This window comes from Stegostoma tigrinum, chromosome 22 (genome assembly GCF_030684315.1).
Source record: "Stegostoma tigrinum isolate sSteTig4 chromosome 22, sSteTig4.hap1, whole genome shotgun sequence".
Classification (NCBI taxonomy): Eukaryota; Metazoa; Chordata; class Chondrichthyes; order Orectolobiformes; family Stegostomatidae; genus Stegostoma; species Stegostoma tigrinum.
In genome coordinates, this window is record NC_081375.1 from 19,447,221 (window position 1) to 19,735,578 (window position 288,358).

General features: G+C 40.3%; 1 protein-coding gene and 1 long non-coding RNA gene across 4 annotated transcripts; one reads left to right on the forward strand and one right to left on the reverse strand.

Annotated features, from left to right (window-relative positions):
* Positions 1-32,396: 32,396 nt before the first annotated feature.
* On the forward strand, positions 32,397-36,737 carry sox9a (SRY-box transcription factor 9a). Its single transcript, XM_048555251.2, has 3 exons — positions 32,397-32,971; positions 33,831-34,084; positions 34,337-36,737. Exons 1-3 carry the CDS (start codon positions 32,535-32,537, stop codon positions 35,068-35,070), a joined length of 1,425 nt encoding a protein of 474 aa, XP_048411208.1. The 5' UTR covers positions 32,397-32,534; the 3' UTR covers positions 35,071-36,737.
* Positions 36,738-114,632: 77,895 nt separating this feature from the next.
* Positions 114,633-236,699, reverse strand: LOC125463842 (uncharacterized). Of its 3 annotated transcripts, XR_007249922.2 has the most exons (6): positions 236,593-236,695; positions 219,175-219,310; positions 136,382-136,493; positions 129,219-129,356; positions 119,657-119,807; positions 114,633-114,717 (listed from the first exon to the last, which is right to left on the reverse strand). It is a non-coding gene; the product is annotated as an uncharacterized LOC125463842 (long non-coding RNA). The 3 variants fall into 3 exon arrangements; XR_007249923.2 differs by lacking the exon at positions 219,175-219,310 and having other exon boundaries at positions 236,593-236,699; XR_009447053.1 differs by lacking the exons at positions 219,175-219,310; positions 236,593-236,695 and adding an exon at positions 209,855-209,966.
* Positions 236,700-288,358: the final 51,659 nt, after the last annotated feature.

Below are 288,358 nucleotides of genomic sequence, written 5' to 3' on the forward strand. Positions count from 1 at the left end.
CTGCCATCCTTCCCTGGTCTGGCTTACATGTGACGCCAAACCCACAGCAATGTTGTTGACTCTTAACTGCCCTCCGGGTAATTACAGATAGGCAATAAATGCTAGATAATAAAATGTGAGGCTGGATGAACACAGCAGGCCAAGCAGCATCTTAGGAGCACAAGAGCTGATGTTTTGGGCCTAGACCCTTCATCAGAGAAGGGGATGGGGAGAGGGTTCTGAACTAAATAGGGAGAGAGGGGGAGGCGGACCGAAGATGGATAGAGGAGAAGATAGGTGGAGAGGACAGTATAAGTCGGGAGGTGGGGAGGGGATAGGTCAGTCCGGGGAGGATGGACAGGTCAAGGAGGTCGGATGAGGTTAATAGGTGGGAAATGGAGGTACGGCTTGAGGTGGGAGGAGGGGATAGGTGAGAGGAAGAACAGGTTAGGGAGGCGGGGACGAGCTGGGCTGGTTTTGTAATGCAGTGGGGGGAGGGGAGATATTGAAGCTTGTGAAGTCCACATTGATAACATTCAGCTGCAGGATTCCCAAGCGGAATATGAGTTGCTGTTCCTGCAACCTTTGGGTGGCATCCTTGTGACACTGCAGGAGGCCGATGATGGATTTGTCATCTAAGGAATGGGAAGGGGAGTTAAAATGGCTCGCGACTGGGAGGTGCAGTTGTTTATTGCGAACCAAGCGGAGGTGTTTTGCAAAGCGGTCCCCACGCCTCCACTTGGTTTCCCCAATGTACAGGAAGCCACACCAGGTACAGTGGATACAGTATACCACACTGGCAGATGTGCAGGTGAACATCTGCTTAATATGGAAAGTCATCTTGGGGCCTGGGATGGGGGTGAGGGAGGAGGTGTGGGGGCAAGTGCAGCACTTCCTGTGATTACAGGGGAAGGTGTCGGGTGTGGGGGGTTGGAGGGGAGTGTGGAACGGACAAGGGAGTCACGGAGAGAGTGGTCTCTCCGGAAAGCAGACAGGGGTGGGGTGGGAGAAACGTCTTTAGTGGTGGGGTCGGATTGTAGATGGCGGAAGTGTTAGAGGATGATGCGTTGTATCTGGAGGTTGGTGGGGTGCTATGTGAGGACGAGGGGGATTCTCTTAGGGTGGTTATTGTGGGGGCGGGGTGTGAGGGATGTGTTGCGGGAAATGCGGGAGACACGGTCGAGGGCGTTCTCGACCACTGCGGGGGAGAAGTTGCGGTCCTTGAAGAACGCGGACAAATAAATGATGCCTGGCCAGCAATGCCCTCATCCCGGGAATGACTCCAGTGTTCTGTACAATGTGAGAGGCTGGGACTGCAGTAGGTTGACATTGTACGACTTTGATCATCCACATGAGATCTTTAGACCTCATAATACTGCCGACTGGTCCAGGCCCCCAGAGTTAGCCTTCCTGGCCATCTGCTGTCATCCCCTTAAGGATCTCCCCACAGCATTTCTCCTTCTTACTAACTGCTACCACTTTTACCTCCAGTATCATATCAACATGGAACCACTTGTCTGTACTGCTATTCACTTTTCAATAATTTACATTGCAGCAATATTGAACTTCTCGTTAAGGAACAGAATATCAGCAGACAACAGTATGTTTCCTGCCCCTGTCCTCCAAAATGCAGAGATTAGCGAACAGTGATCTGAAGTTAAGCGAGGGTGCAGGTAGGTCAGGAATCGTGACCCTCTGCACCCAAAACATACGCTGCCCACTTTCCAGTTCATCAAATGTTGACAACCATTTGATTGTAAATGAAAGGTTCAATTGTGATTAAAGCATGAATCATGAGTATCAGGTAACAATAGGGAGAAATGATACCAAATTCAATTCTTATAAATTACTCAACATGCAAGAAATTGGCGTTCCCAAGTTTAAATAAGGAGCAACACAATCACTGATTCAGTTTTCTGTGAAGGAAGATCACAATACCCGGAATACCCATGTGTTATTTACTGTGAGAAAGAATCAGTTAAAGAGATTACAAAAATCATGCATATTTCCAAGTTAACTATCACCTCAAGTACTTCTTCTCTTGAATTGGTGCAGTTAGCATCTATATTCCCAGAAAATAATTGCCAGTTCAATGGTTACTTAATTTTAAAACTCTTTCAAGGCTTGAGAAACAAATTGAAAAACCTGTTCTACTTTAAAAATCATATCTATAGACTGATCCTCAAGCAGCATTTATAGATTGTGCTCTGATCTCCAGGAAGAGAATTCATCACAATGACGAAGGTCAATGAGGCAAAAGTAGACAGGAAAATACTAATGAAAGTAGAATGTGTCAACAGAGAAAATCAAGGCAAAGAGTGCATTTTTAAAAAGGCAGCAATTTGTCACTTCAAATACATTAAAACTCTAAATTTTATGTAGTTCTAAGTTTCAATATTAAGGTGCATAGGATGCAAAATGGTTTAAGAACTATTATTAACACAGGATCTTTCCAGCATTTAAGAATTTAGGAGAAATTCAAGACATTGTTTCTAAGTAGATGAAGAGCAAAATAAACAAGTTCACTGAGAGTTTTGTAAAGCAGGGAGCTCTTTAAACACAAGCTTAAAAGTGGCAGAGATTTGCAACAGAATTAAGCAGGAGTGCAAAGCACATCATAGTTAGAGAGGGTGAGAATTTATAAATGAGGATTTTGAAACTGGTGTGCAGTGAATGAGGAGGCAGAGAAGATGATAATACGAGCTTTCTTGAGGACTAGAATTCAGTGTAGAACATGACCCAAATTGTTTAGCTTTGGATACGTAACATATTACAAAATAAAGAACCTTGCAGACTGGCAAAAGAGTAGTCAGCTTCAATATTTTGGTGTTGGTGTGCTTGCAGAACAGGGAACAAGCTCTGAAAAGGTCCAAAATTGGAGCTAAGGATAAGGCAATTATGAGGCAAACGCAAACCCCCCGTGAAAAAGTGCAGATCCCTGTGAACATCACAACTACCCTCGGTAAGTAGTACCAAGGGTAAGGATTGGATCCAGGCCCTCTTCATAGAGCTCTCTTTTGGGGTGCAGTGGTGTTGCCCCCACTCCTGGTCCGCGAGGTCAGAATTCAAGTTCCACCTGCTCCAGTGGTATATAACAACGTCTCTAAACAGGTTGATTAGAAAAATAGATTAAATAAGAAACAAACCCGTCAGATCCAGTAATCAGAGCTGGGGTTTTAGGGCAAAAACCAGTATTGGATCAGAGAATTGTAAGGCTTGGGGCTGAGTTCTGAGGATTGATTGTGGGGCTGGAGAATCACAATGAGAAATGGAAAGAAATGGGAGTACAGGAGAGGAGACCAGAGGAGAATGACTAGTATGTTGGATTAGGAAGCTACAAATAGGAAAATGGGAGGATCAGGATAGGATGGGCAGCTATTTAGGAGCAGGGGATGAAGTGCAAGGATTGGAGGCTGGCATGGAGAAGGAATTGAGACTGGAGGAGTGGATTAGGAAATACATGGGAGGTCATCATTTCTGCTCTTTTACGCTGGACATTCAGTTGAGTAAGTGCCAAAAGCATGCCTTGAGAGTTGCAAATGATCGCAAGTTCTATTTTATTGTGTGTAACAGTGCCACATGTTTTGGATGTTAGACAAAATATCACAGACATCAAAGGCAAACAGGCGCAGTAGTCACAGTCACAAAACCAGTGAGAGGAGAGATGGACACAAAGCACTGTCAGTCAAATTGCCACCTTGAGAGAGGAAAGATTAGAACCAAGGTTATAACAGAGAGAGCAATAGAGTCTTGCTTTTAGAAAATGAGTTTATGCAAGAAATCTTAAAAAGTGAGAAGCAAAGTCCTAAAAGACAAAGCCAAATAGCACTATGAAAATACATTGGGCCAAGGGTGGTCTCTTGAAGAGTATGAGATTGGTGAGGAGGTAGGAGGAGGCTGGCAATATTCTGTGGAATTACAGAATGGTTACAACACAGAGGAGGCCATTTGGTCTGCTGTGCCTGTGATGGCTCTCTTCAACAACAACTCAGCTAGTACCATTCACCAATTCCTTTCCCATAGACTTATAAATTTCCATACTTTAGCTTCTTCACCAATTCCCTTTTGAAAGCCCATTAATAGCTCATATATTCTCAGGCAATGCATTTCACACCATCAGCGTATGCTCCGTAGAAAAGATTTTCCTCCTACTGCCACTGATTCTTATGCCATTTGCCTTCAGTCAACACCTTCTCCATCACAGTTCTTCCACCAATGGGAACAGTGAGCAGAAAGTTACCCAGGCCCTGAATGATGAGACAGTTGTGATAATATAGCTCATTAGTTGCTCCTCTAGGCTCCATCTTACTCAGCAATCCCAATACTCCAGGGCACACTCCATGGACATTGGTCACCCACAATCCATGGGCATTGACTGCCTGCACCATCCAACCATGGTAGTTGACATTGCACAACCACCAGCCACACCATTTTATTATGGCACATCTGCAACTCATTCATAATACAGTTCACCACTTTAATATTGTGCTTCGGAGCTCACTCAAACCTTTCATTACAATGTTGCTATCACGATCCGATAGTGCAGGAAAAGGCCACATTATTATATTGAGACCTGCAGTGACTCTCTGAAGACCATCCCACCCAGACCCAGATGCCCCACCCTATAACGTTAGCAAGGCCAATTCACCCAACCTGCACATCTTTGGATTGTAGGAAGAAACCAGAGAGCCCAGCAGAAAGCAAACAGACATGGGGAGAAGGTGTAATTGGTGCACAGATAGTGACTCAAGGCTGGAATTGAATCTGAGTCCTTGATGTCATGTGGCAGCAGTGCCAACCATTGTAGCACTGTCTCAACTAGTGTGCTTATGTCTTGCCTTGCCTTTAGTGTAGACAAAATCAGGAACCTGTCACATTTGTTAGCACTGATCAGTGTAGAGGATAGACACGATTGTGCCTGGCATTGTGCCACAATAATGTCACATTTGCAGAATTTGTCAGTATCTACAGTCACAAATATGCTTCATCTAAACAGATGGGTCTCAAAATCTAACGGGAGTCATTGCCAGTAAAACCAAAGGGACTATCATCAGTCAAGGTGTCCTGGCACTGTCAGTTAAAGGCATTGTATGCTATTAGTCCAGGGGCTTGGACACAGTCAACCTCCCAGGCGTTCATACAGGGGATCTCTTCCATGGTAGGGATGGGCCATGGTTTCTCAATGGTTCAGAGGAACCAGTCCAGAAATTAGCAGTAAGTCAGGTGCGACACAGAAATCAGTCAGGAGTCTGGTTACACAGAAATCAGTCAGGAGTCAGCCACACTGGGCTGACATCCAAGTCAGTCCAGGAAATGGGCATCGTTCAGTCCTGGGCATTTGTTCACTGTGCAACTTCAAGGGACATTCTCAGTAGTCACTGCTGTGGTGGGGAAGTTGAACCAATCATTTATGGGGACTGGACACTAGGTGATGGGATGCAAAAGGGATGCTAATTGTGATGGAAAGCAACACTATATATATATATATATATAATATAGTTGAGATGTGGCAGAGCATTTCAGTGCAATATGTAGAATGGGGTGGGGAAGGTTTTGTGCGGTCATTGATGATCACCACCTTGGCTTCAACAGAGAGGCAGGGCATCGCCATATTGGCATGACTAGGCTGTATGTCTGAGCCTTAGGGAGTAAAGTGGGAGATGAACTGTTAAACAAAATAGTTGGTTGGTTATGTGAGGAAGATCAAACACAATAGGGTTGACACAGAGGGCAATGCAGAAAAGAAAACAAAGATTTTGATTGGGGGAGGAGGAGTCACCTGCATTGAGTCTGCAGCTCACTCTATGCTCACTCATGTCACCTTCCATCCTCATCCAAATTGCAAGTTCACAATGGAAGTAAAAAAATGGCTGTTACCACACCCACAGCCGCAGAATAACTGCTTATCTTTACATCGCTGAAATAAGAGGGATGTATTTGCAAGAGATGTGAGGCCTTTCAAAGGGCAGTTGCATTAATCAGACACATGCATATTACAGGTTAAAGACATCTGTTATCACAGGATTGAGGATATGAATCTCATGCATTGACCAGCTCTGTTAACTACAAATCCTGGCCACAAGCAATCTCAATCATGTTACTGAACATAACAAACTAACCCAATCAATGAAGGAGAAGTAATTTCAGACAAGCGGTAAAGTTTCATCTAAGTTACACAGTTGACAAAATTATTTCAAGTTCTAGGAGCATACCTTGGTCTATAAAATGTGCACAACATTACCCTAAAGGCAACACTGCCTTTCTTGGGAAATGTGGTGGGGGAGGGGAGAAAAATTCTCATTATTGTTGCCACACATACATCCTACTGTACATGTGGTAAATGGGTTTGTACCACAGACATCTGAACCTACAGGTCTGCAGTGTCAACGGTCTGTGTAGAGGCATGCCATTCTTGCCATAGGCCACCATGTTCCAATATTTTGAGGATGATGTTTAATGATATTTGTGCCTACTAGGACAGTTGATTGGTCACATTGCTGGTGACCTGCTTCATTTCTGCTCTTGCCACATAGGCGCATTGGAGTCATCCCCACTGAACCCAGGCTCAGAAGATGCTGTCATTTCTGTGCTCACAGCGCGACATGCATACACAGACATGGTTCTGGAAGCCCAGGACCAGCAGCAACCTGTAGGAGATATGAAGCAGCCTCTTAATGCACTGTTTACAGCCAAATGTGCTCTTTTTTCATTTGTCTTCCATGGGATTTTGTGTACATGAAAGGTGGGCAGTGGTGCTAGATTCTGTACAGAGGCAGAGTTTGAGTGCCATGTCATGTTGCCCCGTATATTTTTCAGTGCAACACCTTCTTCCATTCTTACCAAAGATGGCCCTAAAGTGTTACCTCACAATGAGGCGCCCAGACTTGTCAGGCTTTGGGACTCACTGTGGTAGAGTACAAAGGACATTGATTAATTCTTTGGCACTTTGCTCCAGACACTTGAATAATGCACTGAGGCTATGTCAGACCAATGCTCTGTGAGACCCACAGCACTGCACCAATTAGGAGCTTGAAGACACTCATCAGAAGGAATATCACGTTCACCTTTCTACAGCATAGCATCATCAGCTGCAGCTACCCAGACAGGACTTGCAATGGAACTTAGTTATGTGAAGTCAACTTGCACTGATTTAAATGTTTTTTATGATACAGAGGCTAGAATCCCCTGTTTAATCCCAACTGCAAATGCAGTTTATTCTCTCTCATTCTTTGTATGTTCAATATAAGTTATGGCTACAAACTGATGGAAGCCTTCCACCATCAAATGCTCTCTCATTCAATCATTGTAAACGTTCATGCCAGTATAGGCACTGCAGAAAGAATGAAATCCATTTAGAGATAGTTAGAACATAATGTGAATCTAAGGATTTCTAGACCCTCAGGTTTCATTCTTGTAGCTGCAGCTCGGATGACAGTTACTCAAATGACTATTAATGAAATGTAAGCATATATTTACAAATGTGATAATCTACCTACAATGGAGTTTGCCCATCTCTGTGCCCTCAGAAGGTTTTCTTTTTCCATTCCTTTCCTGACACCAAGGTGCTGTTTGCAGGGTAGAGAGAGCCTGCCATATTACTGGAATTTGTTGACCTTTGAGTAAGCACCCCTCATGGCATTTGTAACTGGAGGATCCAGACATGCTGAGTCCATACTAGACATCTGCAGGCTTGAACATCCACAGTTTTGAGAGTCACAGGTAAAGTAGCGGAGGGGGCATCAGCTACCTCTTGAGTGTCCTCAGAGGAGACGTCCAGGGGACCTATATGTGGATCCACCTCTGATGGGGCACTTACTGACGCCTCTCTTTCTCCTTGTAAGGAAACAGCGCCTGGGGTGAAGTCAAAGCTCTCATCATTTTGTTGTCTTTCTCTTCTGAGGAGACCAAACTGAGCATCTAAACCTAGCAATATAATTCAAGTCCCTCATCCCTGGAATGATTGTGAAAAAGTTTTCTTTCTACAATTTCTCTAATGCTTCACATTCATGCTAAAGTGTAATGTCCAGAATTGGACACAGAACTCAAGTTGAAATCTAAGCAGGGTTTCTTTAGCGATTCATCATAACTTTCTTTCTTTTGTACTCCATCTCAGTTTTGTTCTGTGACCTCCAACTGTTCTACACATGAAGTCCCAGGTTAGGGTTAGGTTTCAGCGCCTCTGTTCTTGCAAACCCTTTAGAATTGCTGCTTCGCTTTATGTTGCATTAAATCATTCTTCTTATCTTTCACACTTGAATTTCACCTGCCACATCCATACCCCTTCCATCACAACCTTGTCTTCTTGAGATTCACATCCGCAATTCAGTGATAACTTTAATCTGTAATATGAGAGGGTCTGATTAATGTAATTGTCCTTTGTTTTCTTGAAGTCTACAACTGTCCTCATCCCAGTTCATAATATCCAAGTTCTTTTAATCTGCAAATTTTGAAATGTCATACAATTTTGGGGAAAGTTTTTAGGAATTCTAGAAGAATATAAAATGAGGAGTGAGCAAGCAGATGTAAAAGCTAAGAGGTTTCATCCTTTGACATCACAAAATACAAATCTTCCTTATATAAGACATCAAAACATTCTTAAGTCAGAAGATGAAGTAGGGAACTAGACACTAATCTTATATTTAACTCTAGATTTATTTATAGGAGCAACATTACAAATGCCCATCTCTTCCTAAGTAAAACCCTGGGTCCTAGAAGTTTCTCTTTATACTGTTTTGAAAAGAACAAAAAAAGGAATAGAGAGCACCTTACACTGGCAGGCCAGTAGAACACAAAAATGAACGAGGCAATCTTAGCAAATTAAAGTAAATATCAATTTGAAGTCCCTCTTTATATGTGCTCAAGGCATTTAATCAATCAAGGAAGACAGATGGGTAGAAGGAAGATCCTGCGCTAAAATCAGTGCAGCTCAAAGAGCAATATTTTCCCTTATTCTACTCTGCCTCACAATAATCAACAAAAAACCATTTCAAACTTATTATATCAAAACTGACTTGGTCTTCTCTTTATATTAAAGCAAGGTAAACAACCTACCTAACTATTAGGAAAATATTAGGAAAAAGTTACACATTCAAAACCCAAACTGTTTACTTTTGTGAAGGAATTTGTAAAGAAACAGAGCTTTTTGTTTTTATTCACCGACAAAAATAATGGCAGAAAATTTCCTTAAATGACATTTGTATTTGCATCATAATTTAATAACAATTTGGAATAAAAAGCCAGCCTAATAGTGACATTGCTAATTGTCATAAAACACCCATCTGCTTCACTAATGTCCTTCAGAAAAGGAAATTTGCGATTCCTACCCAATCTGGCCTACACATAACCATAGCAATCAATTTAATTCTCAATTTTCCCCAGGCAATTAGTGATGGCAATAAATGCCAACCTGGCCAGCAATGCCTATGTCCATGAATGAATTTTTTAAATATTTCTAAGTGAACAGGATACAGTGGGCATCTTTCTTTGCAATGATAACACCAACTCAAGTACTTTAACACAATGAGCTTGGTAAAACATTGTAAGCAACAGACTTACTTGGTACAATATCTAATTGAAAGGTGTGGCAAGTTCGGATCTTGGTAGATCCTAGTAAAGTATTTAAACATTTTTTATCACTAAGTTGTAATTCATTCAATGGCAAAATTTAATTGTCATCGCCCTGGCTATATAATTCGTGCTACTGTAGCTGTGTTACTCCCCCTGAGGGTCTGATATTGCTGTGTCCAACAGAGCTTCCATCCATTGATAAATTTCCTGAAAAAACACTTGCATAGTTCTGTGTCTGAACCTGGATGCTTTGGGCTATTCAACATACCATCCTAATATTCCAAAGAAATGAGTTTGGTTGCCAAAAACATTTTTTTTTGTGTGTAGTTACCCTTTTGAGGACACTAATTCTATTTCTCCGCAACAAATTCTCAATGTCTAGCACCCTAATGCCAGGAGCCTGGCATTATGATGCTAATTTGCAGGGCTTGTCTGTTTCCTGACATTCTGCCAATTCCATCTTTGGGAATTTGCCTGAGTGAAATTTCTAGGCTTCTGTCTTTGGGAAAACAAGTAACAGGAGTTTCAAATATGCCCTACATAATTTGTATTTATCATTTTTAACAGAACTCTTTCTGAGATGTCTCTTTTAGCTGTTGTGTTCTCTATGAAAAGAACTTCCATCACAAAGGAAACCAGAAGACTCTTTCCCTTTAGAAGCCAAAACTCTCGTGATTTTGGCTGTGCTCTTGAAGCTAAATCATTGCAAATATTAAATTCCCTACAGTGTGGAAACAGGCCCTTTGGACCAACAAGTCCACAACGCCCCTTGAAGCATCCCACCCAGACCCATTCCCTTATAACCCACACGCCCCTGAACACTACGGGCAATTTAGCATGGCCGATCCACCTAGCCTGCACATCTTTGGACTGGGGGAGGAAACCGGAACACCCAGAGGAAATCCACGCAGACAATGTGCAAACTCCACACAGACAGTTGCCCCAGGCAGGAATTGAACCCGGGTCCCTGCAGTGCTAACCACTGAGCCACCGTGCCACCAGTTAAGGCATGCTTTTCAACTGAGCAACATGAAGCTGATGATAGTTACTGTTTCAATGTAAGGAGGATGAATTCCTACGGAAATGGATTAAAGTCACAAGTCAAAGGTATAGACTTAAAGATGGCTGTTTTTTCCACGTCTTGTTCATAAATTTATAAATTAAGGAGTCCTCTGGGTAGACATGAAAGGTTAATCTGACATCACATTCTTAATATTCTTGAGTCTGAAGCCTTCATCAAAAGAGTTACATGAAAAATACAGATAGGGTCTAAATTCTACATGAAAGGAATCCTCTGTGCAGTCCTGAACACACAACGATAATTGTTATTTCAATTATATCCCAATTAACTTTCCAGAAGTAGATTTCCTGCACCATAATTGTGATGGCCTGATTCGCAAACTAATGGTATTCAAGTTCTTTCAAATTGATGCCTTTTCACAGCAATAAGTGGGAACCAAATGAACCTGTGGTTTAAGTCCCATTTATAGGCACAAAAGATTAAAATGTGTATAATTCAAACGTATGAAACTCCAACATTAATAATGGCCTTTGCTTGCTCAGCCTAAAAAAAATTGGCAAGTGATGTTGAACAATAATAACTGTGAGGTAGCAGGGGGCAGAATCGTACAGTGCCTTGAATGATGTAGGCTCCGGAACTAAATGTGCCAGAATCTCTCCAGACGTTTGGCAAGATCTATCTTGCTATTGTGAGCAACTTGCTGTATCTTTTACTTAAGTTTCAGTCATTGAGGTGAATTCAGGCTAGGGTGTGACGAGTTGCCTATGACGGGTATTATAGCTTGTTGATGAACTTAGTGAGTGCACTACTTGTCTCATTAATGTGCAGCTTTCTAATATACTAACCACTGTGAACAAACTGGATGCTGAGAATTCTCAACATAGAAGTCAGAGCAGATATATGGCAACTTCAGCTCACAGCTTGCTCTACAGGGCCTCCATGTTGGACACAAAATAATTACATCTCAAGGCATGCTCCATGAGCACCAGCCATCTGCACCCCACAAGGTCCACAGATATTGGCATATAGTGTGTGCTGGCTTCCAAGAACATTCATGGCACATCTTTGATCCTTTTACTGGATGCTTCTGCACTTCAATATTGCATCTCTGGACTCAATTGCATCTATCATTTTAATGATGCAACCAGGACACTTTGCACCCTAGGGGACACATCCAACACAGAGACTCCACCTGGTTGCATTTCTGGGCTGTTTGCTTGCTGTCCTAGTAGTCACTCACCCTGTGCCTATCTGGATGCCTTGCCTTTTTGCAACCCTTCAGCGAGAATTACCAGTCTCAAAATACTGTTGTATTACCTTGCCATTTAGAGCGAACATAAAACCAGGAAGCTTGTCATAGTTGTCAAGAGTCCTCAGGGTACAGGGTTCGTGCTGTCGGGAGTTAAGGTGAATGACAGAAAGTGAGGGGAAATGTTGCAAGGAATGTTGAGTGTGGTAGAGCACAAGCTTCGAAGTATGTAGAGTAACAAAGATTAAGTAAGTGTGAGGTATTGAAGAGAAGATGGTGGCACTTGCCCTGGCAGATTGGAGAATGTCTTTCACTTTCTTCCTACATTGCTGTGTATTCCTCCAGATGGCAGAGACTGCAGTGTCCTGGGGCATTCTTGGACCAGGTTGGCAAGGCCTGCTAACACGAACTCCTCAGCTGGTCCTGACTCAAGAGGGTATCCCATGTCTACACCATGTCACTCAGTGGGACCTGCAGGACCCTGGCAGAAAAGTGGAGTGCTAAATTTCTATTTGTTAGTCAAATGTCAAAAACCACGCAGAACCTGGCCTTTTAAAGAGACAAAGGTGCTAGGAATGCCAGTCAATTCCAGGATATTCCTGCCCTTGTTCCTTACAAGCACCACCGTCTATGTGAAAAAGTTGCCTCTCAGGTCCCTTTTAAATATTTCCCCTCTTACTTTAAGCCTATGCCATCTAGCTTTGAACTCCCCTACCCTTTGAAAAGACTTTAGTTAATCACCTTATGTATGCCCCTCATGATTTTATGAACCACTATAAGGCCACTCCTTAGCCACCAAAGCTCCAGGGAAAATAGTCCCAGCCTATCCACCCTCTCCTTCTAACGCAAACCTTCCAGTCCAAGCAACATTCTTGTAAATCTTTTCTGCACCCTTTCTAGTTTAACAACATCCTTCTGATAGTGGGGAACTGCACACAGTATTCTAAAAGTGGCCTCAGCAATGTCTTGTACAGCCACAACATAATGTCCCAACCCCCATAGTCAATGCTCTGACCAATGAAGGCAAACATGCCAAATGTCTTCTTCACCACCCTGTTCACCTGCCATACACACTTTCAAGGAAATATGAACTTGCACCCTTAGGCCCCTCCACTCACCAACACTCCCAGGGCCCTACCATTAACTGTGAGCGTCCTGACCTGGCTTGCCCTACCAAAATGCAACGCCTCATATTTATCTAAACTCCATCTTCCATGTTGTGTGACTCTACGAATCAGTGATGAGTTATTCTGAGCACAGTGCGTTGTAAGATGGTGCTATAATTGGGTGAGAGAGACACCAAGGGGGCAAGGTAGGTAGTTAATGAAGTGAATTTGGTCATTTAAGGCAAGAGAATGTTGTTAGGCTTAATATGAGAAATCCTCCAAAAAGCACAACAGAACTGATACTTAGCCAAAAAATATGTAAGTTTCAGCCATATTTTGGTCAAAGATTCTGTGAGGGCCACTTACTTATTGAAGGGTTCAAGCCTGAGTACGGAAGAGGAACAGAGGGTTCCCAAAGTGCAAACACACCAGTCATAAAATCATTCCACATGTGAACAAGGCCATAAAAAGGCAAGCAATAAAATGTAATTCTATAAGGACAGTCTTGGAAGTTAAAATGTTATGCTAAGTCTAAATTGAACATTGGCTGAACTGCAATTCAGGACAGCATACTACAAAAAGACTTGGTAAAAACAGAGAAGGTTAAATAATATTAGCAAAAATGTGTGATGGACATACAGATCAGGAATGTATTAGTAAACTGGGTCTATTTTCCTTTGAAGAAAGGTTGAGCGGTGACCTAATAGGTCTTTGGTGATGGTACAGTGGATACAGAGAGATTATTTCCTATAAGGCAAGAGTATATTTAGAGACCATTAATATAAGAATTTGAATATTAAATTCAGAAGAAATATCTTTACCTAAACAGTGCTGAAAATGGGGAATTCACTACCACAAGAAGGAAGAGAATAGTATAGATACAGTTAACGGGGCACTAGACAAGAACGTGTAGAAGGAGGGAATAGAAGGTTACAACTGCCAGTTAAGATGAGAGAAGACGGAAGGAGTCTACATGGAGAATAAACATTAGCATGGTTGGGTCAAATGGCCTGCTCCTGTCCTGCACAGTCTTTGCAATTGTATGTGCCGCGTGTAACACCGAAAATAAAGCCAGGATATAATGCTGCTCCAAAACTTACTCATCAATGACCTTCCATGATCGCCAATATTTTAACGGCAGTAATTAGTTCTTGTGCAACAGGATCTGCTTGGCCCGTGATGGAAGATACCAAGGGGTGTTTTGGACATACTGTACATAAACGCACATGCAAGCGTATTTGAAGAAACAATATATCAACAAATATAAACAAAGCTACCACATTAACAGTGATGGGACGGGAATTGAAAAGATTTAATTTCAAAAGGTTGCCATGGCAATTTTTTTTACTCATTAAACTGGCCTATAATATTTAAAAATTGTCTCATCCTTAAGGCACCTCAAAGCATTTTCTTTACATGTAATCATGCAGGGTTATTTACTGCAGCAGGGAGAAAGCACTCTGAGTGTAGAACTACTTCTGGAAGGAACTCTGCAATATAATGGGAACTAGCATCAATTCTGCTCCATTGGTCATGTATGGAAAGAGCACTTTTGGAGAGTTAGAATTAGGCTGCCAAATCCTGTCCTGCTGTCAGATATATTTTAACATCAACTAAGATGAAATTTCATGCCCAGCATTTCTACTGGAGATGATGAAATATATGTTTAGAGGAGCGAGGCTCCAAAAGCTTGCGATTTCAAATAAACCTGTTGGACTATAACCTGGTGTTATGCAATTTCTGAACTATGTTTTAAAATTAATTGCACTTATTGTACCTTGGAAATGTAAACATTCACATCCGTACCTTGGAGCTCATGCTCTGCTGGGAACGTTTCAAGTTGCTAACTCAAAAGTCTGTTTGCACACTTCCCAGAAAGAGAATCGTATTCGGGTGTTAATTATTTTTCCTCATTTCCTCTGCAAACCACCACTACCAGCATACATGAGAAAATGTTTTCCTCATTGCCCTGTCATTGTGAGAAACACTTGCCCTTCAATTTGAACTCGGGTCCTTCCTACAAAATATTCACAAGTTCCCGCAGCTCAGAGTAACACCAATTCCCAGCCTCAAACTAACCAAAAAAAATTCACACTTGGCCCAACTACAGAAAGGTAGGCTCAAGCAAACAAATGGTCACAAGAGATAGAAAACTGCAGCTGACATAACAGGGAAGAAGATTAGCACAATATAAAGTACGTAACTTCTCTGCACGGAAGGTAGGAGGTCAAAAATCATGAACACGCACTCCATGTAAACGTACATCCCGATACAGCACATTTGTTGAAATAATCAAAGGAATGAAATAGCAATGGCTCAGATCCTTGCTATCTATTTTTAAAAAAACGCCTTTAAAAAACCACGATTGTGATTCCAACACTGGAAGTTCTTACGAATAGGTTTTCAGGAGAGTAATTAATAAGAATCCATAAGAATTTCTAAAATCTGAGGGAATGTTGGTATTGCTAGAGTTCTCTCGATTGTACCAAATAAAACTTCACAAAGTATGATTATTCACTCAAGCATCCCATGTGCTGATTAGAAGCACCTCTCACCAATAACTGTGCCATGTACTTTCTACTTTTGGTGCATCATTATTTTTTCTAATCCTCATTCCTGCTTTCATCCCTCTAAAATGAGGCCCAAAATGTTAGCCTTCCTGCTCCTTTGATGCTGCTTGGCCTGCTGTGTTCATCCAACTCTGCACCTCGTTATCTCCATTATTACGCAAAACAGGCTGACAGCTAACATTACTGGAGAGATGATAGCCTAGTGGTATTATTGCTGAACTGTTAATCCGGAGACCCAGATAACATTCCGGGGACTTGGGTTTGAATCCCGCCACAGCAGATGGTTGAATTTGAATTCAATAAATAGCTGGAATTAAGAGTCTCGTGATGACCATGGATCCATTGTTGATTGTTGGGGAAAAATGCATTGGTTCACTAATGTGCTTTAGGGAAGGAAACTGCCATCCTTACCTGGTCTGGCCTACATGTGACTACAGACCCACAGCAATGTGGTTGACTCTGAACTGCCCTCTGGGCAATTAGGGATGGGCAATAAATGCTGCCTGGCCAGTGACAACCTCATCCCCTGAATGAATAAAGGACTTACATCAATAACAGATGGCACACTTTGATTAAGAAGTAATGATACTATCATTGTGGAGAATCCCATCTTGAGGACCAACTAAAAAGTTTGTTGTAGAGCTGGATAAAAACAGCAGGCCAAGCAGCACCAGAGGAGCAGGAAAGCTGATGTTTCTGGCCTAGACTTTTCTAAAGTTGGCTCTAGGCCCGAAAGGTCAGCTTTCCTGCTCCTCTGATGCTGCTTGGCCTGCTGTGTTCATCCAGATCTACAGGAAAAATGTGTTGCTGGTACCATTTGGATCTGTTGGAGAGGTAAGTCCTGCATTCAAAACTGCAGCCATCTACTTGTCAGGCAAATGGTGTGTGAAAGCTGAAAGACCACAGATGTTGTAAATCAGAAAAAAAAAACAGAAAATGCTGGAAAAGCTCAGCAAATCATACAGCATCTGTGAAGAGAAATTAGAGTTAACATTTTGGATTGACTGACCCCTCCTCAGAACAGCAATTCCCTGCAATTCTCTCCTTTGAAATGACACATCTGGGCTTTAACCTCCTGTTCTTCATTCTCTAAACATAAAACATCAGGAACCTTGAAAAGATTTTATTTCCAGTAACAATATGCTGTTTTGAGCAGCAAACTAATTTTATATTGGTAAGTTTTACAGAAATTATGGCACAGCCACCTTGTGGACATAGCCCTGGAAATCAAACTCCCAACCATACCATTGAGTCATCTACATTAATTTTAGATCTCATCAACGTAACATTCCAAATACATCTTTGAATTGCTCAAAATAATCAATCTCTTATACTTGAGGTAAGTTTTGAAAATATTTCTACTAGCGCACAGTTAAAAAAAGAAATGGATGAGGTGGTGGGTATTTGGGATGAGTCACCAAAGGAAATGATGGAGACAGGTATAACTACAACATTTGAAAGGCATCGGATATGAATAGAGACAGTTTAGAGGGATATAGGCTAAATGATGGCAAATGGGACCTAATCAAATTGGAATTTCTAGTTGGTGAGAATGAGTTGGTCCAAAGTAAATTGAAATGCTCAAAACTACCTCATTGTGAGTCTATGAATGAATGGATAAATATATAGGTTTGTGAATGTGTGAGATAAATGGATAAGGGTTTAGGGTGTATGAGATAAGGGGGGTAAAGTGAGTGGAGTAGTTGGATACGATGGCAGGTGCTCAGGTGGTAATGTCAGCTCGGTTGTGAAAGGGACTGGGGAAGGGGGGGAGGGTGGGACTGGGGGGTGGTGCCAGAAGAGTCTAGGTGGTTAAGTTAGGGGTTGGGGAGCAAATTAGATGATGTGACAATGTCTTCCTTTTCCTTGGTAACTACACAGGAAAGTAACGTGGGATTGTCTGAAGTTGCTGCTGCTAATTCACAGCCAGAGGACTTTTCAGAAGCTCCTAGAGAGCACAGTACCCATTGTAGCTTCCCAGGCATTTTCCACAGAGTCTGTGTTGGAACATCTGAGCAGTCACAGTGTGGGGTGTGTGCAGTGTCCAACTATCTAGAAACCAGAAATTCTGTGCCAATATTAATATTAATCTTCTACGATACTTCTATAATGATAAATGAAAACTATGCAATTAGAATTTAGGAAATGATCCAGATCCATCCAAAACTAATGAGCAAGTGGAACCAACTTCAGCAAAATTTAGTTCTGGATATAGGCCAGTGTTGTTATAAGGGTTTATGACAATGACTTGGTCTCAGGCTGCTTATAAATGAAAGTATGTATGGCTTCTCATTTGTGAACAGAATTAAATTAGTCCCTTTTTTTTCTCATGAATCACTTTTCTTCCAAGTAATCATTAAAGGCCAGCTGGTATCATCCTGTCAATGCTGCTTAATTCTTTTAACTTTTCTTGCTGCATTATACTTTGGAGAAAGATACAGATGGTGACAACTGAAATAAATCTCTTCTTAATGATTAAACAGAACACAATTCAGTCTCCAAGTGGATACAAATATCAGAACATCTTGGCTTTCAAGGCATTTCCTTTGAAACATAGAAGAGAAGAGCAAGAGGAGGCCATTCGGCCCTTTGAGCCTGCTTCGCCATTCTTCATGATCATGGCTAATCATCCAACTCAACAGCCTAATCCTGTTTTCGCCCCATAAACTTAGATCCCATTCACTTAAAGTGCTATAAAGTAGCCTCTTGAATACACTCAATGTTTTGCATCAACTACTTCCTGTGGTAATGAATTCCACAGAGTCATCATTCTTTGAGTGAAGAAATGTCTGCTCACCCCTCCATCCTAAACTGTTTACCCCGAATCCTCAGACTGTGACCCCTGGTTCTGGACACACCCACTATCAGGAACATCCTCCCTGCATCTACCCTGTCCTATTAGATTTTATAAATCTCTGTGAGATCCACCATCATTCATCTGAACTCCAGCGAAAACAATTCCACCTAGTCAATCTCCCCTCATACGTCAGACCCAACATCCCCGGAATCAGCCTGGTAAACCTTCACTGCAGTCCCTTGAGAGCAAGAGCATCCTTCCTTCGAAAAGGAGACCAAAATTGTGCACAATATTCTAGGTGTGGCCTCACCAAGACCCTGTATAACTGCAGCAACACATGCCTGTTCCTGTACTCAAAACCTCTCACTATCAAGGCCAACATACCATTTTCCATCTTTACCACCTGCTGCACCTGCATGCTTACCTTCAGCAACTGTTGCACAAGGACACCCAGATCCTGCTGCATACTTCCCTCTCCCAATTTACAGCCATTCTGGTAGTAATCTGCCTTCTTGTTTTTGCTTCCGAAGTGAATAACCTCACATTTATCCAAATTATAGTGCATCTGCCATTGATTTGCCCAACGACCCAATCTGTGCAAATCATGCTTAAGGATCTCTACATCCTCATCACAGTTCAACCTCCCACGCAACTTGGTATCACCTGCAAACTTGGAGATGTTAACATTTTGCTCCCTCATCCAAATCATTAATGTATATTGTGAATAGCTGGGGCCCAGCGCCGATCCCCATGGCACCCCAATAATTATTGCCTGCCGATTTGAAAAGGACTCATTAATTCACACTAAGATAATGAAATGTGAGGCTGGATGAACACAGCAGGCCCAGCAGCATCTCAGGAGCACAAAAACTGACGTTTCGGGCCTAGACCCATCATCAGTTCCCATTATCACATCATTAATTCACACCCTTTGTTTCCTCTCTGCCGACCAGTTTCAAGCATGATTTCCCCTTCATAAATCCATAATGACTCTGTCTGGTCCTGCTTCCTAAATACTCTTACTATAAAATCCTCGACGATGGATTTGAGAATTTTCCCTAATACTGACGTTAGGCTCACCTGTCTATTATTTCCTGTTTTCTCTCTAACTCCCTTTTTGAATATTGAAGTGACATTAGCCAACCTCCAATCTGGAGGGACTGTTCCAGAGTCTATTGAATCCTGGAAGATAACCATCAATGCATCCGCTATTTCTAGAGCCACTTCCTTAACCACTATAGAATGTAGATTATCAGGCCCTGGGGATCTATCAGCCTTCAATCTCAACAATTTTCCCAGCACCATTTCTCTACTAATATTGATCTCCCTCAGTTCTTCCATCTCACTGAACCTTGCATCCTCCAACAATTCTGGTATCTGATTTATGTCCTCTTTTGTGAAGACAGATCCAAAGTATGTATTCAGTTCCTTAGCCACTTCTTTGTCTCCTATTATACATTCCCCCATTTCACCGACTAGTGCAATTAAACAGCTTATAGAAGAAACTAGAGGTGTTTTTGTGATTGCCAGACAATTAAAATTCATCGTATAATTACATTAATAGTTGACAGCAACATATAAATATATAACATATATATAGGCTTAGTTCATAAATGTGGAAAATTACAACCTTCTCTGGTATATATTCTTAAGGTATAATGTTTGGAAAAATATGGTGGATTGTGTCTGAGAGAAGTCACTTTTTTTAAAAAAATGCATGGAAATTTGCAGCTCCATCAATTGCTAACTTCTGACACTTTAAGAGCTGATTATTCCCCAGTGGCCTGGGATATAGGTTTACAGCCTAGGTTTTTTGTTTTAAAAAATCAAAATTAGATTATTTTTGTTATATTAAAGAAAAGTTTATTTGTGGATTCAATTGAAGTTTTTTTTTGTCTCTGCGATAGGTGTTTTCCAGCCGAAATCTACAGCAAGCAGCAGCAAAAACTGTTCACAGGTGGAGTAATTTGCAGCCATCAGACTTTGACTATTTTTCCAGGTCCTCAGAGGTACAGCTACAGTTTCCAAACATAAACGAAAAAGAAAATACTGGAAAGGCGCAGGTGGTCATTCAATCAGGGATTTGCTTTTAATTGAGTGACCAGCTGTGCATTCCCAGTATTTTCTATTTGTTTCAGCTTTTCAACATTTCTGCTTTCCTATTTTGTTTCAAAATCAAAGCATCATACTGTTACATGGCAGTGAGATGTGTTGGAATTTTCTTGCAACATAGCAGCAGTGATTTGTCAAGAAAGAAACATACCCAGACCAATGATTTTAATGGCTATCACTATGAAACCGAAACATCTTCCTTTTACCTTGTAAATGAATCTGTACAAAATAATATGTTAGCATAAAATGAAAAAAAAGGAGTGTATTGTACACTAAATGTAGATAAATAGAAGCCTCAAGTTATCTTTCAAAGATACTAGGAACTGCAGGTGCTGGAGAATCTGAGGAAACAAGGTGTAGAACTGAATGAACACAACAGGCCAAGCAGCATCATAGGAGAAGGGAAGCTGACGTTTCGGGCCTCAGCCCTTCTTCAGAAAAATTGATTTCTTTCAAAATTGATTTGATTGGGAAAATAATTACATTACAGTGGTAACAGTTATACTCAAGAAAAGAAAGACATTTTACAGTTCTCAATGAACTCAGATAACCCTGACTGCTACTCTATCATTTTGTCAAACATAACAAGTCACATAACTGATGTTTATTGCTGCTGTGTTGTAATATCCTTTGTAGAATAACTTTCTCAAGAGAAGTTTTTTTTTAAATGAGTCAGTCTTAATATCAAAATGCTTATATTTACAAGCATCAAAACAATTGAAGACTATCTATATATATTGACTTGGAAATCATCAGGTGCGCATTTGATATCTCTCGTGACACTAACTTGCATTATACTCACATTATTTGTTTTATCCAAAGTCACATAAAAATCTACCTATAAATATCAATCACATTTGATGAAATGTAACTAAATTACACAGCATCTAGGCACACTGTTTCCTCACCCCTAATTCCACATTACTGGAACAGGTAAAAACTGAGAAAAAAAACAGCAGATCAAAAAGAAAAATAAACACTCTGAAAAATTACTCTTTGACCTCCTCAGGTGATGTAAAACAATCTGGCAGATTGCACAGATCAAGTGTGATATATTACACCTTCTAAATGACCTAATCTGATAGAGTTCAAGAGGACATAAGCAGGCTGACGAAATATGTAAACATGTGGCAGATGAAACTCAATGCAGAGAACTGTGAAGAGATACATTGTGATAGGACGAATCAGAGAAGGCAAAATAGACAAAAAGGATCCAATCCTAAAAGGGGTTCAAGAGCAGAGGGGTCTAAGAGTGTATGCACACATATCATTGGTGCTGATGGAACAGGTCAAAAAAAGAGTTTAAAAGTATGTGGGATCCTTAACTTATTAAACAGGTGCACAAAAGGTCATGATGAACATTTATAAAGCACTGATTCCGCCTCAACTAGCGTATTGTTCTGTACTTTGTGCATAGATGGGGTTGTTCCCCTTCATGGAAGTTGACAGGACTTTCAGTGGAGGTGTTCAAAATCATGGCAGATCAATTTAGAAAGGAATTAGTCCTATTAGTATAGCAGTATGTGGATACATATTTCTGGTGACTGAAAAATACCCAAAGATGAAATAAGTTAACTTTTTTTTAATGCGGTGAGTGGTTAGAATCGGGAATGCACTGTATAAGAGGCTGGTGAAAGCATATTCAATTACAGATTTCAATTGGAGAAGCTGCTGAATACCTAGTGTTGCAGGGCAGACGGGAATTCGTGAAATTGCACTTGAGAAAATCCAGGACAAAATTCCGTCGTCCTAAATTTTAGATCCTATTAATCCTTCGAAACATCTCCACAACACCTGAGGCATAACCATTCGGCTACTCCCTCACCCTAATTAGGATATCACACTGCAGAAATTCGATCCTCGCATCTTTGTTGGGCTCAAATGCAATCCCCTGTGTACTCAGCTCTTCAAAGTAAAGTTCAAATAAAGTTTGTAATGCAGAAGGCACTGCTTGCATTTAAATAAGTTATTAGATCCAACCTTTTCCAACGATACAAAAAAGCTGCTGTTTTGACAGTCAGAAACTGACATTTTAAATATTTTTCTTTCAGACTCTCATTATCGAAAGTTCAGTTGTGAGATATATGAAGCCACTACAAAAACTGGTCTTGCAGACCATCTCACAGACTTGATGTATCAAAACACATGTGATTATGCATTAGATGACTCCAGTTCAAGAAAAAAAAGTCTGGAATAGCGGCTGGCTAAATGGAGCAACATTTGCTCTACTTTTGATGTGACATGCAATAATCAAGCAACATCACTTTCTTAACGTGAGTTCCAAGCGGAATTCAGTATTCCATAAGATTTTGTTTCCTCCTTTTTGTCTCTTTCATCAGACATTCTAATGACTTTTCGTGTAATCAAAAAGCTACACCAGCGTTTGAAACTGTGATTTCAAAATAATCAACATACGTGATTGTATTCCAACTTTCATTTTCTCACATTTGCAATCAAAAGCTGTCGCAGCACATTCATTTTCAATTTAAAATTCATTTCAAATTTTAACAAAATTTAAAAACGTATAACTCAAAATATTCATTTTTAATTTAAAATATCAAATGTAATTGTCATAAGTGATGGCTGGATTGCAAATATGAAAGCATGATATATTATCATGTTCAATCTTTTGTTCCAATAGATGGAGATCAACACCGTTTTATAAAATGCTTCTAATCCTCTTCCAAAACTGTTGTTCCAATGATGAAGACAGAAATTATTTCTGCTGCTTATAACGTGAATGTTGCACCCATAAAAGGTTGTCACTGGGGGAGGTGGATTTTTTTCTCAACTTTCCGTTAATCACTTTCTGGCACAAAACACGGGTTACTGCAACGTGGGTCCCACTTTTCCCCAAAACACGTGCCTTCGGTTCAAAATCGAAAATGCACTTGCTTTAAGAGTAACAATTCCCAATTCCCATAAATGAAGTCATTTATGTCCCAGTGATAACAAGACACTGATACTAACCATATATATTCAAAAGAAAACAGTCACCGTTACGAATTAGTCATAAAGTCGTCCAAAATAAAACTAAATTTGATGAGGATTTGAAGCAATTGTTTGTTTTAAAATACGGAATGACAATTGTCTACAGTAGATGCGAGGAGCGAAAATCATCATTGACAATGGGCCAAATGGTCAGTAACCGCAATTCCCATCACCGGAGGTGAAATGTTATTGCTTGCAATGACACTGAACATCAGATAATGTGTTAACTTAGAAACCAACCCGAACTTGTCCATTTTGCATCAGTGCCTGACCCCGGTTGAACTTCACAACATAAATAATGTGTAAGTGCTGCAATTCTACAGAAAGTCATGGAAATCATACGCGTCGTGAGCAACGGCCATACAGATCACAGCTCCATTACATCCTTGCACTCGTCTTATGACATAATTTTCTTTTGACATCCAATAGTTCAGCATCAATGGTCAGTCTGCTACCTCTTCAACTGCGACAGTTTTTTTTCCCGGGCCTAGTTTCCCAAATGAATCCTTAACCGATTGGCAATTCAGGATGATACTCAAGCAGAATGGGAGCTGGTACCTTGAAGTAAGTTCCAAACCTGCCGGCAGCCCAGACCCAGTAAACACGCTTGATTGAGGAGCAAATTTCTTCAAACTGTTGCTTGTCTTTCTGTTGTTTAATGATCATGCCTTTTGCATATCAGTTGGGATTCCCATTTTTCCACCTGCCTCAACCCAGGGTGTGATCAACATCCTCACCTGCAGCAGGCAAAATTCAATTTCTCTCGCTTTTATTCGATCTCTCAAATAAATTGCCAAGTAATGTCAATCTGAGGTTAAATTCGTCACAATGATCTGGCAATGTCGTGACAGGTTTTGCACGGCAGGCTTAAAGTTGTATTCCCTTCTCTGTTCCTAATTGTCTTATTGTATAGAAGTCCATTCTTTTAATTGCAAATCGAAAACCAGTTCATATCACGTTCTTCTCAGTTCTTTTTAACGGGAATTTCTGGTCAATTTTGAAATTTCCAGGCCTGATTTGTCATTCAAACGCAACCCAGTGGAACACATACTAAAGCACCTGACAGATTCTGTGGAACACTTTGTTGTTCTGTTTTATAAGGGATCTGTTTATTGATGTTTAGTCTGTTCGGAATTTTGTTAGATTCTGGCGAGGACCTCAACACTGGGTAACGTTGAGAGACAGAGATATGCAGCCAGCTGTGTTGGTCGCTTAAAGTACGCTGAGTGGAAATGATCGCCTCTCACTGATGAGAAATAGGCTTCAATGTAAACCGCACAGTTGGAGAGTGAGGTGAAATTTCCAAACTGTGGTGTGAATACGTTGCCTCTGATGTGCTCGTCACTTGCAAGTTTCTTCACTTCGCGCCGTATGACTTTCACCTTGGGCCCTCCTGAGATCGTAAAATAAAACGACACACGACAGAAGTACATTTTATTCTGACATTTCATTTTGCCCAGATTGTGCTCTCTCCTTCCCCGACATTCGAGGTTGCTTCGAGATCGTTGTAGGACAGAATTGAACCTCACTAACATTTTTAAGTTACACTGAAGTGGGAAACAAAGATATAAAATTGCAAAATACCAATAGAAAAGCAAAATGCATCCAATTCGGGGAATGTTGAACGCAAACAGGCCGTTCTTTGTACGTGTATAACATGAGTAATAATAAACTTTTGTCATGAAATGCAATAAAATAACCCGCTGCCCCCTCACACGCAGACCCGTGTTTTCTAAGATTTTATTTAATGGTTGACCTCAGTCCCCTTGGCCAAAGAGATCAGGGAGGAAGAGGGAGTCACTGTTCCAGTTTACACATTCATTCATGGTGCAACAAATGGAGATTATGAATAAACAGCGAAAAAAAATGTAAATAAACTTGCGGCTCGGGGGCACCGAAATAATAACGAAAATGGTTTGTATGTATTTTGAAAAGTCCCTGTTTCGTTTTAAGCTGGTGTTGGCATATAGTATTTCAGGCTCATTTCAGCAGGAGCGCTGACAAACGTAAATAAACGATGTTACAAGCAGCAGAGGACAGAATTTCCCCTGCAAAACACAGGACGCGTGCTTTGAAATGAATTCGCCCTGAAACATCTGAAAACGATTACAATTTAGAAGCCTTCAATTAGCTCAGGTACCTGCAGCCACACGCGCTGCCCATATTACACTCAGCAATTATATTTCCACAACTTTAGAAAACCAAATAAATAACCTGGCTACATCACAGATTGAGGATAGCTTCACGAAACTGCTTTAAATAAAGTCTAATAAGACGATATTAGATTGTTTTAAAGTGGGTGAACGATATTCAAATGCTCGAAATCTGAATTCATATTTTGTTAGCATTAATTACGCCAAGGAATGTAATCCGGTTAACATGACAGAGGGGACTCGTATCATTCTCCAGCTCACACCGTCTCTCAAATCTCGTTTTGTCCTCACACGTGTTTCGGGGACTTAGCGATCGCATTCAAATGACTGTGTTGATCAGGACATTGGGAGCAAATCGCCCTAACATTTTGAGGGGTCGAGACTATATGATTCGTGACTCGGGAAAAAAAACTCGTGCGAAGTGCCAAGAACTGAAACGAGTGCCTTTTTTCCAGAACGGTAAAGGGTTTTTTTTTGTTCTTGCTGGTATTACTTTATTGATGATAATGTCGGAATGAATAAATACAACAAAGTCCAGAAGTACAGCTCGCGCTCTGCTTGTTCTGCGTCTTTCTTCCCTGTGTGGAATTCCACGGTGTGGAGTGTAACCCTGATATGAAAAAGTAAACATCGCACATTGTTACTTCGACGGGTTGGCTTTGCACCCTCAAACACACGGTAAAAATCGGGTAAGAGACGGGGCATACAATTGGTCTTTATTGCAAAATTATGAGCACTGCCGTTCCAAACTGCACTTGCTGGTGAAGGCTAAAATCCCCCAACAAATGTCCATCTTACTTCGGCCTGGCATGTTATATGGTGGGTCCTGTGGGGATTAGAATGAGAAATTGATTTCATTCTAGTTGCTTTCCTAAAGGACGAATTTTCCTTATTTTAATTTCCAGTGTTCTCTCTCCCTCTTATGTGACCTTTGGACTGACGTTAAGCTGAAACCGAGTTTCTGTTTGGTTCTCTCTCAGTTTAATACAATATTACTGATTGAAACTACCCCAACAACAATGCACCCATTGTGAGACTGTTAACAGAGACTGGTCACATTTCAGAGACGACAAGGTGATACTGCCATGACGTTTAAGGTGGTTCTGCTTTGTGTCCAAGCTTTACCTATTTGTTTAGAACTACTTCCTAAGTGAAGTGATTTTACAAACAATGATTTAATGACAGTACTTCAAGAGAACTCCTCACCTTGCTTAAAATATATTTCAGTGAACAGAAGTCACTGACACAAAGTGGAACTATTGTTTTGAAATTTCTGCACTAAATTTTATTCTGTTAAGAATTCGAAGTGCAGCCAAATTAAATAAAACGCCAACATTTAACCTTGTCCTGTACTAATTATATAATGTTATATTTTAAATGGGCGCTCTGAAAGTTTGGTTGAAAGCGAGTGCCAATAAACAGAAAGAAAAAAAAATGTACTCTGCGGCGAGTGGGCTGAACAAAACTCTTCCCATCACATCTGTAACTTTGCAAATGCTAAAAGACATGACGGGTGGGGGGGGGGGGATTGGCTTTGAAAATGTCCTGAGTAAGGCACTGACAACATCACACGACATGACATGCATAAAGCTGTGTAATGGGCTTTCAGCTGAGGTATTCGAAACAGGAATTCACTGGAGAGGTGTATAATACTTTTTTTAAAATTAAAAAATGTCGCTCTTGACTACCTCAAGAAAAGACTTAACCTACAATGAAAGATAGCGAAACAAATTGGGAAGATATTCCTCCTCCAACACAGACTATGCAAATATTGCATGGTTTACGGCTCGAAATGTTGCATTCAAAGCGCGGGTCTAAAGTCTGTGTTGTGTCTGCCTCATAAAACATACAGACAAACTCGTCAAATCTCCGGCCGCTATTAAAGACAAACAGTCTGCTTCAAAGATGCCCAGTTACTAGCGAAGACAAGGCTCAGGCATGCGCACGGAGAAGCTCCAGCTCTGTCGCAGAGAACAGAAGACTGTCCGCGCGGTTTACTGTACGCAAATGCATTGCATTCCCTTCCCTACTTAACGGCGTTTATATTTTGGACAGGGGAAGGAAAATGAAGCCTGTGGGCGCTATCCGTGGCTGTGCCACCTTCTTGTCCACACCCTTTTCATGCATCCACCTTCAACAAACCTGACCCTTCCCGAGGAAATCAAAAGTTGGCCTGTTGGTCAAGAACTGCAAAGTGAAAAATAATGTCCAGAATTCCTCGCCTTGCTTTTCCCACGCCACTGCATTGTAGTCAACTCCTTCGTGATCTGTCTCGCTGATCGCGAAATCTCTGCGCCGCAAAATTCGCACACTTGGTTTCAAACCTGTGGAATGCAGCACTCGCGGGTTTTTTTTAGAAAGCTAAACAGTTAGGTGAACCTTAACCTTTTCGGTATCAATCGCCAAGCAGTCAGTCGCGCAATCGGAGGCAGGACAGAATTATACCTGCTGCGCAGTGTATTTTTCCAGCGATTTTAAAACAAGATCCTGAATGTAAAGTTGGCGGTAAAAGTTATTGTCTGCGCAAGAGCCTACATGAGCTGACCATTTATATCACTTTGATATCGTTTATGGTAAATGATAATAGACGTTCGGGAATGGTGAATTATCTGTGTGTATCGGGGAGGTGTTGCCTGGGAACCTAGCAATGATAAAGCAGTGCTTATCATTCGAATTCGTGTCTTATCGCTCACTAGTGTTCATTCAGGTTTACATCGAGAACGGGAGCGTGAATATTTTTCCACCTTTGTGCGCTGACATTTAGCTTTAATACAAAACGGTTTACTGGCTGGGGATTTTTCCTGAATTGTTACACATTCGGTTCCTATCCAATTTAAAAAAATACACGATTGGTAGCAATATTTTAAAACAGACAGCATCCCGGTTCGAAAGGGGAATGCCTCTCGTTTTGGGGTGGGTGTGATCGTTTCGATCCTACCACAAAAACATGTGCAGTTCATAACAGAATAGAACTTCAACAGAAACGCCTCTGTATGCATGCCGGCACTTTTCAAAATGTTCCCTGAACACATACTTCTGAAATTTGATAGGATTTTTAAAAATATATAATTTTTATTTTTTTCTAACTTGTTATTTTTTTAATTGGCAGAAATTGCAGAAATGACACAGTTGGAATACAGCATTGCAATTCCGGACAGTTAGTTCTGTGGTCAATTTAATTTTAGATAAGCATCGTTTTAGCCAATGTCATCTGGATTCCCCCCCCCCATTAATTAACTCTAAAACATTATCCGCGATGATTTCATAAGTTTTCAGGCGGGTTAGATTGTATTTCAATAGGTGTGAGATTTATCAGGAGTGCGAACCGTTATTTGACCAGATTTTAATGGAAGAAAACATGAATTGACTTTGACTTAAAATGCAATAATTGCTTTTGTTTTGCCAAGCAGCGTGCATTTATCAAGAACAGTATTTACATGATAACTGAATGTTATCATTAAGCTTTGCAGCCGCGTGTTTGAAAATGTCAGAATATGCTGATGTTTATATTTTTTTAAAAAACGTGCCAGTTGAAACAGAATTATGTATGTGGATTCTTTTTTAACATTCTTAGATTCTTACGGATATCTTATCAGTTATTGAAATAATCCTTTCTCTGAACAGATATTTCGGACGCTTGGATGTGAACTTTGGTGAACTATTAACAAAAAAAAACGAATGGACTACAGTTGACATCGGGACAGCGCATCTCAGTGAGATGAAATTAAGATCTTCTGTTTAATTCCGCAAGCAGTACACAGAGATTTAGATCCATTAACATCTTGCTGGGTTCAGTTAATTACACGGTAGTTTCTAATGCAGTACAGATCTCGCAATACAAGTTCACCATTCATCCCCTGCAAGAGAAATTGCACTTTTTCACTGCCCCTTCCTTCTGAATTTACTTAGTTACATTTCCCCCAAGTCATGTTTCTTGTGGAGGTTAAGGAAAATTTTCTTGCGAGATGTTGTTTCTGAAAAGGCAAATGCATTTGTATTTCATTCCAAAAAAAGACACCCCCTACCAAAATAAGAGTGGGCTCACTTTTAAAAAAAACTTTTAAAAAAGTCTAGCAAATGAGTGAAGCATGCCGTTGCGTTCCTTAATTCCTCATGTTGTGATACCTCTCCCGGCCAGTCGCTGACACAGACACACTTACATTTCCCACAAGGATGAGCCGGGAAAAAGTTGGGTCAAGTTTTTTGGGAAGATGGCGCCACCTCTGGTCACAATGGAGTACTAACGCCCTCCCAAAGTTTCTCCTGGATTCACGAGTTTGTTTACAAGCCGTTATCTTCACCAAAGATAAACAGCAGTCATTTATCAGATCATTAAAGCGATTTTTCACGGCCCGCCTATTTAAGGGGACAGAAATACCGCCACACTCGCCAACGCCACAAACTCGTGCCGGCAAAGGCAAGTGTTGGTCGGCATAAAACCATAAATGAGTCACAATGAACTATGTATACTTCTCACGTCGTTAAAAATAAAAGCCATACGTTACGATTATTGATGCATTCCCTCAGTTGTAAAACTGATCCTATCGGAACGAAAATTAAATTAATTCTGTTTTTATTTCGCCTTCAAAGTGAATTTGCGGGAGTTTTTTTTGCAATTTTTGCCAACGATCAAAGCACACTGATGTGTGTTTTGTTTTCCTGCCGTTCACACCTATCCATTTCTGGACTCAAATAGATCGCGAATCGAAAAGAGTAATACCAAAAAGAAAGTTGAGTTCGATGCTTTTCAGACAAATCAGACTAGACAAAAACTTCCGAAATATAGCCAAACTGGGTACTTCTTGAATCATCTAACATGCTATTTTTGTCACGAAAGAAAATGGAGCAATTGCAGCTGAGAAACCGTTGAATCACATCATCTAAAAGACTAATTGAAGTCATTATTAACGTGTCTTGAATATTGACAACTCTCATTATAGGGATTAATTCATTTAGCTTCATGAAAACTGCAATTAAAATCCCAAAGAGCAGCATTCGAGCAGATATGTTAATCGGGATTTGTTTTACTTTGGCCTGTCTGCAATAAATAAATATATAATATATATTCAGTCAAAAACATCCCTCCGTATGTTCCATCAAGGGTGGAACTCTTTGCAATGATATTATTACAGGGGAAAGGTTTTGCCATCGTTGCTTTGTCGTGTTCTCAGATGCACTTATTACTATTTGCAATTTACAGAACGCTGCAATAAGATTCCCAAAGCCAAAAATATGTAGGGGAAAAAAAATGACAGAATCCTACTCAAACTCGCCATTACACCACAGGCATCTCATCACTAAGAAAGTTATGAATATTGTTCAATAAACCCCTCCAGGAGGATTGCCAAATCCAAAAGGACTTGGATTGTTCACAAAACAAATGTGCACCGAACATCCCAGCAGTAGAACCTCCCAGGTTTCTACAAAGCATAATCATCTCCCACTCGAGAAAACTCGATCTCTGTGTGTTCAAGGGCCTGATAGATATGCAACACGGTTGACCACTTTGTTTATTTTAGTTGTTGCAAGCAACTTTATTTCTTGTTCACAAACTCTGAGCTTGCACACTCAGGTTATTGCAGGCTGCTTCAGCAGTGCAGTCTGTGTGACAGTTCACAATAAAACGTGTGGATCAGACAATTTAACCGAAATCGGAAACGTTCACTGGGAGTCGGGATACTTTTAACAAATCCACACTGCCCCAAAAGACTCAAACTGCCCCTCTGTCTTCAGTACAGTCACATAGCCAGCTTAGAACTTTCAGATAGTGTCAATTAGACACGCGGATGCCCTTCCACACCTCAAATAATTGCATAGATAGCCCGGCGGGCAGACATCATGTTTCCATCTAGTGCCTGCTTGGTATAAATGCTTGACTGCTGAAATTTTAATCAGCTTTATTGCATCTTCCATCATGCCTTTTACTATTATTAAGTTTCAGCCACACTTAATCAGAGTTGGATATTCTTTTGTTTTTCTCCCCCATACTGGAAGATGTGCAACACCCATTTACTAGGAATTTACTTCGGGTGGCTCTGTCCTCCTCAGCAGGGCATCATGCTACTTGCTCAGACTCCCAAGTCTCACTACAAGCTCCTAGCCAGGACAGGAGCGGCGCACCGTGTAACTACTGTACCCCTCCTGACTGGCGCTTCTTGGTCACGCACGCACCTTTCCAAGCGAACTCAGCTAATAAATGGCTATGTTACCATAATGACCTAGGACATCCCCTGATTTACGGTGACCGGTGGAATTTGATCAGGTCGAACCTGATGACATGCTCGCAATGAGAGTGTGTGTACACACACGCAGGCCATCGTGGTTGTAAAATCGCGAAATGGGTCGAAACTGCAGCTGAAAAAGAAAATGCATCTCCAGGAGAGAGTGCGATTGCACACGATAGCGGTGCGAACTCGCTGAAATAAATTGCAAACAAACTGCAGCCTCACGGCATTCGGGGAGCAAAATCGTTCAAACTATTTCCTGTTTACAAAACACACAGCTTGCAAATTAAACAGGCGACATGTGCAGACACGGTATAGAGGCAAGAACAACAAAAAAACTGCCAAAATGAGACTGTTGCTAAAACTGCCGGTATCTGTCGCTTAATCTAGTTACATCATGTTAAGGGGGAAAAAATTGGGAGCTGAGATTTGATCAATCATCGGTTTCCCAGCTGAGTAGAGATTTCGTTTTTTTTCTGGGGAGGGGTACAGCTCCGCCCTTTAACCCCACCCCTTAAACTTTGAACCAATTGCACAGATGGAAATCACTAGGCGGTTTATTGCGATTGGCGAATGCGAGTATGTGCCCCTCTATTTAGCAAGTCAAATATACTCAGAAGACAGCCCTAGTTCCAGTAACAGACTTACTTGGCTACAACTGCGAGAGCAGTAGAAACTTTCTCCGCAGAGAGAGAGAGACAGGCTGAGCAAGTTCTCCTCTAACATTTTATTTCCTTGCTAGCGCAGCCGCCCAACTCTTCTTGCATGAATCTCCTCAATCCCTTCCTGAAAATGACAGAAGAACACGAGAAAACTCTCTCCGACGTACCCAGCCCGACCATGTCCGAGGAATCGTCCGATTCCCCGTGTGTATCCGGGGCTGGCTCGGACGCTGAGAACGGCAAACCGGGCGAGAACAGCCCGGACGAGCTCCGCGCTCAGAGTCTGGATTCCAAGAAAGACGAAGACGACAAGTTCCCGGCGTGTATCCGGGAGGCGGTGACCCAGGTGCTGAAAGGATACGACTGGACCCTGGTCCCCATGCCTGTCCGCGTCAATGGCTCGTCCAAAACCAAACCTCATGTCAAAAGACCGATGAACGCCTTCATGGTGTGGGCTCAAGCGGCGCGGAGGAAACTCGCCGACCAGTACCCTCATCTACACAACGCCGAACTCAGCAAAACCCTCGGCAAACTATGGAGGTAAGCGGCCTGCCTTTAGAGGAAGTTTTATCATGCAGGCGGATTCTGCTGGAGATTGACGCGTGGTCACTTTTTTTTGTAGTGAACGCTGATTCTATTTTGTTGTTGCAAACAAAGACTTGCCCGAAATAATGCACAGATCTGTTTTCAGGTAGTGTAGGATTAGAGTTGGTAGGAGTGTTTGTTGGGCTACTTGGATGCAGAGAGGATTGCAAACTCTGCTGCCGTCTGCGAACGTTAAGAGGGATTTTAGTTTTGATTTGAAGGCAGAGTAATGCGTGGAGACGAGAGTGACAGATTCATTTCAGGGCGGTGAAGAGTGAGTTAGCTGCAAAATGCAAAACCCAGTAATTTTCAGGAGGAGGCGGATTTCGGATCTGGAAGGGGGCCCTGAGTGTTTGATGGTGAATCTGGGACAGAGGCTTGGTAGGGTGGGTGGGTGGAGAATAATTCGTTCCTCACTTTGTCGCGGTTAAAACTGCCTTTTGTCGCGCAGTAATTGCGGTGGGCAATTTTATGTATATATATAATCGATGGCAGAGAATTATTCTCACGAACCCCCCCCCCCCCCCCCCCATTGCATCTGCACGAAAGCGGTGTCCTGACAGAAACCTGCGACCCGCCTCTGCTCCCGGGCTCGGAGCTCAATCTTCATGGTGTGCAGTTTTCTGAATTATTGAGAAGATGCAGTTCTGCAATTCAGTGATTTAAAGCTAGCTGATGCCCTTCCCCATTGTTGGGGTCTTTTAAAAAATGTTACTTTTTATTTAATTAATTCAGACTCTTTAGAGGTGGGAATGATAGAAGATGGCTCTTATTTTTAGGAGGAAAAAGTTCAGTTTTCTTGGTTTCACTTTAGATTGCTGAACGAGGGCGAAAAGCGTCCTTTCGTGGAGGAAGCCGAGCGCCTGAGAGTACAACATAAAAAGGACCATCCTGACTACAAGTACCAGCCGAGGCGGAGGAAGTCAGTGAAGAACGGGCAGGGAGAGAACGAGGAAGGAGCCGAGCAAACCCATATCACCCCCAACGCCTTGTTCAAAGCCCTGCAGGCGGACTCTCCACATTCAGCCTCCAGCCTGAGCGACGTGCATTCCCCCGGAGAGCACTCAGGTAAATATGGGAGGGAGATACCTGAAATAAATTGGGTGGGATGTCGGATAAAGGAAGTGTTGAGCTGTTATAAAAAAAATCAAGCAACTTAAATAATTGTCAACTTGTCTTTTAAAACAAAAATAAAACACTTGCTCCTAATGTAGTTCTGTAGAGATCGTGTTCACTTGTGGGTGCCGCAGCTCGGAGTAATCAAATTATTTCTATTTTCTCTCTATCTCTCTCTCTCCCCCCTTCTCTTGTGGCCTTCAGGGCAGTCTCAAGGACCACCAACACCTCCCACCACTCCCAAGACAGAAGTTCAGCCCGGTAAACCTGATCTGAAGCGTGAAGGTCGCCCCCTTCAGGAAGGAGGGAGACAGCCTCACATTGATTTCAGCAATGTGGACATTGGAGAACTCAGCAGCGAAGTCATGTCGAACATAGAGACTTTCGATGTCAATGAGTTTGACCAGTACCTCCCACCAAACGGGCATCCAGGAGTTCCAGTCACCCACAATGGCCATGCACAGAATGCTCAGGCCACCTACACAGGCAGCTATGGGATTAGCAGCACTTCAGTCACCCAGGCTGCCCACCCTTGGTTGTCCAAGCAGCATTCAATGACCAGCCTCGCCAGTGAGCAGGGACAGCAGCAGAGGACACACATCAAGACAGAGCAGCTGAGCCCCAGCCACTACAATGAGCAGCAACATTCTCCACAACAAATCAACTACGGCTCCTTCAATATGCAACACTACAGTTCATCTTATCCATCCATTCCTCGCACCCAGTATGAATATTCAGACCACCAGAGCACCAATTCCTATTATAGCCACGCTGCAGGGCAGACCACAGGCCTGTACTCCACCTTCGCCTACATGAGTCCATCCCAACGCCCCATGTACACACCCATTGCCGACACCACAGGAGTCCCTTCCATTCCCCAAACCCACAGTCCGCAGCACTGGGAGCAACCAGTCTACACACAGCTGACCAGACCTTAATGACTTTCTGGTCTGAACTTGAATACGTAAAGGAGATTGATGAGAATCACAGAGAGGTGCTCTCTGCACTCATATGAACTGCTGTGAGAAGTGGCCGAAGTGTCCTACCACAAAGTGCTTTGCTGTGTCCATTCAGTACCGGTGACTGATTCTGTTTTTAAATGTTCAAACATCCATGACTGACGAATTAAAGCAAGTCATTGAATGAACAAAATCTGAGCAGCCAAGTCAGCTGGTTTGGTCATTTCCTGTGTTGGACTTATTATTTTGTAGTATTGAAATCCTCTGTGAGGAGAATTTTCTTTAATTTTTTTGAATTTAGTATGTACTGTGTATGAGTCATTGCCATTTGCAGTGTGGGGATTTATACATATTTTAGAGAATAAAAGCTCTTATTTTGAAAGATCAAATGCCAAACCACTTTTGGTAGAATACTTAACAGTTTGCATTTGCTATTGCCATAAAACCTATTTTTGTATGAAATAGTATCTTTTTTCACTCTATTTAGTGTCCTTTTTGAAGAAAAAAGTGTTTCTGTAATTCTTGTTGGGAAAAAAAAGCAGATTAATGCCAGAATGTAGTAAAAGGAAGGAATAGGTGAATGTTTGATATCAGTTTAAAGCAGGATGGCATTTTCTGTAACCTATAGAGGTACTGATCGTTTCACCAGGCTTACCCACACAAGGTGCCGTATGTTGTCTTATGAAATGGAATAGACGCTGAGGTGGGTTGAGTTTCTGAGCATTTCTATGCAGAAAACTGCATCGTTCAAGCATTAGGTGGTGAATCTGCAGCTGACATCCAGCTTCCTGCATGAGAACTTGCGCATTAAGGAAAACAGGAAGTGTTTTAACCCTCTGAGTACAGCATATGTGTTGCACACTGCGTGCAGCAAAGCAACTTCCAGAGCTTTGAAAGTCTAAATTCCTGTCAAATCCTCATTGGTACTGCAAAATGTTTCACCAGACAGCATTACTATCAGCAGTTATTTCTTACATGTGAGAAAGAGGAGCTTGTACCCCTTTTCTGGGCGTCCATTGCTCTCTTAGTGCTCAGAGGGAAAGAGCTCTAATTATGAATTCCCGAAATATTATTTATCTTGTAAAGTTTCTTATTAAAGTAATTTTCTTACATCTTGTACTTAGTTCTTTTCTGTACAGTTGTGTGGATGTTAAAAAATAAACAACTATATTAAGCTAATCAGACGTGTAAAAGACTGGAAGATCATTTTCAAATGAATATGCAGATTGCAAATGTAGTTTACAGCATTTGCTAATTGCTTCAGCTACTACTTTTTGCTAACTAGAGAAATGAAAAACTTTTTGTAACTTTTTTATCTGACATTTACAAAAACCTTTTAAAAGTTTTCTCTATTTTCATTAAGCTGTGGCATGGTTGTACAGATTGCTTTTTAAAAAAGACAACAGGCATTCAAAAATATATATTTGTTAACAGTTTTATTGGAAAAGTGTAATAGGGATTCAGTGGTACAGAATTCAATTACTCTGTAATATGGCTGAAACTCTTTATTTCTGTATAAAAGTTGGACATTAAAGTATTTCTGTAACTTAAAACTATCAAATCAGATATTTTGCCTTTAGGTGAGTTTGGAAAGAGCTGTCTTAAATAAACTTACCTTTTGTATATTATTGTTTGCAATAAATAAGAAACATATTGAAATATAAATTGTTTATGGTCTCGTCAGTACACAAGGTTACTGCATTCGTGAACAAATTCAACAGCTAAAATAAGCTTTGTATGTTAATGCAATGCATACTCAGGTCTATTTCTTCCACTCTATGCCACTCAAGTTATCGACATAGTTCTTATTTTCCCCACACGATTTCATTATCCTGTCCTTTTGAAGTCTGTACAAATCTATAGCCACAAGATGCTTTTGCTCTGTATTGTTGATGAGCATCTGAAAAAACACAGATGAAAAAGTATGCTTCCAGTAGGACACAGCTTTGATCTAAATGAAGCCTATCTAATTTGACCAGTCCCCTAAACACAATGGAATAAACCATTAAAGTATCTGAAACCTAAAACAAAATCATGCACAGTGCATAATCTGTTCACTAGAAGTTTTGGTCAACAGTTTTTTTTCCCAGTAAATGTGCTCATTAACATGCTAGGCAGCCTCATGTGACAGTACTTGGCCCCATATATCTCTTTGGGTGGTCTGTTGTTATGTAAAATCTGGTGGCTCACCCTTAGTCACTCAATTGTTGATTTAAAAAAAAGGCTTCAACAATCTCCATTTTTAAGTTTCACACCATATTACTGCTTCTAATACAAATTAGAATAAATTATGGTTAAAGCAAATCATTTTTAAAATGTATTTGGATAATTTGCATTATCCATCTCAATGAAACTAATTAATGCTTGGTTGAAACAGAATGCTACCAAGTGGTGTTAACGGACAATGTGTTGTATATGGAATACTAAATATTCTTGTATTGTTCAACTAAAATCCAGTCTGTGGCCTGTTAGTTGCAGCATCAGCATGGTTGATGCCAAAAAATTGAATTCTACTTCTACCTTGCATTCCAACCTGGTACTCCGTCTCTGAGCAGTTTTGCCAGTTCTCAGTTGAGCTGCTAGGTGGAGCAAGTTCTGGATGTTGCAACACTCTTTCTTGCTAGAGAGAAGCAACAAGAAAAATGTCACATGACTTTACAAAAGGGAGCTTACTGTTAGAATAATAAAAAGGAATATTTCGAACATCTGTGGACAAAACCATTATACTGTATATTCTGTTAATTTCACAATTATCGAAGGGAAGATTATTAGCAGTAGTTACAGTAGAGGTGCTAAAAATACACTTTCAGATATTACACATAATTACACATTTTATTTTAATTACAAACATTGCCAGCCAATCAGCTTTGTAGGGAATTCAGCAATTTATTCATGTTCATCATCTTGAATTATGGCATTTCATCAACTTATATTATTAGAATATATAGTGCCAAAAAGTTACATTTCACTTTTCACATTTTCCTTTAATTGTGCTTGTAGCAGTCTAGTCAGTGCAGTTCTATTTAAGGAGAGTGAACAATTCAGTAACCATGTTTTTCCTCAACTAAGGATACCTGTTGCTGCAAGATGGTTGACAGGATATATGTCTGAGTCCATCCTATTTTATGAACAAGCCTTCCCCTCTTTTCCAACACCATGTTTGGGGTTTCCTTTGTGTTCACCTTCCATTCTACCAGCCTCCAAATTCAACACACCCTTGTGCTCTATTATTTCCAAAAACTCCAATGTGGTACTACTATCAACCATATTTTGCTTCAATTTTCAATAGTTTGAAGGGATTGTTTCCTCCATGACAGCATCCCCTACAATTCAATAGCACTAATACACCCCTTCCATTTCCACTCACTATTCTGTGCAAACTCAGAAGAATCAGCATATATCCTTTTATCTCCTATCTTCCCACCCTCAAAGGCCCCAAACACTCCTTTCAGGTGAAGCAGCCACTGTGTTCGCTGATCACAAAGCAAACAAGTCCACATTGGAGATATCAAACATAGAATGGATGATCACTTTGTGGAATACTTTGGTTCAGCCAGACAGCACAGCCCTGAGCTTCCCTGTCATTTTAATTTGCTACATTGCTCCCAGACTGACCTTTCAGTCAGTAATACATGGGGGGCCAATCACAATTACATTGTAATTCTTTAGCTTATGGGCATTGTGGCTTAATCTAAAAGTTACATTCTTTATGCTTGCAATGGGGATCATTCTTGCCCTGTTGCACAGTGTTTATACATAGATAGTTCATTTTGCTTAGACCCTTAACTGCCCCTCTTGCAAATTTTGCTATCACTGAGATTAGCTCCCAAATAATGTGGCCAGTCTGGGATTTATTTTTAACTTAAATTCTCAAATCTGGCTTCTGTAGAGTTTTGCAAAAGACCAAAAATTACCAGAACTCATTCTATAAGAGAATATTTGTTCTGTTTAAAGCAACATACAACTGGCAAACACTGTATTGTGTTTAGTGACAGCAGAGAGCTATGTATATCCAAATGTAAGGATAAATATATATGCCTTGTCACATACTGAATTACCACTTATTTGTTGTTATTAGCATAGGGCCAATGGAACAGTTCTGCTAAAATGTTTACAAATGAATCTTAAACAGTAATTGTGTGGAAAATTTTAAAACTTGATTTGAAACGGTTGCAATGGCATTGCAGCCAGTGTGAATCCAAAGCAATATCAGATTATTTCCCTGTGTTTGACACTGATTGTTAAAATGTGAAGTATCATCCTTATCCATACTACAGATTCTGGACTGATTCAAAGTCAGAACTATTTACCATCAACAAAAATAGTAGTATAACTGGCCTCTAATAGTGGCCCTGACAGAATCTACCATCTTGTCAGGGTGCTTTCAGACTGTATATAGACTCATAGATTCGAAGAATCACACAGCACGGAAACAGACCCTTCAGTCCAACTAATCCTTCTGAATATAATCCCAAACTAAACTAGTCCCACCTGCCTGCTCCTGGCCTATATCCCTCCAAACCGTTCCTGTTCATGTACCCATCAAAAAAAGAGCAAACCATTGGAAGAAACAATTTATTATGTGCAAATTTGCACATTTTCTTGTATTCCCATAACTTCATATGCAAGGTGGCAGACAATTTCATTGTACCAGGCACCTTTCAAATATTTATTGAGGTAATTCCAGCAGGTCGTAAATTTATCAATCAATAATACAAAATCTCAGATTCAGAAGATAGCTATGTATTCAAATATAACCCATTGCATTTGAAGCTGAGCCTTTTCAGGAATTTCCCTATATATTCCTTTAACACAGACAATAATCGATTTTATTCATTCATTCATAGGATGTGGTTATCGCTGACCTGGCTAGCATTTATTGTTAATCCTTAATTGCCCTCTGTTTTGTAAAATTCTTCTGTACATTATGCCAAATCTATTTAGTCATACATTTTAAAAGTGTAATTATTCCAAAAAAGCTCACTGCAAAAAATAGACTATTGATTTTTGATCTTGGAATTTGCCAAATCAGATGGTAGCTAAAGGTGAGACCTATCCCGATTTACTTTTAAATCTATGTTTCAGAATGCATGCTGACATATAGAGAGAATAATATCAATATTATAGACAGGTACAAATTAATTAATCATTGAGCCTGTTGCAAGTTACATCAAACCACAAGAGAAGTATTAGTACATAGAAGGTTACATTGAAAGCCTGTGGCAAAAATCAGCTCACAGAACAACAGGTCAAAAGGTATATTATGCTGAACTACAGACAGCATCACATTTAATATTGACAGGTAATTTATTTAAGAATGGTCAAACATTTTTAAGAGAAAAGAGAAGAAATCTTGTAGCCAACATACTTGCATTGTCAAAAATACAACAGAAGAAATTAGTCATGCAAATGTACAAATTCGAAACAGAAGTAGGCCATTCAACCCCTGAAGCTTCTTCTGCCATTCAATGAGATCGTAATTGATCCGTTGTGTTCTGAATTCCCCAACTCCATTTACCTCTGATAACCATTGATTCTCTGGCCTATTGAGAATCATTAAAATATGCAATGAGCCTACCTTCACTGCCTTCTGAAGCAGTGATTTCTAAAGTTGCACAACTCTCCAAGAGAAAATAAACTCCTCACTTCTGACCAAAAAATACTGGCCAACAAAGTTATCATTTAGAGCCTGCCTTCTACAATATCTCAGTTTAGTAATTCTTTTGGCATGGCTAATTCCAAAGCTGTAAAGTTATATGCTGCCTAAATAGATCCCCAATGAAGAGTGTGAGAGAGATTTGTCAGAGGATTCAATTTGCGATTAAAGCCTACCTTGCAACTTTTGTCATTTTTAATATTTTTAATATATGTGACAAAGCTAAGAGTTCTTGCCATCTAATAAGAAATATATTCCCCATCAGACAACACCAGATTCTATCCCTATCATGCTACTCATAAAATTTAAACCAAATATTGGAAGGAATGCATGTTATGTGCATTAGTTTCTGTCACAATTCCAAGTCACAGTTCAGCACAAATGATATTTGTGTACAATTGTCTTGCACAAAATAATTTTGCAATCAAATGAGGCCGAATTGATTGGCTCCTATCTCTTCCCTCTCCTCATTTGATTAGATTTTGTTATTAAAGTGGATATACTTACCAATTCAACAACTGTTTAACTGATTATGTGTTCTGATCATAAGAAAACACGAACAATTGAGTTTTCTTGAGTTTTCATAAAGGAAGGGGATAGTTTTTTTAGTGCTTTCTCTGGTTTAACAAAAATAGTAAAATACCCTCTAATTTTGTGCATGCATACAAACATTTAAAGCTGCCATATACTCATGGATTACAGAATGAGAAGGGTCAGATGAAGCGAGCTAAACTCCAATAAAATTAAAGTAGTGCACAGTTCTTTGACATTGGTGTCATAGAGCCCTAGAGTTGTACAGCAAAGACACTATGATCCAACTTGTCCAGGGTATCAGGCTGAATTTTGTGGTCCTGTCGTTTTTACTTAGTGGACCTGATGCTTTCAGCATCGAGACTGTTTAAAGATGCAGATAGACTATCTCTCTGCTCTTTTGGAAACAGTTGTAGTGAATTGAATTCTTCCAAAATCTACACTCTGTGAATCTGAGGTTAGTCTCAGTCAGCAGTCAGGGGTAAAGAATTTTTAAGTTGGATCAAGTGGGAGGACAGGAGAGAGGAAGAAATCCACTCTCTGGGTTTTGTCCCTCCAGAATCTCAACTGTTTATCATAGTTCTGCAGTCAAAGCAGCTGCTTAAAATCCACAAAAGGTTGGCTTGTCATATAACCTTCTCTCTCGAAATGCCAGGAGACCCAAAAGGCAACGGTCAGACCTTGATTAGAGCATGCTTGGGAATCCTTCTCTCAGCCTGTCACTCGTTATCCAAGTGATTATCTCTCTTGGTTTGTCTTCACCCAGTTAAATACTCAGATATCTAAACACATGTGCACGTTTCAAGCTCACCAGCTAATGTTTACGTTCAACTTTCATGACAATATGAACTAAATATGGGCTTAATCATCATTTGTGAAAGGGAAAGCTAAGCTGAAGTTATTCCTAGGAATACTCCAACTCTTCACAAATTAACCCCTACCCTAATTTGCATCACATCAGTTTCAGCTCACACGCAGCACCTTAAATTATGATTTCTCAATTCACCAAGAGGAAAAAAAAACAGCTTTTTGTTTCTTGGAAAGTTAAATTATTTCGTAGAAAGGACTCTTCATTCAAATAGCACTTTATTATGGCACTGAAAATTCACAAGGATTCTGTTGGTCTACAGCTATTATTGTGCTTTTCCATTATGCTTTGTAAAGGATGAAATCTCTATATGTACATTTCAAGGTGCTATTCCTAGATTGTGGAGGATGAGGCTATTATTCATTATAGTTCCTACCAGACTGACTCATTTGGGATATGGCATGGTATATAAGGTTTGTACTCCTGTAGTTGGGCTTACATGGACTCCACTGAAAAGTAGGCCAGGTATGCATTCAAGACATCAACAAAATAAAATGTGATTCTTATTTTTGCATCTGTCCACTAACAGCAGCAGTTGGATAGGACATAGATGGGGTCAGAAGCACTTGGTGAGCTCTATAGATGTGCACATACTATTTGTGCCTCGAATTCCCAAGGACGTCACACTTTGACTGTCTCAGATGCATTCCAAATTACGTCATGTGCAATGAATAATTTCAAAGTGCAGTCTTCTTATTTCCCCCCCACCTTCCTTGCTATATGGACATTAACAGTAGTCATATTACGCATGAAAAAATCCCAGAAGCAAAAAGGAAATGATAAGGATATTTAGTTATGTTGTTTTTTGGCAATGTTTTGTGGGAAAAAAAATTGGCCTAACTACTGGTTTAATTCTTTCTGAAAATATGGATCATATGATACATGTGCCACAACAAACCTTGCCTTGGTTTAATATTTATAACAGTATCTTCAAGAATGAAGTACTTACTTAAAACTACACTAAAGTTTGCAAAGAGTTATGTAGCAGGTAATAAACTGTTAGTAATACTGTCTGGAAATCATTTTTGCAAAGAAATATTATTCCATAAAGAGGAATTTACTTTTAAATGTACCTTATCTACAATGTGAAACAGAGCAACTAAAAGAATTCTGAAGGTTCATTAGATGGAAGGCATTAACGCTTTAATTATTAGTCTAGTATTGGCACATTACAACAAAAGAATTAAGTATGTACAGCATGTTTATGAAAGAAAAAAAATCATTAATTTTAGCTCAAAACTTTTTCATTAAAACATGTAGAAAATAATTTGATCAATATTAGGTCATGGAGAATTTGTTACTTGAAGTAAAAGAGGAAGATAAACATGCTAAGGTTTAGTTGGATGCAGTCCAAAGCACAAAGGAATGCTAAGGTAAGATAAACGGCACATAACCCATAATAAACAATTTCTTTTTCATCTTAAAAAAGATTTCTGATTTCCATTGCTTAATGCCCACAGCCACCATGAGGTCTAGAAATGCCCAATGCTGTAAAACTTAGACAAATAGAGACTTCTTTCCTAGATTCTAATCTTGTTTCATAAATGTGTATGCATTAATAATAGGTGGTGTACAGGAAAGTGCAGTATTTCAGCCTGAAGGCACCTATTGAAAAAAGACTTCAGATCATATTCTTAAGATTTTTATCTCAAGTAAAATGATGAAAAGGGGGAAAATCAACATTATTAACTTATTTGTCTGAATAATTGTAATCAGGGCTAGGGCCTTGCTCTACGTATTGATTTCAGTTTGTGGGAATGCTGATCAATAGAGTTACTATGGTAACACACCCACAGGCTGACACTCACCACACCACAGTTGTGGTCTTGTAATCAACTACAGCACCCCGATTCATAGGGCATGGAAAAACAAGAAAGAATTTATTGGTGATAAAAGATCATGCTGGAAGTCACTCTGTCATTCCACTTGCATTTCGTTACCATTAGGTAATTAGATTACAGCAATTTAGGCTCCATTTTCTAAATGAAGAAATCCAAAGAACCAATCATTGCTGTCTGGCAGGGAATATTCATGCAGGCCTGCCAGTAAATGATTTCCTAAAATAAAAGAAATTGCAATAAAGTATTGGCTGCCAAATAACCAAGCAGCAAATTAGCAATGGATCATTTAATTTGGTCTGGGAGAAACGTTATGTTCAGATGTTGCTTTAAGAAGACCATAGAAAGTGGTCTTGGTCAACTTATATAGCAATGTAGACTTTTTAATATACTGTTAGCAATTAAAATCTCAAGCACTGTTATATGCAATGCATAAATAGTTGAACCATCCTTTCTTCAAATTTGCAAGTGAGGGCATATAGATTATGCTAATAAGCAGTGTTGAAGTGACGCAATAGAGCAAGTCAGTTCTCAAATAAAACATCTAAAAACTGAAACAACATGGGTTTCAGTTCCTGTTAGTTTGAAACAGCATGAAAAATGGTTGCCAAACTTTTAGGTACTCTGTAATACTTTAATGCAAGAAAGACTTGCATTTAAGTCACATCCTTCATAACAACATGATCTCCCCAAAACGCTTCACAGATAATAAAATAATTCTGAAGTGTAGTCACTGCTATAATGGAGAAAATGCAGCAGTCAATTTGTATCCAGCAAACTCCTGCTAACAACAATGTGATGATGACCAGATAATCTGTTTTATGATATTGGTTGAGAATAAAAATTGTCAGGATTCTAGCATAGCTCTTCTGCTCCTCTGCTAAATAATATCAGGGGATATTTTACAACAAAGCACATTACAGTTTAAAGCTTCATGCTATCAGAAGATCAGCAAAGATTTTTTGTGCTGAAATCTTAGAGTGGGTTTAAACCCAAACCTTGTGTTACGAACTGGGCCTCAATCAACTTTTCATCAGAAAGATCTTCGGGCGACAGATGATCTCTCATCTGATAATGAGTTGTATCAGAAAAAGAGGAAAGTTGGTTAGCTGAGGAATGCAGGGGAGGAAACATTAGCAGAGAATGGTTAGGATTTGGGATCATTGCCTGAGAGCACAATGGGGGTAGAAAATAATTGCAGGACTATGTGGGAACAAAAGGTGAGTGGCACTAGATGAGTTGCACTAGAAAGTTTGCAGGGATATGACTGGCCAAATTGCCTCCTTCTAAGCTGTAGGTGCTCTATGATTGTTTGTCTTATTTTCTAGTGAATGTTCTTCCTGACTTGAACCACAAAATTACAATAAGGTTGTTGGTGCAAGTCTTTGGTTCAAACCAGAGTGGCCTTATAGTTAGGAATAAACAATCTAAAAGAAATGGCAAGATGAACATAACAGTTTAATAAATAGGAGCAGAAGTAAGTTATACAACTCCCCAAGTTTGTTACTATTCATGAAATCATTACTGATCTTTGACCAGAATTCAGCTTCTCCATCTGATCCCTGTATCTCTGGACTATGAGTGTCCAAAAAAACCACTTCAACCAATGAATGGGCATTCATTGCCCTCGCAGCTAGAGAATTCCAAATACTCACAACAGCTGAGTGAAGAAATGCCTCCATCTCTCAGTCATAAATGACAAATTACTTATTTATAGACTACGCCTCACCAATGCTAGGCTCTCTAGCCAGTGAAAACAACTTTTTGGCATCTACCCTGTCAAGCTCCTTCAGAATCTCATTCTTCTAAACTCCAGACAATATCAATCAAATTAACTCAACTTTCCATCGTTGGACAAACCTCTTAGTCCAGAAACCAATGTAGCAAACCTTTTCACCAGCACCTCGAATGTAAGAATGTCCTTCCATAGATAAAGAAACTGAAAGTGTGCCAGTGTAGTTGCACCAAAGCCCTGCATAACTGCAACAAGACTTCCTTACTCTTGGACTCCAATTCCCTTGGCATAAAGATGTAAAGGACATCAAGAGATGTGCATGACTGGATGAGAAAAAATAGGAAGCTTGTGGGAGATTCCACAAGCTCAAAAACTGCAGATGCCCTGGAGGAGTATAAAAAGTGCAGGGGGATACTTAAAAAAGAAATTAGGAGAATGAAGAGAGGACATAAATACAACTGAGAGTTAACATTAAGGAAAATATATTAAGGGTCAAAAGAATAACCAAAGAAAACGTAGGGCCCATGAGGTACCAAAGCAAGCATTTGTCATTGTATTCACAATAGAGAAGTACCATGTAGGTGTAGAAATCAGAAAGGGGCACTGTGACAGACCTCAAAAAGTAGTGTTGGTAGGGAGGAAGTATCAGCAGTTGCAGCAGTTTTGAAAGTGGATCAATTCCCAGGCTCAGATCATGGCTGATTATCAAACTCAGTAAACAGTCCCCACGTTTTCCCAACATCCTTTCATCCTTTTAATCCAAAGAATTATATCAAATTCTTTCTTGAAAACATTCAGTGTTTTTGGCCTCAAGCACTTTCTGTTACAGAGAATTCTACACGTTCACCATTCTCTGGGTTGAGAAATTTCTCCACATCTCAGTCCTAAATGTAACCCCTGGTTCTGGACTCCCCGGTCATCAGGAATATCCTTCCTGCATTTACCCAGTCTAATCCTGTTAAAGTTTTATAGGCTTCTATGAGATTACCCTCTCACTAATCTAAACTTCAGTGAGTATAGTCTTAAACAATTCAGCCTCTCTTTATACATTATGCCTGGCATCTCAGGAATCATGCTAATGAACCTTTGTTGTATTCGCTTCCTGGCCAACACATCCTTCTTCGGATAAGGAGGCTAAAACTGCACACAATGCTCAGGTGCGGTCTCACCAAGGCACTGTACAATTGGAGCAATACATCCCTGTTCAAGTACTCAAATCATCTTGTAAAGAAGCCAACACACCAGTTCCCTTCTTCACAGCCTGCTGCACCTGCATGTTTACTTCACCTGGCAGACTAGGACACCAAGGTCTCATTGAACCTCTCAATTTCCCAATCTATCACCATTTTAAAAAAATCTATGTTCCTGTCTTTTTTCTATCAAAGTGGATAGCCTCACATTTATCCATATTCTATTTCATCTGCCATGCATTTTTAAACCAATCAAATTTTAATTTTACATGCTAATTTCTGATATGGGCTTTTATACGAAGTTTTATGGAAGCCCAAGTTAACCCCATCCACCGACTTCCACTTATCAACTCTATTAGTAACATTCCTGAAGTTTCCAGTAGACTTGTCAAGCATGATATCCCTTTCATAAATCTATATTATTCTGTTAGATGTTAAATCCTTTCTGACATGGGGAGGGATGTTATAGTACTGGAGGAGAGTAATGTGGTACCATTATTCAAGAAAGAAGATAGGGATGAATGAGGAAACAATATGTTGATAAGTACAACAACAGTGATAGGGAGACTATTGGGAACAAGTTCTGACGACAAGAAATGATCTCCACTTGGAGAAGCAAAGATTAATCAAGATAGTCAGCGTGTAAGGTGGAGATGGTCTCCTACAGATTTGTTTGAATGTTTCAAGGACATGACGAGTGTGTAATAAGAGTAGCTTAGTTGATGTATTCTACATGGACTCAGTACGGCTTTTGACAGTCTCACAGGTTAAGATCTAGTAGCCTTTGGGATCGAGGGTAATTTGGCAAATTGAATCAAAGACTGGGAGCAGACTCTAATGGTCAAACGGGGTTTTTGTGACTTAGAAGCTGTGTCCAGTGGCATATTACAGTGTTTGTTGCTGAATCCCTTGCTGATTGTTGTATAGATTAATGATCTAAACAAGAATCTAGGAGGTATGATTACGTTCACAGATGACACGAAAATTGGAAGTGTGGCGAATGGCAAGGAAGAACATCTTAGACAACAGGACACTATAGATGGTTGAATAGTGGCTAAAAAAAAAACCTTGAAAAATGAGGTAATGCATTTTGGGACAACTAACAAGGCAAGGAAGGAGATGTTGAAAGGTAGGATTCTAGGAAGTACAGAGGAACAGATGGACCTTGGTCTGCATGTCCATAGATCATTGAAGGCAACAGGGCAGGTAGTTAAGTTTGGATAAGAAGGCTGATGAAACATTTACCTTTATTAGTGGAGGCATTGAATACAAGATCAAGGAGGTCATGATGGAGGTTTATTTAACATTAGCAAGGCCACAGTTGGAGAACTATGCGCAGTTCTGGTCCCCTCACTACAGGAAGGATGCAATTGCACAAAAGAGGTGCAGAAGAGATTCACCTGGATGTTGACTGGGCTGGAGTAATTTAATTACAAAGAGAAAATAGACAGGCTTGGGCTGTTTTTCATGGAGCAGAGAAGGCTAAAGGGAAACCTGATTGAGATGTGCAAAGCTTTGAGGGTTACAAAGAGACAGGAGAGGAAAACATTTTTTCCCATTAGTAGAAGGATGAAAAATCAGGGAGCACAGTTTTAAAGTCAGGAGCAGGGGTTTTAACAGTCATTTGAGGAATTTGTTTTCACCTAGAGGGTTGTGGGTGGCTGGAACTCACTGTCTGTAACAGTGGTAGGGGGAGGATTCCTCAAAACATTTAAGATGTGTTTAGATGATCACTTGAAAAGTGTTAGCATAAAAGGCAGCAGGTCAAGTGTTGGTAATGGGATGAGAATTGAAGGATGTTTGATTATTGCTGTAGATATGATGGGCTGAAGAACCTTTCTCCATGCTGCAAAACTTTATGACTTTGTTACTTAAGTTGAATATGCTCTGTTCATCCTTACTGTCTGCTTTCTGTCTGTTAACCACAATGCTAGTCATGCTGATATATTACCACAAACTCCATGAACCCATAAATGGGATGCAGGAAGAGGGGTGAAGATTGGCAGGCTTATTTTAAAACAATTAGCTGTTAATTATGTTCGGGTTAATGTAGGCCCTTTATTTAACATAGATTTTTACAATAAGTTGGACAAAACTGCAGAATGAATTACAAGCAAATCAGTCAGACCAAAAACAAGGATGGGGTATCATACAATTGCTTATAATTATGGTCAAGGATGTAATCTTGGTTTAAATATATAGATGAACTAGGAACATTCAATTAAAAAATAAAATGCAGTGATTAGGAGTTATGCATGGCATGTAGACGTGCAATGATTGCGGATACATCCATTTCATAAAGATAGTGAAATTACACTAATCAGGTACACATTGGTTAAACGTGTTCAGATTTTATTCTGTTGCTTGCATTCAGTCATTTTAAAACAAAGTTAAGACTCACATTTTCTAGGGTGACCTAACAATTATGGTTGAAGATTTGTTTTTAAAAATTAGCAATTCTGAACCAAATAGAGCATGGTGGACTGGTGCAGGGAATATGACTAATGGCAAGATGCTTTCCTGGAAAAATGACTTAACTACACACCTTGTGCAATGTTTCATTTCTTATTTGACTTCATTTGGTGGCATCCTCACATGATGGTGTTCCTTGTTGCTCTTAGTGTTATTACAGAAAGAAATCATTGGCTGAAGGAATACTAAGATTAAACATACTCTAAGTTCACATAAGAATTCACCTGGCATAGTGGAAGCATCTAAAGCGATGGCAGAGTTTTTGAAGTTATTCATCATCAGGGAGATCCCAGATCTGTGGATTCCTTTTGCAGGGTAAGTTTCCACTTACCACCTCAATTCTGTAAAACTTTAATTGGTTTTCTCGATGGAAATTATAACTGAGGCATTCTTAATGGTATTTAAGTGTGTCCATACCTATTAAGTATGCTGTCCATTCTGACTCAATGAATTTGCTATGGAATATTTTCAAGAGGCATTGAGTAAATAAAAAGTCAGCACAAATTGAAGACTTACAGCAGAAGTCTGAAGGGAGAGGTTAAAATTCTTGATATTATTTTGCAGAGTGTTACAAGGATATGTGAGATTCCACCAGAAATGGCAATTGAAGTGTCAGTTGTTTTAATCTTTAAAAGGGGAAGGGAATACATACTTGACAAAAGAAGAATTTAAAAGGACACGAGGAACAGCCAAGAGAACTGTCTTAAGTGGTTAGCTCATTCAATATAATGGGCTGAATAGCCTCTTCCTGTGCTGTGGAATGCTATCATTCTATTTGGAAGTGTCTTGTACGCTCCATTTCAGCAATAAGTGTTTTGCTGCTGAATTTATTCTATGAGGAGCCTCCTCACAAGTGGATCTGCTTCAGTTAATCATCCTCTGGGGTGAACTTCATGAGCACAATGGGATTATTTTTGGAGAAATGGCTCTCCTATTGACATATATGCTGCTGGTGAGACTTCATTGATCTCAGTAGTTAATTATTCTATGGCATAAACTTGATAATAAATTAATAGTTCAACAAAACGTAGCAATCCTCCGGCGTAAACTTTGACAGCATGGTAACATTAGCTGTGTTTATGTAAGATTAAGTAATTTGAAGTACCCTAAAGGTAACATTGGATCGAAAAAAACATTCTTCTAAATATCTGGGCATATCTCAGAAGTAGTATTCATGGATATTACCAGCTAATTATTTATATCAGGCAAATGCCCACTTGAAAGCATTTGTAGAGAACAGAGGGAAATAAGCATGTCAACATTTGTCAAAATGAACATGATTTAAAATAGATGAAAAGCCCAGTTAAATAAGATATTTCTTCCTCAGATATTTATGTTTGTATCAACATCTGATGGTGATGTCATCTAAGTGTTCAATATTGGAAAGCGTTATTTAGCTTTTCTGCAGAGAACAATGAAAACAATGAACAATGGAGGCTTTTGAAGCATGCTAGTCTTAAATAACTAAACTAAGGAAGCAAATTTCACAACTATTATTCTTGTATTACTGCATTATTACATTAACAGTGTTATCAGTATGCACAGCATGTGTAGATGTAGGTGGATGTCCTTGTTGCCAAGCTCAGTGGCTCAGTGACTAGTTGCAACATTTCATGTTTGCAAATGGATTAGGGAAGTTTCACACTTATTATCCTGCATTGAATTAATTGATACCAACTCTGATGGTAAAGCTGCTTCTGTTATCATTGTGCTAAGAGGGATAAAATTTTCTCAAATTCAGCAGTAATTCATGCTGAAAAATGAATGGGAATAAATGTTAAGTTGTTTGTGATGCAAACCATTGCCAAATGGTTTACTGAATGGCCTAGTCTGAGCTATATGGAGGGCAGACAATATTTTGGAACTAAATCCTGGCACTGGTCACCACATTTTGGAAATTAAGTGGAAGTAAATCAGTAAAACTGAAAAGAAAATCATCCCTGATGTAAGATAACATGATGTACAGCTGGATGAACACAGCAGGCCAGGCAGCATCAGAGGAGCAGGAAAGCTGATGTTTCAGGTATGAGCCCTTCTTCAGATTTCTCAAGAAGGGCCCAGACTGGAAATGTCAGCTCTCCTGCTCCTCTGCCGCTGCCTGGCCCGCTGTGTTCATCCAGCTCTACACCGTGTTATCTCAGATTCTCCAGCATCGGCAGTTCCTGCTATCTCAGAAAATAATCTCTTACTGGGTATTGGTGGCTAATTTCACTTTCAAAACAACATAATTGTGAGAGGCACAATTGAAAATGGGAGCTAATGCATTTATTAATAACTGAAGTCTAAGATTGCCTTGGAAAACATATGCAGATGAGAGGAAGTATCCTATGTATGAATCTTCCTTTCATACTAAAATATTAACACAAGTGATAGTCTGGAATCTCACTCATTTTATCATTAAAAACATTCTCCCTTCATTCAAAGCTATCCTTGATTAAACAAGTGATGTTGTCATCCCTCAAGGCTCTGACAAAGTTGCTCTATAAAATGCGAGACTGGTGCTTGTTGAGTTCTACTTGGATTTTTTTCTCTGTTTCTCCATATGTAGAGGCATCTCGCTTCTTTGTAATGCCTGTTATATTAGGTGCTTGGAAGACAATGGAAATTAAAACCTTTCACAACTGACATAGTACGTTTAAATTGCATTAAACCTGTGCAAAAAAGCAATACTGTCATTTTCATGCATACTTTCATTGACTCATTAGTAGACATTGATGAGTACTGATCTCTTGCAGTATCTGTCTGGATGGATCATTAACCCCAGATCACTTATAGACATATTGGCTTCAACATGTGTTTTATAGTAGAGAACTTTTACAGCTATACAAATTACTTGAGATGTAGATTCAGTGCTATCTGCAGAAAGAGACCCTGAAATGTCACACCTGACAAGCTGTAAGCAGTTTTTCAAAGGAATGGATTTAAAAAGGAAAAAAACATACACCTAACTGAATATATTTCTCTAGTGATAACACAGTGAGGAGCTGGAGGAACACAGCAGGCCAGGTAGCATCAGAGGAGCAGGAAAGCTTCTGAAGAAGGGTCCTAACCTGAAATGTCAGCTTTCTTGCTCCTCTGATGCTGACTGGCCTGCTGTGTTCTTCCAGCTCCATACTGTGTAATCTCAGATTCCAGCTTCAGCAGGTCTTACTATCTCTGATATTTCTCGAGTGAGTTATTTCAGGTTGTAAAGATGATAAGAAAAGTCATGGCCATCTGAACAAGAGATGTATTTTGTGTCTTCCCCTTTCAAGAATACATAAGAACTGGGACCAAAGGTCAGGTTAACCTGATCTATGCATGTTAGTAGAAGAAGATACACTAATAAGCTGAGGCACACGTGTTTTCTGGCCTGGGTTTGAAGGTTGAAATGCTGTGAAGGTAAATGCAAATTTTAAAAAAATCCAGTATTAACCCTTACATCGCAGGTGAATAATCTCTTACTATGAGCATTAGAAGCCAGCTGGCCAGTAAGCCAATAAAAACTAAACAGGAGAAAAGAATTTCAAACAACCCACAAAGCTAAGAATCACAAATTTTACAATCAACATTTCACCATCTTCTCATCATGAATCACCCAGAGGCTGAACCACATTTCTTTCAATTTTTATCTTTCTTGGATTCCCTTCTTATTTCTAATCTGCATATGTGTGTTGTGCTAATATTTCTCTGCATGTTTAATAATTAAAAAACTCTATCTTTTGTTAACTCAAGAAAACCAGGTTAAATTTGTTCTTTTTAAATCATAAGTTTGTTTGGTCTGGAGAAAGATATCCACAAGATAGTGATCCTTTGTGAATTAAGCTTGTCGCGACCAATCACAGGTGCAAGTGAATAAAGTGGGACCAGCACATCCATCCTTACCTGGGAGCTCAAACGTTTGGTATCCTTCACCTGAAGCCACGATTGATACCTTGGGAAACCTTACCCAGGGACTGGTTTTAACAGCATTTGAAAAGTTGGCATTTTCCATAGATAATGAAATATGGATATTAAGGATGTGTTCAATTCCTGAGCGATAAACTTTGAAGATTAATTACTATACTGTACAAGAAATTATTTTTCTGCCCTGAATTCACGTCTCAAATCTGAGGAAAATACAGCTCAATCAAGTTTTAAAACTTGCTGTAGAGTTTTAAGGGCGATAAAATGCAACAATTTATATTTGGGATAGAATTAGGGGTTCCGCTCAGTCACTTAAAATTAGTACTTTCATCTTTTGCCTGAAAGTTTAAAACAAGTGCCACTATGGCCAATTGGGTGACTGCGGAAGATCTTGTAGCAGTAACTTAGAAAATGACAGAGCTGTTAGCCTAGATGTACTGGTGGATATTTATCCCTCAATCAATGTCACAAAAACAGACCTGATGATTACCACAATGCTGTTTGGGGGAGCATTCTATGCACATATTTGCTATGGCATTTCTTACACCACAACGGAGACCATTCTTGAAAAAGTATTTCATTGATTTTAAAGTGCTTTGAGACATCTGGTGGTCAGAAAAACATGATCTCTAAATGCAAAGCTGTTTGTTGCATGGAGCAGAATTGTTTGATTCTGCAGAACTGAGACATGAGAAACATTAGAGCAATATTCTTTTTTAGTAGGTATTGGTGTTGATCCCTTTAGAAAAAGTCAAAATATAAAGATACTGGTGGGACAACAGACTGGTTAAACACCAGATTAGCCAAGTAAGAATGAACTCTTTCATGAAGAACTGTTATTTCAATTACACCCAAATTTTAAAGCTTAGCTTCGGGAGTAGGAAATTTAACTCTTTAAATCTGTTTCATCTTTCAATGATATCGTGGGTGATGTGTGACTTGGCTCCATACATACATCTTTAATTCATTAATAATATTTGCCAACAAAAATCTGCAAATTTTAGATTTAACATTAACCATTGACATTCCATCAGTTGTCTTTTGTGAAGGCGATTTTTGATTTTTTACTACAATTACTCTAATCTCTTAACCATGCCCATGGTCCTAGACTCCCCACTTGGTGGAAATAATTTAACCCTATACATCTTCGCAGGTTCCTTTAATATCTTGAATATTTTGATTGACCCTTTGACCTTCTAAATTTCAGGAAATACCATCCTAGGTGACATATAACCTTACGTCTTTTCACTGGCAAGCCACAAAGTGGCCCACAAGATTTTAGCATTGCAATAGTTAATCAAGGTCAGAATGTTCAAACTCCCCTCTTTCTTCTTGTTAGCACATTCAGTTAAGAATTTTGGATCAGTTGAAGAAACTTGTTACAAACCTGGATGTAAGAGCTCTGATTAAACATTAACTGTAGATTCTATCTTGCCTCACTCCTGTGTTTTAAGAAGTGACCAACTCAAATGCAAGCTCCCAATCTGCTGGCACACAGGAAATATTAGTCAGTACACCATTTGGAGACTGGATTAGGTCACTTCACATTCCTGATTGAGATTTTACATGTTTGCATTGCATGGTTCAGGGACTAACTGATGAGACAAGAGGGCACGGCAACAATGCTAAACCTGCCCTCTGCAATGACCTGAATCCATGCCATCAAGATTCTTGATTACAACCTTCTGTGGGTAATGACAGCCTGTTAACTCTTTACATTGATTATTCAAATTGCTGGAATGACATTGTGTCGTCTATGCTCCGTGACATATGAATCTATAAATGCATATTAATGAAAATTGAATCTGCTATAATCACAAATCAAACATATTTTGAATTAACTACTAGTGCTGTTAATATTACAAGGATATTTCACATTATCAGTAACTTGCTTGGAAACTGAATAATCAATAGCAAGCCATTTTTCCGAAAAGAAATGTCTCTTTTCTTACCCTCCTAACTCATGCAAGTTCTGCAAGTGCCAGCAGACTTCTGATATCATACCCAATTGGCATTTGTCCTGTCTGATGTAAGAGTAATTATTGTTGCCTCAATGGCTTTATACTAAGTAAAGCATAAGAGTAGCATTGCCAGGAGTGATGAAGATGTGCTTGCATACTCGAATTTGCATTGCTCAATGGTCAAGGGAAGAAAACAAAACTGGGAGTACAATTTCCAGTCTAAAGCAGATGTGCCGTGCCTGCATTCCATTAGAATGAAAGGAAGATAAAAGCTATAAACTCCAAACTGTGAGTCCAAAATGATTGCCAGCATAATTTATCTCAATGGGCTTATTTTATTGCAGAGAGTGGGATGATCTGCCATTATTCGCCAGACTGACTCATTGTCTGTGCAAAGTTTACTTTGTGCTTGGGTAGCTTCTAATTTTAAAGACAGATGGCCAAGACAATTGTTTCCATTTCTACCTCAAGTCATTTTCAAACTAAAATTATGCTTTAACTTTTACTGGAGATATTTTCATATTTTGGAAATAGTAACTGCACAATCATATTTACCATTGTGGAGTCTGCCAGAACTACTGGTAAGACCAGATGGTGCGGTTACTTTGAAAACAGATCAAAATTTGAAGCTAGAAATTGAACCACAAGCCCTCTTCAAAGGAAAACAAAAATGTTGAATGGATGTATACACAGTTAACTTTTATGGCGTGCTGCAGCTTTGAGCATGAGGCTAAAACGAGGCAGGCCAAAGACTAGAAATTCTGTTGTGAGTCTTCCTGACTTGAAAAAACTATCCATGATCCACAGGACAAAAGTCAGGAGTGTAATGGAATATTCTCCATTTGCCTGAATCAATGTGGCTCCTAAAACACAAACAAAGCTTAGACAATTGAAGACAAAGCAGTCCACTTGATTGGCACCCCATGCACCAACCCAAATACCCATTCCCTTCACCATCAATGCATGGTGGCAGCCATGTGTACAATCTATAAGATACATGGCAGCAAATCACCATGGTTCCTTCCTAACCCATCGTCTCTACCTTCCAGGCCAAGGGCAACAGATACATAGGAACACTACCACCTGCAAGTTCCCTTCCAAGCCACTCATAATCCTGACATGGAAATATATTGTGTGAGCCTGGATGAACACCGCAGGCCAAGCAGCATTTTAGGAGCACAATGTTCATCCAACTTCACACTTTGTTATCTCGGATTCTTCAGCATCTGCAGTTCCCATTATCTCTGATGGAAATATATTGCGGTTCCTTTGCTGCTGTTGGATCAATCTCCTGGAACCCCCATCCTAACAGCACTGCGGAAATGCCCACACTACATCAACTGCAGTGATTCAAGAAGGCAGCTCACCACCACCTTCTCAAGGGAAAATTGGGACAGACAACAAATGATCATCAGCCAACGATACTCTCAAACCACCGAAGAATAATTAAAAATCTCAGGCTTTGTGGAATGTCTGATGTTCAGTTAAGAGTCAAAGTTTAACATGAATGCATGAATAACAAGTTACACTCAATGGAAAAGACTTAAGATGCAATCTGTGGAACTTTTTTGATTACTTCCTGATCTACTCGGATAGTGAATCAGCATTGGAAATGTTAGGCCACAAGAGTACAATTCTGGATGTTTGCAAAGAAATTGAATGCTAGACAAGTTTAAAATGTCACTAAATAAATCAGTAAATTTAAAAATACTTCTTTTGAAAAGTTGATGTGGATAGCGAATATTGAAAGATAAATTATTCACTTCAACTTTATTATCAATCATTCAATTTATGAGGATATTGTAGAGTTTCGGTGCTTTGGCCATGAATCCATATTAATTTTCCATATTGATCATTTCCCTTCCAGTACTCATCTTAGTGTCTCTCCCATTACATTGCTTTTAAGAATGAGCCTCCTTTTTAAGACATTTCTTCTTCTTGTTTGGGAGCTCTATATTCATGGTTCAGAGAATAGGGAGGTGACCCACGCCCTTTGTACCATTATTGCTAGCTAGATACATGCCAGAAGAGTGTACATTATGGTCCTTGGGTGAAGTTTATCTCTTCTTCCATTTGTGGAAAAATGTTGTCCCTGCTTGCTTCACTACAGTATTGCAGGTAAGACTAATTAACACTTTTGTTTTATTTGTTCATGAGATTGAGGTGTTGCTGATTAGGGTAGCATTTATTGCCCATTCCTAATTTCACTGAAGAAGGTGGTAGTCAGTTGCCTCCTTGAATGTCTTTCACCCTTGGAGTGTAGGGACATTCACAGTGCTGTTCAGAAGTAACTTCTAGGATTTTGATTCCGTGACAATGCAAGAACAGTGATATATTTCCAAGTCAGGATGGAAGGAGTGAATGTTGAAGGTGGTGGATGAAACCCTGATAAAGTTACTCTCTAAAACAGATATTAAAAAATTCATCAGATGAATTACTTGCTGCAGAATTCTATCCTAGCCTCTGATATCTTGAAAACACACTTTTTATTTGCTGGTCCAGTTCCGTTTGTGGTTAACAGTAACCTCCATGATATTCAAAGTGGGGAAATCAATGATGATAATGCCATTGATCATCAAGGGGGAGTTTCTTGTTGGAAATGATAATGGTCTGGCACCCATGTGGCATGACTACTACTTTTCACTTGTCAGCCCAAGCCTAGACATTGTCTGTTTTCAGTATCTAAGGAGATGCAAATATGCAGTGATCAGTTAACGTTCCCACCTCTGATCTGATAATGGAGGGAAGGTCATTGTGGAAGCAGCTGAAGATGTTTGGATCTTGGACTGTATCCTGAGGAATGCTTGCAGCGATGTCCTGGAGCTAAGGTGATTGACCACCAACAACCACAACTATCTTTCATTGTGCTGGTTATAACAATGCCAGTTGTGACTAATAATTTCAGAAGAGAGCTGAATATATATCAGCTTGAATCTGGATTAAAAGCTATCGTGGCAACAAAACTACATGATTTTTATTAAACAGAGCGTTGTGGTTTCTGTGCTGTTAGAGCCATAGGTGTATTTCTATGGAATATGACAAGGTCAAACTTGAAGTGTGCAGTTTGTAAGGTTGAAAAAATATGCAACATTTCCGATCCGAACTGGAACTTTTATTGTTGATTGTTTGCATCCCTTAGAAAGTAAACTGAGTATGATTGTTCAAATTCTGGTCTTGCTCAGTTTAACTTAAAAATATAACCTACTGATCCTCAAAAATTTGGTAAATATTCTAAAATGCTTAGTTCAACAAATAGATTTGACTCATTTTATAATTGTAAGTAATCCACTATAGTTTAATCTATGTTAATGCATTTCCTCCATAAACTAAATGCAACTACATATATTTAAATGGGTTTGCATTCTGCTTTACATGATTCAATTATATATTTTTCCTTCATGTTGGAAGCCGTGGCCTGTTTCAGTAAAGAGGGCACACAGGTTAAGTTCTTCAGGAAATCTTAGATATCACTTTAAACTTGGAGGAAACATCTTCGGAAGCATTTTAAAGGTTCAATGAATTACTGTGAAAAAGAGATCATATGGCATTCAAGTAGATTTGATGGAAAATCCATTGTAAAGAGGTGCACTTGGCATTGCTGTCATTCACAAAATAGACTCCAAGAATGTCCAGGTGAGCAGCAGCAGTGATATCAGTAAGAAGGAGGACAGTCACAATGAAGTATTCTCAGAGGCAGCAACCAGGAAGTTAAAAGCACTAAAAGCCTTTACATTAAACATAAAATTTTAATTAGCAAAATAAATGAATTAAGATTGGAATAAGATAGAAAGTAAGGTAAGATGAACTAAAGAAGAATTTAAACAATATTGCAAGGGAGCACTTTTGTTTTCCTTTTGGGCTAGAAACCAAAAATGGAAGTTGGAAACTTCCATATAGTTACGAGCATCAGGATAGCTTTTCATTTCAACTTGAAATTCAAGTGGGATTGTGGGTGATTTGTATTTTAGTTGTAAAATAATATATTAATTTTTGAAGCCGTGAGATGGATCCTTTATGGGACAGAGTGGTACCAGCAGCCTTTCAGTCAAGGGAAAACTGCCCAGCCAAAGGCTTTTCAATTTTCTTTTTAAGTTGCAGTTTCCCAGACTTGTAAAGCAGTGCAGTCAGAGAAAACCAAAGGTCTGCAGGTGAGAAACATCTTTTCACCTTATCTCTGAGTGCAAGAAGCGAAAAACCTAGAGACTCTAGAGGTAGAAATTCAACACAATAAAAGACCTGAGCCCACCCAATCAGTTACTGAATCAAAGTTTGACCATCATTCTGTAGACAACATCAGGTCATCATTGCTAAGAATCTAAAGGACTGTGGAATTAACCCACTCTTGTGGTCTGGACTTTGATCTACAGAATTCATTTCCTCTTCTGACATTTTTTCAAGTCTTGCATTTGTCTCAAACAGTCTGTCTCATTTATGAATGAATATGCATTTTTGTGTTTAAAAGGGGTATAGTTTAAGCCGCCCAGTAGTAGATTAGTAATCCTATTTTGTCATTTATTAAACAATAAGCTTCTTTACAACAGGTAGAATTATTTTTCCTCTTAATGATGAAACCTGGTGTGAACTGCTTTTGTCCTGAATAGTAATTTGCTTGATCATTTTGGTGTTTAGTTGTGCAGTTATATTTTTGTGACAGCTATGGAAAAGTGGTGCTGAGTTAATGGTGTACCTTTCTCAATTGAATCACAACAATATTTGCAACAGAGATTGTAAGACTGCTGATGCTGGAGTCTGAGATAACACAATGTGGAGCTGGAGGAGCACAGCAGGCCAAGCAGCATCAAAGGAGCAGGAAAGCTGATGTTATGGGTCAGGATCCTTCTTCAGAACCTTTTTCTGAAGAAGGGCCCCGACCCAAAACGTGATCTTTCCTGCTGCTCTGATGCTGCCTGGCCTGCTGTGTTCCTCCAGCTGCATGTTTTAATATTTGCAACATTTTACAAAGTGGATATTTGGCACTCCTTAAGTATAAAAGTAGATTTTCAGAACAATTGAGAGTGTACAGTGGTGCTTATGAAATTAATGTTTTTACAGTAATGCTAACAGAGCAAGTGTCGAATTTCTTGTCAATTCAATGATTTTTTCACTGGGGTGCCTGTGTATGAGAGAGAGAGAGAGACAGAGAGACACACACAGGTGAACTGGGTGAGATTGGAGGTTGTTGATTGTTATACCTCAATATCAAACCTTTGGAAGAAATTTAAAACACTGACAGCCCTCTGGTTTTCCACACAGTTTTTCACTAATGCATACTTCAAATTGCTGTCAGTTCCACTGGATTACTGATGATCAATATTGACAGTTTTTCTGTCAGTCCCATTGCAAAACCCCAGCCAATGGTCACATATAATTTCTCAGTCTATAGTAATCTGTTTGTAACAATGCGAACAGTCTGTGTCAAGCAACTGCCAATCCTATAAAGTCTCTATTGTTTATCAAATATGAAAATATTTTCCACTGCAGTACTTGTAAAAACACCTCCCAATATTTTGTTTAAATAGCTGAGTATCATTCAGAAAATGTGCAAACAGAATGCAATTTTAAGCCCCCAAACTGGTTAGGTTTTGTTTGGTCAGGAGGGTAAGAACGAAAGAAATTGACACAGGAACTCAACCACTTCTAGTTTTAATAGAGGTGAAACAAGGGGAGAGCCACCAATCCACTTGCAGACACGGGTGCAAGTTTTGAACTTTTTAAGGAGAGTTTGGGCAGAATCAAATGGGTTGTAAGAAACAATGGAAGGGAAGTGCAGTGTAGCCCATCTCAAAGCCCATCCCTCACTTCTCCTTTCACACTATTTACAAGAGGTGTGGTGCGATTCTTAATAGGCAGCGGTGGGTGCTGATTGATGGTGATTAACATTTTTGAAACTCCTTGTTAACACCACAGCTTGGCTGATTGATATTTAGACTCCCTTTTCTCAAGCTTGTCAAACAAGCTTGATGTTAGGAAACTTTGACAAGAAAACCAGAAGGTGTACCTGGTGATTCAGCACACTGCGTGATCCAAATGACGTCTATGTTGCTTGCAATCAAACCGTAATTCAGTGTAGATACAAGGCAACAGCTGTACTGACTCCTCCTCCACCGACATTGGCATCTGCCATCTGCCAGCCCATCTTGATTATCCTGGTACTATTCACTTATTGCCATAAGAATGCATAGACTTGCATTGCAGGGACAGGCACCTAGCTCACAAACTGAACTAGACTGCATCTCAGGCATGCTTGTTTGCTCAGTTAGTGCTTGATCACTTCGCTCCTACCTGCTTGCTCACACCATCACACCTGCCTTGCCTTGCTGTGCGAATTCAGTTAGAGCACCCAGAAATCTAGGCAGCTTGTCTTGCAGTCCTCAGCCTAGGGGAATTATGACAGGCTGGACTGCAGTGTGCTACATCAATCTCACACCTGCTCCATGTGCCAACAGCTTATGCGACAAACACATCACGTGTGTGGTAAGCTGGCAGTCATGCCTCAAACTGTGAATGGAGTAGTCTTCAGTGAAGTCATTGGAGACACCTGTCATTAGGAGGCCATGGAGCTAAGTCAAGGCAGCCTCCCATAATGATCCAGAGCATTGGCCACTAACGTTTTGGCAAAGACCAGTAGCTCGCATTGTGGATGAGGTTATTGACTTGCTCGACAAGCTGGCTTGTTCTTGTTCAGATGTTTTGTCACTATGCTAGGTGACATCATCAGTGGAGCCTCCGATGGTGATGTTATTCTACTTCACATGGAATTTATACTGTCCACTCTGTTATGGTGAGTATTGGCATTTCCCGTTTTGACCTGTATGGGTTTGTACATGAGGTTGAATTCTATATGTTTGTTGATTGAAGTATGGGTGGAGAACTATGCCTCTAGGAATTCCAATGCATGTCTATGTTTGGCATTGGCTACTATGGTTACTTTGTCCCAGTTAAATTGATGGCCTTCATTGTCCGAATGTGCTGATATTAAGGAGAATTTGTCATGCTGTTTTGCTGCTAGCTAATGTTCATGTACATTCTGATGGCTAGTTTCCTTCCTGTCTTTGCAATGTAATGTTTGTGGCATTCATTGCATGGTATTTTGTAAACCATGTTGGTTTTGCATGTTGTAGGAATGAGGTCTTTAATTCTTGTAAGTGTTTGTGGTATAGTGGCCATGGGCTTATGGGCCACCATGATTCCTAGCGGTGTTAGGAGTCTTGTTGTCAGTTCCAATATGTTCTTGATGTAGGGCAGTGTGGCCAGTGTGTTAGGCCAGAGGCTCTACTGATGATGTCACCTAGCATGGTGACGAAACGTCTGACCGAATCCAAGCCAGCTCGGCGAGCAAGTCAACAACCTCATTGGCCACTGACAGGCATATGGTCAGGTGTGTTGTCGGTGAGGGGTGTTCTCAGTCAGGGAGTCCATGCCTCTGAGTACAAGACAAATGGGCCACCGTCAGTCCATTGGCCATTCTGGAGAAGGGGAAAGTATTTGGGTTAATGTGGTCTGGAGATGTATTGACAGCAGTTGGCTGTCCTGTGGCTATCTGGTTATGTCGGTTGAGGAGATGGGTCATGGTCAGTTGGCTGGATCTACCTTCAGAAAGTAGTGAGAACGGAGAAAGAGTTTAGGGTGTGAGGTGAAATAGTAGCTAAAATTGCAGTAGTGAATCTCAGCATTGTATCTTGAAGATTAGGGGCTGTATGCTCTGGACAAGGACATAGTACAAAAGGGGGGAATTGGGAGGCAGCAGGATTTTGAGGGAGACCAGACTGTGGAGAATGGCTGATAAGGGTGTAATAAAGGAGTGGGGTATTATCTATGATTAGTAGCACACTGGCTGCATGCAGGATGGACTGTGAATAACAACACCCAGACATTTCACCTCATCTGCATGAGTCTGGGTGGGCAGGGTAGGTAGGTGCAGGCAAATGTGGAGGGATTGAGTGGGGGCTTGAATCCCATAGGTTTAGGATAAAAGAGAATATTTTCCAGGATTAATTACACCAAATTCTCATTATTCACTGAGGAAAGAGGCAAAAACTGCCTGCGGGTAGTAGAACTATATATATTACCTACATAAAATTTTCTATCGACCAAGAAGAAAGATGCAATCAAAATAGATGAGTTTGTGAGAAAAAAAAGGGAGTCTGGAGCTGACCTAGGAAGTAACTAGATCTCCAGGTAGCAAATCTGCAAATAATGAAAGTGAATGCTTTGTTGATCCTCAAGACAGCTATGATCATGAGATGTCTCAATCCTACAAGAGGCCAATTTATGCCCACCTCTATTGCATTGCATCAATCTGTTTTAGGCTTGTGGAGTAGAGCTTGAGAATTGCTGACAAATTCTGCTGAACAAGTTAGACACAGGGGGGAATAAAGAAAGAGAGCAATGCAGATGAGGATAGCTAAAGAAGGATGGGAGGAGGTTTAACTGGAGCATAAGCTCTAGCATGGACTGATTTGGCTGAATGTGCTGTTTTTGTACCACAACTGCATACTGTGAAATGCACCATCAATTCAAGGCTAGCAAAAAAATCTTAGCTGACCTTCATGCTAAACACAACTTTTTCTCTGTAGAGCATCTCATGCATCTGAGTGACATTAATTGTTTAGAGTTAATGAATTTCATAGTAATGGTAATGGATTAGTAATCCTGAGTCTTGGCTGAATGCTTTGAAGACATGAGTTCTTAACATCAACACAGCATCTTCAGGCAATTATTTTCAATTAGTGAATAAAGCGAGAAGAAAGTGCCACTCAGATTAAAAAAGATAATGAAGTTTCCACTGATTGTCAACAAATGTCATTCAATTCACTGAAGCTCTTTATGGGAGGAAATCTGCAAATCTTTCTTGGTCTGGCCTACATGTGACTCTAGATCCACAATAATGTGGTTCATTCTTAATTGCCTCTGTAAAGGCTTGGTAAGCCATTGTATCAATATCACAGTAGCAAAAAGCATTGTGGCTACACCCACACTGCGGTTCAAAAAGGTGGCTCACCACCATCTGTCAAGAGCAATTAGCAATGGGGGATAAATGATAGCCTTGGCAACAGCATTCACGTCCTAAGAATGAATTTTTACTTAACGATCATTAGTATGAAAACAGTGTTAAAAAAAATCTTTTCAATATGTTTATTGAATGGTTTCCAAGGACGATGTTCAATTACACTATCTACACTACTTTATTAATTAATCATAAAGAGCATTTTAAGATTTTTTTATGTGAATACTCCCCCTGCTTTGCTTCAGTGCATTTAGGAAAAATACGCCTCATTTTTGTTAAAATTTAGAGACCTCTGCTAAAAAACATAGCGATACACAATAAAATTAATGATGTAAGCTTGTAACACATTGGAATCATTAAAATGAGATGGTTTAAAATGATTGAATTCTTGGCTTAATTTGGACATGAGTGCAAGCCAAGCTTTCAAGCTTTTGCCATCCACCCCTTCCTCTAAGCAAGCAGCTAAGATGGAGACCATACACCCTAATCCCATTAAATGTGCACTAGCTACTGTCCAAAACACTGTACAGCTTCTCAGAAAGGACTGAGTCTTTCCTCTTACAATGCATTGCTCATTTTTTTGGCAGATAGCCCTCAAAAGTGGCTAATGATTCAGCAACCTGCAGCTGTTTGAGAGCTGCTGGCTGTGCAATGGCATTATAGATTTGGATATTAAGTAGAAAGTATGCAGCTGGCTGGAATAACAGTAAAGGAAGTGTACAGCTGCTGGGTGTACTGGCGTCTGCAAGATAAAAAGCAAACAAATGTGAAGTGTTTAATGATTCTGTCAGACTGGAGGACATCTCAAACTCTGGTTTTCCGGAAAAGATAGGTACACGCTTTGTTGCATATGTTGAAGAAACCATAGAGAAGGATTCCACTATGGCATCTTGGCCATTCTACCCAACTGAGATCATGACACAATGTTAAGCAAGGCAAACCAAAAAATGTTGCAAGTAAGTAGGTACCGTCTCCCACTGAAATTGAACTTGCAATCATAATACTTTCGTTGTTTCATTTGTATGATGCAAATTAGGAGCTCTTGTGATATAATGGGTAGCATCTCTGCTGGGTGACTTTAATCTTCATGTAGAATGGGATAGTTAGACTGGAAGAGGCATCCATGAGGAAGAATTCATAGATTGTATTTGGGACAATATTCTGTAACAATATATTGTGAATTCAATCAGAAATCAGGCTATTTTGGATCTGGTGATGTGTAATGAGTCAGGTATATTACATGATGTCAGAGTGAATGTTCCCATAGGAAACATTGACAGAATTTAGCATGCAGTTTGAAAGGGAGGAATTTGAGTAGCAAACAGTCCTGTTAAACTTAAGCAAGGACAATAACAAAGGAATTACGGCAGAGCTAGCTGGAGTCGACTGGGAAAGGAGTTTAGCAATAAAGACTTAAGAGGAAAAATGGCACTCATTTAAACTAGTTTATAGCTCATTGGAAAGATATGTGTCAGTGAGGGAAAATGATTCTGGGATGGGGATGAGCTAACTATGGGTAACCAGGAAATTTAAGTATAATTTCATCCTGAAAGAAAACCATGTAATGTGGAAAAGATTCAAGATAAGCAGAGGAGGGGCAAGTTTAATAAATCAACAAAAGATTATCAAAAAGTTATGAACAGGGAAGAAATAATCTTTAAGAGTTCATTTACAAGTGTTATCAAGATAGATAGCAGGAGTTTTTTTCAAATGTATAAAAAGGAGAAGAGAAGCCAAAGTGAACATAAGCCCCGAAGAGTATAAGCATGGGGAAATAGTAATGGAGAACCAGGAAATGTCAGTGGATTGAATCAACATTTTGCATCAGTTTTCCCAGTAGAAGACACTAATAACGTTCCAAAATTACTAATTAATGAAAGGGAAAAAGGATGAGAAGCAATAAATGTAATAATTATCAAGAAAGAGTGTCAGGGAAAATCATGGGGCTAAAGACCAATAAAATCCCTGAATCTGATGGGATGTATCCCAGGATAGTAAAGAGAGTAGCTACAGAAATTTTAGATGCACTGCTGACAATCGTCCAAGAATCATTAGATTCTGGAAACGTCTAAGAAGGTTGGAAAACTGCTGATGTAAAATCTCAATGCAAAAAGAGAAGGATACAAATAATAGTAACTATAGGGCAGTTAGCTTAATGTCTATTAATAACAAGATGTTAGGAATCTGTTATAAGGGATTTAATAGCAGACCATTTCAAAATGCATAATATGATCAAGCAGAGTCAGTGTGGCTTCATAAAGGGAAATCATGCCTGGCATATTTGCTAGAATTTTCTTGAGGAGGTAACAAGCTGATTAGATAAAGGGGCAGAAGTGGATGCAATATGTTTGAATTTTCAGAAAGTGTTTGATGAGATGCCACACATTAGACTACTTAATAAGACAAGAGCGCACAGTGATGGTGTCAACATATTAACATGGATAGAGGATTGGCTAACCCATGGAAGACAGAGAGCTGGAACAAGAGGGTATAGGATGGCAGCCTGTAAGTTGTAGCCAAGTTTGTAGATGACATAAAAAAGGTGCTGAGGCAACTGGTGAGGATGAAACAAAGCATTTGTAGAGGGATATAGGGAGGTTTAAGCAAGTGAACAAAAACTTGGTAAGTGGTATATAATGTAGGAAATGTGAAACTATGCATTTTGCCAGGAAGAATGGAGGAGCTGAATATTTTTAAAATGGATAAAGACTATGGAAAGCTACAGAACACACGGATTTGAGGCCATTTTTTTCATGAATCAAAACGTTTGTATTCAAGTTCAGCAGATAATAGGAAAGGCAAATGGAGTGTTGGCTTCAAGTTCGAAGGAAATGGAATATAAATCAGATAGGTTTTGCTAAAACTACATAAGGTACTAGTCAGAGCACAGCTGGGATACTGTGAACAGTTTTGGGTCCTTTATTTAAGGAACAATACATTGGCACTGGAGGTACTCCAGAGGACGTTCACTAAACTAATACCATGTCTTCAGGAACTGTCTCATGGGAGGAGTTGAGTAGGTTTGGCCAGTACTCACTGGAATTTAGAAGACTAAAATAAAACATTATTGAAATATAGGATATTCTGAGGGCAATTGAAAGGGTAGATGTGAAGTGGTTGTTTCTCTTTGTGAGATAATCTAGTACCATGTGCCACAATCTTAGAATAAGAGTCCCACATTTTGGACCGGGATGAGGAAGAATTTTTTCTTTCAGAAGTAGTTAATCAGTGGAATTCTTTAACACAGGGGACTGTCGAAGCTGAGGTCATTAAGTTTATTCAAGGCTGGGATGGACAGATTTTTAATCAGTACGGAAACGAAGGGTTGTAGAGAAAAGGTAGGAAAGTGAAGTTGAAGAATACCAGATATGCCATGATCTCATTGAATGCTGGGGCAGACTCAATGATCTACTTCTGCTCCTACATCTTATGGTGTCCCAATCAGAAGCGCCAAGGTCAAATCCCACTCAAGAAATGCAATCAGGGCTTTTGTGACACAATGGTATTTTCCCTACCTCAGAGCCAGAAGGTTCACATTCAAGTCACACTTGCCCCCAATTTGAGTTTGTAAAAACATTACATTGCAGTGGGGATGTACAAGGTGAGACCCTGTGATTCCTGCATGGAATATTCTTGATTTTGTCTTGTCACTCACAACAGGTGCTACTATCAAATAGTTAAGCCTACATACAGTGTTGACTTGTACCATTAATATTTGAATAAAACATTCAGAAAATATAATTTGACAAAAATGACACGCATATAGCAACCCTCCTGTTGATTAAAAAAAGAACTCAATTGCTTTACACCTGAAAATAGATTTGGGATCATAAACTTACACCAAGGGCCATTGGGCTGGATTTTCACCCATTCATTCTTTCAGAACACCAATCTCCAAAAGCAGGGAACTGCTGATGTAAGATGTCCCTATACTACATCCTGATAATACAAGCTATAGTAGGTGTGGTCCTTTTGGATAGCATGCAGAGATATCATGAAACAATGTTAAACCAAGGGCAAAAAGGTACCTTGTGTTTTCTGGACAGTTCCACTAGTTTCACAGAGGGGAAGGTCACCGTGAGATCAAAAAAACCAGGAGTTTCTTTAAAAAGAAGCTTCAGAAAACATTAGCAAGCATTGCCCATTTCTGAAGAAAGGTGCCGACCCAAAACACCAACTTTCCTGCTCCTCCGATGCTGCCTAGCCTGCTATGTTCCTCTAGCTCCACACTGTGTTAGTCCTGACTCCAGCATCTGCAGTTCTTGCTATCTCTCAGCAAGCAATATAATTTTTTTAATTGATGTGGCTTGTAGCAGTGGATATGGTTTTAAAATTCAAACATTTTCTGTCTGGTATTAATATCAAGATAGGAATGTTGTAGTGTATTTTATACCATGCTTTAAAACTTGCAAATGCAATGTACCATAAATTTTCACTGCACAGATAATCGAGAACGCCCTTGACTGCGTCTCCCGCATTTCCCGCAACACATCCCCCACACCCCGCCCCCGCCACAACCGCCCAAAGAGGATCCCCCTCGTTCTCACACACCACCCCACCAACCTCCGGATACAACGCATCATCCTCCGACACTTCCGCCATCTACAATCCGACCCCACCACCCAAGACATTTTTCCATCCCCACCCCTGTCTGCTTTCCGGAGAGACCACTCTCTCCGTGACTCCCTTGTTCGCTCCACACTGCCCTCCAACCCCACCACACCCGGCACCTTCCCCTGCAACCGCAGGAAATGCTACACTTGCTCCCACACCTCCTCCCTCACCCCCATCCCAGGCCCCAAGATGACTTTCCATATTAAGCAGAGGTTCACCTGCACATTTGCCAATGTGGTATACTGTATCCATTGTACCCGGTGTGGCTTCCTCTACATTGGGGAAACCAAGCGGAAGCTTGGGGACCACTTTGCAGAACACCTCCGCTTGGTTCGCAATAAACAACTGCACCTCCCAGTCGCGAACCATTTCAACTCCCCCTCCTATTCTTTAGATGACATGCCCATCATGGGTCTCCTGCAGTGCCACAATGATGCCACCCGAAGGTTGCAGGAACAGCAACTCATATTCCGCTTGGGAACCCTGCAGCCCAATGGTATCAATGTAGACTTCACCAGTTTCAAAATCTCCCCTTCCCCCACCGCATCCCAAAACCAGCCCAGTTCGTCCCCTCCCCCCACTGCACCACACAACCAGCCCAGCTTTTCCCCTCCACCCACTGCATCTCAAAACCAGTCCAGCCTGTCTCTGCATCCCTAACCTGTTCTTCCTCTCACCCATCCCTTCCTCCCACCCCAAGCCGCACCTCCATCTCCTACCTACTAACCCCATCCCACCTCCTTGACCTGTCCGTCTTCCCTGGACTGACCTATCCCCTCCCCACCTCCCCACCTATACTCTTCTCTCCACCTATCTTCTTTTCTCTCCATCTTCGGTCCGCCTCCCCCTCTCTCCCTATTTATTCCAGAACCCCATCCCCATCCCCCTCTCTGTTGAAGGGTCTAGGCCCAAAACATCAGCTTTTGTGCTCCTGAGATGCTGCTGGGCCTGCTGTGTTCATCCAGCCTCACATTTTATTATCTTGGATTTTCCAGCATCTGCAGTTCCCATTATCACTAAAACCTACTGGGTGGTTTCTTTTCCATTGTTTTAAATAGAAGGAAATTGAGATAGTTCTGGTACTGGGATGCTATTGTCTCCACCAGCAGCAGGATTCAATTGATAACTGGGGTCTCGGTAAAGAGTCAGAATCTGAGCAGGATCCCCATCAGTTCCACCATGTTAATTATCTCAGGTGGGCACCTTTGGGGCCTTTCCGAGGTTTTCATGAAAAATGCTTGAAAATGCACATGCATATGTGTTAGTTATTTAATGAAGCTGTCAAAATACTAACTTTTACTCAATATGTTGCTGAATAAATTGAATTGTGATCAAGATGTTTACAATCAAAATGCAGTGACACAATGATGTTATCCTCCTGTGAACGTATTACTTTGATGATGACTGCATATATTTTTTGTTTAGTTTGGAATATTTTTGGAATACTTACAGCAATTAGGATTTAGTTGTAATTAGCAGGCACACATTTCTCAAAAATTAAGATTGAGAATACCTATGTGTTCATTTTTAGAGGGCCTTCAAACATTATTTTCCAGTGACTTCAGAAGCACCACAAATGTTCAGGAGCTCACCTGCAGGGAAATTTTAAAATTTCGAATTTCTTCCCCTTGCTCAACTACAGCAATTGAACTCTTAAAATGAATTTTGGAATTTCTTGCCTTGGTTTTAGGCAGTTTCACATAATGACAGGATGTTTTCATCAGAAATTTCACGCTTTAATGAAGTTGCCACATCTCTTAGTTGGACAGCTCCTATTCTCAATGTATTATGCATACTATAGATCTCCACCCACATTGGGTCAGCTGCATTAATAGTTGACACCTAATTCAATTGGAAAAAGCAGTAAAAAAAAGCCTGCTGCTTTCCACATCTGGAGTTTCTTAACGGAAGGAATGGTAACTCGATTGCTTTCATTCAGATGATTTCAGAAAGTCAGTCTGCCCCTGTGTTGCATTTCCCTGCTAGCATCACATTATGTGAGGTTGGGAATCTAAAATGACCATTTTACATGATCTCTCATGGGCAAAACTGTGACAGATGAAGCATAAAGTGTAAAGCCATCTACTTTGTGTCTAACAAAGACAAATCACAATACTTTCTTAATGGAGAGAAACTCGGAATATAAGATGGGACAGAAGGAATTAGGTGTCCATAAGAGCAAAAGAATTAGAAGTTATGGTACATCATTTGGCCCTTCACATTTGCTCTACTTTTCAACATGATCATGTTTTATTTATTCACCTTCCTGCACTATTCCTATATCTCTTAACTTGCTTATATGCAAATAAACTATCCACTTCTTTTTTGAATATACTCAAGGACTAAGCATCTGCAACTCTTTGGAATAGATAACTCCGAAGATACACAATCCATTGTGCGTATAAATGTGTCCTCATCGTGGTTTTAAATGGCTTCTTCTGAAACAATGTTCTAAATTCCTTATTTCACAAAAAGGAGAAATATTTTCTCAGCATCAGCCCCTTATAAATTTTTTATACTTCAATTAGATCAGGCATGAATTCTTGTAAACTCCAAGGAATGTAAGCTCAGGTTACTCTATGGCTCCTCATAGGACAAATCTGTCATCCCAGGAATTATTCCTCTTAGCATCTCAATTTGGACCAAGATGAGGAGAAATTTATACACTCAAAAGATTGTGTATCTTCAGAGTTGTCTACTCCAAAGAGTTGCAGATGCTCAGTCATTGAGTATATTTAAAAGAGAGGCAGATATATTCTATTTTTATTAATCTATTTTTCTAACTGACCCATTCAGAGATGTTATTATACACCTCTCGAGCAGGTGCTACATGTGGCCAGGTCCCCTTAGGTAAGGAGACAAAAACTACATGTATTCAAGATGTAGTCTCATCAATGCCCTCCCTGTCAGAAAATTTTGGTATTGATGTTGCTCTCAGTGCTCTTCAAAATATAGCAACATTCATTTGGCATCAAATGTTCTTTTTAGGAAAAAAATATATCAAAGCTCTGGAAGGTGTTTTAAGGCATCAAAATAAAATTCTCTAAGCTTTTCCCCTAGAAGGTCTGTAAAATTAAATTACTGGATAATATCCAAGAATTTTGATTATCAAAATCATTAACCCCTCATTCTATTGCAGATTTTTGATCTACAGTGCCTGTTTTTCTTTATAGCGATTCTGTGCAGCTCTGAGGGAAAGCCTTTTCCATAAGTTAAACTTCACTGGTGCATCCAGAGCAGAACACAATGGGAGAAACTGGGAAAGAATTGGGAAAGTCCCTGGAGAATCAGATGGGAACAATTTAGGGAGAATTGGGGAGACACTCAGAGTGGAGTAAATGGAGGGTGAAAACTCATGGGGGGGTGGTTGAGGAAAGAGTGATCAGGAAAGGGGGTGAGGCAGAGAAGACATAAAAGAGAGACACCAGGACACATCTAGATGGTTGGGAAGGTAAATCGGGGAGACCAATATTGGGGTCGAATATTGGGGACTCAGTCTGGGCATAGGAGATAGAGTGAATTCAGTCTGGGTGGGAGGACATTTCATTTTATGACCAAATCTATACCTAGTAACACTGAATAGTATTCATGTAAGTTCCTACAATGATTTAAGACTCCTCTGGTTGAGATTAATCATAGAACCTCTACAATGTGGAAGCTGGCCATTCTGACTATCGAGTCCATACCAACACTCCGACAGCTGCCCACCCAGGTGCACACCCTACCCAATCCCTGTAAACCTGCATTTCTCATGGCTTATTCACCATTAGGCTAACAAAAATAAGTTCACCCAGATAAACTTAGCTTGAGGGTGGGATTGTGATGTGGGGCATGTTGAAGATAATAGGACAAATAATGGAACAAGGTTCTATAAGGTAGACATACAAATGGCTACTCTTTTTTGGAATGGAAATATGGAGAGTGTGGAAAAATGTTCACATCTCTACTGCTTGTTAAACTATCAACACAGTACTTAACATCAGTTTGAACTAAGAAAAGTCCATGACAACATATTTTAATTTTATTAATCTATTTTTCTGACCAACCTGTTCTGAGATGTTATTACAAATCTCTAGAGCAGGTGGGACATGAGCCCAGACCTCTGCTGGTCCAGAGAATGAACACACAAGCAGACCACAAGAGGGCCCTTCCATGGCATTATATTGTGTTGTCAACTGATGCGTGGAACCTGATCAAATTTTGCCCTGTTATGGCTGAGCTACTTACGTAATTGTTATTGGTTAGTTTCTGATGCAAAAGAGGCCAACTACATATGTTTGAGTGTGGTAATATTCCATTTGATGGCAACTGATGCCAATAATGTAAATTGATAGCCATAGAATCCCTACAGTGTGGGAAGGCCATTTGGTGCAACAAGTCCACACCAACCCCCTGAAGAGCATCCCACACAGACCTAACCCTAAAAGCCTGCATTTCCTATTGCTGATCCACCTGACCTCCACACTATGGGCAATTTGCATGGCCACTTCACCTAACTTGCACATCTTTGGACTGTAGGAGAAAACCCATACAGACACAGGGAGAATGTGCAAATTCCACGCAGACTGTCACTCAAGGCTGGATTTGAACCCAGGTCGCACATGCTGTGAGGCAGCAGTGCTGACCACTGAGCTACCCACAGGTGCAGTGAGCTGCCACTGCTGGAGGAAGAAATCCTACCACATCTGGTATTCCTAGGCTGTCTCCCAACTCAGTACTAACCAGGCCTGAGCCTGCTTAGTTTCTAAAATCAGGCATTTTCCCCAGACTAGTACAGCCATAGGCTTCAGACTAGCATGATTGTAGGCCATACTAGTACTTCAATATCAGTATTCACATAAAAATATTTAATGGCAATCATCTTGTTGGGTTTGATTTTCAACTTGTCTCCAGGGTGTATAACTAATATTGTGAATTGCCAGCTCATTATAGAATCCTCTGGACTTTATTTCCTGTGAATCATCGGAAAGGAATGGTTTGTGGTTGCGAGAATGGGCAGCTGATCCCTGGTGCCAGTTTTATACCCATGTGCAATTTTAAACTTTACCCCATTTTCTGTAATTGACAAAAATGATGTGAAATCTCACTGCAGTTTAAATTATAACAACAAGATTATTCTTGCATGCAAGAGATGTCAAATGATAGCCAGGTAATTGGATTTGAGGGCAATTGAGATCAAATTCAATCAAGTGATGCCTAAACTATTGAATGCAAACAATAGCTTTTGAAATCAAATGATTTCAAAGGATGTGAAAGTTTTTGGAAAGGCTAATTGTAACAAGGGTTCTTTACTCTTATCTTCCAAGTCCTTTGAAGCAAAATTTAATCAGAGTTTTGATTGCTTTTCCTGCCTATGCACAGGTTTAAAAAGCAATCAAAAAGATTAATTGAAGGTAGACTTTTATCTCTAGCAGTTGGAATACAAATGAGGAAGCAAAGCTTCATTTTTATAGAGCTTTGACCAGATCCTAAGTCGTGCACTCAGCTTTGGGAAAGCCAGATGTACTGACCTTGGAGGAGCTACTCCACAGGTTCACTAGAATCATACTGGGGTTTTAAAATGTAAATTGTAAGTACAGGTTGCATTTATTTGCTCAAATTTAGAAAATTGGAGGGCAATAAATTGTAAAGTTCAAAATGATAAAGAGTGTCAATGAGTGGGGTACAGAAACAGAAGTTCTCTGCTTTGACTGTGGAATACAGGATAAAGGTGGATAATCTTAAAGTTTGGGTGAGACAATTTAGAATTTAAATCAGAACATAGTTTTTCACACATAGATAACACAGTCTAGAGCTGGATGAACACAGCAGGCCAAGCAGCATCAGAGAAGCAGGAAAGCTGACATTTCAGGCTTAGACCCTTCTTCAGAAATGGGGGAGACGAAGGGGATTCAGAAATAAATAGGGAGAGAGGGGAAGGTGGATAGAAGATGGATAGAGGAGAAGATAGATGGAGAGGAGACAGACAGGTCAAAGAGGAGGGGAGTTGGGGACTGACCTCTCTCCTCCCTACCTCCACACCTACACTCACCTTTACTGGTTCCATCCCCTCCTCTTTGACCTGTCTGTCTCCTCTCCACCTATCTTCTCGTCTATCCATCTTATTTCCACCTCCCCCTCTCTCCTTATTTACTTCAGAATCCCCTTCCCCTCCCCCATTTCTAAAGAAGGGTCTAGGGCCGAAACGTCAGCCTTCCTGCTCCTCTGATGCTGCTTGGCCTGCTGTGTTCATCCAGCTCTATACCGTGCTATCTCAGATTCTCCAGCATCTGCAGTTCCTACTAACTCTGAAATAGTTTTTCATCCACAGGTTGCTGAAATCTGGAAATTGTCCTCCAGAAAGCTAAGCGTTCTTAATTAACTGAAACTTACAGGATTAGAATGGTTATATTTCTGTTCAAAAATTATTCTGGTATTGTATTAGGTAATGATTCTGAAAAAGTTATTGCTGAAGCTGCACTAAGCTCCACCTAATCCAATAATGCAATCCTGAGGTGGAGTGTCAGGCAGTCTTGCTTGAGACTAAAATAGAGTTAGAAGTAACAAGCCCGGTTCCTGATAGCCTTAAGTAATTATGCTTAACAAGTCAATGTAATTTGTACTATTTTTGTTTTAAAATCAACCTGTGAAGGGATATTATTACATACGTCTGGAGTAAAATGGGACTTAAACTCAGGCCCTCTGACTTAGCGGTAACAATTCTACTGGTACACTGCACGAGCTCCTGGGCTGCTTGTTATTATGCAATAAACCATCTCATGTTAGGGCTCTTGTGGTGCAATGGTATTGTGTCCCTACTGCCGAGGCAAGCGATTTCAGTTCAAAGCTCATCTGCCGCAGAGATGTGCAAAAACACCTCTGAACAGTTTGATTATAAAATATCTAAACCATCTCTTGTTCTATAATACAAATTTCACCAATCATTAATCCTCTACCACTGATAAGTAAGTAGGCTCTGAGACTCTGTAGTACCTGTTAAGAGTTGTCAGCCCTAATTCTGATATAATTTGGTTAAATGGTTTTGTTAGGAAGAAGGATTGATGTAAGCATAGCCTCAACCACCCAGAGACCATTCAACCTTGAGGTTATGGGGGAAAAGGAGGTAAATGGAGTTTTTATTTAACTTATTTCACTAAACAACCTGGGCTTCCCAGTCTGGGGTAGGGACACTATGTCTGCATTACAAGAGGGCCCAGGTAAATGGAATTGAGGCAGAGTCTAATCATGAAATAATGAGAACACAACAGGTTAGAGTTAAGTTGTTAGGGCAAAATAACAAGCATATTGCTAAATGAAGTAATGAATACAAGAAACCTTCCAATTGAAGTACAGTGCTAAAATCAGTTAAAGATGTATCCATGTTAAGAATAGAGGAGATGTATATAAGCTCACAGTAAAATAGGGGAAAAACATCTCTCTTCACCGGCTGGTAGAGTGCACAGTTGATCGCCACCTCATAGCAAAAATGATAAGCATTATTTATCCTGTTTGCTGATTAATACATCAGATAATTGGCATGATGAATTACCAGAAAGGTATTTTAGTATTTGACATATTTATTTGAAAATCACAACTGATGACCAGTCCAACAAAAACATATGACCAAGGAGATTGAATCTGAGCATGTGCAAGTAACACTCCGATTCTCGGGGACTGGAGACTAATCAAGCTCATTGGCCCAGTTTTTAGTATAGATGTGGACATTGGGGTGAGACAAATCTGCCTTTTTTTTTATTTGCTTGTGGGAAACGGGTGTCACTGGCTCCAATCCCTAGTTGCCCTTGAGATGAGGGTGGTCAATTGTGCCATATATATGCTGCCCTTGTCCTTCTAGATGGAAGTGGTTGTGGGTTTGGAAGGTGCTGTCTGAAGATCTTTGATGAATTTCTGCAGTACCTCTTGGAGATAGAACACATGCTACTGAGCATCGGAGGTGGAGGGAGTGGATGCTTGTGGATGTGATGCTAATCAAATAAGTTGCTTTATCCTGGATAATGTCAAGCTTCTTGAGTGTTGTTGGGGCTGCACTCATCCAACCAAGTGGGGAGTGTTCCATCACAATCCTGACGTGTGCCTGATAAATGGAGAACAGGCTTTGGGGAGTCAGGAGGTGTGTTAATCACTGCAGAATTCCTAGCCTCTAACTTGGTCTTGTAACCATCATATTTATATGACTCGTTCATTTGAGTTTCTGGTCAATGGTAACTGCTAAGATGTTAATAGTGGAGGATTCAGTGATGGTAACTCCATTGAATGTTAAGGCATGGTGATTAGATTGTCTCTTATTGAAGATGATCTTTGTCTGGCATTTGTGTGGTGCAAATGCTACTTGCCACATCGTGTCAAGCCTCTATTGCCTGGTTTCCAGGAAATGTAATTTTCCTGCTGAAACCCCACTTTTAGCTGAGGGCAGGTCTGTCATCTTAATCAGCACAGCTGAGATGGGAAATGAGGTAAGATAGCCTGGAGTGGGCACACTGAAGGGCTTACCTCTATTGCCATTTTTTTTCTGAGATCCAATTACCTTATCAGTGCCAGAAACAGACCTGAGCTTCAGTTTTCAGCACTTAAAAACACAGAAGTGAGCCTCCTCAGCCATCCTTGGAATCCTCAGGGAAATGTGACAGTTCCATGGGGTTGTATTCACATGTCTGCACTATCATCATCTCCTCCCATGTGAATCCCCCTCCTATGCCACTTTGAAGCCCTGGAAAAATGCTTTAATTTGTCTTTTAAGAAGTTTCCAAGCCTTCTGCCCAACTAAACTCCATAGCTATTCCCTCTTTTACACATTTTGCAGAATTGTGGAGGATTTGCAAACCCTTCCCATCCTTGTGAAGATTTTGAAAGGTCTGACCTTGATAATTCTGATAGAGCACGCAGGCTTCCTGTTCTGTGCCATCCCCTGCATCCTACAAAATGACCATCTAGTACTAATGGAGAGAGGATGTCCACCTACTGTTCAGCAGCTGCGTTGTTGGCCTTTCCCACATAGAGATCTTTATGGCTGTTTTAAAATTCAAGTTAGTTATTAAATCAAAAACACAGTTGAGAATATCTTCTTCATTGACCGACCTAAAATTGATCATCTATAAGGGGCAAGTCAAGAGTGTGGTGGAATACTCCCAACTTGTCTTGATGAGTGCATCTCCAACAACAGTCAAGAAGCTTGTCCCCGCCTAGGACAAAGCAGCCCACATGATTGGCACTACATTCAGAAGCATCCACTCCCTCCACCACCGACGCTCAGGAGCAGCTGGGGGACATCACCACATGCAAGTTCCCTCCAAGCCACTGGCCACCCTGATCTGGAAATGGATAGCCATTCCTTCACTGTTGCTGGGTCAAAATCCTGGAATGACCTCCCTAAGAGCGTTGTGGGTCAACCCACAGCAGGCGGACTGCAGTGGTTCAAGAAGGAGCTCACCACCACCTTCTCAAGGGCAAGTAGGAGTGGGCAATAAATGCTGGTCAGTCAGGGATGCCCACATCCCACAGATGAATAGAAAAAAAACTTCAATTGGTAAACAGAGTCTGAGCTGGTGATAGCAACTGCACTTGCCAGTTGCAGTTGTTCCAATAGCGATCTTTTCTTTCAAGTATTTCAAAGATGTGATCTGCTGTGACACACGTCTGAAACATTTTTATGGAGAAAACCTTGGGCTAATTTTGTCTTTAGTTTCTGTCCATGAATTGGTATCTCTTTATCTATGCTTTTTTAAAAAACATCATTCCGTAACATTTTCAGATTTAATTCTTTTTTTAAAACGTGCAGCAGGTAAAAGCGTAAGCTACTGAGAAAAGATCTTTAAGCCTACTTAAAGCAAGTAAATTTGTTCTACAGCAAGAGGGAGTAATATTTTTATGGCTTTAAAATGGATGATTAGGTTTTAGCTATGCACTGAATTTGGATGTAAAAGACATCTGAAAGGTAACAGTGAGCAGTGATTTCTGGAGAATTCACAAGTAGTGAAGGATATGTGGATCAAGAAACAGCGATCTAATTGAACCTCCTGCCACCCCTGACCTTTATACCAGCTGTTATAGTTTGAGTCGACTTGACTGTGCAAATTATCACTAATCAGAGCAGGACAAATGATGCTCCCTGGCTACCAGTTAAAAGTGTGGAAACACATTGCATCCTGAAAAGTATTTTCTGCAGTAGGTGGATGATTTATGACAGTAATTTGGGCCTAGTTCGGCAGCCTGGATGCCCAGCCGAACACCTGTGGTGAAGATTAAGTGCTAATCAGCAGCTCTGTGATGTGAAGCCCCATGGAGCTGATGCATTCAGTTATTCCCTGGGGTACATTGCATAGGCTGCATATTAAAAATTATTGTGGCACAATGTTGCTAGTTTGGCATCTGGAACATGCAGAACAGTTTTTAAAATTTGATTTGGCTTTAATGTGCTTAAAACTAAACCACTGCTCTAAAGTTCTATGTGACAAAATTGAATAAATACATGATGATAAATGGGATTGAAATGATATGATTGTGGGAATAAGGTACAAGTTGGTTAGACTGAAAATGAAATTAGCAATGGATTTTACTAATACTTTAAGCAGAACATTGTTTTTCTACGTGTACTGATTTATGTATCAGTTTATGGACGAACTAAATGTGAACAAATGAGTAAACTAAGTCAAATCTTAACATTTTAGAGCAGATTATTTAAGATACACTATAAGTGAAAAGGAGTAAAGTATGGAACTGTAAAAGACGAAAGTGTAGAACTTTTAAAACAAAGATTAATTAAATCTGCAATAGATAAATGATGAAACTCGGCGAGAAATACTATAAATGTGAGAGTGTAATGTGTTATAAAAGGCAAGGAAGTGTTAATGAAATTCAATTTTTGTTTGCTTTCCGAAGCTGTGTAACTTAATCTCCTTAATCCTCAAGGAGTATTTCAGCATCCAACAGGGTTAGCATTTTTTAACTTTTTTCAAGATGACTTTACTAATGATTTTTTTTTCCATGCTCCAGTAAAGTTTATTTGTCTGGTTCTTTCCATGCTTTTCACTATTTCATGTATAATAGCATTGAAAATGATTTTCTGACATAAAAGTCATGGACTTTTAGGACCAAAGCTATGAACTTTAAACGGTGTATATCAAGATCTTCTGTTAATTCTTTATTGCTGGTATTTGGAATATTTTCAGTTTTGTGTCAGGAAGCATGTAGATTACAGGAATTGTCTCTCAATGAGTTTTAAGATAGGTTTTTGAAGCCAGGTTCATCACACTGAGTTTTTGCCTGAAGGAACACGATGGTGATCATCCCTGGCTCCAGCCAGACTCATCACTGCACTTCCTTTGAGATGCATTTTGTAACACAGTCACTGTGCCTTTTGGCCAATACATTTACTGGTTTCATCTTTAAAAAGGCTGTACTTCTTACTGATGGGAGTACTGAGGAGGAAAGACTGCATGCTAACTTGCAAAGTACAAGCATAACTGTTTTTCAAATGATTTATTATTAAAAAATAGATTTTACTGACCTACTCCCCTCTTGATAATGTCTTTGTCTTAACAGCCACATAAAGGCTACAATGATGAAAGAAAATAGCAGTGAAAGATTCCATGAACTGAAACTGAAATTCACCTTAAAGAAATATATTGGTGCTGGATGTCACCACGGTCTAACTGGGCACACATTTTGCTCTGAAAAGCTGTTTTGCCCCCAAGGTATTTGCATCCATCTCTAAAGGTGATAAATTGGTACAAACATACAATATCAGAAACTTTTATACATGGGTCCTGAATCCTTTTAATATTTCCTTGGATAAGCATATGAATAATGATGGGATAGTGTAGGGGGAGGGGCTTAGACTAGCTCACAGGTTGGCGCAACATCCAGGGCCGAAAAGCCTGTTCCACGCTGTATTGTTCTATGTTCTATGTTCCTTTGTAATATTCCATTGATATATTCTGGTGTCTTTTGTGAGTTTTTCCCTCATGATAGTATTTGATAGAAAACAGAAGGCTGCAAGAGGGATGGGTGGGAAAGGGAGAAGGGGAAGCTGCAAGGGCAAATGGGTTAGCGAGACGGAGGCTGCGAAGGAAATGGGTGGGAAACAGAGAGGAAAGCTTCCATGATAATAAAATGTGAGGCTGGATGAACACAGCAGGCCAAGCAGCATCTCAGGAGCACAAAAGCTGACGTTTCGGGCCTAGACCCTTCATCAGAGAGGGGGATGGGGGGAGGGAACTGGAATAAATAGGGAGAGAGGGGGAGGCGGACCGAAGATGGAGAGTAAAGAAGATAGGTGGAGAGGGTGTAGGTGGGGAGGTAGGGAGGGGATAGGTCAGTCCAGGGAAGACGGACAGGTCAAGGAGGTGGGATGAGGTTAGTAGGTAGCTGGGGGTGCGGCTTGGGGTGGGAGGAAGGGATGGGTGAGAGGAAGAACCGGTTAGGGAGGCAGAGACAGGTTGGACTGGTTTTGGGATGCAGTGGGTGGGGGGGAAGAGCTGGGCTGGTTGTGTGGTGCAGTGGGGGGAGGGGATGCACTGGGCTGGTTTAGGGATGCAGTAGGGGAAGGGGAGATTTTGAAACTGGTGAAGTCCACATTGATACCATATGGCTGCAGGGTTCCCAGGCGGAATATGAGTTGCTGTTCCTGCAACCTTCGGGTGGCATCATCGTGGCAGTGCAGGAGGCCCATGATGGAAATGTCATCAAGAGAATGGGAGGGGGAGTGGAAATGGTTTGCGACTGGGAGGTGCAGTTGTTTGTTGCGAACTGAGCGGAGGTGTTCTGCAAAGCGGTCCCCAAGCCTCCGCTTGGTTTCCCCAATGTAGAGGAAGCCGCACTGGGTACAGTGGATGCAGTATACCACATTGGCAGATGTGCAGGTGAATCTCTGCTTAATGTGGAATGTCATCTTGGGGCCTGGGATGGGGGTGAGGGAGGAGGTGTGGGGACAAGTGTAGCATTTCCTGCGGTTGCAGGGGAAGGTGCCGGGTGTGGTGGGGTTGGAGGGCAGTGTGGAGCGAACAAGGGAGTCACGGAGAGAGTGGTCTCTCCGGAAAGCAGACAGGGGAGGGGATGGAAAAATGTCTTGGGTGGTGGGGTCGGATTGTAAATGGCGGAAGTGTCGGAGGATAATGCGTTGTATCCGGAGGTTGGTAGGGTGGTGTGTGAGAATGAGGGGGATCCTCTTGGGGCGGTTGTGGCGGGGGCGGGGTGTGAGGGATGTGTCGCGGGAAATGCGGGAGACGCGGTCAAGGGCGTTCTCAATCACCGTGGGGGGAAAGTTGCGGTCCTTAAAGAACTTGGACATCTGGGATGTGCGGGAGTGGAATGTCTTATCGTGGGAGCAGATGCGGCGGAGGCGGAGGAATTGGGAATAGGGGATGGAATTTTTGCAGGAGGGTGGGTGGGAGGAGGTGTATTCTAGGTAGCTGTGGGAGTCGGTGGGCTTGAAATGGACATCAGTTACAAGCTGGTTGCCTGAGATGGAGACTGAGAGGTCCAGGAAGGTGAGGGATGTGCTGGAGATGGCCCAGGTGAACTGAAGGTTGGGGTGGAAGGTGTTATGATTGGTTAGAAAGAGAGAAGGAGATCCCAAAATTGTGCATGGGAAGTATAGAGGGAGCGGGAGGCTTCAGGAATGAAAAGGTGGGTGCTGCATGCTAATCAGGAAGAGAGATGGAACGAGCATGGCGATTAGGAATAGGAAGGGAATCTGCATCAGGAATAGATAGGAAGACTGCAAAGAGGAGAGCAATTGTTCTAAACCTGTCAATAAAGGAACAAATAATGCACTAGATGCCAGGACAACTTGAAATCACAGAGCTAAAGAATCACTTATTAATTAATGTGGTATCTCTAAATTAAGACTGCATATATTTAAGGGGTATTAGATGGGAATCCTGCAATGGATGCTGTTGTGATGAAAATTGATAATTATTAAATTTAAGTTTGAGATGGAGATTTAAGATATGTTTAACAGGGCTAGTGACTACTTGGTTAACATATACCACAGCCTGGCGAATATGCAATGGAAACATGTTAGCTTGACCTCACCAGTGTAGAAGTGTGTTTAGGTTGTTAGCTTTTGGTGTGTGGAAGTACCTGACAGTTAGTTTGAAAACCATTTGTTGGTGTTAATTTGTGCAGTTTAAACCAAATTTAAATGGTGTGGCTTTCAGGAAATCCCTGTTTTCCTTGAGCACTGTGCTTTACATTTAACGATTGATAATTATTGAGGATATTGATGAATTCTTTTAATTTTGTTTTTGGTTAAATCCAAATACCTCATATGCCCAGTTATATTAGATAATGTTCCTTGGCGTCTACATTATGTAATAAATGAGTTAGTGAGAAACAAAAAGGAGCCCCTGAAAACCAAAAGCATCATTGCAAAAATTAATTTAAAAATGTCCTCAAGAAATCTCTGAAGGTGTGCCTGAAAAATAAACTCTGTGCTGGCTCTAAACAAATGAAACAGTCTAAGTGTGAGTTATCTTGCTATTCAGGTTTTCTGAATAAGGAATTCTGAACAGTTTTGGGGAAACCAACAGCACATTCAAGATTCATTGACCATATTTTTACCAACTCAAAAATTTCTAGCATCCCAATTTTTTAGCCTTACTTGTGTCCCCTCAACTCAATACATTAAAACCCTTTGCCTTTCCAACATAGATCCACATCTCCTTCAGCCAACCACTAAGAGCCACTATCCATCTGCATTCCTACACTCCTGGCACCCCTTTGTTTTACTTTCTAGCCACTTCCTTGCTTTTAAAAATTTCACTGACAGGGTTCACATGAGTTATGCTGCTCAAAATTATCATATTAAGCATTATTCAAAATACATACTCCCATATGTGTCCATTCAAATATTTAGGTTTTGTTCCTGGAACATTAAGAGTATGGAATACAAGCACAAAGTTAGTATAAAACGCCAAAACAGAAATGAAAGTATGCAAAATGAATATCTTTCTAATATTTCTTGCCTCAAATACAAGATTTCTTATCTGGAGGTAAAGGGCAGTGGATCTCAATCTGAGAGTTGAAGCTTGAGGACAATCAGACAGGTCTTGTCTTGGCATGGAATAGTTTCATATCAGGATCATTTCATTACTTTTTCGAGTTCCCATACAGGGTCCTTCTAGCGCTCTTCAGCATTGCATTCAAAACCAGCAGTACATTTCTTCGATTTTGGTGCTCAATCCATGATGCTAAAGGCTTTTCTGAGTCCTGCATTACCTCAGGACGTGAAATAACTATTTAAGTTGTGCAGTGTTACACTTTTACTACTTGCTTTACTGTTATCAGTGTTAAATGAAAATGTGCACAAGGTCATATCAGTGAAACCCATAGCTGTTTCGGTAGACACGTTTTACTCAATACACTTCAACATAGTGAAATTTCACCAAGTGAAATTGATTTCCTGCCTTTTCCCAGCCACAATTTATTTGCTTTCATGGCTAGAGCCATTAGGAGCCATGATTGACAGAGTTGTCATTCTCCAGGCAATAGCCAATGTTCGCTGAGAGTTGGACAAGAATTGTTGTGAATGAGACATGTATTATTGGAATAATGGGCAGTAAAGTAAACCTCATGTTATGGTGAAACTGCATTAATTTAAACACATTAAACAACGAGTACTTATACTTCTTTGACCCAATTGCCTATTTCTACTTGTTCTGTCTTGCTTGCTTTTCATATTCTTCATTGTCCTATTAAACACTCACATCTCTTTCTGCTTTCATATGAAAGCAAATCCTTAGTCATTTCACACAACTTTACTTTGAAGCATTAAATACAAAGTAAAATACTTGCATCATTTGCACAGCAACGAGCCATCTCAATGCACTCTGCAAGCAATAATGTATTTTCTGAAGTTTAATTACAGTTATAATGTAGCTAACATATCTACCCAATTACACTGAGCAAACTCCCACTAATATTATAACAACCAGATGATCTGTTCTTTGTGTTGTTGTGGGCTAATTTTGGTCCGTTAAATTATACTCTCAGAAATCATGATATTTGTGAATTTTATTATTTTTATGTTGCAATAATTTGAACAACTATACAATAAAATCAGGTAGTAGAAAATTGAACGAAATTCCTGAGGGAAGTTTGGCTGTACATTTTTGTAACCAGTTACTGCCAAGCTCACAGCGTCTTGAGGAAGTCTTGAGGGAATGTTATGGTGCACAGGATCTCACATTGCAATGATTGCCAATGTGATTTAGAACAGAGATTTTGATTAAATTGAGCACTGAGAGGAAGCTGCAAAAAATGAGCTGCCTGATGTGATTTACCAATAAGAATGAGTGTAGTTATGTTAACATTTTTTATAAGGTTGATATGGTCATTGTCGCGTCCCAGCTGTATAGAAAACAGAGATATTAAGAACTAAGATAACACAATGTGGAGATGGAGGAACACAGCAGGCCAGGCAGGGGATGAGAGGAAGGGTTGGTCATGGGACGAGGTTGGGGTGTGGAGATTTTGAAACTGGTAAAATCCATATTTAGGCCATTGGGCTGTAGGCTCCCAAGGCGGAATATGAGGTGCTGCTCCTCCAGTTTGCAGGTGGTGTCATTGTGACACTGGAGGAGGCCCAGGATGAACATGTCACCCAGGGAGTGGGAGATGGAGTTGAAATTGTTCAAATGGCCTGAATATGGATTTTACCAGTTTTAAAATCTCCCCACCCCCAGCCTCATCCCATGACCAACCCTCTCTCTCATCCCCGCCTCCTTAACCTGCCCGTCTTCTCTCCCATCTATCTGCTCCTCCCAGTTCACTGACCAACCCCTACCATTGCCGACCTGCACTCACTGTCACCACCCCACCTACTTTCCCCAGCCCCACCCCTCCTCTCTATTTATTTCAGAGCTCCCTAGCCCCTCCCCATTTCTAAAGAAGAGTCCCAACCTGAAACGTCAAGTTTCCTGCTCCTCCTGCCTGGCCTCCTGTATATACAGCAGAGGCTTTATTTTGTTCTGGAATAATTGTCTCTGAAGGAAAATCTAATGTCTTTCTATGAAGTACTGGAGGTGAATTACTGTGACCTTGTCTACTGTAGCTTTTAGCAACTATTCATAGTGAAACATGAGGAGATACTTGGGAGTAAGCACTGTGGCTGCTATTTCTGCCAGTCTCGGATGCATCATATGAGAGAATTGCTAGTTTGTATATATGAACACACTACTTCTAGGTCCTGAATGGATGCCTAAGCCTTCAATATGGAAGTCAGGGAGCAGGCATTCATTACAAAAGTCACAAGCCATATAGATGTTGCCTAAATATAGGCCTCTGAAACAGGTTGATCACTTTATTTACACTCAAAGGGCATCTGTTTGAGGCCTCCGATGAAATATAGGGTTACCTGGTGACTGTGTTCAGATAAAAAGAATCGTATTTATGTCACAGCTTAACTATACTATACATCCCTAGGTGCTTCACAGGTGTGTCAAAAGCAAAATTTGTGAGCCACATAGCTGAAAGCTGAAAGCATGTTAAGTGAGGTAGATTCTAAAGCGCATTTTAAAGAAGCAATTAGAGCAATTAAAACTCGGAGTGCTGAGATGCCCAATGTTGAGACAATGCAAATGAATCACACTTCACAAGGCACATCACAAATATCAATATTTTTAATCAACCCATTTAGAGATGTTAGGAGACACCTCTGGAGCAGGTGGTACTTGAACCACAGCCTTCTAGCCCAGAGGGAGGGACACTACTTCAGTGTCCCAATATGTTTATAAACGCGAATGCTAAAATACAAAAGGAAACATTAAGAGAAATGAACAAAAGTTTGTTCAAAGAATAGTTTTTAGTAATCCAGAAGGATAGAGGATAGAGAAGTGAAGACATTTTGAGAGAGAATTTCTGCAATTTTAGTCTGAAATGTAGGCACATTGCTGCAGACTTCTACAATATTATGAAAGACTTTATTTTTTTCTCTGCACACTTGGCTATCCAGATCAAGGATGAATAAGTTACACATGCCAGCTTATACCAAGTGCTCTCAGCTTCCTCTCTGCAGGGAAGTCTGGCTTATTAGAAAGCCTCTCTTACTTGACTTGCATCTCTGTGACAAAACTCAGGGAACATACAAGGCAGAACAAATGGTGACAATTGGTGACAAATGAACTGCATGAACCCCTGTGTCACAGTAGCCATGGAAATGAAGCTCGAGTGAGGCTGAGAGATCAGTAAATGTCAATAAAATGAATGTCATGGCCCGAAAGGAGACAGAGCTCAGACTCCAGCTTGACAGCTATGCAAGCACAGGTGGCTTTTTTTTTCCCTTTTTGAGACTGGGGGGAAAAATCAATAGAGGATAGCATAAATATTCAATTCTATACATGATCATCCAAGTAGAATAAGGAGGAGGGATCAATACTTAACCCTCCAAATACTGAATTTCTTTTACAGCCTTAAAGATGCACTTAGGGTTCTCATTCAATAGCATTACCAAAACACAAAACAGTCCAGACGTACGCTGATCGCTTCAACAGATAACAAAAATGCTTATTTCCTTTGCAACAAAGTGTACATGCCGTTATTAAGGACATTCTGAAAGGAGGAAATACCATGTACCTTTCCACCGAAACTATATTGCAGAGAGGGTTTTTATCAACATAAATACCAATCATATAAATAAATACGATGATGGGCAGAAGTGAAATAAACAAAAAAAAAGCAATAAAAATGTATATTTCTCCCTCATTCAGAGGGAGACTATTCAACGTGCTTTGCCATTGAGAGGAAAACAAATGGTTAATACTGGAGAAGGCAGATAAAGGAATTTGGAAAAGGTAAGTAGGTGACAGGGAATGGTTGGGGTGGATGGTGGCATATGGTGAAGGTCTAGTTTTAGATGAAGATGAAAACCAGGGAGGGTGATAGTGAGGTGAAATGATCGAGGGAAGGAGATGCAGAAAGCAAAGTCACAATGTCAGCAAAAGTGATTGCTCACGCTGAAACAAAGAAAGTGATAGAACACCAGAAGATACATGCAGGGAAGATAGTTAGAGGGGATTAATAAGGCAGAAGGAAATGTTCATGGTTGTCCTTGAAAACAAAAGCATGGAATATTTTGAATATTTAGTGGACTTGAGGTACATAATTGAGGTATCATGTCCAACTTAATCACAAAAGTTGCAAAAATTTTATGAACTGCGCAGGCAATTCCATTTTATATCATCTGAATCCCACCCCGGAGTTACAGATTAGCAAAACACTCCACTTGCCAATCACAATAGACATGACTGTACCAGTACAAAGTCAAGGACAAACAAGAAACTTGCAAAGATTTAGTAAACTATAAACACAAGTACATTTTGATAATACACTGGGATATTGATTAAACCATAAAGAACAATATAGTTACACTGGCAAACAAAAACAACTACAACACATTGAGAAAGTTGAAAGTGCAAAGGAATGGATAATGTTTTTTTGGCAAAGTCTGACTAGACTTTAGTTATCAAGTGAAAGATTCATATAACCATTTGAGATCTGCACAAACAATACCAATTTATACCATGTCTATTTGAATTTGCAATTGAACATGAAAATATATTGCCTTGTCCTGTTCCTGATAATTGTCTGTGTTCATTTATGAACTAAAAATGTCTTCAGCCAACTCAACTAAAAATCATGATAAAGTTGTATCAGAAATTTAAGAAAATGCTTAATGCCCTTTCTGAAGCAGGTTGGGCCATTATTTCTCCCAGCAAATATAATTGTCGTGGAACCAAGGATTTGCAGTTACCTCTGAGAAATTAATCTAAGCAGGATTAAGATGTTTAAAATTCTTATGTAGTTTCAGTTCTATTGAAATTAAAAATCAACGCAGGCAAACCTTCCCTTTGACAAAATAATAGGGTGACTTTGCAAGTCTTTGGTCTCATAAGCTTTAGCTGAGGCCGTTGTGCAGGGTTAATGTCAATTGTCTATTAATCCAGAGTTCAAGGATATTGTTCTGAGCGTATTGGTTCAAATCCCACCACAGAAGTGAAAAAAAGCATCATCGCAAACACATAACCATAGTCAATTGTCATAAAAGCCCATTTGGTTCACTTATGTCCTTTTCTGAAGCAACCTACCATCCTTGCCCTACTCCATGATGAAGATCACAGTACTGTGGATCACAGTACTGTCCGTCCTTGCAGAGAACTCAATGGAAAGAAAAAGAACACCAGTGAAAATTCTCCTTGTCGAAGTCTGGATCAAGCCACACATCCAGCAAACAACGGAAACCACACTTGGCCGGATCTTTCCACAGTTTTGCTAAGTGCCATTTCTGTCGAGTTTCATGAAGGGTTTCTCTCCATGAGTTTTTTTTTCATTGTATTCCTCCAAGCCCATAACGTTGACTACCCACAACATCCCAATGAAGCCCTCCTTATCCAATGCTAGCCCATTTCTACCACTCTCCATTGCCAGAAGAACTCACTACTACTGAGGTATCCCAAGATAGACCAGAATTCCAGGCGCTGGTGCCGTCTTGGAATGTTGTCCTTAACCGGCAGTGATGATTTGATTGCAAATGATATGAATCTTTCTTTCTGTCACAGTTGACCCTTGAAGGAGCCCATATTTCTGCTCATCAAACTGATACTGATGCCACCCATCCTGGGCACTGTCCCAGCCATTTTCCAGTAACAGGTTGCTTTTAGCAATCATCAAATTATCAAAGGAAATGCAGGTCAGGCTGGGCAGGATTATAACCACTACTCAATTCCCCCACCAGCTCCAGCCCCCAAAATCCTCCATATCTTGTTCTATCTTAGTCTCCCTGTACTGCCCATCTTCAGCAAACCCACGCACATTGAGGCCCCTCAAGTCAAACTGTGACTCCAACTTTCCTCCTCATCCATGAGCCCATCATGATAGCCGGGTATTGCCTACAATCACACTCAACAGTTCTCACCATAATGCACTCTTGTTTCTCTTCAGATCATATAAATCTTCCCCACCCCATGGAAATGATGAACACCTGTAACTCCCATACTCACAGCATCACATGCCCTTCTATTCATTACCAGTTTGACCCCTTACACATCAAATATCTCCCTCAGCCCAGAATCGTCCTTGCCCCTTCTGCAACCCAGACTTCTACTTCCCTTCCAAAAGGTTGAATCCTATACTGCCCAGTGTATTTGTTATGGCAGAGCAACATAAGTTATGTTATCAATAATAATGTTGGTGTGGAAGTTGGAGAAGTCAAGTAAGCGGTTGAGGACATGGTTGACTATAAGAGAATAAGTTTTGAGAAGACATTTGAAAGTAGGAAAATGGGCAAGATGGAGGTTTGAAGGAAGGAATTGCCAAAGTGCAATGGATGATGGGGCAGAGGGATAAAGGGGAAGGAGCACAAAGAGGCCCAAAGTCAGAAGAGCTCCACTTGCAAACTGGAAAAATGAACTGGAAAAATTAACAGAAAAATGGGAAGGAAAGCCATTGAGGGATTTCTATTAAAAAAAATTGGATTGGCCTTTGTGTCTGTGGGAGAGAGCTACAAGGGCATGAAGGGAAACTGTTAAAAGATGAATAATTAAGGTAAGCTTCCGTCACCAAAGTTCATCCAGTTCTTCTTATTGCTACATCATTAGATCTTCATTACTGTAATTGCTGGTAATTGTACGTTCCTGATTGTAATTATAGGGTTCTCAGCAGTTAGCCTGCTAACTGTCATTAAAAAAAATCAAAGTATATATAATATACATTTTAAATATACTCATTTTTTTCCTACTTAAATGTGAGCAGAGTAACTGTTTATTGAATAATATGTAATGATGATGGATGACTTGTGTACAAAAGCAAGCTTACTTTTAGGGTTTGTCCTAAACAGTGAAGTGGAACAATACATCTGCCTGAAGTGTACAGGTTCAGTAAGGTTTCTCTTCTATTCTGTCATATTCAATCCATCACAATTCAACAACCTAACTGATTCATTGAGGACAATATCTTGAAAAATCTACCTGCATTTTAAAATGGCACTTCCATCATATTATCCAGGTATCACTGGACTTCAGATTTTACATGTTGCCTCACACAGATATCAGTATTTGAATCATCAAACTTGCTCAGATTTTATTGGCATTAAGCCATACTCGATTACAATTCAAGATCTTTGCAAATTGCCACTCAAAAGTCAAAGCAAAAAATAAAAACTTCATAATCCTCAAATACGATTCAATAAACTGCAATGTTCAGTAATAACAGCAACCAGAAGCAAAAGGAATCAGATTGCTCAGAATATCAGTTACATAACCTGAGCACAAAAGTCAATAAATACATTCAGAATTATATGGAAATTAGAGGAGCAGAACATTGTGTCCAATGGTCTGTAACAATGTGTAGCATCCTTTCACATTGCTTCATATAATCCAACAAAACCATCGTCTTGTTCCCTTTTTCCTTATGTACGTAAGAGGCTTTGCCTTAAATGAGTCTCTGCTCTTCATCTCAACTGCTCTCATATAAATAAATTCCACATTCGAACAAATGTCCTGGAATCCTTCACTATATTGACCTCCTCAAAACCAACCATTATTTTAGCACCTTTTATCATGCCTTTGCTTTTTAGAGTGTTTCTTGATAGTCATAGCCTCTCAATTCTAGTATCATCTTTATAAATCTTGACTGTACCTTCTCTAATAAATCTATGTCATTGCTGTAATGTGAAATTCAGAACTGTATCCAGAATTCAAAGTGTTGTCTAAACATGCTTCCATAAATATTTAATATAACTTTTCTGCTTTACAAATACGTTCCTCTAAAAATGAACCTCAGAGATGTGTTTGTAAAATTTAAAGTCTCATTAATCTGATTTGTAAATCCATACCCTAGAGCTTGCGTTTCTTTACCTCATTTAGATCCTTATTTCCAAAGAGTCTGTGGCCTCCTTGTTCTCCCTTCCAAAATATCTCATCTCACAGTTAAACATGTACAGCTGAAGTATAAACTGTTCTCACTCCACAACAACAGTCCACACACAGTCTAAAACAGGCTCAGGGAAACCAAATTATGAAGATTAGAAGAAACCATCTCACGGAGAAAATGATAGCAAACTTATTAAATCCTAAGTAAGATTCTGAAATTCCTCCCCTCCCTATTGAATGAATATTGGAAAGAATGTCACCAAGTTGACATATTCCTGCACACTTTCTGGTCCTGAACGTCATCCAACCATTTAGACAGCAACCTAAATTAATGCAAGGGCTATAGACTAAAATACCTACAGATTCAACATTTTGTTAGCTAGATCTCCCTTCAAGGATGTGAGGAATACCCAACAATTGTGGGGCTGTATAACTCTCATTCCTAGTAACAACAGAATGCATTTCCCTGCTATGAAGAAACTGTGGGCCTGAGTACAACATGCCTGACACCATCTGGAAGCAATGTATATGGCATTACGAAGACCCTAAGTACCATGGCAAACCTGATAGACCAGCAGAACTGAAGGTACTTTAACTACTGCAATTAAGGGAGTGAAAGGAAGGTCCTTGTTGGACCTTTCCATGGGAAACACCAGGTAATGTTAAAGGGGCAGATCAAATGCAAGGTCATTGGATCTCCAATGTTCCTCCAGATTATTCTTCCCACTGTTATTAGTCTTCTGAATGGGCCTCTCAAATTTTAAATTTAATGTTGGTCTCACTCTTTGTGCACCTTCTCCACAGCCATAGCATTGTATTCTCCAACCTGTCCTATTTCCCTAATGCACTCTGTATGGTGTGATCTGCCTGTACTACACGCAAAACAAAACTTTTTCCTATATCTAAGTACACGTGACAATACTAAATCAAATCAAAAGATTATAAAATCAAAAGATTGTGATATTTGTAGCATGCCTTCTAATGGTTTCAATTTAATACATGCTTACCAAAAGCTTTGATTTGCATGTCAATGGTCATTGCTTTCATTTAAATGTCCCATCCTTGTGAATAAGTTGGTGTTATGCAAAGATCATGAGTGAAAATGTGGACTGTTCTTTGCTAAGTAGTGTTTGAAAGGCTTTCAAAACTTGGTGTGGGAATTTCACAACCTTACTTCTAATACAACATACTCTAGCATCTTCTCCTGTAGCATACTTTAAAACATCAATATTGCAATACAATATCTGTTGAAGAATGGGATTTCTTTTTATGAGAAGCATCATCAATTTGTTTCAGACCCATAAAATATGGCATTTATTTCCATTAATAGGGATGAATAGAGATCTATTAAAATTCACTGCTCTAGTACTCCAGCTGTTAAGGTATTCAGTTTCATTTTGAATATTTTCAATATTCTCGCCTGTGCAATTATCCCTTTTATCCCAACATTAGCAGCAAATTTACAAAATCAAAAGAACAAATTATAAGACGAAAAATATTATTTTAATGCTTTGGTGCAATTTATACTCATACCTGAATTCTCTGATGAATTATTTCTCATAACTCACTCGTCAGTCTCCATTATTCAACATTATCAAAACATTCCCAAACACAGAATTCTCCAACGTTTCAACTTGAAGCTTGAGTCCAAAGTTTTTTCACTGATGTGATAATTAAATGAGGTCAAGAGACACACAAATGAAGTTTTTTATTCAACTAATTGAGCAGATCCATTAAACCTTCATGATCTTTCAGTACAGACAAAGGGGGTGGCCATGGGTACCCGCATGGGCCCAAGCTATGCCTGCCTCTTTGTAGGTTACGTGGAACAGTCACTCTTCCGCACCTACATAGGCCCCAAACCCCACCTCTTCCTCCGTTACATTGATGACTGTGTTGGCGCCGCCTCTTGCTCCCCAGAGGAGCTCGAACAGTTCATCCACTTCAACAACCCCTTCCACCCCAACCTCAAGTTCACCTGGGCCATCTCCAACACATCCGTTACCTTCCTGGACCTCTCAGTCTCCATCTCAAGTGACCAGCTAGAAACTGATATCCATTTCAAGCCCACCGACTCCCACAGCTACCTAGAATACACCTCCTCCCACCCACCATCCTGCAAAAATTCCATCCCCTATTCCCAATTCCTCTGCCTCCGCCGCATCTGCTCCCATGATAAGACATTCCATTCCTGCACACCCCAGAAGTCCAAGTTCTTCAAGGTCCACAACTATCACCCCACAGTGGTCGAGAACGCCCTTGACCGCGTCTCCTGCATTTCCTGCAACACCTCCCTCGCACCCCAGCCCTGCCACAACCGCCCAAAGAGGATCCCCCTTGTTCTCACACACCACCCCACCAACCTCCGGATACAATGCATCAATCCTCCGACACTTCCGCCATCTACAATCCGACCCCACCACTCAAGACATTTTTCCATCCCCACCCTTGTCTGCTTTCCGGAGAGACCACTCTCTCCGTGACTCCCTTGTTTGCTCCACACTGCCCTCCAACCCCACCACACCCAGCACCTTCCCCTGCAACCACAGGAAGTGCTACACTTGTTCTCACACCTCCTCCCTCATCCCTATCCCAGGCCCCAAGATGACTTTCCACATTAAGCAGAGGTTCACCTGCACATCTGCCAATGTGGTATACTGTATCCATTTTACCCAGCGTGGCTTCCTCTACATCGGGGAAACCAAGCGGAGGCTTGGGGACCGCTTTGCAGAACAATAAACAACTGCACCTCCCAGTCATGAACCGTTTTAACTCCCCCTCCCATTCTTTCGACAACACGTCCATCATGGGCCTCCTGCAGTGCCACAAGGATGCCACCTGAAGGTTGCAGGAACAGCAACTCATATTCCGCTTGGGAACCCTGCAGCCCAGTGGTATCAATGTGGACTTCACCAGCTTCAAAATCTCCCCTTCCCCCACCGCATCCCAAAACTAGCCCAGTTTCTCCCCTCCCCCCACTGCATCACACAACCAGCCCAGCCTGTCTCTGCCTCCCAAGCTGTTCTTCCTCTCACCCATCCCTTCCTCCCATCTCAAGCCGTACCTCCATTTCCGACCTACTAACCTCATCCCACCTCCTTGACCTGTCCGTCTTCCCTGGGCTGACCTATCCCCTCCCTACCTCCCCACCTATACTCTCCTCTCCACCTATCTTCTTTTCTCTCCATCTTCGGTCCACCTCCCCCTCTCTCCCTATTTATTCCAGAACCCTCTCCCCATCCCCCTCTCTGATGAAGTGTCTAGGCCCGAAACGTCAGCTTTTGTGCTCCTGAGATGCTGCTTGGCCTGCTGTGTTCATCCAGCTTCACACTTTATGATCTTTCAGGCTGCCTGGTTTTTAAATATGCGTATATTCTCAAAGCAAAGGCCTGTAATATCCCCTAATGGTTGCCTATTGTTGCTGTGTAAATAGGATGGCAGCTGGCAGGAAATGGACATTTCTATCCCAATTGGTCTCCTACATTAAGCGCCATGTCGTAAGTGGGAGTAAGAGCAGTGGTGGTTCGTGTGGGTGGGCAGTTCATCTAATTATTAATGACAGGACTGTCCTACAGGCTATTTTTGCACCACTTTAGATCATAGCCAGGCCAGACAAATGGGAGTGCAAGTTTGCTACCTCTTCAAAGTAATTGATACTGACCTTTGCAAATTTGTTCAAGGCTCCATCTTTTTCTTTTGGAGAAATGTATTTCTGCACTGTAACTTGCACACCACGGCTTGCGAGAGTCAAGTGACTTTCAAAAAGGAAATGTGAGACAGAAAGCACCTGATTGGATAAGGGTAGATGGACTTTTCCTGATGGTTTAATCTTTTCATCTTTTGTGTAGGCAAGAATGCTGATTAATTCTGGCCTCCCAAGCCTGGTCCTGTAAACTACTGCCACAATGGAAAGCCATGGTAGCAGTAATCATTCCCTCTTATCACCTTGCCCCCTTTCTCCAGTAGTGAGCTCAGTGCAGGTTGCAATGTCACTGGGATGTTTACACACACTCATCCACGTGTTGATTTTAATGGTTTCTGCCTTCAGATATGGAAAGCAAGACTATTCAAAGTCAGTGATAATGGGAACTGCAGATGCTGGAGAATCCAAGATAATAAAACGTGAGGCTGGATGAACACAGCAGGCCCAGCAGCATCTCAGGAGCACAAAAGCTGACATTTCGGGCCTGGACCCTTCCTCTGATGAAGGGTCTAGGCCCAAAACGTCAGCTTTTGTGCTCCTGAGATGCTGCTGGGCCTGCTGTGTTCATCCAGCTTCACATTTTATTATCCTTCTTGAGATCAGGAGTGTCCATTTGACATAATTGTCTCTGCATTCACCTCAGTGGGTGGAGACAGTATAACTCTTAAATAAATGTAACAACACACGTGGGTGGAAGTTTTTAAGCCTAGCCAGTGGTTTTAGAAGGACTGGGGATCTCAATTCGGAGGGAGGCAAGAAGCAATTCAATGGTGGGTTAAATGTCTTTTTTATTAAGTTCTTAGCTCTTCAGGCATGTTTGGATTTCCTGATCTTCCTGTTTTGCATTCATTAGCATATCATGAATAATCATTAGCATCCCAGTCTGTTGGAAATATATTCATTGGCACTGTTATGTTAAATAAAAACAGCGTGTTCACAAACTGAACTATATACATGAGGCATGAACTAGGTGGGTAGGCTTTTTCCTCTAAGCTCCAGAACACTCTTCACCAGGTCATTGGTTTATAGAATCATCAAGTCACAGAAATGTACAGCATGAAAACAGATCCTTTGGTCCAACTCGTCCATGCTGACCCGATACTCTAAATTAATCCAGTCCAATTTGCCAGCATTTCGTCCATATCCCCCTAAATATTTGCTATTCATATACCCATTCAGATGACTTTTAAATGTAGTAATGGTACCGGCCTCCACCACTTCCTCTGTCAGCTCTATCCATACACGAACTACCTTCTGCATGAAAAGTTGCCTCTGAGGTCCTTCTTAAATCTTTCCCCTTTCACCTTAAACCTATGCCCTCTAGTATTGTACTTGACTACTCCTGGGGAAAATACCTTGGCTATTGTCCCTATCCATGCCCCTCGTGATTTTATCAACACCTATAAAAAACTGCTTCTTTCCATAAACACTTATGTCATACAGAGTGAAGCTTGAATGTGTCAACAAACCTACCCGAATTAGGTAGCCAGACTGGTTGGAGTCAAAAACCTGATCTGGTTTATAAGTGGGCTCAATTCAAGAAGCTTTTGTGCTCCGAAGATCCTGCTTGGCCTGCTGTGTTCATCCAGCTCCACACTTTGATATCTCAATTCAAGAGGCCACCTTTTTGTGGTTGGATCTTGTCTCATGCAGTAATGAAAAGTTGTCACATGTGTACATTCTTCTTGTTATGATGAAATGCCAGTGACCAGATGTAATGTGGGCTGCTGAGTGATATAGATAACAAAGTGTGGAGCTGGAAGAACACAGCAGGCCAAGCAGCATCTCAGGAGCACAAAAGCTGACATTTCAGGCCTAGACCCTTCATCAGAGAGGGGGATGGGGAGAGGGTTCTGGAATAAACAGGGAGAGAGGGGGAGATGGACCAAAGATGGAGAGAAAATAAGATAGGTGGAGAGGAGAGTATAGTTGGGGAGGTAGGGAGGGGATAGGTCAGTCCAGGGAAGACGGACAGGTCAAGGAGGTGGGATGAGGTTAGTAGATCGGAAATGGAGGTACGGCTTGAGATGGGAGGAAGGGATGGGTGAGAGGAAGAACAGGTTAGGGAGGCAGAGACAGGCTGGGCTGGTTTTGGGAATGCAGTGGGGGGAAGGGATGAGCTGGGCTGGTTATGTGATGCAGTGGGGGAAGGGGACGAACTGGGCTGGTTGTGGGATGCGGTCGGGGAAGGGGAGATTTTGAAGCTGGTCCTCTCCACCTTTCTTCATTTCTCTCCATCTTCAGTCCGCCTCCCCCTCTCTCCCTATTTATTCCAGAACCCTCTCCCTATCCCCCTCTCTGATGAAGGGTCTAGGCCCGAAACGTCAGCTTTTGTGCTCCTGAGATGCTGCTTGGCCGGCTGTGTTCATCCAGCTTCACACTTTGTTATCTTGGATTCTCCAGCATCTGCAGTTCCCATTATCTGCTGAGTGTTATAGCTCCTTTTATCTTTTGAGTGTGAACCCTGGCTGATATGTGAAAGGAAGAGTGATGCCTTAATCGTGCTTTCTGGGCAGCTGCAATAAAGTGACAGACATTAATATTGCTAGGAGGAATTAAGTTTTGGAAAAATTAATTTATTTCAAATTTTGTGGAAATATCAGGAGTGAACTCTTTAAAAGAGTAGACAGTACGAACTGCAAATGCTTTAGAATCTGAGATAACAAGATGTAGAGCTGGATGAACACAGCAGGTCAAGCAACATCAGAGTAGCAGGAAGGCTGGCGTTTTGGGCCTAGACCCTTTTTCAGAAAGGGCCTTCAGAAAGGAAAACTACTACAGAAAATTCTGAAGAAGGGTCTAGGCCCAAAACATCAGCCTTCCTGCTCATCTGATGCTGCTTGGCCTGCTGTGTTCATCCAGCTCTGCACCTTGATATATCTTTAAAAGAGGCAATTGGAACTTCATTCTTGACACTAGAGATCTTTTTATTAACATGACTTCCTTGAGGTAACATGACTGATGAACTGGAGAACACTGCAGTGCTGCTTTTGAACAGTAATAGTAGGAACTGATTTTCCCGTGGGTTCTCCACATGGCCGATGAGGGCGGACTTCTTGTTTCCATCTCTGGCAACCACTTCGAAACCGATATCCATTTCAAGCCCACCAACTCCCACAGCTACCTAGAATACACCTCCTCCCACCCACCTTCCTGCAAAAATGCCATCCCCTGTTCCCAATTCCTTTGCCTCCGCCGCATCTGTTTCCAGGAGGCATTCCACTCCCCTGCATCTCAGATGTCCTCGTTTTTCAAGGATCACAACTTCCCTCCCTCAGTGGCCCAGAAGTCCCTCGACCATGTCTCCTGCATTTCCCGCAACTCATCCCTCACACTCCCTCCCCACAAAGCAGAATCCCCCTCATCTTCACGTAGCACCCCACCAACCTCCGGATCCAATGCATCATCCTCCGACACTTCCGCCATCTGCAATCTGATCCCACTACCAAAGACATTTTTCCCTGAAGAAGGGTCTAGTCCCGAAACATCAGCCTTCCTGCTCCTTTGATGCTGCCTGGCCTGCTGTGTTCATCCAGCTCTATACCTTGTTATCTCTACTTTTGAACAGTGACTACTTTGAAGAGGTTCTTGTTTTATCTGGTATAGGTGAAAAGAAACCTACCCTAATATCAAGCCTAATTGGGGAAATCTTGCAGTTCCCATTATATCTGCCTAACTGATCTTTCATTTCTGTAGAGTTTAGGGGGAAAGCTATTTATTCTTTTGAAGGTATAAAAGAGAAACATCCCAAGATTGTATTTCCTGAGCAAGCTATAACTGCAAGATCTCAGAGAAAACCGTAAGTGATTAGTGACTTGACAATGCCAGCCAAAACATCAGAAAAACAGACTCTCGAACATTCGACACATTATTGTTTGGTTTCAAGAATAACTCATTGGCCAAAATTTTTTCTTAAAAAATAACAATTTCATCAGTTGAATCTGTTTTTCTTTCGTCTTTCTTAAAAGTGTGTGTATATTTACATGTGTACTTTGAGGAAATTTGGAGAGAAAAGTATTTACACTTCTATATTCGTGATTTCATACAATAATGATTAATTATTATCAATTGTTTAAATTTTGTGTTGATAAGACACTAATTGTCTTTATTACTAAACCTGTTTGATTGATCTTGTTTTTTCAAACCTGAGATTGAAACTGTGAGCTGAATCTTATGCCAGTTGTGCCAAGTCTTTTGACATGTTTTCCACTGCAAATCTGGGCAAGATTTCTTCCCCAAGTCTTATCAACCTGATCTCATTACCATCCTACCTCACTCCTATAATGCTCTTCTCATCCAAGTCTCTCCTTATCTTGTCACATGCCATTCAACTCACCCTCACAGTGGATCTCTGCTGAAAGACCAGCATTCCTTGCACCTGTCCCATCTTTGAAAGTTCACTGCACACCTGGAGAAGCTACGGGAATCTGGCGTTGCCCCTCACTAGCAGCATAATGGTACAACAGCCATAAGGCCATAATTCTCAGAGTCAACATGGCTGACTCTCCCTCACACATTCTCACATCTTTGTCACTGTTTCACCACCAGGTTCCACAGTTAGCCTGCTTTCATCTACCTCCTGTATAAACATCCTCTCTAACTCACAGTGACCTTATCCTCAGTGGCCAAAAGACCAATCATATTCTGTCATTGTCCATTAGTGGAATGTCATAAACTGCCAATTTTACAATTTCAAAGATTTGCTTTAATTTACAGCCAGTAAAGCAGACAGAAACAAAGTAAGGAGAGGCAGCTCTGATGAAGGGTCTAGGCCCGAAACGTCAGCTTTTGTGCTCCTGAGATGCTGCTTGGCCTGCTGTGTTCATCCAGCCTCACATTTTATTATCTTGGAATCTCCAGCATCTGCAGTTCCCATTATCTCTAAGTAGAGGCTGCAGTTTGTCCCTCCAATGCAAACCATCATTGCCCATGGCCACATTACAGTGCAGGATGGCCTGCTCCATCCAGCTCTCATCTACAGGAATCAGGTTTCAATCATCTCCTGTCTGGTTTGTAACAGCTGACACACCGGAGCTCTGGCATGGAAAAGGAGAACATGCCCTTCTACAGTGTCCTCAACTTCCTCTTGCAATGCTGCTCCCATTCTCCTGGTCCCTCAGCATTTGTCAAATCACCTTGTTGCCTGTCCCAATTGTGCAAGTCACACAACACCTGGATAATGCAGGAAATTCTGTCTGAATTGTATGACACAATCCCTAGACCAATCCAAATCACAGAACCACATGTTCAACAGCCCTACTATCTCGTCCACTGTGGCTGTGTTCAAAGCATGAAGCAGCATTATATCGGCATTCTGCATCAGTCAGGAGCTCATGCAATGGAATCACCAGCAACGGTCGTGGTGGGCAATCCTTGTGTCCCAGTAACCAGCATTGAAAAGCACCTGAACCTTTAAATACAGAAGGTACATGAGGGTGCCCCAGGATGTGGGAATCATGGCAGCTGACAGGGTGGGCACACACCTCCTGGAAGTGATAACAGTGATCACAGATCACCCAAACATTATTCAAATACCCTTCCTGCTGATGAATTTTGCAACATAGTGATATGGCCTGCTCAGTGCTATGAGTACACGGTGTCGGTGACACTCTGCACTTGGGGATGCCAGCTATGCTTCTGAATGCCAGTCCGCAGTGCTGACCTCATCATTGGAAGATAAGGTGCAGTCAGTCACTGTGTGATGCATTTATGGGAGCTCGACTGAGTGATTCCACACGGGTCACCCGCCATTCCCTGGCAGGAGCTATTTCCACAGCAATTGAAAGTATTGTCACCTCCACAGCCAGGCAGAGAGGATAGCTTTGAAGTCCTGTTGCTCTTAAATCCTGGTCCAGCATCTGTCATAGTTCCACCACAATGTACCAACATATAGTGTGTACTCACACCCCATCTCGCTTACCACCCAAGGAATGATGGGCAAAGCATTTTATAAAGGAAACCTGTCGATAGGAAGTTTGCATGATGTTACTTTCTTAATATGTTGTAGCAATAGAGACAATCATAGATCATAGAATCCCTACAATGTGGAAACAGACCCTTTCGCTCAACGAGTCCACACCAAACCTTGGAGTATCCCACCCAGACCTGTCCCCCTATAACCCACCTAAGCTACACATTGCTGAGCACTACAGGTAATTTAGCATGGCCAATCCACCCAACCTGCACATCTTTGGACTGTGGGAGGAAACCAGAGTACCCAGAGGAAACCCACGTCGACATGGGGAGAATGTGCAAACTCCACAGAGACATTCGTCCGAAGCTGGAATCAAATCCAGGTCCCTGGCGCTGTGAGGCAGCGGTGCTAACCACCGAACCACCGTGTCACCAAATAGTCTTGTCAACTAATACACAAAGAAGTAAAGGTCCATGGAACCGAAATCAAATCTTACATTCAATTAACTATAGAACACAACTTGGCCCAACTTCTCCTATTATAAATTTCTATGCTCACATTTTTAATGGAAATATAAAAGTAAGACCCAAAGGATAATTTTAAAATGGACGACACACTATGTGACAGAATCACAGAATTGTTATGATGTAGAAGGAAATATTCAGCCCATTATCCCTGCACTGGCTCCATTACCTAATATTTATATGCCCTCATCCAAACATTCCCTGCTTCTAAAACTGTCACCTGCAGCTTACACACAGCCTCACCTCCTCGTGAGCAATTCCTCAAGGGATTATCTTACCAAATAAACAATTCATGTGTCAACCAGTTTATGTGTTTGAATTACATAGCTGCAAATGCACAGTAACATACTCTGAAAAAATAAATATTATACTTGGACTCCTGTACATGAAATTTCTTTGATTGAAGTAAAAAAAATCACTTTCCAATATTTGTGGGACGTCAGTTTATTAAGTAATTTGCAGACGGGATGTCTCTTTGAGGTAAGATCTCTGATAGCTAAAGATTTCCCAAGATATCTTGCTTGCAAATAATGCTCTCTGCAATCAAATTTGAACAACTAGAGCCACTGATTTCAAATAGTTACCAGAAGTCCCATATAACTAAAAGGTCTTAAGACAGTCTTTGAACAGGCATTTTTCTGAAACTCTGATTTGTGGCTCAGCGAAAGTCCACTCACCTCTAAGACACGGGTATTATGGGTTTACGTCACACTCCAAAGATTTGAACAGCAATTCTAGGCCAACACTTCAGTGCTCTACAACAGGAGTGCTACATTATCAGAAGTACACCGTTTCAATAATATATTAAACCTGTCCTTTCAACTGAATATAAAAGCTCACATAACAATGTTTAAAGAAGTGCAGCAGAATTCTCCTGATGCCTTGGCCAACATTTATCTTTGCACCAATACCTGAAATAGATAATCTGCTCATCTATTCCATTGCTGGCTCTGGTAGCTTGGTGTGTACAAATTGACTGATTTCCTTCATCCTTACAGTGGCTATTCTTTTTTAAAAAGTTTGGCTGTTAAACATTATGCAATGCCCTTAGATTATGAAAGGTGCAACATAAATGCAAGTCTTTCTTTTCCAAGTGCCATAAAATCACAGGCAACATCATGAAAAATATCTTGAGCTTCACAAAGATGATATCCGATGTCCGTGAGTATTGTTCCTTGCTTGGGAGCCCTTAAACTGAATCTAAACAGTTGCACAATTTTTCAAAAATTATTAACAAAGTTCCAATCCACGTTCCGGAACCAAGAGGTTATGCTGCAGCTGTACAAAACTCTGGTGTATTGCGTACAGTTCTGGTCACCGCATTATAAGAAGGATGTGGAAGCTTTGGAAAGGGTGCAGAGGAGATTTACTCGGATGTTGCCTGGTATGGAGGGAAGGTCTTACGAGGAAAGGCTGAGGGACTTGAGGCTGTTTTCATTCGAGAGAAGAAGGTTGAGAGGTGACTTAATTGAGACATATAAAATAATCAGAGGGTTAGATAGGGTGGATAGGGAGAGCCTTTTTCCGAGGATGGTGACGGCGAGCATGAGGGGACATAGCTTTAAATTGAGGGGTGAAAGATATAGGTCAGATGTCAGAGGTAGTTTCTTTACTCAGAGAGTAGTAAGGGTATGGGTCGCTTTGCCTGCAACGGTAGTAGATTCGCCAACATTAAGTACATTTAAGTCGTCATTGGACAAGCATATGGACGTACATGGAATAGTGTAGATTAGATGGGCTTCAGATCGGTATGACAGGTCGGCACAACATCGAGGGCCGAAGGGCCTGTACTGTACTGTAATGTTCTATGTTATGCACGAAACTCTTCATGCAATTTTCGTCACCACAAGAAAAATGGAAAAAAATACTTTTGCTGCATCAAGATAAAATATTTACATTTCTGGTTGAGCAATTCTGTATCATGAAGGGTCAGAGGAAAGGGCTGTGATGCATTAGAGTCATATATCTGCATCAACTCTAATGGAGTCAATGATACATTCAAAATAAGTTTGTAAACATCTCCTGAACACAACTTGCTCCAATAACAAGTGGCGCAATCTTGCCCACATTGCTCGAGTGAAATATTTGGTTTGGAAGGGGTTAAAGCTGCAGCTGCCTGCCTTTGTGCTGTAGAGTTATGTACAAAACTGTTCTCATTGCTGCATGAAGTCAGCTGTCATTATTACAATGGCTTGACGGCAGTTTGATATGCGCCACACTGAGAGCCTTAGCTGCTGACAGCCTGAAAGCGCCTTGATTAGGATTTGTCTTTCAATGCATGTGGGGTAAAATAAAAAGAAAAAAAGAACAATGCCCAGTCGATTCACACAGTCAGCACCCATGTCCTTAACGACACTCTACCAAAACTTAGCATCCCAGAAAAAACATGCTCCACTCAACTGAAGTGCTCCTGCCTGTAATTAATGAGAGCTGCTTTGTATTTTTCTTTAATTTTGGCTCCCTAAATCTAATAACAGTGTAGCCAAATTTCTGTCTTATTAACCAAGAATAATTAATTCATCTTTATTGTTTATGAACTGCACTGAATTGTTTTTTATCTATCAATATGATTTTGAAGATTTAAAACCTGAATCTTACTTTGCTGCTGCAGTCACACAAGTTGAGGGTGAGCGTGCTGAGCCAACCCTCAGCTCTTCCCGAAGCTTATAGCTCTACATATAATTGTGTCGTTTGTAACATTTCTGCTTGAAATTTCTTCTCCTTTCACATACATAATCTTACTTGCCTGCCTAATGAAGTAAACTTTTGTACCTGCTCAGTTCAGCAATGGTTTTTGAATTAAATACACTCTGAAATACTTAGCTGCATGTAAGGTTTCTTTTCTGAAGCAAATTATCACAGTGTGAAATCATGAAAAATTAAAACATTTACCGCATTCTTTCAAACGCTTGTTAAAAATGTCTCATTAATTAGGCAAATGTTTTTTGTCATGATTTTTCTGTGGAGTCTGTGACTGACATATTAACAGGTAGTGCTGTTTCTGTAGCAGCAAAGATCAGCTTTTCAAGGAATGTTAAGTGGGCTTATTTTCCCATGTATCTTTAAAATCTTCTAAAATACTCATTAAAAAGGGCACTGTGCCTTTAAATCTACCGTGAGCAATAAAGCTAAGTTTCCATTTTTCAGTTGACTAGTTGCAACATAATTCCAGGGCAAGTGAACCTCATACCAGCTGTAGGATGTAAATGAGCCCTCTCCAAAAAAACTAATATCTGAAAACAGAGGCCTAATCCCCATGGAATTGACCGTCATATGACATAGTGATTTAATCGCCTGCCACACCTCTCGTTCATAGGACAAAAGGATTTTGCCCACAGGAGCACACTGAAAAGCAAATCAAGATGGGATCAGCTGTGCTCAAGCCGCCACAGGTTCCACTGAGCAGTCTCCCAGGGGGTGCAGGACCTGATCGGCCGTGTGGGAAACCTGCAGCCCAGCCTTCTCACACATTGTTCCCCGATCCGTTAATGCCACAAAAGATATGTCGGCTATTGTGGCAGCAACAACTGAGACCCGAGTAGACGTTCATGGCTTTACTCAAGAGGGATGGATGGGACTGGGGGCTGATGCTTATCACTGAAAGGAATTTAATCCACTTCAGGCTTCTCATTAAACCGTGGCTGATCACTGACTACGGTGGTTAAATATCCACCATTTTCATCAGCCGCTGATAGCTGGGAGCGACTAATGGCAGCCAGAGCTAGTCATCTTCAGCTATGTAGAATAGTGATTGTTACTGATTAACATGTGAGACCAGGATGTCTGAAATAGCAGAGCAGAGGGAGAGAGACACCCACAGATACGAAAGCTGTTAACCGTTTTCCTTCTTAATGTTTCCTTTTGAATAGAAGATTTTGTTTTCTTTGCTCAAGTATGATTTAAATATATTTTTAAACCCCTTCCGAACTGTTTTATTGCACTAAAACATACAGCATATTTCTGTTTGATTAATCCAAGTTATGTGGCTTATTGGCAGCTGCATTTGATTTTTTTTTGAAGACAGATTTTCATAGCTGTTGGCCTACTCTGTAAGTTACTAACCCGCACCCCCCTCCCCCAGACTGCAAGGAATAAATAGCAAATGGAGGTTAGGCTCACCCCCACCCAATAACTTTGGGCAAGTTTAGGGTAATCTTAAATTTAAGAACGATGGAAGACTGAAGGCTAGCCAGATGTGTGCTGGAATATTAAAAACCCAGACAAAATAAAAGCATGGACAAACGCTTCAATGGTAGATGATTTGAAGCAAGAGCATTGGGAAATATCATGGAGTTAGAATTGGACAATTTTAGTGATGGTGTGGAAAAGTGGCTAGGAGCTCAACTTGGGGTCATACTTAACAGTCAATGTTGACATTACTAGCAAATTTCCAGAGAGAGGAATGGGCCAGTGTTGGGAATAGAGCTTTTTGGAGAAGACTGAAGGCAATGGCTTCATTCTTCACAATATTTAGTTGGACGACATTTTCTGTTCATCCAGATTTTAGAGTTAATGAAGGAGTTGAAAGGACTGCTGAAGAGTAGAGTCTGGTGTTGTCAACATATACATATGGAACATTGTGTTTTTGGATGATATCTCCAATGGAAAGCCTATAGATTAGAAATGAGGGGAGCCAAGGAAAATCCAAGGGTGGATTGAGGTAGATGCGGTCCCACACGACTGGATGATGGACAGAAGATAGTTGACAGAAGTGTTATGGCCAGCCATGCCAAGGGCTGCTTTGTGAATATCTTGCTGAGATCAGTAATGGAAGAATGAATGATTTTGTCCTGCTTTCATGCATCTCCCTAACTCGTGGTTTCAGAAAAGTAGAGCCAGAGTCCTGAAAATCAGTCTTGCTGACTGTAGCTTCAGCCAAGAAGCAACACATTATGGAAATGAGCTAAAGGCAAGATAACCATACCGAGAAAAATATTATTTCTTCATTGTTACTTTAATATTTTTATAAACTACTTATCATTTTCAATCCATTTCACCAAAAGATTTAAGCTTCTATTTTGTCCCCAGTATAAATGGTAATTGTGCTTTTTCTTTTGAATGCTAATGGGCCTGTTATTGGTTCCAGCTTTTTATTATGAATTTTTCTTTTCCTTGATTTGTTCTGACAGGTGCAGTGATCTTCAATACATATTGGTAAACAATGTATTCATTGTGTGATTCAATTAATAAAACTTCATTAATCTGCTACAATTATTTCCCCATGGCTTTGAACAGCCAGAGTCTTACAGAATACCTGGAGTATTGCAGAGTATTCAGACTTTGGTGTAAGAAGCCTACCTATGTTTAGAACAGACTTCACTAACTGGCATTGTTCTACATATGTTTCTCTCAATAGTAAATACTTAAGTTACTTGTGAGTGCTTTGAGCTCTCGGCACCTTTTAAAAAATATCTCATTGTGGCTTGTTAACAAGTGCAGTAATGTTATTAAAGAATTCTGTGCATTGTAGTTTTAAAATATCAGATGATCACTCAGTAATGGGTACCATAATTGTTAAATCCTTAGTTCATTAAATCTCATGTTTAAAGGTATATCCCTCAGTAATTAGCTCATTGATTTATTAAATTAGATGCTTAAAAATGGATCCATTACGAATCAAATCTTTGAGTACTGAATGTTCCCAACAGTTTATAGAATACCACTTTTATTGCCTAACAGCTACAAGAATTAAAGTAAACAGAATTCTTAATGGAGATTATTATGAAGTGGACAAAGCTGAAGCAATTCAATCTTGAGATATAACGTTTAATAAGAAAGGAACACACCATGACATGGGTCATAAAATCTGGCACAGGATTTGCTATTTGATCCCTGTATGAAGGCTCCTATTGAAGAAATTTAAGTACCAATGGAGCTTAAAGGTTGACACCTAAAACATTTTGACAAATCCCTTTTGTTTATTTGTTCGGGTACTTGAAAATGTAATTAAACAACTGTCTTCATAATATTCAAACATTGCTATGTTAGTTGTTTGTGACATTCGTGTGACAAAAAATTATGCATGTCTAACTTGGCACTGAAATTTCCATTCTCTGGAACTGAAGATAGGGGGTCTCTATAAATAGTGTTACCGTTATGTGGTAGATTATAGGTGTTCATTTCATGATGCAAGTGTAATGCAGCCTTTCTATCAAATATAATTTTCTCGCTATCTACAATTCTGTAAATTGGGCTGATAACCAGTTATGCCTGGGGGGCCAGCAGCACATCTCAGTCCTTGCAATGCACGCATAATCAGCAGCTGTGCCAAAAGAAATGTTAGAGGAAAAGAAAGATTGATTTTTTTCCTGCAGATTTTGCTTTACTTGTGGTTCCACTGGAGAGATGTTCTGAATTTATGTTGAAAGCTCTTATTTAGTCCAAAACAGATCAAGAACTACTATTTGCCTCATGTTAACTTTGAAGTGGTAGGTCGATATGCACTTTCAGAGCCAACAGGATGAGAGAAGAGATTGTAGACTGTATGATATTTGTTCATTTATTTGTCTGTCTTTCTATCCACTGTATGCATAAAGATTAGGAAAAAAGTCTGCCACCTTCACACAAAATAACAATTTCACTTTTAAGTTGCAACTTCTGAAATTTTCCAAGTATTGTAGTTTTAAATGCTGATATGGAGCACAGCAGGGGCTGGGGTGGGGGGGGGGGCGTGCAGTGGGGATCAGAAATAAATTTGAATTGGCCACCAATCTTGGCAATAAAACATATATCCCTGATAGCAGGATGGCTTGTGGAATTCAGAATCTTCAAGTCAAGTTTAATCTCCATAGCCTGTAATTGGAGGAACTGATGTCAGTTATCTCACTATTGTAAGTAGCCATTTTCCCCAAAACAAAAATACGGGCTTCGTTGATTTTTTTCTTTCCTTTCCTTCAAGTGTAATTTGAAGAATTGCATTGATTCAGTCTTGTTTTCAAAAGAAAAAATTAATCAAGAAAAGCACGTAACCCTCCACACCCATAGGCTAAGAATTGTCGGGCAAAGATATCTATTGCAAAGCCATCTCTCCATTTCCATTCCTGTCCTAATTTTCAAGTGTGTTTTCAATCCTGTGTAATAATGCAAAGTCAGAGAGTTCTTTAAGAAGATCTTTTTGTTGAATGACTAATATCACCCACTGGCTATGGTGAAAAGTTTAACAGAATGCATGAGCATTTTGCAGATTTATGGTGCACCATTCAGTCTGGACTACCACTTGACATCATCTACCCTTATTTTCCCTGCTTTCAGGAAGCATTGCAACCATCATACACACACACAACTCACCTGGCCATGTGTGAAAGTTAACTCATCCCTCTTCTGGAAAACGTTGTCTTTCTAGTTTTGTCCTGATGGATGTTTTATCCTGAAGCCCAACTATACTTCAAACAGGCACTGCAACTGGCATCATCATTAGAAAATTTGGGAAGTGGAACATATGAGTTTCAAAGTATTTTAATGAAAGTGAAACTCTCGCCAGTCCGACTGAGCTTGGGAGCTCCATTTGAGAGAAAGCAATTCCATAGGTCATATCCTGAACATAGGGTGTTCATTGGAGTCAGCCCAAAATAAAACCCCAAAACAAAGCCAAGCCTCAGACAAACAGTTACAATTTTCTGCAGAATTTGTGCCAGCAAGCTGTTGCAGCTGCTGATGGTATGTGGACTTGAGACAGCAAAAGATTCTCACTCAACCTAAAAGGAGTAAGATAAATCGTAGGCGGGTACACAGGACAGTGAACACCCCGGAAAGTCCACCCACATGTGGTTTGGAACAGTTACATTGCTTAGCCGCATCCAAATCAGGACGAATCACAATAAATGTCTGGTTAAATGATCATCCGGTTCGAATAGATATTGATACCAGTGCAGCCGTTTCAACGATCACAGAAACAGTCTGTAACAAAATTCATTCTGTACTCCAACCCTTAAGTTTGCACAAGACCTCGGCTAGACTGAGAACATACACCCAGGAACTTTTACAAGTTAATGATACGACTTCAGTTTCGGTCTCTTATGAGAAGCAAGTGATTCAATAAATGGCGTAGGACTAAGGTTGATGAGGCAAAATTGGTTGAGAAAAGCACAACCTGGAGTGGCTCAGCATTTGGAATGAGAAAATGGCTGCCTGTGTGAAGCCCTAATTAAATACACAGAAGATTTTGCTGGAAGGTTCATGGAGGGCAACTAGGGATGGGCAAGAAATGCTGGCCAGCCAGCAAGGGCCACATCCCATACATGAATAGACAATCAAAGAAAATAAGGTCACCTTATATGTTGACCAGAAAGCAATTCTACAATTTTGCAAATCCCACCCAGAGTTATTTGCCTTACGGGCAAAATTAGAGACAGAGGTCTGAAGGCTAAAGTGAATGAATCATCAAACCAGTCTAGTTTGAGCAAGGGCAGCTAATTCAACTGATTATGAAGCCCGACAGCTTGGTTCACCTTTGTGGGAATCTTAAACAAACAGTAAACCATTTTTTTTTGCGGCGGGGATAAATGCCCAAATCCTTGCATTGAGGATTTATACACAAAGCTAACTGGGGCGTTGTCCTACACACTTGTGTAGGTATGCATGTATGTGCCATGCATACTTGCGGTTATGGTTAGATGAGGATTCTCAGAAGTATGCTACAATTAATACACATTAGGTTTTGTACCAATATACAAGCTTCCCATTTTGGGTGTCAAGACCTTGTGCAATGTTCCAGTGGACAATGGAGAACATTTTACAAGGTCTACACCAGATTGCCATTTATCCAGATGATGTGACAATAACTGGGAAGACCAATACCAGTTACGAACATGGATGTAGCCCTTTGATGTTTCTCCCAAGTGAGCATATGCCTTAGAAGGAAAAAAAAATGTGTGTTCCAGGCACCTCATGTTGCCTACTTGAGCTATAGAGTTGATAAGACCAGGTTACACCCATTGGAAGATAAAGTGAGAGTGATCAAAGGTGCTGCAGCTACCACATCTGTACTGGATCTTAGGTCTTTCCTTGGGCTCGTGAATTATTACAGAAAGTTCAAAAATAACCTGGCCTCCATCCTGACACCTTTGCTTCAGCACTTTATAAAAGGGAACACCTTGAAAATGGTCTTATATCTAAGCCATAGCTTTCAAGGAAGTGAAGGAACAGCTATCATCCTCTAAAGTCTTGGCACACTATAAGCTCAGGTGAGATCTGGTATTGACATGCGATGCCTCCACGTATGGCACTGGGCAAGTATTAGTTCAATGGAGAGGGTGGCCCAATAGCATATGCATCCAGGACTTTGGCTAATGCAGAGTGTAAATATATTCACAGAGAAAAGGAAGTTATGGCGGTCATATTTGGAATCAGGAACTTCCACCAATATCTTTGCGGATGTAAATTTGTAATAACAACCCCTGCTACTTAAAGAGGACAAGGCAGTGTCACCTATAGCTTCAGGGTGAATTCAGCTGAGGGCTCTAATACTAAGTGTGTATAATTACACGTGGTAACACTGTCTGGAAGGCCAAGTAGCAAATGCAGATACATTGAACCATCTCCCTCAAGACCATAAGACATAGGAGTAGATATTAGGCCATTCAGCCCATCGGGTCTGCTCCACCATTCAGTCATGGCTGATAGTTTCTCAACCCTATTCTCCTCTCAACCTTTGATCCCCTTGTTAATCAAGAATCTATCTATCCCCATCTTAAATATACTCAATGGCCTGGACTCCACAGCCTTCTGTGGCACTGTATTCTATAGTTTCACCACTCTCTGGCTGAAGATGCTTCTCCTTATCTCTGTTCTTCCCTTTAGCCTAAGTCTATGTTCTTCGGCCCTAGTCCCTCCTACCAATGGAAACATCTTCCCACTCTGTCCAGGCCATTCACTCCCGCTGTTGGATACACCACTGGAAGTACCGCTACTGGAAGCATCCGTGATGGGATTAAATTTTCTGGACACCTTTCCAGTCACACTTGACAATACCAGACTTAGGACACGGAAAGATCTGGTCCTGACAGAACTGAAAGAGCTGGCGGTAATGGGGGAAACCAAAGGACTATTGCACACAGAACTGAACCCTTTTTAGGCATAGAGAGACCAGATTACAGTATAGGATGGCATATTATTATGGGGAACAAGTGTGATTGTTCCAAGCAGTGGTTGTCACCAAATATTGGCTGAACTCCACCAGGGCAATCCAGGAGTTTACAAAATGAAGATGTTGGCGAAATATTTTGTCTAGTGGCCAGGACTGGATGCTGATGTAGCTGCAGTGGTGGGGCAGGGTGCCAACAAGGAAACTATAACCACAAGCAGCTCCTCCACTTTCATGGAAATGGCTTGGTAAACTCTGGACTCGGTTACACATAGACAATGCAGGTCCTTTCTCAGGCACAATGTTCTTAGTCACTGTGGATGCCCACTCAAAGCAGCTGGATATGCAAGGAGCTCATTCATCAAACACGAGAATGACAATAGAAAAACAGTGTGCATATTTTGCAACACGTGGACTCCCAGAAATATTGCTCTCAGGTAACGGGCCATCCTTTAACAGCAGGGAAGTTGCGGCAGGATTAAAGAAACAGCCTCACAGCTTCACTAGAAACCAAACTGTCCCAGTTCCTGTGATAGTGGGAACTGCAGATTCTGCAGAATCCAAGATAACAAAGTGTGAAGCTAGGTGAACACAGCAGGCCAAGCAGCATCTCAGGAGCACAAAAGCTGACATTTCAGGCCTAGACCCTTCATCAGAGACCCTTCATCCTCTCTGATGAAGGGTCTAGGCCCAAAACATCAGCTTTTGTGCTCCTGAGATGCTGCTTGGCCTGCTGTGTTCATCCAGCTTCACACTTTGTTGTCCCAATTCCTATTTGAATACAGGGCCACCCCTCATACAACTACAGGGATTGCTCCAGCAGAACTGTAAATGGGGTGAAGACTCCACACCAGCTTAAATCTGATCTCCCCGGACCCTTGTGGGGCAGCAGTGGAGGTGAAACTGCAACGCTAGTCATGACACTCTACTAAGCCAGTGAGACTGTACTTCAGTGGATAAAGTTTGGTGTAGGAACCATGGGAATGACCCTGCATTGGTAGGAGGCATGAACGACGCAAGGTCAGGTCCAGTGACATATAAAGCTCAGCTAGGTGCAACGGTCCTGAACAAGCAAGTGGACCATATGACAGCTGCAAACACACAAACAGTGCAGGAGCAAAACATGTCTGGCTCCTCAATAGTCTTTTTCACTTGTTTTGGAATCTGTGTGCTCACTCTCTGTCGAGTGTTGAAAATACCTCAGAATCTGAGATGGACACGGCAGATATTGACGCCTCAATGCCTTTGTCTCCTGAAGAAGACAATGAATTTCTTCCGAAGTGCTCTGGGTACAAGAGGCAACCTACTGTGCATTACATGCAGGCTGTAACAGAGGCAGAGCTGGAGTAACCTGACCTGACCCGAAAATGCCTCAGAAGGAGCTACAAAGAAAGGACCAGCCTATGCCTTTGGACTCAGAAGGGGAGGGACTTAGTGATCTTAACAAAGTCTGCCAGCTGGATCACAGAATATGAGTTCCCTGATTGGGGGTATTAATTTTGTCCAATCGGGGAGCCCTGGCTGACAGATATAAACAGGAGTGTCAGACATCCTGTTCACTCTGAGAGCTAGGTCTAGGCAGCTGGATCAGTGTCAAGGACTCTTCACATGGAAATACATTCAAATTAATAATGTTAAAAGAACATTTCAATATCAGAAAATATTTGTTGATTATTCACTCACTGATTGTGCTAGAAATGAAGTTAGGTGTTTTTGTAGTTAGTTCACATAGGGACAAGGCACCTATGTTTACTCGGTGTATTATTGGAGTTTGAAAGTATTGGCATTAATAGACAATTGTGATTTTAAAAGAAACAGTAGCAGCTAGAACAATCAATCTCATCTGCCTTAATATTTTCCTCTTTCATTCCAGGAGGTAACGGCCTACAACAGAGGGCAGAAAGAGTTAAAACAAGTGGTGCTCTTCCTGAAATTTGGCTTGTCACCCCTTCTGTAGACAACATGCTGACTCAAGCCCTGACTGACCAATGTTGAGGTGGGCCATGCTGCACTTGTGGCCTGATTCTGCCACACATCTCACCATCGCTGCCGTCATTCAGGCCCCTAGAAGTTTCAAAAAAATGTTATGACCCACCTAGTTAAAAAAAGGATGAGAGCCACGGACTGCTCCTCACCTGGTCTTAGCACAGCTTTAGATTCAGGTCATGGAGCAGGCATATGGGTCTTCAGCTTTATTTTAATTTTGTCAGTTGTGGGGTTTATAGGTTTAGAATAAAAAGGAAACAGTTATACTTCAGTGCTGCAGAGCTTTCATCAGATTCTCATCTGGAGTAGTGTTCAAATTTGGGCACTGAACCTCTGGAAAATGACAAGGGTGGGTTACAACACTGATTCACCAGAATGATCTCAGTAATTAAACGGTTAAATGATAAGGACAGTACGCCTCAACTTGGGTCACACTCACTTATATTTTAGCTTTAAAGTGAGATTAATGGAGTAACTTAAAATGTCAAAAGGATTTGATAGAGATGGTATGGAGAACTTATTTTCTTTTGTCGGGAAATCCCAAAAAATTGCACCCAGGAAACACAAAACAGTTCATGAGAATCTGGAAATGTCTGTTCAAAAATACTAGATTTTGAGTTAATTTAAAATGTCCATGACTGCGAATCAAAAGTCTTTATTTTTAAGCAAGAGGTACAGACCAATCACACAAATGAGCTGATGTAAGGGTCAGCCATCAAACTTGTTGAATGTTGAAACAGGCTTGTGGGGCCGAATGGTCTGTTTTGTTCATCAAGTTATTTGCATTTTTCCAGAAAACCTACAGTGAAGGAATCAGCGTTACAATACTGGTATGCACCATTCAAAATAAATACCACTTACTAAAATTACCCCCTCTCCATGAAGAACAATCGATATATCCAATCTGCAGCCTGGTTGTGGAATAATTTTAATAATTATAGACCATAAAACTTTAAGTAGAAGAAAGCCTTTTGACCCATTGAGTCAACTCCACATTTCAATTAGATCATAGCTGATTTTATAATCCAGAGCATGTACGTCGGGCTTTTCTCACTTCAAGACAATTTAGAAATTATCTTAGCAGACAACATGAAACCATTAGAATGTCAGGTGTTATCAACATGCTGTATACTTAAAAGGCCACATTACTCAGGCGAAAGAAACTGAAACAAAAAGAAAACAAATGAAAAGAAAAAGTGGAAAATGCTGAAGATTTTCAGTCAGATATCCAGCATTAAGTTAAGTAGGTTCATGTTCTGAGTGCGTACCTTCCTGTAAAACTGAAAATTGAGAGGCATATACGTTATATCTGTTGTGATTGTAACAAGGTCAGCCAACTGGACCTCATAAAGTATGAGATAACAAGGTGTAGAGCGAGATGAACAAGGGAGGCCAAGCAGCACCAGAGGAGCTGGAAGGCTGACATTTCGGGCCTAGACCCTTTTTCAGAAATGGGGGAGGGCAAGACGTTTCTGAAATAAATAGCGAGAGTGGGGGAGGCAGATAGAAGATGGATAAAGGAGAAGGTAGGTGGAGAGGAGATAGACCGGTCAAAGAGGTGGGGATGGAGCCAGTAAAGGTGAGTGTAGGTGGGGACGAAGGGAGGAGATAGGTCAGTCCAGGGAGGACGGACAGGTCAAGGGGGTGGGATGAGGTTAGTAGGTAGGAGATAGGGGTGGGGCTTGAGGTGAGAGGAGGGAATAGGTGGGAGGAAGCACAGGTTAGGGAGGTGGGACGAGCTGGCCTGGTTTTGGGATGTGGTGGGGGAGGGGAGATTTTGAAGCTTGTGAAGTTGAGGTGGGAAATGGGGATAGGTGGGATGAAGGATAGGTTAGGGAGGCAGGGACAAACTGGGCTTGTTTTGGGATGCGGTAGGGGGAGGGGGGATTTTGAAGCTTGTGAAGTCCACATCAATACCATTGGGTTGCAGGGTTCCCAAGCAGAATATGAATTGCTGTTCCTGCAACCTCTACACTCACCTTTACTGTCTCCGTCCCTGCCTCTTGACCGGTTTGTCTCTTCTCTACCTATCTTCTCCTCTATCCATCTTCTATCTGCCTCCTCCTCCCTCCCTATTTATTTCAGAACCGCCTTCCCCTTCCCCATTTCTGAAGAAGGGTCTAGGCCCAAAACGTCAGCTTTCCTGCTCCTATGATGCTGCTTGGCCTGCTGTGTTCATCCAGCTCTACACCTTGTTATCTCAGATTCTCCAGCATCTGCAGTTCCTACTATCTCATAAAGTATGAGTTCCCTGACTGGGGCTGTTAACCTTATCTAATCAGGGAGCCCTGGCTGACAGATACAAACAGGAGTGTCAGAGGTTCCGATCACTTTGAGAGCTGGCTCTGATGAAGATGGACAAGAACGATGCATGTGTAAATGAAGGCTAACTTGGTGAAGGGATACCGGCCTCAGTAGAGTTATTTCAGGGTTTGTCACTGTTTTTCCTCATTTTTCTCCAATTTGGTTTGGAATTGTGAGTTGAAGTTAGGAGTTGAACTTTGAACTTTGAGCAGCAGCTTGTTTATATTTGGAAAAGAAAATAACAAACTGTCAATTGTTTATGGGAACTGGCCTGGAAAGTTAATGACATGTTGCTGTTCTAAGAATGCTGCTGACGTTTCAGCAACTGTCATGTATTATGGCCAAGGACTGGCAGCTGCTTTGACATTAAAAGGTAATCTAAGAGAGTTTGGTGCTGACAAATCAAACAAATATTGAAAAAGAAAGAAAGTTTGGACTATGTCAGAAGTCACATGACACTATGCTATTATTCAACAGTTTTATTTGAAATCACAAGCTTTTGGAGTGCATCACTTTGTGACTGGTGTTGTGTGACTTCTGATCTTATCCATTCCAGTTCAACACTGGCACCTCCACATCATGGTTTGGACTAACTTTTGGGCAGGAGGCAGCGTGGCTATGAAAATGGCTGGATGGAGTTTTGGTTGCTGTCTAGTTATTATCTAATTATCAGAAATGGGGAAGGGGAAGGGAGTTCTGAAATAAATAGGGAGAGAGGAGGAGGCGGAGAGAAGATAGATAGAGGAGAAGATAGGTGGAGAGGAGACAAACCGGTCAAAGAGGCGGGGATGGAGCCAGTAAAGCTCTGAGAAAAGAATCCCAGTTGATAAAACACAAGCAAAAATCTCCAGCGATCTGTGGAAGCTGTTCACGTTGGCCAGTGAGTTTGGAACTCCAGCCAAATGTACGGCCCAACATGACTATGAACAATTCGTTATCCCAGGATTGCGTGAAGGTTTAGCAATCATCATTCAAAACTGCCTAAATGAACTGGCCAGTTATAACTCTAATTTTTTCTCTTACTTTATCTCTTAACTATGCCTGTCTGTTTGTCTGTGTGCATGAATGGAGTTACAATCAAAGAAGATTGAGTTTAAATTGTAGACATTGATTTAAAAACCCTGTTGTTTAACTTTGCCCTGCTAAAGTTACAGTATTAAGAATAAATTATGAATTTCTGTTTGAATTAAATTATAAATTTGGTGCCTACTATATGCTATTCAGAAAGTCTAGCTAGGAACAGCTTGGCAAATTTTGAGGGTAATTGAATATTTTAATACCACTGTGTTGTGATATCCATGGTAAGGAGACTGATTTGGTTTGACTTGCTAACCCTGTGTTGTAACATAGGCATATTAATACAGTCAGATAATTTGGGGTTGTTGGAGTTTTCTTTTCTAGATATGTTTCCCCCCCCTTGTTTTGGTTATATTAATATGCAGGTCTGCATGTCCTTTTTTTCATTATTGATGATGGGTCAACAGCCAGAATATTAATTCATGTGTGTGCAGATGCTGCCTGCTTGGGATAATGAAAATGAATCTATTATTGCCAAGTTTGCAGATGACAAAAGGAATGGGAAAGCAAATGATGAGGATAGCACAAACAGTTTGCCAAGGGACATGGAATGGTTAAGTGAATGGGCAAAAGCTTGGCAGTTGGATTATAATGTGGGATGATGTAAGATCATGCACTTTGGCAGGAAGCATAGAGGAGCTGAATATTATTTAAATGGTGAAAACTATAGAAAGCTGCAGCACAGTGCGTTTGAGAGTCCTCATTATTAATCACAAATAAAGCTAGCTTGGAAGTTCACTGATAATAAGAAAGGCAAACGAACTGTTTCCCTTTATTTCAAAAAGAATGCAGTGTAGAAATAGCAGGTCTTGCTAAAACTATACAATGCTCCAGTCTGACCACAGTTTGAATACTGTGAACTGTCTTGGTCCCCTTATCAAGGAAATATATATTGGTATTCGAGGCAGTATAGAGAAGGTTCACAAGGTTGAGCCTGAGTATGGCGGGATTTTCCTACAAGGTGAGGCTGAGTAGCTTCGGGCCTGTACTCACTGGAGCTTAAAAGAAGAAGGGCCTTATTGAAGAATATAAAATTCTGAGGGCACTTGACATGGTAGATGCAGTGACGTTGCTTCGCCTTGTGGGAGAGACTTGGACCAGAAGGCTTAACCTCAAAGTAAGGGGTTTCCCATTTAAGGCAGAGCTGAGAAGGAATTCTTCTCAGAGTGTAATGAATCTGTGAAATTCTTTCCTACAGAGGGCTTTGTGGGTTGGGTCATTAGGTTTATTGAAATCTGAGATCTCTAATCAGTGAGGAAATCAAGGGCTATGGGGTAAGGCAGGAAAGTGGAGCTAAGCATTATCAGATCAGTCATGGTCTCAATGAATGATGGAGGAAACTTTGATGGACTGAATGCCTGACTTATGGTCTTACTTTCACATTTTATTTTAGGGTCCTGAAAATCCAGCTCCTTTGGCAATCCTCATGAGTTAAAACATCACATTTTATATATTTTATCATTATAATTGTATATGAAGTCAAGAATTTCTCAAATGCAGGCTCAGCTTTAGCAATATAGGACGGTTCCCACAATAAATAAATTGAAAAAATATCAACATTCCATTGAATTCTGTCAGATTTCTTTCATTCTGGTGGCATGTTCTGCTGCATTCTTGACATGGATTCATAATTCACTTCACATGCACATACACTTATATTTCCTGTTGCTATTTCACATGTTTTGAACACTAAGGTGAGCTCAATAATACCACTAACTCAAGGGCTTGATTTTAAGAAAAGCAATACTGATGCTATATTAAGGGCTTTTGTTGATTAAATGGCATGACCAATTCTTTTCACGTTTAGATTTACCATGCTCCAGTCCAGTGTAGTCCAGGCTAGAAAATTTGGGCCAGTTTTTTTTTACAAAATAGAATGTTACCTTCATTTTCTGGCAAATCAATTGGAATACTGGCCCACGAAGGGGACTCAAGTTATTTCCAATGACTTTTTTAAAAACTTTAAAAAAAACTCCAAAATATTTGGAACAATGCTAATGCCAACCTGAAGTACATTTAACACTGCTCTATGACCTAATGTGGAAAACTATGAATGGGCAGCAATTCCAGTTCTCCTTCAATTTGCATCAAACAGCCACAGTAAAATTAGTCTATATGAGCACAGAGAGGAAAGTGGCATGTAAGCAAAGGCCACGTACCCATTGGCACTGTGGTAAGCCTACTGTTAACAGCTACGCAAATATTCACAAGGTCACTTAAAATCTGCTCAAGAAATTCCACTGAAAATACTTAGTAGAGGGTGAGAAATCAATGCACAGCATTACTGCATTGAGAAACAATTTTTTTTTAATCATTAAAACTAACTGTCTCTTCCGAGTATTAAAATAATTTCAAACCTTGTGTCCTCAATTCTCTGTGTTGTAGCTATACAAAGTGATCTGAGGTCAGACCTTGGGAAAGGAGAATTGAGTTGAGAATAAGCCAATGGTATTTTGCCATTTTCTCCTTTGGCCCAGGCAGCTATTCTTAAACAAACAATTGATGGACCTGTCAAAAGAAAAATCATTGTTCCTTTTTAATTCTGTTTATTTACATTTTAAATACATTATAAATACATAATAAATACATTATACATTATAATCATTGCCATTTTTGAAGGCAAATTAAACAGGTCACATGCCTCATAATAGCACCATGAAGGGTAATTTCACCATTTGTGGAATAATACATTTCTTTCTTTCAAGACACAATGCAACAAATTTGTTCTATGATGGTATTCAGCAACCACAGTATATGGGGCTGGATTTACTTGGAGGTCAAAGTGGGTAAGCCTGGTGAGCTCCATTCCTAGAAAAATATTAGGGAAGCAATTCGGTTTTTATGACAACCCAGCAGCTTTTATGATCATTGTTTCTGGTGCCAGCTCACAATTTGCTAGATTTACCAAATTGAATTTCAGTTGCCATGGTGGGATTTAGCCTCATGAACTCTAGGTCTCTAGCCCAGTGTGAAAACTACCGTGCAAACATTTCAACATAAGTGATGTCACTGTCACAAAAAAATTACCATGATTGCAACTCTTTTACAAGCACTGAAAAAATGTTTGTCTGCAAATATGACTTTAATGGTGAAAAGACAACAATCCTATTGATGCTAAACAAATCATTTTGAAAAGAAATGAGTGCATTTTGATGGATGTATTCATATATTTATTCAATGAAAATGTACTTTTATGATTAATACTATGTTTGCTTCTTCCAAATATTAAAAGTTTGAGAATGTTTCAAAATATGCACACATCTTTGTTGACAAACAAACCCATATTATCCAGATATAACACTCTATGGGGCTGGAAGAACAAAGCAGGCCAGGCAGCAGAAGGGTCCTGACCTGAAATGTCAACTTTCCTGCTCCTCTGATGCTGCCTGGCCTGCTGTGTTCTTCCAGCTCCATGCTGTGTTATCTCTGACTGCAGCATCTGCAATTCTTGCTATCCCCATATTATCCTGTTGACTGACATCTTCATTGAAGTTAATTCTAGAGATAGGGGGCATGTACTGGATGTGACAAAGGTGACTGTTTTTGAGGAGATGATGATGTAGTGAGCCTGTCATTTTTCATCCTAGAAGCCCAGGCTGATTCTCTATGGACAAGGCATGAATTTAAATTCAGTTACTAATTCTATAATATAAAGGTAACCATAAAATTATCAGTAAAACAACTGAATGACACATGCTGGCCTAACAGGTCTCCAGTGCCTCAAACTGGAGCTCCAATGTTCAGATTGTTCATTTCTAAGTAATTCAGGGTTTTCCCTCTGAATGTTTGTAAAAATCCATCTTGTTCACTAATACCCTTTAAAGCGAGAGAATCTAGCAGCCTTACATGGTCTGACCATTGCGTAACTTCAGGCTCCTAGCAATGTGGTTGACTCTCAGCTGCACTATAAGCGCAACCAGGGATAGACAATAAATGCTAGTAATGCCAGTGTTGCCTACATCCCAAGAGAGAAAAATATGTATCATATATAAAATTAAGAAAAAGCTTATTGAAAGAAGAGTCAGTAGATCATCAGTCTGTCCTATATGGTTCTGATACACTGATGGACTGATGTCATTACACATCAACATTGCAGTAGTTTAAGATCTTCAGAAAAATGCTAGACTTAAAAGATTATGATAGTTCAGTTCCAATGCAGACAATATTTTGATGTATGTTTTAAAATTGTTTTATCATTATTTACTTCCTCACTTTGCCTAGTGCAGTGAGAATACCATTCAATTATATCCAACTAACATTGTGGTCTGTTTCCAAATTAAGGGTGAACTATACTGTATTTTATCCTTGCTGGACTATTGGGAACACTTGCAGGCTTGGTACCTGATTGATGATTGATGAAGGAGTGGCCAATCCTGAGCCTTGTTCTTCAAGCATTGGTATTACCATCCCATTCCAGGAGGGTGTGTGACATACCCATTCTGTCAAAGGACTGCCAATTAAAGATATCATGACATGGATTACAGCAGCTCACCAGCTTTTGCAAGTGCTGCAAGCACAAAAATGGAGAGAAGATTTCTCCCCGAGTCTCTCATCCTCACTGGGATAGGATCTGAAAACCCGCAGAAAGGTGAACTTCCCAAAGACAGAAGGAAAAAGGCAATATTTCCAATCAAGCAGGTAGGGATAAAAGTGGACAAGGAAGGAAGTGAGGAACAGAAATGTGCTGCCTCTAATTTTGAGGCAACATATCTAAGATCCAGGGCCTCAGGAGAGCAGAACAGATGAATGGCCACTAAGGAATAACCTACACTCTCACTCAGTCTATTTCCCAATCACACCCTTCCCTCACCCAACACAAATATTGTATTATTCTCATTCCCATGGAAGCAATAATCACAATTGGTGAGAGGCAGATGCTGGGGGAGGACAGTGCGGGGGTAGTGGTGGTGGTGGTGGAAAGACAGATGGAGGTGCCAACAAGCCCTACTGAAAATAAAAGTCTTGTTCCATGAAGTTTCTAAGGGGAATAGTCAAGAGAGCTGATTTTCTGCCTGTAGATCCTGTGTTGAAGTTCTCACATGCTTCTAGCTATGTCTTAGTATCTATCCACTCTGAGCAATGAGTGGGCTTGAAACTGGACATGTATATTTTAAAAACTGAGAACATGAAAAACATTGTGATCAGAGATAATGGGAACTGCAGACGCTGGAGAATCCAAGATAACAAAGTGTGAAGCTGGATGAACACAGCAGGTGAAGCAGCCTCTCAGGAGCACAAAAGCTGACGTTTTGGGCCTAGACCCTTCATCTGGTCTAGGCCCAAAATGTCAGCTTTTGTGCTCCTGGGATGCTGCCTGGCCTGCTGTGTTCATCCAGCTTCACACTTTGTTTACATGAAAAACATTGTCCAATTTTGACTTGAAGTGTAGCTGCATTCAAAAAAAGAAATAGAAATAATTGTGATGTCCAACAGAGCAGACTTAAAAAAAGGGGGGCTGCCTTATCTCTTGCCATCTGATTGGTTACAACATGGAAGGATGCTGAGTTTTGAAGAAGAGTCAGACTGAATTCTAAAGGTTAACTCTGTTTCTCTTTCCACAGATGCTGCCCAAACAGCTGAGGTTCTCCTGCACTTTCTGTTATTGCTCTATGTCTGAAAGAGCAACTCAGCTTGTTCCATTCTCCTGTTTTCAGCATGACCCTGTCAACGTTTTCCCTTCAAAGAGTTCTCCAATTCTCCACGAATGCCCTTCTGGACATTGAATTCTAGATCATCATCAGTCATGCGTAAAGAAGATTTTCAAGTTGACTTTGATTCTTGCGTTTTAAATCTGTGTCCCTTGGTCTCAACCCTACCACCAACGGGAAAATTTAGTTCATCTCCTGTATTCACCCCTCAAATTTTGAAAACCTCTCTTAAACCGCTCTTTTCTGAGCGGAACAATCCAAGATTTTTCAACCTAGCCATATAATTCAAATTCTCATCCCTGGAACCATTCTCCTAAATTATAAAACCACATTAGTCAAACATTCAACAGTAACCCTCAATGCCATGCTTCCCTTTCTCTTGCAGGATCATGGTTAATTGTGTATTTTAGTCCCTCTATCCATTTCCTGGGGCTATTCAAATTAGTCCCTATCACCTCCGTTGGTAGAAGTCATCTACTTTTTCAAATTATGTTTCAAGTAATAAAACATGCCTGATCTTTGAAGAAAAAGCATAATCTTTCCCTGCAGGGTTTCAGAAAGTTAAGATGAGGTAATTCATGTTGCCGCAGGTTACTGAGACCTGGATGTTAGCTCCTTGATAAACCTTGGTATCATTACTGTTTGAGCATGTCTCCAAATAATGTGGTTATGATACACAACCCTGCCTTGGCAAGTGTATTGCACAAACATATAGCTTGTAGTAAAACCTTTTCTTGTGTGTTGGTGGTCAGCTGAGCTGCCAACTCATCAAGTTTAGTAATCCTATCAAAAGTTGTCAACCTGAATCATGTAAACCTGAAGCAGCACATTTAACACTCTTGCTCCTCCTGGCTCTGATTCCTATCAAATTTCACATTCTTTTACTTGCAAACGTTTGCTCAATAGTGATGAACACAGAAAACCACAAAAACCTTCTGATCAATTAGCTAATGAATGTGCTTGTAATTTTCAAAATCAATTAGCCCAGCTGACATTTACATACTCAGAGATAGTAGGAACTACAGATGCTGGAGAATCTGAGATAACAAATTTTCTTCATTTTCTGAAGAAGGGTCTAGGTCCGAAATGCCAGCCTTCCTGCTCCTCTGATGCTGCTTGGCCTGCTGTGTTCATCCAGCTCTACGTCTTGTTATTTACATACTCAGAACTTGTTTTGTTCCATTTCCTTTTGAAGAAACATTGCCGTCTTCCAGTTTGTCTTGATTTCCTTGACTCTTTGTAGGAGCGCACAACAATGGATAATTGAGGAAAGGAGCATTTGAGGACCAAACCAGAGATGAAGGCTATGGATAACAGGGGAGTAGTGATTCCCGGCACTCCTACATGTTTTGGAGATTTGAACAGTCTACAGGGCACACCTCAACGAACTGCAGAAATGCCATCAATGCTGTCTTTGCAGGATCATCCAAACACAGTGATCCATCGGCAATGTCCTCTCCCAAGACAAAATCTCTAGCACTGAGATGCTAATCATTCAAGACAAGCTCTGTTGGGAAGACATGTCATTCACACACCTAATACCAAATATGTGAATTAATTTTTCTATTTGCAACTCAGACATTGCAAGGGATTCCCAGGAGATCAGCAGGAAAATAATTCTAGGGATATCTTCAAAGCATATCTAAGGAAGTCAAATGTCCCCACCAACTCAAGGGTGTCAATTTCTTACGATTGCCTAAAATAGATTAGGCTCATATTGGAATGTGCAGAGATGAAACCAATATGTTGGAGGTAACCTCTAAACAACATCTCTACCCAGACCTTCAAATACCACCTTCCTCGCATGTGGCAGAATCAGCAAGTTGTGTATTGGAATTTCAGCCATCTCAAAACCCACAAAATTAGAAGCAAGCCAATCTCAAATTCCAAGGACCGCTGAAGAGATGAGAGGAATAATACTTATTGTCCAGTATTTCAAATAAATAAGCATAATTTTTGCACATTCTGAGGCTGGCATGGTCAGTTAATTATGAGAAGCATCTTAGTTGCCTTTCTATCCTGGTTTATTGTTTATAAATCAGGTATTACAACCACTGGCTGGCTTCTTCTCTCTCTCACTGAGAAGTGATGAAGTCAATTGGAGAAGCATAACTATGTCCTGACTAAGATAAGCCAACTCAGTATAAACCAGCCTCGGGCCTTCTTATCTGGGTGGCATCTTGTCTTTAATAGATGAACAATTGGGAAAGCCTGTGTGAACATCTATGCCTGTGCCTGTGATTCATTAAAAAGTAGAATTTAGCCAATAAGATAGTTTTTTTTTATTCTTTTAAATATAAACCATATTGCCATTCTGCAAACAACTGTATTGTACTTATGTCAGAGATTTGACCATGAGAACACCACAGATGAGCTGATCTGTTGTGCAACACCAATATGCAAAGTAACATTCCAACTGGGCTGCAAACAGCAGCAAGAACTCTGCCGATTTTTTCCCTTTATAGCCAACATCAGCAAAAGAAAATTTTCGCTCAAGTACAAACACGCCTGTTTAAATCAGTTAGCTCGCCACAGATGAGAGATCAAACCAAATCAAGGATCTTTCGCATCAGTTTGTCTCAGTACCACATCACTTAGCCACTCATTCAACCATGGGAAATCCTAATTCAATTTTATGTGTTCTCTAGTACTTTAAGTAAAGCAACATGTGATGAAACGGCAAGCAATGAGTTAAGATTCGCCAACCTCAAGCCTTCTGCAATGTTTTACAACACTTTACCATCATGGTCACAGTTTTTTTGTGTGTTTCCTTTGCAAGTTTCCTGTATCATTCAATTAAACACCCATTAAAAACACCTCACATCCACATCAGCGTCAGGGCAGGAATCTCAGATTTGAACACATCTTGTGTTAAACTCAGGGTGGTTGCATGTTCTGGCAGAAAATAATTAGGTTTATTTTATAGTATTGGCCCTTGGTCTAAACAGCTGCCTTGCCAAGTGCATGTTGCAACAAGTTAACTAGACCACATGAAAAGGGGGTCTTCAAAAAAAACTGAACTCACTAATGACAGATAACACAGTAAATGGCAGAACAGCATGGTTAGTGCTTGTGTTTGTACAAAAAAGATCTTTTGAAGTTCATCTGGCTCACATTACAACTGTTTCAAACAATTAGCAAAGTAAAACTTTAAACCATGTGATATAACTAGTATTTACATGTTAATAGAACTCTTCCTGTATGGCATTAACACACTAATGAGTGCAAGTTTGGTTAAACAACATTTACGGAAAAACAAAGTTTAGGACTTAACCACTTGTGTGCTAGGATTGGGTCAAAAGTGTCAATAATTTAAATAGTTTAACAAATAACCTGTGTTCCTATGTGTTAAACAACTGTCATAGCAGTATTTGTTACTAAGATTCTGTTACTTAAAGGGGCTACAATAATTGAGTTGTGATAATGGGAACTGCAGATGCTGGAGAATCCAAGATAATAAAGTGTGAAGCTGGATGAACACTCCTCAGATGCTGCTTGGCCTGCTGTGTTCATCCAGCTTCACATTTTATTATCTTACAATAATTGAGCTAATGTGTTTGCTTATTATCCTTTTATCATTGAAATCCTGTAGTGTCAGGTATTCAGGAAGCCCAAACATATTTCGAAGAAAATGCTGAAATCAGACGCCAAAAAATCTTAAATTGTCCCAGTATACCATTCAGCCAATGAATTACTTCTGAGCCAGATTCACTGTTCTAACTTAGTCAAACAAAGTAGCTAATTTGTACATAGCAATATTCCACAAACATCAATGAGATAAATTACCAGTTAACCTGAGTCGGTTGAAGGACAAATGCTGGACGGGGATATTATAAGCAATTTTTCCTCTTCCAATCAAAGTGATGGTTCTGAGATCTTTTACATTCACCTGAATAGATGGATAGGGCTGTTGTCTAATACATCAGATAAAATCTCCAACCGCATAGCATATTTACAATATGAAATTAAAGTGTAAACCTAGATTACATGTAGTTATGGACTAAGTTCTCTGACATAGGTGCAAGAGTGTCAATTTGGCTTATTATTATATACTCTGTATAGGCACAGAGATCTTTGTAGTATAATAAATCAAAGAACTATGGATGCTGGAGATCTGAAACAAATACTGAAATTGCTGGAGAAACTCAGCATGTCTGGAAGTATCTGTAGACAGAAAAAAATGAGTTAACGTTTCAAGTCCAGGGACCCCGCCTCACCAGATCAAGAGCTTTGTAGTTCTGTATTTTTAAATGTGCATTTAAAAAAATCAGAAAATCAAATTCATTCACTCGATTTTCAAAACAAGTTAATCAAAATAACTGGTATTGGCTTCTGCTTTATTGCTTCAAACCTCCATCTGTAGATACCTGATACTAATTTTCATGTAAAATGCTCCTTCACAGTCTACAGTAAAGACTATTAGAACAATTATAGTTTCCAATTCATAATCTATTGTGAAGATTTGTGTGACCTGACCTTGGTCTCTGGGTTCAGAAGCAGTATCTTGTCATTAGTATGCATTACACATTGTGCTAACGACTCTTCGTTTGTTCTCAAGCCTGATCTAGCCCATAAATCTCTGAAGGAAAGAAAATACAACAAAGGGGCCGCTGGAACGGCAGCCAACACACACCAACTTTGACACCAACTTTTTCTTGAGTCACATTAGAGCAAAGTTTGCATCTTCCAATAGTTTTAAAGCAATAGTCTAACTTTCTTAATGCCCCTTTACTTTGAATGCTAAAAGCTAGTTGCTGTTCAGAAAATCTGTGTGCACAATGCAAGACCTTTCCTTTTTTCTGTGGAAAGGTGATTGGACGCAATATTTTATTTAATTAGAGGAACACAATTGAAAACTGCAAATTTACTTATTTGATGCTCTGTAAATGACTTAATTTTATCAAATATTATTACATTTGTTACAGGCAGCAATGCGATACTACAATTTTTCAATATTCTAAACAGGCTAAAAAGGATATTCATAGCTAAAATTGCAGACCTAATCAAATTGCGTGAACATTACAGCACATAGCACTGTAACACAGTACGGCATTTGTTTCTCCACCTCCTTGTAGCTGAGTTACAGAGCTGCGTAGAGAATGCCCAAGGGTAGATTTTCTCTGCTTTTTTGGCTTTTCAGACACGATTGCTGCATGTCCAAGGAGGACTGCAAAACAGTGCGGAATTTTGGAAAGAAAATAACAGAAATAGGCATTCATTTTTCCAATTTTTAAAAATATTTTTATCTCAAAGCCTGTGCATTCAGATGATAGGCTATTTTCGTCAAACTGAAAACAATGGCATATTAGCCTAATATTAATGAATTATTCTGGGTGGCACGGTGGCACAGTGGCACAGAAGTTAGCACTGCTGTCTCACAGTGCCAGGGACCCAGGTTTGATTCCACCCTTGGGCAACTGTGTGGAGTTTGAACATTCTCCCTATGTCTGCATGGGTTTCCTCTGGGTGCTCTGGTTTCCTCCCACAGTCCAAAAATATGTAGGCTAAGTGGATTGGACATGCTAAATTGCCCATAGTGTTCAGGGATGTGTGGTTATAGGAGGATGGGTCTGCGTGGGATGCTCTGATGGTCAGTGTGGATTTGTTGGGCTGATTCCACACCATAGTGTTAATTGTGATGCATGAAACCCACTAATTTTCACTTTGTTCATTTGGAAATGTCAAGCGTTCAAGACTCTGAAATGCTTCAAAGGCAAGTTTATTTGTATGAGGACAGGGCAGAGGAACTCATCTTTCATTTGACAATACATGAATTTGACGAAGCCCAACTAAATATGAAATTCACATTAGGGTGACAAACACCAATGGAATACAATTCCAGCTCAAGGTGAAGGGCCAGGGATATGTTCATGCTAGATAGTGGTGAAAGGTAATGACTGGTTAATGTACAGTGAGGAAGCATGTGTGGCATTTAATAACCAAAAAGAAATGGGAGTATGCTGATATTTTACCACATTTCTTTTCTTATTATGGTTGTTAGTCTTGATGCATCATATTTCATCAGAAAGAAGAGGCAGTTAATAGCCAGAATTCTACTTTTGATTTTAATGATACCACGCTGTGGAAAAGAATATTTCCTTAGTGTACAAAGTTGTCAAGTGCCAATCTTTTCACGGATGATTTCTCCCTTCAGATCTTCACAGAACTGGCAAAAATAACGGCATTTATGAATAAATCTTCAGAGCAGCCTTCAAAGAAATGTCAATCCAGGATTTTAATTGCTAAACTACTTAAATGTAAAAGGATTTACCTTTAACGTGAGACCACAGAGCCAATATCATGTCCATACTACCAATCATATCAGGTTTACTTTCTCCTATCCTGAATTATGGTTCTCTTGTCGTGGTGAAGGCCTTAACTGATTGTTGGGCTTTAGTTCCATTGGCAGCTGTGTGAAAGAATCTTGGTTCAGAAGATCAGGAGGTGGAGATTAGGGACAATAAAGCTTAGTTAATGCTGTTGGGAGTAGTCTACAGGCATCATAACAATAGTTAAACAAATGGATACAACATTAAGTCATAGTTGGAGCTCTTAACAAAGGCAATGTAATAATTATGGAGGCCTTTACTCCAAACAAACTGGCAAATGTGTCTTGGCATAATAGATAACAAAGTGTGAAGCTGGAAGAACACAGCAGGCCAAGCAGCATCTCAGGAGCACAAAAGCTGATGTTTTGGGCCTAGACCCTTCATCAGAGAGGGGGATGGGGAGTGGGTTCTGAAATAAATAGGGAGCGAGGGGGAGGCAGACCAAAGATGGAGAGAAAAGAAGATAGGTGGAGAGGAGAGTGTAGGTGGGGAGGTAGGGAGGGGATAGGTCAGTCCAAGGAGGACGGACAGGTCAAGGAGGTGGGATGAGGTTAGTAGTTAGGAAATGGAGGTGCAGCTTGAGCTGAGAGGAGGGGATAGGTGAGAGGAAGAACAGGTTCGGGAGGCAGGGGCAAGCTGGGCTGGTTTTAGGATGCAGTGGGGGGAGGGGACGAGCTGGGCTGGTTTTGGGATGCACTGGGGGAAGGGGAAATTTTGAAGCTTGTGAAGTCCACATTGATACCATTGGGCTGCAGGGTTCCCAAGTGGAATATGAGTTGCTGTTCCTGCAACCTTCGGGTGGCATCATTGTGGCACTTGAAAGGATATTGAAGGAAGAGGCTTATAATATTGAGAGTCGTATGTCTGAGGGTTGGGAATGTCTTTGAAATGAGGAAACAGCCACCAAAAAGTTGATGAGAAGGAAAAATGCAGAAGATGAGGATATACTAGCCAAGCATTTTCATGAAAGATTCAAGAACCTTTAGAAGCAGTGAAGACATTGTCAAGGGAAAATGGAAGAGTCATTGAAGAAATATTTTTGCCGTAGAAAACACAAAATTATATAGAAGAAATAGCGAGTAATCAAGGGACTAAAAAGAGTGACAAACATAAGATCATGAATATCAACACAGGAAATGTGCTGAAGTAAATTAAGGGATTAAAATCTGACAAATGTTCATGACTTGATAGACTACATTATAAGATTTTAAATGAGGTTGATGTAGAGATAATGAATGAGCTGGTTTGATATTTCACAATTCCCCAGATTCCAGCGAGATCCCCACTGACTTAAAGTTAGCAAATGTAACAATGCTGTTCAAGAAAGTCAGGAGAGAGAAAACTGGGAGCTATAGGCCAGTTAGCCTGACAGGTGTTGTCAGGAAAATACCAGCACCAATTATTATATATATCTAAATATTGCACTGGAAATCATAGTATGGTTTGATGAGAGAAAAGGTATGTTTAACAAATTTATTTTTAAGTTTTTTGAGGACACAAAAAGTAGTGTTGGTAAAGGTATAGTAATATTCCTGAAACACATTGAATAAAAAGAGTTATATAAAAGGTTGGAAGCATGATAAGGACTCATGGAGTCAGATAACATATTAACATAGATAGAGATTGGTTTTAAAAGGAAGCTCTTGTGATGAGTGGTAGTGTCCCTACCTCTCAGCCAGAGGACTGAAGGCCCTGTCCCACTTGCTCCAGAGTTTGGTATACAATCTCTGAACAGGTTGATTGGCAAGCTATACACATGTTAATTGACAGCAGCAGAAAGAGTAAGCTGGGCAATGGCAATTGTGATGATCAGAAAGCTGCAAGATCAGTATTCGGGCCTCAGTAATTTACAAACAATATTAATTACTTAAAAGTGTGTTGATAGTTAGATTTCTTTAAACAAGCTATTCAGAGATGTTATGAAACACCTCTGGTGTAGATGGGGCTTGAACCAAGTCTTGTGGCTCAGAGATAGAGACTGTACCACTGTACCACAGGAGCCTCTGAAAGTGCTGATTATTTGGTCTGTCAGGGAACCTAGAACACATTAAGCCTCAAACTAATGGATCAAACACTTAGGAATGGGATGGGAAAGAATTTTTTTCAGTCAAAGGATTGAAAACCTTTGGGATTCTCTCCCCCTAAAAGTTCTTGTTGCTCTTTCATTGAATATATTTATGACTGAGTTAATTGGATATTTTATCTCTCCAAGAATAAAGAGATATCAGTAATGTGCAGGTGGATGAAGTTAAATGCGATAAACAGTTGTCTTTCATGTAGAGAAGGCTTGAGGGTCCATAAGATTTAGTCCTGCTCTCATTTCATATGCGATGTTCTTATGGGAACAGTAGCCCTCAAGTATATCACCTACTATTTGTCTGTGAGCCATGACAGAGACTCTTCAGAATACTTTACACCGGATAACATCACAGATGAGCCCAAACCTCAGAGAGAAATTGCTTAGAACACCAAACTGCTCTTCCACTGATACCACCCAGCTCAGGACAAACATTCCTTTTCTCAGCATCTCCACCATTGAATGCAAATGAATTATGGAATGAGGCATCAAGATTCTTCTGAATATAAGCACACAGGTAGTGGGGGAAAAGTAAAGAGATTTTCCAAGGCTAGTACACGATTTCAACATATCATTGGCCCTATCCTGTGGTGTATGTTAAAAGCAATGAGCCTGGTTTCTAGTTGGTTTCTACAGGAAGTAGTGTTTCCAGAATTAAATGTGGGGATGTTTTTAATAACTGTTTCCTGCTGTTATTTTGGCAAGTTAATATAGCAAATATTAAGGGCAATTATCAGCGACAGGCAGTGTCAGCATTTACACTTTAATGAATATGCGAGTGAGAATACCATTAATACAGTGCAATTAACTTCTGTAGTGTTCTAAATAGTAAGGAGTTTAACTTTAGAGCCTGGATTTAACACATAATCATACAATGGAAGGCATTAGTCCCACAAAATATTGTAAAAACTCCCCGAACTCACAAATATGCATCCCCATAAATCATTGTTACAAATTGCACCTTTTATTTTCACAAAATGCTTTTATGTGCTTTGAGAATGGCAACCTTCCTCGCTGTAGCAGTTGTCCATGTTTTTGCAATCATTTCTGATTATTATCGTAAAAACGCACTGGGAACTTTGTGAGAAGGTTGTGGTGCAGACTGGAACAGATTAAAAGCTGAAATTGTTGTTGTTTTTATCATTCAATGCAGTCGACAAAAGCACATGAAAGAAAACCACTGTAAAATTGGCTTCCGGGTTCTTTGTCTGCTTGTCCATAGCCAACTGCTCTTGGAGGTTTTCCAAGTTAAAAACTCAGAAAACACTTCCAAGTTGCAGTAGCCCTTTTGTTTGGGTTTCCTTCTTCAGCTGTATTTCAGACTTGTAGGAAATTATTAGCGGGTGCTCACAAAAAAAGACCTAAAAAACGAACGCATTTTTAAAGAAATTCACAGGCGCCGCTTGCATTTTGAGCTCACATGGAAAATCTGAAAACTGCTTATCAACCCGAATAGAAAATGTACAATGTGATAATCTTTCCTGTGCTCCTATTCTGAAGATGTTGTCTCACCCTGAGATACAATTCCAAAGATACTGGCTGCCCTCCAGTGCAAGGCCCAAATCGCCATTCTTTATATGTCAGTCCAGTCAATCAGTGGCAACAAGGTATTTGTTAATGGCAACTAATAAGGCAGAGCTTGATTCTGTTTTGACTTGGCACCAAGGTGCACTTTCACTATGGGTAACAGGATAATGATCAGTCATGAGAATACTAAAAGATAGTTCCCTAGACTAGCCCCAGTCTGAAGGGCCTGAGGAAATTGCAGTACCTCCACTGAGATCAGCTTACTTTATCCAGGCAAGAAATCTGGGAGGAATAATTTGTTCACACCACTACACACACTTACTTCAATTCAGTGGGATCACGATGAGCCATTCTTTTTATGTCCTACTCAATGATTTCCAACCTATCTGTGAAGAGCAGTGCACAAAACTATCATTTCCTCCAGGAATTAAAGCCAATCTACATTGCAACTGAATTTCTTCCCCAGCTTCTGTTCTGTACAGCTGAACTGTACTGTAGATTTATAACTTTACCAACGGAGCCATTAAAACACCTTGTATGTTGACTGTTAAGAAAATGAGTTAACCTTCTGAACTTTTAGATTATTAGAAAGATGGGAATTTCCTTCAATTTCCAGTAAGCTGAGTCATAGATGACACACAATTTATGTTGTCCGACTATAAATCATGACCAATAAACTCTCTTCTCAATCTTCAAGAGAGCAGACTAATGTCCCTTTTTACTTCTGTTTGGAATACACAGCCAGCTTGTTGACCTTCATAGGCTCTTTAAGATTGACGCACAGCCATACAGGTCTATATTTTAAGCCTGTCTTTCCCTACATAGTGACTGCTGAGTGATTTCACATCAGTGAAGTTAATAGGGAACTTTGGGCTAGGCAACTCTTAAGTATGAAATGAGGACGGAATTATCTGAAATGGCAAACTACTGAGTTTGACTACATAAATTAAAAGAACACACTGTCAAGGTTTTTTTTAAATATCAGCAGCATTCAAGAATGATTTACAACCAGACTGTCTACTGACTGATAAAATGTGAGGCTGGATGAACACAGCAGGCCAAGCAGCATCTCAGGAGCACAAAAGCTGACGTTTCGGGCCTAGACCCTTCATCAGAGAGGGGGATGGGGGGAGGGAACTGGAATAAATAGGGAGAGAGGGGGAGGCGGACCGAAGATGGAGAGCAAAGAAGATAGGTGGAGAGGGTGTAGGTGGGGAGGTAGGGAGGGGATAGGTCAGTCCAGGGAAGACGGACAGGTCAAGGAGGTGGGATGAGGTTAGTAGGTAGCTGGGGGTGCGGCTGGGGGTGGGAGGAAGGGATGGGTGAGAGGAAGAACCGGTTAGGGAGGCAGAGACAGGTTGGACTGGTTTTGGGATGCAGTGGGTGGGGGGGAAGAGCTGGGCTGGTTGTGTGGTGCAGTGGGGGGAGGGGATGAACTGGGCTGGTTTAGGGATGCAGTGGGGGAAGGGGAGATTTTGAAACTGGTGAAGTCCACATTGATACCATATGGCTGCAGGGTTCCCAGGCGGAATATGAGTTGCTGTTCCTGCAACCTTCGGGTGGCATCATTGTGGCAGTGCAGGAGGCCCATGATGGACATGTCATCAAGAGAATGGGAGGGGGAGTGGAAATGGTTGGCGACTGGGAGGTGCAGTTGTTTGTTGCGAACTGAGCGGAGGTGTTCTGCAAAGCGGTCCCCAAGCCTCCGCTTGGTTTCCCCAATGTAGAGAAAGCCGCACCGGGTACAGTGGATGCAGTATACCACATTGGCAGATGTGCAGGTGAACCTCTGCTTAATGTGGAATGTCATCTTGGGGCCTGGGATGGGGGTGAGGGAGGAGGTGTGGGGACAAGTGTAGCATTTCCTGCGGTTGCAGGGGAAGGTGCCGGGTGTGGTGGGGTTGGAGGGCAGTGTGGAGCGAACAAGGGAGTCACGGAGAGAGTGGTCTCTCCGGAAAGCAGACAGGGGTGGGGATGGAAAAATGTCTACTGACTGCTAACCCAGAACTATATGACTGACATTTCAATGGTAAGCATTACATCATAAGCTTATTTCCCTATGAAGCATGACAAAACTCCCCAAAATAATAATGCTACATTTATATTTGCTGAGAATTTTAGTTAGAGAAGCATCAAATTAGTGCCATCAGGCTCTAAACTTTCAATCACTGCCTGGACTGATGACCTCTCTGTCTTTCCAAGACGTTAACAGTAGAATCAGATGTGGTTTGAGATTGGAACAGATTATAACTCAATGCACACCCTTTGCTTGTGAGCTGCAGGAGAATATGAATGTGAGTGAAGTAAGTCCTCATATAAAATATAACTGGTAAGTTAGAATTCACAGTTAACTGTGCTCTCAAGGTAATAAAAGGGAAATGTTTTTAATCTATGCCTGGCCTTGGAATGTATGATTTTATCACTTGCTTAACAAGTACAAGAGCATTCTAGTTTCTGCTAACCTTCAGCATTATGAACAGCGACCCACAATGACATTAAAATACAGTCTTGATGTGGATATTCTGGCAGAAGAATAACTAAGTTTAGGAAAACTGAGCTGTTACTGCTGCATTTTAATCAGAGGCCATGGTAATGACTTCTTTGTGCTGGTTTAAATGAAATGACAAGCATGACCTCATTCTGAGGTTGTCTATTGCAATTCTTTTCTAGGTGAAGGTTTTATTAAAATGCGTTGAATACATGCTGAGATATCTGTGTGGCAGACCGTAAAATATCCATTTTGGCAGCTTTATATGTTCACCTTTTATTTTGAATTATACTACATTAAGTCAAATCCTTCCCATTAAAACCATTCATTATATACTAGTTGTTTAAGATCACAAAGGTATTGTTGGAATTAAACCTTCCTAAACCAATTCATTAGTCAACGTTTAGATTGCGTACACTGATTAATTGACTACCGATTTTGTGACTATATTTCTCTAGGCAATTAACCATAAACAACCCAAATAAGGTTAGGTTTCCACAGAACTGTGAACTTCCTACAGTTTCTTATACACAGCCAATAAATCAAACTAATAGGCACTGTAAATGGTTGCACGCCTAGTTTATTTTGAAAGAATTCCCATAGGGTAGAAAGGTTTGAAAAAAAAGTAACTTAGATTGTGAACACGTATAAAAATAGGTGTGTATGAATTTTTTTTAGCAGTTATATGAATGAAAGGATACCAAACTATAAGAGGTGGAATCAGGGCTTAAAATTATTGGTTAACCCCAGAAGTTCCCTCATAATTTTACTACTTAGTTGTCTCTAGGTGCTGTCTATTTAGGGAAGATTTATTCTGGGTGCTATTTGTAGTGACATTGTAAATTTATTCTTTACAAAGATCTGGACAACTTTGCTCACAGAGGAAACTTCTACTCATGCAGAGGTGCGATCTACTTTGACTCCTAAAGGTTATCTGTCAGGCATCTAAGAGTACAGCGTGGAAATGAGACATTCCAACTCATAAGAGGAAAAAGTGACACTGCCTTACTCACCCTGTTTAGGCCTCAGGTCAGCCAATCATGGAGTGGAACGGCTGACTTCTGCAGCCAAAACCAAGTTGCCTTCCTGAATGGAAGATGATTGTTCTGGTGAGTAGCCAACAGTCTAACAACAGAAAGAACATTTATAAGTTAGAGACTTGAAATTTGTACTGAGCATTTATAATGTATCATACAATCAATTGGAATTGCATGAAGCATGCGCAAAAGGTTTTGCCTTCTGACTGATTTCAACTATTGAATATTCTTAACATTGCCCTCAAAACTGGCAGCACATTAATCATACAGTGATTGATAATATATTTAACACTGATATTGAAACACAGTTCTGAAGTGGTTGCTAATAATTTGATTTGAAGAGAAGCAATGTTGTCTTATGGTTGACCTCAGCATCATGATCATTTATCAAAGTGCAAAACATCTCTTGGCAAACAAAGTCCTCTTTGAAAAGAGAGTTTAACTCGGATTAGCAAAACCATTTCTGCAAACTAAGTTTAAATCTACAGTGGTTCATGCTGGTGGGAAGATGAAATATGCTGATAGAATTACATACTGGCTTTGTGATCTCATTGAGACAGCCCAAGAACAAAGGTTTTCGTTTCATACCACTAGATAACGTGTGTTCCTGTAGGTCAATGTTTCCAGCAGCTTGGAACAACTTGTCAATCATTGGCAGTGTACAATATTGCACAATTATTGTACAAGTTCGTTTTTATGCATCCTGTGATTTGTATCTGGCTAGATAATGAATGAATCAGGAGCCTGGAGATGTTTTCGGTGTCATCATCAGTGCATCCCACTGTCTGTAACACCTGCTAAAATCTGCACGTGGCATTTCCATGATGTCATTGGGCGATGGTGCCACAACTGTAGGAATGTCTGATTTCTGTGCATTGATTGTTTGTGTGCGATGAGATTTATCCAAGCCAAGGATTGGATCTGTACCTTAAATGCACTAACACCTCTCCAAAAACAGGAGTGAATCAGCTGTCATTTTTTGATTTAGTTTTATTAATTGGTAGAATAATTGAATAATTGACCTGAGAAGGGTCAAATATTCAGCTCCAGTAAATTTCTATATTATGACGGCACTGCGTGTCAAACAAACTGTCACACTAAAAGCACAGCTTCCACTTACTTTGATTGAACTCAGAAGATTTCTATCTATAATACAAGTGACAAGGGCTAACTTTGTTTTTGGCTTTTGCTTAGAATTTCTTACTGGCTTGACATGACTGGAGTTTCAGTTGTACGGCAATTTTTACTAACTTCATATTGATTCACCTGCATGAACTGCATTTGAGCATTTATTTCAGTTTTACATAGTGACAAAAAATTCTGATTTTCAGTTTAAAGCCAGCTAAAATTTAAAGGATTCCTCTGAGAGTGGTGTAACAAGCCCAATGAATCTCCTGAAATTTTATGAAGAAGGAATATCAAAGTACATTAAGTGTCTGTTTAGCTTGGTGAAAACATGAACTGAATCTCAATATAATACAGTGTAAATGTTGTGAAAAGTATTCCACCTGAACTTTCTGAATAACTCAAAATATATTGTCTGGTGAATGAAATGGAACATTATAGCAGGGCCTTCCAAAAAAGCCATGGGAGATTCCTGGTTCACTGCCACTTCCACGGAGTACTTGGCATCCATTCGATTGGAGTTGTGTGACCGAGTTGGAAAAGCAGATTAATGTGGTTAGAGTAGAGGGGAAAATCAACTTCCAAGCAAAAACACTGGAGTGGAGCAGTTACACCAAACACACAAATTATTTTGAATGTTGGGCTCATTATCATAGGAGTGGTGGTCTTTATGTGACAAACACCATTGCTGGAGTGAGCAGGGCATACTAGTGACATCACAGAAAGTCAGCCTGATAAGATCAATGGGGTGCCCAATTGCAGGTGCAGAACTGGTGTATGAAGAGAAAATAGGGAAGGGTGATGTTCACTGCAGTTTAGAAGAATGCAGAGGTTCTCACAGAACCAGTGAAATTCTAATGGGACTAAACAAGATCAATGTAGGAAGAATGTTCCCAAAGACTGCGGAGTCCAAAGGCCAAAAGTCACAGTCCAGGGAAATGGGGTAAGTCATTTAGGACTGAGAATGAGGACAAACATCTTCACCCAGAGGGTGTGAGCCTGTGGAATTCACTGCCACAAAAAATCGTTCAGGCAAAAACATTGAATATTTTCAGGAAGAAATCAGATGTAGTTCTTAGGGTTAAAGAGATCAAAGGGAGAAAGCAGGAACAGGACATTAAGATGGATGATCAGTTGTGATCATATTGAATGGCAGAGTAGGTTCAAAGAGCCAAATGGCCTACTCATGCTCTTATTTTCCATGTTTCTATGGAATGTGGGGGGATCATAAAGCATAGGTTAGCTGATGGCCACAGTACTTTTGAGGTGACAACAGTCCTAGAAGGACTCACCATCTGGTGTAACAGAATAGAGTGTTCATGGTGAATGGTCATCCATTTTAACCTGAAAATTACAAAAGGAACCCCAAATTGCCTAATTCAGCAGCTTTATTTCAGTTGCTGTTGCTTTTATAGGCTGAGCACTGCAACACTGCAATATGCAAGTCGTTGACAGCAATGAGCTAAGAACTGAACAGCCAGAAGCTGAAAATTATCTGGATATTTTCGTTCTCTTTTAACAAAAATCCTGAGCTGTATTTACATCATAATGCTATTGTTGGACCATATCAATGCTGCTCAAAAATGTAAAAATATTGAGATGTGCAAGAATGTTGCCAGGAACTTTCAATTGATTCTGGAACTGACAAGTTTCTAAATTGGGCCCAATATCACGGATTTTCTTTTCCCAGAATCCAACTTTTGGCCTAACGTTTTTCCACAGAAATAGTGGTGATCATCAATCGTGGAACATTTTGCCAATTGACTTCACTCTATGTGTAGTGCCATATTGGTAGCTGTACTGGAAAATTATAGGCTCATTCCCCTTTCAAAATGGGTTTTTAATGTCTCTAACTGTTAGCGTGTAATATATGCATTGCACACCAAATATAAGCTGACAGATTGCACGTGTTTGGTGCTGTTGATACATCTTTGCATCAAGTTCTTTCATACTTCTGCTGGAAACTCAAAAAGCCCTCAAAAAAGAGATTTGAAACTTGAGAACGCAAATAATATTTTGATGACACAGGAGCTGGTGTTCATTTATCTGTTATCACAGAAATGTCACCATTTACATGACTTTATCCGTTCCATACCATTATTTTATGGCTCTTATACCGACCTCATATGGTTTCTAAATCACACTGATCAAGCGCAGCAAACACGTTGTGGATATTTTATATAGCCGTGATGACTCTGCATCTAGTAAAAATGTGTACCTTCGATGTTTTTGATTTGTGCTTATTTACCACATCTAATCAGTTTCATTTTGCTGATGTTTTGCAGGTTATGAATTGACAGTTTTCCATTATTTAATGCTCTCTCATCGAAATGTTTTGTTGCCCTTGAACTCTCTGTAGTCTTATTATCCAATTCTGCTAATGGTTACAGGGTGGGCCTGTGAACTTGGCATCTATTTCTTGGTAATATGGTGAGACTTAGCCTCACAATCCTTTCTTTTTAGAACTGATGACTATGTCAATGAGTCTAAATGCACAAAGATGTGTCAAATGTAAGAGATGAGGGAGTTTGAGGGACCTTGATAACCACCAGGAATGTCATTCCTATTAGGTTTTGCTGTGGATGGAAAGTTCCATAACTGTTTGTGGGATGATCAAGTGGAAATGAGACAATTACGTACATCCAGAGCTGCCTTAGTATGTTGCTTATTGCTCTCCCTAGCATGCAATTTATTCATTCACCTCACTGTGACATCATGATTTTGAGTAATTTTTTAAAAATTATTATACTAAGAACATAAGATGTAAGAGTAGAAGCATTCCATTCAGCCCCTTGTCCCATCAGTCCTCTAAAATTAATAGTTAAAAAAACTAATAAGATAAACACTATACAAAATGAAGTTCTCTGAATGAAAATAGAGATTGTTGTTGATTGTGTTTAGTGTCAAGCTTTTCAGATCTTTTGTTGCAATTTCATGCACCCACACTTGATAGTGAGTATTCTTAAACACTCTAGGTTTAGAACATAGAACATAGAACATTACGGCACAGTACAGGCCCTTCGGCCCTCGATGTTGTGCCGACCCGTCATACCGATCTCAAGCCCATCTAACCTACACTATTTCATGTACGTCCATATGCTTGTCCAATGACGATTTAAATGTACGTAAAGTTGGCGAATCTACTACCATTGCAGGCAAAGCGTTCCATTCCCTTACTACTGTCTGAGTAAAGAAACTACCTCTGACATCTGACCTATATCTTTCACCCCTCAATTTAAAGCTATGCCCCCTCGTGCTCGCCATCACCATCCTAGGAAAAAGGCTCTCCCTATCTACCCTATCTAACCCTCTGATTATTTTATATGTTTCAATTAAGTCACCTCTCAACCTTCTTCTCTCTAATGAAAACAGCCTCAAGTCCCTCAGCCTTTCCTCATAACATCTCCCCTCCATACCAGGCAACATCCTAGTAAATCTCCTCTGCACCCTTTCCAAAGCTTCCACATCCTTCTTATAATGCGGTGACCAGAACTGTACACAATACTCCAAGTGCGGCCGCACCAGAGTTTTGTACAGCTTCACCATAACCTCTTGGTTCCGGAACTCGATCCCTCTATTAATAAAAGCTAAAACACTGTATGCCTTCTTAACAGCCCTGTCAACCTGGGTGGCAACTTTCAATGATCTGTGTACATGGACACCGAGATCTCTCTGCTCATCTACACTACTAAGAATCTTACCATTAGCCCTGTACTTTGCCCTCTGGTTACTCCTACCAAAATGCATCACATCACATTTGTCTGCATTAAACTCCATTTGCCACCGCTCAGCCCAGCTCTGCAACTTATTTATGTCTCTCTGCAACCTACAGCATCCTTCGTCACTATCCACAACTCCACTGACCTTAGTGTCGTCTGCAAATTTAATAACAGGAACAGCAACTCATATTCCGCCTGGGAACCCTGCAGCCTAAAGGTATCAATGTGGACTTCACCAGTTTCAAAATCTCCCCTTCCCCTACTGCATCCCTAAACCAGCCCAGTTCGTCCCCTCCCCCCACTGCATCACACAACCAGCCCAGCTCTTCCCCCCGACCCACTGCATCCCAAAACCAGTCCAACCTGTCTCTGCCTCCCTAACCTGTTCTTCCTCTCACCCATCCCTTCCTCCCACCACAAGCCGCACCCCCATCTACCTACTAACCTCATCCCACCTCCTTGACCTGTCCGTCTTCCCTGGACTGACCTATCCCCTCCCTACCTCCCCACCTATACTCTCTCCACCTATCTTCTTTACTCTCCATCTTTGGTCCGTCTCCCCCTCTCTCCCTATTCATTCCAGTTCCCTCTCCCCATCCCCCTCTCTGAAGAAGGGTCTAGGCCCGAAACGTCAGCTTTTGTGCTCCTGAGATGCTGCTTGGCCTGCTGTGTTCATCCAGCCTCACATTTTATTATCTTGGAATTCTCCAGCATCTGCAGTTCCCATTATCTCTCTTCTACGCCCTCATCTAGGTCATTTATAAAAATAACAAACAGCAGTGGACCCAACACCGACCCTTGCGGTACACCACTAGTAACTGGTCTCCAGGATGAACATTTCCCATCAACTACCACCCTCTGTCTTCTTTCAGCAAGCCAATTTCCGATCCAAACTGCTATATCTCCCACAATTCCATTCCTCCGCATTTTGTACAATAGCCTATTGTGGGGAACCTTATCGAACGCCTTGCTGAAATCCATATACACCACATCAACCGGTTTACTCTCATCTATCTGTTTGGTCACCTTCTCAAAGAACTCAATAAGGTTTGTGAGGCACGACCTGCCCTTCACAAAACCGTGCTGACTATCCCTAATCAATTTATTCTTTTCTAGATGATTATAAATCCTATCCCTTATAACCTTTTCCAACAGTTTACCAACAACTGAGGTAAGGCTCACTGGTCTATAATTACCAGGGTTATCTCTACTCCCCTTCTTGAACAGGGGAACCACATTTGCTATCCTCCAGTCATCTGGCACTATTCCTGTGGACAATGACGAGTTAAAGATCAATGCCAAAGGCTCGGCAATCTCCTCCCTGGCTTCCCAGAGGATCCTAGGATAAATCCCATCCAGCCCAGGGGACTTATCTATCTTCACCCTCTATAGGATTTCTAATACCTCTTCCTTGTGAACCTCAATCCCACATAGTCTAGTAGCCTGTATCTCAGTATTCTCCTCGACAACATTGTCGTTTTCTAGAGTGAATACTGTTGAAAAATATTCATTTAGCGCTTCCCCTATCTCATCTGACTCCACACATAACTTACCACTACTATCCTTGATTGGGCCTAATCTTATTTTCGTCATTCTTTTATTCCTTAAATACCTATAGAAAGCCTTAGGGTTTACCCTGATCCTATCCGCCAACAACTTCTCATGTCTCCTCCTGGCTCTTCTGAACTCTCTCTTTAGGTCTTTCCTGGCTACCTTGTAGCCCTCAAGTGCCCTAACTGAGCCTTCACATCTCATCCTAACGTAAGCCTTCTTCTTCCTCTTGACCAGAGATTCCACCTCCTTCGTAAACCACGGCTCCCGCACTCTACAGCTTCCACCCTGCCTGACAGGTACATATTTATCTAGGACACACAGGAGCTTTTCTTTGAATAAGCTCCACATTTCTACTGTGCCCAACCCCTGCAATTTCCTTCCCCATTCTATGCTCCCTAAATCTTGCCTAATCTCATCGTAATTGCCTTTCCCCCAGCTATAACTCTTGCCCAGTGGTATACACCTATCCCTTTCCATCACTAAAGTAAACATAACAGAATTGTGATCGCTATCACCAAAGTGCTCACCTACTTCCAAATCTAACACCTGGCCAGGCTCATTACCCAGTACCAAATCTAATGTGGCTTCGCCCCTTGTTGGCCTATCTACATACTGTGTCAGGAAGCCCTCCTGCACACACTGGACAAAAACTGACCCATCTATAGTACTCGAACTATAGTGTTCCCAGTCAATATTTGGAAAGTTGAAGTCCCCCATGACAACTACCCTGTCTCTCTCACTCCTATCGAGAATCATCTTTGCTATCCTTTCCTCTACATCTCTGGAACTATTCGGAGTCCTATAGAAAACTCTCAACAGAGTGACCTCTCCTTTCCTGTTCCTAACCTCAGCCCATACTACCTCAGTTGATGAGTCCTCAAACATCCTTTCTGCAACTGTAATACATCCTTGACCAACAATGCCACACCTCCGCCCCTTTTACCATCTTCTCTGTTCTTACTGAAACATCTAAATCCCGGAACCTGCAACAACCATTCCTGTCCCTGCTCTATCCATGTCTCCGAAATGGCCACAACATCAAAGTCCCAGGTACTAACCCATGCTGCAAGTTCACCCACCTTATTCCGGATGCTCCTGGCATTGAAGTAGACACACTTCAAACCAACTTCTTGCTTGCCAGTGCCATCTTGCTTCCCTGAAACTTTATTTCGGACCACCCTACTCTCAACCTTTTCTATAGTCGAATTACAATTTTGGTGCCCATCCCCCTGCTGAATTAGTTTAAACCCACCTGAATAGCCTTAGCAAATTTCCCCCCCAGGATATCGGTACCCCTCTGGTTCATCTTGCTTGTAGAGGTCCCACCTACCCCAGAAAGAGCCCCAATTATCCAAGAATCCAAAACCCTCCCTCCTGCACCATCGCTGTAGCCACGTGTTCAACTCCTCTCTCTCCCTATTCTTCGCCTCACTAGCACGTGGCACGGGCAACAAACCAGAGACAACAACTCTGTTCGTCCTAGCTCTCAGCTTCCATCCTAGCTCCCTGAATTTCTGCCTTAAATCCCCATCTCTCTTCCTACCTATGTCGTTGATGCCAATGTGGATTCTTATAAATAATGGGCAGATCGGGGGAGGGGTTGGGGCTGCAGGGGGGTCATCTTTTGTGGCAAAATGCCAGTTCTGAGGAAGGGTCACCGGACCCGAAACGTTAACTGTTTTTTTTTTCCCTCAGAGGCGGCCAGACATGCTGAGTTTTTCCAACAACTTCTGTTTTTGTGCCAACAATGCCACACCTCCGCCCAGTCGGAGGGAGTGGTGGCCTTGTGAGGGTAAGCTAGCTGGGAAAAGCTGATGTCACTAACCCTCATGGACCAACTTCGTCCTGCACTTTTGGTCTTCCCACTTCACTCAGGGCACAGCGCTAACCTGGGCAGTAATTTCTACTGAGGATGGCTTGGTCTGGTGGCGTGGCATCCTGTGGCAGCCAGCTGAAAAAAGAACTACCTCTCCTACCCACAACCTTCACCACTCCCACCATCAACACCTCCAAGTCCCTGGTAGTGAAGGAGAGACTGAGCTTCCCTTTGTCCTACGCTATGTCCCAAATATAGCGGCTCAAACAGCAGAGTGTGAGGGGTTGCTCCTTGCGCGCAGAATCTGAAGTGAGGTTCAGCTGGCCTTTTAATAGAGAGATGCCCAGCAGAAGGTCCTGGCAGTAATGCATACATCCAACTCTCTGAATGTACAATTCAAAAGTGAATTTGCATAATGACTGCGGTGAGAGTGAAGACTGCATGAGATACATCGCCCCATCTCAGGACAAGCTGGGCATCACAAATCTCACTTGAAACATTTTATCTCAAAATGTGAAGGTTGGCATATCCGTCAAATTATTAAAGGAACACTTTTATTTCTCTGTAACTAACTGGTAGCAGAAGGATATGAACAGGTCATCCGGAGGTGGGTTTAACCTTGTGATGACTCACCTATCTAAATCTGCAGTGTTGGAAGGTATGTAACTCGTACCCTCATAAACTGCCAAAAATCTAGGCAGACTTTAATTATCCACTATGGAAAAAATAAAACCACATTGAAGTGATTTAAGGCTGACAACTGGCAACTTCATTTAAGTGAAAACTCAGGGAGCTACGTGCTGCAAATCATCTCTAAACAGGTCTGGGCAATCGTTGTTGAATACATTTCATCACACCACGCCTTAGGGAGAGAATAAGAGAACAGGTAGAGACAGAATAAAAGCTGCTTAGGACAGCCATAAAGGACAGGAAAATGAAAGGCAGTGGAAGTGGCAAAAACTTTACAGCTGCATTAGTAATGTTTCTGGTGAAAAATCTTTAAACATATTAACTCTGTTAGCAGTAGCATGATCACATATTATTCTTTAGTGAATGAGAGAAATGAAAAACTGTGTCTAATTTAACAGAGGAACATTAGTCTTTTTCAATCACTATCATAACTAAAGTAGCAGTTTGCTTTAGTTAGGAAGAACTCTAGATTCATTTGGTATTAGTTTGTTTCAGTCTAGCCTTTTGAATACATGATCCTATCTACAACTACCAACAAATTTTACAGTAATGAAGACAGACAAAAATAGCTCTACGCTCCTGAGCAACTTGGCTGATTAAAGCTGTCAGTAGCTGAGACATACAGAGACAAGATTTGATCTCCAGTTTTGAATTGATTTACTTGATATGAGCCGAGATGCAAAAAGGCGCAACAAATGGATTCAATCACCCAGGTTAGTGAGGAAAATACTCACAAGGTTCTGCACTCCTAATTGCTACCAACTAACTCCTATTGAAAAGACAGATACATAGAAATTAGTGGGGACAATATCGAGGTCCATGACATATAACTTCTCCCAGGCAAGTAGCCTATGCTCTGTGCCTAGTTACATAACAGTGTGGGACTGGAGGATGAGCTACATTTGGGAGACTGAAAGCCAGAAAAAGTTGTCAATGTCTTCAATGGAGAAAACTTTGCAGTAAGGAAGAAAGAAAGAAAGAAAGATGAATGTGTTTTTGAAATTAACATTGTGTTGTATATTTTACACAATATTTTTCGTCCACTGCATGGTTTGTAGTCTAGTGGAGAATGCATAAGAGCATAAGCAGTAGGGGCAGCAGTGGAGCAATCAGCCCATTGAATCTGCTCCTCTCGTCAATAAAATCATGGCTGAAATTCTATTGCTCTTTTCACCCTATCCTAACATCCCTTGCTTTCCTAAGTGCCCAAATATCTATCAACAAATATGGATCAAAAGCTCTCAGGGTAGAGAATTTCCCACAATTTCACAACCCTTTTCAGACCAAAAAAAATTCTTATCTAAGCCAAAAATGGACAAACATTTTTCCTGAAACTGTAAATTTTAATTCAAAACTGTCAACCCAAAGAAAACATCTTCTCCAAATTTGCATCTTTCCAAGCACAAAACATAGGTGTACAAATAAACTATTTTGGAGACGGCATTCAAAATATTCAAATCTTATTTGTGGATCCAGTAATTGTCTTTACGACTCTGAGTTCCACACAGGATGAGCAAACATTGTTTTGATGTCACCTGAGAAGCTTCTTAGTTTAAATGAAAAGATTTCAGCAGCAATAAACCAGGAAGCACACTGCATGACATGATCCATTTTCAGTTAATTTAGCAATCCCATCTATAGAAGCCACAAGCACAGCTATAGTTTCTAATGCAAAACACTCATGGGTGTGTAAAAGGAATGTTTCATCTTAGGGATTAAAACTTATCGTTGAGCATCAACGGAGACAGCTTTTCGTCTACATGTGTACTTAACCTCATTTTATAATACTAGCCACTGACACTAGATACTGGAAAGGGAGAGAGTATTTACCTCCATCTAATCATCTAGATGCAGCAAATAGAATGTTGACTAAGCTAGCGTGTAAAACATGCCTGGCTTTCTTTCAATGACTTAAAATAAAAGAAGAAAATAGGTGACATTGTTTCAAGGCATGCTCTCCAAGACTACTAAGTTCTTAATATTCACAATGATACACCAATCCAATACGCTCCTGTAGGAATATTTCCCCTTGGACTGAAAAGACTAGAAAGCTTTTTATCATTCATTAAGAGCTCTCTCTACTTAAATACGCACAAAACATCACCAAAAACATTGCTGAGAAACCGTGCTTTCTGAAAAGTGACTTGATGAGCTTTCCAGCTGGAAACCACTGCAGAATAATTGAATCTTTCAAAAGACCAAAGCCACATTCCAGAGAATTAAAATGACAGTTAATGATGAGGTTGTAGAAGCCGGTGTGTTTGATTGTAAACGTTTCGTCACCCTAAGGTTTTTGAGTAGGTAGAATCAGCAGTGCATCTCCAGTGAAGCTTTAGTGTTCTTTCCTGCCTGTTATTTACATACCTCAGCTTGCTGGAGTGGTTGCCATCACTTCCGGTTTTGTTTTTCAGTCGTTTGTATTTCGGGTCCAGCTCAATATGTTTGTTAATGGAGTTCCAGTTGGAATACCAGGGCCTCCATGAATTCCCTGGCATGTCTTTGTTTGGCTTGTGCTATTTTGGATGAGCTGTCCCAGTCAAATTTGTGTCCTTCTTTGTCCATATATACTGAGACCAGTGAGAATTGGTCATGTCTCTTGGTGGCTAGTTGATGTTTGTGTATCTTTATTGCCAGTTTTCTTCCAGTGTGGCCCATGTAGTGCTTCTCACAGTCATTGCAGGGTGTTTTGTATACTATAGATAATGGGAACTGCAGATGCTGGAGAATCCAAGATAACAAAGTGTGGAGCTGGATGAACACAGCAGGCCAAGCAGCATCTCAGGAGCGCAAAAGCTGACGTTTCGGGCCTAGACTCTGATGAAATGTCAGCTTTTGTGCTCCTGAGATGCTGCTTGGCCTGCTGTGTTCATCCAGCTCCACACTTTGTTATCTTGTTTTGTATATTATGTTGGTTTTATTGGTTGTAAGTATTGGATCCTTTACATTCATCAGTAGCTGTTGCAGGGTGGTTGTTGGCTTGTGGGCAACCCTGATCCCTAAGGGTCTGAGTCGTCTTGTGATCATGTCTGATATGTCCCTGATGTACGGTAGGCTGACTAGTGTGTCTGGCCTTGTTGTTTCTTCTTGTTGTGGCCTGTCGGAAGTAAAAGCAGGTTGTCCTTTTTGGGTGTCCATTCCTTTTAAAAACTCCATATAAATGCTCCTGGATAACAAGGTGTAGAGCTGGAAGTACACAGCAGGCCAAGCAGCATCATAGAAGCAGGAGAGCTGACATTTCAGGCTTAGACCCTCCTGTTCTGCTTTGCACAATTCTAGGTTGCTGCAGTGTGTTGTGGCTCATTTGAATAATGTCCCAATGCAGCTCTGTTTATGGGTATTGGGGTGGTTACTGGTGTAATTAGGTATCTGGTCCCTAAGCTTGGTCTTTCTGTATATGTTGGTCTGAAGTCCCCTGTTGTTCTTAATACTCCATCATTATGTCTGGGAAGGGTAGTCAGTTATTGTTCTCTTCTTCTTTTGTGAACATTATTCCTGTGAGGATGTTGTTTGTGTGTTGTTGAGTTTCTTCTAGTCTTGTGCATTTGACAATCACAAAGGTGTCATCTACATATCGGACCCAGAGTTTGGGTTGTATATTGGGGAGCACTGTCCATTCGAATCTTTGCATTACTGCTTCTGCTTTTAGTCCTGATATCAGGGATTCATTGATGTGTTGATTTGTTTGAATATACAGTCGTTGAAGGCGAAGTGGTTTGTAAGACGCAGACCCAGCAGTTTCAGGGTGCTGTCCTTGTTGATGCTGTTGGTGTTGTGGGGTGTCTGCCTTGCTAACTCATCCAGCAGTGTAGCAATTGGCAGGTCGATGTTTATGGATGTCAACAGTGCTGTTATGTCAAAGAATATCATTGTCTCTTCCTCTTCTATTCTGGTGTCCTTGACAATATTGTGGAATTCTTGGGAGAAGTGGAGAGAGTGGATAGTGTTGTCTACTAAGTATTTGAGTTTCCATTTTTGGCTGGCCTAAATGTTGGTGTACCTGGTTGTGAGACGATAGATCTGACAACACAATCAAAGATGGCTGTATATTTATGTTACTCTACCTTCTAAGATCATCAAGTAGAGCCCATTTGCTCTGCAGTCAATAGACAATAGACAATAGGTGCAGGAGTAGGCCATTCGGCCCTTCGAGCCAGCACCACCATTCATTATGATCATGGCTGATCATCCACAATCGGTATCCTGTTCCTGCCTTATCCCCATAACCGTTGATTCCACTATCTTTAAGAGCTCTATCCGTCTCTTTCTTGAAACTATCCAGAGACATGGCCTCCACTGCCTTCTGGGGCAGAGCATTCCATATATCCACCAATCTCTGGGTGAAGAAGTTTCTCCCCAACTCTGTTCTAAATGGCCTACCTCTTATTTTTAAACTGTGGCCTCTGGTTCTGGACTCCCCCATCAACGAAAACATACTTCCTGCCTCCAGATTGTCCAATCCTTAATAATCTTATACGTCTCAATCAGATCCCCTCTCATTCTCCTAAACTCGAGTATACAAGCCCAGTCGCTCCAATCTTTCAACATATGATAGTCCCGCCATTCCGGGAATTGACCTCGTGAACCTACGCTGCACTCCCTCAATAGCAAAAATGTCCTTCCTCAAACTTGGAGACCAAAACTGCACACAATACTCCAGGTGCGGTCTCACCAGGGCCCTGTACAGCTGCAGAAGGACCTCTTTGCTCCTATACTCAATTCCTCTTGTTATGAAGGCCAGCATGCCATTAGCTTTCTTCACTGCCTGCTGTACCTGCATGCTTGCTTTGATTGACTGATGTACAAGAACACCCAGATCTCGTTGTACTTCCCCTTTACCTAACTTGACTCCATTTAGATAGTAATCTGCCTTCCTGTTCTTGCCACCAAAGTGGATAACCACACATTTACGGCCTTCATCTATATTCAGTCTCACTGGAACAGTTGCCTTGAAGGATTATGAATAGGGTTTCATCTCCTATGCATTAGGTATCGAAATAATCATCTGAATCCTTACCTATGTGGAGGCAGGCCATTGGACATAACCACTGGGACAATGGGACTCGGAAGGATCCCTTGTGAATAGTCTTTACTGTTTTGTGCACTGAAATGAGTCCATTGAAGAGTTTGTAATATTAGCTCTTGGCGTCATCTTAAGTAGAAGAGTACCCTAAGTACAGATACTTTAAGTGTTGTTACAGAGTTTTAAGAAAAAGGTTAACAAGGGAACACAGTTTGATGAGTCCAGAATGATAATAACAGTGACTATAAGTACTCAAATTCCAGTCCCTCGCCAAAATTAGTCCGTGCCCACTGGCCCCAGAACACAAGGTCACACTGCCTCCACATACCAACCTCTGTCCAGGACTGGCTCAGCCACTGCTCTGGCTCTGGACTGCTCCAGCTTTGCTCCAGGATTCAGCCGCTCCATCAGTGCTGCAGGAATCGGCCTGTGCTCGCTCCGTCACAGCTGCAGGACTCGGCCCGTGCTCGCTCTGTCACTGCTGCTGTAGGACTCGGCCTGTGCTCACTCTGTCACTGCTGCTGTAGGACTCGGCCTGTGCTCGCTCCATCACCGTTGCTGTAGGACTCGGCCTGCGCTCGCTCCGTCACTGCTGCTGTAGGACCCGGCCTGCGCTCGCTCTATCACTGCTGCTGTAGGACTCGGCCTGTGCTCGCTCCATCACTGCTGCTGTGGGACTCGGCCTGCAAATCAGCCTACTCGCTCTGCTGCTGGACTTGGCCCATGCATTCAGCTCCCACTCGGGCTCCAGCTGCAATCTGTCTCCCTAGACTCCACTGTCCAGGTGGGGCAGAATAGTCAAAAGTTTGGCAGGAATGAACAGAAAAAGAAAGAAAACAAAAAGGAACTGGCAAGCAGAGCTCTGACTGAAGTGTCCTACTCTGCCTGCATCTTGCTCCCTGCTTCTGGTCATGAGTTGTGCTATCAACTCCCAATCTCGGATGTGATGGCAAAGAAAAATGCATTCATATCACAGCCAAACAGGTCAATCATCAACTTGTAAATATTGTAAATACTTCCAAACTACACTAACACAGGTAACGGGTTCAGGAGACATTACAAATTATCCATGCGATTTGCATCACGCCAGGCTACAATGCCACAGCAATGTTGACTGTGTATGTGTGTGTGTGTGTGGACAGTGAAGATCAGTTGTGGAGTGAATAGAATGGGGTTCAATCTCCGTTCATATGTTGGAGTGGATTTGGGACCCTACCTCATTGCCCAACCCGTGAGAGAGATTGTGGCATTAGTGTTGCATTAGTGTGGCATTAGTCCATCTATATCTGCCTTCATCGAGTGAGAAACCCGATTAACTTCATTGGACTTTGCTTAGTCTATCCTCCCATTCTGAAATCTATTTGTGTCCTTTTGAAATTCAGCTGTTTTATTCTTTTTCTTAGACTGGGCTAAATACAATAAATGTTAAACTCCGAGACAGTAAGGACTGCCGATGCTGGAATCAGAGATAACACAGTGTGGAGCTGGAGGAACACAGCAGGCCAGACAGCATCAGAGGAGCAGGAAAGCTGACGGTTCGGGTCAGGGCCCTTCTTCAGTCCCTACCCAAAACGTCAGCTTTCCTGCTCCTCTGATGTTGCCTGTCCCTCTGTGTTCCTCCAGCTCCACACTGTGTTACCTTTAAGTGTTATACTCTCCTTTTCTTAGACCCAAGGAAGCCTGTTAATGCCTTTTCATTCATAGCATGTAAACAGTTACACACTCACTGAATTAGGAAGCATGTCTTTTTCGAAAAACATATTGCGGTCAAAGAGCATGAGAAGAGGGCAGCGATTGGACCCCTCTTAGACCAAAAGCTTGTTATATTAAGGCTGACTTTACTCATTTTTTAAATGGTTACTATTCTGACAATAGGTTGGCTATCAGCATTTAATACTGCAGTTGTTAAGGAGATCCATTTCTTAAACACATATTTAAGTGACAAACAATGACTAATTTTCTTTGCTACTCTATTCGCACTAGTTATTGGAAGTGTCTGCTGAAGATGTCTCTTAAACAGTGGCAATTTACATTTACTGTTTGCCACTCACTTGGGAGTAGTCGGTTACATCAAACAGTAAGAACTACTGGACCATAAAGCAAAGACATGAACTATGCAAGAATTTTTAATGTCTGTCCATGTAACTCATGTACGGACAGCATCAAATGGATTCTATTTATCACGGGAGAATGTTTTTCAGAGGTAATTATTTATTGGTGATGCATTCCACAATTTTAAAACCAGTGATTGCATAAAAAGGAACATTGTTTGTCATTAAGTAAGCTGTTTCTTCTTCATTTGTCATTTACAATTTTGCCTTCTACCAGGTATAAACTCAACCAAATGCGGCATGGTTTAATATTGAGAGAGACTAAAAAGGTTTCAGTGAAAAAAAAAGTTTCAGATTGCCTGAGGCTAAGATTTGGAAGAATGTAGACCATAATACTTCATCTCATATTCCCTAAAGCTCTTGTCGCCCAGTTGTTGACATGACAACGTTTATATAAGCCTGTCCTCCCAATGAACTGCGGTCTTGAACTTCACAAAGAAGCTCATCTCTTTCTGGGACAGGTAATTGTTATGAGGACAACTGCTGTTTTGTTCAGGTGAAAAATGATCTCTTTTACTACAGGAAGTTTTTTGAAAGAGGAATTAAAACCACAAAAATCCCTCCCGGAAAAATAAGACAGCACCTCCACGTCTGAATGTTAATGTCAACCTAGTGAAAGATTTGAAGGTGATAGCATTCCAGTTTGTTCCCCAGAAAATCTTGTTTAGAATCTAAGGTGATCTTTTTTCTGGCTCAGCTTCGTAGCTTGGAACTGTCTCATACTGAACAGGAATATCTCATATTCAGTGCGGATTATGTACTGAATGAATCAACTGACCTTAGTCAGGGTTGCAGCATTCATGTTAAAGATTGCCCAGGCATCAAAAGTGAGAGAATACTATATAAGATAAATTGGTTTGTACTCCTGGTCAGGTTGTTCACCTTAGCTGATGAGTAGCCAACCAAGGGGGGGGACAGAAACACACACAGAAAATCACAGGAACATGTTGACAAAACAGCGCATGATAGGTAAACATAAAGAGTGACTATTCATGTTACCCCAATTATAAAGATATACTCAAATCTGATGGATCTAATTTGAAGGCGATTGAAAATCTGATGCTGCTATTGCCACTGCAAATTGAAGGTATGTGGGTTATTAAAATGCAGTCTGTGAAGTCCTCAATAAAAGATTCTATACTCACCCATGTATTTGACACTTCCACTAAATTCTGCCAAAATCAGGGGCAACATAGAATTAAAATAAATAATTTTGCCATAAAAGTGGATTGTCTTTTGGCAAAATGCCCTGTTGCTTGTTCTGCAAAATATAGCAATAATAAACTTACCAACATGAGTGAAATATGACTGGCAGGATTCTACAAATAAAAAACCATGTTGCATTAACATATAATTTAAATTCATGAACTGTTCTGAATTGGACAATAAAAAGCATCACATGACTTTTGCTGTTGGTTTACATATGTAGCGATCAACTTGCGCGATCTAGAATATTTATGTTATAACCACACTTTTCAAAATTGTTAAAACTGAGTTTTTCACTTAGTTTGCTTTTTACTAGAACCATTTAAACTGCATACAAAAAAGAAAATGTGAAGATTATCTACTTTTATGAGCAAGATCTGTATAAACATGCTCATGCTTTTGGTGTATGGGAGTTATGTGGTCTTTCTGACAGAGAAGATAATCTGTATTTTTGCAGCAATGTTCAACATACCTTATTGATTATCCACTTGTGCGGCCACATTTTCTTCATTGAGAAACTAAGGTTTTGGGCTTAGAACCATTGTGCAGAATATCATCAAGATTGAAAAGAGTGAAAAGATAAGGAAAGGAAATAAGGATTAGCTAATCACACCAAGCTTTGATTTTAAAAGCCTGAAGAGTTTAGGAGCAAACAGTCAGGGTGGTAAGGCATTCCATAGCTTTGCTGTGCTTTGAAAAACTAGGTTAAGGGTAGGAGTCTACATAATGTGAAGAGGAAGAAGACCATGAAGTCTAAACATGCCTAAAACTCTTCCAAATGCAAAGTAATTTGAAAGAAAATTCAACATTTTCTGAGGAATTTGCACCCCAACTCTATCTGAAAATATATCAGGAATTTTGCGCCATTAATATTTATATTTCTCTCTTCATACGTTTGTGCTGTTTGACTGTGATTTAATCGGTGTGATTTTATTATTTTTAATATATTTATTTCAAGTTTTGTTTGGTGACATATGGATTTTCTATGTGTTTGAAATTAGGTATTCTTGTAGCCATAGTGATTGATTTCTAAGGCAGTTTATGGGAGGTACTTTGTAGCACTGTTTATCTTAGAATGTTTTACAACTTAGCAATATAAACCATTATCCTTTAACATCTGTTAGAAATTTATAGTCTTAGGGACTTTTTTTAAGTTTAGGGGAAAAACCCATAGCTTCAAGAAAGAGATTCTTTTTTAAGTTTTATTTTGTTTTGGATAGTTGTGTGATGTCCTTGGCTGAAGATGGTTGCTCCTGAGAAGGGGTGAATATAACAAAACTAGATTACATTAGTGTAATGGGTTAGTGACAGTCTCAAACCAAAGGTGTTAACTTAACACCCGAAGGGTTATTTGAATCTGAGTGCACTTAAACTAAAAAGTATGATAATTCCAAGATGAAGCTATCAGGATTTCCAATTGAGGGATTAAAGAGATAGTTTCATTTAACCTATTGATATGTAGGAAAAGATTTTATCTTGTGTCAGTACTGTACAATGGGGTACTTTTGGATACTTTACACAGGATATTGCTTTTTTTGGAATGTGTAAAGGAATGTTTTGGGATGAATGGGATCATACTTTTGTTGTGTTGAAAAAAATCTTTGAATATGTATTAGAAGTAAACAACTTGGTTTATTCCTCTTTTGCTTAAGCAAATCTGTTTTATTGTTAAAAGAAACCCTGCCATGTTGCATACTTACATTTCAATGAGAGACTGCCTCATTGAAACCGAAACAAATGGAATGTGTCTGGTGCATTAATCTTACAGGAAGTTGAAAATTCAGATGTGTTTAAGATTTTTGCTTTAAGATTAAAGCTCTATCAAAGTTTTTAAAAAACTCAAAATGCAACATTTCAATCAAGAAAATTTTAAATTATCCATGAGAACACCTAGATCAACTTGAAATGTCCCAGTTTTGTGATTGCAACATTTATATTCCTTTCCTCAGGTTTTCAATGACCTTTTTTTGCATTCAATACAAGTGAAAGAATGCTCATACCTACAGCTTGAGTTACAAGGCTGTGTAACTATTTATTTTTACGTGCCATATGGCTTAGAATCAGGGTTCCTCTTCAGCAGTGAGCATTTTAGGAGCTATTTCAGTCTTTCTTGGTTCATCTATGTTCATTTTTCAAGGTGCAATGTGCACATGAGTTTCGAGACATTGGATGATTTAACAAGTAACAGCAGGCTGATCATTTGGACTGGTGGTTAATAATTAGAATGGCCTGTTTTCAATCCCCATGTTGCACAGTGAAGTCTTTACAAATTGTCTCAAATGATTTTCATTGTCTTGGCTCCCTAATGTGAATCTCTTTATATCAACCAGTCACAATTCATCTCCAGACCATTCCAGACAAGTGATATTTGATACAAGCATAGAATTCCAGTATGCTAAAAGACTTCCCATTCATCTCTTTTGTTTAGGATTCCTGATCCAAGCATAACTCTGGAGTACAAAATGCTCATCCAAGCACAAAATGATTCCCAACTGTCCAGTTTTCCATGCTCAGATCACTAAATACACTCAGTAGGTTGCCAAATACTACTTATGCACAATGGAATATCTTCCAAGTTTATTCACTTTGTGTGAACGATATGTTTCTGTTTTGTGCTTCCTGCTTTTCTGTTAAGTAAAACCGAAAAGCCAAATGATTGAATTTAAAGAAAAAGCTAACTACAGTTAGCTGCATAATTCTGTTTACACATTCTTATGAGCTTTTAATGTCGTAAAACTGCTGCATTGCAGGCACTGTCAAGCATTATCAATTCAGAAACGTCATGTTTTTGTTACAGAATAAATTTTTGCTAGAGTCCACATATCCATCTTTCCTTCCCACAGCATCCTCTACCACTTAATGCCAAATTGCCCCTTCTACATATTTAGATTGAACATCTTCCAAGCTAGTGGTGTTTTTATGCAAATATAAGTAACACTTAGCTTACATATGGTTAAAAAGCTGCCTGAAAGGATAAAACCAAAGTTCTTAGGTCTAGCTGGGGCAAATTACACCCCTTGGTGTTTGTTGAAGAGGCAACTATATGATTCATTTTTAAAAGTTGGCTAAAATCGACGATGAAACATTTTAATGCTTTCACTCCATGATCAGGCTAGAGTAGTTTGAGGGAGGGGCTCAATTCACACCATCACTTACCTGCCCATGGTCACTATTTGCCTATGTGTTTATGCCAGTGTTTCATTGTTTACTCTAAAGCTCATGCTAGTCAGGTGTGGGGCCATTTTCAATACAAAATTCACAATCTGATACAAAATTGACAATTTGCTGCAAGTGATATTTTTACTGAAACTCTATAGACTGAGGGGGGATAGGGCAGCAGGGTCTGACATCTAGATTCATGATCGCAAACCCAACTCCCCCTGCCCCACCAGCACCATAGAAAAACCTGCTGACCACATAGTCGAACAGCCACTTGATTTTTGCCTGGATTCTATGAAACCAAGTGGGGATGCATATTCATTTGGAGTCTGCACGCATTCCTTTGGACTATCCAGCCATGATCATTCCTCTCCACCGTCAGGCCATCATTGACTTTGCAACTATCAACCTCCCTTCTTTCCCCAGAATTTGTCATACATGGGGATATCCCGAGCTATATCAGGCTCACTCTACTTTTGGGTAGGAGATAGATTCCCAGCAAATTACCCCACAACTAAAACAGGTCAGGTCTCATGGCCAATATTTTACTTAGCATGCATTGCCCACTTCAGGGCACCTCCATATATCCCAAACATACTACTCCAATCTATATTTGAAATCCACTCATACACCTTAGCAATCATTTTGTTTACAACACCTTGCTATCAATGAATGAAAGTAGAGCTGCGATGATGAGAGTGAACTCTGCAGAACAGGTTAGTCCTTCATCTGAGCTCCCTCTGTCATAAAGATATTATTTATGTCTGGGAAATGAAAATGTTCCTTGCATATGAACATTTTGCAACGCAACTTTCTGGGACAATTCTTGAGGCATATCTCTTCGTAAGCTTCTGATTCATACTCATATCCAATCAGGATTCCTTAAGCCTCCCTAATGGGTTCCAAGTAGTTTTCAGATCATTTGAAGGTTGGACTAAACTTTTCAATCTTTTAAGGTAAATAGTTTTTATAATTAACAAAAATGATTTAAATAGCCTTTGCTTTGGTTTTACTTTAGTTTTGTAAGGCAGAATTTTGTAGAGATAAGAGCAATGTGGGCAATGTTGAGATCAACATTGTTGGGCAATGTGGTGGAATTGGATGAGAAGTCAGGTTACACCCATCTCAATATTGGGAGCTGAATCTTTTCTGCTTTTCACGAGCAATGCGATGGGTTTCTTGCTAGGCAGCAGTGAGTTGCCAATTAAGGGGCATTATTACTTGTTAATTATTACTTGCATTGTTAGCAGCCTAACTTGCCTCATTAATATTCAGCATCCTATTATTGCTCATGTTTACTGTAACGTGCCCAGAAACACTCAGTGCTGACGGGTTCTGAATTCAGGCCTCCTATTACATGAAGCATTGCTAAAGACTAGAGATGCTGAAGACCTCATATTTCTCTTGGTGACCCTGCAGCCCAATGGTATCAATGTGGACTTCAAGAGTTCAAAATCTCCCCACCCTCGACCGCATCCCAAAACCAGCCCAGCTCGTCCTCGTCTCCCTGACCTGTCCGTCCTTCCTCCCACATATCCGCTCCTCTCACTTCAAACCTCACCCTCACCTCCTACCTACCAGCCTCATCCCTGCCTCCTTGGCCTGTCCGTCTTGCCTGGACTGACCTCCCCCCATTCTAAGTCCCCACTTACACTTACCTTTGCTGGCTCCATCCCCACCTCCTTGACCTTTCCAATTCCCCTCCACCTATTTACTGCTTTATCCATCTTCCATCCACCTCCCCCTCTCTCTGTATTTATTTCAGAATCCCCTTGCCCTCCCCCATTTCTGAAGATGGGTCCAGACCCAAAACATCAGCTTTCTGGCTCCTCTGATGCTGCTTGGCCTGCTGTGTTCACCCAGCTTTACACCTTGTTATCTTAAAGACTGTATTATAGCCTTTCTCTTTTTGGATTATACAGGCAGTCCCCAGGTTGCAAACAGGTTCCGTTCTTGAGTTCACAAGTCGATTTGTACGCAAGCCAGAACACAATGCAGGACTATACAAAGGAGCCATTCGTTATTACAAGAAATGTTCATGTGTGGAATTGTTAAAATTACATCCTGTGTGGAACCATGTTTGCAAGTACGAGCATTTATACATCAGGGGCCGACTGTACAGGTTTCAACCAAGGTGTCTGGAAATTTCAAAAATATTACCTTTACTTCAAGATGAATGTTCTCATGCAGTTCACCCCATTGGAAGTGCTGGAGGTCAGCACACTCACTGGATCCCTCTACGTAATGAATTGCCCTCTTTGGGTCTTACTGCACTTCAGTTTTGCCAGGGATACCCCCCAGGTACCACCCTGGCTATTTCCAGATGTGACGGAAGCTGAGAAATAGTTAAACTTCATGTTGAGTCTTCTCTGCAACAATTGCTGCCATGCACTTTTCAGATGGCATGTTCCTTTAAATTTGAACTTTTAAGCTAGACTTTCCAACAACCAGGTTAACTGCCAGGACAAGGCAAGATCAATGGGGACTTGAATAAATGCAGATATGTATCTGACTCTCTAAATTGCTTGCAGTCAGCTTTGTGCACTGCTCACTAGCTTTGGGCTACAGCTCATTGCTCTTAGCACAGATTTTTTCTGGAATGAAAAGTTATAATTTATAAATGTAAACTTGTCAAAAGACTCTGTGAAATGGAACATATTGTGCATTGTTTCTTTAAATTACCAAACAACAAAAGGTGTAACCACTTGGCCCTGCATTGATAATTCAATAAGCAAATTAGACAAGAGGGAGCCACCTAATTCTGGGAACCGCCTTTATCAAGTTGCTAAGGGAGTGTGACCAATCAGAGGCTTAAGGAGTGGTTTGGTGTAATATGAGAAGCTAACTGGAGCAGTTCTTCACTATATTCCACAAGGAAGATTAAAATTTGACAAAGTTATCCATTGGCTGTCTATCTGAATTTATCACACAAAGTACAAAAAGTTCCAAGTTTTATAAATTCAAACTATCCTCTGAGTTTGTAAGCCAAAATCCAATTCAGATGGAGTTGAACGAATAAGTGATATTAAAGGTGTTGGGCAAACAGTTAAAATTTGTTATAGGGAATATAATCAATAAACTGAGCAAAACTAATAATATGAACTGATTTTCCAAGTTGTCCTACATATGCGAAAAGTGTGTGGTAAACCTTTTACAGCCTCGTGGCGAAAGTGAAAAATATAGGGACAGGGCAGAAGATTGAGACTCACAAGATAGTCTATTCAAGGTGTTGGCACCTTGCTAAAGTAATTGGATTTCTTAACTTTGCAAAGCAAGCCTTGCATTTTTGACAACCACCAAACATCTCAGGACTGTCACTGGTGGAATGCAGAAAACACAGAAGTTAATATGCACTCAGTAAACTCCAACAAATAACAATGTGAAAATAGCCCAGATAATGATCCAGGCCATTGAGGCTCTGTATGGCCTGAAGGAAATGTGTCATGACCTTTGGAAGTCCTGACTCAATGCCTCTGCAATAATTGCCCAAAAAGCTTATTTTGGGATGGGCAATTATCTGGAATCGTCTGAAAATGTCCCCAACTCGGAGCTGCAGTTGGAGACTTTGGAACATGCTGCCCTACGTACCTTATTAGTTAGCCAGGAAAAATGAAAGGCATTAAAACCTGCTTTAACCCCTAGCTAACTTTATAACAGCTCTACCGATGGCTTACACTGATCCAGTAATACTTAACCCCTTTCCTAGCATTTGACAGTTCCCTCAACACCTGATCCAAACTATTCTCTCACTCACTAACCTGCCACTGTGTTACCGCACCCTTCTGCCACATTTTCTCCTTACCTTTCTGGTATCCTACCCTCTTATCCAAATGGCACTCTACCCCCTCAGTCACTTATTTGCCCCCTTAGTAGTCATTTCAGTGTCAGAGACAGGTCTTCTGCAAAGATTCATTCTGTTACTGCCTGAAGGGTTTATTGGACTGAGCCTTCTGCAACTGATCTTTTTTCCTTCTTATTCACTCGAGAGATGAGGTCATCACTGGCCAACATTCATTGCCTGTATATAGTTGCCCTTGAGAAGGTGCTGGTGAGCTGCCTTCTTGAATCGTTGCAGTCCATGTGCTGTAGATAGATTCACAATGCCATGAGGGAGGGAATTGCTGAATTTTGACCCAATGACTTTGAAGGAATGATGATTTTTTTTCCAAGTCATAATGGCAAATGGTTCAGAGTAGAACTTGCAGGTGGTGGTGATCCTCTGTGTCTTCTGCCCTTGTCCTTCTAGATGATACTGGTCATGGGTTTGGAAAGTACAATTTAAGAAGTCGAAGTGAATTTCTGCAGTGTTTCTTGAAGATTATACTGTGGCGACTGAGCTCCAGTAATGGAGAGAGTGAATGCTTGTGGAAGTACTGCCAACCAAAATTTTGCTTTATCCTGGATGGTAAGGAGATAATTACTTTGTCTGATTTGGATCAAAAATAGAGATTCCAAACAGTTCAAGAGATTTGGGGACAATAAGTTTTGTGATGTTGGTTGGAGGATAAATACTGGCCAAGAGCCCCTGGATAACTCCCCCTTGTTTCTCAAAAAGGCGTAACATGGTCTTTTACATTGGTTTTGAAAGGCAGACACAGGCCTTTAATATTGCACTCAAATTAAGATAGCACCTCTGACATGACCATGTCTCCTCACTGGTGACTTATCATTGAGTTCTGCGTTCAAGCGCTGATGTGGGGCTTAAATGCAGAATTTGTCATTCAGATACGAGTTTGGTACCAACTAAACCACAGTGAAACTGTAAGAGGAAAAGGAGGGCTTTTCTCATTTTTACCAGATCCCACAGGTAGGATGTAGCAGGCGCCAGACAGAAAAGGAGTCTTCCTTCTTATTAAGACAAAGTGGGTGGAAATTTTCTAAAGAGAGGCAGGAATCGGGAGACGAGTTTCATTGTCTACCCGCCTGTGTTGCCACCTACTGGGAAGTGAGGTTTCCACAGGATCAGGATCTCGTCAACTTGTGGACAGGTTTGCTGCCAATATAGTCAATAGGAGGACATTAATGGAGGCACAACATCAGGGAAGTGGGCCACATTCTGATCTAAATCAACAGCCATTGCTGTGACAATCATCAGAGTGTGGTCTTAAAGAAATTAATGCATCTTCCATCTTCAGAGAAGCCAGGGCAAATACAGAACTGGGACTTGGGTTAGAGTCAGAAGAGGGTGGTTATTAAAATTTAGTTACTCTTGAATCATTCTTTTGTACAATTTTTCATTTTTCCATCAAATAAAGCAATTTTGGCACTTCTTTCCCCACCAGGCTAAGCTGGTCTGCTTCAAGAGAGATCTGAGAAAATCATTGGCCCAATGAAAATCTCAGGAAGTCAGAAGGCAAGGTGCTCTCTAGTGATCTCAACATGCCTGCTTAACAAGTTCATTTCTTGTCTGCACTCCTCACTCTCCAAAGTGCCCTAAAATAAGGCAGAAAACTTAGGATTTGACATGGGAGATTGTCAACCAGCACCATTTTTTGTCTTGCAACCTCGATTCCTGTTCAATGTGGATTGGGAAAATCTGGGCCAATGTGGCTAAATCTGTCCTGGGAGAGGGTTACCCTGTTCTTCTTGTTGCAACTTATTTTAAGCACTGTATTATTTTATCCTCATATCCTTTCCTTGTGGAATTGCCAAATGACTCCCAACTACATACAAATTGCCAATATAAACTTTAGTACTGCATTCATGTCTGGTCAGAAGTAATTCCGAAATGTCCAAACTTAGTTCCAGCTTCATCATGTGATCTTAGTTACACGGTTTCCCAAGCATACGTCACCTAACACATTTAATTGCAAACTATTGAAGCATTTTCTTACTGATATTTCTGCTATGGCTCTTAGCAACTGCTTGCCAGAGGTAAAAAGAATGACATAGAACATAGAGCAGCCCACTCTGTCTGTGCAAACCATGGTGCCATTCTAAACTGATCCCATCTGCTTGCACATGGTCCTTACCCCTCTATTCCCCACCTGTTCATGTGTCTGGCTAACTAATTGCCTGTTAAATATTGCAATTGTATCTGCTTCTACCACCTCCCCTGGCAGCCCAGTCTGGACACCTCCACCCTGTGTAAAAGTCTAGCTTTGCGCATCTCCTTCCCCTCTCACCTTAAACCTATGCTCCCTAGTATTTGAAATTTCTACCTTGGGAAAAACACTCAGACTATCTACCCTAACCATGCCATTCTTAATTTGTTGTACTTCTAGCACGTTGCCCCGAGTCTCAAATGTTGTAGTAAAAACAGTCCAAGTTTGAAAACCTTTCTGTACAGCTAATACACTCATATCCAGACAGCATCCTGGCAAACCTCTTTTGCATCCTGTCCAAAGCTTCCACTTCCTTCCTATCATGTGGTGACTAGAATTGCATGTGATACTCCAAAAACGGGCTAACTAAAGTCCCAAACAGTTGCAACCTGACTCGCCAATTCATATACTCAATCGCACAACCAAGGAAGGCAAGCATGCTATATGGTTTGGCCAATGAATTATATAAACAGGCAATAAAGTTTCAGGGCTAGGAAATTGGATTGATTGCACAGCAATCATTCATTTTTGGATGATAATTGGGTGCAGGAGAGCCCAGTATAACATCCAGGTGTTTATTCTGTGCAAAATGCATGTCGTCTATGGTGTTGGCATGGGACGCTGCTATTCTACAGCATGCCGACCTGCAAATATCTATCCATTAGCCTGCGTATCAAAAGCTTACTCCCTCTTTCAGACACTTCTGCATAATTCTTTCTCAGGTACACAGAGGCCAAACAAATTGCTCTTTTAAAAGGGATTACTGGAGACTGCCGCTGATAAAAAGAAGTTCCATTAAATCTTTACACGTAACCAAAACCAGTGCCAAATGGTGCCAATGTTCTCCTCCCATCTCCACATTACAACTTTAGGTGATTGCTGGCCAACACTTGTCCCCATTTTTCCAACCCCTCACCAGCATCATGCACCCAGCCAAATTTTCATACCCTTTGCGAAATACATGCAGTCTCTTGAATTGTATAACTACTTTCAGACGTTGGAAAAACTTTCAATGATATCATGCTCCTCAGCGGGCATAAATAGCACATTATGGGCAGAGTTAAGAGAATAAGAAGTAAATATATAGAAAGAAGCATGTGCAGAAGGATGACTTGTGATAGGTGGTTTCTCTGGATATCTTGGATTATAATTTTTATTCCAGAAGGCTGTTCTGACCTGGCCTTCTTCTTGACAAGTCTGGCTTGAAACCTACATCGTGGATATGAAGTACAAAAGATGAAAGAGACACTACAGAATCCATTGCCTAGAAAGCTGTGGCAGCAGCAAAATCAAGAAACAGACCTGAAATCACTTGGAAAAGAAAAGAACAAAAAGAAAATCACTTTTTAAAAAAATGCCATACAGATTTAAGGCCAGCAAGCAGCCAAGGAACTACAAAACAGTTCCTGTGAAGAACGAAATCTCTGAACATAAATCTCCTGCACAGATATCACAAAAAAAAGTCTCAGTAAGATCCTTTGGAACCTTATTAGGGGAAACAAGTCTTTTAAAAGGAAGCAGTGAGGGCAGTAAAAGCTCACAACCAGTGAAGGAGATAAATCTGGTTCACAAAATAAGAATAAAATTGTTATTTGGAATTTGAGGTTTCAGAAGTCAAATAGTGAAGCTGATTAAAACTTTTTTTTGACAGTTTGAGAAAGAAACAAATGTTATTCAGCAAATAAGAAGTCTTATGGATTTTATGCACTAAAAGCCAACATATCAAAGGTGGAGAAATAGAATGCAAAATCTTATTATGGTATCAAATTCAGAATAAAAATATTTCAGACACAGAAACAAACCTGTGCGAAGGATAAATCTTTGATGTGGTCAAAAATCATTAGATCCTATTAAATGAAATGTTTCAAGAAAGTTTCTAACCACACATATTTTAGAAATTCTTAACCATCTTGAAAAATGAATATCTTCACTCATCTCTATGAATACACCATATTAGTGAAGAAAAATATTACACCGAAAACATCATTCGGAACAGTAGAAACAAAATTCTTCTGTCTTTATCTTTCCTCCAAAAAATTCAAGCTTTATGATTTATTTGATAAATCAGTAAACTGCAAAATGTGGCAAGAGCAATTCCTCTGATTTTGTTCAGGATTGGACAACAAATGCAATTCTGAACGGTTTTACACATTTCTCGACTATGCAAGAAGAACGTTAGATCACGTGTTACATAGACAACAGATCAATAAGAAACAAAGTACATTCGATAAATTCCTGCTCGCTTTTGATCAATTTTGCGGTTCAAGAACAATTAGAACTCTGGCAAGATAATACTTCAATAGCACAAGCCAACTCTCACGAGAATCTATATGAAATACATATAGGCAATTAATGAAATTATTTGAACCATGCATCTTTGGAGATCTACATTGACATCTCATTTGTTACAGAATTGTAATTGGTCTATTAGATAGTTATGATGGGGAAAGAAGGTTTGGAGAAGCTTGTTGTCTAAGGGCTTTAGGACCCTGGAGTAACCTTGCAATAATATCATTTGGCTGCTCTTCAGCCATGAAACTTTTTCATTCAAAATAAAATCTAATTTGAGAAAGGACAGACCAGATAGCAGTGGTTACAAAGTCTAGAAAATTGTACAAGAAGCATTATACAGCAAAAAGCCCCAATTAACACAGACTGTTATGCAGACAGTGCGGACTACTTAAAGCAAAATGTAGCATTCAATCAGAGAACACAGCCAGCTTGTCTGAAAAAATTATTTGAGTAACAGCACCAATACAAAATCCAATGCAATCTAATACCACAGTATCTTGTAACAGATGTTGTTCCAAAACCCCATATCAGCAAAGACAAATCTGACAAGTGTTATACCAACAATATGTTCATTGCAGGTAGAGAGTTCACTTATGCTATACCAAGTACTACGCCAAATAATTTCTGGGGGTCGACATCTATCATTCATACCTTGGAACAGAACCTTGAAGAACAGGCTAATATTTAAATGAAGTAAGTTTCCTTACATGGGGAACAACTACTGGACACAAACAACATTAGTGTTTCCTTGGAAAATTAACAGCATTACCTTCATTAGATGCTAATGACAGAAGAAACAACTCAACTTCCCCATACATTCCTGCAGCTCATCAATGCAAGACCCTTCAGCAAGCTCTGTTGATTAAGAAAAATGTTCACCAATTTCACCTCAAATGTTTTTAAATCTTGGTACAACTTTCTGGATCCACATACCAATAAATTAAATCAAAAGCTCAGGTGCGGTGGGTGACTTAAAAATATACAGTAAATGTTGTAAAAAGAAGTGAAGAGGGAACTAATTTATGAATGTACATAAGTATTAATTAATGTTTATGACAGGGAAAGAAAGTTTCAAGAGAATGTGTTGTTTAAAGGCTTTAAAACCTAGTGCAACCTTTCAAAGATATAATGTAGTTGCTCCTCACTGGATATAAATAGCACATTCAAAGCAGAGTTAAAAAAAAATAAAAAACACCTGCACCGAGGCACATAGTGTAGACTGACTAGCATTACTGGTAGAGTTTAAGGAATAGTCTTTCAATAATGTTTTGGTAAGGTTAGAGTCTGATATATTATGATGACCATGTATTATAGCATTTACTCTTAATAGATAATTAACAGTGTTATAAAGCAACCCAAACCCAAAGACCAAGCTGTCTTGAGCCCAACTGATATTGGCATAAAGTCACAACAAAAAACCTTGGACATATCTTTCACATGCACCTCCTTGTTATTGCCATAATGTGGCTGACACATCACTTTACCCTTGTTCTATTGCTGGTTTCATGAGCCTTATAGATAGTCTCAGGCATGGTTCAGTTTATAAGCACAAGTCTTATTAGCATGTTAATATTTACCATGTTTGTATAAAGTTATTGCATAGTCGCTCAGTGTTAGCACTACTGCTTCACAGCACTAGGAGCTCGTGTTCGATTCCACCCTCGGGTGACTATCTGTGTCGAGTTTGCACATATTCCCCCTGTCTATGCAGGTTTCCTCCCACAGTCCAAAGATGTGCAGGCTAAGTGGATTGACTACTTAAATTGGCTAAATTGCCTGTAGTGTTCAGGGATGTGTAGAGTAGGTGGGTTATAGGGGGATGATTCTGGGTGGGATGCTCTGAGGGTCAGCGTGGCCTTGTTGGGCTGAAGGGCCTGTTTCCACACTGTAGGGATTCTAATCTATTTAAAATGCAAGCATTTTAAAAAATGGATTTAAACCTCTGTTAAACTGACAAAATAGATTTGTACCAAAATATTAAATATTAAGCATGTATTTGCTCCTGTAGCATAGCATCATTTCTAGCCTCATTAGTTTATTTGAGAACGTGAAATCTGTCAACGTGTGAGGCAGTTTGATATACCATCCAGAACTATTCATCATCATTATGTCCTCCTCCTGCCTTGAAGAGATTTTCACAGGAGCACAAAACTGATAAGGTCACATCTCTAACTTGCAATCTAAAAAAGATCTCAGCAGCAAGCGCTGTCACCTCAAGCTGAGCTATCAATCAGTTAAATGGGACTGGACGTCGTGAAGAAATCTATTAGAACTGGCTTCAGCTGGGAAAATCTGTACATTGATGTTCTTCACCTCAGAATTTACACAAGCATTTCCATTCCAAATTCTGTCAATGTCATCAATTGATTCAGTTTCATAAACTATGCTGTATGTGTGAATCACAACCTGACATTTCACTTTTTATATTTTTGCAAATTAAATCTTGCTTTATAAATGCAATTTTTTTTTACCAGAAAGCCACAGGGCTGATCCTTACTGTTTTTTGCTTCTTTTTTTGCTGTGGGAACATCTCACTATATGGCCAAGCAAGTTTTCTCACCTATCTTACCAAACTTTGCCCAACGACCAGCCTCACATGTTTTTTTCGTTCACGGGATGAGGGCGTCACTGGCTAGACTGCATTTACTGCCCATCCCTAGGTACCTGGAGGGCAGTTAAGAGTCAACCACCTTGCTGTGGGTCTGGAGTCACATGTAGGCCAGACGAGGTAAGGATGGTAGTTTCTTTCCCTAAAGGACATGAGTGAACCAGATGGGTTTTTCCCCAACCTTCAACAATGGACTCATGGTCATCATTAGATTCCTAATTCCAGATATTTATTGAATTCAAAGTCCACCATCTGCCATGGCAGGATTCAAACCCAGGTCCCCAGAACATTATCTGGGTCTCTAGATTAATAGACCAGCAATAATACCACTAGGCCATTGCCTCTCCATGCTATCTTTAAATAGCTGGATGAGTGCTGGCATTCAGAAGGAGGGTCATAAGAGAGATGACTCGAGAAAGAAAAGTTGACACCATGATGGTCTAACAGGAGGTCCTGGTTGATAGGGTGAAGCAAAGAAAAAGAATTGTTTTCTTGGAGGATTGCCAGAGGATGCTGTAGCATCCAACCATTGATTTCAATCAACCATATTGTTCTCATACTAACATTTCTGTCCCAGCCTGCGAAGTACAATACATGCGCAAGAAACAACAACTCATTTTCCCCCATTTCTGAAGAAGGGTCCAGACCTGAAATGTCAGCTTTCCTGTTTCTCTGATGCTGCTTGGCCTGCTGCCTTCATCCAGCTCTACACCTTGTTATCTCATTTTCCACTTTGGCACTTTACATCTCTCAACTCAAAATTGAATTCCCACAACTTCAGAGTCTGGCCATGAGGATTTTCCTCCATTTTTTCTTACACCCCAGCCATGGTCTCGTCTAGTTTGTGCCTCGTTGACATTGCTGTCAGCCAAGAGGACTTATTTTCACGCTTTCACTCCTCAGTTTACAGGCATTTTATATCTCTATTTTGCTTTCACCCCAATTGGCAAACCCAATCGTAATGAGCCTCCACACAATCTGTCTTCCTGTCTCCTCTTCCATATGCCAAAGTATAAAACAACAATTTCCCATCCCCTTTCAGTTCTAAAGAAGAATCAGACTAGACTTGGAACATTAACTCTGTTTGTCTCACCACAGATGCTGCCAGACCTGCTGAGTTTCTCCACCATTCTCTGTGTTTGTTTAAACCTTGTGGTCCAAAGTCATGTGTTCCTCTCAAGCTTGTGACAGTTATGTCATGTCTCAAATTATTCATTTGCTATGAGCTAATATTATTGGTTTTGCTCTTAACTTTTTCCACCATCTCCCATGGAGAGTCTTCGATAGATATAATGCTTACTAACTGAAATGTTTCTGCAGAATAATATTGAACATATTCCCATATCGTCTGATTGCTGTGCTCCAGACAAATGAAACAGTTAGATGACAATCTGGATGATCTAGAGTCATGGAGTCATACAGTGAAAAAACAGATCCTTCTGCTCAGCTTGTCCAAGCTGACCAGGTTTCCCATTTGCCTATTGTTGGCCCATTTCTGTTGAAACCTTTCTTTTTCACCTACCTGTCCAAACATCTTTTAAATTTTATAACCTGCCTCTACTACTTCCCCTGGCAGTCCATCTTTACAAAAGCCTGGAAATAGTGATCATAATTACATTCTCAGCCTTCCTTTTCCCATTAAAACTATGCCCAATTTGTATAATTGCTCCTCTGATCCAATACTCTACCTTCTCAATAATTTCAGTAGCTTAGATAGGGCTCCTTTCACTGCCTTTTGCACTGTAAAAACCAGAACAGTGCACAGTATTCTAAAGGAAAATGCACTAACGATTCATGAATAAGAAGATGATTTTCCTTAGTATGTTAACTGATTATTGGCTTTTTAATACATAATAACTCAATGCAGGAATAAGCAAATGAGCCCCTTTAGCCTGCTCCACCATTTGTTACGATTATGGCTGATCTAGTTTTAACTTCAACTCCAGTCTCCTGCCCACTGTCCATGACCCTTCAACCCATTACTAATTTAAAAATCTGTCTGTCTCTTACTTAAATTTACTCAATGTCCCAGCACCCACCCCATTCTGGTATAGAAAATTCCATTGATTCATAACCCTTTGAGAGAAGTAATTTCTCTTCAAATCTGCTTTCAAACTATTACTCCTTAGTCTAAAACTATGACATCTCATCCTAGGTTGCCCCCCATGAGGGAACATACTCCCTACGTCTAATTTGTCAATCCCCTTAAAGGTTCTTAGATACCTCAGTTAGATCTTCTTTTATTTTTCTAAAGCCCAGATAAAATCCAATTTGTTTTATAACATATTGCATTTGTGTTACTCTGTCATTTTAATGCTTTGGATCTCCTTCATTGCCCATATAATAACAGTTCTCTCTTGATTTTATTTTTCACTTTGTGAAAGACTTTCCACTCTTGAATATTGAATTTCATCTTTCGCCAATTTGTTCAATTCCCAAGAATATTAAAATGTTCATGTGGCTTATCTTGTTCTGCTTGGAATCCACCATCTTCATTCAATTTGCAAACATAACCAAGGTACTGATGACTCTAGCTCTGTTCAATAAAAGAGGTCTCAAATAGGTCAATCTGGTATCCCAGTAGTAACATTCCAACTGACAGCAAAGGGGCGGCCCTGTGACACAGTGGTTTGCACTGCTGCCTCACAGCGCCAGGGACAGGAGTTTGATTCCACCCTCGGGCGACTGTCCATGTGGAGTTTCCACATTCTCCCCTATCTGTGTGGGGTTTGCAAATTCTCCCCATGTCTTTGTGGATTTCCTCCAGGTGCTTCGGTTTCTTCCCACAGTCCAAAGATGTGCAGGTTAGGTGGATTGGCAATGCTAAATTGCCTGTAGTGTTCAGGGATGTGTAGATTAGGTGGGCTTGCAGGGGGATGGGTCTGTGTGGGATGCTCTGAGAGTCAGTGTGGCCTTGTTGGGCTGAAGGGCCTGTTTCCACACTGTAGGGATTCTGTCATCGACATCTTCTAAGATCTAATAATGTAGTGGTTATAACTGACTTGTGAAACATCTGATCAGATTATTGCCCTGTTTATTTTAAGGACCAGCCATTAAAAAGGCTGAGCAAAATCTGTGGAGAGAAATAATGTTTCACTAGATTATTTTTCATCAATATTTTTCACTAACATTGTCAACATCAGGTAAGAAGTCAGTTACTGAATAAGAGGTATTAAAGTTTCAATCTGATGAACTGAGTGTGAGTTAAACTCAAATATTTGCCGCTTTAATGGGGCACAAATTATTTATATGTCTAAATATGTTTATAGCAGTTTGAAAATATCAGTAAAATGCACCTTCCTTCAGTTATATTTCTTGGAAAACTTATGTATTTATATCAGGGAAAATATTTATAGTGTCCTTATTGTTCCTGCATGTGTTTAAGCCTGATAGCTATAAGACTATTAACTTGACATTTCAAGGTTTTCACTTATTTATCTTCTTGCCTCTTATTTTCATAAGGTGCGGAAAAAGACCCTTTGGTCCATTGCATCCTTGCCAGTCAAAAACAACACCTTATTATTCTAGTCCCATTTTCCAATACTTGGCCCAAAGCAGCGCGTGTCTTGGCATTATAAATACACATCTAAATACTTCTTAAAGGTTATGGAGTTGCTGCCTCCACCAATCTTACAGGCAATGATCCAGATTTTCACCACCCTCTGGGACAAAATGTTTGTCTTCATATCTCCACTAAACTCTCTGCCCCTTTCATGAAATCTATGCCCTCGTCATTAATTCCTCTATCAAAGGGAAATGTTTCTTCCTATCTATCCTATCTAAGTCCTTCATAATTTTATATGTGTTACCCCTCTCAATCTCTTCTGCTTTAAGGAAAGCAACCCCAAATCTATCCGACTTCTCTTCATAACATAAACTCTCCAGCCCAGGCAACATCCTGGTAAATCTGGAACAAAAACAAAGTTGCTGAAAAGCAGGTCTGGCAGCATCTGTGAAGGAGAAAACAGTTTAACGTTTTGTGTCCAATGACTCTTCCTCAGGTAAATCCTGGTATATCAATATAACGTGGATTCCAAAACTACACACAGTTATTTAAATTGCACACTCCTATAGCAGATAGAGAGATATTGTAACAGATAAAAATATCTTTTCATTAATTAGAATTCAACAAAAGAAGAAAGCAAAGTTGCATCACTAAAAGTAAACTAAAGTAGCTTTGTTAAATTATGAGATTGTTCAGTATGGAGATTCAATTAATTGAACTATCTCTGACCTACTGAGAAGACAATAGCTAATAGGCTTTGAATTTTCAAACAAGAAAATAAGCCAGTCAGGAGCAGGCAGTGTGAGGCGATGATAGTGGTCGGGAATTAGATTTAGCAGGAAAAAGCCCTGAGGCAGAAAAAAAACTCAAACAGAATTGACAGGCTATAACATATCCTGCATCAAGCATTATAATAATTACAGTTTACTGTAAGTGTCAGTTTTTAAAAATGTGCTGACAGGAAAGCATACTAAGTATTTTAAACATCGACATGCCCCAACTGTAATCTGTTAATTGCAAATTGATTGCTTTACTGATACAATACAAAAGTTATTAGAGTTTATGAACATTAGTTATGGTGAGAATACAGTATTAATTGTATTTGCTTGATGCTTCAAACAGGGAAGTTTGCCAAATCAAAGGAATAATATTTAAAAACAGGACACATGTATCTTCAAGAATGTGGCTTGTCATCGTCAGAGATGGTCTGACGATGATTGCTGGCATTTATAGGCTCCAGCAGCTCAGTTGTATTATTTTGGTGGCCAGAGCTTTTGCAAAGAGAAAAATATAATTCAGCTGAGACGTCTCATGAAGGATCACTGCAAGCTTGACCTCATCGTCCAGGAAGTAGTCAAATGTCACTCCAACCTCACACTTCCTGCCACGGACATGCGAGGAACCTTTTCTTTTAATCTTGTTTACGGACATCAGAATGCTTCTTGATCTGCTACCGTGGTTTGGGTTTTTGCCTCCAGCAGCTTTTTTGCACCTGAAGCAGTAATATTTATGTTAGCTTCTGTAACATGTGGGTTACGTACTACTGGAAGATTTAACAGATGTTTATTACAGCTTACATAAGTACATTACCATCCTAAGCACCTCAATGTCAGGGCTAGTACTAACCCATTCAATTTACAAACAGTTTCACACTTCCATCAACATATCATGCTTTAAGTGGCCTGAGTTGAGGTGGAATATGAGACTTTTATTCTCTCAGTGCTCATGCAATGTCATGGTCATGGCACCATGATCATGTCTCTTTAGGTAAACTACAAGCCAGGTGTTGAGACAATAACACAACACTTCTGGTATTAAAGTTCCATAGATGGATTTGGTCTGTTGAACACTCTGATTTGTACAGGGCAACAAATTGACTTTGGTTCTGCCTATGCCCAGTATAGTTTTATTACTTAAGAAATGTGTTTGAGTTTCATTAATCATCAAGGCCTGGAAAAACTACAAAATTAATTACTCCACTTTTCTCACAGATGGAAAATAAGTTGTTCCAGTGGTCATTTGTGGAGAATATTTCAGCAGAATCCCAGTGTGTCATGTAAATAAGTTGCTTCACAAAGGATAGAGTGGAAGAAACCCTGATTAAAACAGTAGTAATCAGACTGGCTGCATGGATGTTATGCTAATCTTTGTTCTCATCTCCAAACTTATTACAGTCTTGGTTCAAACATGGCCAAAAGAATTGAATTCCAGAGGTGAAGTGAGAGCAACTGTCCCTGACATCAAGGCTGCATTTGCTCAAGTGTGGCACCAAGGTGCCTTAACAACAGGAAATCCTGGGTTCGGATCCCAGTGGTGCCTGTAACTTATTTATTTAGGGCAGCACAGTGGCACAGTCATTAGCACTCCTGCCTCACAACACCAGCGGCCCAGGTTCAATTCCACCTTCAGGTGACTGTCTGTGTGGAGTTTGCACATTCTCCCCAATGTCTGCGTGGGTTTCCCCTCGGTCCTCTGGTTTCCTCTCACAGTCCAAAGACGTGCAGGCTAGGTGGATTGGCCATGCTAAATTGCCCGTATTGTTCAGGGATGTGTGGATTAGTTGAGTTACAGGAGGATGGGCCTGGGTGGGATGCTCTGAGATGCGGTGTGGACTTGTTGGGCTGAAGGGCCTGTTTCCACACTGTAGGGATTCTGTGATCTATGATTGTTATAGAATTGCCTACCTTCCATGACAAGGTCAGAAGCAGAGTGTTTGCTGATTATTGCATAATGTTCAGCACCATTTGTGACTCCTGCCACTGAAGCAGTACATGTCCATCAGCAGCAAGAATGGACAATAACGAGACTTGGCCTGATAAGTGAATGTAATCCTCACACCCCAAATGGACTGAGCAGTTTAACAAGGCAATTCATCACCACCTTCTACCTTCTCCAGGGGGATTAGGATTGGGCAATAAATATTGGCCTCGCCTTCACCACTCATGTCCCATGAATATTAACCAAAGGAACAAAAGAAACACAACTTCTCTCTCGAGACTCGAAGTGATGATAAGAAAGCTGAGGAGTGTGAAGATGGATAAAAACACACAAACTTGGGACACAAGCCAACTCACAACTTCCTAAATGTCCTTTCTCCTGTGTTCTTTTGTACCAACCTCCTCAAGTGCACTCACTGTGAGTCATTTGCTTCGTCATTCCCAAATCTCAGCATGGATTAGACATAGTTACAGAGGAAATGGCACTCATCACTCAGCTACGGAGCACAAGGACAGCAGTGGAGTGGGGAAAGGGTGAATATCTGTCAAATTTCATTTAAAGTCTCAGCATCGTTTCTCATGTGGCTTTATGCCGACGTCATGAGGTTGGGCTCATTACAGACTGGTCAAAGAGATGGCAATGTCAAGAATGGTTTTCAGAATTAAGCTTCTTCTGAATTCTGTTCATTACATATGAATTTTTAAAAGTCTCTTAGACATGGTAATTTGAGATATACCAGGCTCTAATCTTACTGTTGCGTTTTTAAAGGCTATTCTTTACCTGTGCTTCCCAACATTTTTTTGACTAACTCTGCACACACAATATGCTATTCATACTTAGTAAGGAGTAGCTCTGTGGCATCACTACAATGTTGCTCCAAGGTCTTAATGCTGTTATACAACAGAGGAGAAAGCCAACAGTGATACAGCCGTCATTTTTTTCCCTTTATTCATTCATGGGATGAGGGCATCGCTGGTTAGGCAGCATTCATTGCCCATCGCTGTGGGTCTGGAGTCACATGTAGGCCAGCCCAGGTAAGAATGGCAGTTTCCTTGCCTAAAGGTCAATAGTGAACCAGAAGGGGTTTTCCCAACAATCGACACAGATTCATGGTCAACATTAGACTCTTAGTCCTAGATATTTATTGAATTCAAATTCCATCATTTGCCATGGCAGGACTCGAACCCAGGTACCCAGAACGTTATCTGAGCTGCTGTATGAACAGTCCAGCGATAATATCACTAGGCCATCGCCTCCCCATGGGAATTAGAACACATGGTTACTCACTTGACAAAAAATCTATTTAAGGAACATCAGATCCACATGCTGGGTTCTCAGGTGATTTTCTAAAAAAATGTGCTGCAACTAACAAGTGTGACTTTCTTATCAATCGCTCCAATTGCAGCAAAACCTGAGGAATCTTCCAGGGTAGGGGTGTCAGAGTGGGTGAAATGCCCTTCAGAGGATCAGTGTGGATTAGATGGGCTGAATGACCTGTTTCTATACTGTAGGGATTCTATCACTGTCAATAATATGCCATGCAGACTATGATCCACACTGTGCTAGAAGTCTCCTCGTTCAACAATAGAAGTTGGTAATTGCTACTGGGTCAACAATTCTCCCAATTAATGGGGAAGTAATGATAAATATTCAAAGAAAACCGACTGATCAAAGTTTAGCTACCCAGTACTGCCATCCTGAGAAAGGCGGCACAGAGACTCCACATAGGTACAGTGCTACAAAATAACTCCTGCAAAAGCTTGCTTCCTGTACAGAGATCTCAATTGAGACTTTAGCATGGCATATAGTATCACAAACCTGGCTTTACAGTTGAACCTGAAAATGGTTCTGCCTTGCAATTTGCACTTCAAATCACACTGAATATAAAACCAGAAAACCTGGTCTTATTGTACCTCTGGTCTTCATTATCTTTTTATGGAGTGATCACGACAAGGGCCAAAAAGCTGACGGGAATTTAGGGGGATCATCTTTAGGGTGGAAACCCAACACAAGCAGCTTCCGCCCCACTGAGCTGCTGAAAATTACAACTTGGCCCAGTTATATGTTTAAATTACACTGAAAGTTGTATGAAATCTCTAGGCCTATGTCTTATGTTACACTGTTACTCCCTATGCCTAAAGCAAATATCAATGATTAAGATTGTACTCATTCAGAATCATAACTGACCTCTGATCTAAAGACTTTGAAAAAGAATGCACTGATGATATAGGCTGATGATTCTATGATTCAGGTGATTACACAGACATAAAACCGCTATTGTACTAACTAGCACCTTTCATGACTGTGGGACATCACAAAACACTTTATAACCATTGAAGTTCTTTTGAAGTGTGCTTACTGTTGTAATATACTGGAATACAGGAAATGCAGTAGCAAATGTACTCACACAAGGATCCCCAGTATCAGCAGTAACACAATGACCAAATAATTTGTTTTCATGATGATGATTGAGAGATAAAATATTATCCACAACATGAAGGAGAACTCATGTGTTCCTCTTCAAGGGATGCTCTGCATACACTTACAGGCCTTGTTTAATGTCTCATTTGAAAGACATATGACAATGCATCACTCACATTCTGTGTAGAATTGCCAGCCTTGATTACATAGGCGAGTCCACGAGAGACTTGAATTTACAAATTCCTGACTCAGATGCCAATGGCTCAATGTTTTCTTTTTCTTAACTGTAAAAACCCATAATGTAAACAAGCTGCCAATAACACTCCAGGAAAATTGTCAGCATTTTCCTTCATTCCCTTCTGAAACTTTCAGCAACTTTTGACATGGCAAATGCTCAAATGTAGAAATCCAGAAGTTCCTGGAAGTTATTGGAGTTGAGGGTTGTCACATCAGCCATGATCTCATTGATGGGATGAATGACCTACTTCTGTTATTATGTCACTTTTTTTATGGTCATATGGCTGCTTCATTCCTCCACAGACTAAAATGTTAAGATTCTCAGAGACAAAAATTGCTAGAAATCAGTTGGTGTGAGGTTCCATTTTTTTGTTCTATCATTCCTGCCTTAAAAAAAACCTCATAAAGGTTACCCCTTGTTGAATGAGATGTAATTGAGATTTTGATGACTTATCAACCATAACTACACCTGAGAACCCTCTCTGGCCCTGAAACATTTGTTTAAATTCATGGAAAGTCAAATCTGTCTTTCCATGAGATTTTTCTCATGGATGTCTGAATTAATATTTTTGAAAGTTAATTACACCTCAATTTCTTCCTTAAAATGTACCAATCTTTATTTTACTTTGTAAAATTAGACATTTGAGTCATAAAACTTGCTTTTTAACATTGTCTTTTGCTGCCTGTGAGATATTTTTAATGCGATTTGTTGTTTAATAACATAATTATATCACTGGATGGCTCCAGGGGTCACAGAATGAGTTTAACAGTTGGAGAAATGAAATCCACACCACAAACCTTACTAGATGTTTGTAGGCATTTTCTTCAAAGTCAGTGAAGAGTAAAAGTGCTTCAATACTAATAGTAAATCATGAGCCAATGCAAAGCCTCCCCCAGTATGTTGCAATGATCTTCTAATATTTCAGGCACTCGCACTGCATCAGTGTAACATTTTTTATAATATCTGTCCTTCTGATATGTTTAAACTGCAGTCCTCAGAAGGTAGAATCTTCTGCTTATTGAAGAAAATCGGGATGTGGGACAATTTCCAGCTTTCAACTTCTGCCAAGACCTGCTGTGTGCCTTATGTGTGTGCACTGACTTTAGATTAGATTCCCTACAGTGTAGAAACAGGTCCTTTGGCCCAACAAGTCCACACCGCCCCTTGAAGCATCCCATCCAGACCCATCCCCCTATAACCCACACACCCCTGAACACTACGGGTAATTTAGTACAGCCAATCCACCTAACCTAGCAATGTTTGGACTGTGGGAGGAAACTGGAGCACCCGGAGGAAACCCATGCAGACACAGGGAGAATGTGCAAACTCCACACAGACAGTCGCCCAAGGCGGGAATCGAACCTGGGTCCCTGGTGCTGTGAGGCAGCAGTGCTAACCACTGAGCCACCGTGCTGCCCAGAGTTCATCTTTAAGGACTCTACATGCAGTGTGGATACAATTTTGCAACTCTACCTGGGAATTAGTCTTCTGTGACTATGCAAGCTGCACACACAGACATCAGATAGATTGCTGTACGACTTGCTTCATCATTTGTAATTTGTTTTATTCCGGTTTCAAGTAAACTAGCTCATAAGAGATTGATTATCAGACCTTGATCATTGACATGAACACCTGTCAGTGCATTATTCCAGAAGGCAAGCTCTCCACTGGCCACCTCCATGGCCCCTGAGGCAACAGATCCAATAAGAACGTAATAAATTGGAGGGGCATCTACATATTCTAATCCCTGAATTTACATCCAGTCCACATTCAAATCTGCCTCCACAGTCTCAGTGACAGTTTATTTCACTTTAGCTGTTGTTTTATTCTTTGAGAGCTCATTTGAGACTCAGCAACAAAACTTGTTAGCTTTTACATACTTGTCAGTTAGATGGATTCTTTATTGCTATTCCCTAATCTGTGTTTATACTCCAGACATGAAGGTTCTACAAACTGTGTCTCACTCAGAGATTCTGTCAAGAATGCAACATATAAAAACAAATGTCAAATATAATTCCCGTCAATGAGCTCTTATTTTTTTTTGTCAATGAACCCAGTGACAGAAGAGAATAACTAATTTTACAGTTTTTTAAAATCGGTTGATTCACAAAGCAAAATTCCTAAACAATGTCACATCCTTTTGACGGTTTTTCAGTTGGAATTCTGTTAAACTCTGAATGTGGTAAACTTTGCTGGAACACTGCAATTACATCTTGGCAGGGATGCCTTTTCAAAGCCCACGAGCTACAGACAACGTGCAGAAATGAAGACGTGTATCAAGATTGTTTACACAGAAGGATCATTGCTGATATTGCCCCACATTTAACATGCATAAGTGAAAGACAAACATATCCTCACCATCTGACCCAAACAGTAAACCAAGACTTTATTGCTGGAACCTGCGGGAGATAAGTTTATGCTGAGACTATCCTAATGCACAGCTGAGAAGGTTCAGTGCTTAGAACACCTGGATCACAGCATCTTTGCCATGGTTACTATCATTCCCCTCCCAGCATGCCTGCTAAGCTTATCTCATCACCCAGGATTGAGACCATTTCCCCCCAGGTAATGTGAAGCAAGTCAGTCGAGGCAAGCTGAGGCAGATTAATGTAGTGTCACTGGTTTGTGTTATCCCTGTGAAAGATTTGCACTGATCACACGAGCTGATTAGATGGGAATTCTGTCTAATCAACGTGATCTAGAAAAGTACATCCTGATTTCATAACACAAGTTTTTGTGCAGAAGTTCAGTAGGTTGGCCACTGGCAACTGCCATTCATATTCACATCAGGAAAACACAATTTTATACTGTAAGTACACACATTCATTGGCTTTCAGGCTTATTCTTTGACAAGAATAATGCATTTCCTGTTACACAGAAATGAAAATTATACGTAGATTTTATTTCACAAATCAGAGCTCTGAAGGTTAAGAAACTAAATTAACCATTCACACCTTCCAGCCGCCATCTCCTAGCTTCTTCTATGCATATGAGTATATATGGGTGAAAGGTCCTGCCTTAAGACTAGCCAGAGGGATTTTTTTTTAAAAGATTGTAATCTCCGATTTCACTGAGGGAATTAGTTTTGCAGTAATATCCCTCTGTTGCACATTCTTTTTTCTTTTATACACTTTTTTTACTCTTTGCTCTCCAAAGTGATATGGTCACTTCCCGAATTTATGCCCAGCAATTTTTCAGAATTCCACAATTTTTGAGTTTCTCCAATATTGTTGCATTCCTGCCATATCACAATGCTAACTGTTGTGAAAAATTGCATCCACTGCATCTGTTACCATGGGGCATAAATCCTTTTCATCCCTGCAACCTCCCTATTGCCTTTTTCACAGACAACAAACAATCCTTCACCTCTGTTTTTCTCAGCTGCCTTTCTATGTTGATCTAGCCAATCATAGCTAAAGCATCTCCAGCAATAATTACCTCCTGAACTGGCAAAGACAAATCCAACCTATTTCTCACCTGCATGTTACTCTTTACCAATTATCCTTAGTAGTTGTGGGGTGAAATCGGGATTTATTGAAAATCTATCCACTAACACGCCTAGCATTGGGCCCGAGACATTAGCTTTCATGACTACGCCCAGCTCTACTTGAAAATCTCAGCAGATCAGGCAGTACCAATGGAGAGAGAGTAAGCTACTGTATCAAAAATAATGGGAACTGCAGATGCTGGAGAATCTGAGAAAACAAAGTGTGGAGCTGGATGAACACAGCAGGCCAAGCAGCATCTGAGGAGCAGAAAAGCTGATTTTCAGGCCTAGACTCTTCATCAGAGCTCTGAAAGTTAGCTTGCTCTCTCTCCATTGTTGATGCCTGATCTGCTGTGAATTGCCGCCATCTTTTTGTGTTCAGTACAGATTCCAGCATTTCCCATCATTTGCTCCAGCTCTATCTGTACCTTCCTAGAAGCTACCATTACCTATACACCTTTGGGCCACGTCTCAGAGTCTTGGATGAACTGCAAATGCCTTAGGCTTTGTAATCACCTCTAAACGTATTCCCTTCTCCAGCCACTAACTGAGCTGGAAGCCATTTGTTCACAATCTCTGAGTTGTCTGGAACTACAGGTTCACTTGCAAAAGGAGCCTTGTTTCACATTGATATGTGACCTATTTCTGCCCTCAACTCAGCCCATCTGATGCTGGAGGTTTCATTCTTCCTTCTGTCAGCATAGACTCAGCTTCTTGAATACTTTCATTTCCTATGTGCCATAAATTTAAGGTCATCCAAAAGTCATGCATTAATAGTTCAACTGCACCAAGTCCTGCTCACCCATTACTTGTATCCTTACTCTACTACATTGGATTCCAATTGTTCAAAGCCTTAACAGAAAATTCTCATCCCCGTGTTAAAATCTCTTCATGCACTCACTGCTCTCTGTTTCTGTAACCTCATCAACGACACTCCTCAGTGTCCCTGTTAACGGATTAGCCCTCCTTTTGGCCACCATTGCTAATCTTGTCTTCAGATTTCCAGGCATCATATGACGGAATCTCTCCTGAAGCTCAACAAATTCTCCACATGCCTATTATCCTTTAAGAGTAATACTAAAACTTAACTCCTTGACAAAGCATTTTTGTTACCCATCCTAAAATATATATTTCTTTTACTCACCATCATTTTGTTTGATAATTGCTCTACTAAGGACCACAAAAAGTTTTATTTTACATTAACAACTCCATGTAAATGCCATTTTTGTTTTCTCTCACTTTACTTTTCTCCCTACCATTTATCACTTGCGTTAGTTTATCTTTTTCGTGACTTTCCCTCAGCTAACTACCAGCCTTTCCATCCTTTCACATCTGATACACCCACATATTCCCACTCCATGACAAACCTTTCAGCAACAAAAGAGAATACATTCACTTGCGTTTAAAGCAAACCACTTGTGCTGTGTCAATAGTAATTGAGATTCACAGAGAGAAAACAGAGAATCTGTGATACATGACAGTGCTCTGCGCAGAATCTTGCGCATATACAAAAAGGTGCTGTAATTGCCCAGGAAATGTAAATTTCCCCTTGGGATGATTTACCCTACTTGGGTTCCTCCGCTAACGTCTCTCTGATCTCAGACTTGCAGAACATTCAAACAAGGAACATTTGGCCCCTTGAGTCTGCTCTACAATTTGTTGAGATCATGGCTGATCTGATTTTAACTTCAATTCTACTTCTGCCTTGAAAATACTTGACTTGGGAAAGATATGCAGCACTTACCCAGTTACTTAACTATGAATGTTCAGCTGTTTAATCTCTGGTTTAGCTCAGTTGTTAAGAGAATTACTGAACCCATCAACCCCCACATCACAAGAAACCTCCCAATCCAAACCAACTACCCTCAATCTGACTACCACCCCATGAAGCAACTGTATGTCTCTTTTCCTTGTTATCATCATCTGTATTTCCCTCTTCCTTAGCCATCAAATGTTGTAATGGATTAGAGGAAATACTGTCTGCCAAGAATCAGATAAGAGAAATAGCGGGTGGAAGCTTTTGGGTGTGTAGGATTTAGGGATGCCTCCGCAACAGTGCAGTCGCTCACATAAAACAGGAACCATTTTACTAACGACACAAACTCCCTTGGTTGGAGCAAGGTGCCTCCCATGAGTTTATAAGGTTTGTTCTCGGAGATTATGATTTTAAGTTTGGGACTGCTGTTGAACAAATCAAACCTACTGCAAGATTTCAGGAGCACTCCCACACGAGAGCAGCATGTTAGGGTCATGCCGGGATACCGGCATCAAAGTAAGGGAATGGGAATGACTAGATTGCTCTGAAAAAAGCCAGCGTGAACACAGCTTATCCTGCATCATAAAAATCTCATGTTTCTCTCGTGTCTAATACAGTAGTTCTATATTTAGAAACATTACCTTCCCAATTCTTTTCATTTATACGTTATTTTCTTCAGGTGAGCCATTGCTTAAAAACAATGCATTTTGTACGGCATGAGCCTTCAGAATAAACCTTTCTTGATCAGAGATTGACAACTAAAAAAGGAAAGAACTAATACTGTCTTCTCTAATATTGTATTTAATGCTAATACACAAAGCACAGTGAATATTAGCATGGCTGCTTCGGCAGGTAGCAAAGACATCTTCATTGGCAAATAGAGAAAGAGAATTAACTTCAGAAAAAAACATGCAATTAAATTAACTAATTAAATTGAAACCACATGTTACAATAAATACAAGAAATAGAAATTTGCAATACATTATAAACAATTCCCTGAAACAATCATCATAGTACTCTTTTCTTTGAATCTATGACCACAACTAAAACCTGTAACATTACTCACTTGGAACTGAATCCAATATTGCAACACAAACTGTAAAACAAGTTGTCATTATCATGACAAAGCTCAGTTCTCAGGTGGTCAAATTCCAGCTCTCAGGCATCCTCAGGCAAAATGATTGGACTTCAATACACTAAAAGACAATAGTGTGTTGAAGTCAGCATGACTTCAGTTTGGATCATAGATTTTTGGATCTTGTTCACATACAAAAGGTAAACTTTCCACTGTGCACCCTGGATCACTCTATTATATTGAACCAGGCCAGATTTCACATTGTTATAAATACCCTACCAAATGAGGCTGTGTATATCATTAAAGTGCAGGAGACATTTCCTGCAATTTTACATTCATTCTCCATAGCTAATACATTCTCGGAAAATCAATCTTATTTTTACTTGTATTTGTGGATAAAACTGATCCACTTTTGGATGGCGTCCAACAGGAGGATTTGAAGTGGAAGAGAATTTAAGCTGGTGGCATTCGGGGTTTCTGGTCATTTTTCTTTAACATGCTCCTTTTGCAACAGTTACAAATAGTTTAGTTCATTAATCTAATGTCCAATGCAGTGTTATATAGACAAGGGAGCTTCCAGATAGAGTTTCTCTTTTCTATATCCTGGAAGATTCCCAAATGTGGCATAAGGCACTACTAAAAATGTGAAGGGGGCAGATTGGTGTTTGTTGCATTACTGCATTAATTCTAGATCAGACCGGCTGTACCTTTAAGACAGTTATATTTCATCACAATATGCTTCGCCAACAGGAACCTGGCGGTCATGGTCAATTGGAAGATGCAGAGGAGTAATGTTCCCAGAAGACGGAAAAGGGTACCACACCACCTGAACATGGATTGAGCTCACCACTGGGTCAGAGACATCTCCACAGTGAGAAGTAGGCAGCACAGCCGAGAAAAGGTAATGATCTCTTCCACTGCATCAGGAGAAGAGCCACACACTCTGCTACCTCACACTCATCCTATTTCCATTACTGCATCAAATACCTACCAAAGTCTGCTATTCTCATTATTGCATTTAATATCTTCCCTCACTCATTCTCACTTAGTCTGACCTCCCACACCACTAACCATGGCCTCTGCACAGTCTGCTCATTCCTTTAATTATCTCACTTGATATCCCTCACCTGCACCAGCACCTATAGCTGTGCTACCTACTTCAATCTCATTCAATGTCTCTCTTTATCTCATTACAGGAAAGACACCCCACAACAGAGCGGAGTATAGCTGTATGGTTAACCCATTGGCCCTGCTTCCTTAGGCTTGATCTAAATCCCATCTCATTCACTTCAAACTGCAAGGTGACTTCATCATTTACACTGTAATATTTCTGCATTGGCTTGTTGCTTGATTTTAGAGAATGATGTTCCTTGCTCTGTGCCACAAAGCCAGTGCACATCCCAGGTTGTGACTTGCTATAATCATTCACTTTCTGACAATAAATTGAACAACACCTTTGCCAATAGGTTGACAAATCCCACAAATTGTGCACTGTCTGTTGGTCACTGTCTCGCTGCTATAACTCTCACTTTTTCAGAATCCGAGCACAAACATTTTGTTGTTAGTACATGTCTGTGTACCTGACATCAGGCATCTTGAACTGTAATTTTTCTTGTTCAAATTCAAGTTCCCCCTTCGAATTCTGTTTTGAAAGCACACATATTTTGATTCTGGTTCACAATAGTTTCCTCCATTGTGTGTCTGCATCTGTTGGGATCATTCAAAAAAAACTTCCACACCCAAAAGATCACTAAGATCATGTAGTCTCCATTGACGGTCTTCTGGAGTAGTTTAATGACATACATAACAATCTATATCTCCTGAAGGGCATCCAGAATGTAATTAGAAAGCTACCACATTCCTCTAGCTCCACTTATCACTGACAATCTTTTGCATGCAGGGCACTGGGTACTTTTGTCTGTTTGGCAAAATTCCTTCAATGGTTGGCATGGAATAGTCAGATGTCTTCAAGGCTTTATTTGTTTTGGCTTTTCAGTCCAAGCTTTAGGCTTCCTCCATTGAGATGTGTGGCATATGCTTGATGTCTGTGGTATTGAATAACAGATGCCCATTCATATTATTCAACTGGGCTCGCAGAGTATTCTGTCCACTCGCCAGGAATATGGTGCAGTGCATTAATCATGGGTGACTTTTGTCTTCTTGTATATTGGGAAAATCAAATTTGCAAAGATAGCCACAAGGATGAATGTATAGAGTGTAGTTGGATAGTTTCCTTGTGCAATATGTCACTGATACATCGAGGCTTGGGTCAGGCTTTTAGATCTGACAATGTAAAGTCGGACAGTAAATTCCCATAGAGTAAAAGATCTACTAAGGAACAGCGACCATAACATGGTAGAATTTAGAATTAAGTTTGAGAATGAGAAACTTGGGTCAGGAACAACTGTATTAAACTTAAACAAGGGTAATTACATAGGAATAACGGCAAAGTTTGCTAGAGTGGACTGGGAAATGGATTTAGCTGAAAAGACAGTCGAGAAGCAATGTTTTAGAGAGCAGTTAATGATTGAAAGCAAAACTAAATTCTACTGGGTAAGGAAGATTCCAGGAAGGGGATAAACTGAGTATGACTAATCAGGGTAATTATCTAAATGAAAGAAAAAAAAACATACAATATGGCAAAGACTAGTGAAAAATCAGAGGACTAAGAAAATTTTCAAAGCCAACAAAAGATTAATCAAAAGATTATTAAAGAGAGATAAAATAAACTATGAAGGCAAAGTAGAAAGTTGGATTAAAAATGAACATTTAGAGCTTTTTGAAATACAAAAAAAGGCCACAGATAACATAGGTCCCTTAGAGAATGAGGCAGGGAAAATATTAATAGAAAATTAAGAATCAATGGAGGAGTTTAATCAATATTTAGCATCAATCTTCATGGTGGGGACAGCATAGCATTCCAAAAATATTAAGTAGTGGTATAAGGGTAATTGTAAGGGTAATAGGAAAGGCACGTGGGCTGTTGGCCACTATTTCAATAAGAATAGAATATAAAGATAGGGATACCTTGCTAAAACTATACGTGGCACTAGTCAACTCACACCTGGAATGCCATAAATACTTTTGGTCCCTTTATCGAACAGAAGGTATACTGGTCTTAGAGTTAATCCAGAAAAACTTCACTAGGCTGATACTGGGTATGGCGTAGTTTCTTATGGGAAGTTGAGTAGATTGGGTTTCTACCCATTGGAGTTTATAAGAATGAGGGGAGACATATTGAACCACATATTGATTACAAGGGGACCCAACAAGGTAGAAGCTTAGTGGTTGTTTCTCCTTTTAAGACAGGGTGAGGAAGAACTTCTTCTCTCGAGGACGGTGAATCTATGGAATTGAATACCATGTCGGGCTGTTAAGAGTAGAAGGTTGTTAAGTATATTCAAGGCTAAGATACACAGATTTCTGATCTGTAAGGGAATCAAGGGTCATTCGGGCAAGGCAGAAAATTGGAGTTGAGGATTATCAGATCTGCTGTGATATCACTGAATAGCAGAACAGACTCAAGAAGCCTACTTCAGTTCCTTTGATCTTGTAGCACCATCAAATAGCCTTAGCTTTACTTTCACAAGTTTCTTTTATGGAGCGCCATGTTGAGCCACTTGACACAGGTATGTGAAAGTCATGATATTGCATGTTGCACCAGTGTCTATCTTGTTGCCTTAATGCTCTCCTTTTGCAGTCATTATTCCAATAGTCATGAATCATGCCTTACCTATCGAACTGAGTGAACTGATCTTTTCATGGTGTATAAATACAGATTCTTCAGCCAACATCTCTCCAGGGACCACCTGCATCTACTTATTGGGCTTCTTCTTAACCACACACACATGCGCAAAATGATTTGGTTTCTTATGGTAAGAACACTTCTTTGCTGATGATGGACATGCCTTCTACTCCTCCACAAAATGTTTTCCACAATATTTGCATCCTGTCTTTTGTCTGTCTTTTGTCTGTCATTTGTCTGTCATTGGTCTGCCCCGTGGGCCTGGGGTATCTGTCAGCATATCGCAAGGCATGATCTGTTCTGCCATGAATATGCCACAACGCTTGTTTCGTGATCTTGGCACTTCTGCACAGGTCAATTACTCACCTGAGTGTAAGTTTGCCTTCTGTCAATAGATAATATCACTCATAAAATCATGCCTTTAATTAGCTCATTCTTTAATTATGCAAATTCACAGGTTTCTGTCAGCCGAGTTCATTATGTTACACATTGGACTCTTTTTATCACATTTTTTCTCTAGTATTTAACATATACAATTCATAAATAACATTCGCTCACAGCTTCAAGTGTGCTTTCAAAGATTTTAAAATTTCTGCTGTGTGTGTTTTGTTTTTTCTCTCTTCATAGAGATTTAGGGTTTAATAAGATTTTAAAACAGTCTCTTCCCAACAGTTGTAAAAATGCAGCAACGTGCACTTGTTCTAGTTAGTTTAACAAATCCGTAGCTATTGTATATTTCTGCTGTTGTTTAAGGGAGAATTCCCAGTTTTCTCTCATATCCCCAGTCATTTGAACAGGAGTAGATAACTATTTTTCCTTAAGTCTTTTTAACCATGAGCTTCATTTTTCTTTCCAGTGGAAGTTCTCAGCTCTGCTGCTGTGCTCTTTGTTTCTGATCCAGAAACTCACTTCTGTGCCTCTTCTGACACCATCTTTTGAGTGTAGAATGCAACAGTGCGTTCAACATAAGAGCCATATTAAAGTGATGCAATGTGTGTGCCTCATTATATAGAATGGTACAACACAGTAACAGGCCCTTCAGTCCACTATGTCTGTGCCACCCATGATGCCATTGTAAATGCATCCTATCTGCCTGCACGTGGTCCATATCCCTCTATACCCTGCTTATCCATATGTCTGTCGAAATGCCTCCTAAACTTTGCTATCATATCTGCTTCTACCACCTCTCCTGGCAGCACATTCTGAGCACCTAACACCCTCTGTGCAAAAAAAGCTTTCCTCACACCTCCTTCAAATCTTTCCCCTCTCACGTTAAATTTATACATCTAGTATTTGACATTTCCACCCTGGGAATAAAGACTTCAACTGTTTACCCCATCCACATTTCTCATAAGTTTTGTACACTTTTATTAGGTCATCCCTCAACCTCTGATGCTGTTGTGAAAACAGTACAAGTTTGTCCAGCCTCTCCTTACAGCTAATACATTGCAATTCAGGCAACATCCTGGTAAACCTCTTTTGCACCCTCTCCAAATCTTCTACGTCCTTGCAATAGTTTGGGGACCAGCACTACACACTATACATCAATTATGGCCTAACTCAAATTTTGTTTTACAGTTGCAACATGGCTTGCCAACTTTTATACTCAATGCCCCAACCAATGAAGGCAAGCATGCTGAAAATCTTCATGATCATCTCATTCATTTCTGTTGCCCCTTTCAGGGAGTTATGGACTTGGACCCCAAGATCCCTCTGTATATCAGTGCTTCTAAGGATCCTGCCATTTACTGTATACTTTCCAAAAGTACCTTCCAAAATGCATCATCTCGCACTTGTCTGGATTCAACTCCATCTGCCATGATTCTGCCCAACTCTCCAACAGATCTATATTCTGCAGTAGCTTTTGACAACCTTCTTCACTATCCACAGCTCCACCAATTTCGTGACATCTGAATACTTACTAATCAGACCACTGACATCTTCACCTAAGTCAAGTATATATATTAGAAACGACAGAGGTCCCAGCACTAATACTTGCAGAACACCACCGGTCACAGGTCTCCAGTTTGAAAAACACCCATCCACAACGATCCTCTGTCTTCTTTGTCTAAGGCAATTTTGTATCCAATTTGTCAACTTACCATAGATCTCATGCAATTTAACCTTTTGGACTAGTCTACCATGAGGGACCTTGTCAAATACTTCAGTAGAGAATTATAGGGGTCACATGACTGTGGCAGCCTCGAGAAGCTGTTTGCACATGAGTGCATTTCAATCCAAACAATGTTGATGGAGGATGCAGCACCAAGTGCAAACCCTAGTTTAGGGCAAGGAAACTGATCACAACATTTCACATAAATCGCTGGAAGAAAATCAGGCTGGTTCCTTCACAAGCATACATGCCAATCTGTACAATAGTCACTGAACCCCACTGGTTCATTTGGACACAGGCTTTAAAAAACAACAGCACCTTCCCCCACTCCAATGCCAATATTCATCTTTATCTACTGACAAGTCTGGAATAACTGCATGTGTGACCTTCAGGAGAGGACATCATCAGGCTCAGAGGTGTGATGATCCCATGTTTGATTAACATACCAGGACTCACTACGCCAACATGTCACCCATGACTAACAATCTTGGTTCATTGAGCCAGAGTATTTAGTAAAAAGTGAAAAAAATGTAAATGATTCAAATTTATTAGTCAAGGGCGAAAGTGTAAATATGCAGAGTTAATTTAACCCATTTAATAAGACAATTTCATACAATATATAAGACATTAGTTCAGCCAAAAGCAACACTACTCATTTCATGCTGAGATATGGAAAAGTGCCTTGTTTTGCTTCAGTTATCGTGCATGTCAATGTTTTGGCCTCAACACATTGCAGGTTTGCCTTCTTTTAGTCTGCTTTTGATGCAAAAGAAACTGATAAAGGTAAAGAATTAATTAAGCTAAAAAGATAATTAAGACACCTCAGTATGAGCTGATTTGAAAAGCATACACCACTATTTGTATTTCACACACCAAAGTTGTCCTGAGGTGGAAAAACATTGACTGAAGCAACAAATCAGCACTCAAACTCTTCCACCTTTAACCTTCGAGTGGCAGTTTAGGATTTGCAGGTGGTAAAGGATGACAGGTCTGGGCTGGGAAAGACGTGCAGTTGAGGAGGTCAAACAGCGCTGTCAGGGACAAGAGGAAATCATTCATTTTAGGATTATATCAACCTATGATTCATTGCTATGACACGCTCTGGGGATATTTGCTTACAACGACTGCTAATTACAGTGCCTCAGGACACTGGATGTAAAGCATTCGCATTTTTGCTAGTTTTCAACTTAGCTTTCAAAATTTTTTGTCTATTTATTTTGCACTACTTTTAATTATAACATACGAAAAGGAAACATTTTGTTGAATACTTTGTGTGGCATCTGTACTAAATCATATTGTGGTACATGTGAAAATCTAACAGAGCCCAGAACCTCGAAGCAAGTACAGTTTTGGGAACCGTCCCAATGGCATGTGGATAGAGTTATGTTTGGGCTGTGTGACAATAAGAGGCTGTAAAAGATGAGGAGATCAGGGCATACTGGGCTTGCATTTGTAGCTCACTAATCCCACACCCCCCCCCCCCCCCCACTCAAATCCTGAAATCTTCTACCATCTAATTTATTACACCCAGCTACTTTTGGATACAAGTGAGGAGCAAATTCAAGGCCCACAGTGTAGTGTCATTGTGAAGTTAAATTTCTTCTGCATTGATGCTAAACTTGGAATGTCACTGCACCCTTAATGAACTTTATAAGAGCGGGCGTGCCTACCTTTAATATATCACTGCACTCACTTAACATTTTGAATACTGGTTGCTATTCTCAGTTTTCAATATCTTAAATTTCTCTCACAGGTTTCACCTTACTTTCTATTACCTTCTAAATATATAAAGCAGTTAAAAAAGCTCCAACTCAGAAAATCTTCCTCTCTGTTGGCAATAGTGCAATGGAGCATGCTTCAGTGACCCTGCATCTGATCCTGTCAGATGATCTGAGGTCAGAGGATGGCCATGTCATTTATATCTCATTGTCAGACACCTGAAGTAATATGAGTGCATTTGTCCCAGGCTACGGAGAGCATTCAAATAGAGTCCCAGCAAGCATTGTAACAGAGCCTGGAAACTCCATGCAATGCAAGCCTGACAAGCATGCTTGATCAGCAGGTTACCAGAGCCACTCAAAATTTCATAACATTTGACCAATTGTAAATGTGGCTAAGAAATCTTCATGCCAATACTTTGAAATGAGTTGAGATTCCAGGCCTTGCTGAGCCCTAAACCGATTGTGTGCCAAATTCATCCCAGCTTTCCAATTGTTGGGCAATGGGGAAGTTGGACTAAGAAAATCCTCAGTGCTGGTTTCCAGTCTCCTCAGCTCAGTTGCCACTGATCTTAGGGCACCATAGTTAAGATTGGGGACATGATATCTTAACTGGAAACTATCAGTTACGCAGCTTAAATAGAAGGCCCACAAAATTTAGCAAGCGGGAAACATTAGGTTTCTTCTGAGTTAGTGGAGTTTAATGCCAGAAAGCAATGAGCACCATGTGTGGGTAATAGTGGGGGAATGGTTAAAGTATTAGTCTCCAATAGCTGCATCCACACAGCAAACATTAGCTCAGGAATTCTGAGGCGAACGTTCTTGTGAAGGCTGAAGCCTATATTGAGCATGCTGTTACCAGGCATTCAAGATGAAGGTAGGGGCACAAAATTGGTAGTACCAGGGGTTTAGTGTGTGGATTGACTATGGGGTCTTGTTGTCCATGGCGTATATTTGGCCAGGCTGCTCCAGGAATTAGATTCAGAACACCTCTCATAAGCTGAAGGATGACATGTACCTACCTAAGGCTATTGCAAGGCTATTGCATTTACCTGCAGTTAATGTATATATCTTTAAATTGGATGCATTGTGAACAAAACAATTTGTCCCCAAGTCCCTCTATCAGAGCAGTGCAGGTACATTCAATGTCCATTTACAAGTAAAGACAGGCTCACCTGAAGTAACTTCACAGGGGGCTGTGAATGAAATCAGCGGTTAACTGCAGCTTTCAACTTGGAAGCTTGAAGAGCTGCTTTTGTGTCATTGATTTCTCAGCCCTACAACACCTACTCTACAATAGATACACATTAACTTCACTAAAATCTCATTTCAGGTTAATCAGGTTTTAACCTCAAACAACATTAATGGAAAAACCAATAACACTACATGTGGATGAAATAAGGTGTTGGTATGTATATGAAGGGAAAAAGAGAGCAATTATGAACGAGGAGGAAATATTAGCATATACCTAAAGGTGCAATCCCTGCATTAACAGCAGTGGACCAACAGAAGATTTGAGGTTGGGATGGAGATGAGGCCCAGAATCAACTTTAATTTATTTTGATATACACTCAGATAGAGCATCAGTGGAAGTGAAAGGCAGGTGGAAATGAAGGAAGGGAAGAGGTGCCATGTCCAGATGAACTGAGAGAAGAATAAATAAGTAATGAGGTAACAAAACATGTTAACCATCAGCTTTAGCAAGAGAAAGGAGCAAAATCACATTTCCACAATAACTGCAAATTGTGCAGAACCGTGAGAGAAATCCTTCAATTTCTGCCATATTCTTCCATTGCACCAAACTGTATCTGGAGATTAAGTTATGACAAGCCCATGTATTATTTTCTGTGTATCTTCCTGCAGTCAGCTTATCTTCAGGGCAGCTTTTGTGATGCCAGCTGTTAGCCGCATTTTGTGAGACTTATAGGTTTGCTTGTACAAATGTTGCCTCAGTTGCTAAGATTAAGGGGAGGTGATGGCCTTATAGTATTAATCGCTGGACTGTTAATCCAGGAAATCCAGACAACATTCTGGGGATCTGGGTTTGAATCAAACCACGGCAGATGGTGAAATTTGAATTCAATAAAAAAATCTGGAATTAAGAATCTTATGGTGACTTTGAATCCATTGTCAATTGTTGGGGAAAAAACCCATCTGGTTCACTAACGTCCTTCAGGGAAGGAAACCGCCATCCTTACCTGGTCTGGTGCACATGTGACCCTAGACCCACAGCAAAGTGGATGACTCTTAACTGCCCTCTGGGCAATTAGGGATGGACAATAAATGCTGCCTGGTGAGTGACACCCTCATCCTGTTAATGATTAAAAAAATTAAGAAGTTCTTCCAATTTATTGCCCAGACAGCATCAAATAATAATAAATCTTTGTAGAACTGAATCCCATGTTTACAGGAGGTGCATGAGCTTGATTTACATCAGACGGAGACAATTTGCCTTGTACGTAAAAAACGATGACCTCTCCTTAAATATGTTTATTGCCTGTACTCTAAAAGTATGTAAATGTGGCCAAAGATTCAGTCCTTAGGATCAAGGCCTGATGTGGAATAAGCAAAGCAAAACCCTGAGCCAGAAAGAAGTAAAGCCAAGTAGAAATGTATAAAACCAACATTAAAAATCTGACTTTTATTACATACAAACTATTTACCGCTGTCACCCAAGCTCTAGCCAAGTTGCTTAATTTAAAAGAGCTTCCTTTGTAGGGCTTGTAGCTAATAAATGTGCTTGAACAGTCTTGATTTTAAAAACATGGACAACTGCAGGGGGCTCCCCTCAAGATCCCCATCACCTGAAGAGAGATTTGCTCCTGCCAACCAGGAATATTGCCGCAGCTGAATCAGCTTCATCCAAATAGACTCAGTCATTTAACATTGAACAGTGAAAGAACAGTGAATGTTAATCCTCTGTAAGCGGCGCATCTAGCAATGATAAAGGGGTGTATATTGATAGAAAGTTGAAATGCCCACTTTGAGGTCACTTCTTCCCAAAACATTAAAATCAGGGAGCTTTTTGTCACTGCCCAGGAATACAATTACCTTTTGGCAGTCCCATCTCCAAGTAACGCCAAGGTTAGAAGGCCAGAAAATCAGGGGACTCACAATTATATACATCCAGGGAGACTGGGAGCTGTCCTGGTTGGACCATGTGGCAGGAAATACAAGATCATCGCTGGGAGGTGGCTGTAGGCCACAACAGCCTATTCTAATGCTGTTTCCACAACCTTCCCACCAGATTTAAATAGGATAGTGGAAAACAATCCAGATCACTTTGTGGAATAGATTACAGTGTCATTCAAAATGAGTCTCTGGGATGCCTGGCTATTATTTTTAGTTTGTTAATCACCATGCTCCACTTTGATTTTGCCAATCCATACTTTCCAAGTCTGATTAAATTGCAATATCACGTTTGTACATGTACAGCACACAGGAATTTAGATCTTCTTGTTCAATCTGTCAGTCAAGCTTTAATTCCCGAAGATATTTTGCACATTAACCCCTCAGTGTTTCAACAACTTTTTTTTTAACAATTTCCCTTTGTCAACCATACTTTTATGAATGTTTATCCCCTGAAGTTTGAAACTGTTCTAAAAAAACGCTGTAGACATGCATTCACAGTGAAACTAAAGTAATAGTGGAAATCTGTGCCCCTACAATGGGAAGACTTTTGAAATAATGGCTGAAAGTTGTCAAGACTTGCACAGAATTAAAAGGAACATAAAAAGCAAAGAACTTCTTAATCACATCTTTGAAAATGTCGCAAACCATTTCACAGATGTTACAATAGATTACTTTGAACTGAGGTCACTTTTACAGCATCAACAACTTGGCAACCATTTGCACACAGCAGGTAACAAACAAGAACAATAGTCAAAGTTCACATTCAGTGCTCAGGGAAGAATGTCAACCTTGACCCTGGGAGAACTCACTAATCTGCTGAGTGGTTCTGTGAGATCTGCAGCATACTCTAGAACCATCAGAATAAGTGGTGTAATGTTTCAACCTCTTGGACTGCACCTATAAGCATTCAGCTCTCCCTCTGCTGAAATATACATATACTGGCTCAATGAGGAGACCCTACAAACTGAGTCAAACTGACAACTGATCTGGATGATTCAAATTTCCATTGATTTAACTATGAAATTTTGCAGCCAAAAGAACAGCAAAATAACTATGATGTTATTCAACCTATTGGGATTATTGCAGGAAATCTGTAATACTACTGAAGTAAATTATTCCTTTAATAAAAATGCACTCAGATTTAATAGTATGCAAATATGCCAAAAAAGATATTAGTCCTATTTTTTGACATTTTGAGCAAAATTCTTGTTTTCTTTCTTCTCTGAGATAGTGTGGGATCTAGCCAAGAATTCTGTTCCGGATCTGGGTAACCACAGGCCTTTGTGAAGTATCTTTACAAAGCAGGCCGCAGTAGAACTAGAAAAGTACGGTCTACAGGCAAGTTTAGAAAACCTCACAAAAAAAAGGGAAAGGGAAGCAAAATACCAAAATGTTAGAGTGATGAGTTCAGTTCATGAATAGGAATAACAAAACAGTTCAAATGATCTCACTTCCTAAGCTTGCCGACATGCTTGTGTCATTCCCTTGAAAACAGGATGAAAGGACACAAGTTTCTCTGGAACTCCATTTTGTTTTAATATTTAATTTGCACATTAAGAAAAAATATGATTTTCTTAAAGCAGCAGCATCCCTCTCTTTACACCCAAGTCATGAATTTGAGCTCATTAGTGGTTATTGTTGCAAAAGTGTTTTGGAGCTAAAAACATTAATATGATTTTTATCAGGTTTAGAAGCCCCATTACAGGTATGCCCATTCCTTTAAGCAATTCATTAAAATTTGTGGTACAGAAACAGAAAGAGCTGGAGAAACTCAGCAGTCTGGCAGCACCTGTGGAGACAGATGTGGCATCAATGTTTTGAGTCTGGTACGGCTTCTTCAGAACATATGACACCCTCTGACTCCACTAATCGCATTTACCAGCTCTTGGCCCTTAGCCCTTGAGGCAATGACAATGCAAATGAATAATTAAATACTGCATAAATGTTACATGAGTTTCTGACTTAATCACCCTTCGGCTGTGTGTTCAGGCTCCAACACCTCTGCGTAGAAAATATTCTCTTTAACTCCCTTTTCAGCTTTCTACCTCTTGCCTTAAATCTATGTCCATGTTTAATGAGCCCTCTACTAATAGATAGAGAGCCTTCCTATTCAACCTATCTATGACCCTCAATCTTATCCACTTCTAACAGGCTCTCACTCAACCTTTGCTACTCTAAGAAAAACAACCAGTTGGTCCAATCTTTTCTCATTGGTCAGACAATCTATCCCAGGCAGTCACCAGGTAAATGTCCACTGCGCTATCTCTTGTGCAATCACATCCTTCCTCTGTGATGTCCAGAGCTACACCCCAGTTTAACCAGCATTTTATCTAGTTCCAGCATAATCTTCTTGCTCTTGCATTCTATTCCTCAGCTAATAGGGAGAAGTATCTCATACGTCTTCTTAACCACTTTCTCTACCTGCCCTGTTACCTTCTCAGATCTGTGGATATGCATATCAAGATCTATCTGATCTTTAGTACTTTTCAGACTCCTTTTATTCATAGAATAATTTCTTGCCTTGTGCAATTCCTTGCCAAAATGTGGAGGTGCTCTTAAAGCTTGTGTTTTCAAATAAATCTATTGGACTATAACTTGGTGTCATGTAATTTTTGACCTTGTTAATCCAGCCACACCTTTCTAGTTTGAACTCCATTAACTACAAGTCTGTCCAACTGACTAATCCATTGATATCCTTCCAATAACCTCCCCACCACAAGGTTAAGCTGACTGCCCTGTAATTTCCTGATCAATTCTTTCTTCACTTTTTAATCATGGGAAAACATTAGCAATCTTCCAGTTGCCTGGCACTTCACCTGCAAGCACAGATGATCTAAAAATTATCATCAGGGCTCCTGAAATTTCCACCTCAACAGCCTGGGATACACTCCATCCAGGTCCTCAGATTTATCCACTTTAAGACTGCTAAATTCTCTTGTACCACTTATCTTTCTGTGTTCATTTACTCTAATATTTTGCCTGTGCCTTCCTACCTACCTGTATCATTGTTTTCTACTGTAAATAGTGACACAAGATATTCATTGAGGACTGTGTTCATGTCTTTTGGATGCACACATGTTAAGGTTGATGGTCGCTTTTCTTTCCATAATTATTCTCTTGTTCTTTATATATTTTCCAAACGACCTTCTGGGGTTTCCTTCATTTTACGAGCAAATGCTTTCTCATGGACACACTTTGCTTTCCTAATGTTCTTTTTAAGCACTTTTTATATTTCCTCTAGTGACTCTGCCGTACTGAGCACTTAGTTTCTGCCGCAGGCTTACGTTTTTTCTTAATCCCAACCTTTATATCCCTTGATATCAATGGTTCTTCAGCCTTGATCCTATCTTTTTATCTTTATAGAAATATATTGCCCTGTATTCTTGCTAATTTCTCCCTGAACATCTTCTACTGTTCTGGATGTGAGTTTGCTCGCTGAGCTGGAAGGTTAGTTTTCAGACGTTTCGTCACCATTCTAGGTAACATCATCAGTGAGCCTCCGACGAAGCGCTGGTGTTATGTCCCGCTTTCTATTTATCTGGTTAGGTTTCCTTGGGTTGGTGATGTCATTTCCTGTTCTTTTTCTCAGGGGATGGTAGATTGACTCCCAGTCAATGTGTTTGTTGATGGAATTCCAGTTGGAATGCCATGCTTCTAGGCATCACCAACCCAAGGAAACCTAACCAGATAAATAGAAAGCGGGACATAACACCAGCGCTTCGTCGGAGGCTCACTGATGATGTTACCTAGAATGGTGACGAAACATCTGAAAACTAACCTTCCAGCTCAGCGAGCAAACTCACATCCAGAACCTCAACCTGAGCTACAAATCTTCTCAAAACTCGCTATCTTTTACTGTTTTTGACACAGTTCAATATACAAGTAGCTGCTCCCAGTCAACTTGGGCCAAATTGGATCTTAGCCTAATAAAATTAACCTTTCTCCAGTTTAGAACTTTTATTCATTGCCACCTTTACCTTTTTCCATAACTATCTTAAATCTGAGTTATGATCATTACCACCAAAAATGCTCACCTACCGAAATGCCTTCCACCTGCTCCAGCTCATTTCTGAATATTAGATCTCAAACTTCCCTTGTGCGGTGTTCTACATACTGACTCAAATGTTCACAGTTTAAAGAAAAACGTTCCCTCTCTATGAGATAATAAGGTGGAGAGCTGGATGAGTACAGCAGGCCAAGCAGCGCCTTAGGAGCAGGAAAGCTGACGTTTTGGGCCTAGACCTTCTGCAATTATTAATCCAGCTAATATTTGGATAGTTAAAATTCCTTCAAATTATTGCTTTGTTATTCGTACACTTACAGGACTATATTGTCCTATAGGCATAGGATATAGTCCTATAGGCATTAGACAACGGTGCCAATTTTCTATGAGACTTCTGTTTTCATGCTAATAGCATGAGTAAACAATAAGATCACAGAGAGAAGGGGTTATTCTGTGGCGGGGAATAGATACCGATGGGTTAGATGAGGCCAAGAAAAGTGGCTACAATTGCTATTGCATTTTCTTCTCATTGTTTGCTTTAAATAAGCTTTTTTTTGCAAAACAGGAACAGATAGATGTGAATGTGTACACCATTTTAACTGTAAAGTATATTGTGTTCTATGACAACTACTGTCACAACAAAATAATTACTATTTACCTTATCAAGTCACACATAATATAGATATATATTAACACTACAGTAGCGTGTTGAAAATTGCACCATGCATTTTGTTCAATTAAGACTGTTATAATCATATACCAGCAGAGACAGTCTAGAAAGAGAATAAAAGAATCCACGTTTAACTGCATGCATTGGTTCAGCTTGTTTCTGAATCATCATGCTTCTTCTAAAGAACTTCATAAATATAAATTTTCTTGCAAAATACCACCCTAAACAGAGGTAGAGGATAAATAATGTCAGGGGAGGCAATAGGCTGATGGAATTATCACTGGAGTGTTAACCCAGAGACCTAGATAACATTCTGGAGACCCAGGTTTGAACCCTGCCATGGCACTTGGTGGAATTTGAATTCAATAAATATCTAGGATTTAGAATCTAATGATGACAATGACCCTATTGTCAACTGTTGGGGAAAAACACATCTGGTTCACTAATATCCTTTAGGGAAGGAAACTGCCATCCTTACCTGGTCTGTTCTACATGTGACTCCAGACCCACAGCAAGGTGATTGTCTCTGGGCAATTAGGGATGGACAATAGATGCTGCTTTACCAATGATGCACTCATCCCATTCATGAATAAAGGAAAAAAAATGCTTTTTGGGAGCAGGTTTGCTTTGAATTCTGTCAACTTCATTAGTAGAAATTGATGAATTCCATTTTATGCAATCTAATTACACTGCTGCACCATCTTCGGGTGCACTGAGTTGCAGACAACAGGAAAGTCATTAAGAACATTTTGATACAGAAAAATTTAGCAGCAGATTGAGAACAAAGCGTTAGTGTTAATTGTTCCATTGTATTGCATTCATTTTTGACCTCTGCTTGACAGCAGGGCGAAGAAGACAGAAACAGAACAAATATATCCAAAGTTCCACCTTAAGAGTCACTTCGTAAAATAATGGCTGACAAACTAAACATGAACCATGGGTGAGTGATAATGGGAACTGCAGATGCTGGAGAATCCAAGATAATAAAATGTGAGGCTGGATGAACACAGCAGGCCCAGCAGCATATCAGGTGCACAAAAGCTGACGTTTCGGGCCTAGACCCTTCATCAGAGAGGGGGACGGGGTGAGGGTTCTGGAATAAATAGGGAGAGAGGGGGAGGCGGACCGAAGATGGAGAGAAAAGAAGACATGGGTTCCAAGTCTGCGTAGATAAAACTGCAAGAATTTTGAAGAATTGCAAGAACTGCAAGAATTTTCAGGGTTTTCGCAAGCCATATCTATGGCAAATTATGAAAGGATTAAGTATAACGTCACACAACTAAATATTTCACAACAACAATTTCTGTAACTGTCTTACACAAGCTTATTACAAAAAAAACTCTGTATGGCGCAGGACCAAAGAAGCGCAATATTTACAACATTTAAAGATACTTTGTCAGAGCTCCATGAATCCTAAAATCCAAACCCTGGAGTGATAGGGATTTCCAAATAAGTCAAGCGTACAACCTCGGTCATGCACTTCATGTGGGTGGTTGTACTACCCTGCAGCTGTCATTGCATCCAAGGCCTACTATTTGACTTAGCCTGGAAAGCCCCGATTAACTCAAGCTTTTTCAACTACAATTAGTGGTAAGTCTCATCATGAGCTCAGTCACTAGTTGTATTTTTATTCTGCATATGGGACATTCTGTAGCTGTTGAGAGTTAATGTCAAGCAAATGCTGCCTAAAACATGATCCCACCCAGGAATTATGTGGCATGCTGTGCATCCTAAAGCACTCTCTTTTCACCTCAAACTCTAAAGTTTAAAGTTTACATTTCCCCTTTTTTACCCCAAACTGAAATAAATCAATGGACATTGTGCAGAAAAATGTTTAATTGACAGTTAGCAGTCAGCATTTGATAGGCTGCCAACTTCATAAATGCGATGTCAGACTTTCTGATTAAACATACATCAGAGGAAGAAACAAGAGTGAAGCTTAAGACTTTATTCAGAACATTCCATGAATAAGTAGAGGAAGCTTTAATCTTCTTTTGATCAGAACTCCTCCAACAAATATATAACTTACCTAGGAGGAAACTAAAGCTACAATCAATGCCAAGATTCACATAACATCTTACAAGCTCCAAGTATATGTGCACCTCAAAGTCTCGATTACAACCGTTACCACCCCCATTGTTGGTACTTAATCAATTATTAATGTGTCAAGGAGAATTTCAGGATCATGGTACCAGAATGCACAAGGACATGTTGATTTCAGAACTGAACCTGTAGAAATCAGGCAATTGTTTGCTAGCATGTCGAATGTTGCATGTCATGATAGCAGTGCTCCCAAATTAGAAATGGTACATCAATCAAACTCCAGAATTCAAATCCACAAATTGATTTCTCATTCCCATTATAGTGTATCATCCTATCACTGAAAAATAGCAAAGGTCATATTGGGGACACGCATTGGCAGCATATGTTCTTCTGAGGTTTAGAATCAAGCACAGTTGCCAATTTCGAGTCAACACACTTGGATTTTAACAAAGGGAAACCTTGTGCTTCCATGAGACAGAGGCAAGATGTCTGTTTTAATTATTCAAAGATGTGCCACTCATAGAGCTCCATGTTTCCCTGCTGCTAATGTCCTGTTGTCAGATGAAGGCAGATCTGCAGAACTCAGTAGCATCTTAGGCAATACATTAGCACAGTACTCTATTTGGCTATAACACGTTTTGCACTGAAAGGAAACATATTATTCAAGAATTTGGCTGGGATTTTTACTTCATGTTTTAGGAACACAGAAACAGGAGATTTCCTGAAACTGCCAATCCAATGCAGGAGGGTGGCCCAGAGATTGGGATTCCCATTCTAGAATGGCAGAGCTCCCTGGGAGTCAGGCTCAGCATTTTCTCAAAATGAGAGCGCACTTTTGTAATTTCAATATGAATTCATACAAATTGGTATGTATTTACACTCATTGTGTCAGTATACCTCTAAGGGACATGCCTGCAACATCATCATTTTATCAAAACCTGAGAATAAATGTCGCACACTCTATCTTACGATAGGATTGCATGAAGCATGTTGCTTTATTGTAATCTTGTGTTTGTATATAATACTTAGCTGAAATTATCATCTGTTGGATTCTTTAGTACCATATATCCAGGTCCAGTTTATTAAGTTATAGAAAATAACATATTGCTATATTGGATGTAATACCCTGCTGGAAGCAAGTCACATCAAAATCCAACTAACCCCTCCCAAATGTATGTCTAGACCATATCCAAAGAGGCATCTTATTTCATCAAAGTGACACCTTGGCAATCCAAATGAATTCAAAAGAGCAAATCTGCTGTTCCCAGGTCTAGTCCGCACACTTCAATCTTAAATCTCCAGGTCATAAAAATCACATGAGAGCATAGACAGCTGCTGAATTATACGTGGGCTGTCTTGCTTTGTGAGGAGTCAGTATGGACTTGAAGGGTTGAATGGCTTCCTTCTTAGCACTAAATGACCCTATAACTGAATTGGGCCTGTCCTATTTCTCAGAGTTTCACTGTGTGGGTCAAATCATTCAACCATGGGCAGATTTAGTCACTGAGCCCCTCTCTGAGACTTTATACTGCAGTGCTCAAGCAATATGTTGAACAATGTGCATTTCTTGCAATGAACCTACTGCTTCTTTAAAACGTGCCTAGCCAATGTCAAATTTTTCAAAACTTATGAACAAAAACTGATGACCGTACCATCCAGAAGATAAACAGAGCCAAACAAAAAGACCAGCAGTTATAACAAATTATGCTCTATCAGCAGACATCCATGAATTCTATCATATAAATAGTGATTCGTGGTTTAACGGCACTGAATGTATGCGTTGAAGGAATTTTAAACAACAGTCAGTGGCCAACTGGTATAGGACTTCATATTTTGCGGGTGACTACAACTATAAAATATGAGCCAAAATATGTGATATGTGGCTGTGTATGTTATTAAAATAAGATGGACCAACACCCAATGTTCATAGCATGAGTTGCATGTACCAGATATTTATGTTTCACTAAAATTAATTGAAAATTACTGAAATTACAGAAGTGCACTTGCAACAATAGTTTGCAATTATGGAAACTGATTTTGCACATACATTTGCCCCAACAGGCCATTACTTTCAATAGAAAATATTTCTACTCAGTTACCAACTACCAAATCTGAAACCACATCCAGTACATTGAATTAAAAAGGATTATAATCCTTAGTTACTGTTGCATATGTGATTAGTTTCATGAAACCTCAACTGGGCTGGTATGCAGAAGAAAAAATGTCAAGGCAGGATGCCTGTAAGCCAACACACCTGAGGCAGGGTGAATACAAAGGCAATTTATTGACAATACAATTTACTATCAAACTAAGGACAAGTGTAGTACACTGCACTACTACTAATAATGGTGCACAAATATTAGCAACATTGGTCAAGATCTAAAAGGATTCAATACTTACCAATTTAGAAAAGTAGCAAAAGCTGACAACAAGCTTCCAAAAAACTGATAGTTCCATAATTTCCCTGAAAATGCAGTGAGATGTGTGTTTTCTGTTCATTAAGCTGCAGATATACTCATTGTTGAACGCTGTAAAGTACATTAAAGTACTGGTTGCAGCTGAGAAGAGCATCAACATTATTTACAGTGGTTTATATCGTCATGTGTTTGGGGTCTAACCCTATATAGCCACCCAATGTCATGTTGCTAGAGTCCTTGGAATTGTCTACAAAAGTTCTTCTTTTACTACTCATCCATACACACTTTATCGCAGTTCATTCAGATCTTCAGTTTCCTTCAAATTCTCTGTACTTAATCAGGCCGTTCTTGCACCGTCATGATATCCTTTGCATGATAATTCATCACTCTATGTGGTTTTGGATGATTCAGGTCTGAGATTTACTTTCCTGCAATCTACAGACATGAACACCATATCACAGGAAGGAAATAATTACTTTGGAGAGTAGAGATTTATAAGAATGCTACCAGCGCTTGCAGCTCTGAGGAAAGATTCAATCGGCTAGGATTGCTTTGCTTAGAACAGATGAGGCTGAGGGGAGATTTAATTGAATTCAAGAGAAGACATGGCCACCATCCCCCAAACCCTCCCTCCAGCAGAGCGGTCAGTTGCCAAGGGGCTGTACAGGTTTTACGTGGGAGGATTTAGAGGAGGCACCCATCTGGAGATGTCTGGAATTCACTACCCCATTTGGTGACTAAAGTAGAACCCTTACAACTCATTTGAAAGGGTTTTGAATCGGCACCTGAAACACAACCAGTTGCTGGCAAATGAAATTAGAATGGGTGGCTAGTTTATTCAGCAAGTGTGGACACAATGAGCTGATTAGCTTTTTTATGTGCAGTAACCTTCTGTTGTAATGTGGTTTGCCTAACTCAGAACACGTTTTGACACTATTTGGTGCATTCTCAAAAAAACCCAAGTCCATTGTAATACTACCCAGTAAGCCAAGAATAATTTCTTCTAAAAGACTTGGAGATATTTTAAGTAAGAAAGAAAGACCATTTGAGAGGCTTTAATGCAATTTCACAAAGTTCATTTCCTTTCATTGCAGTGTAGCCCTCAACATCTACTATTTATTTTGAACTGAAACCCTTCCTAACACACTTGTAAAATATTCACAACTGGCTGCGCATTTATCATTCATGAAAGAGAAATATGCAAATATTCAACAATCCATCCCCAGAACCTTTGGCAGGAAAGGTGTGCAATTATTTGTATTTCTAAGTAATATTATGAGGGATAAAGTTGAGTCAATCATATTGAAATGAAACTTAGAAACGAATTGCTTGAATGGCTAGTTCTCATGCACATTAACCCATCTTTCCTCTTTTAGGTGCTGACCATCTTGAGAAGCATTTTCTGCCTTTAATTATTTAAAATGCATAAGATTTAAATTTTTGATTTTACTCATTATTATTTACATTGTCAATACCAGTGAAGCAAAACAGATTTTTCTTGTAAAATGCAAACAGCTTGGCATAGAGATGAAGGGTTTGCCTTATGAAGACAGAGTTGAGCAGTTTGAGCCTATACTCTCTGGACTTTGGAAGAACGAGAGAAGATTTAATTGGGGTATATAAGTTAATTGAGAGCCATGTTTTAGACAAAAACAGAAACTGCTGGAAAATTTTGGTAGGCCTGGCACCATCTGTGGAAGGAAATCAGAGTTAAAGTTTCAGGTCCATTGACCCTTCATCAGAACTGATCGTAGCATGGAAAAGACTTGTTTTTATACAGAAGATTGAGTAGGCTAGGGGAATCTAAACAACAGGCAGAGATAAAGCCCATGTGATGACAAGACCTGCTTAGTGGGCGTGGGTGAAAGTATGGGGAAAGGTGGTCTCCTTTACCTTTGGAGAAACGAAGCCAGACTGGATGACCACTTTGGTCCAACTCATCCATGTTGATGAGGTTTCCTAAAAGGAACTAGTCCCATTTGCCAGCGTGTGGTCCATATCCCTTTAAACCTTTCCTATTCATGTACCTGTCAAAACATCTTTTAAATGTTGTTATTTTACTCGCCTTTGCCACTTCCTCTGACAATTCATTCCATGCACACAGCAGCCTCTGTGTAAAAATGTTGCCCTGAGGTTTCTTTTAAATCTTTATTGTCTCACCTTAAACCTATGCCCTCTAACTTTGGGCCCCCCTACACTGGTGAAATGGCCTTATCTATCTTCCCCTAACCACCTTATCATCTATCACCTTATCACCTTCCAAATCCGTGACCACTTCCATCTCGAAGGACAAGGGCAGCAGATATATGGGAACACCACCACCTCCAAGTTCCCCTCCAAGTCACTCACCACAATGACTTGGAAAATATCACCATTCCTTGACTGTTGCTGGGTCAAAATCCTGGGATTCCCTCCCTTATAGCATTATGGGTCAGCCCACAGCAGGAGGACTGCAGCTATTCAAAAAGGCAGCTCATCACCACCTTCTCAAGGACAACTAAGGATGGGCAAGAAATGCTGGCCCAGGCAGTGACCCCCACATCCCACAAAGGAATAAAACATATACACCTCTCATTATGTTATAAAATTCTACAAGGTCACCCTTCAGCCTCCAATTGCTCCAGGGAAGCAGGTCCCAACCTAGTATGGCCAGCACACAGTAATGAGTCTAAAATGCACATCTTTTACTTAATATTTTCTTTAAAATGTTTCATGAATAATTTGCATCAGTATCACCAAACTGGTTGTTATCAGGAAACATGTTGTTGTGTTTATCTACCAGTACACAAAGGCTCACAAAGTCTCTCTCAGAAGATAAAATAGTAGTAGAATGTAAATAATAATATTTACAAAATTTAAATCAGGTAATTTTAAATATAGTGTTAAAGGGGATTTACAAAGTAGATGTTAAAAGAATATTTCTTTTTTATGTGGTGCAATCTAAAAAGAGATGTCATCGTCATAGGCTTAGGAGGAGCAGAGATAAGGAAAAATTACTTCTCTCAAAGGGTCATGAATCTGAGGTATTCATCACCTCAGAGTGTGGTGGATGCTAGAATACTGAGTAAGTTTAAGGAAGAGATAATCAGATTTTTAATAAGTGACAGCCTGAAGTCTTGTGGTGAGTGGGCAGGAAGGTGGAGCTTAGACTGAAATGAGATCTGCCATAATTATATTCAATAGTCGAGCCTGCTTGAGGAGCTGAATGGCCTACTTCTGCTCCTAGTTCTTATGTTCTGATGTGGATTGAATTGGTTAATGTAGCTGGCAGTTGGTAGGCAGATAAGTTTTGTAATGTAGTTTCAATTACACTGAACTTAACAGGAACAAGGACAACTTACAAAAGAAAGTCAGGCTGGTACATTACTTTGAATAAGCTATGATTGGGTTTTCTAAATCTTGGCGCTTTCCCGTCTGATAAAGGAAGAGGAGGACCAAAAGAACAAAAAGGCAGTCAAAGAGAAGATGGTGGAACATCATGATTTCTCACAAGATTCAATTCATTCCTTTCTTCATTCTGTTCTTAGAGCCTGAATCAAAACTTAAACCTATTGAATTATCTTTTCAGTCTTTTCAGCATTAAAACCTGTCCAAATCCATAATGAATTACTGGGATGAAAGTTTCCTTTCCTTGTTGCTTGTAACCAATCTGTCACTTTGGTGCAGTAAGGGGCATTCTACAAAGATTTGAGGTCAATTAAGATGCATTGGGAGGGCAGGAAAGATTGGTTTCGGCCTACATTTAAACTGTGAGTTCTGATCTGGGAGCACTTATCACTGACACTAGATAATGAAAGGTAGAAAATGCTGCCTTCACCAGTTCGGCCAGCCATTATTTTAACCAATTCAGCTGTAACAACACAATAACGAAACAAAATCACTTGAACTGACTGCCGTCAGCATCCACTTAATCAATAAGTTATTCTGATTGGATAAGATGACAGAGGGCTAGTAGTTCATGAGATTTGGTCGGATATGTTGAGCTATTAACATGCGTATAACACCAATAATAAACATATGACAACTGGCTGTGTTCTCAAGATTTCCCCACAGCAAGCCTGAGACAGGTTTTTGATATTTAGCTGCAAATTTCTCCTGACCCTTTCAATCTCTTGGTCAAACACTCTTGAAGGAAATGACCTATGCTGGCATGTCCTGAGGTTGGTTATAGGTTAATCATTAAAAAATCTTCTAGGTTGATATTCATTTTGTTTTTCCCTTATCGAGAAGTTTTCTGAAGCTGAAGAAAACCGGTAGAATTTATAGATCATTGCTCCGTACTGTTGAAAATAAAATTCAGCTGTGAATTCTTAGTAACAGAAGACACTGGAGTAACTCAGCAGATTTGGTAGCACTTGTGGACAGTGAAATTGTTGGCATTTTGAGTTCAAAACGACTCTTCTTTGGAACCCCAAAGTTTATTCAGAATTTCTGCTTTTATTTCAGATTCCCAACGCTCAGAGCATTTTGCTTTTATGTGAATTGTTCAAGCTTGACATAAAAGTTGGCATCTGAAACATAATGGACATACCTCAGAATATTTATAAAGTGAGATAGCAATATGAGTAAATAAATGAATGTTATGCCCTTCTGTAGAGAATTACAAATGTAGATTTTAAAACGTCTGACTCTTTTTCTTTAAAGGGGTCTGGAAGTGTGTTGAGCTTAATTATTTCCCTCATTTTAATGTTCTCACCTCTTTTATACATAGTTCTGCTGTGTGTGGCACCTCACAGATCCACAGGCATAATACTAAGGGGGTGTGTCACTCATTTTATCAGACTTTCGAATAATACTTTGGGTGAGAGGGAAGAATCTGAAAGAGTGCTGGGTTAGAACATAACTCTTTCATATTTGGAAGTTAGTAGATCCCAGATGCATGGAATGAAAATTGCTTTTCTTTGATAGTTGCAGGGTTTTTAAATTTAATAGCTTTGGGCAATTTCAACATAGTTTCTATGGTACACAAATCCACAACATAAAATTACCTAAATTTTTGCATTAATTGACAGTTTCTAAGCAGGAGTGAGAAGCAGAAAAGCGCATTGTTGAATGGAGATGATCTTCTGAGGTATTGCTGTTTGTGTTGCTGCAATTCTGTCTGCCAGGTAGGAATACCAACTAGACTTTCTTCCAAAAGGAAGCATTCCTAAACTATAATTATGTGATTTTTTTTGCAGCAGCAGCTTTAATGAGAATTTTCGTGGGAACAAGACATGTTCTCACTCAGAATCAGACAGAATAAAGCAGGATTTCGACATGTCCTTTTCCTTGTATTCTGGCAGTCCGTATATTCCTTCAATTTTGATAATTGTTGCTGAAGTTATGTAATCCTGAAAGTACATGAATAGATTGCAGATGCAAACCCATACTTTGTCGTTAAATGCATAATGGGAATTTTCAAGCTTCAAACTGTCTAAAGATGCGGTTATACTGAACAAATTTAAAAAAAAGATTTTTCACTTCAGTGCACGTTTTAAACAGATTTTAAAAAAGTTATACTATCATTTAGATCCTTTGCATAATTTTCAAAAATACTTTAATTGGCAAGGTAGCAGAAGCAATGTTGATTCAGTTCATTGTAAAAACCATGTCTCCTTCTTTCTCTGTATTTTTAATTGTGGACTAACATGGAAAAGAACTGCAGTAAAACCAAAGATTGTTGGAAGATTGCTGAATGTTTGAAAGTATGTAACTTGACAGTCATTGTGAACACTGGTTACACAGCTGCTGGTTCCAGCAGTGGTGAAGTGTAGTTTACAGATGAAAGTTTGTGTACAAACCAATCTTTAGTTGGCAACAAGCAGCTGATTGCCCTGTGGATTTGTGACTAGTTATGTAGTGATTGGAACCAGGTGAATCTTATTGACTATGCGATCCTTGATTGGGATTATTAATGTGGGCCAATCAGAAAGCCCTGGGTAACAGACTGAAACAGGGGACTCATAATCTCTACACCTCAGGGATTGAGTCTGAGCTGGCTAGCTACAGCCAGTGCACATCTCAATAAGGAATGACTTGGTAGCATGACACCAGCCTCTGTGAAGTTATTGTTGATCATAGAACCTCCACCAGAGCACCTGGAGGAAACCCACGCAAACGCTGGGAGAATGTGTAAAGTCCACACAGTTGCCCAAGGTTGAAATCAAACACAGACCCCTGGTGCTGTGAGGTAGCAGTGCAACCACTGAACCATTGTGCCACCCCCCAATTATCGATGGGAAATGCCTTCAATCTGTCAACACTTATGTGACTGGTTTCAGGTACCTGAACAGCTTGGGTCTGTGAAAAGGAGAGTGCGAAGCCTTCAAACCTCCTTTTGGTTTTCTTCAGTCTGAAGAAAACCAATCTATTTTTGGCTTCAGCAATTCCTGTAACGTTTGTAAATGTGAACCAACTGCTGTATTAAAAGAAGGAAGACCAAGAGGCAACCATTTGATCAGCATAAAAGTAAATACAGCAGATACAGTGAACAGAGACCATTGAAATGCTTTACCAGTTTTTTTTCTCTGCCCATATCTCTCGTGTTTGTTTTTTTTTCTCATGTGATTGTGTGTAATTGTGACCTTATAAAAGAGTAGAGTTTTAATTAAGTGTTATATGCCAACAGTTCAAAACTGTTTAACCATAGCTCGAGTCTAACTAGTTCTAATAAATAGTAATTTGTGTTAAGTACAGAAACCTGATCCAGGATTTCTGTCAACCTGGGAATAAAAGACAGGTGAATTGGAGAATTCTGCACACTTCTTAAAATCTTTAACTTTTGTAATGATTCTGGGAAAAGTTGGGTTTAAGCTACCCGAGGTGAGGCTTGTCATCATACTAAACTTCCCTTCATTTTCTCGCCATAATCCCAAAGCTTTGATCTGAATCAGAACTCTTCTCAATAATACACTTTGGAAGAAATAGATTTAAAATTTCTCTGCAAGGTGAACAAAAGAATTGATAGCTTCATCTACCTCAGCTATTGTGCTTAAGGATTTTGGGCCCCAGAACTAGACAGTTCTCTGGTCACATTGCTCATGTACAAACACAACACTAGGAATACTCAGTAGAAAACTTACCGTTATTCACAAATATCTGGATGACTCAGTTCCCCTCAATAACTGCTTTTTCAGCCGAGACTCAGCTATTAGCAAGGAGAAAGGTCAAGTTGCCACAACCCCAGTAGACCTGTTGCTCATGAAAGAAAGAGGGAGAGAATTGATGGTGGTTTAATATGAGATTCACAATGCCTTAGGTGAGGAGAAAGCAACAAACTTGCATTTATATTGTGCTTTAAACACAGTTGCATATGTCAAGTGCTTCAATGGTGTACAATCAAACAACAACAAAAAAATTGACACACTGGGACATGTGACCAAAAAGCATATGTAAAGATGTTGTGAGAGGTCAAAAGCTTCAGGGAGTGAATTCTAATACAAGCTAAAGTCAAATGACTTCAAAAGTCTTAACTTAGAATGTGTTAGCCTGAAATGTTTTGTTTTGCAAGTTCTGTGTTTTGTATGTTTATGTCAAGCACTATATTCCTTGTGTATAGTTTTAAACATGCTATTATCAGACTGGAGCTGACAGAGCTGCTTCTGCCTCTGTAATCCATGACAGCAGTATTAAGGAATAATGACAGAGATTTAGTGCTCTGAGCACAAAGTGTGTGGGTGGGCATCTTCAGGTGAAACTTATTCCCCTCCTTGAGCACCAATTAGATTATTAATGTGTGGGTCTGCAAAGATCTCAGCCAATCAGGAGACTTAACACTGAAGTAACTTTCTGTCTTTGAGATCAAGAGATGGCCAGTAGAAGCTAAGGTTGAGTGGATGTTTTTTTTTTAAAAACGGGATCATAGGCTACTGGAGGATAGACTCAGAGGTAAAGGCAAGGAATTGTTTTTCCAGGGGACTGACTCTATCCCTGCCCTGATGTCCCCAGAATGATGCAAATGGAGATCTCTTCTGAAGCCGACAGCCAAGTTTACTTCTTTTCACCTTTTAGAGAAGTGAGGTAATTCAGGCAGTTTTCAATCCAAGCACTTAAGTGACTTTTAAATGACCAGGTAAGGGCCTTAATTAATGGTGGGTCAAATGGGTCACTGGACTGTTTTTTTTTTCCCCCTTGATGACTAATTCTGATACCTTGTGGTATTTGCCACTTGTTATAGATAAGACTAGAGCCAAAAATACGTGAAGATGATAGGGTCTAGGCCCTAACTTTTATCCTTATTTTAAGTTATGGTGTAAGATGTTATGTTCTGGATGCAATTTGATTGGCAAAACTACTAGCTTGAAACAACTTTTTATTCATAACTATAATTAAAATACAGACAAAATAAAAAGAAATGAACTTGCTTAACTGTACCTCTATCAAAATGCTTAACAAAATAATATGTTAACTACTACTAATTGACTGCTTCAACATAGTAACATGCCATAAACACTACCTTGGCAAAGGCAAATTCAATAAAATACATTGCCTTAAATGTAATTCTAGCAGCTTGAATACAACCCCAGCTTTTAGTTCTGAAGGAAAGAAGAATAAGAACTTCCACAGAGAGCGCAAAATCCCAATAACTACTACTCAAGATAAAAAATAAAAACCTACTGGTTCTGTTAGAGTTTGATTCACCCAATCAGGCTGCTTTTGTTGTTTCAACGTTTTAAAAAAACTAAGACCTCACAAGCAATTTACTTTATTGCCTTTGGAGCAGATTGACAGGCTCCTGTGTGTCAATCTTTCTTGATTCTTAAGAAAAGTGACAAAATACACCTCTAATGGCTGCAGTAACAGTACAAACCTCTACAACTATGTTGTACTGAATAAGGGTTGTGAGAGCTAGTTTGCATCTACTAATCCCCCTTTATCATCACTTTGTCTTGAGACAATCTAGTATAATTAGTTGAGGTCACCCTACTGTAGAACTATGCACTGTTCTTGGGCACAAAAAGATTTATTTCATGATTGCAGTAAGGATTACATTACGAAGACAGTTAAGGAGCTGGTTCAGATACATCTTCTTGGTCTGAAAGTAGTCTTCCCTGTCTCCACCCACCAGCTGAGAGACGTCAGTAGAATGGGTGGAGCCAATGTAATCTGAATATGAACCTCTTCAGAACCTATATATTATACAACATGGATGTTCTCACCTGTCAATTAATTGGGAAGGCAGTGAGGAGGGGCAATTATCAAACTGGGACCAATGCAGCCAATCGTTTACCCTCTCACCATCTTTCATTCCACCTCCAAGGAGGAGTACGTGACTCTATATAAGTTGTCTACCAGTAATTAAACTTTGAGTTTATTTTCTTTTTTTTTGAGCCATCACAGAAAACAACAGATTTTAACATGGATAGAGTAAAATATTGCAGCCCCAAATTCTCATTCTTATAAATGGACAAAGATCTAAACTGAAAGCCTTCTCTTTATTTCTGACATACCATGAAGATATTTGCTCATATGTGTCTTGATTTCAAAAGTAAGCATGGTCACCAAGTAAATTTGTAAGGTTTTGTAAATAGGTGTGCAGGAGTTAATTCCCAAGTTGATGGAATGCATACATTCTAAGCTAACTTAAATCTTTGAAAAACACCTCACCTGCTCATTCTGTTTTTCCCATGTCTTTATTTTGCTAGGTCAACTAGTAATCACAATGTCTGGAATACTAAAAAGTACAAACTGAGATTATCCTTGAGGGCAATGTTTGCGACATGCTGACAGAGCAAAACAGATATATATTGGGCTTTTGCATTTCCTTATCAAACCAGTTTCAATAAGAATACTTTCTAATTTATATGCTCCCACTTCATTTTCTTTTCCCCTCTGCTTAAGCAGAAAATATTGGCAGACAGTTCATAGGAGAATAAGATATCTATTTCATCATGCAATTCAAAACATAATAGAATGTGATTAAGTTATTAAATCACACAAAAAAATTATTTGAAATTTGTGACAGAATGGGAGGGATTGGAAATCCAAGGAGACTGCACCTACACTTTATTAAACTATTATCTAGAGTTACTAATAAGCAGCTTGTAGTTCAAATTACTAGATCACAAACGAAGTCAGGATCCTGCTGATTCAGGTTAGTTCCGATAATGATCATCCTGCTTCAGTTTCCCTGGATATATTTCAAGTAGGTTATACACAGACAAAGCTCCTATTCAGGTAAAATCCCTGACTCTTAATTATTCTAATCATTGCTCATAAAAACTGTGGTCTCTTATTACACAGTTTAGGAGCAAAACTCTTTAATACCGGTAATGTGTTTGATAATATCAATTACTATGGAGGGGCTCTAATAATGCATAGTTATCTTTATATCTCACTGTTTATCTACAATGTATACACAACCATAATTTAGAATGACATGTAGATACGTGGATCTATTAATACAGAGGAAGGGAGATGGATAGGCAAGTAGGAATTTAGTCAGATAGTTAAATAGTTAAATATTTAGATTAGACAAGATTAGATTCCAGCCTGTATGGTGAAAAATATTGGGATAAGAATCAAAAGATGCTGATATCATGTTAGGTTCTGACAGACAATGCACATAAGATCCAGAAGTTTGTCTTTCATTGTTCTCCCTTTGCATCAACTGTGTTGTCACTAGAATTGGAATGGCACAATGTAAAGACATTTCTCTGCAGTTCAAGTTAACTGTAACACCTTTTTAAAATGTTGCACTGAGTCATTATTTTAGACAATGATTAAAGGAACTCATTGCATTTGGAGAGCTCTGCTTTATCTGACTAGTAAACAATGCAAGGTCAGACATATAGATGCTGTCAGCTTACACAGGTCCTGGCAGTATGACAAGGTGCTGCATGACCAGTGAAACAATTTAAAGTGAACTTCCTTTATTGTTTATGGTGCGAACAAGTTGCATCATTATAATTAAGAGATCACTTTTGCATAAATAAAAGTCATTTACTGTTTCAATTGAAAGTCCTCTGAGTGTATGGAAGCATTTAATATCAGCACCCAACATTCAGAGCTTGAACTGTGTTACTGAATTTAATAACCACTACTTACTGTATATTCAAAAGGTACATCCTCAATCATCAGCCTATCAAACAAGGATACACTGCAGTGGCAATTAACAGACCTTCTTCCAAATGCAACATCAGCTGGTTACTACAATAGTCAATATTATTTGCTCTGCTCACTAAATAACAAAGGATCTATTTTTCAAAACCATTCTCATGGTCAGCTGAGATGGTCAATGGAAAGATGGGAACAAGAGCTTTTGCTGCTGCTCTATGATATTTCTAGTGCATGAGAACAACACAGAAATGGCTACAAAGATGATAAAAAAAGTGATAAAATTATGCTTTTCAAGCACAGTGTTATGAAAATGTAGTAAGATAGGAAATCCAGCAAGCAATTGTGATGTCTTCCATCTGTATGCATTGTTATGAAGTGACAACTCAAGACAAGAAATAAAATGGTGGCCAAGAGAGGATAGAAACTGTAAAGAGGCAAACGGACAAAAAGAAAGAGCAAATTGCTGTAAGGGAACAAGTTGAACCAAGAAAAGCAAAATTGGAGATGAGATTGAGAGAAGTAATATAAAAGAAAACAAACATTTATAAATTTACTAAATGCATCCATTCTTTGCTACCTATACGTAAGTGAATGATGTTAAGAAAAGTTAGAAAAGACTGAAATATTTACTTTGGAGATGCTGGTGATAAAGAAGTCTGGTTCAGGCAAGTACACGTGACCCATTTAAGCCACACAACACAACATACTGGGAAGTCAGTAGTGCATGTATTTTGCAAGGTTGTGGTCAATGGAGTTAAGGGCACTCCATTATTTAAAACTGTTTTGTGATTTTATAATTGGACACCGTTCCAGAGTAATTACCTGATGATAGCTGCGCAAATATTAAAATGGTATGAGGGTAGTTTCGATAGAAATAGCCACACAATTAAATTCCAAAATATAAATGATCTGCACATGTGCTCTACCATAATAATAAAGTGGAAAGTGCAAGCTATAGAGTAATTATGGAATGTGGAAGTTACATAAATTCAGAGACACAAGACTTATAGTGGAAGTATGTGACATTTTAAAGATCAAATCATGGATACCAGAAACCTCACTATGGATTGAATATCCATTGACACAATTATTGAGTTTTGAATTATAAGTGTTCAAATAATAACAGTTCCATCTTTCAGAATAAGCAATAGGTGATCCCAGGTTTTATGATGGAAGAAAAGTGGTTTCAAATCTTTATTGTCATCAGCAACAAGAGGTCTTACTGAGTCTGATCAGAAAAATCCTGACAAGATCTAGAATGATCTCGGAAGAACTCATGTAAGAATTAACTTCAGAATTAACAGACTTTTCAGCTCCTGTCATACAGACAGCAACTCCAAGAGGCTGTTGACCAGATTAAGAGAGAATGCTGCAGCAAGGAGCATGAATGTGACATTGATGAAGGAGAATTATCAGAGAGGCTCATTGAGTTAGTGATTATCTCAATATCAATGAAAATCTTGAGGAAGGATTTATTTTGTGCAAGATAAAGGAGCCACACTATTGACACACTATCTAAGATGGAAGCATATACAACACCATAATGACAGCCTGAACAACAATAATGTGCTTTAGATGCAGCCAATGCTAAAGCTGACCAACCAAAAAAATCTGCAAAAGATGCAGTTTGTTGCACTTATCCAAAAGCTATCCAGATTTTGTTTACATCTGTAAAGCATATGTGGCTACACACTTATGGGATATCAAGTTAGTCTCAAAAACACAAAACACAAATAATCGAAGAAGCAGTATAACACCATAATACTTGTAGCATGGAAAGTGGTAAGAAGTTACGCAAACAGAAAACTTTGAGGTTCAGACCCAACCACATAAAAGGCTAAGTTCAGACAGTGACCAAGCTTTACAGGTTGTTACCCTCACACACTATATTGATAGAATAAGTTGATCAGAAACTTTTATGGCCACGAATATATTATGTCCTCAAATGATATGATAACAATACCAAAAACTAAAAGTGACAGTGGATCTCAAGCTAACATATTATCACTATTCTTTCTGAAACTCATGTGCCACAGCAAGTGCCTGTTGGATTCTTCAATGCCACAATATCCACATCCAATTTCTTATGGTACTGGAGAAAACATAAGTAGTGCTGCATCAGGTACAAAACCCTATTGGAGACACAACAGAAAATCATGTTTAAATGAATTTGAGAGAACAGTTTAGAAACTTGCAATTCTTTTTTGCAAAGGACATTATTCATTTTTGATGTTTGTTCAGTTCCAGATTGGAGTCGTGGTCAAGTCAAGACCAACTTGTCAATTGACAGCAGCATATGTTAATAAATACAATCTTTACATCCCAAAGCTCAGGGGCCATAGAGAATGAGAACAGATTCTGTAAGGTTAGGGTTGATTTAGGTATGCATTGAGGAATTAAATAAACTAAATCAGCATGTGATATACTGCAGATTCCTTCTCTGAGCACACTGATCAAGGTAAAGAATGTCAAGTCTGTGAAATAAAAGCAGCATAGATGTTATATTTGGAAATGAAAGACATTTGGAATCCTTTCTGATTGGCACAGATGACAACTACTATTTAAGTACAAAAATAGTCAATACCAAAAATCAGAGTTGGGAATTCCCACTGACATTGGATCAAAGCATCCAACTAGGAATTGTCATTTTCAAATCTATTGTCTCAGTGAAGGCAAAAGCCCTGTTACAATACAAGTGAATTGATACAAATGAGGATACAATTCAAAAAGTGACTATGAACGTGTCATTTGTCTGAGCCCTTTTACTGATCAAACATCTCATCAGGCATCAAGAAATTTTCCAGCGAGCAGTGCACCACTACAATGTTAGATAGTGTCAAGGCTGACAGCTCAGGAAACAAAACGAGCAGTGTTCAAGTTTCACCCAACTGCTCAAAATCAGTTGAAAAGAATATGCAAACTAAAATGAGTTGCAGAAGCTACTGATGTGAAAGGGTGAAAGTATACAATATAACACTATCATCATTGAATAGATCGTAAGAATTTTCAACAGTTTACAGTAGTTGAAGCTGAGAACTTATCTAAGGGTTCCAGATATATGAATTATTTTCATTACAGTCTATCTTTCCATAAATACAACTTCCTTGCGCTAATAAAACAGTGTACAGAAATTAATGTGTGTCATACCTAGCTAACTACATGGCCTCTAATATACGGATGCACAATTTATTTACCAGCATATACATATATATATACATATATAATTCATTGTACATACTTCTTTTAAAGTCTGAGTTTTAAAATTGGAAATGTCAGTTTCAAGTTGAACAGTACTGGTGCTTAAAACTAAGCATGTTTCACCCTATCCTTGTCTCTTTTCGCAATTTTCCAGTTGCACTCCAATCACTGCAGCACAGAATCACGACCAAAGACTTCTCACCATCTATCAATCAACCAATAGAGACCTTAGACTTCTGCAAGAGTTAATGGAAAATAATTGCAAAATCTACATGGTTAGCCAAGAGAAACCTCCCATTTCCAGGTTAAAGCTATTTTTAATCATCCTGTTCAGAGTTCCTCCTCTGTGCCAAAATGATAAATAAGTTTATAAAGAGTGGCTTATAATTTTGCTATTAATAGGATAGAGAGCAAACCTTCCCCTACAGTGAGGCTACAGAATATCATACAGTATCATGCAGGCACACCCAGTATCCATGTCATGAACTCAATTACATGTTTAACGAGAGTGCACAGTATTACATTATGCATTCACACAATACACGGGCCCATATCTTGGTTTCTGATTTCACATAACTCTAGTTTGATCCTAAGCAGTCCTCACAGGGTTAAAAACATCCTTTTGATATGTTCTTTTCATCACTGCACCCACTTTCCTTCTGAACCTGAACAATCTGATTAGTCAGTCTGGCAAAAACATTGCAGACTTTGCCACTGAAACAGCAGCTGAAGGAAGCCACAGAAACAAATTCCTTAAAAATTAAAAGTACAGCATCATCGTGTGTGTTTTTTTTTGGACAATATAGGTTTTTGTCCTGAGGCACTCACCAACCATATAATCAGACCTGCATGTTTGATAGCTTACACAAAGAAATCCAGGCCACGTGATGCAGAATGAGAGCAGGTATGTCTGTATAAGGCTGATTGTTAAGAAAGCCCCATCGGCATCGTCTTTGTTGAGGCTTGGCCTTGCATTAAGGCCATACAAGCTGGCTCACATACTTGCTGGCTTCAAGCCTGTGCACAGCCATCTTGCGGTGCTGTGTGCCAAAACTGATGTCAAACTCTCATATCCCTAAAACCATCTATCAACAGTAGTAATATCTGTTAGCCTGTCACTGCTGTATTCCTCAGTAAATGGCTTTTCAGACGCAAAACTTCAAAAAATATTTTCAAGGGGATAATTACGTTGTGTAAACTATAAATGTAAGGGATTAGGGACTACAAAACAGCCTTTGTTTGCGAATAGAAGAGTCTTATAAATTAACCCTTCCTATATGTTTCACTTCCCATTCTAGTTCTCACACCCAAGAAGTAATTTTATAGGAGAGCTGTGTTTTGTTAAGAAGTAGAGCCACTCAGAATTTGTAAGTGTTTCTAGCTTAATTGAGAAGATTACTTTTGAAGGCAATGATTTCATAGTGACAATTCATATTTGAGCACATTGCACATATGAATAATTGTCACACATAAGATGTAAAACATATATCAGATTTATGAATTTTATTATACTTTTCCCAATGTTCCAAAGTTGTCGATAAATTGATCTTCATCATTCAGACACTAGCACTTGTTGTGTTAAAATTACGTCACTTCTTTTTAAATTGAGTCTACGCATTACAGTACATGTAGTCAGTTGCAAAGTGTCATAAAATCATGTGCAACTAAGGGTTTTTGCCCATTGTTTTCTCAACAGAAAACAAAATTCCCTACCTTGCAAAATAAAAACCAAAAGAACTGCAGACGCTGTAAATCTGGAACAAAAACAAAGTTGTTGGAAAAGCTCAGCAGGTCTGGTAGCATCTGTGAAGTCTGTGTGCGCCCTACCTTGCCATAATTTGTTTACAAATCTGCAACAAGGTAAAAGGAACATTCAGCACAGAAGGTTCAATACTTCATCCTCTTTTTTAAAATTTAATCTGTATTTCTGTATGTTCAGAGATGTTATTACACACCTCTTCAGCAGGTGAGATTTGAACCTGGGCTTCCCAGTCCAGAGGTAAAGACTCCTACCCTCCACTGTAAGATGACCACAGTTTATTCTCTTAATTCTTCGAAGGACTAGTGTTTGTTTTTTTTCTAATTAAGATTCCTCATACACTACGAATGCATATCATTAGTCTCCAGAGAATTTCAATGGTCTTACTTTGTGAGTGGAATATGTTTTGCAGATGATATAGTCCACTCCTTGTCTCTTCTCCATGTGGAGCACAAAATGACAACCGATAATGTGGAAACATGCAATTATTCTCCAAGATCAAGTTTGTCTCGTGGCATGATGACTAGAACAGGTAAAAGAAACAAAATGTCTTAATATTTAAAATAAATAAAATCACTTGCTGCAAAAGAACAGAGGTTTGATTGATCCCCAAGAGCAGGAGGCTCCACCCAATTGAGGGAAGGCATGCTTCCAGCTGCCCAGTTGAAATTAATGAAACACAACACATATGTCTAGCAGATTCTGGTGTCATCCTATACAGAAATGAAAAGCAAGCTACACCATCAGATTACTCCTTCCGCTTTAACAAGTTTATCCAACAATCTGGAAGCCAAATGTAAGTGCAGATGTTGAATTCTAGATATTCCAGATGAGAAATTCAATCTGATTGTAAACTGGAAAATTTGGTAAAATGGTATAGTGTCCTGATCTGACTGCACGTTGAACACTGGGTGGGTAATTGACAATATCCTACTTCGAGGTATAGGTTAGGCAGCACCTTGGAGTAAGCGCTAAAACTCAGAGTTTCACATCCAAGTAAAATTGGGCTTCAGCCCTCTTTCCGATAATTCCAGGAAGTCTCAGACACCAAATAAGTCCACAGCCAACTTGCTAAAAACCCATTTGGGGTAATTGCAACACGGACAGGTAGATCCGGTGACAAGATCTTGGAGAAAAATGCACACTATTAAATAGCATAGTTAAGATTCTGAAATGCATGTCATGGCTATAGAATAAGGATCAGAATAGGTTAGAATGGTGAAAGAAAAATTAAGAACGCTTGTCAGAAAGTGCTTCTTCATGCAAACTCACATCAACACTTGGCATCCAAGCAGACTGGTGGAGGTAAAAACCTTGGACTCATTCAACATTCAATTGACTAATGATTAGCAGAGAATGCAAGCCTTTTCTGTGGAATTGCATTCCATTTGGATATGTCAAATGTCTCCACTCATTTGTATCTATAAACTTGTGGTTGCATCAGCTCATTTTGGCTCTCTGTTCCCCTCCCCCACTTTCCCATTGCTAGGTTCCAGGCTCAAGTTTTCATGCAAATAAGGCCTAGATTCTTCCAATCTCCAATTTGCATGTGAATCAGCCGTGGCAACAAGCCAGCATTAAAATGCAATAAATATCAGCTTCCGTTCTTACTTTCATGGATACCACAACTGTCTTCCAACTCTTACTAATGGTTAATTGAGGCATGAGACATTTCTTTTGGAACACAAGCATTTTGACATTATTTCTGTAGGCTCTGCACAATTTTAACAGAAGAATCATTTTCAACTGGTATCACTGCTCTCCTGGGTCACTGCTGTTCATATTGCAAAAGCTGTAGGGCTGGCCATACACTGTACATTTTACACACATACTATAAATCAACTGTCAGAATGGTCAAAACCCATTTTGTTTTCCACGTTCATACTTGTCACTTAATATTTGCATAATTATTAGCTGGTTGTGGGCTGATGCAATCAAAACTATCGTGTCATATAGAAGATTACTACATAGGAATCTCTTGTCTGTTTATGCCCTGACAATGTTTGTGCATAGAATTATAATTGATGCTAACCACAGAACAATCCCTGGCTACCCAAAACAATATAAAAGATGCAACAATTGTGGCACACTGGCATGAAATACACTTCTGACTTTTATTCTCTAGCTGCTGCCATAGAAAGATGGTTAGCTTACATCGCTTGCCTGGTGGCGAGAAGGGCATTACCTGTGAGATCCTTCAGGTACGCCAGAACTTCTACACCTCACCCTCTCCTCAATGTGGCTGTGGAGGAGTAGAGACTGTCACACAGCTTCTTCTGGAATGTGCCCTTGCAAAGGAAGTCTGGAGGAAGATGCAGTGGTTTTTTGAGGTTCATCCTGAGTAGCTCTGTGATGCAGGACTCGGTGGTCTACGGTGTGTTTCCTGGGATGCACACCAAGACAAATATCGACTGTGCCTGAAGAATCATCAACTCAATGAAAGGTGCTCTCTGGTCTGCCCAAAATTTTCTAGTCTTCCAGAACAAGGAGTTAACCCTGACCAAATGTTGCAGACTGGCACATTCCAAGGTCCAGGGCCACGTGCTGAGGGACACACTAAAGCTTGGGGCAGCTGGCACCAAGGCACAGTAGAGAAAGACCATCATGTAAGGTTTTTCTGCCAAAGTTAAACGGGGCTCTGTGCAGGTTTTGGGCCCTCCGGATGCCTCAAATATATTAAAATATAATCTTGTACAAGTAACAGATGCCTTTGGTTTATTTGTTGGATAGAATCAAACTCCAAAGTTTGTTTCTTCGTTTGCTACTGTACTAAACTGAACTGCTTTAATGACTGCATATGTATATTAAGATATTTTTTATGAATAAAGCATTTCTTTAAAATAGAAAAAAGGAAGATGCTTAGCCTAGTTGGCTCAACAGCTTATACATGATTCTGAATATCACAAACAATGCAGGTTTGATTCCCAATCTGGCAGAGGTAGACTTGGGACCTGCCTTCTTCTGAGTTGAATTCAATGGCAAGCAAGCCCAGACAAAAACAGCTAAGAAAATGGTTCAGAATGATGCATTAGCAGGCAATGAGCCAAAGGATCTGCCTTTGGGTGGAGTACATGTGGTGTGACCTACTTCCATATCTGTTTCATTCTATTATTTTACAGCACCTGTCTTATCTAAACATGGTTAGGATGTAGGGTATCAGGGTGGCATTGAATAACAGCATGAAATTCAGAAAAGCACTCTGTACTTTTTATCTTTTGCAATAAAATAAGACAATGGAAAAAGCTTGGGTATTCGATGGCCAATGAGATAAATAAATGAGGTGGCTTTATATATCAAGCATAGATGTTTAATCTGTCCGCTGTAAATGGGCTGGTCTCAGAGCAGATGCAATGAAGAGAAATTAGTTATTACTGGACAAACACAGAATGAATTTCTGAGTTTGTATCTTATTGATGACACTTCAACACCCTTGGATCAAAAGCTCAGTAACTGATTTTATGACCTATGCTTTTAAGTGAAAATGGTTTTTAAAAACTGAGAATTTTAGTTTTCTACATTCAACCTTCAATTTGCAATCGAAGAATCATATGTGACTTTGAAAACTCTTCAAGGGTAGAAAATAAAATTCACACAGTACGAAATACTGATTATTTGGTTATGAAAGAGTTTATCTAATAATTTTTCTGGTGGTGGGGAGAAAGATTTGACTAAATATTACTGCTCTTTATTTTCAGTAAATGAAAAATTTGGTTGCGTTGAATTCTGAAGCTCTACGTACTATCAGGTCCATAAATGTGTTGTAGCAGTGCTGCACATCTTAACTAAAGAGCATAAGCAATTGGAAAGTATTTTGTTTTCCACGTTCTGCTGCTTTTGGAGTGCGTATTATATAAAAAAAAGGATATTTAGGCTTTGGGCGCGGAACAATATGCCTCCATTCCCAACGTCTCTATTGCAGCCACTTATTTTTTTTTGCTGCTCAACTTCCTATTGTGACAAAATGCTAATAAAGCACGTCAACACTGCCAATGGCCAAGCACTCATCTGAAAGTATTTGTCAGGCATAATGATGGCAAACTCTCCTGAGTCCATCAGGATGCGGTTTCCACAGGCTGCCCTCCCCGGCCCCTGCTTCAAATTGTATTGATGTAGTTAATTACTGTTGAATAGCACTCCAGATTCCCATGGTTGTCAGCGTACCTCTGTGTGCCCTCCCCTAGGCTTTGTTCGAGGGGATTAGTGATTGTCCGCGGGCCGAAGCTGGAGGAATACAGCCTTTCATAACTGACTCATCACGGCCCTTCCTTTCTCAGCTACTTTTTGCTTGATTTTACATGCATCAAAGAGATAAAATCATACAGTGTCTATAGCTTTCCAACTTACTCACTGCTATTCCCTTTCCGCTTGCATTGCTCACAATCTGTAATAACGCTACCATTTTTGAATGGTTACATTTCAGAAACAAGTCGAAGAGTGAATATCTTTGAGACGTACTGAATCTGCCACTTAATTCCATGATCTACCAAACTTCGGAGCTTAAAGCCTTGCAGTTTCTCAAATAATTTTTAAATGAAGATAACCAATGCTCATTTATACCTATAAGCTGATCATCAGCGTAGCATTTCTTGTTTTGGTTTGGTACCAACTCATCTATTTGCTTTTCATTTAGCTTTATTTCTGTCTACTTTTCTCATATAATGAGCAAGAATCACATTTACCATTTAGCTAGCACAAAGACCAACAGAACGATTTGTATTTTACACAGAAGTATCAAGAACTGCGAACAACTACCTCATGCTTTGGTACAGTCATTGTAACATTCTTTAGAAATAGCAGACACAAGACAGAAAAGGAGAAGTTTGTCTGAAGGAATTTGATGTGAACTTGCATTAATCCTCCATTCATCCCAAAGGAGATAATAAAATTGCATAACCTGCTTAGCTTCATCTAAGTCTCTGGTCCCAAAAGCTATATGATTAATGACGTGATACTACAAAAAAACAAAACCTTTGCAGTCAACCCCCAACTTGCGTATCCTTGTTTAATGCTATGCTATTGGTTTAAACTCCTATTCACTAAGACATAAGTCAGAGTATGCCATAGTTGTGTCGACGCCCAAAGGTAGGATCAAACATCTAATATTTCATGAATAGAGATAGTAGGAACTGCAGATGCTGGAGAACCTGAGAAAACAAGCTGTAGAGCTGGATGAATACAGCAGGCTAAGCAGCCTCAGAGGAGCAGAAAAGCTGATATTTCGGGTCTAGACCTTTCTTTTTCTGCGTAAAGAACTTTCCACACATAGCTTCCTTAAACATTTACCCTCTCACCTTGAAATCGTGACCCCTAGTACCTGAGTCCCCGACTCTGGGAAAAAGCTTCTTGCTATTAAACCAGTCTGTAGGGTTAAGCAAATGGGCCAAAACTTGCAGATGGAATTTAATGTGGAAAAATATCAGCTATGCAGTTTAGCAGGAAGAATCGAGGAGCAGAATATTATTTATGTAGACTATTTACTTTATGGACTATTCTATTCAGAAGGCTATAGCGTAGAGGAATTTGGGAGTTCTCATACATTAATCACAAGACATTAGTGTGCAAGTTCAGCAGACAGGAGACAAGGCAAATGGAATGCTGGCCTTTATTTTAAAATGAATAGAGTGTGAACATAAGGAAGTCTTGCTAAAACCTAACAAGGTGTTAGTCTGACCGCACCAAGAATAATTAAACATGTTTTGTTCTCCTAACCTAAAGAAAGATATCCTGGCATTACAGTTAGTCTAGAGAATGTTCATTAAATTGATCCCAGGTATGAAGGGACTGTCTTATGAAAAAAGGCTTAGTGGGGTTTAGAAGAAGAGGGGACCTTATCAAAACATGTACAATTTTTAGGAGACTTGACAGGATAATTTTGGAGAGGTTGTTTTTCCTCTGAGAGAATTTGGGACCATAGGTCATAATTTCAGAGTAAGGGGTCATCCCGGTTAGATCGGACATGGGGAGGAATGTCTTCACTCAGGGAATACTAAATTGTAGAATTGTTAACTACAGAGGAATGTAGAGGATGGGTTGTTCAATATATTCAAGAACGAAACAAAGATTTTTAATCAGGAGGGCAATCAAGGGTTATGGGCACAAGGTAGGAAAGTGGGGTTAAGGATTATCAAATCAGCCATAATCTCTTTGGATGGCAGAGCAGACTCGATGGGCTGAATGGCTTACTTTTATTCCTATATTTCAGGTCATCACATATACTCAGATGTGAAGTCCACTCCTACTTTGTTTAATTATTTTGTAAAATAGGGATAATGAGCTGACTATTTAATTGTTCTCCTTACTCTGCCAGTCAATCCCCAAAACAATTTATTTTAGCCCTAGTCATTGTTCCAAAGGCACTGAATGACCTATCCCACTCCATCCTATTTCGAGCATACAACCACAATCTGATCCAATTCTAAGCACACAATCACAATTTTGCAAGCTCAGAGCAAACCCCGATGGGATTTTCCACTTGCTAACCAAGGGCAAAGGAAGTTAGCTCTCAAGTCTGTCATAGCCTGTGCTGAGGTTGGATATTTCAGCACAGATCAGGAATCAACTTGCAACTTTGTTCATAACATAAACTAATTGAGAGATTAGATACAGAAGGCTGAACATATGACCTTCCATTTTGAATGTTAGTCAAAATATCTACTAGGAATGGCTGGATGCCAAGGCCCAAACCATTCTGTAGTGAACAGAATGTGGTTTCATCCAATTTTGAAGGGCTGAATCAAGTTTGAAAAATTTGCAGAAGGTTTCATCTGAACTTTGGCCATTCAACAGTTTTGGGTGAAATATAAGATGTATGAATCTGGTCAGTATCAAATCAGCAGGCGTACAGTGACAGCCTTAAAGCTGAAAATAATAGATTTTTCTTCAAATTTTATAAAACTTAACAATGCATTTCAATACCTGTTGGCCTTTTCCACGACTGTCGAGAGAGATGTTGAGCAGATGTCAAGTGCAAAGAAAACTAATGAGCAGACACAAATGCAAATCTATGGGTATGTAATGGATCCCTATGACACAGTAACAACTGGCTGACAGAAGATGGTTGAATTGGTCACTTACATTTTTGACATTTCTATGTGCCTTCTCCATATACTGTGTATTTTGCTGTCAGGTAGTGGCAGCAGGTTTAAAGTTCTGTGTACGGGATGATTGTAATCTGTTAAACTTTGCTTAGTTACAAGTGGTTCTTTGGAAACACTCTACAACATGTTGAGCTGCTGTTTCTCTTACACAGGCAAATAGTGAGTCCTTGTATGTTGCATCTAGCCATCTGATTAAATTGGTACATGGCACGGTGGCAACTTGGAAGGACCCAACGCAGAAAGTTTTAGTGCATGCCACCCAGGGAGCAATCACACAAGATGAGGAAAGATAATGCAATTCTCAACAAAATGGCAAAGTCGTGCAGCAGCCCTTTGTGAAACAAAGGTGACGAGAGCAAGGTTGTCTCTCATTCAATGATCTGGGCTGTGAGTAAGGGAACATAATGTTAAAGTGAAAAAAACAGGTTTATATAAGAATATAGGAACAGTAAAGGTCATTCAGCCCTTCAAGCCTGTTCCACCATTCAAGGACACCCTGACTAATTTGAGGCCTAACTTCATACATCTGCCTTTGGATAATATCCCTTAATACTTTTCCATTTAAAAAAAAGTCTGTCTCAGATTTAACATTAACAACTGCTCCTGCATCCATAGCCATTTGTGGAAGAACGTTTCTAACCTGTACCACCCTTTGTGTGTAGAAATGCTTCCTAACAATTCTCCTGAATGGTCTGACACTGATTCTCTGACTATGCTCCCTAGTTCTAGAATCCCCAGCCAGTGGAAATAATTTATCTTTATCCACACTGTTCCTCTTAATATCTTGCAAATTTCAATCAGATCAAGCCTTAAGCTCTAAATTCAAGGGAAAACAGGACTGATTTGTATAATCTCTCCACATAACTTAATCCCTGAAGTCCAGGTAGCATTCTTGTAAACTGCCTTCTACTCCCAGGGCCAATATATCCCAAGATGTGGTGCTCAGATCTGAAATTGAAACAACAGTCATGCACCAATAAAAAATCTGGTGAAAACATTAGGCTAAATTTTAGCAGGAATTTATGGAAAATATTTTCAACAAGAGAGTGGTGAAGGTATGGAACATACTGCCTGAGAACGGCATTGAGGCAGGAAACCTGTTAACCTTTTAAAAAGTAGATAATAAAGTGTGAAGCTGGATGAACACAGCAGGCCAAGCAGCAACTCAGGAGCTCAAAAGCTGACGTTTCGGGTCTAGACCAAGGGTCTAGGCCCGAAACATCAGCTTTTGTGCTCCTGAGATGCTGCTTGGCCTGCTGTGTTCATCCAGCTTCACACTTTATTATCTTGGATTCTCCAGCATCTGCAGTTCCCATTATCTCTGATACAACCTTTAAAAAGTACATGGATGAGCACTAGAAATGTCATAACTTTCAAGGCCTTGTGCAGGATAGTGTGACTAGTGTACTTTTGGTGGTATAGACTTGAAATAGACGCATGATTGATTCCTTAGAAATTGTTTTCTTTCTCTTCCAGCACTAGGACCTTCAGTCCCACTATGTTTGCTGTGAACAAGCTGGAAGAAAGAGCAGAGATAATGGGAACTGCAGATGCTGGAGATTCCAAGATAATAAAATGTGAGGCTGGATGAACACAGCAGGCCAAGCAGCATCTCAGGAGCAAAGCTTGTGCTCCTGAGATGCTGCTTGGCCTGCTGTGTTCATCCAGCCTTACATTTTATTATCTTGGAAGAAAGAGCATTTGGTCAAAATTCTGGTGAAACAACAGACTAAATTTTTAAAAACTAATTTTCCTCCTGACATGTGCCTTTAAGAAGCCAGGTGAACAGTGCATTACTTTGTGTGTTTCAAATTGACAGGTCAAGCTACAGAGGAGAAAGCTGTCAGACCCATTAAGGAATCTATTCAAATGAAATTAGGCGCCTAAAGGAAGCTTGCTCTGGCCATCAACATCAGCTTTAGCATGATTGTAAAATGTGGTCTGCTACTAATCAGCAACATTAGCCTGCACGCCCAATTCCATTACCCAACATCCCAGCAGAGGCTCATAAAATCAGAACAGCAGACCAATAAAAAGCAATTGTTTTTTAAATCCATCTATTTTCAATATCTCCTAGATTAAAGGGATTTAGTGCAATTTTCATCGGAATAACTCATCTGATGGCTTTAACAAAACAAATGACCAAGTTAAGCAACTTTTAAGTTAAAGCTATTTTAGTGCAGGCAAGTTCTTTTGCTCTGGGATTCTTATAATGTGAGTGGATTACTGAAGATTGCTGGATCTACTTTCTATTCACAATAATATAAAAATACAGAAAATAATATTTGGACAGACGTTTTATACATTTGTCATTAGAGCACAGTATTCTCGGGACAATTAGCAATGGGTAATAAGTGCTAGCCTGGCCAGAGATACCCATATTCCATGAATGAATAAATAAAGTTACAAATCAGAATGATCTAACTGAAAATTTTTAATGAAGTCAGAAACAAGCATACTATAAGGCTGCTCGTTATTTGACATGAGTATAGTGCAGGAGATTGCTACATGTCTGTAATAATTGCCAGATAATTGGAAAGTACTGGGTGGAAACATTTGCATTTTGTATTGATTTATTCATGAACAAACAGCAACTTATGAAGTATATATTCAGCAGAAGAAATATATCAGACTGAAAACATTAACTGTTTCTCCCTGCACAGATGCTGCTGGGCCTGCTGAGTTTCTCCAGATATGTGATCTTCTAGTTTTATGTGTTTTATTTACAGTTAAGGAACTAGGTTATTTCAAGCTATTTTTCACAACCTAATATTCAATTTGAAACAAAAACAAAGTTTCCAAAAAAGCTCAGCCGGTCTGAAGAAAAAATCAGAGTTAACATTTTGGGTTGGGTGACCCTTCCTCAATTTGAAAAGTAAATTCAGCATTCAGAGAATTAAATTGACAGGGGGGGGCTGGTATCCCTTTCTGTAACCAGGAAGTAAACACAATACCCAATGTTCCTTTGGCTTCCCACTGCAGCTTTATAAATATTTCACACAAGGACAAAACAGCTAAGAGTAAATCTATGTAGTCCTTGACAACAAAAGCTAAATCACTGGCTGCCTTTTGGAATTACACTTTAGTTCCCTACAGCATTGACAGTTGAAGACTGAACAGAGTTAGATGGAAACCAAATCTGACCCATACAACATAGACACCTTTTGGACTTTCACCTCCCCCAGGCTGCAAAAAACTCAAGTATTCACAAGCATCTGACCTCTTAGTTGACTCTGGATCAACACATTTACTCATTTTTGATAGTCAGATCAAATTCCCGGTTTGGCCACTTATATACTTCTGAGGCTATTATGCCTCATTTCACTTGCCCATGTGTAGATCAAGGAAGCAGAAAATCCTAGAACATGCAGCTCCACTCAAGCAGTGATGCTGTACCTTACAAGGTTGAATGGGAACTCCAAAGGGATGTGGCACATTTAGATCTGCATTTTCTTCCAAGATTTTGAGTGGAATAACCAAAATCAGTTCACTTGCAAAGAGTTTACAATTAGTGTCAAGTATACTTTAATTTTGCACCAAACCTGTGAAGACCACAGCAAGCATCAGGGCCCAAGCTACAAATGCACAATCTCATCACTAGTGACATGTACAAGACTAACTGCTATCAGAAGCTTATTGTTGCTATACACTGTTACAACATTGCTGGCAGTCAACTGGATGCATTCATTTCCTGTGCAAGTATGTATAGTGATATGTTTAGTGTCTTGTGAAGAATCAAAGCAGATGAAGTACACATGGCTACACTTGACAATGAAATCCTGGACAAATATTTTACACTGTATCTTGTAGCTTCAAAACATAGTTTCAATGCCATCTATATTAAAAAAGAAGGCAAATCAATGGGAAGAACAATGCATGATCAGCAAAATCATTTGGGTCACATCCATTACATTAAGTTGGGAGTATATGGGGTGGGACTGCTGGTCTATAACTAAAGTGCAGAAGGTTTGTCCAAGAAGATGTCGTCTTATTGATTGAGAGACTTTATCAGGACCCCACAGAGGTGAAGGCAAAGTATCAGAGAAACATCCCAGCCACTCACACACCCGACCTTCCAAACACCATCTGACCCAGGAGTAGCAGAGTCTACAGATCACTCATTAGACTTATCAGCCATGTTAGAACATGTCGAACTAGAGAGAAAACACATTGTGATCAGATCCCAAGCAACTACCTCAGAGAGAGAAGAAAGTGCATATGTTGCTTTTCAACATAAACTAGGGGATAGGTGTATTGAGGATAAGGGCCCAAAGGGATTCATTTGGGACATGCCTTCATTTAATCAGTAGTGTTAGGTGCAGCTCAGAGGTTGCAGTGTTGTATCTGAGTCAGAAAATTGCAATTTAGAGTTGAACTCTAGAATCTTGAACTATAAACATGAATTGACACTCTCAGCCCAGTGGTGGGGGTGCATTGAATTGTCAGCAAACCCAGCTTTCAGATGTGGTTGGAAAAGATGGATCTCGTGGCAAAGAGTTGAGGAGTTCACTCTAATATCCTGGCAGCATCTAGCTCTCCACAAACATCACAAAGCAAAAGACATTGCCTGGTCATCGTCTAATAGCTGTTTGTGAAACCTAGTCATGTGCAAATTGACTACTCCATTTTCTACACTACCACAACATTGGAATAGTACTTTATTGATTGCAATGTGCTTTTGAGATGGCTTCCTAATTGTGTATTGCTACTTAAATCTGAAATCTTTGTGCATTGTAACCTAGAAAGTTCTGTCTAAGTATTTTTTCACCCTATGAGCTATGTGTCCTTGCTTTTTATGATCTCCCTGTAATGCTCGTAAATAAAGCTTTTCACTGTACATGGCACACATGACAATAAATAAATCAAATCAAATCAAACCAGTTCTTAGAAACAAGGCTTGGCCTGTCAAATTCTCAAGTCTGTCTCCCTGTTCAAACACATCATAATTGATGGGCAGTGATAATGGGAACTGCAGATGCTGGAGAATCCAAGATAACAAAGTGTGGAGCTGGATGAACACAGCAGGCCAAGCAGCATCTCAGGAGCACAAAAGCTGATGTTTCGGGCCTAGACCCTTCATCAGAGAGGGGGATGGGGCGAGGGTTCTGGAATAAATAGGGAGAGAGGGGGAGGCGGACCAAAGATGGAGAGAAAAGAAAATAGGTGGAGAGGAGAGTATAGGTGGGGAGGTAGGGAGGGGATAGGTTAGTCCAGGGAAGACGGACAGGTCACGGAGGTGGGATGAGGTTAGTAGGTAGGAAATGGAGGTGCGGCTTGGGGTGGGAGTAAGGGATGGGTGAGAGGAAGAACAGGTTAGGGAGGCAGAGACAGGCTGGGCTGGTTTTGGGATGCAGTGGGGGGAGGGGAAGAGCTGGGAGGTTGGTGGGTATGGTTGGAGAGATGAGGTAGTAGGTAGGTGTAATTGATGGGTAACTCAATTCCATTTACTGGCTTGTTGATGAGTATACTTTGATGCCCTTACTTATTATAAATATACAGATCAAATTTAGCTTTGAATATTTCAACTGACCAAGTGCTCTTAGTTTTAAGGGAAGGAAGCCTTCTTAAATTCAATTGGTTTCACTCCTAATTGTGAAAAATGCTGTACAAATGGAAGATGTTTCATTTTTTCTGTTGGCAGCCAACTTAGGCTTGCTTTCTTTTAGTACCTGCTGCATTTTTATATATAAACAATAAACATTCAGCAGAAATTGAGGAATTAAACAGAAATGATGATGCATTGGTGAACAGGCTAGTTCTTAATGTGACTAATGCACAAAACATTTTGAAAATGCATTTCAACTTCATCACTGGTGCAGAGACTAATACAATACCCTGAAACTGATATATTACTTTGTCATCCCAATGAGCCCGAACACTTCTTTTACTGCGTCAATATCATTTTAATGTTGACATTAAACTGTACACAATGTATGGGTTAATGTTGGTGATGCTTAGGAAGTTTTGTGGGCATTTTGACCCTGAAGTTCTGGGTTCAAGTTCCACACAAGGATTTGACTGCCAATAAAGATGCTTTAAAAATGTGACCAAAAAGTTTGAATAGCAAATTGTAAATCCTTCCAACATTGACCGGAGTCAGGTGGCATGACTGAAAGATTATTAGTCAGTCATGTGGTGGAAAGAAATTGAAGCCTCTGTCACCAATATGCATAGCTCCCAACTGCAAATGCGTGTTAAAGTGGATGTTGCTGTATAAGGTAAAGGTTCTGAAAGAGTTAAAATTTAAGTTCCATAATCTCCACTCAATCTGATGATGTCACACAGTCTTTGGGTAGAGACAAGAGTTCTACTCAAAGTTTCGTAGGAAACAGATGTATTCTGCACAGACATAGCTCCGAGAGGCCCTGTCAACAAGTCACCCTTTATTTACATGTGGAGATTCCGTAACACTGATCCAGTTTCCTCAGAGCCCGCTCTCAGAGTGAACAGAACTTCTGACACAACAAGTTGTAGAGCTGGATGAACACTGCAGGCCAAGCAGCATCAGAGGAGCAGGAAGACTGATGTTTCGGGTCTAGACCCTTCATCAGAAATGGGGGAGAGGAAGGGGTTTCTGAAATAAATAGGGAGAGAGGGGGAGGTGGATAGAAGATGGATAGAGGAGAAGATAGGTGGAGAGGAGACAGACAGGTTAAAAAGCAGGGATGTAGCCAGTAAAGGTGAGTGTAGGTGGAGAGTTAGGGAATGGAAAGCTCAATGCAGGGAGGACAGACAGGTCAAGGGGGCAGGATGAGCCTAGTGGGTAGGAGATGGGGTGGGGCTTGAGGTGGGAGGAGGGGATAGGTGGGAGGAAGGACAGACTAGGGAGGCAGGGACAAGCTCGGCTGGTTTTGGGATGCGATAGGGGAAGGGGAGGTTTTGAAACTTGCGAAGTCCCATTGGGCTACAGGGTTCCCAAGCGGAATATGAGTTGCTGTTCCTGCCACCTTCAGGTGGTTTCATTATGGCACTGCAGGAGGCACATGATGGACATGTTGTCTAAGGAATGGGAGGGGGAGTTGAAATGGTTCGCAACTGGGAAGTGCAGTTGTTTAGTGCGAACCAAGCATGGGCGTTCCGCAAAGCTTTCTCCAAGCCTCCGCTTGGTTTCCCTGACAACGAGGAGGCAACTACAGGAACAGTGGATACAGTATACCACATTAGCAGATGTGCAGGTGAACATCTGCTTGATGTGGAAAGTCTTCTTGGGGCCTGGGATGGGGGTGAGGGAGGAGGTGTAGGGACAGGTGCAGCACTTCCTGTGGTTGCAGGGAAAAGTGCCGGGTGTGGTGGGGCTGGAGGGGAGTGTGGCGCGGACAAGGGAGTCTCGGAGAGAGTGGTCCCTTCAGAAAGCAGATCAGGATCCAACATATCATCCTCCAACACTTCTGCCATCTGCAATCCAACCCCACCACCAAAGATATTTTTCCTTCCCCACCCTTATCTGCTTTCTCCAATGTAGAACAGCCAATGCAATAGACCAGATTGGATGAGGTACAAGTGAAATGTTGCCTCACTTGGAAAGACTGTTTAGGCCCTTGGAAATTTGCAGGGAGGAGCTACAGGGGCAGTCATTGCTCCTACAACCAAAGATCTGCGGATCCACAAGCTTTTAGAATTACTCATTGCTTTTCATCCGCCCCAATGTAATTTGCCTGGAAAAATAATGCATTTTTTCCACATATTGGGACAAGTATTCGATGGCAAGATCAAATGAGTTAAACTTCCCAAATAACAGCATGCTGCCAGAAATGCTTACCCCAACTTAAATATGACCATGGCAAGCAAATTTCTTTAGGAGTGTGCTTTTCTCTTGTTGCCACTGAAATGGCACAACGGAGGCCAGTGTCCTGTCACCAAGTCACCCTTTGATTACACGAGGAAAGCCCCTGACATACATCTAGCTCCCTCACAGTCAGCTTTCAGAGTAAACAGAACCTCTGACGCTCCTCTTTATGTCTGTCAGCCAGGGCTCGCTGATTAAACCAGATTAACAGCCCAATTAGGGAATTCATATTCTACGATATGAGGAATGGCTACTGGACCCGAAATATTAACTCTGTTTTCTCCTTCACAGATGCTGCCAGACCTGCTGAGCTTTTCCAGCAACTTTGTTTTTATTCATATTCTATGAGGTTCATTTGGCTGATCTCATTACAATCACTACATGTGAAACTCGCAGAGTCCTAGTAGTTATTTCTTGATGTTGTACCTATTGCTATCATGCAATAAACCATCTTGTTAACTAAGACAAGTGCCTTTCCTATTTAGACTCATTAGTTGTTCATCCTTTATCACTGATAATTAGGCAGGCCTCAGACAAGGTATAGACAAGTTAGGATTGAAAGAAAGTTCTCATTTCTCACAGTAAGTATTGCCATCAATGACAATAAACTCCAAAAGACACAACTGCAGGGACAGCAAAAAAGCCAGAGAATAATTTATACTGGGCTATAGCATTGGGAAGATCTCAGAATTTATTGACGGTGGAAAGGTCCAAATTTAGAGAAATCTAATATAAGAGATTCAGGGAAGAAGCATAGGTAGGAGACATTAATGATTTAAAAGGAGTAGGAGTCACTAATTAAACCATGACTTCAACAAAAAGATTTATAGGGGCCACAGTCGAAAAACATCGCTTCACCAAACATTCTCAATCAATACCCCCCAAGTTATCACCAATCTCCTCTTCGCCAAACCTCAGGATCACACCTTCCCCTCACCAACACCCCTTCTCCTCTCCCTTCACTAATCCTCCACTCTCCTTTTCCCATCTTCCTGATAAGGCAGTTGATGAAAAAGCAGGCAAAATGTACATCTATATTTTCACACAGCAGGAGTTAGATTGTGGGTGGCTTGCCATAGGCAGTGTAGGCAAAGGAGGATTGGTGTCAGCAAACTAAACAAACAACGCTCACCCTGTGCCACACCTGGCAGGAGAAGTAGATACCAAGAGAGTCAGTATTGGCAATTAGGGAAATACTACAGATTTATTGTGTATTCATTCATGTGACAAGGACATTGCTGGCCAGGCCAGCATTTATTGCCCATCCCTAATTGTCCTGAGGGTAGTTAAGAGTCAACCACATTGCTGTGGGGCTGGACTCACATGTAGACCAGACTAGGTAAGGACAGCAGTTTCCTTCCTGAAGGACATTAATAAACCAAATGGGCTTTTCCAACAATTGACAATTGGTTCATGATCATCATTAGCCTTTTAATTCCAGATTCTTTCATATTTGAATACAAATTCCATCATCTGCCATGGCAGGATTCGAATTCAGGTCCCCAGAACATTACCTGGATCTCCAGTGAGAATGCCACGAGGTATTGAATCAACTCAGACTCCTTGAGTGTGGGAGATGCTGGCTCTCTCAGTTTGATGAACAACAAGTGTCAATTAGATTTCTCCCAACAGTCCAGGGCTCCACCCTTGTTGGGGCTTGGGTCAGTTGGAAGTGCCTCCCTACTCTGGAGTCTTTTTGTTGTGGGTCAGACCTGCCTTCATGCAGGGGATGTAAAAAGAATGTTAGTACTAAGACAATGCCAATGACTCACAAGAGTCTTCCTCCTTCAATATTAAATGAAGTTCCCTCCCAGCAGTTGAGAGATTATGACAGCTGTCAGTCTCAATTATGTACCAGGGCTGGCATCAGAAGTGATAATACTCGAGAATATTTCTTCATTAACAGGTCTCTGCACAGATGTAAATAGAATTCAGCATTTCGCTTCAGTTCAACCGCTGTGGTCAAAGTGTTAAAATATCAGTTGTTTCTGAGGTTCTGTACTGACCTACTTCTGAGGTAGGTACATTTTTGCTCCCAAGTTTGGCATTTCTATCCTTTTCTCTGCCGAAACGAAGAGAATAAAAGTACTAAAAAAATCTTTTGTGGATGTATTGGAAGTTGTCGAATGCATTAAGCAGCCCACAATCTAAATAATGCTCGCATAATGGAGGCTACATCAGGGTTGGGGCACATAATGAAAGTGACTTCGCTTTTCTGTTTGACAAAACTTCCCAACAAATTTTATTTGACAGCTATATAGCTGAACGAATTGAATAGGTTGCAGCTGAGAAAAGGCCGAAAAAATATGATTTGAATTCTAATTCCTGTCATACGCTAGACAAAGTTATTATGAAACACAAAGAAAAGTAGCCTAGGGTGTGTAAATCCCCCAACAAGATTCATCTAATTAATTCAGGAGAAAATTAATTACCACAGGATTTTCAAACAGAGCGGATTAAATGACCGCCCATCCCCCCATTACTAGGCAAATAAGCTGCCATTCCTATGGATAGAGAGCTTGATCACTAACCATTGGCATGGCAACGAAGCATCCTATAGAAAGGACAACAGAGGGGGCAGGGATGATGTCATATGCCCAGTTTCCTCTGGTACTCTGCTGTCAATTCCATAAACATCACAGTTTTAATAAAACCTAATCAAATTTGAAAACGATAAACTGCAACGTTACTTTATTCACTGTGTGAAAATTGTAAAGGTTTTAATTTAAGGCAGCACACCCATAGACTACATATGACAAGAGGCATTCAATTGCATCTTAAATATAGTTGTAAGTCAATACATAGAAGCTGTACTGTTGCTAAAACAAAGCATGCCTTACGTTACCCAAAAAGTTAACTTGCATGCGTTGGAGTAACAGTAGAGAAGAACAACCGGCTAAATATTTAATTCAGTGCCATTACCGTTCATAGAAGAAACTTGCTGACCATGAAGAGACTTCATAATGCTTGTTAAAAGTTAGAGTGCAATATCAAGGGCATAGAGGCTATAGCTGGTGCCTCTCCATGACACAGCACACAATAGTGGGTTTGCTCTCAATAACGCACGAGATACTAATCCAATCATAAACCATGACAGAAAAGCTTGATTTGTTAGCCATCAACAACAGATTACTGGTTATTATTCAGAAGGTTATTTGTTATTTTATTATGTGTGAATTTCCATTCAAATTATTTTGCTTGCTTTTGTGCTGTTGCACTGTCAATGTCCTGCTGAAGGCATTAGCTTTGTGCCCTGTGGCTGACAGTGTTAGATTATTTCTCAGTGCTATTTACAGAGATATTCACTATCAGACATAGGTATAAGGCAGGTAATTTGACATGGCATAACATCTTGTTTCAAAGCCTGTAAATTTATCACATAGATCCTGATTCACCACCACATCTCTAATTTTGCATGAAAATGTCCAGGAGTGACGTCCTCACGTTTTCAGTTTGATTTTGTTGTTTGTTTCAGAGCAATTCACCCAAAATGGATTGCCAACGTTAAGTGAAAATTATGCTCAACACAACTCAAGTTTCTTTCATGCTGATTTAAGAAAGGATAGAAGCAGCCGCAGACCCTGCATAGAATTGGCCAAGTTCCCTGATTGTGTAACTCACAGCTGGGAGTATCCACTCAGCATGCTGCTTTGTAGACCTTCAAGTAAGCTCACAGGTGCCGGACTAGACACTGTGACTAGAACACGCATTTTTGGTATCAGCTCTTTCTCTGTTCTATGAACTGTAAATGCAGAGAGCACAGTTTCCAGAGTCACCCATAGACAGAATGGTGGAACTCCTGCTAGAGTTTTTGATCTTAGGAATCAGCTACCCCAGGCAGAGCTGTGGAAAGTAGGTCATTGAATATATTCAGGACTGAGTTGAAAGATTTTTGATCCAAAATAGATTCAAGGGTTATGGTGAAGCATGAAAAAAGTGGAGTAAAAGCTATAATCAAAACTGCCATAATCTTATTGAGAAGTGAGGCAGTTTCAAACAGCCAAACAGTCTATAAGAAATAATGGGAACTGCAGATGCTGGAGAATCTAAGATAACAAAGTGTGAGGCTGGATGAACACAGCAGGCCAAGCAGCATCTCAGGAGCACAAAATGCTGCTTGGCCTGCTGTGTTCATCCAGCTTCACACTTTGTTATCTTAGCCAAACAGTCTAGTCCTGCTCTGATATTCAGATGAAACCTCCATCAAGTTTCCACTCCAAAACATATTAAGGAAGTTTCTCTAAAGTGATTTTCTTTTCTAAAAATCATCGAACAAAGTGTTGCCCAACTGCATTGACTCGTGGTTGGCTTTAAGTTCGGCAGTATGTAAATTGAGAGGAAACTTGGGAGGAAGATAAACACTTTTCGGAGCTGGTGATCTTTTGGGTGCAGCATAATTTTCACCCAGACCACTGATTGCACTGAAACCAGGATTTTAAACCACGGTTTACGGAGTAATTCTGAGCAGCCTCAGATCCCTCGCCTTAGTTCATATCAAATCGGGATGGAGATATGCGGATTCTGCCATTGATTATAATGAATGCAACAATTTTGTAAAATTGCTTCTGTTTTCAAAGGCTTGCAGCCCTCATAATTTCATTGAACTGTCAGGTGGCATCAAAACCAACAAGAGGGATACTTGAATTATTTTTATAATGGCCATCTGATTGGATTGCTGCCTTGAAATCATTCCTTGGCACCTGACAGTATTTGTAGTACTTCAGTTTGAAACCATTCATTGGTAGGTGAGATAATTTTGTAAAGTCACATTTTAATCGTATTTTGTGGCTTTTCTCTAATTACATATCTGCAACTGTCAATGAAGAGGAACGCAAGAGAATTAATACATTAACAGCTCTGAATAATTCAAAAATTACTAGTTCTTTACCCAATGTGCATTATGACTCTTTTTGAGATGACCGTAGAGCCATAGAGTCATAGAAATGTACAGCATGGAAACAGACTCTTCAGTCCAACTCATCCCTGCTGATCAGACATCCAAAATTAACCTAGTCCCATTTGCCAGAGGAACCAAATGGATAGTCACACAATATTTTTCTTGCAAAACAATCAATCAAGTTTTAAATAAAGAAATAACTTGAAATTATATCTTATATATGCTACTATATCACCAGGATGTCCCATTGTGTTTCAGATTTTTGAACTGTAGTACCTTTAATAATGTAAGGGAATGTCACAGCCATTTTTTGCACAGAAAGATCCAACAAAATGCAGTAAAACAAATAACCAGTTAATCTGTTGTCCTAATTTTGATTGAGGGATAAATGTTGGCCACCACACTACCGATTGCTAAATTAATATAGAATTATTTGAATTAGTTCAAAAATACCACAATGCGGCAATAAAATCATTCTAGTCCTTTGTTGTACAACGCTGAAATATTTCAAACGCTTAAAATTTACTTTTTTTGAGAAAGCATTTGGAAATGAGAACCTGCTTCCAGTCATGGCAAACTGAGATATTTTGAGAATTGTGCAATGTCCCATCTACCTTGGCTACCTTGTTTTTGTCACAGGAGTCATCTATTGTTGTCTAGCTCTATCCTCAATCAAGTATTCCTCTTTTCCGAACAACTGTTTAATTCTCTTTTCAAAGAATTCATGGATGCAATCCCAATGACAGTTCGCAGAAAAAGATTCCAAATTCTATCTGACAAAGACTTTTTCTACTCTTTCCTTTAATGCTTATCATGTAATCAGGATCACTCAGATACTACTATCTACAATAAAAACGGAAAGAACTGCAAAGGCTGTTAACCAGGAACAAAAACAAAGTTGCTGGAAAAGCTCAGCAGGTCTGGCAGCATCTGTGATGGAGAAAACAGAATTAACATTTCGGGTCCAGCAACCCTCAGAAACAGTTCTGAGGAAGGGTCACCGGACCCAAAACATTAACTCTATTTTCTCCTTCACAGATGCTGCCAGACCTGCTGAGTTTTGCCAGCAACTGCGTTTTTGTTGTGACCATTATCTACAACCCTGGGTGGAAAAATAAATCTTCAACTTTACAAAATCGGATACATGCTCAGGGCATTTTGTGTCAACCGATCTTACAATAATGAAATGATATTCGTCTCAGTTAAAATTCCCTCTTCTGTGATTGTTGTGGTGACTTCCACTCCTTGTATTTTTCTACAGCGTTCTTTCTCATACGTGCACATCGGAAGAAGCACTGAACTGAATATTTATAAACAATTAGTATGTTATTCATTGCAATTATGCATATTGTTTATCATCTATTCAAAGTCAATGAGGGAGAAAATTCCACCCAATGTTGGTAGCACTCAGCGGGACCACTCTGGAGCCTGATTTGGAGGCTGAAATCCTATTCCTGACACTGGAAGACACATCCTAGGTTAATGCCGTTACTACTGAGAAAGTGTTGCACTCTAGGGTTCACCTTTAACAGATGAGAATCTGCCCTATCAGGTAAACTTCGAAATAGTCCATGGCATGGCAATATCTGAAGAAGAACCAAAGAGTTTTCCTCCTGCCCAGGTCAACATTTATCCTTCAGTCAAAATCTCAAACAGGTGACCTGGTCATTATTTCATTGTTGTTTGTGGAATCTTGAACGGAAAGTTTGCCACCCTGTCTCCTTCATTTTTAACAGCAAATATGCTTCTCAGGTATTTCTTTCATTCTGTTTTAAGCTGTTCAGAGGTTGTGAAAGGCATTACATGCAAATACAAGTCTTTCTGCTAAAAGATTCATTTTCTGAAACCTCATCCAGGACATTTGGATTCAAACCAGAGAGAATTGCATTCAAGAGTTATACTCATGGTGGGATGTAGGAAAAGGCTTCTAAACTCTCAAAGTAAGGCTACAAAACCATAAGAAATAGGAAGAGAAGTAGGCCATTCAGCCCAATGAGTCTGCTCCACCTTTCAATGAGATTGTGGCTGATCTAACAATCCTCAACTCCACTTTCCTGCCCTTTCTCCATAACCATTGATTGATCAAACAATAATCTGTCCATCCAAGCCTTGAATACACTTAAAGACCCAGGCTGTCCAGCTGTCTGTGATAAAGAACTCCACAGATTCAGTACACGCTAAGGAGAAATTGCTCCTCATCTCTGTCTTATATAGGTGACCCCTTACTCGGAAATTGTAACCCGCGGTTTTCGACTTTCTCAGAAAGCGATGTAACTTTTCCATTTTCTATGCTGTCAACCTTCCAAAGAATCATACACCTTTCAAAAGGGTGGCCTCTTAGTCTTCTAAACTCTAATGAGAATAGAGCCAACCTACTCAACCTCTCTTCATTAGATAGTCCCTCCATAACCGGGATCAACCTAATGAACCTCCTTTGGACTGTCTCCAGAGTAGTATCTCACTTTGACACAGATGCTGTATATTAATCTACACTAACCAGGGCATATCATTGTATATTTATTTGCTTTTTATGGTCACTGCTGAGCCTGAAACCCTCCAGCTGTAATAATACAAAGGTAAGTTAATAGTTTTGTACCTAGCTGCAATTCGCTTCACCAGTAGAATATTTCAACAAACATTCCCCATGGCAAAACAACAGTTTTGAACTGTGAGATTTAGAACTGAAACAGCCCTGTGTCTGGAGCAGACTTCATTGTCTTCATGTGTCGAATCTGCAACCCAGGATATCTGTGTGGAGCAAGCATGGTGGAAAGAGGGTGGATAGGAAATTTCCTTTTAAATGTCATACGTTCATTCCACAGGGATCAAGTCACACTAATTCAAAGTTTCCGTCGAGTATTACCAACTACTTCCAGGCTGAGCTTCCCGGCCCTGGCATCCTGACTCTTGCTTCCGTCTCCAAAAACTATACCCTGTGCACTCACCAGTGCAATTTTCAGGATGTTTCAAGTTTTGTTTCTTTTAATTGATAAATGTATATTATTTTATCAGTGTTGTTGAATGGGCCTATGTTCATTAGGCCAAATGGGATTGCTATTACATAATGTGTTTCTTTAAAAACCAGAGAGATACTGGAACTGTGATCTCATTCTTAAAACCTCAAGAACAAATAATCCTTTATATTTTCAAACCCACAGAGGTAAAAACATTCGTTCATTCCAACAGCGATCTTTCACAAAAGTTATAATACATTGAGGCTACTGTTCATCTGAAATGAATTTCTCACCTTATTTTAAGGCTTTCTAATACTCACCTTAACTGTTTACTTTTGCACTTTGATCTTTAAACACTATCTTGGATTGTTTCCAAGAAGGAGGTCAGTCTTAATTTCAATTGTTTTGATTCCTACATTGTTATTATCATTGCAGTACTCGAGAACATGGTCATGAGTTATTGAGAACATTGAAATGCGATCTATCCCATTCTATGCAGGGATATATGTTGCTTTGGTGGTCATGGTGACAGAAAGTGCTGACTAATATTCTGCTAAATAATGTTGTGCTTGAGCATATATATTAAAGCTGCTCTAAACGGAGCATCACCAGCAAATTGGCGAAAGGGAGGTGCTAGCTAAGTAAATCCATGCTGCATATTCCTACTTTTATAGACTCGGAACCCACTTCCAACGTGCATGAAGTCAATCACCTTAGTATTTTCATGTTCAGGGAAGCAGTGCCTTCAGAAAATCTTTATTTCTTCACATTTACTTTTTATAAATTTATACATACACACCTGAGCATATATCAGGTAAGCACTCATGTAGTTAACTTGTAGGAATTGTGCTGTGCAAAGTTGTGGTAAGGTGATTTGTGCATTTTCAAAATTAAAACAAAATACAAATAAGCATGAGATTGATAATTCCAATTCTCAGCTTTCTGAATTCATTCCTCATCTAAATGTATCACCTGACCAGATCATCTCCTCAAGCCAGGTCTATGTGAATTGACAGCTTTATACTTCTGAGAAAAAGCTTACATTCGATGGCCTGCATGCTTAAGCACTGACAAAGTGGGAAAGCATCTATGAATATTTCATGCATGTCAAATGCAAGCTGAGGCTTTACAAAAGATAATTACCAAATATGTTGAGGAGACAGAGAAATGAGAGAAATAATGGCAATAAACTTTAGGAAAAGAGTTCCAGAGAGTAGTAGCAAAGTCCATGTTGTGGAAAATTCTACGTGGAACGACAAGGTGTCCAAAAGTAAGTCTTGCAGCCCCAGTCAGTACATGACAGCAGAAACGTAAATTTGTGCTACATTCTTGAAGTGCTTAGAGTATTATAAACTAGTGAATGATTATAAACAAATTGAAGTGTTTTTTCTCATTAATAATATGCTTATCATGTATTGCCTGTGATCATATTTTAGTTGGCCAGTGTAGAATATATTTAATCTTGTATTTTCTAAGGTTGCTATTTTTGCAGTGCTCCTTTTAATAAACCTTACCTTTTTGTAAGCAAATACTTCAGACTATTTGTGGGTGGCACAGCAGAACTGAAAGAACCATAGTTTTGTATATGGGAACAAATAAAAGAAAAGTGCTTAAAATGAGATGAAGCTATCATGAGACTTTCTGAAGTATATCTTAAAGGATATAGGACTGTGCATATTGCTTGGCACTTGCTGGCTTACCTTACTGTCTCAAAGTGTTTCGAATAAAGTTTGACAACATGCTTCACCTTTGTGAATTCAGCTGTACTTTATTTGTTGTGGGAAATAAAACAACAAGAATAAGCTGGCTTGCCATGGATGGGAGTTTGGGCACTAGCTGTCAGCACAGCAACGAGGACCCTATGGGAAGGGAAATGGAAGGGGCAGGGGTGATGTCATCCCATGGGTGGGGGAGCCAATCAGCCGCAGGGAAAATGATGTCACCATTTGCGGATCTTGGGCATTCACAGCTATAGAAATGTACTGAATTCAAGTGGTGGAGGGGTCACTTAGTTCTGTGTGTGAAACCTTAACTGCATTGATCACAATGCTAATAGTTGTGACCGGAGGCAACCCCATAAAGTTGTCAGCAACTTCCCCAGCATCCTCCCCCGCTCCCACATCCCACCATTCCGGCCCCCTGTTTACAATACAATGAATTCTTTTGGGCAGATTTATATTTAATCCTTCCAAACTTCTGAATGAAATGTCAAAAAGCTACCCTCACAAAAGCCCAGCACAGTGCAATGCAGTAGCTACGTTACCAGTGTGCTGTTTGATTCCTATTATTTCCCAGTCACAGAAGAAAACAAAGCCTCCTGCCAGCATCATATTTTGTACAAAGTGCCACAATATTGTGCCAAGCCTTCTTGACACTGATGAATCTGCAGAATTAGTTTGTAAAGGATGTGACAATGTTGCTTCCTCTCACTCTTTTTTTACCGCATGTGGGAAACAAACAATCCCTGCATGTGGGTGGGGGTGGCAGCCGTTAGATGCTAGTGAGGGGGTAGGGCAACAGAAACATATCTGAAAGACATGCACAGAGAGCCAGTGTCTCACTTGCTTTGGATTTATTCAATCTCTCAGAACAGGAAAGTATTTGCAACAATTTGAGATGTTCTTTAACTTCACCTGCACCCCCACCCCCATCCCGTCACCCCAGATTTTCTCTTCTGCTCTCCTGTTGGTGCTGAATTATGCTGGAGTTCAATGCTACATGGACTAGATGCTCATTCCTTAGTGATGAATGCTGTGGCATGCTATTCCACTGCAGGAGCTATTGCTGTTGCTGAACATCCAAAGTTGTGTACTTTCCAGAATGGAAATACTTCAGAATAAAAATACAACAGAAATCTGGACCAGAAATATGGCTGCATTACTCCTTCCTCTGCTAGAAATGCTGTGATTAATGGTAGCACCTTCACAGTTCCCCACAACAGTAACTGGCCAATGTAACAGTAACAGTGACGTGCCAGATAACATCTTGCACAAGTGGGTTAATCAGCACAGCCATTATTTTCACACTCTAGTATCATTGCTGAAGTAAGAGCTGCTGCCACAGCTTCTTAATGAAGGGCGCGGATGTGGGGGAATGTTTTGGTGATACAGTAGAACTCACTGTTCTTGTGGATGGGAAAAGTTGGGGATATCTGTAAAAAAGTGTGTCCATATTGCTGGACTGAGCATTAGATTGTCGGGCTGGTTTAATGCGTGCAACGTTATAAGTCAGTGACAGGCTCAAACTAGTTGTTAATATTTGAGGCAGCTTTTTCCCTGCCCAGTATTATCTTTATGGTATCACAAATCTGCTGTGTGCTGTTAGACCAGACACCAATTCTGGACGACCACTGACAGACTGCTGTATTCCAGAGGCAATGTTTTGGTCCATCATAAATCGGCATAATTATAAGACTGCACTAATAAACACCAATTTGATTTAAAAGTCTTGAACTGTGACATCTGCATCCCAGATGGAAGATACCCTGAGGTGAGACACTAAAAAGGGAACACTGAAGAGAAGGTTGCTTACAAAAATTAAACAGAATACAGTCCTTGCATGTCAAACGACCAATCACAGCCGAGTGTAAAAGGAAGTGAAGCATCTGCTTTCCAACCCAATGATTAATTTTCAAGTGCTAATGCCTGCTTATCACTCAAATCCACTTTACAGTTAAGTACAGGGCCTCACAAATTGCAAAGTATGCAGTACAGTTGCAGATTGAACAAAACAGCACAACAAGCACAAGTATTATTCACCATCTAAAATACCAAAACATGAAGCCAAAAACTGTTGAACTGCAAGCATCATCAAACATGGACACTCACTGACAGAAATCCATAGCCTTAAGAGAGGGAGGGAGGTTTTACAGCTGTTTGACAGCACAGTTTGGCTAATACTGGCCCAAGTTCAGATAGAACAATAGATTACAGCCCAGCAGATCCATTGAAAGAAAAGGCTGGCAGTAAAAGAAGCTGAAAAACAAACGTCAAAAAATATTGTATGTTTGACATTCTGACTATAATTTGTGTAATTACCTCTCAATCAACATATGCAGTCTCAGAGAGCACAGAAATTTTTTATCCAGTAATCCTGATTAAAGGTGTGTGCTGATTTCAGGTTGTTGAAAAGAGGAATGTTTTATTTTGAGGAAAATAAAAGCTCCTATTACAAACCTAGAAAATGAATCAAGATATCCTCTTTATTACAAGAAATCTTACCTGGATATCCACTGCAGCCAATCACCCCATTACACAAAAAAGTTTTTATGACAGATTGCAAATATAGAGCTTTTATTGTTGGGAATATTCTAACTGTATTATTTAAAATTGATAAGCATAACACAGAACATGAATCCATTTAGGTTTGTAAATTCATATAAATTTCCATAAAACCAAAATGATTAAATGGCATTCCGAATGAGTGACACTTGTCAGGGCTAGAAATAAGAGACCAATTTAAAGATCCATGATGCCTGCTTCTAATTGCCTCCAATCAGCTGTAGTTGGATAGCAGGGAAACTGCAATGAGTGCTGGCTTTCCACACAGTCTTCAACACAATCAGAACATCAAATTATCATTCAGATTCAACAGCTACTCTTGTGATTAGATTTGTACCACTTATTTGAAATTAGACTGGACAACTTTGGGCAAGCCGAATCCTCCATTCTAGCCTGGCAATAAATGTCACCTGATCAGCTTTGGGCTTTGGGTATCTGCATAACTCTAAGTTTTTTTTCAGTTAGCATTATTTACAGATGCACATTTTTACCTTTGCAATTTCTTATCCAAGTGATCAAGAGACCTCCATCATAATCTGGGAGGATAGTAGTCAAACATTTTTCTTTTATTGACAAAAGTCCAATAACAATTAACCAACTACGTCACATTATGAAGATTCTTTCTTTACTGTGGCCTGAAGAGCAGTTAGGATTCGATCACATTGATGTGAACCTGGAGTCACATACTGGAGAAGGATGGTGAATTTCTTAAAAGACATTAGTGACCCAGATAGATTTTTACAACCATGGTTATATTTCATCAGTAGACTAGCTTTGTATCCAGAATTTTATTGCATTCAAGAACAGTCATTTCTGATATAATGCGTGTTCTGGCTATGCAAATTGGCTGCAACGCGATTGACGAATAAGGGAATGCAATTTCTAAAACACGAGCTTGTGTTAGTTAGAACATGATTCAATCAGTGCATGGAAGAGTACGCATCGACATCACATGATCGTTTCATGGGCTTTGTCATGAACATGTACAATGTTCGTGCCAAAACAGTCCCTGCACTAGCATCACATGATCATTTCAAGGGCATTCTCGTGAAGTGCTTTCTTAGAGAGGTACATTACAAACTCCACCCTCATCAAGTCATCTTGATCTTTTTTTCAAGGTAAAGAGTTAAATTTACTTTTATTTCATTATTAGATATGAATTAAACATTTATTCAAACTGTGCCATCCTTTGTGTTAGGCATTTGAGTGATTTTTGAGCAATTTTGAGTGATATTTTTTGGCGGTCTGGCCTTCACCCCTCTTTTCCCATAGGCCCAGTAATTTGTAAAGTGTGATTTTATATAAGGTGATATTGCACAAGAACACAACTATTGCATTCTAGCAGAACTGACTTTATCATAATTTACCGTGTGGGAATTTGAACTCATGTCTTCAGAACATTAGACTGGAGGCTATGGATTACTTATCCAGTGACATTACGACAACTACATCACTGACCCCCCCTTAATTAGAATGTCACTTTCACAGAGTCACAGAGTATTGTTCTGGTGCAGAAGGAGGCTATTTGGCCCATTGTAACCAATTGCCTTGTTAAATGAGCACCATTTGTTGATAGCAATGTCTTGTATTTTCCCCAAATCCTTGCAATTTGCTTTAATTCAAATAAGAATTCAAAACACTCCTGAAAGCCTCAGTTCAATCTGCCTTCACTAAAGTTTTGGACTGTGCATTCCAGACCTGAACTATTCGCTGAGTGAAAATGTTTTTTTCCACATTTTACCCATGCTTCCTTTGTAGATCACTGCGCCCTCTTATTCTTGTCCCTTTAACAAGTGGGAACAATTTCACCCTATTATATCCAGCCCATTCATGATTTTGAAACCGTTTATGAGGTCTTCTCTTAGTCTTCTTTACTCCAAGGAGAACCATCACAACTCCTTTGATTTATCTTGGCAACTGAAGTTTCTTACTACTGGAGCCATTCTTGAAAACCGCTTCTGCACTCTCACCAATACATTTACAGTTTTCTTGTAATGTGGTGCCTGCACATAATACTCCAGCTGAGGTCTAATAAGTGCTTTTTACAAGTTCAGCATTACCTCCACGCTCTTATGCTCTATGTTCTATTGATAATTTTGAGGAAACTACATGTTTTAGTTCCTGCTCTCTGAACCAGCCCAGTCTCTTTCAATGATCTATACATATATACACCTAGACTTATCTGCTCCTGCACCCCCATTCGAATTGTACATGTAGTTTTTAATGTCTTTCAAAGCTTTTCCTACCTCATCACCACATACTTCTCTGCACTGAGACTCACCTGTCATCAATCTGCCCATTCCACCAACTTCCAACATACTTCTGGAAGTGTACTGTCTTCTGAATAGTTTACAATGTCTTCAAATATTTTGCCATCGAAAAACATTGATATTAACCCTATTAACCCATTGACCTTAACATCAAGGTCTAGATCATTAATATACATCAGGAAAAGTGAGGGCCCCAGTACCAAACCCTGGGAAACTCAATTACAAACATTCCTCGATTCCAAACTATGTCCATTGGCCATCGCTATCTGTTTCCTATCACTCAGATGCTGTTGAAGCTCTCTGATGAAGGGTCTAGGTCCGAAACGTCAGCTTTTGTGCTCCTGAGATGCTGCTTGGCCTGCTGTGTTCATCCAGCTTCACACTTTGTTATCTTGGATTCTCCAGCATCTGCAGTTCCCATTATCACCAGCACGTTAGTCAAACAGGATTACCCCTTTAGATAATAAAATGTGAGGCTGGATGAACACAGCAGGCCAAGCAGCATCTCTACATTGGGGAAACCAAGCGGAGGCTTGGGGACCGCTTTGCAGAACACCTCCGCTCAGTTCGCAACAAACAACTGCACCTCCCAGTCGCAAACCATTTCCACTCCCCCTCCCATTCTCTTGATGACATGTCCATCATGGGCCTCCTGCACTGCCACAATGATGCCACCCGAAGGTTGCAGGAACAGCAACTCATATTCCGCCTGGGAACCCTGCAGCCATATGGTATCAATGTGGACTTCACCAGTTTCAAAATCTCCCCTTCCCCCACTGCATCCCTAAACCAGCCCAGTTCATCCCCTCCCCCCACTGCACCACACAACCAGCCCAGCTCTTCCCCCCCACCCACTGCATCCCAAAACCAGTCCAACCTGTCTCTGCCTCCCTAACCGGTTCTTCCTCTCACCCATCCCTTCCTCCCACCCCAAGCCGCACCCCCAGCTACCTACTAACCTCATCCCACCTCCTTGACCTGTCCGTCTTCCCTGGACTGACCTATCCCCTCCCTACCTCCCCACCTACACCCTCTCCACCTATCTTCTTTACTCTCCATCTTCGGTCCGCCTCCCCCTCTCTCCCTATTTATTCCAGTTCCCTCCCCCCATCCCCCTCTCTGATGAAGGGTCCAGGCCCGAAACGTCAGCTTTTGTGCTCCTGAGATGCTGCTTGGCCTGCTGTGTTCATCCAGCCTCACATTTTATTATCTTGGAATCTCCAGCATCTGCAGTTCCCATTATCTCTGATACTATCTTACCCCTTTAGATATCCATGTTGACTCTCCCTAATCAACTCTCCCTTTTCCCTGTGTAACTACAAATTCTCTCCAGCATAGTTGTCCCTAGGGCTTCCCCAATATTGAAATTAAACTGACTGACGTGTAATTGCTGAGCTTATCCTTACAATATTTCTTGAATAAAGTAGTAACGTTTGCAATTTTCTAACCTACTGGCAGCTCCACTAAATCTAGGGAAAACTGAAAGATTGTGGCCCTTCCCTTGCAATTTCTCCTTTCACCATCTTGGATGCATCTCATATGGTCTTCTGCCTATCAAGTTTAGGTACCAACTGTCTACCAAACATTTTTGCCTGTCATTGTTAAATCATTCTAGTGACTGAGTTTTCCCCTCTATCTCCAAGGCTTGGGTAGCATCTCTCTCTTCGGTAAAGAAAGATAAATATTATTCCTTTAAAACTTCAAACTTGCCTCGGGTGTAAATTTGCATTTTGGTCCCTAATTGGACCTATTCTTTTTAGCATGCTTTTGCTCCTTATATGACCATAGGAGGCTTTGGGACACCTCTTTACATTGACTCCCAATCTTTTCTCATAATTCCTCCTTACTTCTCTTGGTCTGGCATCATGGCTGCATGCCTTATTTAAAACAACATTGATCCAGCTTAATGATTCGCTATTGTTCAATGCCAAACCTGGTTAATCAGAGTGATCCAATTTAACCCTTTTGCAAAGATTGTTTTAATAATATTGGATAGAGGACAAGACATAGACTGTTTTTATTGCAAGGGAGAGCGGAGAAAAAGACTCTGAAGTACAATACTAATACATGCCTGCACACGTTTACGAGTGTGGGAGTTTTAGCCATGCCGCATCTATGATTAAAAACTTTTCTTTTGTATGTTTTGAAATAGAAACCACTCTGTTTCTCGGCCTGCCTTGGTTGTGGCAAGATATGCAACTTTTGAGGTCAGCACATAATACATTAGATGGGAAGCCCCTTGGTAGAAATATCTCACTCTGGAGCATGAAGGAAAAAGATGAGTGTGGCGATGTTCTCTTTGATATAATGGGTGTGGAAAGTAAAAGGATTACAGAGTGATGCATATACCCAAACCGATTATTTCTGATTGGAGATTCAGGACTAAATTACTGCGACACAGCTAGTGGTTTCTTTTTATCGGCATTGGACAAGTGCGAGTTAGAATGACATTGATGTTATTTTAAAATAATGTACCCAATATTATACTTCGCTACACCACAATTAGCCTCTTTTTTAAACACATAAACTGTAAAACGATTGACTGCTTTCCTATGAAAAAAGTATTTTCCATTTTAAAAGGTCTGAAAATAACTAAGGGGTTTTAATTTGAATTGTAGCCCTGTGATTAGTATTTTGCAACAGTGACATCTGAAGTAAAGATATTCAGATCAAGAAATATAATGAGAAATATCTTAGGTTCACTCATGCTATAAGAGAGTTTAGAGTAAGTGAAATTCTAAATTCAGTAAGCATTTCTAGTCTTTTCAAAACTACATGTGGTTATTGGCGTAATGAATACAATAAGCATGCTCTCATCTATACCCCCATAATCCTGATACAGAGGAGATTTAAACCGATGTACTATGGATTCTGAAGTCCTCAGCTTAGTCTAATCAACCATTTAAGACAAATTCTGTTGGATTAACCCTTTCACTAACATGAAACTCCATAGGTCTGAACAAAATGACTACAGGATGGTATTAATCTAACATGGTATTTACGTTTACTCTGCCTTTTTTGCCTTCTTTGTGTAATCAAGGTCATTTCACAGCTGTATTGCAGTCTTTGAATGAAGAACACATGTAACAGACGCAGTTCAATAAAGCATCAACATGATTTATTTTAAATATTCAGCCCAACAATAAACAAGAACAAACTTCAAACAGAGCTTCACAGCAGCCAAAGTTTAATTATGTGAGCTCTCTTGTCAGGATATTACAGTGGTGAAGTAGTTGACACAATTGTTGGAAAAACAAATCAAACATACTGGTCATTGCAAGCATACAGCTCTTATTGCAAATATTGCATACTAAATCCATTCAGGAACAGATTAAATCTGGAAAATCAGCTTACCAGATGGCTATGTGGATTTGTTCAGAGAGTTGCTGAGATATAAAGACCAGAAATGTTTCTGTGTATGATCCTTAGCTAACTTCCATAATGCAATGATTGGAATGGACCAATTAGCCTTATTAATCCTGGGTTAAGAAGAAGAAAAGTGACCAAGGTTCCCACTATTGATTGGAACCAACAACCCTGTTTATTTGGAAGTAAATTTGTGGGGATTTTTAATGCAGCAGTGATCAAGATAAACTCCAAAGTTCTTGTTATCAAATAGACTAGAATGCTTACCGACATGTCTTATATTGGCCTCAAAAGTGAACCAATAGAAGATGATTGTCATCCATATGACTATTTCCAAGAAGGATCAAATGCCTTGAGGGGAAGATGACAGAACTGATGGGGAAAGAATCAAAACGGCCTCCTGATCAATAGTGCAATGTCAAACCATGCAATTAAAGTAATGTGGGATAATTGTAAACCAAAGATCTCAACTTCCAAAGAAGGTCAATATCAAAAAATGCTTGTCAGCTGGATCCTTGTAATTTGTTTTTTTCAAAGTGCTTTGAAAGTGCAGCTGAAAGCAGATTACACCACTTGAAATGTATCAAAGGAAATTGAAAAAAAATCTGCTTGCTGCCATCTTGGTTATTACTCAGTCTATACCATTGCTATGGCAACAGGTTAGCCTGTTGCTGCTACTGTGCTAAGTCTTAATATTCATGATGAATCTCTGAATAAAATTAATGTTGGTATATCGTAAAATGAAAGTAAAATGAAGAATTCCACCTCAAAAATCAGCCTTTTTGTAGGAACCTCAGAAGCTTGCTTCAAAATTGTAGAAACTATGCTTTATATCTGACAAATATCTTGTACTCTGGTTGAATTTTAAACGATTGTTTGGTTTCACTCAATCATAAAGATAAAGGATTCTCAAATTATCAGAATCCCCTTGCTGTCATCTACACAATATCACCAAACATAGGCAGGTGTCTTATGCAACACTTACAACTTCAGGCAGCAAATGCTCATAAAGCTAACATTGAAAAGGCATTGAAACTTCAGAATTTCAATCCGTTTCTAACATGAAAGCTCCAAACGAGTCTGTTGCTATTTGTACTTCATGTAATTTTTGCAATTGCAGTTTTGCTTTCTTCTGCGAAGGTGAAAAATTATTCCAGAGGACAAATTCTAGGTTGGGAAGTTAACATTTCTGGCAGATAAAATCTCAACCCTGTGGACTCTTGAAAGACCAAAATCAATCAACGTCACATTGCATCTGAGTCTGAATTCAACATTTCTATATAGTACTGTCTTCTGGTTGGTTGGATAAACCAAGAGTTGATTGAATCCCTTGTCTTCTTTCATTGTATGTACACAATGACACGGAATCAAAGAACTGATTACTGTCACAACTTGTGCTATAGCCTCTTTCAGTAAATTATAACTTTAGTAGCAATCGCCTCACATGAGTAGCTCAAAAAATCAGAAAAAAATACTTTTGCTTCACTAAACTAATAAACAGAATAAGATGGCATAGAGCTGCAGTGGATTTACACTATCATTCTGTTCAGAGCCCAATTACATCAAATCCACATCTGGTTTGCATTCTGTAAATGAAGTACACATGAAATGGGTGCAGTTCAATAAACACATTAAGAAAATTGTTTTTTAAAAAAAATCAAATAAAAATCATGAGTTAACTTCTCTGCAGCCAAGTTGCAGTGCTGTAACAAGAACTTTCATCAAAAGTAATTGGCTGGTAAGTAGGTGTAATTACCGGCACTGTGAGGCTCGGACTATAGGCTGTGCATTATTCTCAGAAAGAATAAATCTTATAAATCAGGATCTGCAGAAATGGAGGGGTGGGGGTTGGTCAGGCTCAATTCTTTCAAACTGTTCAAACTCTCTGACCTTTCATAAGTCTCCATCTTGCAAGATTCCTTTTGTGTGCAGAGTTGGTCATGCAACATAACTTGCGCTGGACAAGAGGAAATGTCTTCTCAATGTAGCTGTCTTGTAATGAAGAAACAGTGTCATACCATATATAACAGTGTGGAGAAACAATGCAAGATATTACTGTTAGACTTTGTAAACTTTAACTGTTCGAACAGTTTCTGCTCTCTAAATTTGAGCAGACCCCTTTCAGAAGATATATAAATACAGTTGTGGCAGTGAGTAGCCAGTTCACCTGTAAGGTTCATTCTTACCTTCAGGTTGCATGCATGGCTACCATTTATCAGTAAACAATATAAATGTAAATGGCCAATAATAATGTTTTATATACCAACAAAGTGTCTTTATTTAAAGGAGAAATGCACTAAATAAAGAAGTAAAACTTTTCTCAGTCCAAAATAAAATTAAAAATTAGATAAAGCAGGTTATTTTTGAAATTCTGAACTTGGGAGATATTAATTGCTTTCAGTAATAAAAGCTCTGCTTCTGGTCACAGCAGCTAAGTCTATTCATTACATGAAGCAGGAGGTGCTGCTGGCACATTGCACCACCACACTGCCCAATATAACCCTGCAAAGATCACATCAAAAAAGCAGCTCCTAAACTAATACAGAAAAAGGTTCCTTAATAGCTTCCTTGATTTGGAAGAAAACATTTCTTTCTTAACAAAATGCATTGTGGTGTGACTTAAGATTCTTTGGACACAACGTTTTGAATAAACCATACAAAGTGCAAGATTATCCTTTGTTTTAAACAAAAGGACATTATCCAACAGTACAACCATTAATTTCTATAAGAAAATGCATAACTTTTCCAAAGCTGAATATAATCCAACAGAGCAAGTTATTTCTATTTGTAGTTGAGACTTCTGGCCAAATATCATGTCATATATTTCTATGAGCATTTGAGTGAAGTATTCTGGTATTTCATTTTATTTCACTTTTTAAAAAGAATTTCCAATATATTAAGCATATTTTTGAAAGATTCTGCCTTTATCAAAATAATTAATTTTTATTGGCTTAAATTAAATGACAAACTGACAAAATTCAGTTCAAGGATGTGGAAATAATGTTTGAAACATTCATATAACAACAAAGGCTGAACAAAGCCGATTAAGACACCCACATGCAATCTTTTTCACCAACACAAATGGAAGCAAACTGTCCCTGAATTCTAATCCTAACAGTTATCCTATGTTTTAGTAATCTGTTCAAGTTGGGTGTTCTTCCATTTGTGAGACTAAAGAATAACACATCATTGGGCAATGATGTTTGCATGACAAGTAATGATGTACCCCTTTAATCCTCCACCACTGCCTTTCATCCCTCACCTACCCCACTTCCTGAGAATGGCTTGCCAACTCAAATGAGGTTTCGTTACACAAATGTTGGGCTAAGTTGCATTGGGAAAGCCCAAACCTGCCCCCATAACTGCCAGGTTCACATGAACGTACTTACCACCATTTTGACCCATTTATCTCTGTTTCCTTATCAATCATCAAAGTCTATATTGGCCTTGTTTTGTTTGAACTGGTAGTAAGGTCATGCATCCAAAATGCTAAATCTCTCTCGCCACAGATGGTGCCTACAATTTTTAATTTCAGAATTTTCAGTTTAAATTTAATTTATGATGAGCTTCTATTAAAACTATCAGAAATTGGAGGTAATTCTTTTTATTCATTTGTGGGATGTGAGTGTCACTGCCTCGGCCAGTATTTATTGCTCATCCCTAATTGCCCAGAGGGCAGTCGAGAGTCAACCATGGTATTTGGGTGTGGAGTCACATGTAGGCCAGGCCAAGGAAGGATGGCGGTTTCCTCCCCTCAAGGACATTAATCAAGTAGATGGATTTTTCTGACAATTGGCATCAGGTTCATGGCCATCATTGGGCTCTTAATCCCAGAAATTTTCCTTCTTTTTCTTGAATTCAAATTACACCATGTGCCATGGCGGAATTTAAACCCAGGCTTCCAGAACATAACCTGGGTCTCTGAAGTAATAGCCTAATGATAATACCACTAGGCCATTGCATCCCCAAAAATAAGTCAGCTCGGTGTGAAAATTTAGGCTACGATTAGGAATATTTATTTAGTTGCAGGATGCTAAACTGGTTTGCAGATACTGTATGTTTGGTATATCTGCCACTGTTAATTTCTTCTAATAACAAGTGAAGAATCAGTGTTGACATTGAGGGAAAAAAATCACAAAATGCTTTTCAGTCAATATATTCACCCAGTTTTGTAGACAGCATGACAAAAATGTCAAAAAAGCTTTCGATGGAAAAGCAGTCCACAGATGAACACATCGTCTCATAGACATAAAGGCAAAAAATAGATGTGGTGCAGCCTACTAACTAGATATACTGCAAAGGATACATGATTTGAAATCCAATTTGAAAATGCGCAATACATATGATTGCTACGCATTGCACTATATTGATATGAATGTTAATTATATCACATTGCTATTTTTGGATGTCCAGGGCAAATGCATTTGCCTGAAAAGTTTCAGAAGAATATAGTTGATTCACATTAATCCAGTAAATGCATACACTTCTTCTTCCTAGATAACAAAGTGTGGAGCTGGATGAACACAGCAGGCCAAGCAGCATCTCAGGAGCACAAAAGCTGACGTTTCGGGCCTAGACCCTTCATCAGAGAGGGGGATGGGGAGAGGGTTCTGGAATAAATAGGGAGAGAGGGGGAGGCAGACCAAAGATGGAGAGAAAAGAAGATAGGTGGAGAGGAGAGTATAGGTGGGGAGGTAGGGAGGGGATAGGTCAGTCCAGGGAAGACGGACAGGTCAAGGAGGTGGGATGAAGTTAGTAGGTAGATGGGGGTGCGGCTTGAGGTGGGAGGAAGGGATGGGTGAGAGGAAGAACAGGTTAGGGAGGCAGAGACAGGCTGGGCTGGTTTTGGGATGCAGTGGGGGGAGGGGATGAGCTGGGCTGGTTGTGTGATGCAGTGGGGGGAGGGGACGAACTGGGCTGGTTTTGGGATGCGGTGGGGGACCGCGTCTCCCGCATTTCCCGCAACACATCCCTCACACCCCGCCCCCGCCACAACCGCCCTAAGAGGATCCCCCTCGTACTCTCACACCACCCCACCAACCTCCGGATACAACGCATCATCCTCCGACACTTCCGCCATCTACAATCCGACTCCACCACCCAAGACATTTTTCCATCCCCACCCTTGTCTGCCTTCCGGAGAGACCACTCTCTCCGTGACTCCCTTGTTCGCTCCACACTGCCCTCCAATCCCACCACACCCGGCACCATCCTCTGCAACCACAGGAAGTGCTACACTTGCCCCCACACCTCCTCCCTCATCCCCATCCCAGGCCCCAAGAAGACTTTCCACATTAAGAAGAGGTTCACCTGCACATCTGCCAATGTGGTATACTGTATCCATTGTACCTGGTATGGCTTCCTCTACATTGGGGAAACCAAGCGGAGACTTGGGGACCGCTTTGCAGAACACCTCCGCTCGGTTCACAATAAACAACTGCACCTCCCAGTCGTGAATCATTTTAAGTCCCCCTCTCATTCTTCAGATGACATGTCCATCATGCAGCGCCACAAGGATGCTACCCGAAGGTTGCAGGAACAGCAACTCATATTCCGCTTGGGAACCCTGCAGCCCAATAGTATCAATGTGGACTTCACCAGCTTCAAAATCTCCTCTTCCCCCACCGCATCCCAAAACCAGCCCAGTTCGTCCCCTCCCCCCACTGCATCACACAACCAGCCCAGCTCATCCCCTCCCCCCACTGCATCCCAAAACCAGCCCAGCCTGTCTCTGCCTCCCTAACCTGTTCTTCCTCTCACCCATCCCTTCCTCCCACCTCAAGCCGCACCCCCATCTACCTCCTAACTTCATCCCACCTCCTTGACCTGTCCGTCTTCCCTGGACTGACCTATCCCCTCCCTACCTCCCCACCTATACTCTCCTCTCCACCTATCTTCTTTTCTCTCCATCTTCGGTCCGCCTCCCCCTCTCTCCCTATTTATTCCAGAACCCTCTCGCCATCCCCCTCTCTGATGAAGGGTCTAGGCCCGAAACGTCAGCTTTTGTGCTCCTGAGATGCTGCTGGACCTGCTGTGTTCATCCAGCTCCACACTTTGTTATCTTGGATTCTCCAGCATCTGCAGTTCCCATTATCTCTGAAACACTTCTTCTTCCTTATTTCCAAGTAGCTGTCTAGTCTCATTGCGCAATAATTCCATCTGTCTCTTCATGTACCATGCGCTGAAAGTGCAATGACAACCGTGGGCTTAAGCATTGGTTTATGGCTATCCCTAGCACTGTGCTGTCGTTATTTGCCAATGCCTTCCACATATGACTGAACAGGAGTCCCTCTCATTCCTGTTGCCTGCCATTGACACATGTTAGAAGGATTTCAAGTTGCGATGAAAGCTCTATTGTATATATATATTATGTTCTGGGATTTGAATTTCAAAATAGAAGCAAATGGATGTGGATCAGTTCTGTGAAGTTTTTGTCAGCATGTGACAAAGTCATTTGGAACAGTGTCCCACATAATCATCTCAGAGAAATTATGTTAATACAGGCAAGTGCAACCAAGTTGAGGAGATAGTGATGTACTGGAAATTTCGCTGGACTCGTAATTTAGAGCAACATGTTGATGATCTTAACCAGTGTCATGGTGAAGATGCTTGAGTCATTTTCAAGGAAGAAATAGCAAGGCAACTCAATAGAAATTGTCCCGTTGGGCAGACACAGCATGGGTTCATGGAGGGCTGGTCATGCTTGACAAATCTTTTGGAATTCAATGAAGGCATTATGAGCCAGGTGGACCATGGGAACCCAGTGGATGTGGTGTACCTAGATTTCCAAAAGGCCTTCGACAAAGTGCCGCACAAGAGTCTGCTGCGTAAGATAAGGATGCATGGCTTTCGGGGTAAAGTATTAGCATGGATAGAGGATTGGTTGACTAACAGGAAGCAAAGAGTGGGGATAAATAAATGCTATTCTAGCTGGCAATCAATGACTAGTGGTGTGCCTCAGGGATCGGTGTTGGGACGTCAATTATTTACAATTTATACAGATGATTTGGAGTTAGAGGCCACGTGTAGGGCGTCAAAGTTTGCAGATGACACTAAAATGAGTGGCAGAGCAAAGTATGCAGAGGACTGTGAAACTTTGCAGAGGAACATAGATATATTGAGTGAGTGGGCAAAGGTCTGGCAGATAAATGCAATCTGAATAAATGTGAAGTCATACATTTTGGTAGGAGTAATAATAAAAGGGATTATTACTCGAATGGTAAAAAGTTGCAGCAGGCTGCTATGCAGAGGGACCTGGGTGTCCTTGTCCATGAATCACAGAAGGTTGGTCAGCAGGTACAACAAGTAATTAGGAAGGCAAATGGAATTTTATCCTTCATTGTTAAAGGGATTGAGTTTAAAGGCAGAGAGGGTATGTTGAGCTGTACAAGCTGCTGGTGAGGCCACACCTGGAGTATTGTGTGCAGTTTTGGGCTCCCGACTTGAGGAAGGATGTGCTGGCACTGGAGGGGGTGCAGAGGAGGTTCACTAGGTTGATTCCGGAGTTGAGGGGGTTGGCCTATGAGGAGAGACTGTGTAGACTGGGATTATATTCATTGGAATTCAGAAGATTGAGGGGGGATCTTATAGAAACATCTAAAATTATGAAGGGAATAGATAAGATAGAAGTAGAGAGGATGTTCCCACTGGCAGGTGAAGCTAGGACAGGAGGGCATAGCCTCAAGATTAGTGGGAGCAGATTTAGGACTGAATTGAGAAGGAACTTCTTCACCCAGAGGGTTGTTAATCTATGGTATTCCTTGCCCAGTGAAGTAGTTGACGCTACTTCATGAAACGTTTTTAAAGCTAAGGTAGATTTTTTTTTGAACAGTAAAGGAATTAAGGGATACAGTGAGAATGCGGGTAAGTGGATCTGAGTCCATGAAGAGATTAGCCATGATTTTATTGAATGGCAGAGCGGGATTGAAGGGCCGAACGGCCTACTCCTGCTCCTAGTTCTTATGTTCTTATATCTGGGACGTGAGTTTAAATCCTACCACAGCAGATGGTGACATTTGAATTTAATAAAAATTTGGAATAAAGAGCTAGATGACTGTGTAACCACTGTTGATTGCTGTAAAAACCCATCTGGTTCTGTACTGTTCTTTAGGGAAGGATATCTTCTATTCTTATCTGTCTGGCCTACAGGTGACTCCAGATCCCCAGCAATGCAGTTTACTTTTATAATGATAAAACAAAGAACTGTGGATGCTGGAAATCTGAAATGAAAACAGAAATTGCTGGAGAAACTCAACAGGTCTGCCAGTATCTGCGGGGAGAAAACAGAGTTGATGTTTCGGATCCTTCTTCAAAACTGATGCTAGCCAGGAAGCAAAGGTATATATGCTGAAGACAGATTGTGGGGAGGGGTTTTCCATCCCCTTCACTGATACTGCCAGACCTGCTAAGCTTCTCTAGCAATTTCTGCGGTTGACTCTTAATTACCCTGGGACAATTAGGGATGGGCAATAAATTCTGGCCAAGCTAGCGATGCCCACATCCAATGAATGAATATAAAAAGATATGTGTGGATAATCCCTACAGTGTTAATAGATAAAATCTTGAATTTATGACTCACGTCATAAACAGATCAAAGCAATTAATTTAATTTTTAAGGTTTAGATCAAAAATTAGGATTTTCAGCTCAGAAGCACCCAGAGTTTAGTTCAGAAGAAAACAATTTACTTTTTTCCCCTAGCAACTGGGGAACAAAGTTTTTTTTCAGCTCAGTTCAGAAGAAACAGTCACCTGAGCAGGAGTGGTTTCGAGTCAGTGAAGAGTTTGTATAGAAACCTTCTAGGTGTTAGAACTGGAAAAAATGTTTAGACCATCAAATTTATGAAAGATTCATGCTAACTCATTCAACAAGGAATTGTAAAATAGACTTTACAGTCCAACAACAGGAGACTGGAGAAAATGAAAACTTAAAGAACTGTGATAGGAATGAAATTATTCTGGAATTCTGTAACTAGGGGCAGATTATATAGGTCTACTTCATATGGTCTCAAACTCCTGGGCTTCGTTCTCTTATTGTTCTGGTTGTTAATTTAGCATTGCTCATCTATGTAGTGTATCAGCTCAAAGTCCATTTATAGACTATTTCCTTAATAAAGCTCATGCAGTATTCATACTTGTGATGCTATCTCCCTCCTGAGATTTGTTGCCAGTTACACTAGTAAAATGAGCATGCTGGACATTTGAACGAAAGGAAGGGCAAATTTTAACCTCTCTATGTAACCCCAGCTTTTTACATTAGCCATGAACAACAATTATTTAACATACACCATTTCAGGGAGGGCAAGGAAAAGTGAATTGACATACAAGATTGCAAATGTATGAAGCTAACACTATCATTAAGGCAGGGTCACAAATACAAGCCATTGAACTGCATTTTGCAATAGAAATAATGGCACTAATCGCATTCTGTATATGATGACTCCCTGTTCTGTGGTAGGGATTGGCAACACAACTGTGTCAAAGAATGGAAAGATTTCTAAACTCTTCAGTCTGGGTTCCTTGACGGTAGCACCTGTAAAGACAATATCTTTTAATTTTTCATATTTTTGATCGTGGAATGAAATAGGAAAAGGACTGTTTGAAAACTAAGGATTCTAGAAGGGATTGCTGTATTGTTTAAAAGCAATTTTTTTCTAAGTGCTGTTTACACTGTTTCTTTTTCTTTTAAACCAGTGGGGAACATTTAGTTGCAGATAAAAGGTGTCAAAGTCTGTGTACAAATGGGATTTCACCAGCAGCAAGTAGATGATTGGTCAAGGGACTCAATATCTGGTCTAGGGACTCAAATGTGATTGGTTCCCCAGGCACCTGAACAACTTGGGGTGTGAATGAGATAGTCAGAAGACATTGATTCTCTGAAAAGGTAGGTGGTGTCCTTTGCATGCACTAAAAGCACCCACAGCCTGAAGAAAACCAATATATTTTCCCCTACCAGTTGCTGTATGTTCTTGCTTTTAACTAAAATCACTGACTTTACAAGTATCAGTCACCATGTACCCTCAGCAAGCAAGTGAAAGTAGACGAAGAAGAGAGAGATCATAAACAGCATTCCTGACGAGTCAAAATGATCATCCCAGGAAATCCCATGCATAGAAACCACTGAACTGCTTTCCCAGATTTTCCTTCCAGCCGTAACACCATTTTTTTTCTGTATTTGGGTGTAGGGGAAGTTATAAGGGGATTAGAGTTGTACCTAGTAGAGTTATATGTCAACAGTTCATCATTGTTTACCTGTAGCTAGAATCTATCTATTTGTAATAAACAGTAATTCGTCCTATTGGTCCATGCTTTGTGTCAACCTGATGTAAAAAGAAAGGTAAATTGGGGGAATTTTGTGTTTATTATAATATCTTCAACATTTGTGATAACTTTGACAATAACTGGGATTAATTTCTAGTGTGTGACCCAAGTGAGACATGACACACTCCAGTTCTAATGCCGATCACTACATTTCCCTGGGTTCATCTGAGGTCTGAATGTATCTTTGTGGGAGAGCCATGTGCAGCCCAGAGGCCTGCCCGAGTTTCTTTTTCACTAGATATAGGATAGAATTTCAAAGAATGATTGGATGTTTTAAGCTTTTGTTTTTCAAATTCTGGGAAAAAAACGCAGTGTCTGCTTTTTTAAAAATTCATATTAGTTGCTGCTCAATGTTGACACCGGGCCACTCTCAAACCTTCCAACATGTTTTATTCTCTATCCTATCTGGTACCAGAATGACCAGCATTAATACATTTATTTACTAATAGGTGTACTATCAGTGGAAATTACATCTCTTCATGAAATACATCTCAATTCCTTGCTCACAGATGATGCAGTCCCTTCATGAATTTGTGCAACAAATCCAAATAAGCTTATAGATGGTGTGTTGGAAATCCTGATTACCTTTAACTACACTTTTTGAAACCCAATAGAATCTCACAGAAACTTTCAATGGTGGAATAGAGTGATGTTTTATTTTTGGTACAGCTTGGGTGGAGCTAGAAAGATCAAATGCATGAGGTGGCCTGGCTAAATGTTTTGAGAAATTGTTTTGAAAGTGAAAGAAAGGATTATTAATTATTATTGAGGGAAAAGGAAATAAATAACATAATTATTGAATAATCAGCTTTTATTGTGGTTGGTGGTTTTTGCAAGATATCTCACATAAATGATAATTACTGTGAAATACAAAAATAGATCATTTAAATTGTTGTTGAAACATATAACAGATACGCCTCCTTATTTATTACTCATTGCTGCAAACCTGAGCCATATTATGTTCCTTTCTCCCCTTGCCTCTCCCTCTCCTCCTTCATATCCACTCAGATTATGTGTCGCAGTTAACGCCAAAGAGATCAATCTATTTATCTCAGATCTTTATCTGAAATTTCATCTCAAATCTTTTCACACTCATGTCATCATTGTAAAGTGCAGCTTTTGTAAATTTAATGTAGCAAAGAGGATTTGGAATTAATGACAGTACAATCTAATTTCTTTTTTTCACCTTGTAATACAAGAATTATAGGCCTGAAGTCATGCAATTGGTTAAAAGTATTGTAAGAATTGAAATGTTCATTCTTAGAAAAATAAGCTAAAACTAGCCTAACAATCCACTGAACATGTGAAAGAAATCTCATGCTGATTTGTACACGTTACCTTCTTGTGAATCTACAAGGCAGCATAATGCTTCACACAAGAGGATAGGGTGGGCACAAGAACTTGTAAACTATGATACCAGAGTGTTTTGATATTGACCTGTGCTCAAAGTTCCTCAGTGAGTTAGTACATGGATATGTTCAAGTAGAGCTTTCAAATGAGACAATATTAGCCAACAATATGTTATGGATGAGCTTAAATAAAATGCTGAGCTTGCCCTGATGAGGGGTCATCTCAACTCAAAACATTAGCTTGCTTTCTCTCCATGGATGCTGCCTGACCCATTGAGATCTCCATCATTTCTTGTTTTCTGTACAGATTCTAGCACCAGTAGTAATTTGCTCCTATTGAATTTGCCCTAAATTTGCCTGTTGTCCATTGTATCGCTGTCAGACCAGAAAGTTGCAAAGTTTACCAGATGGAGGAGTTCTGTGCAAATTTCCTTTTGTAAGTAAACTTGCAATTAAGCAGTGTATATCTAATGTAATTGCTTTCCAAAAGTGCATCCAGATGATTAGGAATCACAAAATTTCAGGGCAGTGGACATAGCCTCTGTAAAGACTGCACTGGGGTGCTTGAGGACAAGTGGCGGCTACAAAGATTCATACTCTGGCTGTTTCACATGGTATCCATCCAGGCATCTCTCAACCTCAATCCCATGAGCATTCAAAAGTCACTAATGCTCACATGAATACTAGAAGCCCATCAAAAAGGTAGAAAGGTAGATTTGAATGGCATCAGCTGTCGTCATACTCATTGCTACTGCTTTCTGCAATTTGTCTGAGTCTCCTTGCCTGCAACCTGTTGTTTCTCAACCTCCATAAGAATGACTTGGAGAAGCATGTTCCTGAGAAATGTTAGACCTCTCTCTGAGTGTTTCTGAGTATGTGGAAGAATAAAGGCAGTGAGGCCTGAGCGTCGTGTAAAAATTTTGGTCATCAAGATTGTGAGCAAAGCAGCTTGCATTAATTCCTGTGCACAGATAAATCAGAAAGCCAAGTGTGGGCGCACATGATAGCAGAAAAATCCCTGTTGCAGCTCTCCCTGGTGACTGTTGCTCCTATGCAAATAAACTCCATGCATCTCAATAGACAGATGGTCAAAAGTTCAAAGAAGCTAACACCTCATACATGAACAACATCTAAACAGCCTGTTGTGCCAAACACAGATATCCTTGAAACACACACACAGGATGCTGGAGAAACTCAGCAGGTCTGGCAGCATCTATGGAGAGAGAAATGGAGTTAACATTTCAAGTCTGGTGTGACTCTTATTCAGAACTGCTTCTTTTTTAATTGGATGAGTTAAAGGAGAAGTAAAAAGCTCAGCCAGGTGGTGATTGTTATGGAGATTGTGCAGGCCTCTTTTCAAGGTAGAAACAGAGAGCCCTAAGACCACCCTGCTGGGGATTGGATGTCTAGAGGGTTTGCCCATCCATGGTGAAGAGGGGGCGGCAACGACCAGAAAACTGGATATTTTGAAACCAATGTAAACCATCAGAAGAATCATGAATATAAGTGGGAAGAGACTCAACAAGGAAGGATAATATGAAGTCAAGATAGAAAGAAATAAGTCCAGCAGGACAAGAATATGCTAAAATGATGAGTAAAAGAAGAAGAATACTGGATTCGAATCATTGGTTCTGATTCTCTCTCACCAGACGCTGCCAGACCTGCCTGGTTTCTCCAGCATTTCCTGTGTTTGTTTCAGATTTTCAGCGTCCACAGTATCAGGCCTTTATATAAGTTTCCTTGACCTTATTTAGCAGGAAAATGCTGATAATTCAGAGAGAATTCAGAGCCATGGAGAATTTTGACAGTCCCCTTATAGTGTTTACTTTGAAAATGTAAACATATTCGTTGCACTAAAAGCAGCTGCATTTTATACTTGGGGATGGGGTCCCCTCTTCCCCAGGTAAAAGTCTGTAAGAAACCTGCTTCTGCACAGTCCAGCTTGCCCTCCTGAAACTACTTTACAATTGTCAGGTGGCTCGCAGACATGAGGCCACCATTCCACCCCCATTAGAGAAGAACTTCTGCCTCTGAGACTCTTCGGTCGACTGGGGACTTGCAGTTTTTCTCAGTTCTTATAGCAGTACGACTAGGAGCAGTGGCCTGTGCTGGAACTGTAAGCAGTCCTGAAGAGGCAACATAGATGGCAGGGTGAGGTGGGGAGGGTGGTGCTGGATTTAAAGGAAATCCTGTGGGTCTCACCAGGATCAGACTCCAGCGAGAGAGATGACAGGGGCTGGGCACCTCAGGGCGCGGTGGAGAGGAACAGGTTCGAGATGAGAATGACCTTAAGGCAGGGAGGGACCTCAGCTGGACACAGGTGCATGAAAAGAAGTTCCACACATTTTGTCCCACCATAATTTGCCAGGTTTCTCTTGGCAGGCTGGGCACTGTTGCTAGCTACATCCACCACTGGTAAACTCCGAGCAGCAATGTCTAGGTCACTTAAGTGACGATCAGTTGGCTACTTGAGTGCCACAATTTTCACGATGGCAGATGGGCCTCATTCTGGTTCTCTCATTATTGGTACAGCCACAGCAGAGACTGGCAGGGACTAATGCAGTGGCTGATTTTGCATGGCCCACACCACCACCTTCCATCCCATCCTCAGGGGGCTGAAAATTTCCACCAAAATGTGGGTGTTAAGCAACAGCTTTGTAGCAGCATGAGACAGTCCAGCTCAGTGTGAGATGCAGTGGTTATAAAAAGCAAATTACACAACTTCGTGGATTGCAATGAAAATCCAGTTTGGTCACTAAAGTCTTACGAGGTGGAGAATTTGGTACAATTACACAACCTGACCTACATGTAACGTCAGTTCCACACTAAGTGTTTCAGTCTTAATGGCCTCAGGGCAATTAGGGTCGGGCATTAAATGCTGCCAGTGCCTCCTCCATGCCAAGAACAAGTTTAAGAAATACTTCCTGCCAGGGATTAAAAACATTATTGAGGCCGATAGGGAGGACTGACAGACAGAGGGCGGCAGTGAGGGAAACAAAAACAGAACTTTCTGGGAAAGCTCAGCAGGTCTGGCAGCATCCGTGGCGAGAAATCAGAGTTAACATTTCAGGTTGAGGGACCCTTCCTCAGAACTAATGAAATAAACGTTGGGTCAAATCTGTTCTTTTTCTGAATTTGTTTATTGTGAATTTAAAAAGCAAATCAGAAAATATGTACTGTTTCTGGTCAAAAATAAAAACCTTTACCATCAAAAATAGAACAGAAATCTGTGCCATCAGAGAGGCTTACGGTGTGTTAGGTTTTATTGGTAGAGGGATTGAGTTCTGGAGCCGTGAAGTCACGCTGCAACTGTACAAAATGCTAGTGCGGCCTCACTTGGAGTATTGCATGCAGTTCTGGTCGCCCCATTACAGGAAGGATGTGGAAGCATTGGAAAAGGTGCAGAGGAGATTTACCAGGCGGTTGCCTGGTCTGGAGCGAAGGCCTTACGAAGAAAGGCTGAGGGACTCGGGTCTGTTCTCATTGGAGAGAAGAAGGCTAAGAGGGGATTTAATAGAGACATACAAGATGATCAGAGGATTAGATAGGGTGGACAGTGAGAGTCTTTTTCCGAGGATGATGACTTCAGCTTGTACAAGGGGGCATAGCTACAAATTGAGGGGTGATAGATTTAAGACAGTTGTCACAGGCAGGTTCTTTACTCAGAGTGGTAAGGGCGTGGAACGCCCTGCCTGCCAATGTAGTGAACTCAGCCACATTAGGGGCATTTAAACTGTCCTTGGATAAGCATATGGATGATGACGGGATAGTGCAGGGGGATGGGCTTAGATTCGTTCACAGGCCGGCGCAACATTGAGGGCTGAAGGGCCTGTGTTGCGCTGTATTGTTCTATGTTCTATGCTCTATGTTCTAAAAGCACAACTGGGAGTGATATTCATTTCAATTGTGAAGCAGTTTACCCACGGGATTTTGTCAATGGAAGTCTGGCTTTACGCGCATTCAAAATAACATCGAATAACATTGAATGATCAGCAGTAGATCAGGCCAGAGGGCACTCTTGGTCCACACTCATGCTTTGCATGTTGGACTGTCAACTTGGCATATTGGGAGATGTCTTCACTGTAACCCTGGAAATGGCTCCATTGAAGAGTAAGATTGTCATCCCACCTCCAACCTCCACCACCTTTCTCCACTGGAATTCCCTCAATAGCCTGTCCGTTATCAGAAGAGCTACTCAATCCCCTTGTTCTACGACAAAACTGTCACTTTGTTCAGTGAAACCACAAAGTGCACCCTATACTGAATGGGGAAAGCAGATTCATCCCACACAGTTCAACTCTGTTAACATTTTCACTACCAAGAGTTTAACTTTAATTGTGGAATTCATCTTTTGGGGTGTAATTATTGGTGAGGAGAAATTGTTTGATCCATAAGTGGGCTACTTTGAATCCACCATGTTATTGCATGTTACAATGTATTCTTTTATGCATTTGTTTTGTAAGGAACATGTGACAAAAAGGTGGAAATCGTTATTTCTAGTTGTGTTTTGTTTCCCAAAACACGGATATTACCTTTCTCTTATTTGAAGAATAATTTTGCAGCAAATTTGCTGTATCATAGAATCCCAACAGTGCAGACAGAGGCCATTCGGCCCATCGTGTCTACACCAATCCTCCGAACAGCATTTGACCAGATCCACACTTCCCATTTTATCACGAACTACTCCACCCAGCCTGCTCATCTTTGGATTTTGCTGTATCATTTTCTGCACAACCTCAGTATGTCACTCTCACCGTCTACAGGAGAGAGGGTCAATCATCACGCCACTGTGGAACAAGTCAGATGGTGACTACAGCACCATTATACACCAAAGCTGCCTCTCTCTGCAATATGTCAAAGGATAATTAAGAAATTTGAAATGGAAATAGCAACAGCTGTTCAAGGTAGCTGCTATTGTGAATATTTAGGCTGATGTCACATTTGAATTAAATGCTGATTCATTTGGGCAGTTAATTTCAAATAACTCCTTGTGAACTTGTTGAAATATCTGCAGTCTTCACATTACTGAATGCTCTTCTTCTCCCCTGTAATATCCATGAAAATTACAATCGGATCATCAACACATTTTGATGTGAACTTGATGCATTTATATGCTCAAAGGAGTGAAATTGGTTCTTGCAAGTGGCTTGATACACCTGAGCGAATTCATTGCTCATGACAAACTGCATATCCTGATTTTCTGATTAACTTAATTTCTAAATACTTCAAAGTAAAGAAAGTAAGCCACAGTAGAAGAAAATGAGCCTATTTCACCTCTTCCTTTCCATGGTGTTATTTCCCTACTTATTGGTCAAAGCATTGAGCATTATTAATGTCTGTCTTTTATATTTTTCATTGAATCATGCAGCACAGATGGAGATCATTCAGCCCAAAGTGCCTGTATCATTTGCAATTCATCCCCTGTTCTTTTTCCTGATAGCCCTGCACACTTTTCATTTTTGAGTATGCAGCAAATTCCCTTTAAAGAGTTGCCTTTCAGTTTGTTCCTACCGCCCTTTCAGGCCAAGCATTCCCGATCATAACAACTTGCTGTGTAAAAATAAACTTTTCTTCTTGCCCATTGTCCTCTTGCCGAGAACCTTAACTCTATGAACTCTGATTAATAATCGCCCTTGCCATGGAAGCAACTTCTCCTCATTCTTTCTCAAAACCCTTCATAACTTTGAAGGGTCCTGTCAACTCTCCCTTTAATTTTCTCTGTTTGAAGGAAGGAAAACTAGCTTCTCTAGCCTCAGCATTTTCAAAGCTTTTTAAATCATATATAATTCTTCACAGTACCCTCTCCAATTAAGATTAAATATTTAATCTCTTTCTGATGGTTCAGAAGACAAACAACTTGGTACAGAGCAGTAAAGTCAAGGTTTACTTCCTGATCCAATGAGCTAATGTCAATCAATACAATGGTGGGTAACCTATAATTGGTTTTTCTCAGTTCTGTGCGTTGGAGGGAAAAAAAGCCCTATCCTTATGAAATATGTTTATTGATATTATTTCATAGTCATGCAATGTCTATCCCAATGGAATCACTATTGTACTGTCACTTACCAAGTCGTTGAACTTGCACCAAGATTCGTGCCTACAAATCAGCTCTTCAGGATGGATCAAGCCTTTTAAAAAAATGGAATCACGTTATGGGTTACTTCCACCAGTAGGTGCTGCCTGTGGCACCTGATTTCTGACAATGCTTTGGCTTGCATCCTGTCAATACATTCTAAAGGGGCAGTCTGCATCATTTCAGTAGATTGAAACTCATTTATTTAACGTTTTGAACACTGATTTTATACTAGTGGCCATGCTCTATGTCAACTTGTCATGTTATTATCATATTTTTATACTTTTCAAGCTCATCATCTCTGAAGAATTTATGTTTCAGACGACACACATCCAAGGCATGAAAGTGCAGGTGAAATGGAAAATCAGTCATAATTTTAGTCAACAATAGAAACTCAAGGAGTTGTGTGTATTACTCTAGGTCCTACTTCTTACATTCTGTCTCATTACAATGGTTTTCACTAAATACACAATGCCAAATCTGTTCAAATCAGTAGAAAAATAATATCAAGTTCCTTTACATTCTTGAAAAAAGACTTGAGCTCCCTTAATGGTTCAGCTGATTATAAATTTAAAAAACAAGAAGATCTCACGCTCAAGTTTGGGTCCACGCTATGTTGGCTGATGTTAGCCACTGTAATAAGAAGCTACAAAGTGGCCTTAGCAGTCTTGGGTCAGAGAGAGGAAAATCAGCCAGTGTGATTCTACTCAAGATCATACTTGGCTATAATACCCCGCAGTTGGTTAGTCTTAGCACATGCATGAAGAACAACCCTCGTAGGAGTACACCAGATGGCAAACGGCTCCTAGAAATGAACCCCAGAGAAATAAAAATGTTTGGAGGGGGTTAGATGAGCAAAACAAAGCAGGTCAAGTGTGCTTCATAAAATAACTATACGGCAGTGATTTACGGTTTCTGATGCTTTGTCAGACAGCTCGACAGATCAGAGCTCAGCCAACAAGCTTCATGAAATTATTGGGCAGGTAACTCACATAACTATCATTGCAAAAGAAAATTTTCCACTTTGATTTGTGCCCAATTTGCAGAAGTGTTGATTGGCATTCAGTCCATAGATCTGTGCCATCTGGTTCAATGCATGGGTGGTCTGCACACTAACCACGAAGGGAGATATGATGCAAGAAGGAAAAATAGTGAAGGGCCGGTTTGTTTCATTTCATCTGTAAATATTTTATTCATGAGGATGAGATGTTTGTGCTGTCCAACATCAGCTGATACTAGGTATAACATTTAGTGTAAGTAAACCAAGAAATGTAAAGCCACTGCCTCATGGAAAAGGTCTGAGAGCCCATAAGCCACTGGCATCAATAATGCAGAAATCCCCACAGCAAAATTTACGCCTCAACCCTTGTGGATGTGATTTACTTTACTGAGTTTCCCTGCAATAGAAATGTTGCTATGGCAACAAATACAGCAGTGCCAAGCAAAAGAACTATGCCTTAAAAACTGAGATCAACAGTTTAGAGACTTCTGCTTAGAGTTATATAACAGAAATGAATCCCATGAGGGCAAAGGCAAAGCTTTCTAACATTTTTAACCCTTAAAAATTCTGTTTTTTAAAAAATTGATATAGGATGAATAGTGGCTTGTATGGTTCCCAGAATAAGTGGATATTAAAGAAGTTCCTGTCAACAGCTTGAAGCAATGTGGCCATGTTTTAAACAAAGAATAACAGGTAGTTCTCCTATAACACGAAATGTGTTCTTGTGTGACCTCACGCTATAGAAAATGACGCTATAGAAAATCTCCATAGAAAATCGCACTACAGGGAAATCGCTATACCTGTACAGCAGGAAGTTTGTGTTATCCAAACAGATTCCACTATTCATCAATCATGTTAGAGCCAATTCATGTTAATGAAACATGCATTATAACAGAACTACCTGTATATTTTCAGCTGTCTGGAGGCACAATCCTGCTGTGTTGCTCTTCAAGACATGTCCTGAACCCAGTATACTCTACTGAGCAAGCACATGACTTGAGTCAAGGTTAAATTCACTCAGAAATCTCTTGATTATAGAGAAAAAGGACTTCAGAGCAGAGCATGGGGAGGACTGAATGAGGCAATAGCCAACAGGGTGAGTCTCAGTCAGCATGAATCATAGATAATTGCCCCTGATCTATGGTGAGCAGAAATCCACTTTCAGGATTTTTAAAATTCTCAGCACAAATGCAGACATTTCCAATGTCCAATGTTCCAATTGTGAAACAGATTTTCCATTAAAAATAGTCCCAGGCAAAATGCATTACCACTAGAAGTGATTAACTTTAATAACCTTTGGGGATGCATACTGTTATGAAAGTCGTCAATATTTACTATCAAATTTTAATGACCAATATCTGATTGTCATACTTAAGACCTTTCATGTACTAAAATAGTTTTAAAAAGAACAATTAATAACATAAAAATGGCTATTGTGATCACTAGGCCACAAATTAAGACAAAGCCAGGAGTCCAATTCGGAATATATAAAACTATCTGCATTGAAATTCTCAGTGTATCTGCAGATGTTGAAATCAGGCAATTGAGTCAAGTGTCAAGAAACTCAGATCTGGGTCTCCTATTTTATTGCACACTTATGTGATAATTTCACATGTTTGGAGATAAAAGTCTTGCCTGTTACTTAACCAGCTTGGAAAGACCATGAAGCCAGACCAAGGAATATATAATGAACTGTGTTTCAATAGCTGCTTTTGAGCAACAAAGCAGAGAGAAAGAACATGCAATTGCGAACAGCAAGGAGTGAAAGAATCTTAATCTCTGTGCCTCTCTTAATCTGAGAAACAGCACTTGATGAAAAAGCAAATTGGGGACGCAATCATTCAATGAAAACTCAGAGATAGTTACAAGCTTCAACACTGCTGAGGATACCAGTCAACAAATAAAATACTGTAGTCTGAGGCTAAATGTCTACTAAACATTTTTAAGCTGTGTCAATGAAAACAGCAGTTGCTGGTGAAATCCAGCAGCTCTGGCAGCATCTGGGGTAAGAAAGCAGATTTAGAGTTTCAAGCCCAGTGACTAACTGCCAGATTTGCTGAATTTGCCAGCAAGTTCTGATTTTATTTCAGATCTGCAGTATCCACAATTCTTTGTTTTATTTTAGTTTGCTTTTAAACTGTATAGCCTTTATTCTTCCAGCCTATAACAGATAGTCAAACTTTAAAACTTACAACCTATGTCATGTATGTGCTTAAACTTATGCTTTTTTTTCTCATTAATAAAATTTCTCTTCCTTTCACTCAAGAACACCTTGTAATTCATTTTGATCTAGTTAACTACAAACTTCATTGACATGTGAAATAGCTCCATGCTAAAAGAAATAAAAGGACAGTTGCTACCTGTCAAGATAATAAAATGTGAGGCTGGAAGAACACAGCAGGCCAAGCAGCATCTCAGGAGCACAAAAGCTGACGTTTTGGGCTTGGACCCTTCATCAGAGAGGGGGATGGGGGGAGGGAACTGGAATAAATAGGGAGAGAGGGGGAGGCGGACCGAAGATGGAGAGTAAAGAAGATAGGTGGAGAGAGTATAGGTGGGGAGGTAGGGAGGGGATAGGTCAGTCCAGGGAAGACGGACAGGTCAAGGAGGTCGGATGAGGTTAGTAGGTAGATGGGGGTGCGGCTTGGGGTGGGAGGAAGGGATGGGTGAGAGGAAGAACCGGTTAGGGAGGCAGAGACAGGTTGGACTGGTATTGGGATGCAGTGGGTGGGGGGGAAGACCTGGGCTGGTTGTGTGGTGCAGTGGGGGGAGGGGACGAACTGGGCTGGTTTAGGGATGCAGTAGGGGAAGGGGAGATTTTGAAACTGGTGAAGTCCACATTGATACCATTAGGCTGCAGGGTTCCCAGGCGGAATATGAGTTGCTGTTCCTGCAACCTTCGGGTGGCATCATTGTGGCAGTGCAGGAGGCCCATGACGGACATGTCATCTAGAGAATGGGAGGGGGAGTGGAAATGGTTTGCGACTGGGAGGTGCAGTTGTTTGTTGCGAACTGAGCGGAGGTGTTCTGCAAAGTGGTCTCCAAGCCTCCGCTTGGTTTCCCCAATGTAGAGGAAGCCACACCGGGTACAGTGGATGCAGTATACCACATTGGCAGATGTGCAGGTGAACCTCTGCTTAATGTGGAATGTCATCTTGGGGCCTGGGATGGGGGTGAGGGAGGAGGTGTGGGGGCAAGTGTAGCATTTCCTGTGGTTGCAGGGGAAGGTGCCAGGTGTGGTGGGGTTGGAGGGCAGTGTGGAGCGAACAAGGGAGTCACGGAGAGAGTGGTCTCTCCGGAAAGCAGACAGGGGTGGGGATGGAAAAATGTCTTGGGTGGTGGGGTCAGATTGTAAATGATGAAAGTGTCGGAGGATGATGCGTTGTATCCGGAGGTTGGTAGGGTGGTGTGTGAGAATGAGGGGGATCCTCTTGGGGCGGTTGTGGCGGGAGCGGGGTGTGAGGGATGTGTTGCTACCTGTCAAGATAGATTTTAAAACCCCTTGATTCCTTGACTTACAATACTTAGAAATAAAATATTTAAAGAATTTGTCAGTGAAATAGAAAAATCCTCCAAAACAAGATGAAATGCTGAAAACATTCACCTCCCAGCTCTGTAATGATGCTGATGAAATTCCACAGTGGCAAAGTAAAATATTTACTCAGACTTCAGTATTTTGCGGTTGTACAATTTTTAAAGCAAAGTCAAGGGAACTGGAGTCAGCTCATCTAACCTTGGTGAAGAGTGGGGAGGAAGAGGTAGGGAACTGTCTGATATTCCAGTTCTTCTTAGTTATTAAGTTGCCTCTTTTTGACTTTTAAAAGGAAGACTTATACTTGGAAATTTTCACGACGTAGAGATGTCCCAAAGGAAGAAGTAGTACTGTGGTGGTAACGTCATTAAGCTAACAATCCAGAATTTCAAACTAATCTTCTCAGGATGTTGGTTTCAACCCCACTATGGTCAATTGTGAAATTAGAATTTAATAAAAGTCTGGAACCAGTTAATCTAATGAAGACTGTGTAACCAATGCCACTTTTTATAAAAGTCTATCTGGTTCATGAATATCCTTCAGGAAAGGAAATCTGCCTTAAATAACAACACGTGGCGCTAGATGAACGCAGCAGGCCAAGCATCATCTTAGGAGCACAAAAGCTGACGTTTCGGGCCTAGACCCTTCATCAGAAAAGGGGAAGGGGGAGAGGGTTCTGAAATGAATAGGGAGAGAGGGGGAGGCAGATTGAACATGGATAGAGGAGAAGATAGGTGGAGAGGAGACAGACAAGTTAAAGGGGCGGGGATGGAGCCGGTAGAGGTGAGTGCAGGCAGGGAGAAGGGGAGGGGATGGGTCAATCCGGTGAGGATGGACAGGTTAAGGGGGCGGGATGAGGTTAGTAGGTAGGAAATGGAGGTGCTGCTTGAGGTGGGAGGAGTGCATAGGTGAGAGGAAGAACAAGTTAGGGAGGCGGGGACGAGCTGGGCTAGTTTTGGGATGCGGTGGGGGAGGGGAGATTTTGAAGCTGGTGAAATCCACATTGATACCATTGGGCTGCAGGGTTCCCAAGCGCAATATGAGTGGCATCGTTGTGGCACTGCAATAGGCCCAGGATGGACATGTCGTCTAAGGAATGGGAGGGGGAGTTGAAATGGTTCGCGAATGGGAGGTGCAGTTGTTTATTGCAAACCGAGCATAGGTGTACTGCAAAGCGGTCCCCAAGCCTCCGCTTGGTTTGCCCGATGTAGAGGAGGCCACAATGGGTACAGGTTGCAGGGGAAAGTGCCGGGTGTGGTGGGGTTGGAGGGGAGTGTGAAGCGGATAAAGGAGTCACCGGAAAGCAGACAAGGGTGGGAATGGAAAAATGCCTTTGGTGGTGGGGTCAGATTGCAGATGGAGGAAGTGTCGGAGGATGATGCGTTGGATCCAGAGATTGGTGGGATGGGGATGTGAGGACAAGGGGGATTCTCTTTTGGCAGTTATTGCGGGGTCGGGGTGTGAGGGATGAGTTGTGGGAAATGCGGGAGACATGGTCGAGGGCGTTCTCAACCACTGCAGGGGGAGGTTGCGGTCCTTGAAGAACAAGGACATCTGAGATGTATGGGAGTGGAATGCCTCATCCTGGGAGCAGATGCGGCAGAGGCGAAGGAATTGGGAATAGGGGATGGAATTTTTGCAGGAAGGTGGGTGGGAGTAGGTGTATTCCAGGTAGCTGTGGGAATCAATCGGCTTGAAATGGATTTCAGTTCCTAGGTGGTTGCCTGAGATGGTGACAGAGAGGTCCAGGAAGGTGAGGGATGTGTTGGGGATGGTCCGGGTGAACTTGAGGTTGGGGTGGAAGGCGTTGGTGAAGTGGATGAACTGTTCGAGCTCCTCTGGGGAGCACAAAGCGGCGCCAATACAGTCATCAATGTAATGGAGGAAGAGGTGGGGTTTAGGGCCAGCATAGGTATGGAAGAGGGATTGTTCCACGTAACCTACAAAGAGGCAGGCATAGCTTGAGCCCATGCGGGTACCCATGGCCACCCCCTTTGTCTGTAGGAAGTGGGAGGAATCGAAAGAGAAGTTGTTGAGGGTGAGGACGAGTTTGGCTCAGCAGATGAGGGTGTCAGTGGTGGGGGATGGCCTGCGGGACAGGAAGAAGTGGAGGGCCTTAAGGCCATCTGTATGGGGAATGCAGGTGTTTAGGGACTGGATGTACATGGTGAAAACAAGGTGTAGAGGCCCGGGGAATTGGAAGTTCTGGAGAAGGTGGAGGGTGTGGGTGGTGTCACGGGCGTAGGTAGGGAGTTCCTGGACCAAAGGGGAGAAAATGGAGTCCAGATAGGTGGATGAATTTGGCGAGGCAGGAGCAGGCGGTGACAATGGGTTATCTCAGATTCTCCAGCATCTGCAGTTCCCATTATCTCTGATACAAGGAACCCTTCCTTACCTGGTCCGGGACCTACATGAGAATTCAGCCCCACAGCAATTTAATTGATTTTTGACTGTCTTAGACCCATTAGGGATGAGCAATCAATGCTGGCCTGGCCAGTGACTTCCATGAATGAGACAAAAGAAAAGCATCTTATAGCCAATGAAGCAGCTTTTGAAATATTGTCAGTAGAATTTAGAAAGCTAAGGGGTGGTCTGGTCAAAGTCTTCGAGACAGTAACAGGAAAATACAGGGTAGGTGAATTATTTTACTGGTTGGTGATTCTAGAAATAGGGGGAATAGTCTGAGAATTAGGGCCGGATGGTTGAGGAGAGATGTTAGGAAGCACTTCAACACACAAAGTGTGGCAAATGTCTGGAACTCTCTTCCACAATTGGCAGTGGATCCAGGGTCAATTGTTAATATTAAGTCTGGATTATATAGTTCTATTCACTGAATAATAATGCAGGTGTACATTCCCAGTTATGACGTGAGGCAGAATATTGCCACCCCGAATGTCAAGGGCCATGGCAAGAAAACTGATTAGATCATGTGAGATGGCCAGCAAGAAGCTTCTCAAAATCAATAACAAAGAAAAAATTTCATTTTCCAAACTAAGTATTGAACAGCAAAATGAGATTCTCATTCATGGGCATTGAAAGATTTATTCGCATGCATTGGCGTCATATTATTAAGGCAAAAGTGTGAAGTTGTTCACTTCAGATGGGAGAACAAAAGAGCAAGTTATCACTTACATGGAAAAAAAGACTGCAGAAAGCTGTAACACAAAGGTGCTTGAGGGTACTTGTGCATGAAACCGAAAGTGTGCACACAAGTTAGCAGGTAATCAAGAAGGCTAATGAAATGTTAGTCCTTATTTCAAGGTGGTTGAAGTATAAGAGTGGGTAAGTCTTACTGCAACTGTACAAGGTGCTGGTGAGACCACATCTGGAGCACTGTGAGCAGTTTTGGTCCCCTTATTTAAGGAAAGATATTATTTATTTGGAGACAGCTCAGAGAAGGTTCACTTGAATGATCCCTGGTATGGAGCAATTTTCTTATGAGCGGAGTCTAAACAGGTTGGGAGACTACTCATTGAAGTTTAGAAGAATGAGAGTTGTTCTCATCGAAACATAATGGATTTTTAAGAGGCTTGATAGGGTAAATGCTGAGAGAATATTCCCCCTCATGGAAGACTCTGGGACCAGAGGGCGTAGTCTCAGTATTGAAGGGTACAAATTTCAGACTGAGATGAGGAGTAATTATGAGTCTTTACCACTGAGAACTGTGGGGGAAGAGTCCTTGCATCTATTTCATGCTGAGATAGTTTGTTTCTTGACCAGTAAGAAAATCAACCATTACAGGGAAAGAGCAGGAAAGTGGATGTGAGAATTGTTGGATCAGCCATGCTCCTACTGTCTGGCAGAACAGGTTCATAGGGCCGAACAGCCTATTCCTGTTTCTATTTCTTATGGGATTATGGGATTTATTTGTTAATCTTGTCTCAGAATTCACAGTTTTCCTTTCTCCCATCTTCTCAATTGAAAACAGATGGCAACAATTCCAAAAATGGCATTCAGTTACCTAGCAACTCTCAGTCACTGTTTGCTTGTCAGGGTCTCCTTCACCCAGCATCGACATTTCAGGCCATGGGCATTGACTGCATACAACCTCCATGCGTAGACGTTGGCATTTGACAATGTACCAGCTCTATTGCATCATCATGGCACATCTCCCACCCACTTAGAAAATACTTTTACACTTCAATGCTGCTCTTTGGACAGCACAGGCTCTTCTCATTGGAATACTGCTGCAAAAGCACCCACCTCATGGATTTGACCAGGAAGCATCTCAGGGTTGCTCACTCACTCACCTCTTTGTGGTCACTGACTTTGTGTCCTCTTCAATGCTCCCAACATTCTTGCCTTGTCTTGCCTATCACTGTCTTCATTCTTCCGCCACACCTTAAAGGCTCACAATACTTCTGTCTTGCCTTAAAAATAGTTAGAACTGCCGATGCTGGAGTCTGAGATAACACAGTGTGGAGCTGGTGGTACACAACAGGCCAGGCAGCATCAGAGGAGCAGGAAAGCTGACGTTTCTGGTCTGGCCCCATCTTCTATTTTCTGAAGAAATATGTCAATGCTGCCATCTGTGCTGGATTGCACTCCTTTTTTTTCGCACTTTTCCATGTTAAAATCAGCATTGCAGCACAGGCAATAGACTTTACGAAATGTAGCTGACTTTCCACAGATGCAGGGCACAACAGACTGTCCACAAGTCACAGTGCAAGGTCCAATTCCTTCAGCTGAGTTCATCAACAGAAAAAGATTCCATTCCATCAATATGCAAGTCATCTTTGATTATCAGAACCACATCTTAGAAGGCTGCGCTAGGTACCCTAGGTGTAACCGTGATACCCATATCCTTGAGATCTCTTATGTTCCTGCTGTATTTAAATGCCTTGCAAGGATGATTACTGGGGGACAAGGGCTGTCCTAAATGAACATAGCAAATGACGTTGTTGCTCAACCCCTTGACTGAGGGGCTGCACAGATGCAGTGCAGCCCATTCTTCAATCAGGGCTGTTGTAGAGCAGAAATTGGCCTGCTGATGATGAGGTTCCACTGCCTACATCAGTCTCAGGAAAACTTGCAATAAACTCCAGACAAGATATACTGCATAAGCCGAGCACACTAGACTCTATCAAACAGGAGCTGGCAAAAAGGGTTTGGGATGGAAGCTGACAAGCTGGGACATCAGGAGTAGTCTTCTGCAGAGGAGACGGAGGGGGACATTGACCAGGAAGAGCATTACTGTATGGATGATAGAGTGCAGCAGCATTGGGCACAATAAACCAGAGAGGACTTAATTGTCACTCAGTTTCAGTAGATGGCAACTGTGTGAAATGGCCATTCATTGCGCATAAATTTGGTAGTGCTTCACAAGCAAGCTGATTCTATTCTTAGACACAAATTCAGTTTCTGTCTGTTTTCTACACCCAATTTGTGGACAGGCAAATAAGCTGCGTGGCTTGGTGCATATAAAACAATGGATGTAGCAATGTGCAGTTGTGTGTACAATGAAGAGTTAACTGTGATGAGAAGCATTGGTTTGTGGTTGCTGTCCAACTGCATGCTCGGCAAAGGTTCCACTTTGGACTATGAACATTTGGGGTTCAAAAATCATGTCAATGCCATAAATATTGGGATAGGCCAGCAGTGACAAGACCTGCCTACGGTGAGCGGGAGAACAGGAATAAAGAAGAGGTGCCATAGAGGTGTGGTGCATAGTTAATAGGGTGAGTTTGATAAAACAGTATAAGAAACCTCACCAGGTATGGCAGAGAGAGAAACCCTCCATGAAATTCACCAAAAACTGCATTTAGTTGATTTCTGGTAAACTTCAGATAATGGGTTTCAGCAGGCGAGAATTAAAGTTTACGTAAATATTACACTGTGAATTGCTTTGTGACACTTGTCTGCATTAAGGGTGCTATGTGTTAATGCAAGTTATTGTTGCTTATCATGCCAAATCATCTAAAAGCAACTCATATATCTGACCAGTTTGAAGTGGCAAAAAATAGCCATTGTAATGGTATCCATGTAATGAATGTCCAATTCATATCTAGAATGGTGTTAATCACTAAGAAGTAATATTGGTCAGAATTTTGGGAGAAATCCCTAACCTTCTTCCACATCTTTAGTTAGACAGAGCATTGTTTCAAACATCCCAAGGATGCTACATCTAAAGCTTCTGGAATATTATACCTGGACTAAGAAATGAAACAATGAGTATAGCCTCCTGATGTGCAGATCCAGCACCCAACCTTCTGGCTCAGGAGCTGTACGTTGTTGACTATACTTCCTTTCTTTCTCAGATTCAATTTGACACCATTAGAAAATTACTGAAAGTCAAACTTCAGGTCCTCCATGACTTCAACAATTCACATTTATCAGATCTTACTAAGAAGATACTATATTTCAAGCAATAATTATAAAATAAATTTTCAAACGTGCTACATGATGTTAACTACAGAAAAAAATGGTAGGACTCACTTGAAATATGGCAACAGCCTTTCAGGGGCAGGAAACAGAAGTATATAGATAACAACTTACAAAAGAAAAATGTTGATGATGAGCCACCACAATGCTGAGTAGAAGAATAATGCTCGTTTTATAATTACTGGTCAGGGCACTTTTATTGGTCCAGTGGCTGGATACATCGATACGGTATAGAGGTTTGAAATTAAATCCTTACGGAACACTGAGTATATTGATCTCATTCGTGACAGCAATAAAGGATCTACAGTAAACATCAATGTCCCTGGACTTTGAAGACTGGAGTGGAACAAGTAAGGCTTTCTGCTTCTGCTTATTATTCAAATTCTACTGATGCAAAATGCCAATGAGTGTGAAAGTTGGCAAAGAGAAGAAGTGAGATTAACTATTCTATGCATTATTGTTGGATAACCAGCCAAAGCTTAATATTGAGACTCATATTAAAAGAATGCTGTTTGAGAATGTATGGGAAGCGTATCTTTAGCACCCTGCCCTGTTGTGCGTCAGCTCAATTAGTAGAGGAAGAGGTTGTTTTATTTGCAAGCCAAAAATTGAGATATTAGCTCTGGAATACCTGACGATGCATTACTGCACCAATTGTGCTTATTTTTCAACTAAATGGATAATTAATTCAACTGCAGCCATAATAGAAAGTGTGCTTTCAAACTGCCTTTGAAGAGTTGGGTTTTTGAATATAGGAATTACCTGAATTATTGTAGATCAAAGAGATCTCAGTATGTGGTAAATTTGCTAATCTCAACAGTGTTTAAATAAAGGGAGACTTTGTGCCCTTGGACAAAGTTGTGAATGAGAAAAACTTACTCCTAATTATAGTCAACCAGCCAGGAGGGCAAGTGATATTGTTGTACTTTTCTGAGTCATTTTGTCTTGCAAGTCTGTTCAGAAACTGGCACTTTCACCAGCCACAAGACACTTGTGCAAAATTGGAGGTCTTAGTTACACAATGCCCAAATTTGTTTAGTTTTGTGTTGTCAACTTAGTCATGTTAATGATCAGGCTTGGTGATATAATTCTCTGCAGTTACAGGAAGTGTCAACACTGTGAAATCTCACACACAAAGAGTGGTAATATATTGGAAATGAAAAGCACCGGTGAAACCAAATCCCTGCAAGAGTCAAAACACTCTCCAGAAAACAGGAATGGAGAAAATTGACAAACGAAAACAGCATACGACTCACTATCCAGAAAAATTCATTATCCAGGGGAGGCAATAGCCCAGTGGTATTATTGCTGAACTGTTAATCCAGAGACCCAGGAAATGTTCTGGGGACCTGGTTTAAAATCCCACCACTGAATTCAATAAATATCTGAAATTAAATGTCTAACGATGAGCATGAATCTGTTGTCAGGGAAAGATTCCAGCTGCTTCACTAAATGTCCTTTAGGGAATGAAACTGCCATCCTTACCTGGTTTAGCCTACATATGACTCCAGGCCCACAGCAATGAGGTTGGCTCTTAACTGCCCTCTGGACAATTAGGGATGGGCAATAAATGCTGCCTAGCCAGTGACACCCTCATCCTGTGACTGAATGAAGGGAAAAAGAAGCCTTACTTTCAAGTTCAGAAAAATATAAAATAGACATTTTAACAGAGCTTGGAAACCTTTTGTATGGCTCACAGTGGTACTTGGTACATTGAAATGTTTGCCTCAAAAATATCTACAATCTTGTTGCAATTTTCTCCTTTTTGTCACTGGAACAGGAGTGAGAATTTGGATCCATATATACTTACTGACTTCAGCTCAGATGTATGAATGAGTGTATAGAAGCACTTTAATTAAAGAGGAATTGACATTTTCTCTCACAAATAAGTGTGCTAGTCACTTTCTTTGTCTACCAGCAAAAACGGAAACAGAAGGATATTGTTGCTGACGTGGAATATAAAGGCTTTGATTGTAAAATACTTTTGTGACTCAGGAATCACACTCCTAGTGCAACAGCAATTCCAAAATGAAGCCACTTCCCATTGTCACTTTTCCCAGAAAGCAGCAAAAACAGTCAAACCCAAATTGAGAATTAAGCTAACATTTGCAATTTGCAATGGAAGCTAAATTGGGCCCATTCAGATCGATCTCAATGTGAAACATAGTTTACACCTCATCCCGAATGGAGCATTTCAGCAGCATGTTCCAGGAAACCACAAGGAACCATAATGAAGGTTGGAATGCAGAGAACCCTTCGATAGAACTTTCTTCACGTATTTTCAGACAATTGTAGCTGTGGATTTTAATAAATATGGATTAGTGCTTGAATTTCATTTTCAGTGGTAATTGGGCTCATTGTAACTTTGGCAGGATTTTGCTAATATTTGTGTTGCTAATATTTGTATTCATGAGCAGTGCAATTGCGGAATGCCACATCGTGTGAATTCTTTTCACTGCGCTGAGTAATGCATAGTTTAAATTGACTATAACAAACTCTTTTTCTTTTAAATCCAAGCGAACATTTTATTGAAAAGGACATTGCCAGCTTCTAGCTTGAAATGTGATTTAACCTCAATAAAGGTAATTTTTGGAAATGTCAATGGTGCAATCTTTGCCTTTTGCAGTCTGTGCTGAGGGATTTTTGCTTTCAAACATTGCCCATTTCCACTCAGAATAATATGCTACAATTGTAAATTTTGCCCTTTTAAAATCTAAATTTAACTACCTCGACTTGAAGTTTGTGTGTAGTGCCTGTGAGTACAGATTTCTTATTGGTACTAATCGCGTAGTAGCAATTTTGAGGCGTTGACTTATAAGACCAGCCCAGAACTTTCAATGTACTGTCTTCAGTGTAATTACTGCTGCAGTCTTTTGGTATCACTGACGAAAATGTGCCTTTGAATCAGAGAATAGTTATAGTGCAGACACAGGCCATTCAGCCCATTGTATTCATACTGTCCGAATAAGAATTATGACTTAACTGCCGATCTTTCTTGCATAATCGTGTAATTCCATTTCTATTCTAATAGTGTTCTGATCTCTTCTTGCATGTCTCAGTTGAACTTGCCTCTGCTTCCAGGCAATGTGTTCTATAACCACTTGTTGTGTGAAATCCTTTAAGTGTGCACCCTTGCACTTGATCCCTTTATGAGCAGAAACAATTTCTCACTACCTACTCTGTCCATCCCAGTCACAGAGTTTTGAAAACCTGAAACAAATCTCCTCTTAGCCTTTTGCTTTCCAAAGGGAAAAGTCCTAGCTTCTCCAAGCTATATTCGTAACTGAACTTTGCATCCTTGGAACCATTCTTGTGACCCTCTTCTGCACTCTTTCCAACGTATTCACTTTCTTCCCACAGTGAGCTGCCAGTCCCATTCACAGAACTACATCTGAGGTCTAATTAATGATTTATACATTTTCAGCATCATCTCCTTGCACTTGTAATTTCTACACTTGTTAACAAAGCCAAGAACACTGCATGATTTAGTAATTGTTCTCTGCACCAGTCCTGCCACCTTTCATGACTTAGATGTACATACACTGATGATCCTCTGCTCCTGCACCCACGTTAGAAATGAACCCCTATTAAGCATTGTCTCTCCATGTTCATCCTACCAAAATGAATCATCTCCACGTTGAATTTCATCCACCTCTCAACTACCCACTCCACCAAACTTTCCAACCCTTTATGATATTTGACATCTTCTTCATTACAGTTTACAGTGTTTCTAAGTTTTTTATTACCCACAAACCTTGCAACTGTCCCCTACACACCAAAATTGACACCATTAAAAATATCAGGAAAAGCAAAGTTCTCAGGGCCAACACTTATGAAATTCTATCTTTGCTCTTGACCCTTTTATGAGCAGGAATAATTTCTCACTACCTATGCTGTCCAGACCAGTCATGGTTTTGAAAACCGGAAACAAATCTCCAGTCTGAAAAATATTAACCATTACTTTGTGTTTCCTTTCCCTCAGCCAATTATATATCCATGTCACTACCGTCCCATGCATTCCGTCACCTATAACTTTGCTCACAAGTCTGTTTTGTGGCACTGTCACAAATGCTTTTTGGAATTCTATTTACACCACATCAACGGCATTACTTCCTGTTATGTCTTCCCCCTCTCTATTATGTCTTCAGAAAACGCCAGCAAGCTGGTAAAACATGATTTTCCCTCATGAAATCCAAACTGGCTCTTCTTGGTCAAACCACCATTTTCCATTTCCTATCTTGAATAATTGTTTCGAGAAGATTCCCCATTTCTGCAGTTAAAATGGCTAGTCTGTAATTGCTGGCATTATCCTTACCACCTTTTTTTGGAACAAAGGCATGATGTTTGCAATGCTCCAATCCTCTGGAACCTCCACTGAGTCTAGGGAAGACTGAAAGATGGCTAGTGGCCTACAATTTCCAATCTCACTTCCTCCCGTATCCTAGGACGCATCTCATTCAGTACTGCTGCCTTGTTGAATTGAAGTACTGATAGTTTATCCAACATTCTTCCTTATCAATTTTGAACATTTGTAGTGACAGAATTTCCTCCTCTGTCATCATTGCCTGGTTAGCATCTGCCTTTTCGGTAAGGACAGATTCAAAGTTGTCATTGAACACCACGTGCCATGCTTCCTACCTTGGTGTGCAAATACCCTTTTTTGGCCTCTAATCAGTCCTCCTTTTGCCTCAAAATTTCCACTGGTAATACTGATGGGCTAACTTTAACACAATAGTTTCAAATGTTTCTCTCCACTATTTTAGAAATGTTGATCTGTTTGAAAGATTTAAAAGTATTTATTAGAATAGCAGAGACAGGCTGTCCAGCCAAATGCCATGTGGCTCGACATTCAAATGTCCAATTGTAAATTTCCAGTTACATTATGTGATGCATGCTGTATCTAAGGGTGAAAGACTTTCTTTCTGATTGGAATTTTAGCTGAAAAGCTTGTCAGAAAACACAATAACAGCTTCTTCACAACAAGAGCAGGAAAAACAACAAATGCTGGAGATCACAGTGGGTCACATTGTATCAATGGAGGGACAGAAAGCTAACATTTCAAGTCCAGATGGCTCTTCAACAGAGCTGAAGTGAAATGTGGAGGGGACAGCATGGAGAATCAAAGATAACAAAGTGTGGAGCTGGATGAACACAGCAGGCCAAGCAGCATCTCAGGAGCACAAAAGCTGACGTTTCGGGCCTAGACCCTTCATCTCTCTGATGAAGGGTCTAGGCCCGAAATGTCAGCTTTTGTGCTCCTGAGATGCTGCTTGGCCTGCTGTGTTCATCCAGCTCCACACTTTGTAATCTAGCATTTATACGTAGTTTTTTTGGGGAGGCTGGGGTGAGTGTGGTGAGAGCAGGGTGTTGGTAGAGAAGAGATGTTGATAATTTAGATTAAGTGCATGGAATGTGAGAATGGCAGAACAATGGTGTGTCTCTTGCCAGACCTGAAACGGCAGTAACAGGGATGGGGGGAGCGGAGGACATCATAACCAGTAATGGAAAGGGAAAAATTGGTTCGCAATCTGAAGTGTTGAGCTCAACATTACGTTCAGAAAGTTGTACAGTGCCTAGTTTGAAGGTGAGCTGTTGTTCCTTCAGTTTGTGCTGTGATTCAGTGGAACACTGCAGCGTGACAGGGACAGACACATGGGCATATGAGCAAGATAATAAAGTGTGAAGCTGGATGAACACAGCAGGCCAAGCAGCGTCTTAGGAGCACAAAAGCTGACGTTTCGGGCCTAGACCCTTCGTCTGGGCCCGAAACATCAGCTTTTGTGCTCCTAAGATGCTGCTTGGCCTGCTGTGTTCATCCAGCCCCACACTTTGTTATCTTGGATTCTCCGGCATCTGCAATTCCCATTATCTCTGATCCTATGAGCAGGACGCTGTGTTAAAATGACTGGCTACAGGAAAGTCAAGGTCCTGCCTGTGTTCAGACAGGAGGTGTTCTGCAAAACAATCACCCAGTCTGTGTTTGCTGTCTCCAATGTAGAGTAGGCCACACTGGGTGCAGTGAATACAATACACAAGATCGGAGGAGGTACCGCACAAACTTTACAGCCTTCTGGACTTAATATTGAGTTCAACACCTTTAAACTGTGAACTATTTCTTCCTTTTCCTTTATCTTGTTTTCACGTCCTCCATTCTCCCCATCCTAGTTACTGTCCTTTCAAGTCTGGCAGTTAGACGCACCATTGTTCTGCCATTCTCACATTCTGATCACTTAATGTGAACTAACAACATCTCTTCTCCACCAGCATCCTAATCTCACTACACCCACCCCTCCCCCAAACTAAAGCATAAATGCTGTCCCCTGCACACTTCATTTCAGCTCTGATAATGAGTTGTCTAGACTCGAAACATTAGCTTGCTCTCTCTCTCCATGGATGTTGTCTGACTTACTGTGATCTCCAGCATTTGTTGTTTTCAGTACACATTCCAGCATCTGCAATAATTTGTTCCAATACAAACAGCAGGAAAAAGCTTTGGTATGAATAATTATGATACAAACAGTTTGGAGTTCTATTAATTTTAAATTCCTTCCAATACAAAATCACATTTTGATGAGGAGACATGATTCATAAAGCAATGATATCATCACAGTGCTAGAGATCATTGGGAAGTACTATTTATTTTTCAAGAAATGATTTTAGCTGGATGGAAGCACTCATGTAAGAATGACGTTTCAAAGAACAGCACATTTGGCTCCACTGAAATGGGTGAACAGTATGTTATATAGATCTAATACAGTTGTCTCGACTTCTTTCCAAGCTGCAATAGGGATAGCTAGTAACAGGAGCTACTGGTGTGAGCAGGGCAACGTGCTTTGTTGGTCGTGGTCCTGACAGAAGTATCCAGACAGGATGAAGGAGAAGCAATAGGGAGCAGCCATTGATGGCAGGAAAAAGCTATGGAAGGACTCCTGTGCTTGCTAAATTATTATTTCTAAATCAAAAGGTACTGGCTCTTAACTGAAAGACTCTGAAAAATGTGAAGACATCTGCCTGCCCTGCTCAAGGTAACTGAATTTCCAACTTGAAAGGGGGAGACGAAAAGCAACTGTCAGGCATCACTTTAGCATCTGTAAGGGCCTATGTCTATGTTACTTGGTGCTTAGAAAGGCTGAGAATCAATTAATTGCAATTTAGGAGTTTTTATCCTGCCTTGTGGCACAGGACTTTATTCCCTGAAACAGAGGCACATTTTTAAGTCTGTAACAACATTTCAACAAGGTCAAATTCTCACCCTGATGGTGTGAAATAGAAGCTGTGAAGGCCTATGTCTGGTTCTTTTCCTATCTTATATTTTCCGCTGTTGGCAGACTCTTATGCAGATTTGTTTTCAGTTTTATACAGCTTTCGTGGGGAGAGGGTGATGCACTAGGCATTTACACTGTCCTTTCACCCCTGTAGCTTGATTTGAATTCAGTCCAAGTGGACTGAGCTCTCTTGCAGCTGTTCAGGATCCCAACTGGGAAATGTTTGGGCAGCTCGTTTCAGCACTTAGTAGGCGTGAATCCATAACAGGAACATACCCTCCAATTTTGCACATCCACCCAGAAATGCTGGATGATTAAACATTACAGAAATTCAATGATTCCAATAGCAAAACATACAACAGTCATTTAGAATGGAGAGTGAAGTACATTGTCAGGTGATTAAAGCACAGCTCCATGAAATGATCCTGGGTGGAATGTTATGAATTGTGTTTTCACTTCAGTCATTGTTCGAGTACCTCAATGATCTATCCCATTCGCATACCAGTTCCCAAATTAAAATGCCAGCTGATATCCTTGTCTCACCTAATAAATCTCACATTATTCTCTTCTCATTTACTGCACTTTGATAAAACATTCAACGCTCTACTCCAGGCACTGTTAGCATATTTGGAACTTTGAGATGTGAATCAATCACATCCACAGCTGTCTGCAGTAAAGTGCAGAGCTCATTTCTTGGCACAACAGGCAATGAGCTTATAATTGTAACTGTGGGCTTCTGATAAAGCAATGTCAGATTCACTCTGCAAGGCATTATGTTTTCCTTTTTCTGGCATGGACAATCAAAAACAAAACCAGAGACCAACAGCAAAGGAGATTTTTGTCAACCAGTGGACCATCAACCCGTGAGTGCCTACTATCAACAAATCTTAAGTTCACTGTGTTAAACGTGAAGCAGAGGGAACCATTTCAAATCAGTACAGTATTACAGTTTGGCTGTTACTCTTTTAATGGAAGTTGATGTTTTTTGGGGTTTTAAACACTAC

What these genes read in the sequence shown, in the direction of transcription:
- sox9a (XM_048555251.2), top strand. Translation starts at nt 32,535, where the DNA reads ATGAATCTCCTCAATCCCTTCCTGAAAATGACAGAAGAACACGAGAAA. An exon ending in ACCCTCGGCAAACTATGGAG is followed by an intron (nt 32,972 to 33,830) that starts GTAAGCGGCCTG and finishes GTTTCACTTTAG; the next exon opens with ATTGCTGAACGAGGGCGAAA. An exon ending in TTCCCCCGGAGAGCACTCAG is followed by an intron (nt 34,085 to 34,336) that starts GTAAATATGGGA and finishes TGTGGCCTTCAG; the next exon opens with GGCAGTCTCAAGGACCACCA.